The 234,264-nt window shown below is 37.2% G+C and overlaps 3 protein-coding genes and 2 pseudogenes across 10 annotated transcripts; 4 read left to right on the forward strand and 1 right to left on the reverse strand.

The window, feature by feature from the left end:
- Window positions 1–21,246: 21,246 nt before the first annotated feature.
- PIK3CA (phosphatidylinositol-4,5-bisphosphate 3-kinase catalytic subunit alpha) lies at window positions 21,247–128,621 on the forward strand. Of its 2 annotated transcripts, XM_033855496.2 has the most exons (21): window positions 21,247–21,382; window positions 96,259–96,686; window positions 97,223–97,432; window positions 100,417–100,667; window positions 102,391–102,636; window positions 103,356–103,441; window positions 108,284–108,389; window positions 108,872–109,024; window positions 109,121–109,255; window positions 114,485–114,609; window positions 115,411–115,492; window positions 116,328–116,492; window positions 116,710–116,813; window positions 118,225–118,396; window positions 120,577–120,683; window positions 121,200–121,321; window positions 122,160–122,238; window positions 125,526–125,696; window positions 126,306–126,423; window positions 126,760–126,911; window positions 127,723–128,621. In XM_033855496.2, the coding sequence occupies exons 2-21, from the start codon at window positions 96,335–96,337 to the stop codon at window positions 127,991–127,993; spliced, it is 3,207 nt and encodes a 1,068-aa protein (XP_033711387.1). In that variant the 5' UTR covers window positions 21,247–21,382; window positions 96,259–96,334; the 3' UTR covers window positions 127,994–128,621. The 2 variants fall into 2 exon arrangements, with proteins under 2 accessions (XP_033711387.1, XP_033711388.1); XM_033855497.2 differs by lacking the exons at window positions 125,526–125,696; window positions 126,306–126,423; window positions 126,760–126,911; window positions 127,723–128,621 and adding an exon at window positions 122,534–123,185.
- Window positions 83,213–83,311, forward strand: LOC117312315 (U6 spliceosomal RNA; annotated as a pseudogene).
- Window positions 128,622–138,251: 9,630 nt separating the features above from the next.
- Window positions 138,252–212,966, reverse strand: LOC101339755 (uncharacterized). Its single transcript, XM_073804637.1, has 5 exons — window positions 212,849–212,966; window positions 211,787–212,016; window positions 211,283–211,647; window positions 209,839–210,012; window positions 138,252–138,379 (listed from the first exon to the last, which is right to left on the reverse strand). The coding sequence occupies exons 1-4, from the start codon at window positions 212,964–212,966 to the stop codon at window positions 209,844–209,846; spliced, it is 882 nt and encodes a 293-aa protein (XP_073660738.1). The 3' UTR covers window positions 138,252–138,379; window positions 209,839–209,843.
- On the forward strand, window positions 197,397–197,633 carry LOC109551898 (protein CEBPZOS pseudogene; annotated as a pseudogene).
- On the forward strand, window positions 211,151–225,757 carry ZNF639 (zinc finger protein 639). Of its 7 annotated transcripts, XM_019946198.3 has the most exons (7): window positions 211,448–211,577; window positions 211,713–211,815; window positions 215,057–215,129; window positions 215,770–215,838; window positions 216,880–216,990; window positions 221,764–221,898; window positions 222,042–225,757. In XM_019946198.3, the coding sequence occupies exons 4-7, from the start codon at window positions 215,781–215,783 to the stop codon at window positions 223,193–223,195; spliced, it is 1,458 nt and encodes a 485-aa protein (XP_019801757.1). In that variant the 5' UTR covers window positions 211,448–211,577; window positions 211,713–211,815; window positions 215,057–215,129; window positions 215,770–215,780; the 3' UTR covers window positions 223,196–225,757. The 7 variants fall into 7 exon arrangements, with proteins under 7 accessions (XP_019801762.1, XP_073660018.1, XP_004318405.1 ...); XM_019946203.3 differs by lacking the exons at window positions 211,448–211,577; window positions 211,713–211,815 and adding an exon at window positions 211,151–211,346; XM_004318357.4 differs by lacking the exon at window positions 211,713–211,815 and having other exon boundaries at window positions 211,445–211,577.
- The last annotated feature ends 8,507 nt before the right edge of the window (window positions 225,758–234,264 follow it).

Here is a 234,264-nt window from a genome sequence, read left to right on the forward strand (position 1 = left end):
TGGCAAGTGGGGGGCTACTCTTCATTGGCGGCGTGGGCTTCTCATTGTGGTGGCTTCTCTTGTTGCGGAGCATGGGCTCTAGACGCAGGTTTCAGTAGTTGCAGCACACAGGCTCAGTAGTTGAGGCATGTGGGCCCTTGAGTCCATGGGCTTCAGTAATTGCGGTGGGTGGGCTCAGTAGTTGTGGCTCGTAGGCTCTAGAGCACAGGCTCAGTAGTTGTGGTGCATGGGCTTAGTTGCTCCAAGACATGTGGGATCTTCCTGGACCAGGGATCAAACCCATGTCCCCTGCATTGGCAAGCATATTCTTAACCACTGTGCCACCAGGGAAGTCCCTGAAAAATATATTTCTTAAATAATAAGACTTGGGCGCTTCCCTGGTGGTGCAGTGGTTAAGAATCCGCCTGCCAATGCAGGGAACACGGGTTCAAGCCCTGGTCTGGGAAGATACTGCATGCCGCAGAGCAACTAAGCCCATGCACCACAACTACTGAGCCTGAGCTCTAGAGCCTGCGAGCCACAACTACTGAAGCCTGAACACCACAACTACTAAAGCCCGCGCACCTAGAGCCCATGCTCCACAACAAGAGAAGCCACCGCAGTGAGAAGCCCACGCACCGTCAACGAAGAGTGGCCCCCACTTGCCACAACTAAAGAAAGCCCGCACACAGCAACAGAGACCCAACACAGCCAAAAATATATACATAAATTTATTTTAAAAAATAATAATAAGCTGAAATTACTCCTTAATCCATGGGTGGCAGAATGGATGCTGTGTTAGCAGACATGGAAACATTACTCTGTTGCACATCTACATTGGAGCTCTTGGGTGATCAGGTGCATTGTCAATGAGCAAAAAAGAAAGAAATCTTTTTTTCTGAAGAGCAGGTTACAACAGTGGTCTTAAAATATTCAGTAAACCATGTTGTAAACAGATGTGCTGTCATCCAGGCTTTGTTGTTCTACATATAGAGCACAGGCAGAGTATATTTATCATAATTCTTAAGGGCCCTAGGATTTAGGGAATGGTAAATGAGCATTGGCTTCAACTTAAAGTTACCAGCTGCATAGCCTCTAACAAGAGAATCACTGTTCTTTGAAGCTTTGAAGCCAGGCATTGACTTTTCCTCTCAAGCTATGAAAGTCCTAAATGGCATAGTCTTCCAATATAAAGCTGTTTTATCTACATTGAAAATCTGTTTAGAATAGCCACCTTCATGGATCTTCTGGATAACTTGCTACAGCTTCTGCATCAGCACTTGAGGCTTCACCTTGCACTTTTGTGTTATGGAGGTGGATCCTTAAACCTCTTCTAGATTCAGACTTTTCTTTTGCAGCTTCCTTACCTCTCTCAGCCTTCACAGAATTGAAGAGAGTTAGGGCCTTGCTCTGGATTAAGCTTTGGCTTAAGGGAATGTTGTGGCTTGTTTGATCTTCTATCCAGACTGCTAAAACTTTCCGCATATCAGCAATAAGACTGTTTTACTTTCTTATCATGCATGTTGTCACCGGAGTAGCACTTTTAACTTCCTTCAAGAACTTTTTCACAACTTGGCTAACTGGCACAAGAGGCCTAGCTTTTGGCCTATCCTGACTATAAACATGCCTCTCTCACTAAGCTTAATCATTTCTAGCTTTTGATATAGAGTGAGAAACATACAACTCTTCCTTTCACTTGAACACTTAGAGGTCATTGTAAGGTTATTAATTGGCCTAATTTCAATATTATTGTGTCTTAGGGAATAGAGAGGCCTGAGGAGAGGGAGAGAGACTAGGGAATTGCCAGTCCATGGAACAGTCAGCGTACATACAACATTTATCCATTAAGTTTGCTGTCTTATATGTTCGTGGTGCCCCCAAACAATTACAGTAGTAACATCAAAGATCACTGATCACAGATCACCACAACAAATATAATAATAATAATAAATTTTGAAATATTGTAAAAATTACCAAAATGTGACACAGAGACATGGAGTGAGCCAATGCTATTGGAAAAATAACGCCAATAGACTTGCTCGACACAGAGTTGCCACAAATCTTCAATTTGTAAAAAATGCAATGTCGGCAAAGTGCAATAAAATGATATATGCCTGTAATAAGGAGAAATATGAGGTGGAGAAAGAGAAGCAGAAAAGGAAGAAAAGAATGAGAAAGGAAGAAAGGAGAGAAGAAGGGGAAGCAGATGGAGAATAAGAGGAAAAAAAGGAACAGGGTGCCAAGTGCTCTTCTAAGCAACTTATCTCATTAAATCTTTATAATACCCCAGGGTAGGGTCTATTATTATTCCCATTTGACAAAAGAGGCTCTTTACATTTGAAAAACATACTCAAGGTGACAGACAGTAGGTGATGGAGTCTACAATGATTCCATTGACCTTTAGTTTTGTCTGAAACCTACCATCAGACTAACTCAACACTCAATCCACTAGTTATACAAACAATATGCAGGTTTTCTTAACACAGCCTTATAACACCTTGGTTTACCTATCATATAGCTTTAGGAATAGAAGAATTCAATTCAAGTAAAACAGTAAAGAGGCACCACTGAGTACTTCTCACCTACACTATATTAGAAATCTTTGCCAAAGATGTTGTGGATTAAGGAATCTGAGTACTGATGATAGTTAATGATATCGTGAGCAAAACAAACAAAGAGCAAAACTAACAAACACCTCTAAAATATATTCATACATCTCTTTCTCTTACTGGCTATTTAAGTTTTTCCTTTTACTTTGTTTTTCTTGATTCCTGTAGCAGATGTTAGCTGTCTGTTTGCCTCCTCTCCCGTGACCTCATCTCCAGAATCTGTACCCCCTTCCGTCTCTTTGGATATTTTGTCAACTATCCTGAGTCCAAAAAAAAAAAAAAAAATTCAAAGGAATTAGAGGAAATGTAGTGAGGAAAAGAAAACTTAAAATAAGCAAATAAAGATTACTAATGTCCTCTGAAATGACAGAAGATAGGGCATCAGAAACAAGAACAGGATGCTATAAAAAGAAACATTCAGAGGCAAGATAGGTTAGTTATCTATTGCTGCATGACAAATTATCCCCCAACTAAGCAACTTACAACAAACATTTACTATCTTACACAGTTTCTGTGGGTCATGAATCTGGGAGGAAATTAGCAGCATGGTCTGGCTCAGCGTCTCTCATGAGATTGCAGTCAAGCTGTCAGCTGGGGCTGCAGTTTTCTGAAGACTTGACAGGGGCTGGAAGATCTTCCTTCACATGACTTATTACATAGCTGTTGGCAGGAGACCTTAGTTTCTTACTACATGGAACTGTCTGTAACACTATTGTGTGTTCTCACAACATGGCAACTGGCTTCCCCCAGAGCAAGTAATCCAAAGAAAGAGCAATAAGAAAGCCACATTGCCCTTTATGACCTGGTATGCAAAAATCACACACTCTCAGTTGTACTTTCTTTTATAATCATTAGAAGCAAGTCACTAAGTCTAGCCCATACTCAAAGCGAGGATTATTAGGCTTTACTTTTAGATGGGTGCATCAAAGAATTTGTGGAAATACTTTAACCCACCACACAAGAAGAAAAATAGCTCTAGGAAATTATAAATATGGTCAAAGCATGACCATCAAAATAAAAATTTAGTAGGCACATTAAAAGGTAAAGTTAAAAAGTCAGAGATGGTTACTCTCAGAAAAATGGTAAGAAAAACACAGTTTTAATCCAGATGCTCAAATTCCCAAATAATTGGAATTTCAGGAAGAGAAAACAAAGAAAATAAAAGGGGGGATAATTAAATTAAAAATTTTCCCCGAATTGAAGGACACATCTCTAACTTCTTAAAAGAACTTCCCCACTGCCTAGCACAAAGAGTGAAAAATGACCCAAACCAAAACATGATAACACTAGAAATAAAAAGGAGATCCTAAAAGCTTCCAGAGTGGATTTTTTTTTTTAATTACAAGTTTCCAAGCACTACCCTTCTGGTAATCAAATTCAATACATTTGCATGGGACCAAAAATCTTTATATCTATTTAGTTCCCCAAGTGTTTTTAAAACTTAGTCAAGGGACTTCCCTGGTGGCGTAGTGGTTGAGAATCTGCCTGCCAATTCAGGGGACACGGGTTCGAGCCCTGATCCAGGAAGATCCTACATGCTGTGGGGCAACTAAACCCGTGCTCCACAACTACTGAGCCTGTGCTCTAGAGCCCACGAGCCACAACTACTGAAGCCCGTGAGCCACAACTACTGAAGCTGCGTGCCACAACTACTGAAGGCTGTATGACACAACTACTGAAGCCGCGTGCCTAGATCCCGTGCTCTGCAACAAGAGAAGCCACCGCTATGAGAAGCCCACACACCGCAACAAACAGTAGCCCCCACTCGCCGCAACTAGAGAAAGCCCACGTGCAGCAATGAAGACCCAAAGCAGCCAAAAATAAATAAATAAAATAAATAAATTTATAAAAAATAAAAAAATAAAAATTAGTCAAGTTTGGAAACCATTGGTTTAAAGAGTTCTGAGGAGAGCGAGGTAAACATTTTCATATTGAAGTATCACTTTTCTAAAATTGTTGGACATATTTTTCCAATATTCTGCTATAAATAAATCCACTTTTTTGGGGTGCAGTGGTTAAGGATCCACCTGCCAATGCAGGGGACACGGGTTTGAGCCCTGGTCTGGGAAGGTCCCACATGCCGCAGAGCAACTAAGCCCGTGCACCACAACTACTGAGCCTGCACTCTAGAGCCCATGAGCCACAACTACTGAGCCCACAAGCCTAGAGCCTGTGCTCCACAGCAAGAGAAACCACTGCAATGAGAAGCCCACACACCACAACGAAGAGTAGCCCCCGCTCGCTGCAACTAGAGAAAACCTGCGCGCAGCAACGAAGACCCAACGCAGCCAAAAATAAATAAGTAAATAAACAAAATAAATAAATCCACTTTTTTTTTTGTGGGTGGCAGAATTATCCTCATTTTATAGAATCATAGTGGAAATAGGAAAAAAGAATTTCTAAAGCACACCTCAAACTAAATTTTAGTTCCATGTAACCTTCTCAGATTTATACACAAGGAATGGAAACCTATTTTCTAACAGCATTAAAGAAAGAATAAAAGGAAATGACTTAAACTACAGCAAAATAGCCTTAGGGTAAGGAAGTTTCCTGACATTGAGATTTGTCAAACACTAACATGGGTTTCTAGGGATGTTATGAAATATTCACCTTGGAGAGTTTTTAGAAAATGTTTCCCATCTGTCTGAGTTTAGAGAATAAGCCTGAAGAAAAGAAGATGGTTGGGAAGATTAAATATATTTGTTTACTCAGTAAGTTCTTGTTGAACTACTACTAAGTGTCTGGCACTGTGCTAAGTGTTGGCGGGTATTTTAAGACAGCATTTTTCAAATTTATTTGATCATGGAATACTTCTCAAATGAAAGTTTGTGAATAGGTCTCCATCAAGGGAACTTCTAACATATAATGCTTATTTGCATAAAAAGAAAACAGAAAAAAAGTCTCACAGATTAACTGCTACAAGAAAATAAAAAGTAATAATTATTAACAAAATTTACCAAGCTTAATAAAACAGCTTTCATTTCATATTCTTGTTATAAAATGATACACATTTATTAATTACATTTATACACACTTACATAAAAATATCAACTATACTTTTTCAGAACTTGCAGTTCATCCAAGTGATCAGTACAAGATACAAATCTGTTCTATAATCAATTAGAAATGTGATGGGGGTAGTTGGAGTAGGGAGTTATTCCATAGAGAAATCAAAAACTGAAATATCTATCAGTACAATTACAGGAAACAGGACACATACAAGCTTTATAAGAAGAACCTGAGAGTAATTTACTGAATCATATCAAAGAACCCTTGAATAAATGGAGAATGGAAGATTCAGTATTGTAGAAATATCAGTTCCTCTCAAATTAACCTATGAATTCAATGTAATTTTATATAAATTTCCGTGTGTGGATGGGTAGGTGAGTTAGTATAACATGGAAACTGATTATAAGTTCATCAGGAAGAATAAATACATTAAAATGGACAGAAATGGATGGCACATTGATCATAGATATTTAGTTCCTCTTCTTCCAGTCCCACCTAAAAATGACATTAAATGGATTCTTGAAAGAGATAAATAAACTCCCAGGGAAAAGGAGGACAATGGCAAATTATATCAGCAAATTTTGGGAAGATGGAAAACAAATAGAAATGATAACAGAAAACAAGAGGATGCAATAAGGTAAAATGCCTATCAAAGAGAAGCATGTTGATTTACCTCACTGAATCCCTGACAAGCTCAAAATATGGGTGAGTCAAACCCTAGTTGTGAGGATGAGAGGCAGGGATGAAAACAGAGAAATTTGTATGCAAAATGACTGGAATAACAGGTTCTCTCCTCAATTCAGCACAGCCAAATCACTATCCTCTTTGAAGAAACTGAAATCAGAAAGGCTCTATGCTTAGACAAAACAGGCACAGCAAAGAGTAGGAGAGAAGTACGTTGTAAAAACCTGAATTCTGAGTAGTGAGGAGCCAGGATCCTTCCTTCATCCTAGGAAACCCAATGATCAGACACATATCTCACAAGCAGAAGACTAGATGATCCTTTTTTAAAAAGAAACTGAGCGGCTCTGGGACAATTACATACTAGCATCTAATACTAATGTCTAGGGATTCTAACAGCTGAATCACCCTACCGTGAAGCCTACCACTCAGCCTTTTTAGTATCTCATTTTAAAATATAAATGGATAGTCTGGGTCACCAAACATTCGAGGAAAGTCTCTAACATTTAATACTGAAACAAACAAAACAGGGGTGGAGAGTGAGTGAGGGGGAAGGAGCCCCAATCCAGAAGGAAGAAAATATACAAATGAAAACATCCAGACATTTTGTTATGCTCATTGGCTGGGTACAGGGACAACATTTTTTTTTAAGGACAGGATTTTATTTTAAATAACAATCAGAGGATAAGAAATAGCTCTGGAAATTTTGGAACATAATCATAAAAACTAAAAATTCAATAGAGGGATCAGATTGATATGTTCCAGATGGTACAGCAAAGGAAAGGTTAAAGAGACAGACTATAGTGCAGATAATATTAACAAAAACCAAAAGAAGAATGATACAGGAGGTATAAATATATGACTAAAAAGAATTCCAAAAGAAGAAAATGGAAGAAAGAAAACAATCAAAGTAAGTTTTTCCAAAGGACAAGAATTCCCGGATTAAAAGAATCTACTGAGTACCCAGGAATATGGATAAAGAAAAACTACACCAGTATCATTAAACCCTAGTACCAAAAATCATAAAATTATGGTACACTTAGAATAGAGAGTTTAGAACTCTCAGAGAGAAAAACAGATCACTTAAAAGTAAATGTGGACTTCCTGGTGGTGCAGTGGTTAAGAATCCACCTGCCAATGCAGGTGACACGGGTTCGAGCCCTGGTCCAGGAAGATCCCACATGCCTCAGAGCAACTAAGCCCGTGTGCCACAACTACTGAAGCCCACACGCCTAGAGCCTGCGAGCCACAAGAGAAGCCACTGCAATGAGAAGCCCGCGTACCGCAACAGAGTAGCCCCCACTCGCCGCAATTAGAGAAAGCCCGCGCGCGGCAACAAGTCCCAACTCAGCCAAAAGTTAATTAATTAATTAATTTTTAAAAAGTAAATGCAACAATTAATTTAGATCATTTTAAAATGGTGACAATTGAGTCAGGCAAGAATCGACAAAAATTCTAAAACTGGTAGGTGAAGTAATTTGAGAACAGAATAATTATATAGTCAAGAATTTCCACATACTTTATTTATTAACTATAAAAGGAAAAATAGTAAGTTATAGTGGAGCAATTTGACAGATACCATTTTAACCAAGTGATCGAAGTTAGTATTACATGGTGGTTGCCAAGGGGAGGCGGGGGTTGGGGGAGGGATGGAGTGGGAGGCTGGGGTTAGCAGATGTGAGCTTTTATATAGAGAATGGATAAACAACAAGGTCCTACTGTATAGCACAGAGAACTATACTCAATATCCTATGATAAACCATAATGGAAAAGAATATAAAAAAAGAATGTGTATATATATGTATGTATGTATAACTGAATCACTGTTGTTCAGCAGTAATTAACACATTGTAGATCAACTATACTTCAATAAAAAAGTTAATATCACAAATAATAGGGCAAATTGACATCATGCACCTCCTGATAAAATGTATTGAAAAGAACACAACAACATTTATGCAGTATTCCTGCCAAAAATGTATAACCTGAATCTAAGCATGACAAAACATCAGACAACCCCAAATTGAGGGACATTCTACAAAATAACTGGCCTGTTTTTTTCAAAAATGTCAATGTCATAAAAGACAAAGAAAGTCTGAGGAACTGTTCAATATTACAGAGACATAAAAACTTGGAAAAAGTGCATGACCCTGGATTGGATCCTGGTCATTTTTAAAATGGACATTATTAGGATAAATGCTGAACTTTTAATAAAATCTGTGGATAAAAGTATTATAACAAAGTTAAATTTCCAGATTTTTATAATTTCACTGTTGTTATTTAAGTGAATGTCTTTGTTCTTATGAAATACACACTTGAATATTTAATGGTAAAGGGATGTGTTCTGTGAAATTTACTCACAAATGGCTCCAAAAAGATGGGGATTAGAATGGTATCTAATTTCATGATAGCAACATAGTTACAAGCCAAGGGAGCAATGCTCCTAAAGTTCATAGGGAACATGATTTCCCTCCCAGAATACTATACTCAGCTGTATTATCAGTTTTCTATTGCTATAGAGCAAATTACCATAATCTCAGTCACCCATTTATTATCTCATAGTTTCTGTGGGTTAGAAGTCTGAGCACAGAGTAGTTGGGTTTTTTGTTCAGGGTCTTACAAAGCTGCAGTGTCAGCTAAAGCTGTGCTGTCATCTGGAACTTAAAGTCCTCTTCCAATCTCATCTGAGTTGTTGGCAGAAGTCAGTTCCTTGAAGCTATATGACAGAAGAACTTGTTTTCTTGCTGTCAGCCTGGGACTGATCTCAGCTCCTAATGGCTTCCCCTCATGTCATTGCCATATGGCTCCCTCTTCTCCCAACATAGCAATTTGCTTCGTCTTCAAGGCCAACAGGAGAACATCTCTCTGATGTTTCACCTTCTCCTGAAGGATTCACCTAATAACGTTAAGAGCCAGTCAGGATAATCCCTCTTTTTATTAACTCAGAGTCAACTTATTAGTAAGTTATTCATGGAATAATACCCCATCATATGTACTAGTACCATCCACACTTAACAGAGGTGTATTATGCATCAGGGAAAGGAAATCTTGAGGACCATGTTAGAATTTGGCCTGCCACATCCAGCTAAACCTTCGAGTTTGAGAAAATCTGGTTTTCAACCCCAGCACCACATTAGAATCTCCTGGAGAACTATTAAATCCTGGTATCAGAATTCTCATTTAGTTGGTTTGAGGCAGGGTCTGAGAAGATTTTGCTTTTGTTTTTGCTTTTAAGGCTCTCCCATGTAATTCCAATATGCAACCAGGGTTGAAAACCACTTGAATACAATGAAAACCTTTTCAGATATACGAGATCTCAAAGAATTTACTTCCCATTCACCCTTTCTCAGGAAGCTACTGGAGGAGTACTCCTCTGAAATGAGGAGGTAATCAAGGAAGAGGAAAGCACAGGATCCAGAAAACGACTCTAAAATAGGGAATAGCAGAGGGATGTCCCAGACGACAGACTGCAGGAGCCTAGGAAGTAACCATTCTGGACTGGAACAGGAGGATGAAGGGCTCCAGGATGAGGGTCTCTGAGAAAAAACAAGTGGAATTAATAGACTAGCTGATATTTCTGAGCATTGGATGAAGAGAACTAGTATTAGGCACATGACAGAATTGATATGTAATTGGAAAAAATAGTAAGAATAGGTACATAGAAAAATACACATTTGATACATGATGCAATTATTTTCTTAAGGAAAATTAAAAGCTTTTCAAGACAGAAAAGCACACACTACTTGGCTATGAAGTTAACAATATTAATGTAGTCATAATGTAAATACTGATCCTTAACTGAAAATTATAATTACACTGAGACTATAAAAGGAGGGGAAGCAAGGGTGTATATGTGTCTATGTAAAAGAGCTAAATCAAGAAATTGCAAAATAGAGCTTTAATACAAATTATAGGATAGAAGGAATGGGGAACTACTGTTTTCTATATAATCTTTTCAGTATTATATTTTTTAACTATGTGCATGTATTAACTGTGTTAAAATTTTTTAAAAAAGAGCAAAAGGAAGCACATGAGTAATACTGTTAAAATAAATTGATAATGGAATGTCAGGTTTTGTTTTTACCAGATATTCATATTTATTTATTTATTTATTTATTTATTTATTTATTTATTTATTTATGACTGTGTTGGGTCTTCGTTTCTGTGCGAGGGCTTTCTCCAGTTGCGGCAAGCGGGGGCCACTCTTCATTGCGGTGCATGGGCCTCTCACTATCGTGGCCTCTCTTGTTGCAGAGTACAGGCTCCAGACGCGCAGGCTCAGTAGTTGTGGCTCACGGGCCTAGTTGCTCCACGGCATGTGGGATCTTCCCAGACCAGGGCTCGAACCCGTGTCCCTTGCATTGGCAGGCAGATTCTCAACCACTGCGTCACCAGGGAAGCCCGGAACGTCAGTTTTTACTCAACAGACTAGAAAAGTTAAAAATTCTTACGTGATAAATTGTTACAAAAGATAGGGGGAAAGTCACAACTGATTGGATGGTAAATTGGAATAGCAACTGGGGAAAGCAATTTAGCAGTTCAACAAAATTGAAAACATGGGCACGCTACTACCTAGAAATTCACATTCATGCATGAGCCATACAAGGATATCTGATGCAGTATTGCTTGTAGTCTGGAAAAATTGAAAATAACCTGACCATTGATTGGCATATCACTAAAATGCATTGGTTCATTCAATAAATATTTATTGAGTGGCTGCTATGTGCCAAGCACTGTTCTGACAACTGGAAACATAGCAGTTACTAATACACACAAAAATCCTTGCCTTCATGTAGTTTACATTCTTGTAGAAGGAGATATAGAATAAACAAACAAAGAAGTTCATAGTATGTTTGATGGTAATAGGAACTATGGAGAAAAACAAAGCTGGGAAGGGCTAACAGGAGCCCTGGGAGAGAGTGTGTGTGTGTGATTTTTAAAAGGATGGTCAGGGAAATCCATACTGACATTTGAATAAAGACTTGAAAGAAGTAAGCAAGCAAGTCAAGTGAATACAGGAGTTGGGAGTGGAGAGAACAGTGTGCCAGGCCTTTAAAATAAATAAACTAGATCAACATATACCAACATAGATAGATCTCAAAAAGATAAAGTTGAGTAAAAAAATGTACTAAAACACTACTTTTTAAAATAATTTTAAAATAATAATACTACTTCTTGTTCCTAGATATAGGTAGGTAAAGTATGAAAATGCAGAACTTTAGAATAAAACTAAGAAGGAAAAATACCAAATCAAAAATAGTGGTTGGTTCTGGGGAAGAAAGAATTAGAATGCAGCTTGGGTATGGGGTCAGATAATACTTAGCTTTACTGCAATATTTTATTTATTTGATGTGAAACAATAAATTTCACTCAGACATAACAGACTGCTAGATAATTGTTAATTCTGGGTGTAAGGAAAATGGGAGTTGTATAATTTTTTGTACTTTTCTGAATTTAAAATTTCTCAAAAAGATTAGCTGATACATTTTTTTAAATTATTTATTTATTTATTTGGTTGTACCAGGTCTTAGTTGCGGCAGGTGGGCTCCTTAGTTGCGGCATGCATGTGGGATCTAGTTCCCTGACCAGGGATTGAACCCCAGCCCCCTGCATTGGGAGCATGGAGTCTTAACCACTGTGACACCAGGGAAGTCCCTAGCCAATACATTTCTGAAGAGAATAATGAGAGCAAAATTGATCTATCAGATATCAAAATGAATAATAAAGCTACCATGATTCAAATACTGCCATGCTAGCATAGTCAGAGAGATTAATGGAACCGAGTAAAGTTCAGAAATAGATTCAGAGGTATATAGGAATCTATTACATGATAAATATGGCATTTCAAGTAAGTGAAGAGACTAGAAAAATGGCAAAGACGTAGAATAAGTCATTTACTAAAGAAAATGAATCTCAATCTTCATCCAAGTTGTGTGTATCAGCAGTTTGTTCTTTTTTCCTGCTGAGTAGTATTATATGTCATGGGTGTACCAGTTTCTTTAACTATTCATTTATTGAAGGACATCTAAGGTAGTTGTAATTTTTGACTATTTTGTAAAATAATTTTTGTGTGTATATATATCAGGGAAAAAAGACTAGAAGATATACACCAAAGTAAAAATAACCATCATTTACCTTTGGGGAGACTTTTTTTCCTTTAAACATTTCTTTAATGTCATTTTTGTTTGTTTGTTTATTTGGTTTTTGGCCATGCCACACGGCAGGCATGTGGGATCTTAGTGCCCAGACCAGGGATCAAACCCGTGCCCCCTGCAGTCGAAGTGCAGAGTCTTAACCACTGGACCGCCAGGGAAGTCCTATTGTCATGTATTATTTTTAAAGAGTAAAAATAACATTTGAGTGAAGCAGCTTTTATAAAATTACATTTGCCCACATTTAAATGAGAACAGTAGTTTTTGCCTTATTATCATATAACACCCACTAACTATTGGGATGATGTCACTGAAATGGATACTCTTACTACAAAATCAAATCTCCTTCTACAATTTGTTTTTATTGCAGTACAATGTAAAATTTTTGTTTCACATGAGAATCGTACACCAAAGTGAAGAAGAAAATGAACTACATGTTTTTCAACATTCAGGTATCCCTGAGTTAGGGTGCACTGAAAATCACTTAGCTATATTAAAAGATTTGTTTTACCCAACATTGAAATGTCCCTTCTATTAGAACCTCATGATCCTACACTTTTAACACCCTGATATTTAATATAAGGGGTTCTAAACACAAATATTCCTGTTGTTTCTTAGGCAGAAATATTTTAACAAAATGGTATGTAAATCCTTAGACTATACAATGGCACTGAAAATATATTTGGCAACCATAGAATTAGTTTTACCCATAGCTACTGAGTATAAGAAAATTGTTCTTTCTTGTGGTCTACATGCAAATTTTTTTTAACAATGTTGAATTTTTTTAAATGCAGTAAAACTGATTATTTTTCCCTTAAGAGCTGTTTCTCCCAATTGAACTTCATAAAAATACCTGCAAGGTGTATTAGTAGCTAATGCTCCCTGAGGTAAAGATAAAAATTTGAAATGAATGGGAAAATACAGGTTCTTAGCAGAGAAATAGAAACCATAAAAAAGAGCCAATTAGAAAATTAAAAATTGAAAAATACAATATCTGAAATTTTAAAATTCCCTTGGTGGGCTCAAAAGCAGAAATGGATATAAAAGATAAAAGTAAGTGAAATGGAAGACAGATCAATAGAAATTATCCAATACAAACAAGAGAGAGAAAAAAGATTGAAACAATGAACAGAGCCTTAGAGAGATGGAGGACAATATCAAAATGTCTTAACATTCTCGTCATTGGATTCCCAGAAAAGGAGAAGGAAATTCGGTAGGAAAATACATGAAGAATCAACTGCTGAAAACTTCCCAAATTTAGTGAATTACATAAGTTTTCAAATTCAGGCCCTCAGCAAACCCAAACAGAATAAATTCAAAGAAAAACAAAACAAACAAACAAACAAAAAACCCTCAACACATAATCAAACCATTGGAACAAAAAATGTCAAAACTTGAAATAATCTAGAGAGAATTTTCAAGACAAATTACATACAGGGAAAAAACTATTTGAATGGTCATAGATAGGGAAGAGAGTAGAACATCTTTAAAGCCATAGGGGAAAAACCCTGTTAACTCAGAATTCTATGACCAGTGAATATATCCCTTAGGAATAAAAACAAAATAAAAATATTCTCAAATGAAGGAAAACTAAGAGAATGTGTCAACAGCAGACTTGCTCTAAAAGAAATACTAATTGAAAGTCTATAGGCTAAAAGGAAATGATACCAGAAGGAAACATGGGTTTTCAGGTATGAAAGAAGAGAAATGGAAATGGAAAATGGATGAGTAAATTTTAAATATTAGATTTTTCATCTTAGGTTCTCTAAAATATGTACAGGAATACCTTAGAGATATTGCAGATTCAGTTACAGACCACCTCAATAAAGCAAATACCACAATAAAGCAAGTCAAATAATTTTTTTGGTTTCCCAGTGCATATAAAAGTTATGTTTACACTATACTGTAGTACATTAAATGTGCAATAGCATTATGTCAAAAATGTAAATAACTTAATTTTAAAATACTTTATTGCTAAAAAATGCTAACCATTATTTGAGCCTTCAACAAGTCATAGTAGCAACAAGAAAGATCACTTATCACAGATCACCAGAGCAAATATAATAATACTGAAAAAGTTTGAAATATCATGAGAATTACCAAAATGTGACGCAGAGACATGAAGTGAGCAAAAGCTGTTGTAAAAATGGCACCAATATACGTGTTTGACTCAGGGTTGTCACAAACCTTCAATCTGCAAAAAGAATGAAATGTCTGCAAAGTGCAATAAAGTGAAACATGATAAAATAAGGTATGCCTGTATAACTGTTGAAAGCAAAAATTGTCTAATGGGGTTTCCATATATATCAATATAATACATATACCAACTATACCATAAAGGTCAGTGAGTTTCGGGGAGAGGGACCTATATGTCTGCAAGGTGTCTTTCCACATTTTACTTGAAGTGATGTAATACACTCAGTAGACTGTGAAAGTTTATGTATATATATTGTAAGCCATAGAGCAACTATAAAAAAATACGAAGATATAACCAAAAAGATAATACATAAATTAATTAAAATGTAATATTAAACTACTCAATCTGCAAGAAGGCAGGAAAGTAGGAACAAAAAAAATTTTTTTTTAAACATAGGGAACAAACAGAAAATAACTAATAAAATAGTAGGCCTAAAGGCAATCATATCAATAATTACATTAAATGTAAATAATCTAAACACAGTGATTAAAAAAAGAGAACATCAGATTGGATTAGAAAACAGAGACCTTGGACTTCCCCGGTGGTCCAGTGGTTAAGAATTCGCCTTCCAATGCAGGGGAAGTGGGTTCAATCCCTGGTCGGGGAACTAAGATCCCACATGCAGCAGGGCAACCAAGACCGCACGCTGCAACTACTGAGTCTGCACACCACAACTATAGAGAAGCTCGCATGCCGCAATGAAGAGCCTATGCACCACAACTAAGACCCGATGCAGCCAAAAATAAATAAATAAATAAGTAAATAAAAATTTAAAAATAAAAAAGAGAGACCTAAGTATTGTCTACAAGTAACCCATTTTAAATATAACAATATAGATAGATAAAAAGATAGGAAAATATATATCATACAAATACTAATTAAAGAAAGGTGGAGTAACTACATTAATATTAGAAAAATAGATTTCAGAACAGGGATATTACAAGGGACAAAGACAGTACATAATGATAAAAAGAGGCAATTCATCAAAAACACATAACTCTAAATGTGTTTACAGCTAACAAGAGAGCTTCAAGATACGTAAAGCAAAATTACACAGGAATGAAAGGAAATATAGACAAGTCCACAATTATAGTTGGAGATACCAATGCTCCTCTCCCAGAAACTGACAAAACTACTGGAGAAAACCAGTAAGGATATAGAAGATCTAACATTATCAAGCAACTTCATATGATTAACATAGAACATTCCACCCAATAACACACATGAAATGTTGTATTATAGGGGCACATAGGACATTTACCAAGATATTGTGGGGCAAAATAAACCTTAACAAATGGAAAAGAACTGAAATCTTTAAAGTATGTTTCCTGGGACTTACCTGGTGGCACACTGGTTAAGAATCTGCCTGCCACGAATTCTATCAAACATTTAGAGAAGAGCTAACACCTATCCTTCTCAAACTCTTCCAAAATATAGCAGAGGGAGGAATACTCCCAAACTCATTCTACGAGGCCAGCATCACCGATACCAAAACTAGACAAAGATGTCACAAAAAAAGAAAACTACAGACCAACATCACTGAAGAACATAGATGCAAGAATCCTCAACAGAATACTAGCAAACAGAATCCACCAGCACATTAAAAGGATCATAAAACATGATCAAGTGGGGTTTATCCCAGGAATGCAAGGATTCTTCAATATATGCAAATCAATCAATGTGATAAACTATATTAACAAATTGAAAGAGAAAAACCATATGATCATCTCAAAAAATGCAGAAAAAGCTTTTTTTTTAAAAAAAAACATCTTTATTGGAGTATAACTGTTTTACAATGGTGTGTTAGTTTCTGCAGTATAACAAAGTGAATCAACTATACATATATATATATATATATATATCCCCATATCGCCTCCCTCTTGTGTTTCCCTCCCACCAGAAAAAGATTTTGACAAAATTCAACACCCATTTATGATAAAAACTATCCAGAAAGTAGGCATAGAGGGAACTTACCTCAACATAATAAAGGTCATATATGACAAACCCACAGACAACATCATTGCCAATGGTGAAAAACTGAAAACAATTCCTCTAAAATCAGGAACAAGAAAAGGATGTCCACTCTCACCCCTATTACTCAACATAGTTTTGGAAGTTTTAGCCACAGCAATCAGAGAAGAAAAAGAAATGAAAGGAATCCAAATCGGAAAAGAAGTAAAGCTGTCACTGTTTGCAGATGACATGATACTACACATAGAGCATCCAAAAGATGCTACCAGAAAACTACTAGAGCTAATCAATGAATTTGGTAAAGTAACAGGATACAAAATTAATGCACAGAAATCTCTGGCATTCCTATACACTAACGATGAAAAATCTGTAAGAGAAATTAAGGAAACACTCCCATTTACCATTGTAACAAATAGAATAAAATACCTAGGAATAAACCTACCTAAGGAGACAAAAGACCTGTATGCAGAAAACTATAAGACATTGATGAAAGAAATTAAAGATGATACAAACAGATGGAGAGATATACCATGTTCTTGGATTGGAAGAAAGAACACTGAGAAAATGACTATACTACCCAAAGCAATCTTCAGATTCAATGCAATCCCTATCAAACTACCAATGGCATTTTTCACAGAACTAGAACAAAAAGTTTCACAGTTTGTATGGAAACACAAAAGACCCCGAATAGCCAAAGCGATCTTGAGAAACAAAAACGGAGCTGGAGGTCTGGCTCCCTGACTATACTACAAAGCTACAGTAGTCAAGAGAATATGGTACTGGCATAAAAACAGAAATATAGATCAATGGAACAGGATAGAAAGCCCAGAAATAAACCCACACACATATGGTCATCTTATCTTTGATAAAGAAGGCAAGAATATACAATGGAGAAAAGACAACCTCTTCAATAAGTGGTGCTGGGAAAAGTGGACAGCTACATGTAAAACAATGAAATTAGAACACTTCAAACACCAAACACAAAAATAAACTCAAAATGGATTAAAGACCTAAATGTAAGGCCAGACACTATCAAACTCTTAGAGGAAAACATAGGCAGAACACTCTATAACATAAATCACAGCAAGATCCTTTGTGACCCACCTCCTAGAGAAATGGAAATAAAAACAAAAATAAACAAATGGGACCTAATGAAACTTCAAAGCTTTTGCACAGCAAAGGAAACCATAAACAAGACAAAAAGACACCCCTCAGAATGGGGGAAGTATTTGCAAATGAAGCAACTGACAAAGGATTGATCTCCAAAATATACAAGCAGCTCATGCAGCTCAATATCAAAAAAAAAAAAAAAAAACCCAATCCAAAAAAGGGCAGAAGATCTAAACAGACATTTCTCCAAAGAAGATATACAGATTGCCAACAAACACATGAAAGGATGCTCAACATCACTAATCATTAGAGAAATGCAAATCAAAACTACAATGAGGTATCACCTCGCAGCAGTCAGAATGGCCATCATCAAAAAACCTACAAACAATAAATGCTGGAGAGGGTGTGGAGAAAAGGGAACCCTCTTGAAATGTTGGTGGCAGTGTAAATTGATACAGCCACTATGGAGAACAGTATGGAGGTTCCTTTAAAAACTACAAATAGAACTACCATATGATCCAGCAATCCCACTACTGGGCATATACCCTGAGAAAACCATAATTCAAAAGGAGTCATGTACCAAAATGTTCATTGCAGCTCTATTTACAATAGCTAGGTCATGGAAGCAACCTAAGTGACAATCGACAGAGGAATGGATAAAGAAGATGTGGCACATATATACAATAGAATATTACTCAGCCATAAAAAGAAACGAAATTGAGTTATTTGTAGCAAGGTGGATGGACCCAGAGACTGTCATATAGAGTGAAGTAAGTCAGAAAGAGAAAAACAAATACTGTATGCTAACTCATATATATGGAATCTTAAAAAAAAAAAAAGGTTCTGAAGAATGTAGAGGCAGGACAGGAATAAAGATGCAGACATAGAGAATGTACTTGAGGACACAGGGAGGGGGAAGGGTAAGCTGGGACGAAGTGAGAGAGTGGTATGGACTTATATACACTACCAAATGTAAAATAGATAGCTAATGGGAAGCAGCCACATAGCACAGGAAGATCAGCTCAGTGCTTTGTGACCACCTTGGGGGGGATAGGGAGGGTGGAAGGGAGACACAAGAAGGAGGGGATATTGGGGTATATGTATATGTATAGCTGATTCACTTTGTTATAAAGCAGAAACTAACACACCATTGTAAAGCAATTATACTCCAATAAAGATGTTAAAAGAAAAAAATGTATGTTTGAGACAACTTCAAATTTCCATACTTTCTGGCTTAAAGTCAGGGCAGAATAGCCTGAGACTGCCTGAAAAGCCTGCTTCCATTTCCAACATTCTATATTTGTGAAACAGGGTTTTCTGCAGTGACAGCAACCAAAACAAGATTATGGAGTTGACTGGACATAAGCAACACACTTCGGGTGTCACTGTCTCCCATCACCCCCAGATGGGACCATCTAGTTGCAAGAAAACAAGCTCAGAGCCTCCCACTGATTCTGCATTATGGTGAGTTGTATAATTATTTCATTATATATTGCAATGTAATAATAATAGAAATAAAGTGCACAGTAAATGTTATGCACTTGCATCACCCTGAAACCATCCCCCCTGCCCCAGTCCATGGAAAAATTGTCTTCCATGAAACCCATCCCTGGTGCCAAAAAGGTTGGGGACTGCTGATACAGATGCCTAACATATTCTAAACACTGAATTACAGGGCAAACACCTTCGGAAGCAAGATAAAACACATGACAGATCAATGGTCACCAAATAAACCAAATACATCAATCGTGAATTGGGCAGTAAATGCTAATCCTGCACCTCTGAGTAATCATACATTCAAGTACCAGTTATGGCATTTTCTGCTGTGACACATGGTTTCTTAAAGGCAGATTATCACATAACAAAAATCATTTAATTAGCATTTTTCTATTAAAAATTAATTTTAGAAAAATTATATACCTAGCATAATTTTTCCTCACTAAGGACTATCTATTAATATCTCACTAAACTCTGGGCCTGGAAACACAATATGGGAAATGCTGCCTTACGCTTGCTTTTTTTTTTTTTTTTTAATTCCCTGCTCTTGAGTAACACAGTGTTCTGAAAGTGCTGAAAAACACTGGTTCAAGAAAAATATTTATAAACTTAGACCCCTGAAATGTGAGATGAAAACAAGAGCTTAAGAAAAGAAAGCACAGTAAATACAGAAATACAGTCAAATGAAACTATGACCACATATAGGAATGGATCTTATTTAAGATTGGGTATGGATGTGTGCTCCAGCAAAAACTGGTTATTGGTTAGCTTTTTGCTCTGGATGACAAGTTGGACTAGAGTGGGTCACTTCCAAGTCCTCTGCTCCTTAAAATTCAAGGGAGAGCCCTAGTTTGAGGACTTGTATCACAGATTTCTCCTATCACCGTTCCTACGCCTTTTCAATACAATGAAAGGCCACTAGGGGGAGAAACACGCAGAAAAGCGCATCCTTATCAGTTGTGATCTCAAAAGGCAACAGATCCTATTACTCTCAAGCAAAGAGAGGTTTCTATGGTACGCAGTACCAAAACACCTTGCATCTAATCTGCAACCGAAATGGCTTTTCTGCAGTCTCCGTGGGCGCTACGCGAAAAAAGCACTTATTCTGAATAGTCAGAAATGAATCCTACAAGCTGACTCAAATCTGGGGGGAAAAAGGACATTGCAAAAGGTCTCCCCTGCAAAAGGTCTCCCCGATTGAGTCAAAGAATTGCGGTGGGATGTGGCAGTGCATTCCTCTTTCCGGATGGGCTATAACTTAACCTTACGTTGGCAGAAGGACGCGTAGCAACGTTTTGTAAAAGGCCTTGTTTCTAGTATTGATATCCAATTCTGGTTAGCCACTGACAGAGGCGGTTAGCCACCACATCCCCTTCCCTCGCCCCTAAACTAGAGGAAATCTCATTTCCTCTACGGGCGTAAAAGTGAATGGACCCGCTTCCTCCCAATACTCCTCTCTGTATCTCTCGCTCGTAGAAACAGATGTACGACACATACGCCGCCACAGGATGACGAAACAGCCTCACTACTGCAAAAGACAACAGCATTAAATACCAGCGCGCCAGAAAAGCACCCATAACGCCACCCCACCTTCAGGAACAACACCAAAGCGCAAGCGCACTGGCACACTGTTACCCGATTTACCCACTTCTGGTCTCCGCAGTTTCACTTCCCTTCATTTGTTCATCTGCTTCCGGGGCATAGTAGGCTCGGCCCCTCCTCAGCTCTTACCCTCCTCTGCCCGAGGAGGGGGGAGCCGAGGGGGTGGGGAAGAGTTCGTTGTTTGTTTACACGATGTGAGCGGAAAAAGAGACCAATAAAGTTTATTCTGGAAACAAAAGGAAAAAAACAGGGGTGACAGAGAAAGGAGACGGGGGCGGGGGCGTGTGGCTGGGGCTAGCGAGGAGAGGCAACGAGAAGGAGAAAGCGGCAGTTCCGGTGCCGCCGCTGCGGCCGCTGAGGTCTCGGGCTGCTGCCGCCGGGCCGCTGGGGCTGGGGCCGCCGGCGAGGCAGGGCTCGGGCCCGGCCGGGCAGCTCCGGAGCGGCGGGGGAGAGGGGCCGGGAGGCGGGGGCTGTGCCGCCCGCTTACCTCTCCCTCGGCGCCGCCGCCGCCGCCGCCGCCCGCGGGGCTGGGACCCAATGCGGTTAGAGCCACGGAGCCTCGAGGAGCCCCAAGCGTGAGTAGAACGCGGACTGGCCGGGAGCGGGCGCGGTCGGGATGGGGCCGGGTGGGTGCTCGTCTTGGGCGGGGGCTGCCTGCCGGTCGTTTCTCTCAGCGTCGGCCCGCATCGGAGTTCGCCTGCGATCGCCGCTCCCTCTCCCCCGCCTGCTGCTGGCCTCACCCAGATGCAGAGGCGAGGGTTCGCCGCTCCCTCTTTTCTCCCTCTGGCCGCAGCCTCGCTCCTCGTTTCCTTCCTCTCCCATTTTTGGGGATGGGGCGGCTAGGACTGAGGAAGTGCGCCCAGGGCCGCCGCCCCGGCCGCGGTGGCTCGGTCCCCCTCGCCCTTGCACATCCACCCGGCCCGCGAGCACCGCGGCGTGAGGGATTCCGGCGCCGAGCCGCGAGCTGTTCCTGAGGGGCTGTCACGCCCGAGGACTCCGGCCCCGCCAGCCCGGCGACCCTGCGTTTGCCTCATACTGGGTTTAAATCGCCCGGCTGGGGCTTGGAAGGAAAACCTCCCCCCACCCTGCTGTTCCCCTCCCACCCTTCCTCTCGAAGTTGTTGTTTTCGTCTTAACCGACACAGTCAAACGTATTGGATCTTTCATTCATAGACCTGAGACGTTGTCTCGTGATTTGTGCCTTTACTAATTCTATTATGTGGTGCCTGCTTCATAGCTCCTAAGTGGCTCGGAAAGGTAGGGTAGCGCCCAGGATTGGGCTGTGTCAACACCAGACGTTCGGCCAGTGTGTTTTGATCGCGGTTTGAGGGGTTTATTTTAGGATGCAAAAGGAATAGTGGTGATGGTGGCTAGTTACCAGACTTAGGAATCGAAAGCTCTTTTCTTGGATGTCAGTAATTGGGGAGCTGTTTACGTAGTTATATAAAGGGTAAGGGGAGCGCAACAAGAGGGGGCTCTGTAAAAACAGCCTACATATTCTTTAGTGAAGTAGAGTTGTGATTTTGTTTGGTGAAGCTTCCTCATTCCAGCACTGCGCCTTTGTGCACATGCAGGACATGGGTTTGCGAGATGATGTTTTGAATCGTAGTTTGTGAGGCCTGGGAGAACCCCTAGAAAACTTGGGTAGGTGAACTCCTGGTAACCCAAGTCGTCGGTAGTTAACTGCGGCCACATTTGAACTACTGTGGGCAGTACTGATCGCATGTTTTCCTGCTCAGAAGATGGGTTCTCTGGGTATTTGCTTACATTGCACCGTACAAAATTTGTTTATTTGCTGGATTGCGTGTTGTTAAGGAAAGACCTGCAAAATACTTAAGATACCATGTTGCTAATTTAATTTGTATAAATCAGAACACGTCTTTATTAATGGACTCCAGAAGCAATTGCAGTGTAAGAATTTGTTAATATGTCTGTGTATTCAAGTTTTAACATTTTTTAACTGAAGCATTGAATTCTGGTTGACAGCATAGATCTCTATCTAAACATCACATGTCCTGGAAAATTTTAATTATCAGATTAACTGTTCTGCAGTGTCATCAGCCAAAATTATCTGAAGAGGGCCCTGTGTGTGTGTGTGTGTGTGTGTGTGTGTGTGTGTGTTGGTGTTTTGTTCTGTTTTCTAAGTTTTCTCATTTCACGTTTTTGGATAAAATTAAATTTCATCCATAACTTTTTTCAAAAGTTTCTTGTGGGTTTTTCATCATTGTAAAATAGAGTGCTTTCCTATTAAAATCACAAAATAGGTCATTGAAAGAAGTGATAGCACATCGTAATAGTAATAGCATCATGAAATGAAGGTGAATGAATATTAATAGTTTATCATTGACTATGAATATAAAGTTTGAAAGGCATTCCTATCAGTTTCAGTTGAAGAGTTAAAAATGAACCACATATAAATGCAGAACAGTGTTTTTATATGTCTAAAGTTTTTTTTTTTCCAATTTTAAGTAAATTGGGTAGAGCATTAAAGAGATAACACTAAATACAAATGCTGTACTTAAACCCCAAAATTACCACGTGAAAGTGTATATTCTCATGGGCAAGATATATGTGAAAGTGAGACTATAAAAGAGCAGTGGCTTTGCCTGGCTCTGGATGGAACAGCCCTTCTTGAGGCAGAGCTTCCTTCCTGTCAGGGGAAGATCCCCTCCATCCCAAATAAGTATTCCCTTAAAAAAAAAAGTAAATTTATAAATTAAATACATATATGATAAGGTAGATCATACATTTCTTAAAACAGTTTACTTTGTGTATAACTTTCCTTATTAGTGCCCTTTACTGAATAAAGAATTTTTAACATTAGCTATTACCATTTAAAGGGCATTTTGCTCTGTTGATCTCTTTATTTGCAAAGGGCTAACTTAATCCCGTTTGATCTCTTTAGAAACTAAAATAGTATTAAAAGGATCAGTTCTCTATTATTTAAATATCTTGAACTTCAAGGTAGGGGTGATTCTTTAAATGAAATGTGTTTCTTAAGCATCATAAAGGATTTTATCTCTGGTGAAAATATTTATAATCTTTAAAATTGTGCAACTTTAGAAGCATAAATCTTGGAAAACTATGGTTTATATTTTATTAGCATAGTTATTGAACTATTTTATTAAATATATTTATCTTGAGCTACACAACAGCCCTGTAGAGAAGGCAGTATTACTGTCTCTGAGAAATGACATTTTAATCTAAGGTCAGACAGGTGTCAGGTGACAACTCATTGACAAAACTAATGCTTTGTGACTTCTTTCATTTTATCATGCTACCTCTAACCTGCTCCAGCCTGCTTTTTAATAGGTTAAGAAACTAGGGCCCAGAGATACTAAGATCACCTTTTCCCTTATTTGCAGTAATAAATGTATACGTTTAATTCCCCATATAGCTTAAACAGTGGTTTTTGATCCTGGCCACATATTAGAATCATCTAGTTAGCTTTTCAAAAATATCAGTGCCGGGGTCTCATTCCTAGAGTTTCTGATTTAGTTGGTCTGAAAGGGACCCCAGACATCTGTTTATTTGTTTTTAGGTTCCCCAGGTAATTCTAATAGACACGATTGTAAAGCCCTTGCTTTCGAAGACCTATATGATTTGTTTCTTGCTTCTCTCTCTAGGTTCATCTCTTCCTCCTCCTCCTACAGCTCACTTGGCCTTTTCCTGCTTCATGTGCAAATGCTGTTTGCTTTTCCTGAAACATTTGCATATTTCATACCCTTTCCTTAACTGGCTGACTCCTACTCTTCTTTCATATCAACTCCTTTGAAAAGTCTAGTCTGGGTTAGGTGCCCTTGCTTCCTGTTCCCATAATATCTTGTACTCCTCTGTCATAGCATTGACTCACTGCACTGGTAATTACCAATTTATTTGTTGGTATCCTCCACCAAGATGTAAATCATGAGAAGGATAGGGTCTCTATCTTATATACAGTTGTATTCTCATTGCCAAGCACAGTAGCCAGTACATAATAGGCAGTTATTCACTGAATAAATAAATATATTGACAACAGACTTCTTTACAACATGTAATAATTTATAAATGCCAATTAAGCTTTTATTCTTGCCAAACACATTTATTATTTTTGGTCACTAAATATGTACATCCCTGCACCTGCCACACATATGAATTTTATTTGGAGACAGTTGAGATGTTCTAAATTACATATAAATTATATCAAGAGTGATACTCAACCTCAAACACACACACACACACACACACACACACAAATAATTATACACAGAACTGTGCTGGAAATCAGGAGATATGAATTCAAATCCCAGCCTCACCACAAGTGTGTGACCTTGGGCAAGTCTCAATCTTTTGGGGCCTCAGTTTCCTCATCTGTAACATAGAGGAATTGTACTGAATGTTCTACATGGTACTCAGTGATCTTGCCTTAAAATCCTATGAGTACTAAAAATATTGACTTTGGAAAATCTGAACCTGCTTGGATCAAAACCTGGCTTCTATACTTACTGGCAGGATTACTTTGGACAGATTTCCTAATGTGTATAATGGGAGTAATTACTACTCAACAGACTTGTTGTTGTTGTTGTTGAATTAAATGAGATAATATAGATCCAAGAAAGTTTTTGTCCTGGATCAGATGTTTAAAACATGTTCATTTCCTTTCCCCTTAAAAGGTGTTAGATCTCATGATTGGACTTATCTGAGATAAGAAAAAAGACAGTTTATGTAATAAATCCTGTTTTCCACTTTGCTGACTGCTAGCTCTACAGATATGACTAGGGACCAAAAACCACGTGGCTTTTAGTTTCATTTTCTTAGAACCTTATTCCACTGTCAAAACATCCAGGTGTTAGTCAACCTGCTTGGGAAAGAATTATACCTAGAAGTTTGAACCATGACAGGATAGCAAGTGTCAAGCTATCTATACATCCATAATACATAATATGGAGGAAGGAAGAATCTAAACTGATGACCTTATGCCATCTCCAAAGATAAGTAAAATCAGATTTGACCATTCCAAAAGAATGGACAGATTAAAACTAAGGATGATTTACAAAAGAAGACCCAGAGATTTTGGTGAAACCTCTGTTTGCCAGACCTTAAAATTCAGGAACATTTATTTAGTAATTTCTAGGAGATACAGGGAGTATACCTCTGGTCAGGACCAATTTCAGAATATTGTTCTCAATATCAGAAGTGGTTACAGATATCAGCAGACTGAAGTTATTGATATCTTTCTCTATTTGGGAGCCATGTATCTTAATTTTATATGGTTATTTTAACCTTCATTTATTTGGTAATAGGGTTACCTTACATACAATGTAATAGTATCTCTGCTGAAGTTTCTGGATACAAGTCTTATTTTTGTATAAAGCAAATTGACTTGTCTGAGTTCTCCCTTAAGTTTATGTTTAAAGTGAACTTTATTATCTTTTTAGAGAAAGTACTGTAATAAAAATTAAAAATAGCGGGTAGGAGAAACTGAAGTCTTAAGGGTGTAAAAAAAGAAGCATGAGGGAACACACAGTGGAGTCTGAGGATTCGATTTAAAGGCTGGAGATTTCCATCATTCAGAAAGGTTATTCAACCTTAGATATACTGATAACGTTTTATAGACATTTATATTATTCACATTTAATCCTTTATTAACATGAATCAGTTGATGCTGGTTAAGGAATTTTTAGATGTTCTCTCTCCCTCTCCTCAACTATACAGTTTGGGGAGTTTAAAGTTAAAATGCTTCAACAAAAAGTTTATAAATTTATAGTAAAAGTGGTGGTTTAGAGTTTTTTCTTCAAGTTTAGTATTTCTTACAGTGAAACTGTTTTTAGTATGGATTATGGTGCTGTGGTCTGGATGGCTGAAAAACTAAATTCCAATCCCAAACTGCTACTTTGTATTTGTGTAAGGGGGAGAGGAGGCAGACTGTATCACATCTTTGCCTCTCTTTCTGCAATGATACAATAGGAATTATAATACGTTGCTTGCTAATAATTCATATAATTAATGACATAATTTAAATGATCCAAATTGCATAAAATTATTCATGGGAAAATGTGTACATATTAATCATTATTTTAAATTTATACCTAGTACAAGAATAACATATTTCATATTTGGTCTGACAATTAAACACTCATCTCTTCTGTATCATTTTGCTAGTTAGCTTGACAGTTTATCTAAATTGCACTCATTTATAAGAGGTTAAGTTTTAGTAACTTTTAGTATATAATTGGAATTGTTACAAAGGAGTCTCTGTATCAGGGCCAGCATTGCCATTTGAAATAAGTGTGGGATTTAAAAAGAAAAAAAAAAGTAAGAATTTTTACAGGCCATACTTATCTGCTACACTTCAGATTTTAAATATTTGTGTAGTGGAAGCCAAATAAGTCAGTGTTGTGATGTGAAAAAAGCTACATTAGGATAGAATCATTCTGTTCTGATCATAACTCTCTTGCCATACTCACCAAGAGTTAGTAAGATTCAGTGGAGAGATACATCTTATAAAGTACTGTAGAGATTTAAAGCAATATTATGAAGATAATTTTAAGCATAAATTTTTTAACAGGAGGAGACCATGTTGGTGTTCATTCTTATATCCTCAGCACGTAGCATAGTACCCAAAAGTAGGTGATCAGTAAGTGATATTTTTGCAGTAGAATCATAATTGGGAATCAAAACACTTTTCATATCTTTCTATCAATTAGTAGCTATATATTTTAAACTATCTGAAAAGTATATAAATTGCTGTGTCAGTCTTAGTTGATCATTTACTGAATATAGATTTGAAGTAGATAGGAAACACATTTCTATAAGTTGTTAACTAGTGCATATTTCTACTGATGTTTGTAGACATTTTTAACAAAGATTGATAGATTAGGAGAAGCCGTGTCCTAAAAGAACATTGGGTCAAGAGTCTGAAAATCTAGGTTCTATATTGAACTATTAACTAGCTCTTTGGCGTTAGATCTTTACCTTTTAGCACTTTTCTTTACCTGCAAAATTTCTAAGGTTCTTTACAGTTCCAAAATGCTATGAGATTCCTAGCATTTTAAAGTCTCTTTCTTTTTTTTTATTTTAATTTTTTAATTTATTTTTTTGGCTGTGTTGGGTCTTTGTTGCTGCACATGGGCTTTCTCTAGTTGCGGCGAGCAGGGGCTACTCTTCGTTGTGGTGCATGGGCTTCTCATTGCAATGGCTTCTTTTGTTGTGGAGCACAGGCCCTAGGCGCATGGGCTTCAGTAGTTGCGATCGCGGGCTCTAGAGCACAGGCTCAGTAGATGTGGTGCACGGGCTTAGTTGCTCCGTGGCATGTGGGATCTTCCCGGACCAGGGATTGAACCCGTGTCCCCTGCATTGGCAGGCAGATTCTTAACCACTGCACCACCAGGGAAGTCCTAAAGCCTATTTCTGATTTCAGGGAAGAGTAAGTTAAGCCACTCCCTAGAGGGAAGATGGTCCTATCTCAGTAAGCAAAAATCTTTTTTTCTGCCTTTTTATAAATGTGCACATATTTGAAGGCCCTTTGTGAAATTCTGTGACAGAGAAAAGCTGCCATCAGAAAAGAATGGACTGGAAAGATTTTCTTTCTTTCTTTCTGAAACCTTCAGTGACTTTGAAGGATCAAAGTTGTACAGGCATGGCCATTTTGGTTACTGGCAAAGGCATTGCCAGTAAGCGACTGACAGGCATTGAGAGTAGATCATCCATTGCACACCAGTTGCCAGGGTTATGAAGGCCAGAAAACCTGTCACAGCACCCTTAATAGCCATTGGCAACCATCTTTACTTTAGTTAAAGACTTCTAGGAAAATATGTTCCATATTTTCCTTTGGTAACCCATCCCACTAGATGGTTTTCAGAAAATATGTTCTAATCTTAGAAACATAATTCCAGAGGCATAGTAACCCTCTTTTTTCTAGATGTATCCTCTATTTTGCAGATATATACAGATATATGAAAAGATGACAAAAATAATTGTCCTTGTCAGAAAGCAATGGTGTGTATGCTACTGATTTGTTGTTTCTATGAATGTTCAAATTACCTTCAACTTTTGAATAGTTTTTAACCAGCAAACTGTTCAGGTAATGAGATATTATTTAGAGTTATTTTGAGTATGTACTCATTTTTCAACAAGCTAAGCAGATTTCTGTGGCTTTTCTTTGACAGATCATGCTTTTCCAAGTACTTTTCTGATGGACTTACTGCAGGTCTAGACCTGAAAGTACTATTGCATTTTGAAACAATTGACTGCCTTTAGCCTAAAAGCAAGTGAATTGTGTGTGTGTTTTTGGTTTTTCCTTAGGAGGTTAACTTCTTGACAAGTACAAAAACCTTGGAGTTTTCTGCTAAATAAGCTGCCTTTCTGGAATATAAATTTATGGGGCATGTGATCAAAAGTAAAGCAGCATTAATGGGAAAAATTGTCAGGAAAAAGATTGAAATTAGGCACAACTATAAAGTCGATCTGAAATCAAATCATATATGACCGCAAAGAAAGGAAAAATTGTATTTTCACACTGTCATTTTTATACTTATTGAAGTATTAGCAGTAACATCATTTTAAAGTTATTTTTCCTATGAAGATTTCCTTAAAATCTAATGGCTATTATTTGCAGTTGAGACCTTGATAGGCAGCATCTTAAAGTATTTATGAAAGTGATATTCGTACTCTTTTTCTCTAAGTATATACCAGTTGTAAAAGTTGAACATGACTTTATTAAAGCAGTTTCTGTACTAGTCTTGATAATTACAATGGTAGTAAAATCCAAAGCAATTTATAATATTAGTGATTTTATGGTTCGGAGACTGGTAGTTTGTTTTCACTAGAAGTGACCAACTTTCAAATTTCTTAGTGATATTGTAGGACTTAAGATTTCCTCAAAATCACTGTGAATAATTTTGACTATTTCTATGCAGTGAAATGGCTCTTTTTACAGCCATGTGTTGTTCACAGACACTACTAATATACAGCTAAATGATGTAGTAATGAACAACGACTGAAGCACAGCTAAATGTATCATGTGATGGTGTTTTGTTGAGTCTAAATATCAGATATATAAATTTGTTATGTACATTCCTCCTGCAAATAATTTTTTTCCCCAGCCAAAATGGGAGCAAGTAATCTGACAACAGTACAGAATATTTGAAGTCAGAACAGTCTTAGAAAATACACAAAATATGGTCAGTGTATGTAGGCTTCTTTAATTTTCTTTTCCTAAATATATGTCACAATGACTAAGAGCATGTGCTCTGAAGCAAGACTGTCAAAATTTCTAGTTTTGTAATTGAGGGCAAATTATTTAACCTGTCTGGGTTAAATATTCTCTGGGTTAATACGTATTTCCTCATTTGTAGAAAAGGGATAATAGGAATACCTACATCATAATATTATAATGAAGGTTAAATGCCGAATACATGAAAGCATTTAGAACAGTGCCTAGTACATAGTAAGCACTTAATAAATATCTGTATGCTACTTGAGAGCACTAACCATGTCATATTCATCGATTTATTTGGGGGCTTTAACATTTTGTAGTGAATTGAACCCTGTACATTTTGAGGATTTACTAATGAATCCTTTCTCTGGAGAGTGAACGGTAAGGTTCCTTTCTAACAAGGTTCTTGACATTACTGCTTGCTTTTTGTTCTATTACAACTTTTTAAAGTTTCATTCTCACTCTGGGAATTTGAATTCTATTTCATACCTAGTCCTAAGAGAAGTTAGCATATAGGGATTTAGCATGATCGGAATGAAGGTTTAGTGGACAGAAGGGAATTAAGTAAATGGACGTACATTTTTCACACCTAGTCTGAGCTTCCTATGGATTGTTTTTCCCTGTCCACTCCTGGAATCTCAGAATCCTCAGATGTCCTTTTTCTTTTTTGTTGAAGTATGGTTGATTTATGATATTAAATTAGTTTCAGGTATACAACCTAGTGATTCAGTATTTTTCTAGACTATACCCCATTTAAAGTTATAACAAAATATTGGTGGAGATCACCGGGGAAGATGGCAGAAAAGTAAGACGCGGAGATCACCTTCCTCCCCACAGATACACCAGAAATACATCTACAGTGGAACAACTCCTACAGAACACCTACTGAACGCTGGCAGAAGACCTCAGACCTCCCAAAAGGCAAGAAGTCCCCACGTACCTGGGTAGGGCAAAAGAAAAAAGAATAAACAGAGACAAAAGGATAGGGACGGGACTTACACCAGTGGGAGGGAGCTGTGAAGGAGAAAAGGTTTCCACACACTAGGAAGTCCTTTCGTGGGCGGAGACTGCGGGTGGCAGAGGGGAAAAGCTTCGGAGCCACGGAGGAGAGCACAGCAACAGGGGTGCGGAGGGCAAAGCGGAGAGATTCCCGCACCGAGGATCGGTGCCGACCGGCATTCACCAGCCCGAGAGGCTTGTCTGCTCACCCGCTGGGGCGGGCGGGGCTGGGAGCTGAGGCTCGGGCTTCAGTCGGAGCGCAGGGAGACGACTGGGGTTGGCGGCTTGAACGCAGCCTGCAGGGGGTTAGTGCACCACGGCTAGCCGGGAGGGAGTCCGGGGAAAAGTCTGGACCTGCCGAAGAGGCAAGAGACTTTTTCTTCCCTCTTTGTTTCCTGGTGCGCGAGGAGAGGGGATTAAGAGCGCTGCTTAAAGGAGCTCCAGAGACAGGCGTGAGCCGCGGCTAAGAGCGCGGACCCCAGAGACGGGCATGAGACGCTAAGGCTGCTGCTGCCGCCACCAAGAAGCCTGTGTGCGAGCACAGGTCACTATCCACACCCCGTTCCGGGGAGCCTGTGCAGCGTGCCACTGCCAGGGTCCCGTGATACAGGGACAACTTCCCCGGGAGAACGCATGGCGCGCCTCAGGCTGGTGCAACGTCCTGCTGGCCTCTGCTGCCGCAAACTCGCCCTGCACTCCGTACCCCTCCCTCCCCCCGGCCTGAGTGAGCCAGAGCCCCCGAAGCAGCTGCTCCTTTAACCCCGTCCTGTCTGAGCGAAGAAAAGACGCCCTCCGGCGACCTACACGCAGAGGCGGGGCCAAATCCAAAGCTGACCCCAAGGAGCTGTGTGAACAAAGAAGAGAAAGGGAAATCTCTCGCAGCAGCCTCAGAAGCAGCGGATTAAAGCTCCACAATAAACTTGATGTACCCTGAATCTGTGGAATACATGAATAGACAACGAATCATCCCAATTTGAGGAGGTGGATTTTGAGAGCAAGATTTATTATTTTTTCCCTTTTTCCTCTTTTTGTGAATGTGTATGTGTATGCTTCTGTGTGAGATTTTTTCTGTATAGCTTTGCTTCCACCATTTGTCCTAGGGTTCTATCCGTCCGTTTTTTATTTTATTTTTTTCCTTAAAAATTTTTTTTCGTAATAATTATTTTTTATTTTAATATCTCTATTTTATTTTGTCTTACTTTATTTTATTTTATCTTTTCTTTTTCTTTCTTTCCTTCCTTCCTTCCTTCCTCCCTCCCTCACTACCTCCCTCTCTCCCTTCTTCCTTCCTCTTTCTTTCTTTCTTTCTTTCTTTTCTTTCTTTCTTTCTACTTTTTCTCCCTTTTATTCTGAGCCGTGTGGATGAAAGGCTCTTGGTGCTGCAGCCAGCAGCTTTGCCTCTGAGGTGGGAGAGCCAACTTCAGGACACTGGTCCACAAGAGACCAGTGCCACTGCCAGCTCCACATAATACCAAATGGCGAAAATCTCCCAGAGATCTCCATCTCAACACCAGCACCCAGCTTCACTCAACGACCAGCAAGCTACAGTGCTGGACACCCTATGCCAAACAACTAGCAAGACACGAACACAACCCCACCCATTAGCAGAGAGGCTGCCTAAAAAATCATAATAAGTCCACAGACACCCCAAAACACACCACCAGACGTGGACCTGCCCCCCAGAAAGACAAGATCCAGCCTCATCCACCAGAACACAGGCACTAGTCCCCTCCACCAGGAAGCCTACACAACCCACTGAACCAACTTTAGCCACTGGGGACAGACACCAAAAACAACAGGAACTACAAACCTGGAGACTACAAAAAGGAGACCCCCAAACACAGTAAGATAAGAAAAATGAGAAGACAGAAAAACACACAGCAGATGAAGGAGCAAGATAAAAACCCACCAGACCTAACAAATGAAGAGGAAATAGGCAGTTTATCTGAAAAAGCATTCAGAATAATAATAGTAAAGATGATCCAAAATCTTGGAAATAGAAGAGAGAAAATGCAAGAAACATTTAACAAGGACCTGGAAGAACTAAAGATGAAACAAGCAATGATGAACAACAAAATAAATGAAATTAAAAATACTCTAGATGGGATCAATAGCAGAATCACTGAGGCAGAAGAACGGATAAGTGACCTGGAAGATAAAATAGTGGAAATAACTACTGTAGAGCAGAAAAAAGAATGAAAAGAACTGAGGACAGTCTCAGAGACCTCTGGGACAACATTAAACGCACCAACATTCGAATTATAGGGGTTCCAGAAGAAGAAGAGAAAAAGAAAGGGACTGAGAAAATATTTGAAGAGATGATAGTTGAAAACTTCCCTAATATGGGAAAGGAAATAGTTAATCAAGTCGAGGAAGCACAGAGACTCCCATACAGGATAGAGCCAAGGAGAAATACGCCAAAACACATATTAATCAAACTGTCAAAAATTAAATACAAAGAAAACATATTAAAAGCAGCAAGGGAAAAACAACAAATAACACACAAGGGAATCCGCATAAGGTTAACAGCTGATCTTTCAGCAGAAACTCTGCAAGCCAGAAGGGACTGGCAGGACATATTTAAAGTGATGAAGGACAAAAACCTGCAACCAAGTACCCAGCAAGGATCTCATTCAGATTTGATGGAGAAATTAAAACCTTTACAGACAAGCAAAAGCTGAGAGAGTTCAGCACCACCAAACCAGCTTTAAAACAAATGCGAAAGGAACTTCTCTAGGCAAGAAACACAAGAGAAGGAAAACACCTACAATGACGAACCCAAAACAATTAAGAAAATGGGAAGAGGAATATACATATCGATAATTACCTTAAATGTAAATGGACTAAATGCTCCCATCAAAAGACACAGATTGGCTGAATGGATACAAAAACAAGACCCATTTATATGCTGTCTACAGGAGACCCACTTCAGACCTAGAGACACATACAGACTGAAAGTAAGGGGGCGGAAAAAGATATTCCATGCAAATGGAAACCAGAAGAAAGCTGGAGTAGCAATTCTTATATCAGACAAAATAGACTTTAAAATAAAGACTATTACAAGAGACAAGGACACTACAAAATGATCAAGGGATCAATCCAAGAAGAAGATACAACAATTGTAAATATTTATGCACCCAACATAGGAGCACCTGAATACATAAGGCAAATACTAACAGCCATAAAAGGAGAAATCGACAGTAACACATTCATAGTAGGGGACTTTAACACCCCACTATCACCAATGGCCAGATCATCCAAAATGAAAATAAATAAGGAAACACAAGCTTTAAATGATACATTAAACAAGATGGACTTAATTGATATTTATAGGACATTCCATCCAAAAACAACAGAATACATATTTTTCTCAAGTGCTCTCGGAACATTCTCCAGGATAGATCATATTTTGGGTCACAAATCAAGCCTTGCTAAATTTAAGAAAATTGAAATTGTATCAAGTATCTTTTCCGACCACAACGCTATGAGACTAGATATCAATTACAGGAAAAGATCTGTAAAAAATACAAACACCTGGAGGCTGAACAATACACTACTTAATAATGAAGTGATCACTGAAGAAATCAAAGAGGAAATCAAAAAATGCCTAGAAACAAATGACAATGGAGACACGACAACCCGAAACCTATGGGGTGCAGCAAAAGCAGTTCTAAGAGGGAGTTCCATAGCAATACAATCCTACCTTAAGAAAGAGGAAACATCTCGAATAAACAACCTAACCTTGCACCTAAAGCAATTTAAGAAAGAAGACAAAACCCCCAAAGTTAGCAGAATGAAAGAAATCATAAAAATCAGATCAGAAATAAATGAAAAAGAAATGAAGGAAATGATAGCAAAGATCAATAAAACTATAAACTGGTTCTTTGAGAAGATAAACAAAGTTGATAAACCATTAGCCAGATTTATCAAGAAAAAAAGGGAGAAGACTCAAATCAATAGAATTAGAAATGAAAAAGGAGAAGTAACAATGAGACTGCAGAAATACAAAAGATCGTGAGAGATTACTACAAGCAACTCTATGCCAATAAAATGGACAATCTGGAAGAAATGGACAAATTATTAGAAATGTACAACCTGCCAAGACTGAATCTGGAAGAAATAGAAAATATGAACAGACCAGTCACAAGCACTGAAATTGAAACTGTCATTAAAAATCTTCCAACAAACAAAAGCCCAGGACCAGATGGGTTCACAGGCAAATTCTATCCAACATTTAGAGAAGACTAACACCTATCCTTCTCAAACTCTTCCAAAATATAGCAGAGGGAGGAACACTCCCAAACTCATTATACGAGGCCACCATCACCCTGATACCAAAACCAGATAAGGATGTCACAAAGAAAGAAATCTACAGGCCAATATTACTGATGAACATAGATGCAAAAATCCTCAGTAAAACACTAGCAAACAGAATTCAACAGCACATTACAAGGATCATACATCATGATCAAGTGGGATTTATCCCAGGAATGCAAGGATACTTCAATATACTCAAATTAATCAGTGTGATAAACCATATTAACAAATTGAAGGAGAAAAACCATATGATCATCTCAATTGTTGCAGAAAATGTTGTTGACAAAATTCAACACCCATTTATGATAAAAACTCTCGAGAAAGTAGGCATAGAGAGAACTTACCTCAACATAATAAAGGCCATATATGACAAACCCACATCATCGTTCTCAATGGTGAAAAACTGAAACCATTTCTTCTAAGATCAGGAACAAGACAAAGGTGCCCACACTCACCACTATTATTCAACATAGTTTTGGAAGTTTTAGCCACATCAATCAGAGAAGATAAAGAAATAAAAGGAATCCAAATTGGAAAAGAAGAAGTAAAACTGTCACTGTTTGCAGATGACATGATGCATAGAGAATCCTAAAGATGCTACCAGAAAACTGCTAGAGCTAATCATTGAATTTGGTAAAGCAGCAGGGAACAAAATAAATGCACAGAAATCTCTCACATTCCTATACACTGATGATGAAAAATCTGAAGGAGAAATTAAGGAAACACTCCCATTTACCACTGCAATGAAAAGAATAAAATACCTAGGAATAAACCTACCTAAGGAGACAAAAGACCTGTATGCAGAAAATTATAAGACACTGATGAAAGAAATTAAAGGTGATACAAATAGATGGAGAGATATACCATGTTTTTGGATTGGAAGAATCAACATTGTGAAAATGACTCTACTACCCAAAGGAATCTACAGATTCAATGTAATCCCTATCAAACTACCACTGGCATTTTTCACAGAACTAGAGCAAGAAATTTCACAATTTGTATGGAAACACAAAAGACCCTGAATAGTCAAAGCAATCATGAGAATGAAAAACGGAGATGGAGTAATCAGGCTCCCTGACTTCAGACTATACTACAAAGCTAAAGTAATCAAGACAGTATGGTAGTGTCACGAAAACAGAAATACAGATCAATGGTACAGGTTAGGAGGCCCAGAGATAAACTCACGCACATATGGTCACGTTATCTTTGATAAAGAAGGCAGGAATGTACAGTGGAGAAAGGACAGCCTCTTCAATAAGTGGTGCTGGGAAAACTGGGCAGGTACATGTAAAAGTATGAAATTAGATCACTCCCTAACACCATACACAAAAATAAGCTCAAAATGGATTAACGACCTAAATGTAAGGCCAGAAACTATCAAACCCTTAGAGGAAAACATAGGCAGAACACTCTATGACATAAGTCACAGCAAGATCCTTTTTGACCCACCTCCTAGAGAAATGGAAATAAAAACAAAAATAAACAAATGGGACCTAATGAAACTCCAAAGCTTTTGCACAGCAAAGGAAACCATAGACAAGACCAAAAGACAACCCTTAGAATGGGAGAAAATATTTGCAAATGAAGCAACTGACAAAGGATTAATCTCCAAATTTTATAAGCAGCTCATGTAGCTCTATAACAAAAAAACAAACAACCCAATCCATATATGGGCAGAAGACCTAAATAGACATTTCTCCAAAGAAGATATACAGACTGCCAACAAACACATGAAAGAATGCTCAACATCATTAATCATTAGAGAAATGCAAATCAAAACTACAATGAGATATCATCTCACACCAGTCAGAATGGCCATCATCAAAAAATCTAGAAACAATAAATGCTGGAGAGGATGTGGAGAAAAGGGAACACTCTTGCACTGCTGGTGGGAATGTGAATTGGTTCAGCCACTATGGAGAACAGTATGGAGGTTCCTTAAAAATCTACAAATAGAACTACCATATGACCCAGCAATCCCACTACTGGTCATATACCCTGAGAAAACCATAATTCAAAAAGAGTCATGTACCAAAATGTTCATTGCAGCTCTATTTACAATAGCCTGGAGATGGAAACAACCTAAGTGTCCACCATCAGATGAATGGATAAAGAAGATGTGGCATATGTATACAATGGAATATTACTCAGCCATAAAAAGAAATGAAATTGAGCTATTTGTAATGAGGTGGATGGGCCTAGAGTCTGTCATACAGAGTGAAGTAAATCAGAAACAGAAAGACAAATACCGTATGCTAACACATATATATATAGAATTTAAGAAAAAAAATGTTATGAAGAACCTAGAGGTCAGACAGGAATAAAGACACAGACCTACTAGAGAATGGAGTTGAAGATTTGGGGAGGGGGAAGGGTAAGCTGTGACAAAGTGAGAGAGTGGCATGGACATATATACACTACCAAACGTAAAATAGATAGCTAGTGGGAAGTAGCCACATAGCACAGGGAGATCAGCTTGGTGCTTTGTGACCACCTAGAGGGGTGGGATAGGGAGGGTGGAAGGGAGGGAGACTCAAGAGGGAAGAGATATGGGAACATATGTATATGTATAACTGATTCACTTTGTTATAAAGCAGAAACTAACACACCATTGTAAAGCAATTATACTCCAATAAAGATGTAAAAAAATATATATATATTGGCTTTCTCCCGTATGCTGTGCAACATATCCTTGTAGCCTATTTATTTTATACTTATTAATTTGTACCTCTTAATCTCCCACCTCTATATTTTCCCTCCCCTTCCCTCTCCCCGCTGGTAACCACTGGTTTGTTCTCAATATTTGTGAGTGTGGTTTTTTTCTGTTATATTCACTCATTTAATTTTTAGATTCCACATGTAAGTGATTACATACAGTATTTGTCTTTCTCTGTCTGATTTATTTTACTAAGCATAATACTCTTGAGGTTCATCAGTTTTGTTGCAGATGGCAGAATTTCATTCTTTTTAATAGCTGAGTAATATTCCATTGTATACGTATATACCACATCTTCTTTATCTGTTTATCTGTTGGTGGACACTTAGGTTGCTTCCATATCTTGGCAATTGTAAATAATGCTGCTATGAACGTTAGGGTGCTTGTATCTTTTTGAACTAGTGTTTTTGTTTTCTTTGGCTGTATATCTAGGAGTGGAATTGTTGGATCATATGGTAGTTCTATTTTTAGTTTTTTGAGGAACCTCCATACTGTTTTCCACAGTGGCAGCACCAGTTAACATTCCCACCAACAGTGTACAAGGGTTCCCTTTACTCCACATCCTCACCAACTTTTGTTATTTATGGTCTTTTTGATGATAGCCATTCTGCCAGTAGTGAGGTGGTATCTCATTGTGGTTTTAATTCACATTTCTCTGGTGATTAGCAAGCTTGAGTATCTTTTTGTGTGCCTGTTGGCTGTCTGTATGTCTTCTTTGGGAAAGTGTCTATTTAGTCTAATGCACACTTTTTAATTGGGTTGTGTTTTTTTTTTGGTGTTTAGTTGTGTGATCTCTTTATATATTTTGGATATTACTCCATATCAGTCATATCATTTGCTGATATTTTCTCCCATTCTTTAGGTTGTCTTTTCGTTTTCTTGATGGTTTCCTTTGCTGTGTAAAAGCTTTTAAGTTTAATTAGGTCTCATTTGTTTATTTTTGCTTTTGTTTCCTTTGCCTTAGGAGACAGAGCCAAAAAAACATTGCTAAGATTTATGTCAGAAAGTGTTCTGCTTATTTTTTCTTCTAGGAGTTTCTTAGGTCTTCAATTTATTTTGAGTTTATTTTTGTATATGGTATGAGAAGATGTTCTAATTCCAGTCTTTTACATGCAACTGTCCAGTTTTCCCAGCACCGCTTATTGAAGAGAGTGTCTTTTCTCCATTGTATATTCTTGCCTCCTTTGTTGTAGATTAATAATTGACCATAGGCACAAGAGTTTATTTCTGGGCTCTCTATTCTGTCTAAAGATCTGTTTTTGTGCCAGTGCCATAGTGTTTTGATGTCTGTAGCTTTGTAGTGTAGTCTGAAGTCAGGGAATGTGATACCTCCAGCTTTATTCTTTTTTCTCAAGATTGTTGGGCTATTTGAGGTCTTTTGTGTTTCCGTATAAATTTTAGGATTGTTTGTTCTAGTTCTGTGGAAGATGTCATGGATATTTTGGTAGGGATTGCCTTAAATCTGTAGATTGCTTTGGATAGTATGGACATTTTAACAATATTAATTCTTCTAGTCCATGAATACAAGATATCTTTCCATTTCTTTGTGTCATCTTAAATGTTCTTCATCAGTGTTTTAGAGTTTTCAGAGTATAGGTCTTTCACATCCTTGGTTAAGTGTATTCCTAGGTATTTTATTCTTTTTGATGTGATTTTAAATGGGATTGTTTTCTTACTTTCTGTTTCTGGTAGTTCATTATTAGTGTATAAAAAAAGCAGCAGATTCCTGTAAACTAATCTTGTATCCTGCAGCTTTCCTGAATTCATTTATTAGTTCTAATAGTTTGGGTGTGGAGACTAGGGTTTTCTATATACAGTATAACATCACCTGCGAATAGTGACAGTTTTACTTCTTCCCTTCTAATTTGGATGCCTTTTATTTCTTTCTCTTGTCTGATTTCTGTGGCTAGGATTTCCAGTACTGTGTTAAATAGAAGTGGCAAGAGTGGGCATCCTTGTCTTGTTCCTGGTTTTAGAGGAAAAACTTTCAGCATTTCACCATTGAGTATGATATTAGCTGTGGGTTTGTCATAAATGGCCTTTATTATGTTGAGATATGTTCCCTCTATAACAACTTTACTGAGGGTTTTTATCATGAATGGATGTCAAATTTTGTCAAATGCTTTTTCTGCATCTATTGAGATGATCATGTAGTTTTTATCCTTCCTTTTGTTAATGTGGTGTTTCACATTGATTTGCAGATACTGAATCATCTTTGCATCCCTGGAATAAATCCCACTTGATCATGGTATATGATCCTTTTTATATATTGATGAATTGTTTGCTAATATTTTGTCAAGGATTTTTGCATCTATATTCATTCAGAGATATTGGCCTGTAATTTTCTTTTTTTGTAGTGTCTTTGTCTGATTTTAGTATCAGGGTAATGGTGGCCTTATAGAATTAATTTGAGGGTTTCTGTCCTTTTCAATTTTTTGGAATAGTCTGAGAAGGATGGGTGTTAGCTCTCCTTTATATGTTTGGTAGAATTCCTCTGTGAAGCCCTCTGGTCTTGGACTTCTGTTTGCCTCCAGCAGCTGTCTTAATAGCACTCTGCCATTGAAGCAGTACTTGTTTCATGCTACTGGGTATTTCCTTTCCCTGTCTTTCTTTATGCACTAAGTGGTAATTGTGTCATATTGTCACATAGTTGCTATGTTACATGGCTTTTGTAGAATTCTCATGTCATGTTTTAAAGCTGCTTTTATTTCACTTCTCTATTATACCTGCTATGAAGTCTTAATGAATACAGATTTAACTCTTTTGTGTATCATTCTGTTTGTTATCTAGTTTACACTGACTGGGCATTGTGTAAACCTTACAAGTTACGTGAAAATAAGGAAATCAGCCATGTATGCTGAATATTTTCATCAGTTCAGTCTCTTAAGTCTTTGCCTTAATCACTAATGATGCTACCTGGCATCATTGATGCAAGTTTCTATGGCATCATCTACAGTAAGTCCCCTACACACGAACCTTCAAGTTGCAAACTTTCAGATGTGAGAACGTGCATTCGCACGTCCAGTCACATAAGTTAGTTCACGTGACTGGCATACATTGTCACGTGCGTGTGGTTGTGCTTTTGTGTACTTTACTGTACAGTACTGTATAGAGTACAGCAGTACGGTATCTTTATTTCAAGCCCAGGATGTCTGGAAGCAAGTGTAAAAGCAGCGGTGATGTAGCTGGTACTATACTGTACTTTTCAAGGTACTGTACTGTAAGATTAAAAATGTTTTCTTCATTTTTTGTTTGTTTTTTACATATTATTTGTGTGAAAAGTATTATAAACCTAATACAGTACAATACTATATAGCTGATTGTGTTAGTTGGGTACCTAGGCTGACTTTGTTGGACTTACTCTCGGAACAGAACTTGTTTGTATATAGGGGACTTACTGTACCTGGTTTCAGTACTGTGGTTGGCACCTTATATAAATGAGACTATTAGTTCATATTTAAGTTTTTGCTAACTATATGTGAATTTATGTTTTCTTACCTCTTACTTTTTAACAGTTTTCACCAGACTGCCCTTGATGGTCATACAACGTAACTTATTTTTCTCAAGTTGATGATCCCATAGTCTATTTCTCTCATGTACCAGGTTAATAATAACAATAAAACCCACACAATTTTTTTCTGTTTTTTTTAACATCTTTATTGGAGTATAATTGCTTTACAATGGTGTGTTAGTTTCTGCTTTAAAACAAATTGAATCAGTTATACATATACATATGTCCCCATATCTCTTCCCTCTTGAGTCTCCCTCCCTCCCACCCTCCCTATCCCACCCCTCCAGGTGGTCACAAAGCACCGACCTGATCTCCCTGTGCTATGCGGCTGCTTCCCATTAGCTATCTATTTTACGTTTGGTAATGTGTATATGTCCATGCCACTCTCTCAATTAGTCCCAGCTTACACTTCCCCCTCCCTGTATCCTCAAGTCCATTCCCTTGTTGGTCTGCATCTTTATTTCCGTCTTGCCCCTAGGTTCTTCTGACATTTTCGTTTCTTTTCTTTTTTTTAGATTCCATATATATGTGTTAACGTATGGTATTTGTTTTTCTGTTTCTGATTTACTTCACTCTGTATGACAGTCTCTAGGTCCATCCACCTCACTACAAATAACTCAGTTTCGTTCCTTTTTATGGCTGAGAAATATTCCATTGTATACATGTGCCACATCTTCTTTATTCATTCATCTGTTGATGGACACTTAGGTTGCTTCCATGTCCTGGCTATTGTAAATAGAGCTGCAATGAACACTGTGGTACATAACTCTTTTTGAATTATGGTTTTCTCAGGGTATATGCCCAGTAGTGGGATTGCTGGGTCGTATGGTACTTCTATTTTTAGTTTTTTAAGAAACCTTTATACTGTTCTCCATAGTGGCTGTATCAATTTACGTTCCCACCAACAGTGCAAGAGGGTTCCCTTTTCTCCACACCCTCTCCAGCATTTATTGTTTGTAGATTTTTTGATGATGGCCATTCTGACCGGTGTGGGAAGATATCTCATTGTAGTTTTCATTTGCATTTCTATAATGATTAATGATGTTGAGCATTCTTTCATGCGTTTGTTGGCAATCTGTATATGTTCTTTGGAGAAATGTCCATTTCGGTCTTCTGCCCATTTTTGGATTGGGTTGTTTGTTTTTTTGATATTGAGCTGCATGAGTTGCTTGTATGTTTTGAAGATTAATCCTTTGTCAGTTGCTTCATTTGCAAATATTTTCTTCCATGCTGAGGTTTGTCTATTGGTCTTGTTTATGGTTTCCTTAGCTGTGCAAAAGCTTTGAAGTTTCATTAAGTCCCATTTGGTTTTTTTGGTTTTATTTCCATTTCTCTAGGAGGTGGGTCAAAAAGGATCTTGCTGTGATTTATGGCATAGAGTGTTCTGCCTATGTTTTCCTCTAAGAGTTTGATGGTGTCTGGCCTTACATTTAGGTCTTTTAATCCATTCGGAATTTATTTTTGTGTATGGTGTTAGGGAGTGTTCTAATTTCATTCTTTTACGTGTAACTGTCCAGTTTTCCCAGCACCACTTATTTAAGAGGCTGTCTTTTCTCCACTGTATACTCTTGCCTCTTTTATAAAAGATAAGGTGACCATATGTGCATGGGTTTATCTCTGGGCTTTCTATCCTGTTCCATTGTTCTATGTTTCTGTTTTTGTGCCAGTACCATACTGTCTTGATTACTTTAGCTTTGTAGTATAGTTTGAAGTTAGGGAGCCTGATTCCTCCAGCTCCGTTTTTCTTTCTCAAGATTGCTTTGACTATTCGGGGTGTATTGTGTTTCCATTCAAATTGTGAAATTTTGTATTCTACTTCTGTGAAAAATGCCATTCGTAATTTGATAGGGACTGCATTGAGTCTGTAGATTGCTTTGGGTAGTAGAGTCATTTTCACAATGTTGATTCTTCCAATCCAAGAACATGGTATATCTCTCTATTTGTGTCATGTTAAAATTCTTTCATCAGTGTCTTGTAATTTTCTGCATAAATGTCTTTTGTCTCCTTAGGTAGGTTTATTCCTAGATATTTTATTTTTTGTTGCAATGGTAAATGGGAGTGTTTTCTTGATTTCACTTTCAGATTTTTCATCATTAGTGTATAGGAATGCAAGAGATTTCTGTGCATTAATTTTGTATCCTGCTACTTTACCAAATTCATTGATTAGCTCTAGTAGTTTTCTGGTAGCATCTTTAGGATTCTCTATGTATAGTATCATGTCATCTGCAAACAGTGACAGCTTTACTTCTTTTCTGATTTGGATTCCTTTTATTTCCTTTTCTTCTCTGACTGCTGTGGCTAAAACTTCCAAAACTATGTTGAATAAGAGTGATGAGAGTGGGCAACTTTGTCTTGTTCCTGATCTCAGTGGAAATGCTTTCAGTTTTTCACCATTGAGGACGATGTTGGCTGTGGGTGTGTCATATATGGCTTTTATTATGTTGAGGAAAGTTCCCTCTATGCCTACTTTCTCGAGGGTTTTTATCATAAATGGGTGTTGAATTTGTCGAAAGCTTTCTCTGCATCCATTGAGATGATCATATGTTTTTTCTCCTTCAGTTTGTTAATATGGTGTATCACGTTGATTGATTTGCGTATATTGAAGAATCCTTGCATTCCTGGGATAAACCCCACTTGATCATAGTGTATGATCCTTTTAATGTGCTGTTGGAGTCTGTTTGCTAGTATTTTGTTGAGGATCTTTGCATCTATGTTCAACAGTGGTATTGGCCTGTAGTTTTCTTTCTTTGTGACATCCTTGTCTGGTTTGGTATCACGGTGATTGTGGCCTCGTAGAATGAGTTTCGGAGTGTTACTCCCTCTGCTATATTTTGGAAGAGTTTGAGAAGGATAGGTGTTAGCTCTTCTCTAAATGTTTGATAGACTTTGCCTGTGAAGCCATCTGGTCCTGGGCTTTTGTTTGTTGGAAGATTTTTAATCACAGTTTCAATTTCAGTGCTTGTGATGGGTTGGTTCATATTTTCTATTTCTTCCTGGTTCAGTCTCAGAAGGTTGTGCTTTTTTAAGAATTTTCCATTTCTTCCAGGTTGTCCCTTTTATTGGCATATACTTGCTTATAATAATCTCTCATAAGCCTTTGTATTTCTGCAGTGTCAGTTGTTACTTTTCCCTTTTTCATTTCTAATTCTATTGATTGAGTCTTCGCCCTTCTTTCCTTGATAAGTTTGGCTAATGGTTTATCAATTTTGTTTATCTTCTCAAAGGACCAGCTTTTAGTTTTATTGACCTTTGCTTTCATTTCCTTCATTTCTTTTTCATTTATTTCTGATCTGATCTTTATGTTTTCTTCCCTTCTGCTAACTTTCGGGGTTTTTTCTTCTTCTTTCTCTAATTGCTTTAGGTGTAAGGTTAGCTTGTTTATTTGAGATGTTTCCTGTTTCTTAAAGTAGGATTGTATTGCTATATAACTTCCGTCTTAGAACTGCTTTTTTTGCATCCCATAGGTTGGGTCGTTGTGTTTTCATTGTCATTTGTTTCTAGGTATTTTTTTATTTCCTCTTTGATTTCTTCAGTGATCTCTTGGTTATTAAGTAGTGTGTTGTTTAGTCTTCGTGTGTTTGTATTTCTTACAGATTTTTTCCTGTAATTGATATCTAGTCTCATAGTGCTGTGGTCAGAAAAGATACTTGATACAATTTCAATTTTCTTAAATTTACCAAGGCTTAATTTGTGACCTAAGATATGATCTATCCTGGAGAGTGTTCCATAAGCACTTGAGAAGAATGTGTATTATGTTGTTTTTGGATGGAATGTCCTATAAATATCAATTAAGTCCATCTTGTTTAATGTGTCATTTAAATTAAAGCTTGTGTTTCCTTATTTTCATTTTTTATGATCTGTCCATTGGTAAAAGTGGGGGGTTAAAGTCCCCTACTATGATTGTGTTACTGTCGATTTCCCCTTTATGGCTGTTAGTATTTGCCTTATGTATTCAGGTGCTCCTATGTTGGATGCATAAATATTTACAATTGTTATATCTTCTTCTTGGATTGATCCCTTGCTCATTATGTAGTGTCCTTCTTTGTCTCTTGTAGTAGTCTTTATTTTAAAGTCTATTTTGTCTGATATGAGAATTGCTACTCCAGCTTTCTTTTGATTTCCATTTGCATGGAGTATCTTTTTCCATTCCCTCACTTTCAGTCTGTATGTGTCCCTAGGTCTGAAGTGGGTCTCTTGTAGACAGCATATATATGGGTCTTGTTTTTGTATCCATTCAGCCAGTCTGTGTGTTTTGGATGGAGCATTTATCCATTTACATTTAAGGTAATTATCAATATGTATGTTCCTATTACCATTTTCTTAATTGTTTTGGGTTTATTATTGTAGGTCTTTTCCTTCTCATGTTTGCTGCCTAGAGGAGTTCCTTTAGCATGTGTTGTAAAGCTGGTTTGGTGGTGCTGAATTCTCTTAGCTTTTGCTTGGCTGTAAAGATGTTAATTTCTCTATCAAATCTGAATGAGATCATTACTGGGTAGAGTAATCTTGGTTGTCGGTTTTTCTCCTTCGTCACTTTAAATATGTCCTGCCAGTCCCTTCTGGCTTGCAGAGTTTCTGCTTAAAGATCAGCTGTTAACCTTATGGGGATTCCCTTGTGTGTTATTTGTTGTTTTTCCCTTGCTACTTTTAACATGTTTTCTTTGTATTTAATTTTTGACAGTTTGATTAATATGTATCTTGGCATGTTTCTCCTTGGATTTATCCTGTATGGGACTCTCTGTGCTTCCTGGACTTGATTAACGATTTCCTTTCCCATATTAGGGAAGTTTTCAACTATAATTTCTTCAAATATTTTCTGAGTCCCTTTCTTTTTCTCTTCTTCTTCTGGAACCCCTATAATTCGAATGTTGGTGCATTTAATGTTGTCCCAGAGGTCTCTGAGACTCCTCAATTCTTTTCATTCTTTTTCTTAATTCTGCTCTGCAGCAGTTATTTCCACTATTTTATCTTCCAGGTCACTTAGCCGTTTTTCTGCCTCAGTTATTCTGCTATTGATCCCTTCTAGAGAATTTTTAATTTCATTTATTGTGTTGTTCATCACTGTTTTTTTGCTCTTTAGTTCCTCTAGGTCCTTGTTAAGCATTTCTTGTACTTTCTCCATTCTATTTCCAAGGTTTTGGATCATTTTTACTCTCATTTTGAATTGTTTTTCAGGTAGACTGCCTATTTCCTCTTTATTTGTTAGGTCTCGTGGGTTTTTGCCTTGCTCCTTCATCTGCTGTGTTTTTCTCTGTCTTCTCATTTTGCTTAACTTGCTGTGTTTGGGGTCTCCTCTTCGCAGGCTGCAGGTTTGTAGTTTCTGTTGTTTTTGGTGTCTGTCCCCAGTGGCTAAGATTGGTTCAGTGGGTTGTGTAGTCTTCCTGGTGGAGGGGCCTAGTGCCTGTGTTCTGGTGGATGAGGCTGGATCTTGTCTTTCTGGTGGGGCGGTCCACGTCTGGTAGTGTGTTTTGGGGTGTCTCTGGCCTTATTATGATCTTAGGCAGCCTCTGTGCCAATGGATGGAGTTGTATTCCTGTTTTGCTAGTTGTTTGGCATAGGATGTCCAGCACTGTAGCTTGCTGGTCATTGAATGGAGCTGGGTCTTGGCGTTGAGATGGAGATCTCTGGGAGATTTTTTGCCATTTGATATTATGTGGACCTGGGAGGTCTCTTTTGGACCAGTGTCCTGAATTTGGCTCTCCCACCTCAGTGGCACAGCCCTGGCGCCTGGCTGGAGCACCAAGAGGCTGTCCTCCACACAGCCAGGTACGTGGGGAGTTTCTTGCCTTTTGGGAGGTCTGAGGACTTCTGCCAGTGTTCAGTAGGTGTTCTGTAGGAATTGTTCCACATGTAGATGTATTTCTGATGTATTTGTGGGGAGGAAGGTGATCTCCCTGTCTTACTTTTCTGCCATCTTGAAGCTCCTCTCCCCCACACTCTTTTAAATACATATATTATTGTAATTAATTTATATGGAGATTGCTTTAGAAAATATCTAATTTTTGGCATAATTGTTCAACATTTTTCATTTTTACTTTCTTTTCAATAATTGTTATCATACTCCCCAACATTTTTTTAAATAGATCTTCATTGGAGTATAATTGCATCACAAAAATGTGTTAGCTTCTGTTGTACAACAAAGTGAATCAACCATATGCATACATATATCCACATATCCCTTCCCTTTTGAGCCTCCCTCCCACCCTGCCTATCTCACGTCTCTAGGTCATCGCAAAGCACCCAGATGATCTCCCTGTGCTATCCTGCTGCTGTGTGTTAGCATATGGTATTTGTTTTTCTCTTTCTGACTTACTTCACTCTGTATGACAGACTCTAGGTCCATCCACCTCACTACAAATAACTCAATTTCGTTTCTTTTTATGGCTGAGTAATATTCCATTGTATATATGTGCCACATCTCCTTTATTCATTCATCTGTCATTGGACATTTAGGTTGGTTTCATGTCCTGGCTATTGTAAATAGTGCTGCAGTGAACATTGTGGTACATGTCTCTTTTTGAACTATGGCGAAACATTTTTTTTAACTAATTAATTAATTATTTTAATTTTTGGCTGCATTGAGTCTTCGTTGCTACCCGCAGGCTTTCTCTAGTTGCGGAGAGCGGGGGCTACTCTTCGTTGAGGTGCGCGGGCTTCTCATTGCAGTGGCTTCTCTTGTTGCGGAGCACAGGCTCTAGGGCACGTGGGCTTCAGTAGATGTGGCGCACGGGCTCAGTGGTTGTGGCTTGCGGACTCTAGAGTGCAGGCTCAGTAGTTATGGCACACGGACTTAATTGCTGCACAGCATGTGGGATATTCCCGGACCAGGGATTGAACCCGTGTCCCCTGCATTGGCAGGTGGATTCTCAACCACTGCGCCACCAGGGAAGCCCCCAAACATTTCTTATGCATGTAAAACTGTATAGAATTTTGTATCTTTTGGGTGGGGGGATGATATTCATAATGAAAACAAAACAACACAACAGTGGACTGCCCTTGAACTGACAAAGAATTTATTGACAGAATGTGGGAGAAAATTTGCTCGATTTTCTAAGTGTACCTGTTAGTGTGTGTGTGCGTGTGTGTGTATATGTATGTGTATATATATATATATTTTTTTTGAGTTACCTCAAAACCAAACTTTAAATCTCACGAATCTGGGAAAGGGGAAGGTTACGGACTTTGTATATGTTATATCCCTTAATCTTCACAGTAACACTTCAATACGCATCACCTCTCCATCTCAGATTAGGAAATTGAAGTTCCACATGTATTCAGTACAGTGGAGTCCCGTCACATTTAATTTACAAGAAATCAGTTACATATACTCAGCCAAAAGTAAAAATATGGCAAAAGTAATCATAAATATTGCAATCACATCCCACTACTGAGCGTTTGCTTTAAAGTAGATGTGAGATTAAAGATGTGAATTTGCTGTCACCTCAACAGGTCTCAGTGTGTAGGTCTGAACTCACTGTGTTGAGTATGATTCTCTTATTCAGACATATGTAATGTTCATACAACATGGCCTCCAGTACCAATTCTCTAGTGCTGAACTAAAGAAACAGCAATTTGTTCCAGTGTTGGAAGAAAAACTGCTGTTTTAGGTTGGTTGAGCAATTGTGGTGATTTCCAAGGTGGCCTTGCAGTTGTGCCCACAAGAATTTATGCATGTGCGTTCTCTCTGGTACATGCCTGCACCTGCATAAATCCACACCATTTTAAATACAACATATATTTTATATATTCCATATATAAATTTATTGTGTTCTAGATTGCTGTATATATATTATATCTTTACACAAAATATATTTCTATACAAGGTGGTAAAAAAATGTACATTGTAATTTATGGGGGATTTAAGAGATTCTTTTCAAGGAAAATGTTGACTCTGTAAATCTGCAGACTATGTATGTATTGTTTGCCACTATATACCCAGAGTCTAGCATGTAACCAAGTACAAGGTTTATTGAATAAATGGGCAAATAAGTTTAATCATTCAGCTACATATTTTTTTAAAAATACAAATATATATATGGTGATCACATTTTCTAAGCCCAGATTTTGAAGGCACTTTTGAAACATCTGCTTTATTCCCCAGATGGATTAATCTTAAGTCATATTAGAACAATCCAGAAAGTAGAATATTAGAAATAACAACTATCTCACATTTGGTCCTAATGTGACCACTAGACTTACTGTTATTTATGTTTCTTTCCTTTCTCCTTTCTGTTCTTTTATATGTATATGGATTTGCTAAAGGAAATACAATTATACTAGGCAAAATTTATTTTATGAAAACTCTGAATGGGTTTCTGCTCTTTCACCTAAAGAACTGGAAAGACTGAAGGATAGAAAATGTAAATAAGGTGACAAATCTACATGTTATTCTCACCTCCTTATGTAATATTGATTCCCTTTGTACAAATACTTTTTGAATTCCTATCTGATTTGTGTAGGGAAAGAGAACTTCCCCTAGGTCCCTGGAAAGAGCTGAGCTGCCATGTGGTGGGGGAGGAAAGGTTTGATGCAGTGAAACAGGTCATTTGCTTATAATTCTAGATCAGAACCAGAATATCTAACCTGCCTGCTAACTACGTGACACTGAATGAGCCACTTACGTTTTATAAGCCTGAAAAGTTGATACTGGATGGCTAGTGACTGAAAGAGATGTTTCCAGGGTACTGTGTTCCAGAAATGAGCTTATGCAAACAAACTTTTAAGAATGTAGAACTCAAATAAGAATGTAGAATTCAAATAAAATAGCAACTCTAAATAAAATAGGAGCAAGAGTAATTCAACAGTATATTAAGTCTATTTTATGATTACCAAGTAGGAACTATTCTAAGAATACAAAGATGGCTTAATATGAAATTTTATAATGCATAGATCAATAAATCCAATAAGGGAAATAAAGATCATATCAGTAAATATGGAAAAGAAATTAATAATTGCCTTTTGTCTCAAAATCAGGAACAAAGAGAATTTTCTTAAAAAGTATATCAAACTGAAAGCTAAAATAATGGTTAATGGTGAAAAAGTAACCGTTTTTAAAAAATTGGAAACCATTATCACTATATTACTACATAGCATTGTTCTGGAAGTTCTGACCAATAAAATAAGACATGAATTAGAAAGAAGAGGAATAAATACTGAAAAAGAAGCTGCACAGTCCCATTTTCAGTGTTACATAATTGCATTCATAGGAAAACCAACTGAGAAATTACTAGAATTAATAAGAATATAGAGTAACTAGATTTAAGACAAATAGTTTAAAATCAGTGGTTCTCCTTCATGTTAGCAATAATTGTTTAGCAAATATAATAGAAAAGAAATCATTTTTAACAGTGTACAGAAAAAGGTTAAATTATGTTCATAAGAAATGTGTGAACCCATGTGAAGAAACCTAAAAACTATTAGGATATGGACAGAGTACAGGTGTAATGAGGACAATGTCATGTTCCTATGAGAGAAGTCCAACTATTACAAATACCAGTTTTTCTCAAGTTAACTTACAGATTTAACATAGTCCTAACTTTTAAAAAATGTGTTTGAGAAATTAACAAGATAATTCTTGATTTTGTCCAAGAGACTAAACAGATAAAATGGGATAACTTTTAAGTGAAAAATCAAGAACAGTGTTAGAGAGCTAACCCTGTAGCCCTATCAGATATCAGAACATACTATAAAATTATAGTAAATCAAGGAGTTGGATACTGGTAAAAGCATTCATAGGAAAGTCGGTAAAAGGAAATAGAGATCCCAGAAACAGACATTCTAAATACAAAAAAGGAGTTCAAAAATCATTAGAGAAAGGAAGACAGTCAATAAATGTTTTTGAGAGCATTAAATAGTTACAAAAACAAAATCAATTTGATATTTAGCTCATCTTATGTACCAAAATAAATTCTGGATAAATTGAAGAGTGAAGTGGAATAGAGTAAATATTCTTATGCTAATCTCATTTAAGAAATATATTTATCTGGATGGGGAAATAACTTTCAAACATAAAAGAATTGCCAGGGGAAAGTTTATTACATTTGACTCTCAAATAAAACATTGACATTTATTCTGTCTATTTCTCCCACCTCCCCTCCTACTCCACTTCCCAATACAAGTGAACAAACTGAAAGATGTGCAAACCAGGATTATAAATTTGCAAAAATGTAATATAGAGATGTTTAAGTTTTAAGGTGTTCATACAAATACTTCTAAAAACACCGTGATCTATGTAAATGAATGAGCAAAGAACTTGAAAAAACTAAAGAAAAAATAAATGGGAAAATGTTTTTCCCAGAAAGGTAAAGAAGTAAAACTAAAAGATACAGTGATATGTTTTTACTTTCTGAATTAGCAAGAAATTTTTTCTCACGTTGTTCCTGGTTGAGGTGCTGTGAAATGTCCTTGCTTCTGTATTTTTATTGGCAGTCGAAATTGATTCAACCCTTCTGGAAAGCAAGTCAGCGATTTTTTTTTTCTTGCCATTAAAATTAACATCCCTTTTGATCTCTTAATTAAATTTGTGTCATTAAAATAATAATATAAATTTTATTTTTATTTTTTTAAAAAAACTTTATTGGAGTATAATTGCTTTACAATGGTGCGTGAGTTTCTGCTTTATAACAGAGTGAGTTACCTTTACATATATCCCCATATCTCCTCCCTCTTGTGTCTCCCTCCCACCCTCCCTATCCCACCCCTCTAGGTGGTCACAAAGCACCCAGCTGATCTCCCTGTGCTATGCGGCTGCTTCCCACTAGCTATCTATTTTACGTTTGGTAGTGTATATATGTCCATGCCACTCTCTCACTTTGTCACAGGTTACCCTTCCCCCTCCCCATATCCTCAAGTCCATTCTCTAGTAGGTCTGTGTCTTTATTCCCATCTTACCCCTAGGTTCTTCATGACCCTTTTTTTTTCTTAGATTCCATATATATGTGTTAGCATACGGTATTTGTTTTTCTCTTTCTGACTTACTTCACTCTGTATGACAGACTCTAGGTCCATCCACCTCACTACAAATATCTCAATTTCGTTTTTTTTTATGGCTGAGTAATATTCCATTGTATATATATGCCACATCTTCTTTATCCATTCATACGATGATGGACACTTAGGTTGCTTCCATGTCCTTGCTATTGTAAATAGAGCTGCAATGAACATTTTGGTACATGTCTCTTTTTGAATTATAGTTTTCTCAGGGTATATGCCCAGGAGTGGGATTGCTGTGTTGTACGGTAGTTCTATTTTTAGTGTTTTAAGGAACCTCCATACTGTTCTCCATAGTGGCTGTATCAATTTACATTCCCACCAACAGTGCAAGAGTGTTTCCTTTTCTCCACACCCTCTCCAGCATTTATTGTTTCTAGATTTTTTGATGATGGCTTTTCTGACTGGTGTGAGATGATATCTCATTGTAGTTTTGATTTGCATTTCTCTAATGATTAATGATGTTAAGCATTCTTTCATGTGTTTGTTGGCAATCTGTATATCTTCTTTGGAGAAATGTCTGTTTAGGTCTTCTGCCCATTTTTGGATTGGGTTGTTTGGTTTTTTGTTATTGAGCTGCATGAGCTGCTTGTAAATCTTGGAGATTAATCCTTTGTCAGTTGCTTCAATTGCAAATATTTTCTTCCATTCTGAGGGTTGTCTATTGGTCTTGTTTATGGTTTCCTTTACTGTGCAAAGGCTTTTAAGTTTCATTAGGTCCCATTTGTTTATTTTTGTTTTTATTTCCATTGCTCTAGGAGGTGGGTCACAAAGGATCTTGCTGTGATTTATGTCATAGAGTGTTCTGCCTATGTTTTCCTCTAAGAGTTTGATGGTGTCTGGCCTTACATTTAGGCCTTTAATCCATTTTCGGTTTATTTTTGCGTATGGTGTTAGGGAGTGTTCTAATTTCACTCTTTTACATGTAGCTGTCCAGTTTTGCCAGCACCACTTATTGAAGAGGCTGTCTGTTCTCCATTGTATATTCTTGGCTCCTTTATCAAAAATAAGGTGACCATATGTGCATGGGTTTATCTCTGGGCTTTCTATCCTGTTCCATTGATCTATATTTCTGTTCTTGTGCCAGTACCATACTGTCTTGATTACTGTAGCTTTGTTGTATAGTCTGAAGTCCAGGAGACTGATTCCTCCAGCTCTGCTTTTCTTTCTCAAGATTGCTTTGGCTATTCGGGGTCTTTTGTGTTTCCATACAAACTGTGAAATTTCCATACAAACTGTGAACTTCCAGAAGTATGTTGAATAATAGTGGTGAGAGTGGACCACCTTGTCTTGTTCTTGATCTTCGAGGAAATGCTTTCAGTCTTCCACCATTGCGAATGATATTGTCTGTTGGTTTGTCATATATGGCCTTTATTCTGTGAGGTAAGTTCCCTCTGTGCCTACTTTCTGGAGGGTTTTTGTCATCAATGGGTGTTGAATTTTGTCAAAAGCTTTTTCTGCATCTATTGAGATGATCATATAGGGTTTTTCTCCTTCAATTTGTTAATATGTTTTATCACATTGATTGATTTGCATATATTGAAGAATCCTTGCATTCCTGGGATGAATTCCACTTGATCATGGTGTATGATCCTCTTAGTATGCTTTTAGATTCTGTTTGCTAGAATTTTGTTGAGGATTTTTGCATCTGTGTTCATCAGTTATGTTGGCCTGTAGTTTTATTTCTTTGAGACATTTTCTTCTTATTTTGGTATCAGGGTGATGGTGGCCTCGTATAATGAGTTTGGGAGTGTTCCTCCCTCTGCTGTATTTTGGAAGAGTCTGAGATGGATAGGTGTTAGTTCTTCTCTAAATGTTTGGTAGAATTCCCCCTGAAGCCATCTGGTCCTGGGCTTTTGTTTGTTGGAAGATTTTTAATCATGGTCTCAATTTCAGTGCATGTGATTGGTCTGTTTATATTTTCTATTGCTTTCTGGTTCAGTCTCAGAAGTTTGTGCTTTTTTAAGAATTTGTCCCTTTCCTCCAGGTTGTCCATTTTATTGGCATAGAGTTGCTTGTAATAATCTCTCATGATCCTTTGTATTTCTGTAGTGTCAGTTATTTCTCTTTCATTTCTAATTCTGTTGATTTGAGTCTTCTCCCTTTTTTTCTTGATGAGTCTGGCTAATGGTTTATCAATTTTGATAGTCTTCTCAAAGAACCAGCTGTTAGTTTTATTGAGTTTTGCTATCATTTCCTTCATTTCTTTTTCATTTATTTCTGATCTGATTTTTTTCTTTCTGCTAACTTTGGGGTTTTTTTTTCTTCTTTCTCTAATTGCTTTAGGTGTAAGGTTAGCTTGTTTATTTGAGATGTTTCTTGTTTCTTGAGGTAGGATTGTATTGCTATAAACTTCCCTCTTAGAACTGCTTTTGCTGCATCCCATAGGTTTTGGTCATCATGTTTTCATTGTCATTTGTCTGTAGGTATTTTTTGATTTTCTCTTCTTTTTGTTCAGTGATCTCTTGGTTATTTAGTAGTATATTGTTTAGTCTCCATGTGTTTGTATTTTTTACTGATTTTTTCCTGTAATTGATATCTAGTCTCATAGCGTTGTGTTCGGAAAACATACTTGATACAATTTCAATTTTCTTAAATTTACCAAGGCTTGATTTATGACCCAAGATATGATCTATCCTGGAGAATATTCCATGAGCACTTACGAAAGTGTATTCTGTGGTTTTTGGATGGAATGTCCTATAAATATCAATTAAGTCCATCTTGTTTAATGTATCATTTAAAGCTTGTGTTTCCTTATTTATTTTCATTTTGGATGATCTGGCCATTGGTGAAGGTGGGGTGTTAGTGTCCCCTACTATGATTGTGTTACTGTCGATCTACCTTTTTAATGGTCATTAGTATTTGCCTTATGTATTCAGGTGCTCCTATGTTGGGTGCATAAGTATTTACAATTGTTATTTCTTTTTCTTGGGTTGATCCCTTGCTCATTATGTAGTGTCCTTCTTTGCCTCTCGTCGTAGTCTTTATTTTAAAGTGTATTTTGTTTGATAGAATTGCTACTCCAGCTTTCTTTTGATTTCCATTTGTATGGAATATGTTTTTCCATCCCCTCAATTTCAGTCTGTATGTGTCTCTAGGTCTGAAATGGGTCTCTTGTAGACAGCATATATAAGGGTCTTGTTTTTGTATCCATTCAGCCAATCTGTGTCTTTTGGTGGGAGCATGTAATCCATTTACATTTAAGGTAGTTATCGACATGTATGATCGTATTACCATTTTCTTAATTGTTTGGGGATTGTTATTGTAGGTCTTTTCCTTCTCTTATGTTTTCTGTCTATAGAAGTTCCTTTAGCATTTGTTGTAAAGCTGGTTTGGTGGTGCTGGGTTCTCTTAGCTTTTGCTTGTCTCTAAAGGTTTTTATTTCTCTGTTGAATCTGAATGAGATCCTTGCTGGGTAGAGTAATCTTGGTTGTAGGTTTTTCACTTTCATCACTTTAAATATGTCCTGCCACTCCCTTCTGGCTTGCAGAGTTTCTGCTGAAAGATCTGCTGTTAATCTTAATGGGGATTACCGTGTATGTTATTTGTTGCTTTTCCCTTGTGGCTTTTAATATTTTTTCTTTGTATTTAATTTTTGATAGTTTGATTAATATGTGTCTTGGCGTGTTTCTCCTTGGATTTATCCTGTATGGAACTCTCTGAACTTCCTCAACTTGATTTACTATTTCCTTTCCCATATTAGGAAAGTTTTCAACGATAATCTCTTCAAATATTTTCTCAGTCCGTTTCTTTTTCTCTTCTTCTTCTGGGACCCCTATAATACGAATGCTGGTGCGTTTTATGTTGTCCCAGAGGTCTCTGAGACTGTCCTCAATTCTTTTCATTCTTTTTTCTATATTCTGCTTTGCTGTAGTTATTTTCCACTATTTTATCTTCCCGGTTACTCTTCCGTTCTTCTGCCTCAGGTATTCTGCTATTGATTCCTTCTAGAGAATTTTTTTTTCTTTCTTTTTTTTTTTTTTTTTGCGGTACATGGGCCTCTCACTGTTGTAGCCTCTCCCGTTGCGGAGCACAGGCTCTGGATGTGCAGGCTCAGCAGCCATGGCTCACGGGCCCAGCCACTCAGCGGCATGCGGGATCTTCCCGGACTGGGGCACGAACCCGTGTCCCCTGCATCAGCAGGTGGACTCTCAACCATTGCGCCACCAGGGAAGCCCTAGAGAATTTTTAATTTCATATTTTGTGTTGTTCATCATTGTTTGTTTGCTGTTTAGTTCCTCTAGGTTCTTGTTAAACGTTTCTTCTATTTTCTCCAGTCTGTTTTCACGGTTTTGGATCATCTTTACTATCATTACTCTGAATTCTTTTTCACGTAGACTGTCTATTTCCTCTTCATTTGTTTGGTCTTGTGGTTTTTTACCTTGCTCCTTCATCTGCTCTGTGTTTCTCTGTCTTCTCATTTTGCTTAACTTACTGTGTTTGGGGTCTCCTTTTTGCAGCCTTCAGGTTCGTAATTCCCATTGTTTTTTGTGTCTGCCCCAGTGGCTAAGGTTGTGTGTTTCAGTGGGTTGTGTAGGCTTTCTGGTGGAGGGGACTGTTTCCTGTGTTCCGGTGGATGAGGCTGGATCTTTTCTTTCTGGTGGGCAGGACCACGTCCGTTGGTGTGTTTTGGGGTGTCTGTGACCTTGTTATGATTTTAGGCAGCCTCTCTGGTAATGGGTGGGGTTGTGTTCCTTTCTTGGTAGTTGCTTGGCATAGGGTGTCCAGCACTGTAGCTTGCTGGTCGTTAAGTGGAGCTGGCTCTTAGCGTTGAGATGGAGATCTCTGGGAGAGCTTTTGCCATTTTATATTATGTGGAGCCCAGAAGTCTCTGTTCGTCCAATGTCCTGTACTCGGCCCTCCCACCTCATAAGCAAAGGCCTGACACCTGGCCGCAGCACCAAGAGTGTGTCAGCCACATGGCTCAGAAGAAAAGGAAGAAAGAAAGAAGGAAGGAAGGAAGGAAGGAAGAAAAGAAAGAAAAGATAATAAAGTTATTAAGATAAGTTAAAAAATTATTTAAAATAAAAAACATTAGAAAGTAATAAAAGAAAAAAGAAAGAAGAGAGCAACCAAACCAAAAAACAAATCCACCAATGATAACGAGTGCTAAAAACTACACTAAGAAAACAGACAGACATAACCATAGGACAAATGGTAAAAGCAAAGCTATGCAGACAAAATCACACAATGTCCCCTGCCTCAATTTTGGGATGATTCGTTGTCTATTCAGGTATTCCACAGATGCAGGGTACATCAAGGTGATTGTCTAGATTTAATCTGCTGTTCCTGAGGCTGCTGGGAGAGATTTCCCTTTCTCTTCTTTGTTTGCACAGCTCCTGGGGTTCAGCTTTGGATTTGGCCCCGCCTCTGCATGTAGGTCGCCTGAGGGTGTCTGTTCCCACTCAGACAGGATGGGGTTAAAGTAGCAGCTGATTAGGGGGCTATGGCTCACTCAGGCTTGGGGGAGCGAGGGGTACGGAATGCGGGGTGTGCCTGCAGCGGCAGAGGCCGGCATGATGTTGCACCAGCCTGAGTCGCGCCGTGCGTTCTCCCGGGGAAGTTGTCCCTGTATCACGGGACCCTGGCAGTGGCGGGCCGCACAGGCTCCCGGGAGGGGAGGTGTGGATAGTGACCTGTGCTTGCACACAGGCTTCTTGGTGGCAGCAGCAGCAGCCTTAGCATTTCATGCCCGTCTCTGGGGTCCACACTGATAGCCGTGGCTCGTGCCCATCTGTGGAGCTCGTTTAGGTAGTGCTCTGAATCCCCTCTCCTTGTGCACCCCTAAACAATGGTCTCTTGCCTCTTAGGCAGGTCCAGACTTTTTCCCGGACTCCCTCCTGGCTAGCTGTGGCGCACTAGCCCCCTTCAGGCTATGTTCATACAGCCAACCCCTGTCCTCTCCTTGAGATCTGACCTCCAAAGCCAGAGCCTCAGCTTCCAGCCCCCACCCGCCCTGGCGGGTGAGCAGACAAGCCTCTTGGGCTGGTGAGTGCTGGTCGGCACTGATCCTCTGTGAGGGAATCTCTCCGCTTTGCCCTCTGCACCCGTTGCCGTCCTCTCCTTCGTGACTCCAGAGCTTCCCCCAATGCCACCTGCTGTCTCCACCAGTGAAGGGGCTTCCTAGTGGGCTTCCTAATGTGTGGATACTTTTCCTCCTTCATGGCTCCCTCCCAGAAATGCAGGTCCCATGCATATTCTTTTGTCTCTGTTTTTCCTTTTTTCTTTTGCCCTACCCAGGTACGTGGGGAGTTTCTTGCCTTTTGAGAAGTCTGAGGTCTTCTGCCTGCGTTCAGTAGGTGTTCTGTAGGAGTTGTTCCATGTGTAGATGTATTTCTGGTGTATTTGTGGGGAGGAAGGTGATATCCAGGTCTTACTCCTCCGCCATCTTGAAGGTCTCTTAGTAATGTAAATTTAAAAACAGCTGAAGTATACAAGTAAGCTGTGCTATATCTTTCATGGAAATGAGCAGTCAGAAGGCTATCGTTTATGAAGAATTTACAAAAATTTGAGGAAATTTTTTGAAGTGAAAAAAGCAAGATACAAAATCATATGAGCACAACTAAATAAACCAATGAAGTAAACTAAAAATATGCATATTAAAAATCTGTAAGAGACTACATCGAAAAATGGTAATAATAGTTGTCTTAGGTACATTTTTCACTGTTTTGTTTTCCTCATTCATTCATGTACCACTGTAGTTCGAGTATGTAGTTCGAGCACAGTCTCAGGTTCTTAACAGACACTTCAGTCAGTATTTAAGTGAATGAACTTCTATAATAAGCATGAGTTACTTTTACTTTGAAAGAAATATGAATACAACCCACATCTAAGTTAAGGAGAGTGTGGGAAGTGTTCTAAAAAGGAACCTGGTTCTATTTTATGTGATCCTTTTCTGTTAATAACATCACTACTTGCCTAAGCTAGAAATTTCTGTTAACCTTGGACTCTGACCTATCAAATCCAACTGATCACCAAATCTTGGATATTTTTCTTCGAAATGCCTCTTGATTTCATCTTTATCTGTTCTCATAGTCACTGCCTTAGTTTAGTCCTTTCCTGTGTCACTGAAGTATCCCAACAAGTCTCTTCACTTTTCTACTCCTCTCTGTTTTACTTTCCACACTGCTGCCAGAATTATCAGACATGTAAATAATCAGCAGAATTTCGTATATGTGCTATAATAAGTTTTATGGAAGTAAGCAGGGGAGAGATTGACACTGCCAAAATATCACCCTAAAATACAAAATTGATCTGCTTAAAGCGTAGTAATTCCTTGTGACCTACATTGCTGCTTTTTGACCTTTAGGTGTATTAGAATCACCAGGGGGAACTTGTTAAAATATGAATTACCCAAAGCTTAGAAATTCTGATTAGGTGGAGCTCTGGGCCTGGGAACATGCATTTTAACAAGGATTTCTGCTCTTGAGCCTCCTGCATGTGATCCCAAGACAAGATTTTAAGGAATGCTGACCTCAGAATAAAGTGCAGTCTCATTCATTTACTGTAATTCTCACAATTTGGCACCATCCCACTTTTCGTACACATTTTCTACACTGTCCCTGGTGAACATCTTGCAATCTAGCCATTTTGAACTGCCTCAGAGTCACCTAGCCCTTTCTGGACTCCTGTGCTTGTTCTCATGCTGTTCCTCCTACTCAGAGCTCCTTTTGCTATGGTTCCTTCTACCCAATAACTTGTTGACCTGGCACACTCTCTTCAGCTTCTGTGTAAAGTATTCCTGGGCTCAACACTCCTAGGCAGAGTAGACCTCTCCCTCCTTTGTACTTCCATAGCCTCTACTCATTGCAACACACACATATTAAGTTATGCTTATTTATTTACATATCTGTCTTCCTCAATAGACTATGAGCCTCTTGAGGTCAGAGATGTCATTTTATTTATTTATTTATTTATTTATTGGATGCATTGGGTCTTCATTGCTGTGCGTGGGCTTTCTCTAGTTGCGGCGAGCAGGGGCTACGCTTCATCGTGGTGCTCAGGCTTCTCATTGCAGTGGCTTTTCTTGCTGCGGAGCACGGGCTCTAGGCACGCAGGCTTCAGTAGTTGCGGTACGTGGGCTCAGTAGTTGTAGCGCACAGGCTCTAGGGCACGTGGGCTTCAGTAGTTGTGGTGCATGGCCTCAGTAGCTGTGGCTTGTGGGCTGTAGAGCTCAGGCTCAGTAGTTGTTGCACACGGGCTAAGTTGCTCCACGGCATGTGGGATCTTCCTGGACCAGGGATCGAACCCGTGTCCCGTGCATTGGCAGGTGGGTTCTTAACCACTGCGCCACCAGGGATGTCCCAAAGGGATGTCATTTTATTTATCTTGTATCTCTAGCATAAGCCTGGCACATAATTGCTTAATAAATGTTTGTCATGTGAATAACAGTCCAGTAAAGAAGGCAGGGGAGGAATGATTAGTCCCACTTTTCAGTGAGAAAAATGAGGTCTTAAAAAGTTAAATATTTGCTTCCAGTTACCCAGCTTGTTAGTACTATAGACTTGAGATTTGCCCCCAAGATATTTGGCTGCTTTTCTGGTTTTAGTATTTACAGGAAAGTTAGACAGACTGTCACTGTAAAATTACACACACACACACACACACACACACACACACACACACACACACACACACACAAAACCTTTTAAGCATTTTTTCCTGCTTATGTATTAGTTGATCTTTTATCATGTTTGGGGGAGAAGGTGTTTTAATAAACTTTTTCATCATATGTCACAATTTATAAATAATATCTATTCCTCTAGGGCAAGAACTGATTACTGGATATTAAGCTATTGTCTCTCAGTGTTACGTCCAATCTCCTATCCTCTGCTTTGTGATGCTTTGTATCCCTTTCAGAAACCATATTATAGTACCTAATGGGGTGTCCACAAATATTGTTTAATTAAATGCAGCTGACATTTATGTAGTTAGCATTTTATTCTGCAGTAATTAAGACAAAAAACTATATAAATAAATACACACATATATAGTACATAGATAAGTATTCAAGTGGGTTTGCGTTGTATTTTTTAAAGTTCAATTTCCAAAGTTTAGTTGTGTTTAGCCTTGCTATAGATTTCAGTCTTGATGTGTTGATGGAAATCAACGACCAGCTGCAAAGTTCAGATCCAGTATGGCATAGAATACATCTAGCTATGGCTTAAACCAAATGTTAGCAATGAAATATTTAGTAGCAACTGTTCTTTTAAAAGAAACGTTTTAGATAATTAGAGTCATCTTGTAATATCCTTACACCCAGCTGTCATCTTTTTACTTTTTCTGCCAATATTTCTGGAACTGAAATCAAGAAAATGGAAATTAGGGTACCACACTTTGAAATACACTAAACACTTGAAAAACAGTTATATCTTATAAAGATTTCCGAGTTCCTCAGTCAGTGTCTCAAAACATTTTATAGAAAGGAAGAATGTATAATAACCTCCAAAATTAAACTGAAATACAATACATTAGTAAATAATAGCATTTGAGAAATTGAAGAATTGCCTTTCTTAATAGTCACACATGAAGATTACTAAAGTAAATTTGAGCATTTTAATTTCATTTAAAAAATTTCCTGCTACTGTTAATTTTGTTACCTGTTTAATCAGCATCTCACTATCCTTCCATTCTCTCTTTCTTTAGTTTTTGTCATTACTTTCTGCTTTTAATATACTCAAATGTCCATTTTCTATCACATCAACTTTTAATATTCCTGATATCCCACCATTAGACAGTGATATTAGTAGCCTATTTTCCTTTTAAGTTTTGTCCCACTCTTCCACAGCACGTTATATATACAGTTACTTATATTGTCAAGTAATGATAACTTTTACATTCTATTCTATCAGTATGACCATACTTAAATCCTCTTCTGTTTTGACTATAGGAGGATTTTAATAGCTTATGCTAGTAGTATTTACATTAATATGATTATTTAAAAATGTTTCACTCCATGACCATGTAGAGTGCTAGGATTAGATTTCTTTATATGTTCAACATCATGAACCACACAGAGAATATTCTTAGCATTTAGATCACATGGTTACTCTTTTTATACACTCCACAAGTTGCTGAAAATTGTGCTGTTTTGCTTCATATTTTGAGCATGATTTTATTATACATTTTTGTTGTTTTTTCCCCTAAAGTTTCAAATTGCCTGTTTTTTTTTTTCCTGTTGTGAAAATAAGCATGTACGTTATTCAGCATGCCATTAATACTTCGTGACTCCTCAGTTCCTTTATCTGCTGCTTAGAAGCTGTTGTATTCTTTTTTCTGAATACTTTTTACTTTGGCCACACAGATTTCATTCTGGTTTGGGCTTATTACTTTCTATGATTGATGTAAAACTTTCCCTAGGATTGCTTTTTCTTATAATAAATAAGATTGATTTATTTATGTGATTTGGCCTCTGAGTCAGTTCTGCCATCTCTAGCATATATCTTCCTCTTTCTTGACCTCCATTTTTGGTTGGCTTGAGTAATAACTCACATGCCTTAGAATTGGTTCATGGGAGGTAAAACCCATGGAAATACTTTATATTTTCTTTACCTATGACAATTTGCTGGGTATAAAATTCCTGATCAAAACACTTTCCAACAGATTCTAATTACTGCCTAATTTTTCACTCCTATTGTTGTTGATGAGAAGAGTTGTCAGTCAGATAATCGTTCCTTTCCATATTACCTATTTTTCCCCCTCTGAAAGCCTTTAGGCTCTTATCTTTATCTTTTATTGTCTAGTATAGTTTTTTTTTTTTTACACCTATTCTGCTCAGTGGTCCCTTTTAATCTGAATATGTAAGTCTCTCCAGCCCAGAAATATTTTTCTTTTATTTCTTTAATTTCCTTTCTTCCATTTTTCTCTTATTCTAAAATAAGAAGTATTTGGTTATTGGACATCTCATGTCTTCCCCTTCCCCCCACCCCTTGTTTTCAATGTATGTCTTTTCACTGTATGTTCTAGCAGTTTTTTTTTAATTTTGAAATTCCAGTGTTTTATCATTTAGTTTACATTTTATTATGAATAAAGATGAGTAATTTTCATAAGTTTATTAACTGTTTGTGTTTGTTTTTCTATGAACTCTCAGTTCATATCTTTTGTCCATTTTATATTGTTTTATTTATACAGTAGGGATTTCTCCCTTTGTCAGTTATATGAATAGCAGATAGTTTTTACTACTTTTTCTTTTGTCTTTGCCTCTGGTGTTTTTTTCCTACATACAGGAATTTTTTGTTTCTTATATAGTTGCATTTATCAGTCTTTTCTTTTTATGGCATCTCTATTTTACTGAGAAGAAACTTACACATATTAAAAATGATCATCTCATATTTTCTTGTACTTTTATGGTTTTATTTTTACATTATGTTTGTTATTCTAAGTAGAATTTATTTAATGTAAGTTGTAAATTGGGAACCCACTCTTACTTTTTTTCAAGTTTCCAGATACTTGTACCAAATTCTTTTCCCTATTAATTTGAAGTGACACCTTTATCGTATAATACATTCTTTGTCTATTTTTAAATTTTCTCTTCTTTGTTTTTTAATTTTATTTATTTTGGGCTGGGTTGGGTCTTCATTGCTGCACGTGGGCTTTCTCTAGTTGTGGCAAGCAGGGGCTAATCTTTGTTGCGGTGCACAGGCTTCTCCTTGCAGTGGTTTCTCTTGTTGCAGAGCATGGGCTCTAGGCATGCAGGCTTCAGTAGTTGTGACGTGCTGGCTCAGTAGTTGTGGTGCACAGGCTTAGTTGCTTCGTGGCATGTGGGATCTTCCTGGACCAGGGATTGAACCTGGGTCCCCTGCATTGGCAGGTGTATTCTTATCCAGTGCACCACCAGGGAAGTCCCTTCTGTTCTATTCTATTAATCTGACTCTTCATAAGCTGTATCTTACCATTTTAATTATTGTAGTTTTATTATATGTTTTAATGTCTGGTAGGACTAGACCCTTCTCTCCCCCTGATTTTTCCCATCCCCCAATTTTTCCCGGGTTTCCTGCTATTTTAATTTTTTTTACATTATAGTCAGCATGGTTAATTCTATACATATGAATCATATTGATACTTTATTGGTATCATGTTCAGTGTACAGATTATTTAAGCGACAGTTGACATCTTTATGAATTTGAATCTTCTTTACTAAGTATGTAGTATTTTTTTCCATTTCTTCAAGTCCTTTATGTTTCTCAGGAACATTTTAAAGTTTTCTTTATATATCTTAAAGTAAGGCAGTAAAAATTCAACTTTTTTTTTCCCTCCAAGTGTCTGGTCACTTCTACCAGGACCATTTATTAAGTAATTTATCCTAGTACCCTAATTAGAGATTTTGGGTTCTTTCCTATACAAAATTGCAGCAATAACTTGGGTTCATTTCTGAACTCATTTCTGTTCCTTGGGTCTACATAGGCCCATACTAGATATACTATTTTTGTTACTGAGGCTTTGATGTCTATTAAGGCTAGTCTCTTCTCATTATTCTTCTTTCAAATATTCAGTATGTTAAAAGCTATTGTAAAATTTGTTAAACTGTTCTGGAGCCACACACACACACACACACACACACACACACACACACACACAAAGAAAATTACAGACCATTCTCATTTCAAGTATTTATTCTAAATAAAGTATTAGCTAACAGATTCAAAGTTTGTTAAAACATACACATACATGTACACATGCACTCACACCCCACAATCAAATGCATTTATTCTAGAAATACAGGCGTCGTTTTAATGTTAGGAAATCTGTAAAACTTATAAACACACATATTCTTTCCTTTTCTCTCCCTCCCTCCCTCTCTTTCTCTCTCTCTCTCTCTTTCTCTCTGTCACACACACACACACACACACTTTAGTAAAATAGTAATAGAAAGTTGTTCCTTGATGTATTAAATAATAGCTGTCCCAAGCCAGAAGCTTTGCTCAAGCTCAATAACGAAAGATTCACATTCCATTCATGTTATGAATAACATAAGGAACAATCAGCTATTTTCTCACCTTTTTTTGTGTTGGTGTACAATACTGGTACAGTTAAATGAGGGAAAGAAAACAAGTATAATGAAAGGAGAAGACAAATTATTATTTGCAAATTTTACTTTCTGTCCTCACTGCCCATCATATCCTGCTCCTCAAAGTGTAGCCAATGTTAATAACGTGGTTAATTTTAGGGGGCGACATGGGAGGGGATATAGGAATATATATTTATGTAAAATACTTTTTAATCCAGGTTTTTAGTTTTATTAGTATACAATTATAATCAACATTCTTTTTTCAAATATCTTCTGAGTCTGTCGTTGTATTCCCCTCTTATTTATTTATTTATTTATTTTTATTTATTTTATTTTTGGCTGTGTTGGGTCTTCATTGTTGTGCGCTGGCTTTCTCTAGTTGCAGTGAGTGAGGGCTACTCTTCGTTTTGGTGTGTGGGCTTCTCATTGCAGTGGCTTCTCTTGTTGCGGAGCATGGGCTCTAGGTGCTCAGGCTTCAGTAGTTGTGGCTTGCAGGCTCTAGAGCACAGGCTCAGTAGTTGTGGCGCATGGACTTAGTTGCTCCGCGCATGTGGGATCTTCCTGGACCAGGGCTTGAACCTGTGTCCCCTGCCTTGGCAGGCGGATTCTTTTATTCAACCACTGCCCCACCAGGGAAGCCCTGTATTCCCCTTTTAAGTTTTTAATTTTCATCATCAAAATAAATGTATCTTCCAGTAATGACAGTGTGACGAGGTTGGGTGATTCCCCTTCGTAGAAAATAAGTATAAGAATGCTGGAGTAACTGTATTAATATCAGCCAATATATTTTAAAACAAAGAGTAATACTAGAGATAAATTATAAAATGAACACAGCAGCATAATATGAAATTCTAAATATATGTGCACTTGACAACAGAGACACAAAATCCATGAAGTAAAAGACTGCCAGAATCAAAAATAGAAATAGGCAGTTAAACATTTAGAGTTGCAGGCTTCAGTGCTCTTCTCTCAACAATTGGTAGATTAAGTAGGCAGAAAAACAGGATACATAGAAGACTTGAATAAGGCAATCAACCAATTTTACCTAACTGACATCTACAGAATACCACACCCAACAACACATTCAAAGTGCATTTGAAACATTCATCAGGATGAGCCATATAATGGCCCACAAACATAAAATTTGTTGGTAAATATGAAAGGATTGAAATTACAGTGTGTTGAAATTATGCAGTATGAATTAAATTAAAGGAATTAAACTAAAAGTCAATACAGAAAGAAATAAGGAAAATTCCCAAATATGGGGAAATTGAATCATGTGTTTCTAAGTAAGCTATGGGTGAAAGAAGAATTCACAGAAGTTAGAAAATATTTTTAACTGAATGAAGAAAATATTTTAAACTGAATGAAAATAAAAATACAGCATATCAAAGTATTTGGTATGTAGCTAAAGCAGTGCTAAGAAATTAACTTATAGCTTTAAATACTTACATACTAGAAAAGAAGAAAGGTGTAAAATCAGTTATCTAAGCTCTTGCCTTAAAAAGCTAGAAAAGAGGGCTTCCCTGGTGGCGCAGTGGTTGGGGGTCTACCTGCCGATGCGGGGGACACGGGTTCGTGCCCCGGTCCGGGAGGATCCCACGTGCCGCGGAGCGGCTGCGCCCGTGGGCCATGGCTGCTGGGCTTGCGTGTCTGGAGCCTGTTGCTCCGCGGCGGGAGGGGCCCCAGCAGTGAGAGGCCCGAGTATCGCAAAAAAAAAAAAAAAAAAAAAAAAAAGCTAGAAAAGAAATAGTAAGTTAAGCCCAAAGTAAATAGAAGAAAGGAAATAATAAAGATCAGAGCAGAACTCAGGTAAGTGGAAAACAGAGAAAGCCAATGAGATGAAAACCTCATTCTTAGAAAATTCAGTAAAATTGATAAACCTTTAACTAGAACAATTAAGAAAAAAGATGTAAATTAACAATATTAGGAATAAAAGAAAAGATGTTATTACAGATACATAGATACTTAACAAGATAATAAAAGAATATTATGAACAACTTTACACCAACCAGTTTGACAACTTAGGTGAAATGGACAAATTCCCTGAAAAATATAAATGACCAAAAACTGACTCAAGAAGAACTAGAAAATCTAAATAGACCTATATAGAATAAGGAAATTCAGTTAGTAATTAAAAACCTTCCAACAACAAAAAAATTCAGGCCAGTGGCGTAATTGGTAATTCTGTCAAACACTGAAAAAAGAAAAAATATAATTCCTACCCAAATTTTCAGAAAATATAGGCGTAAGGAGAACATCACAACTCATTTTATGAGGCCAGTATTACCTGGATACCAAAGCCAAAGAAAGACATCACAAGAAAAGAAAACTAGCAGTGAATATTCCTCATGGACATAGACACAGAAATCCTTAACAAAATATTAGCATATTAAATCTAGCAGTATATGAAAAGGATAATACATCATGGCCATGTGGGATTTATCCCAACAATGAAAGACTGGTTTAACTTCCAAAAATCAATTCAGTGTAATACATAATGCTAATAAGATAAAGTTGAAAAATTGTATGATCATCATCATAAATAAATAAAGAATATCTATGAAAACACAACTAAAATCATACCTCATGGTGAATGATTTTGTTTTTCCAATTAAGATCAAGAACAAGGCAAGGATGTTGCTCTCACCACTTTTATTCAACATTATGCTAGAGGTCCTAGCTGATGCGATAAGAAAAAGAAACGAAAGGACAATACAGAATAGAAAGGAAGAAGTAAAACTGTTTTATTCACAGCTGGCACGTGTGTAGAAAGTTCTAAGGGATCTGCATTAAAAAAATTATAGAACTAATGCATCAATTTAGCAAGGTTGTAGGATACAAGATAATTAACAAGGATTAATTATATTCCTATATACCAGTAACGAACAATCCAAAAGTGAAATTACAAAACAAAACCACATTAGCATTATGTAATTACTTAGAAATAAATTTAACAAGATATGCAAAGCCTGTGCACTACAAATTTTTGCTGACAGAAATTAAAGAAGATCTAAATTAATTGAGAGTTACATCATGTTCTTGAATTGGAAGACTGAATATTGTTAGGATGGAAGTTCTTATGAAATTGATCTATAGAGTCAATGCAGTTTGAATCAAAATCTTGTCAGTCTTCCATAGAAATTGAAAACTGGTTCCAAAATTTATATGGAAGTGCAAGGACATAAAGCAGCCAAAAAATATTTTTTTTAAGTATGAAATCTGAGGACTTAACAGTACCTGACTTTTTGGACTTGCTGTAAAGCTACAGTAGTCAATATAGTACAGTATCGGCATAAGGATTGACATATAGATGGATGGGGGGAAAATGAGAGTCTAGAAATAGAACCATGCTTAATGTAATTGATTTTTTACAAAGACACCAAGGTAATTCAAGGAGGAAGGAATAATCTTTTCAAAAAATGGTGCTAGGATGACTAGATATCCATATGGAGGAATTTTTTAAATTCTTAACACTAAACCCCAAAATTTATTTGAAATGGATCCTAGACCTAAACATAAATGATAAAAAAAAAAATGATGCTAAGCGAAAGAAGCTAGACACAAAAGATTCCATACTGTATGATTCCATTTATATAAATCTCTAGAATAAGCAAAGCTATTGTGACAGAAACCAGGTTAGTAGTTACCAAGGACCTGGGGTAGGAGTGGAGATGGACTGTAAAGTAAGAAAACTTTTCGTGATGAGTAATTGAAGTGTTCTTAACTTGATTGTGGTGGTAGTTTTCGCAACTGTGTACATTTGCCAAGACTCCTCGAATTGAATTTTAAGTTATACCTCAAATAAAGCTGAAATAAAAATAATACAATCATGTATTTTTAAAATACTATGAAAAGTTAATAAAAACAGCAGTTTACTACCCCTCGTTTCTCCTGTCCTGTCCCCCTAACCTGTCTTGTCCCATGTCATTCTTCAGAAAAACCATTTTCAGCTATTTTATCTACTTTTTCTATTTACCACCTTATAATAATGGGGTATATATACTCCTGTCTCTTGGTCCACCAATATTTAACATACATTGATTTCCTCTGATAACATGATTTTAACTCTCAATGCCTTCCTTCACCTTATCTTGTCATCCTGATGTATTTAACTATTACTTAGTGCTTTCATTAACCATACTTAGTGCTTTCATTATTATGACCATAAAAGTATTGTTCAACAGTGAAGCAAACAGCGCATATGATTATGTCTTTTCTTGTACAACTTTTGTTGTTGTTTCAATTAAATAATTAAGTCAGTTTAAAATTTTGCTTAGTTAAGGTTGCATCTGAGTCTGTCTTCCCAGAGGCTTCAAACCATCTTTGTAATAATAACTTTCACCTGTAGGATAATTAGTTTGGTTATTTTCCTAAGATACCTTCCTAGAGCCTTCAATTTTTCTGATTTAATCTTCACTGCCCTTTAGGTCTGTTTCACAGCTGTTGTCTTATGACTTCTCTTTGCTCTTATCCTGGAAATTCCCTACCCCTGCTTCCTGTGTTGGAGGCTTGATTTCCCATGTCCCATACCTTCATGGTGTACCCTCTCATTTACAAGACCATACTCTCTAGTGGCTTCCTGAAAAGGGATAACTGAGGGGTAAATTGTTTGAGATTTTACATACCTGAATATGTCATAGTCTACTCCTGTAGTTATGTGGATACTTTTGGTGAGTGTAGAATTCTAGATTGAAAATCATTTTTACTCAGAATGTTTAAAGTATTGCTGCTGTAATATATTCTGGCTTCCCGTTTTGCTATTGCATGATCTAGTGCCATTCTGGCTCCTGATCTTTTATTTGGCTTGTGTGGGGGGTTGGGGGGTGGGTGGGTGTCTTTAGAAGTTATTATTATCTTCCCTTCAGGCCTGGTGTTCTGAAATTTTATGGCACTGTATCTTGGTGTGGGTCTCTTCCTTTATTGTGCTATGCACTCAGTAGGTCCTTGCTTTCTGCAGACTTACATCTTTCAGTTCTTGGACATTTTCTTGCCTTTCTTTTTTGATATTTTCTCTCTTCTGTTTTCATTGTTGTTTCTGGAATTCCTACAAGTCAGATATTAGACTTCCTGAATTGCTCTTTCTGGTTTTTTACCTTTCCCCCCTATTACTCATCTCTTTCTTTTTATTCTGCCTTCTGGAAAATTGCCTTGACTTTAAACGTTTATTGAATTTTTTTTTCAGCTCTTATTCTCTGATTCTTTTTTTCTTACTGGTTCCTCTTCTGGTTAATGATGCAATATCTTCTCTTATCTGAGAATATTTTAATTAGTTTCTTTGACATTTTCTTCTGTCCCATCATTCTCTTTGTTTCTCAGCACTCCTGTTTTGTTTTGGTCTCTGTCTTTAATATTGGAGGCTTCCTCAAAAGCATAAAGATCCTTGGCTGTCATTCATATTTAAAAAGTATTAAAAGCTGATAAAAAGCTCTGACTTTGAGGGCAGAGCTCTTGTCTGTTAGTGGACTGTGCTGTAGGAAATCCTTAAATGTCATGATCTTACTCTATGTTAGTCAGTTTTGGCTTCTTTTCTGGAGAAAAATCTACCATCTCTTATGTGGGGCTACTTATATGTTCTAGAGATTTACTGAAGAAAGGGGCTTTGAATCTCATTAGACTTTCAAATAATCCTCTGGTTTTAGTCACAACTTTACCCTTAGCTATTTCTGTGTCTATTTAAGTCCAAAGACTTTGGGGTTTAGTTTTTCCAGAAACTATGCCTTCTGATTTCCGAAGGATTGGGAAGCCATTGACTACACTAAGAGGAGTTGGAGACCTGAAGTTCTAATAGTTCCAGGTATTTCCTTGTCCTGAACCTTTCTTTCTTTCTTTTTTTAATAGATCTTTATTGGAGTATAATTGCCTCACAGTACTGTGTTAGTTTCTGTTGTACAACAAAGTGAATCAGCCATATGCATACATATATGCACATATCCCCTCCCTCTTAAGCCTCCCTCCCACCCTCCTTATCCCATCCTTCTAGGTCATCACAAAGCACCAAGCTGATCTCTCTGTGCTATGCTGCTGCTTTGCACTAGCTAACTGTTTTACATTCAGTAGTGTATATATGTCAATGCTACTCTCATTTCACTCCAGCTTCCCCCTCCCACCCCGTGTCCTCAAGTCCATTATCTATGTCTACATCTTTATTCCTGCCCTGCCACTAGGTTCATCAGTACCTTTTTCTTTTTTTTTAAATTCCATATATATGTGTTAGCATACATTACTTGTTTTCCTCTTTCTGACTTACTTCACTCTGTGTGACAGTCTCTGGGTCCATCCACCTCACTACAAATAACTCAGTTTTGTTTCTTTTCATGGATGAGTAATATTCCATTGTATATATGTGCCACATCTTCTTTATCCATTCCTCTGTCGATGGACACTTAGGTTGCTTCCATGTCCTGGCTATTGTAAATAAAGCTGCAGTGAACATTGTGGTACATGACTCCTTTTGAATTATGGTTTTCTCGGGATATATGCCCAGGAGTGGGATTGCTGGGTCGTATGGTAGTTCTATTTTTAGTTTTTTAAGGAACCTCCACACTGTTCTCCTTAGTGGCTATATCAATTTACATTCCCACCAGCAGTGCAAGAGGGTTCCCTTTTCCCCACATGCTTTCCAGCATTTATTGTTTGTAGATATTTTGATAATGGCCATTCTGACCAGTGTGAGGTGATAACTTATTGTAGTTTTGATTTGCAGTTCTCTAATAATTAGTGATGTTGAGCATCTTTTCATGTGCCTCTTGGCCATCTGTATGGCTTCCTCGGTGAAATGTCTATTTAGGTCTTCTGCCCATTTCTTAATTGAATTGTTTGTTTTTTTTATATTGAGCTCCATGAGCTGTTTGTATATTTTGGAGATTAATCCTTTGTCCATTGTTTCATTTGCAAATATTTTCTCCCATTCTGAGGGTTGTCTTTTCGTTTTGTTTATGGTTTCCTTTGCTGTGCCAAAGCTTTGAAGTTTAATTAGGTCCCATTTGTTTCTTTTTGTTTTATTTCCAGTACTCTAGGAGGTGGGTCAAAAAAGATCTTGCTGTGGTTTATGTCAAAGAGTGTTTTTCCTCTAAGAGTTTTACAGTATCTGGTCTTACATTTAGGTCTTTAATCCATTTTGAGTTGATTTTTGTTTATGGTGTTAGAGAGTCTTCTAATTTCATTCTTTTACATGTAGCTGTCCAGTTTTCCCAGCACCACTTATTGAAGAGGCTGTCTGTTCTCCATTGTATGTCCTTGCCTCCTTTGTCATAAATTACATCACCATATGTGTGTGGGTTTATCTCTGGGTTTTCTATCCTGTACCATTGATCTGTATTTCTGTTTTTGTGCCAGTACCATACTGTCTTGATTACTGTAGCTTTGTAGTATAGTTTGAAGTTGGGGAGCCTGATTCCTCCAGCTCCGTTTTTCTTTCTCAAGATTGCTTTGGCTATTCGGGGTCTTTTGTGTTTCCATACGAATTGTGAAATATTTTGTTTTAATTCTGTGAAGAATGTCATTGGTAGCTTGATAGGGATTGTATTGAATCTGTAGATTGCTTTGGGTAGTATAGTCATTTTCACAGTATTGATTCTTCCAATCCAGTAACATGGTATATTTCTCCACCTGTTTATATCATCTTTGCTTACTTTCATCAGTGTTTTATAGTTTTCTGAGTACAAGCCTTTCACCTCCTTAGGTAGGTTTATTCCTAGGTATTTTATTCTTTTTGTTGTGATGGTAAATGGGATTGTTTCCTTAATTTCTGTTTCTGATCTTTTGTTGTTAGGGTATAGGAATGCCAGAGATTCCTGGGATTAATTTTGAATCTTGCAACCTTACCAAATTCATTGATTAGATCTAGTAGTTTTCTGGTGGCATCTTTAGGAATTTCTATGTATAGTATCATGTCATCTGCAAACAGGACAGTTTTACTTCTTCTTTTTCCAATTTTTTATTTTTTTTTCTCTGATTGCCATGGCTAAGACTTCCCAGAAATATGTTGAATAAGAGTGGCGAGAGTGGACATCCTTGTCTTGTTCCTGATTTTAGTGGAAATGCTTTCAGTTTTTCACCATTGAGTATGATGTTTGCGGTGGGTTTGTCATATATGGCCTTTATTATGTTGAGGTAGGTTCCCTCTATGCACAATTTCTGGAGAGTTTTTATCATAAATGGGTGTTGAATTTTGTCAAAAACTTTTCCTGTGTCTATTGAGGTAATCATATATGGTTTCTATTCCTTAATTTGTTGATGTGGTGTATCACATTGATTGATTTGCGTATCATGAAGAATCCTTGCACCCCTGGGAGAAATCCCACTTGATCATGCTATATGATCCTTTTAATATGCTGTTGGATTCTGTTTGCTAGTATTTTGTTTAGGAATTTTGCATCTATGTTCATCAGTGATATTGGTCTATAATTTTCTTTTTTGTGATATTTTTTCCTGGTTTTGGTATCAGGGTGATGGTTGCTTCATAGAATGAATTTGGGAGTGTTCCTTCCTCTGCAATTTTTTGGAAGAGTTTGAGAAGGATGGGTGTTAGCTCTTCTCAGAATGGTTGGTAGAATTTGCCTGTGAAGCCATCTGGTCCTGGACTTCTGTTTGTTGGGAAGATTTTAAATTACAGTTTCAATTTCATTACTTGTGATAGGTCTGTTTATATTTTCTACTTCTTCCCGGTTCAGTCTTGGAAAATTGTAACTTTCCAAGATTTGTCCTTTTCTTCGTGGTTGTCCATTTTATTGGCATATAGTTGTTTTTGGTAGTTTCTTATAATCCTTTGTATTTCTGCGGTGTCAGTTGTGATTCCTCCTTTTTTATTTCTAATTTTCTTGATTTGCGTCCTCTCCCTTTTTTTCTTGATGAGTCTGGATAAGGGTTTACCAGTTTTGTTTATCTTCTCAAAAAACCAGCTTTTAGTTTTATTGACCTTTGCTATTGTTTCTTCATTACTATTGCATTTATTTCTGCTCTGATCTTTATGATATTTTTCCTTCTACTGACTTTGGGTTTTCTTCTTCTTTCTCTAGTTGCTTTAGGTGTAGGGTTAAATTGTTTGAGATTTTTCTTGTTTCTTGACGTGAGATTGATTGCTGTAAACTTCCCTCTTAGAACTGCTTTTGCTGCATCACATGTTTTAGGTCGTTGTGTTTTCCTTGTCATTTGTTTCTATGTATTTTTTAATTTCTTTGATTTCTTCAGTGATCTCTTGGTTATTTAGTAGCACACTGTTTAACCTCCATGTATTTGTCTTTTTTACAGTTTTTTTTCCTGTAATTGATTTCCAGTCTCATAACGTTGTGGTCAGAAAAGATGCTTGATACAATTCCAATTTTCTTAAATTTTCCGAGGCTTGATTTGTGACCCAAGATGTGATCTATCCTGGAGAATGTTCCATGTGCACTTGAGAAGAAAGTGTATTCTGCCACTTTCAGGTGGAATGTTCTATAAATATCAATTAAATCTATCTGGTCTATTGTGTCATTTAAAGCTTGTGTTTCCTTATTTATTTTCTGTTTGGATGATCTGTCCATTGGTGTAAGTGGGATGTTAAAGTCCCCTACTATGATTGTGTTACTGTCAATTTCCCCTTTCATGTTTGTTAGCATTTGCCTTATGTATTGAGGTGCTCCTATGTTGGGTGCATAAACATTTGTAATTGTTATATCTTCTTCTTGTATTGATGCCTTGATCATTATGTAGTGTCCTTCCTTATCTTTTGTAACAGTCTTTATTTGAAAGTCTATTTTATCTGATATGACTATTGCTACTCTAGCTCTCTTTTGATTTCCATTTGCATGGAATATCTTTTTCCATCCCTTCATTTCAGTCTGTATGTGTCCCTAGGTCTGACATGGGTCTCTTGTAGACAGCATATATATGGGTCTTGTTTTTGTATCCATTCCCGCAGTCTGTGTCTTTTGGTTGTGGCATTTAATCCATTTACATTCAAGGTTATTATCGACATGTATGTTCCTATTACCATTTTCTTAATTGTTTTTGTTTTGTTTTTGTGGGTCTTTTTCTTCTCTTGTGTTTCTCATCTAGAGAAGTTTCTTTAGCATTTGTTGTAAAGCTGATTTGGTGGTGCTGAATTCTCATCACTTTTGTTTGTCTGAAAAGCTTTTGATTTCTCCTTCAAATCTGAATGAGCTCCTTGCTAGGTAGAGTAATCTTGGTTGTAGGTTTTTCTCTTTCATCACTTTAAGTATATCCTGCCACTCCCTTCTGGCCTGCAGAGTTTCTGCTGAAAAATCAGTTGATAACCTTATGGGGCTTCCTTTGTATGTTATTTTTTGCTTTTCCCTTGCTGCTTTTAATATTTTTTCTTGGAATTTAATTTTTGTTAGTTTGGTTAATATGTGTCTTTGTGTGTTTCTCCTAGGGTTTATCCTGTATGGGACTCTCTATGCTTCCTGGACTTGGATGACTCTTTCCTTTCCTGTGTTAGAAAAGTTTTCCACTATAATCTCTTCAAATATTTTCTTAGACCCCTTCTTTTTCTCTTCTGCTTCCGGGACCCCTGTAATTCGAATGTTGGCGCGTTTAGTGTTGTCCCATAGGTCTCTGAGATTGTCTTCAATTCTTTTCATTCTTTTTTCTTTATTCTGCTCTTTTACAGTTATTTCCACCATTTTGTCTTCCAGCTCACTTATTCATTCTTCTGCCTCATTAATTATGTCACTGATTCCTTCTAGAGTAGTTTTCATTTCAGTTATTGTACTGTTCATCTCTGTCTCTTTGTTCTTTAGTTCTTCTAGATCTTTGTTAAACATTTTTTGTATTTTCTCAATCCATGCCTCCATTCTATTTCTGAGATTCTGGATCATCTTTACTCTCATTACTCTAAATTATTTTTCAGGTAGATTGCCTATTTCCTCTTCATTTATTTGGTCTTGTAGGTTTTTACCCTGCTCCTTCATCTGTGACATATTTTTTTGCCGTCTCATTTTTTTTTTCCCTTTTTTTAATGAGTGCGATTGTGTTCCTGTCTTACTGGTTGTTTGGCCTGAGGCTTCCAACACTGCAGTTTGTAGGCTGTTGGGTAGAGCTGGGTCTTGGTGCTGAGATGATGACTATTCCCTGGGGTCTGAGGTTCTCTGTTAGTCCAGTGGTTCAGACTCAGAGCTCCCACTGCAGGAGCTTCGGCCTGACCACTGGCTTGTGAACCAAGATCCCACAAGCCGCATGGGGTGGTTTGCTTGGGGGTTCTTCCTATCTCCTTGGGCGTCGGGGTCACCCACCAGCATCCAGCAGGTGCCCTAGTTGTCGGGAGATGTGAACTCTGCGTCTTTCCACACTGCCATCTTGACTCCTCCCCTCCCTGGTCCTGAACCTTTCTGAGGTTCTGTGAGAATTGGCTTGCTTATTATCTATAGACAGTTAAATTTAATATTCCTTACTTGACTTACCATTTTTTATTCCCCTGTCTGAGCTATTTGTAAACTACAAAAAAAAAAAAATAGCCCTTTGTCATATATGTTGCAAATATATCTTCCCAGTTTGCCAATGGTCTTACAATTTGGTTTATGGTACTTTTGCCAAAAAATCTTTGACTTTTTAGTCATATTTCTCTATCTTTTTCTGTATGACTTTTCAGTATTGTAGCATTAATATATAAATAAACCATAGTTTTCCTTTATATGAACAATAACCAATTATATAATGGAAAAGAAGAACCCATTCACAAAATTAGCAAGATCACTTATCTGCAAACAGTTATCTGTTATCTGTAACCGTTACCTGTTAATAAGCCATAACAGAACTTACATAAAGAAATCTTTTAAAATTCTACTGAGAAGGCAAAAATTTCTTGAACAGAATACGAAAAGCACTAATCATAAAAGAAAATTAGATAAATAGGACTATCAAAGTTAACATTTTTTGCTCATCAAAAGACAACAGGAGGATGAGTAGACATGCCACAGAATTGAAAAAAATATTCTTAGTACTTACAAGTGACAAAAAAAACTTATTTCCAGAATATATAAAGAACCTGAAATCAACATTTAAAAAAATCAACTATATGGGGCTTCCCTGGTGGCTCAGTGGTTGAGAGTCCACCTGCCGATGCAGGGGACACGGGTTCGTGCCCGGTCTGGGAAGATCCCACATGCCGCGGAGCGGCTAGGCCCGTGAGCCATGGCCGCTGAGCCTATGCGTCCAGAGCCTGTGCTCTGCAACAGGAGAGGCCACAACAGTGAGAGGCCCGCATACCGCAAAAAAAAAAAAAATCAACTACTAAATAAAAATGGGTAAAAGACACAAATAGACATTTCACAGAAGATATACAAATGGCTAATAACACATGAAAAGATTTTCAACATCATTAGTCATTAGTAAATGCAAATTAAAACAATAGTGTTTTAATTTGTAGAGCTATCACTACCTACCCAGTAGAATAGTTAAAATTAAAAAGTGATACCACTAAATAGTTATGAGGATGTAGGCCAGCTGGAACTCTGTTTTATTGCTGGTGGGAATACAAAATGATCAACCACTTTGGAGAACTGGTAGACAGTTTCTTATGAAGTTAAACATAACATTTACCTCATGTGTCAGTTTACTAAAACCAGGTTTGATGGTTTGCTAGGAGGACTCACAGGACTCAGCATGTAGTCATACTCATTGCTGTGATTTATTACAGCAAAGGATACAAAGCTCAATCAGCAAACGGAAAAGGTTCGTTGGGAGAAACCCAGGGGAGACCAGGTGCAAGCTTCCAAGGGTCCTCTCCCAGTATAGTCACGCAAGGTACATTTAATTTCCCCAGCAAGGAGTTGTGACAACATGTGAAATGTAGCCAATCAGGAAAGCTTGTTAGAGATTCAGTGCTGCACAAGTATAGCTTTAGAGGCTGATCCCTCTGCCCAGCACATACCCAAATTTCAGAAGGAAAGCAGGCATTAGAAGTAAACCATATTGTTTCCAATGAACAGTTCAGGTACAGTGAGCCACTCTTATCAGTTAGGGGGTGGAAATCCTCCCAGTATCCAACATCCAAATTCCCAGACACTAACCAAGGGCTAGCTTTGCAAGCAGAACTTTTTAAGGATAAGCAGTCAGTTTATACTCTGTAGAACCCAGCATTTCACTTCTAAGTATTCACCAAACAAAAACATTAAAACAAAAACAATAAAAACTGATGTAAGAACGTCCATAGCCAAAACTGGGAATAGCTCCAACAACTGGAGAATAGATAAACAAGTTGTAGTATATTTTGGAATGCTACTTGGTGATTTAAAGGAACTGATTAGTGATACATTAACAACATGGATAAATCTCAAAAATAATGAAGGAAAAGAAGCCAAGTACAAAAGAGTATATACTGTGTGATTTGATTTACATGAAGTCAAGAACCAGAAATACTAATCTATAATTACAGAAATCAAAATGTGATTGGGGCATAGAGAGAAGTTAACTGGAAAAGAGCATGAGGGGACATTCTGGGGTAATAGAAATGTTCTGTGTCTTGTGTGGTGGTTACACAGGTGTAAAAAGCTATTAAAAATCATCAAACAACATTTACGATATAAGCAGTTCATCGTATGTTAATTATAATTCAATTTTAAAATAACTACTGAGGAACATTGAAAAATAGATGTGGAAATACATACTTGAATAGGAAGATTATTTTGTAAACATGTCAGTTCTATCTCAGCATAAATCAGGTGTTCTTAATCAAAATATGACCAGATTTTGCTTTGAGCTGTTTTTGAACTTAACAAAATGATTCTAAAGTTCATCTGGAATTGAAAGTCAAGTTTAATGAGACTGTGAGGGACTAGAGGGAAGGCATTTGGGTTGAATTTAAAGAATGATTGAAATGGCAATGAATAGGAATGGAGATTGAAGAAAGATCATGGACCCTATTTACAAATGCAAAGAAGACTGAAGAGAAAAGATTGATCCAATAGGATTAGAGTTTGGAGTGTGGGTCAGGAGGGGGAGAGTAAAGGCAGACCATTGTTGTAATGGTTCATGAGGCTTTGAGTTTGAGCTGTTTTGTAGATACTAGAGATTCATCATATTATTTTAATTGAGTAATGGTATAATTAGATGTGTGTTTTAGGTAGCCACTTCTAGTGACACTGTGGATAATGAATTGGGAAGGGGAAAAATTAAATAGTGTATGTTTTCAGGGCTTTTTGCCTTAGTTTATACTGCCCACTTAACCTGCTGTGCCCTCTGTACCTGTCAGAAATCCTTTTCATTTCATCTTATAGAAAGCAATTGCTTAATGAATGCTCATTGAATTATAAACAAGTCATTGTTCCATGTGAGAACTCTTTAAGGCCTAATAGTGATAGAGAAGATGGCCAAAAAAAAAAAAGATGAATTTGAGGGCAGTTTAGTGGATGGAAGTGACGTCATGCAAGAGGAGTTGAGAATTCCAAAGGTTCTAACCTTGGAGATTGAGAGAGTGGTGATGTCATGAAAAATCCCCACATTTGAGTAATAAGCAGAGTAAGAGGTACCAACAAAAGAAACAATTAAAGGAGTCCAGAAAAATACCACAGAAAGATTATTTTGACTTTTTATTGAGGAAACTTTGGGGAAAAACTTTAAATCATTTATAATATTAATAGTTCCTTACCTTTGTAATTTTAAGTTTTTAATTTTGAAGGTATTTTAACATGAGATATAACATATGAACCTGAGAACTTTTTGACATTTACCATTGTAGAAATATACACTTTTAGAATGTTCTCTATGTATACTGTATTGTAGTGACTTTGTAATAGATGCTTGAATAGCGAGAGAGAAGTAGAGAATGTGTGAGTGAACACATGTGTGTATGTGTCTGTATTTTGTCCTGGGAAAATGACATCCTGACAGGACAGAAGAACAAAAGAACAGTATTGAAAATAGCTAGAGTAAAGGTTGTTTTTCTGTCACCACACAACAGATATGGAGAGTAGTAAAAGCAGACAGATGGACAGCTGTGCTAGTTTTGGAGTGTTCTAATAGAGAAAAGAAACATTCTGTTCCTTTTATTCAGAAAATGAATTTCTAGGCTAAATTACTAGTTTCAGTAATAAGTTTCATATTCTGACCAAAGAAACATTTTTTTTTACCCTGGGGATAATGACTCATGCTCTTCTCAGAGTTTTGCTTTTGTGGAAACTAAAGTGCAGTCATAAATACAGCACTGTTACTTGGATCTTAGTGTTAATGATACTATTGTGAGTAGACTAGTGATGGGTAAGAACACTAGTATTGTAAGGCCACTTGTAACAAAGGAACCAAGCACAGGCTTTAATTAGCTGATTCCTAGAGATGTAAAAGTCGTTAAAAATGTAACGTTAAGTTACATTTAAAAGTTATTAAATGTTATTTAATATTAATTAATATTAATAATTATTTAATTAATATTAATATTAATAAATTAATTAATATTAATATTAACATATTAAAACTTTTACATGTAAAAGTTATTAAAAATAAAAACTAATAAGCTAGTTATCATGATTTTGTTGATTATGCTATAAAAATAGAACATACTTTTATCTTTTTTTAAAAAAATACTTCATTGTTTTAAAGACTTTGTGACAGAAGGTAAATTTCTGACTTCCAGTAGAGACAGTGGAGATACTTTATTTTCTTCTGTGCATTCTTTTCTTATATCACTGAAAATTGGTATGAGAGTATCAAATTATAATCACATAGACCATAAAGCAACTATCAAATAATAGAGATTATTGGTATTGACTAGATAAGTTAAAAGTTTATGTTCCAGTTTTAGTTTAACCTTAATCTTGCAATTTAAGAAATAGAGATTTAAACGTGCTCTTTATGTGCCGTAATAAAAGCTCTCATGCTGAATTTTCACCACATCAGGATTCTCCAATGTGTCCATTCCTGTAATAACCATTATTGAGCACATACACAAAAGTCTCTGTTAATGTCCCCCACAGTGTCTCTCTTCAACCTAGGAACTGTCCCGTATCTCTTCACTTTAATCTTTGCAATCGTTCTCTTTCTTGAGATACTACTCCCTAGTGAAGGTTTAGAATTTTAGATCTTTAAGTTCCCTTTTTCAAACTTTCTTATGGCTCCCTCTGTGCATTTATTTTAATTTCAGCAAAATTAACTAATGAATCATAATATGTGAAGCAGTTGTTGGGATAATAATTTAATGACTTACATTCAGTAACCAGTTTTAAAGTTTCTGTCAGTTGATACGTATTAAAGAAGCACTTTAACTTATTGAATTATAAGGTAATTTATTGTTTAACTTTATGCCTTAGGTGATCAACTGATGACATATTAAGCAGCAGTGGATAAAATGGAAATATTCTACTTACTGATCACTTATTTTGCTGTTTATACACAGTTACACCCATTTCAGTTTGTCATTCTCATTGCTCTCATGTTAAGGTATAGTAACCATGATTTCCCAGATACTTGGTACATTGTACTATATCAAGTATACATGAATAGTGTTTGAAAAGGCAAAGTGAAACCCATCTACTAATATTTCTCTTCCATCATTAAATGGATTCTAAAGTATCTTACCCATATTGTGTTGGCTAAAAAATTGAGTTTTTAAAAAAATACCTATGCTTACATGACTACACGTTGTTGTTATCAGTCGTAGGACTGCTTCTCTTCACATCTTGACTAGGTGATGTTTGTGCTGCGGTTAAGCTACCCTCTCTCTGATTGCGCTTCTGGGAGATCTGCATTCCTTTGCTTGCCAGACAGCTATCCTGTATTACTCCAAATTTTGCTTTAGTGAAGTAGCCCTTTTTACCAGATATCAAATACTGAAGTATGATAAATCACTATTAAATACGGTCAATAATTGCTTGCAGGGGAGTTTTTCACTATTACTAGTATAATACTAAAGTATTCTGTTATTGCCAGAAAATGGAGCAGATGGCAAGGAGTTACATCAGAATATAATATTACTGTTTGGTCTTTATCGTTGAAAAAGCAAAATTTTTAAATCAAGTTTCTACTGTATTTCATGTCTTTCATCCAGTGTTGTAGCATCCCTCTTGAACTGTATTGTTACCTGTAGATAGACTTGGGTGGCACTCATTGAACAAATAATACAATATCTTACATTTATTAGAGTATAGTTTGAAGAAAATGGAACATATTTTCAAGTAGCTCTCTATAGGTTTATTTGATTAAGTTCAGTAAAACTAGGGACTGCTTGTTTTGGCCAATAAATTTGGCATGTGAAATAAGCATATTAAAAATAGACATTATATGATCATCTTAAGTGAAATTTAATGAAGTAAAATGTGAGTGCCCTATGCATTCTATGCTTTGTATCTATTCGTAGAATGCCAGTAATATATCAATAGATATGACATAAAAGAAAGAATACTTGAAGAGATTACTATAATGGCCTCTAAGAAAGGTAACCAGTTCAAGGAAAAGGGTGAGATTGTGATATTGGGACTAAAGGTTAATAGCAAGGGCAGATAAATAACTAGACAAAAATGTCAGGGACCTATGTATTGATATGATAACCAAGGTTATGCAGTACATCTTCGGCCAGATTTCCCCAGTCTAATCTAAATTAAAAACTAAAATATATTTTCATGACACTGTATTATACTGATGCTTAATTTTGTAATACAGCCATTGGGGACTATGCCTTAGGATGAATGAAGCTAAAGGTAAGGCCCTTCTAGTATTTTTAGTAAAAGTTCATTGGATAGTACCTGTTTCCACAGAAAATATACTAAAATTAGAATGACAGCAGAAGACTAGCATGGTCCCTGTGTAAGGCTGATACACAGATTCAAGAAGTACTCCATATTTTTAAGTTAATGTTTTTATTTGACTCACCAGCAGGCTGTTTTCCTGCCATAAAGGAAATTGGTGGAGTCCAGTTGTACTTTCTTCTTAGCCTGTGAGTATTCCCAGAATCACCACCATGATCATTGCAGCACATTCCAGACCTTGTCATTCAATTTTGAAAATATTGTCCTTGCAGCAGCCAGTTACAGCAATGATATATAAATATATGCTTTGTTCATTATTTGTGTGTGGTAGTATGTAATAATAATTACAGACACTATAGCTTAAGTTTAATGACACTGCATAAAACTCAGGAAGTAGAGAAATCCATTGGAAACTGTAGACCATAATGAAGCTTTATGATTGGCCCCTCATTCTCTCTCCTAGATAAGTTTGGCCTTGTGACAGATAGTACAATCTATAAAATTTGGAATGTTAAATTGGTAAAAAATGAAAATAATACTACCAAAGTAAAGAGACTTTCTATGAAATATATCTGGATGCAATTAGGTGAATATATTATGTCTGCTAGTACCCCTAGTCAGAGTTGCTAGCTCCAACTTTATTGGATCAAACTAGACTGAAAATTTACTGTGTTGGTATTTAGGGTGTTTTTTTCCTTTCTCTATGGATACTAACTACTTGTTCTGTACAAGGAGGATAGAGCATCTCATTTTACTGAGAAATCTGTAGCTGACACAAGTTTCACTTTGTTTATAATGATAGCTTAAGACTTGTTATGCAGGACTCATCTTTTCATCATTGTCAGGAAAGACCATAAGGTTAATCAGTGGGGTGCAGACAAGTTTCAATACATCTAGACACTAGAGAGGTGCCACCAGAAGGAATAGTAATTGACTAGAAGTCCCAATAGTGACCAAATTATGTCTTCATCCTCTGACATAAGGAAATAAGGTAGCTGTTCATTCTTGATAAAGAGAAGAAAAGACAAAGAACAGTGTGAAGCAAATGTTTTCCAAAAGTTCATCTGCCCTCACCCATAGTAGCAGGAGAACTTGAAAGATGACTGTTGAGATATTCAAAGCCATGGAAAGGCTTATGAGGGCATTATGCTAAACCAGAAAGAAACAAAAATAAAAGAGGAAAAGCTATTTGTAAACTTCAGGAAGAGAAGTTCTCATTCCTGATACGGAAACATCTTGCCTTCAGCTTATTACAGGTCTTTAAAAGAATCAAGTCAAGTGAGCTAGAAGACACATTGCTAGTGTTACCTTTTTCTAGATGTTTTAATTTAATTAAGATGTTTACTGAAGATATTCTTAAACTCTTTAATGAATTTATCTAGATGGGCCCTGGATGATGTACTCTTTTGTCTCTTCAAAGGAGTACATCCAAGTCCCGGATAGGTGTTAGCTTCATTAGTGTAAAAAAGAGTGAAGTTATGTTTTGTGAAGCCCCAGACTTTGGAAAGAAAAAGAGGGGAGAATTAATTTTGATACTGACTTTAAGTTGGAAAGTAGATCCCTTTTATACTTTTTTAAATGAACCCATCAATCAAGAAAGGAACAGTGTGTAGTTAGCATCATCTATATAACTCCAAGTAATAAATAGTAATAAATAGACTTTCTTTCTGAAATATATGGGACATGAGTCTCATTTGTAAAGGGGAATTAGAAAGGACTGTGAGGCCTATTTTTTGGTTATCATCAGTAATAAGTTTGGTTATAAACTTTGACTTCTAAGAGATTAAGCTTTCAGGACCTTTTCTTTTCATCTTCCATGGGAGCTAAAATTTTTGCTTACCAGGAAATTGGAGTAACATTTCAAGAACTGCTCCATATTTTGCATTTCTTTGTAGTAGGCCATGCTTCCTTACTGGGCTGTTCTCTTCATTGATCTCACATTGGTTAAATTTTCATGGAGGCAATCAGGTGCATAATTAGGCTTCTGTTTTCACTGTTGTGTTGAAGTATACTCTTGATTCTTAAATGTAAATACAGCTGCTAAACTTAAATATAGAGTTGTTTCTCTCTGTATATAAAAGATACTACTTTGTAACCATTTTTCAAGGAAAGTATCTTTTTTCTCATTAAAAAATTACCCTTTACATTATACCAAATTTCCTTTAAGTATTGCTTCTGTGAACTAAATAGTATCTTACTAAATGTACATGAGCTATGTTGTTGGTTTTTAGCCCCAAAAGATCATCGATCATCACTGCTTATTTCCAGTCAATCCAGATATAATTAAAAGGCATTTATTTTAACATGAAGAGAAAGTCGGTAGTATGGTCTATTTTATTCCCCTTTACTTCTTGCTTTCCCTCACTGGTCATTATTTTTTTTCAGTCCAAAGAACCAAAAATACTTGTTACATGACTTTGAATTTTTATTTCTATTATTCATTGCAATTTTCCTCCTTTTTCTTTAAATGAGAAAAACCAGTAGAATCTCATGTGTAAACTTAAAGAAGTAGATTTTACAAATTATGTATAGCATAATTCTAAAATAAGAATTTCTGTATTTCCAGCTGCTTTTGTCTTATGTCTCTTGTGTTTTATCATTATTGAAATATGTTAGATGACCATTTGATGCTTATGCTCTGCTGAGAATGTACGGACTGAGTTAAACAGGCCTCATCCTTTAGGAATTTCATGTTTCAGTAAGAATACAGAGACAAATACAAAGATGGGGACAGAGACATCTGTACAGATATCAAATATATCAATAAAATATTCTGCATCAAAAATATTTTTTAAATCATTTTAAAAAATATCTTTCATCTCCTTACAATAGGCCTGAAACAATAAAGTTGTGTCCCTTTCTGGACACGTGGATCTAGATAGCATTGATCCAATAGATAAGAAGAGGGAACCTTTATTGAATTTTTATGCTCCAAGCACTATACTAAGGATTTTTTTACATGTATTATCTCATTTAATTCTTATAACATCACTATGAGGTAGTAACTTTTTTTTTCACTTTGTGCAAATAAAGAAACTGACTGAAATTTCCTCTCCTGGGGAAGTCTTAATAATTGCAGAGTTCTTCATAGGGTCAGCAGAGCTGAGGGTGATGGAGCAAGCAGTGATCTGAACCAAAGCAAAACCCTCAGGTTAGACCATTTCTGCTCTGCCATTAAAATAAGACTGTTTTCATATATGCTACTAAATACTGAATAATACCATAATTGAAAAAACGTAGAGGTTTCTAAAACATTTTCAGGTTCCTTGGTTATTCATTTGTTACAGGTGTTAAGATGTTAAAGCTTAAGTCACCTGGTTAGATTCTCTTTATGGAATGGTTAGCTTTGTTCGTTTCTTTAGGCAGAAGGAGGCACCCTTAACCGTGTCCACCTGTGTTACCAATGCTTGCTATTAGTCACAAGGTGGCCTGATTAATAAAGAGGAATCAAAGAATTGGAATTTACTACTCTTTTCTACAAATAGAAAAACAAGGCAAACTATTAATGTATTTTTTATTTGAAGTATTATTCATTAAGTGAATGGGAATTCTAGAGTTACCTGATTTACAGTTTACTTCTGACTGCCTGCTGCCTGTTTTACATGAAGCTGTGATAATCTGTCTTGACTCCCTCACAAAGATGAGAAAAATATTTTCTGGAAAACTTTGTCAGTGTGGAATCATTTGTCCTATTAAATTGTGTGCTACTATGAAATATCTCTTACTGTATTTTCCACATTGTTTAACTATATTTACTTCATAATCCTGTCCTTCCAATTTTCACCTCTATTAATATTTAGGCCCCTTTGAGCTTAAATTTTAAGAAATTTTAATTTATCCTATCACACAGTAAAATTTGAATTTTTATAAGCTCAAATTGGGAAAATTAGTGACTATATTTTGAGATTTGGTATGTTTTCTTTATGTATCTATATAAAATATGAAAATTATAATTTAATCTAAGATCAAATATTTATTAATCTGTATTTCACCTTATTAATGACTTATGTTTGTTTACCACATTTTTTTTAGTTAAGCGTTTTTTTATTAATTTATTTACTTGGCTGCGGCGGGTCTTAGTTGCGGCACGTGGGCTCTTCGTTGCAGCGCTCAGGCTTCTCTTCTAGTTGTGGCGCGCAGGCTCTAGCGTGCACGGGCTCAGTAGTTGCAGTGCAGACTTAGTTGCCCCATGGCATGTGGGATCTTAGTTCCCCGACCAGGAATTGAACCCATGTCCCCTGCATTGGAAGGTGGATTCTTAACTGTTGGACCACTAAGGAAGTCCCTGTTTACCACATTTGATTCTGCTACACATTTGTTCACATTTATTGATAATCAAAAATCTGTCAGTAGAGGGACTTCCCTGGTGGTGCAGTGGTTAAGAATCCACCTGCCAATGCAGGGGACACGGGTTTGAGCCCTGGTCCGGGAAGATCCCACATGCCGCGGAGCAGCTAAGTCCGTGCACCACAACTACTGAGTCTGAACTCTAAAGCCTGCGAGCCACAACTGCTGAGCCCAAGAGCCACAATTACTGAGGCTGCGTCCCACAACTACTGAAGCCCGCATGCCTAAAGCCCATGCTCTGCAACAAGAGAAGCCACTGCAATGAGAAGCCCATGCACCGCAACAAAGAGTACCCCCGCTCTCTGCAACTAGAGAAAGCCCGCGTGCAGCAACGAAAACCCAACACAGCCAAAAATAAATTTATTTTTTAAAAAAAACCATCAGTATAAACATTGCTGACCTAGACCTTAATTGTCATTATTTTAAAAATCCATTAGCAAGACCCTTCCTAAGCCCATCTATGGACCTCATGTTAGGGAACGCTTATGTTATATAATGCATTAAATCTCTGAAATGTATTTTCATAACATCTTTTTTATAGCACTACAAATTTAATAGTGAAAATGAATTGCATCACCTTCTAAAGGAATTTAAATTTTCTATATCCTGGTCATGAGAACTTGATTTTCCAACCCGAAGTTGTTAAGGTCTGTCTGAATCACTAAAATAATGAGTTAAATCTGTTTTCTCATGATCTGCTTGTAAAGGTTAGTGAAGGACAGCACTTTGAAAGAAATGGATAATACGCATCCTTCCAGAGCTCGTGTATATTACAGCTGTCTGTTTGGACTCACTCCAACAACAGCTCAGTGACTCTTAGAGGAAGAGAATTTTAGAGGCCCTAACTGGGGCTCAGAATAATTGTACTGAAAGACACTTGCTTCCCATGCATAACCACTGCAGTGAAATTTGTTTAAAATGGTTTCTTATCCCTTAAATCCAATTGATCTCTCAGTGCTTTTGATTTTCCTTTACAAGGTATCTTCGTCTATCTCTTTTCTTGCTTATTACTGTTGCTACCACTCTTTTGTTCAGGGCCTTGTTACATTTTCCCTGGGATAATTTCAACAAATTAGTTTTCCTACTTACTCATTTATGCTGTAGGATTATAGTGACCCAAATAAAGACCCTATCCTGGAAAAGTTCACAGTCTATCAGGAAGTCAAACATGGATGTAGATAATATAATAATAATGTATTAAGGTACAGTTATAGAAATACATAAGAGGCTGGGTAACATTAAGAAAGGAAGTAATTAACTCTGGAAATAAATATTAAAGAGATTAATCAAACCATGGAATTATTGAGATTTAAATCATGTTATTTCTGTAGTAAGTGTAGAGGCAAGTTTTTGTTCTCTTGTTCTAAATAAACTAAAGGTTCATTTGTAATTTTTTAAAAAAACAGAAAAGTTTTAATGAGCAAATAGATGCAGCTGGGATGCAGCGGTGGCAACTGAGTTAGCCACAAAACTACTTTAATGTTTTCCTGTTGACCTATCTGAGAATGAGGGTAGAAAATATCTTGTCAACATATGTCTAAACAGATACACATTTGTAAATGTGTCAGTGAAATCAGATAACATTTGCTAAATGTATCAGTTAAATAAAAAAATGGTGTTTGTAAAACCTTTGGTCATTCAACATTTATGCAGCTTCTATATTTGTGGGACATATATATCTAGAAAATACAAGGTGCTTATTTTAGCAAATTGTGGCTGTTTGGGGTGATTAAGCTGCAATCGAGTCCATATAGATATCCCCTAAGTTTGCAAGTGTACGCTTAAAAATAGCTTTCTTATTTTTAATGACTTTCTGATGCAGATGTAATATTGATATTTTAGAAACAACTATTTTAAACATAATATACTTCTGAAATTAAAATCTGAATTAAAAATATATAAGATATGCTTTATGTATATTTTAAAGTAATCAAGTTAGAAAAGGTCTCTGCTGTCTTAGCCAGTGTTTATAGAGACTCATAATCCACAGTCAACTAATAGTTTTCTGTACTCTGCCTTGGTGATATTGACTCTAGAGTATTGTACTAGATTTTGGTTGCTGCATTTTGAGATGAATATTATTAGCAAAAGAACACATCCAGTGATGGCAAAGAAGATGACAACAAACTGTCTCACCTGAATTATGGTTAAAGGAATTGGGATTAAAAGACCTAGGGAAAATTCTAATCTCTGTCAATATGTTCAGAGATAGAGAAGGCAGAACTGTTGGAATAAAGAAGTTTAGGAATAACAACCTTTAGGAATAACTTTAGAAGTGCTTCACAAAAACTTCTACATCAGTTAGTGAGCTCCTAACACTGAAAATATTTAAGTGACTTATGAGATACTTCAGCATTTCAAGATTTTAACTTCACTGGCTTAAAATTAATGTCTTTGTTTTTGTTTTCAAAGTACTTAGATTGAAAGTATAGGGTTGTGGTTGTAAAGGTAGGGTTGGGATGACTTATTAGCCATTGTGCATTTAGAAAATTCTTCAGTTGCTATCAAGTAATTCTGATACCTTTTCAGAGGTAGCAAACTTTTTCTGTAAAAAGCCAGATAGTAAATATCTTAGGTTTTGCAGGCCACATGGTCTCTGTAGCACCTGCTCAACTCTACTGTTGTAGTGCAAAAGCATCGTTGACAATACGTAAACATGGTTTATTGGCTGTGTTCCAATTAAACTTTATTTACAAAAGCAGGTGGTGAGTTGGATTTGGCCTGTGGGCCATAGTTTGACAACCCTTGCCTTAAATGATGAAATCTGGAAATAACATTTTAATATAAATGGAGAAAGGCTTTCAATTTAGGAGTTAAAAACAAATTGTCAAAATGTCATTGTCTTTTTGGGCTGACAGTGCACACTAAGTGTTCAAAATACTGAATTGCCCATTGAAGTAAGAAGCCTTTCACTATAAAAGTCAAGTGACAGTGGAGAGTCTGAGACTATTTTCTACTGTTCATTTCTGCTGCATATTTTGTCCTTAAAGGTGTGTTTACTCCTGCTGAGCAATATCATCCATCCCGCATGGACTGCTAATGCAGACAGACCCAACCCCTACCAAGACATAAATGCAGGTTCAGTCCTTCTAAGAACAAAAAAGACTTTCAGTGCCTCCTGCCCAAGCACAGTAATTTTTAACAGTAATTTTAATACCAGAACAAGGAAGTAAACAGAAGTCCCTGATCAGCAAGGTATCTGTTACATGTTTTGTTCTAACCTCATAAAGCAGAGGTTCTCATATCATCATTTGGTCTGTTGGCCTTTAGCTAATAGACTGTTAGAAAACGATGGTCAAATGTGGATGCTGAGTAGAAATGAATAACAGAAGAACAGGAGGCTACTCTCATAAGGCAGTCTGGCCACAGCTGAGAAGTGACCATTGACTGCTAGAAAACCAGGGGATGAGAGCGTTTTTAAATCAGTCTCCACCCTGGGATCATTGGTTTTAGGGTCAGAAATACCCTCAGACTCCTCAGTAATACTGAAAAGCTTTGCTATCTTGTATTTTCGTATAGCACAGTAGTTCATTTTATAATGAGGACTGTAATTCATCAAGAAAAGGGTAAGTTGTGAAATATATTTATATATACTCTTTTAGGAAAACAGAACTGCCCCAGTTGAAATAACTCATTATTAGATATATTTAAAAATTAGGATAGGGCTTCTCTGGTGGCGCAGTGGTTGAGAATCTGCCTGCCAATGCAGGGGACACGGGTTCGAGCCCTGGTCTGGGAGGATCCCACGTGCCGCGGAGCAACTAGGCCCCTGAGCCACAACTGCTGAGCCTGCGCGTCTGGAGCTTGTGCTCTGCAACAAGAGAGGCCGCGACAGTGAGAGGCCTGTGCACCGCGATGAAGGGTGGCCCCCGCTCGCCGCAACTACAGAAAGTCCACGCACAGAAACGAAGACCCAACACAGCCAAAAATAAATAAATAAATAAAATTTAAAAAAAAATTAGGATAAGCAAAACCAATTTATTTCCTAACAGTTCTGAATAATTGTGATTTGTCAATATGTGACTATTTAGTCCTGGCATTCTGAACTCCAAAGCCCAATAGAGTAGTTCCTTGACTCTTAAAGTGTTTTCTTTTTAAAAATACATTTTTGTCACCTCAGACCTCCAAATTGCATAGATTCATATTTTAAATATTAATCTTAGAGTGATTTATCCCCCTCTACTGCTTTTCAAATAAGTTTTTCTTTGTAAATAGGTTATGCCCTTAAGTTTGGATAATTCCACCTTCTTTATCAACATTTAATTTTTTCTGTAGTGTAAAGGCCATTTATTTAAAACGTTACGTACTCTGATTTCTTAACTTTAGGGATTTTCCTCCAAATTTGGGAAATTGAGAAGATAAAGTTTTTACACCTTGGTTTAATGTTTATTTGGTTATATCCTATATTTAAAAACAATTTTTTTAAGAAATCTGAATTTAAAAATCATGAAAAAAGTGTCATGTCATTCTTGTGTTCAAAATACTTCAGAGACTCCGTTTTACTTAGAGTGTACTACATAAAATTCAAACTCCTTAAAATGGAGTCTGCTCACCTTTCTGGCCCCTGCCTACCTCTCACCCCTCCTTCTTTATCACATAGCCTACCTATTCTCATGCACTTCATACTCAAGTAATAAAAACAGCTTGTATTGCTGGTAAAAGGTGCATTCTTTCATGGTCTGTGACTTTGCACACATACTCTTGTGGCAATCTAAAACACCCTCCTCGTCTAGCTCTCCCATGTCCAAGCCACCTCTTCTCTGCAAAATCCCTACTAATCTGTGATACTCAGACTTTACCTCTGTGATGCCTTCCCTAGCCTCCTCAGGCAGTTGGAGATTTCCTGTGACTTTTCCAAAGTTCATATTCTGTCTTATAACAATTTTCCATTGTTAAAGTTGTTCCTGTGTCTTGTCTTTCCCCAGTAAACTAAACAACCAAAGAGAAAGCATCTATTTACCATTGTTTTCATACTATTTAACCTAGAACCTGGCACAAGCAAGTATTTCTCCAAAAAGGAGGATTCCTCACACCTAAGCCATAAATAGCTGTACCAATTAAATGGGGATACTAGGGGTTTGGGGAACTAGAAGCAGCTGCAAAAGTACCAGCATCTGAGCCACATTCTAAACTCATCTGTGAGCCTTGCAATACCAGTGCTACCTTCAAGTTTCAGCACTTGACACTGGCGCTGCTTGATGAAGCTGAAGCTCCTTATTTACTTGCTTCCCTCTGTAAAAGAACCCAAGCTCCTTTTTCCCATCCCTAACTGATGCTCGTCCTGAATAATTCATAATAGCTTGAAAAGATAATATGGGTATACTTAACAGGTTTATTAATAATATTTAACATTTTTGAGTGCTTACAGTGTGCCAGTCTCTTTGCTTACATGTTTTTCATATATTACCTCATCTAATACCACAGTCTGATGAAGTATATGCCATTATCCCAACATAACAAATTGGGGCAGTGGGTGGCAGGGGTGGGGAGTGATATAAGGTGCCATGAGATGAATTAAACTGCTCAAGGCCATACAACTATTAACTAAGGCAGACAGAATGTGAATCCAGTGTAACTTCAGAGCCCATTCTCTTATTTACCACCAGTGAATATTCCTGCCATAACTGAAGCCCAAATAGCAGCATGGTTATAATGTACACTTTGAAATCATCTAGACCTGGATTCAAAATCCGTATCTAACATTTACTGGTGGCGAATAACTTTACTTCTCTGATCTTCGGTTTTCTCATATGTAAAATGGTTATTACCTACACCAAAAGGGTTATTGCCTGCATAAGTGCAAGATGCATACTAAATACTAAGTGTTAGCTCCATTTGCCTCTTCTACACTTCTGTTCTTGTGAGCTCTGAGGTAGTGGTTTGAACAGAATAAGGCCTGGCAGAAGAAGACAGAGTTAACTTCCTCTCTCTTCTGTATAGTACTACCAGAGTGTCGACCAGTGCCTGCCTTCCAGGATCGCCAAGTGTTTTATAGCTGTGATTGCATTTATTCTCTTAATGAGAAGGGCATGTCTTGAGTATTTACTAGTTGTTAATTGCCCATAAATATACTATAGTAGAATAAGGATTAGAATCAGTGATCTCCTGTTGTACTAGACTTCTCTTTTGCTAATTCTTAGGAAACATATGGGACTCTGGGGGTTGTTATTTATTATATATAAAATAGTTGCCCGCATGATTCCGTAACATAGATCAGTTAGTGCCATTCAACAAAGAAAACTATAAACACAGCTGCTGTTTTAGTGTGGTTTGTGGTTTGGTTTTGTTTTTGTTTGAACTTTTTTGTGCAGGCAGATCATCATTTAAAAGTAGTCATTTGGCATTTTCCCTTGCATTCTTCAGATTTTTTTGTATGTTTTTAAAAAGCTTAGCTTAAGTCAGTTTATAATTATGCACTCAGATTGATCCATCTGGTCTTTTTGCTAGCCAATGAATTTTCTTTTAAAAGTATAGAAAATAGGATAATTATATTTTAAATCCTATAACTTCAGTGAGTCCCTTTTATAAATTTGAAGAAAATATTTTCAGGTATTAAAAAATAATTTTTTATTCCTTATTGTCTTTCAATTGATTTCTGTATTTCCAGAGGTAGGGAGAGGGCTTGAAATTTCTCCTATTTCCACTCCTCACCTCCTTCATATGTTATAACTCTAAAGCATAAACACTTGTTTGCAACTGAGAATGGGTACAGCAGAAATGTCTGATCAAAATAGGTTCTATTGTTGTCTCTAGATTGCACTGGCTATGAGGAGAAAGATGGATTGTAGGGGGCAAATGTAGATGTAGTAAGACTTACATTTAGGCCTTTGCAGTGGTCCAGACAAGAAATAGTAGTGGCCTGACCCAAGGTACTAAGAGATTCAGGATATAGAATTAACAGAATTGGTTGATGGATTAGCTGTTGGCGAGCATGACATAAAGGAGTCAGAGATAGGTTTCTGGATTAGATATATCGTGCTCCTCACCTCTTTCTCACTGTGTTTGTTCAGCTCCAGCTTATCCCTAAAGAATTTAGTTTATATGTTACCTCCTATGGAAAACTTTCCCACTCCAACTTCCATTAAGTTAGGTGACCACTCTATGTGCTTTTATAGCACCTGGCACTTCATGAGAACATTTTTTTTCTGTTTTGTACCTGTGAATTTATTACCCCACACCCATATACACATAACCTTCACACTCTTGACTTTGTCTTGTGAGAGCAAGGGCCATGCCTGTCTTACTTATCATCATATTCCCAGCACCTAACATGGTCCTGGGGACAACATCAATACATTTTTGGTGAATGAACAAAGTGTCATTTATAGCTATTGTCTACAGTGCCTGATAGAGTAATTGAATATGTAAGTTATCTGGGCTCTTTTTTGATTCATTCCTCTTGCTTAACTTTTATTTCTTCTTTATTTTCTTAATATCTCAGACCTTATTTTTTCTTATATCTTTACAGTTTAGCTTACTGAATAAAAGAAAATATAAACAGCAAGAAATAAAATTTTGTTTTGTGGGTTTTGACAGTATCTTCCAAAGGAACCCCTAAGGTTGTTGACATCTAAAATAAATGAGGGCTTCAGATTGTAATAATACTTAATATTTTTCCAAATAATATAAGTGCTTAACACAGTGTGTTGGAACATTATACTGACAAAAAGAGTCATTGGATATGTAGATCAGTTCATTTCAATCAGAAGTATTAGGACTGGGTTATTTGATAAAAGGGATGGATCATTGCAAATTCATCATTATATCTCAAGGAAAATGCATTGATGACACTTTACATTATAGTGAATATATAACTAAATTATACTTAAAAGCTTATTATACTTAAGCTTTATACTTAAGTAAATTTAATTATACTTAAAATACTTAGGGCTTCCCTGGTGGCGCAGTGGTTGGGAGTCCGCCTGCCGATGCAGGGGACACCAGTTCATGCCCCGGTCAGGAAGGATCCCACATGCCACGGAGCGGCTGGGCCCGTGAGCCATGGCCGCTGAACCTGTGCGTCCAGAACCTATGCTCTGCAACGGGAGAGGCCACAACAGTGAGAGGCCCGCGTACCGAAGAAAACCAAAACAAAAAAAAAATTTAGATATGGTCTAAGATATCACTTAGACAATAATCAATACAAAAAAGGAAATTACAATGATTTTTCTTTCTTAAGAAAGAAAAAAAGACTAAGCTATGTAAATTCTAGTTACCATAGGGTGGAAGTAGGGGTGTAAAAGCAAAAGGGTTTGACTTCTCTAGCCTTTACTTTACTCATCTGTAAAATAAAAACAATGGACCCATGATCTAAAAGAGCCTTTCCAGCCCAAATTCTGTTGCTCCATAAAATAGAAAAGAATGATATATTACGGGAATTTTGGGTTCAGTTGCAACTTACTATTTATTCTCTCCATAGCCCCAGCTCTGTCTTGTTAAGAACTGACTTTAAAAGTCCATTCAAATAAAACTTTTTTTTATTGAATGAATTTATTAAATACAAGTGATTTTTTTTTCTAATTTCTGCTTTGGAATCAGTTCTTCTAGCCTAATTAGGAGCAACAATCTAAGATGAATTGTAATTACTTACCCTAATCATTTCAAACTACAGAAAATGAATTTTTGCATTTAGTAATACCATAAATGTATTCTTTGATGGTTGTTTCTCTTTTAACGTATGTTTTCTTTCTTTGGTTTAGATTTCTGCTTTGGGACAGCCACGCATCTAATTCCTTAAAGTACTTTTATATGTAAAACTTGTAAAGGATCAGAACAATGCCTCCAAGACCATCATCAGGTGAACTGTGGGGCATCCACTTGATGCCCCCAAGAATCCTAGTAGAATGTTTACTACCAAATGGGATGATAGTGACTTTAGAATGCCTCCGTGAGGCTACATTAATAACTATAAAGCATGAACTATTTAAAGAAGCGAGAAAATACCCTCTCCATCAACTTCTTCAAGATGAATCTTCTTACATTTTCGTAAGTGTTACCCAAGAAGCAGAAAGGGAAGAATTTTTTGATGAAACAAGACGACTTTGTGACCTTCGGCTTTTTCAACCCTTTTTAAAAGTAATTGAACCAGTAGGCAACCGTGAAGAAAAGATCCTCAATCGAGAAATTGGTATGATAAAATTTTGAAATGGCCTTGTCATTCTATTCTAAATGCAAATAACTATGAAGCTTAACTATTTTCTCATTAGTAAAATATTTTGTCTGAACTGGTTAATAACCTTTGTAATCTTAAATAAATAGATTTCAAAATAAAAATCATTACAAATCTAAAGTTTTTTTGACTGTTAGGCTGAGGAACTGTTTTTAACACCTTGGTATTATTCTGTAAAGTTTTCTTTAAGAAGTATCATTTGTAGGGATGATTTATATTTGTTATATCCCAGTTTTGTTTTGTCTTTTAAAAAATAATTGATATGAATAATGTTTGCTACCTTTGCTCCAAATTGCCAAACAGATCATATTTTATATATTAAAAGTATTTGCGATCTTGTCAATTCTTACTATATGTATTCATCAAAAATTTTATTAACAAAGAGAAACTTCTTTATTGTGATCTTCCATACCTACCAAGTTCCCTATTTACAATAAACATGGTCTTACTGTGTGTTTAACAGAATGTTATATTCTCTATATAATTTTTTTAAGGTTTTGCTATTGGCATGCCAGTGTGTGAATTCGATATGGTTAAAGATCCAGAAGTACAGGACTTCCGAAGAAATATTCTCAATGTTTGTAAAGAAGCTGTGGATCTTAGGGATCTCAATTCACCGCATAGTAGAGCAATGTATGTCTATCCTCCAAATGTAGAATCTTCACCAGAACTGCCAAAGCACATATATAATAAATTGGATAAAGGTAAGAAAATTGTAAATCTACCATAATTGGTCACTGTAGTGAAAACTTTTATCTGTGCGTATATCTTTGTACAGTCTTTTTTTGGGGGGGGGCCAGCTGCTCCGCAGCATGTGGGATCCTCCCGGACCAGGGCACGAACCCATGTCCCATGCTTGGGCAGGCAGACTCTCAACCACTGCGCCACCAGGGAATCCCTGTACAGTCTTTTTATCCTAGCTAGATGATAAGCTTCTTGAAGGCAGGGAATGCTTTACTGACAACATATAGCTGAGTGCCAAGTACACAACTTTTTTTTTTTTAAATCTTGAATTATTTTATTTGTGTGTGTCCTCATGAAATGTGTAATACTTTGTGTGCTGTATTTTCTTTATAATTGAATTTATTTACTTATTTTTTATTGGGGTATAGTTGTTTTACAATGTTGTGTTAGTTCCTGCTGTACAGCGAAGTGGAGTTCCCTGTGCTATACAGCAGGTTCTTATTAGTTATCTATTTTATACGTATTAGTGTATATATGTCAATCCCAATCTCCCAGTTCATCCCACCCTCATCCCCCACTTTCCCCCCTTGGCATCCATACATTTGTTCTCTACATCTGTGTCTCTATTTCTGCCTTGGAAACTGGTTCTTCGGTACCATTTTTCTAGATTCTGCATATATGCATTAATATACAATATTTGTTTTTCTCTTTCTGACTTACTTCACCCTGTATGACAGTCTCTAGGTCCATCCAGGTCTCTACAAATGACCCAATTTCATTCCTTTTTATGGCTGAGTAATATTCCATTGTATATATATACCACATCTTCTTTATCCATTTGTCTGTCGATGGACATTTAGGTTGCTTCCATGACCTGGCTATTGTGAATAGTGCTGCTATGAACATTGGGGCACGTGTGTCTTTTTGAATTATTGTTTTCTCTGGGTATATGTCCAGTAGTGGGATTGCTGGGTCATATGGTAATTCTTTCTTTAGTTTTTTGAGGAACCTTCCTACTGTTCTCCATAGTAGCTGTATCAACAGTGCAAGAGGATTCCCTTTTCTCTGCACCCTCTCCAGCATTTATTGTTTGTTGATTTTCTGATGATGCCCATTCTAACCAGTGTGGGGTGATACCTCATTGTAGTTTTGATTTGCATTTCTCTAATAATTAGTGATGTTGAGCATCTTTTCATGTGCCTCTTGGCCATCTGTATGTCTTCTTTGGTGAAATGTCTATTTAGGTCTTCCACCCATTTTTAGATTGGGTTGTTTGCTTTTTTGATATTGAGCTACATGAGCTGTTTGTATATTTTGGAGATTAATCCTTTGTCCGTTGATTCATCTGCAAATATTTTCTCCCATTCTGAGGGTTGTCTTTTTTTTCAGGTACACAACTTGTGTGCAGTAAGTAGTGATTGATTGAATGAATGTGTGCATATGGTGCTGATCTCTTGGTGAATTGTTTATCTCAGAATAAAACTGAAAAAAAAAAAGCATTGAGTTTGAAATTCACTGTTACAGAATTATAGCTGATTATCTTTTTACAAATAAAAATAAGTATAAATAGAAATATTTTATGAAATTTTGGGGAAACGTCACACATTCTTACTATATGCAAAGAAAAAGTAAATTTCCTAATCTTAATGTTAGATGCAGTATTTAACTCTGATCATAGTGAATGATAATATATAAGTCGACTTTTGACAATATATCAATTTCTAGAATTAAGTGTACATGAGAATATATAAACTAATTGTTTTAGAAATAAAAATATCATTGTGTCAGATAAATATTTGTATTTTTCAGAATAACAAAGTGAAGTTTTTAATTGAAAGTTATAGAATAGGTTAACTTAATACACTATTAAATATAATATTCTCTCAGTAGAATGAATTAAGACATCTTATCACTATTTTAGACATATTTTTCAAAGTAGTTTAATGCTTATATAACATAAGGTCTTCATTAAAAGTTCATTTCTGGGCTTCCTTGGTGGTGCAGTGGTTGAGAATCTGCCTGCCAATGCAGGGGACACGGGTTCAAGTCCTGGTCCGGGAAGATCCCACATGCTGCAGAGTGGCTGGGCCCACGTGCCACAACTGCTGAGTCTGCGCTCTGGAGCCCACAGGCCACAACTGCTGAGCCCCACAGGCTGCAAGTGCTGAAGCCTGTGTGCCTGGAGTCTGTGCTCCATGAGAGGGGCCACTGCAGTGAGAGGCCCGCGCACCACAACGAAGAGTGGCCCCCACTCGCCGCAACTAGAGAAAGCCTGCACACACAGCAAAGACCCAACACAGCCAAAAATAAATAAAGAAAATAAAGAAATTTTTTAAAAATTCATTTCTACTTTAGCATACTTTTTAAAATGGAATGCTCTTTTTATTTTTCCCCACTATTTATGAAATATTTCCAACATATAGAAAGTTTGAAAGAATTTTACTCTGGATACCTACACGACTCTAACATAGTTTTAATCTTTTCATTTTCATTTTTTTTTTTTTTTTGGTCCCCCAGCTTAAAGCTTAATTATTCTTCTTAAAAGGAAGATAAATAGAAAATTTATTTTTTTCCCCTTCCTCCCCCATCTTTTCTCTCATTCTGATTCAGCATCTTTCTTTAAGTCTCCATGATTCTTTCCCACAGTTCCCAGAAACTCTTCTACTTCAGGTACTATTGAACCTTTGATGCCATCATGAGTCACTCTTCACAGGGGTTGTATCTGTGAAGTGTGTCATGTAGTTTAGAATGGAAATTAGCTTGGTCTCAGGTAATTGAGACACACAGTAGTCACAGTTTTGTGTGCTTGCCTTAAAACATGAGGTTTGGGCATGGTTTGGCAGCCCTATCAGATTTGAAGATTTGGTTATTCTACCTGATATTTACCTGTATTTAATTAAGGTTGATTATAAGTCATTATGGTTAGTGCATACTTTTGGAAATTTGTCTCTTGAAAAATGAAATATATGTGGTGACTGCATCTAATATTATTTTCCTATTATAGGGCAAATAATAGTGGTGATTTGGGTAATAGTTTCTCCAAATAATGACAAGCAGAAGTATACTCTGAAAATCAACCATGACTGTGTGCCAGAACAAGTAATTGCTGAAGCAATCAGGAAAAAAACTCGAAGTATGTTGCTATCATCTGAACAACTAAAACTCTGTGTTTTAGAATATCAGGGCAAGTATATTTTAAAAGTGTGTGGATGTGACGAATACTTCCTAGAAAAATATCCTCTGAGTCAGTATAAGGTGAGTAACAAGTTTCAAAGATCTTACTTTTAAATTTAAAAGGTAATCACATTGGGAACTGGTATCTGTATTTAGGACATAGTTTTTGAAAATTAAAAACAAATTTTTTTTGGCTGTGCTGCACAGCTTACGGGATCTTAGTTCCCCCATCAGGGACTGAACCCACGCTCCAGCAGTGAAAGTGCCAAGTCCTAACCGCTGGACTGCCAGGGAATTCCCAAAATTAAATAATTAATATTAGTAAATAGATTAATAAGTTTATTTTTTACACTATATTTAATTTGAGAGACTGATGAATTTGAGACGACAGATGCTATTCTTTTAGATTTTATATAATTAATATTTGGGGACCTGACTACATATATGGGTAAGCTGATTAATGTTTTACAATTGTAACAATAGATATATCATTATTCAGATACAAACATTTGATTTGGTGACTGTTTAATTGTGCCATGAGGTAAGATATAATAATGCTTCAGGTATTCTACATGCAAAAAATGCATCGTGTGCTTTTCTGGATAGGTCCAGTTCTATAGTGGAAATACTTTTATAGCCAATAGGAATTTTAAATAACATGGAACTTGCCCAAAAGGCTTTTCATGTGCCTTACTTTTTTTAAAAAGGGTTTGTTGTGTTCATTTGAATAGGCAGTGTAAGCAATAAGGTAAATGTGTTCTTTGTCAAAAAAAAAAAAATTGGCAGTTATAGTAATCCCCAAATATGGGGTATTTAATGATTTTTATCCCCTCCCAAGCAGTGGCACTAGAAGGAATTAAAATAAACATTTCAAAAAATCCATGATCTATAGTTAATTAAGGTGTACTATAAATACTTCCCTACTCTCTATTTCTATTCATTAAATAAATACCTATAAGAAGCAACTGTATTTGTACCAAGCATATGTCAAGTGCTGATTTACAATACCAAGCAAGACATGGTTCTGGCTTTTAGGTTGCTTACAGTATAGTAGGGCTTATGGGTAAGAAAATAGGTTTTTGTAATATGTGTACAGTTGCTTGAAAATCTATCCTAACTACCATTTCAGAGTTCAAACCAATGCATTTTAATATTTTTTAAAACATATTCCATAATTTTATTAGTCTCCTCTCTTTGTGGTTTTTGGCTTTTTTTGTTCTGTTTTTTTTTTAACAAAACAAATATTTCTCAAGAAATGTTGGGACAGAAGAACAAGTGGGCAGCAGCTCTTGGATTTGACATCAGTATGACTTAATAGATTGAATGGCAGAGGCTTCCTAAATGATGTTGCTTTTCCTTTAACAAGCACCTGCAGTATGTTTTCAGTTGGCTAGAAAACATCTACCTCAGCTTATAGCCCTTTTCTGTAATTCTAATATCTAGTGTTTTCATAATGAGTATCTTCTTATCCTTATTTTTAATTCCTTTTTTCTTTTCTTTCTTTTTCCTTCCAGTTAAAGGTAGAACTACAGTCTAAAAAGCTGACCTTTGTTTTTCTTTTCTTTTATACAATTTATATTCCAAGATGTGTTTGGTTTATCTGTGCTAAAACCTAACTCCCAAATGTTAGTTTTTAAAATGTTATAAATATAGCAACTGCTAAGAAATGTGTCTATAATGTTTGATTTTTTTAATTACCTTTGCAGATTAGTATGTAAATTCTCATAGTACTCTTATATGTTGCCTTTAAAATGAAAAACCTTACAAGAAATGCCTTCTCTCCTCCCACCTTAATCTCTTACAGTATATAAGAAGCTGTATAATGCTTGGGAGGATGCCCAATTTGATGCTGATGGCTAAAGAAAGCCTCTACTCTCAACTGCCAATGGACTGTTTTACAATGCCATCTTATTCCAGACGCATCTCCACAGCTACACCATATATGAATGGAGAAACATCTACAAAATCCCTTTGGGTTATAAATAGTGCACTTAGGATAAAAATTCTTTGTGCAACCTATGTGAATGTAAATATTCGAGACATTGACAAGGTAAGGTCAAGTGTTGATGTTTATTATTGTATATAAATTATTTTATATAAATCTTTTTTATTGAAGTATATAATAATCTGTTGACCTGCAGTATGTTTTCAGCTGGCTAGAAAACATCTACCTCAGCTTATAATCATTTTCTGTAATTCTAATATCCCTAATTCTAATAATTCTAATACCCATAATTCTAAGCTCTTAAAACCAAACTTTTACAGAATTCATTTGGCAGGAAAACCTGACCTAACCTGAAGCGAGGTTTTTTACAGTCTTTATTTATCCCACTTAGTGTAAATATCCAAATGTTTTATTGCAGAAATATTAATTTCCTTATGGAGTGCTGCTTTAACTGCTAAGAGTACTAAGTAATATTTAGTATATGTACCAATTTATCTTTCTAAAATATGAAAAACTCTGAATTACATACCTGGCCTAAAGGGATTGTGGGCCTATCTTGATTTTTAATAGTGTAAGTCCACCTGAAGGCAGCAGTACATTTTGGTGAAGAATCTGCATCAGTATTAATTTACTATACATGTGAAGAAAAAGAGAAAAGAAAAGCTACATCTGAACAGAAACTTTAGTTGATTCTCTCATTCATATCAGTTACATTGTTTTGATAATGTTTAATATTGGTCTGGTCTAGTATGTATGTGTGCGTGTGTATATATACATATATATATATATGTATGTGTATACACATAACTTTTTATTTTCCTTAGATCTATGTTCGAACAGGTATCTACCATGGAGGAGAACCCTTATGTGATAATGTGAACACTCAAAGAGTACCTTGTTCCAATCCCAGGTAAGGAAGTATATATGAGTTTATATTTCCAAAAGTCGTATTAGTGTTTAGCAGTATAATAAATAAAAGTAGTATAGTTTACATCATTAGTTTTATACAAGTCATATATAATTACCAGACATTTACATATAGAACATGAGGACATTCCGTCTAATGAGTATCAATCACAGGATCACTTTATTGATTCTCCCTAAAACGTTATTGGAAGGGTTTTTCTGATCCTCTCTTCTCATTGTGTCAAGGAGAGAACAGAATGTGATTATAGTTTTGTGCTGATTATTCCTTACATTAGATCCATAAACCTAGCATTTTATTCCTTTTTTATCTCCATTTGCATTTCCATTAAGAAGTGAGAGTTGGCAAACAACTTTAGAGCTGGACTACTCTGAGGCAGTTTTCTTTACAGTACTCCCAAGAATACATATTTATGACATTCAAATAAAGAATCTTGGGGCACAAACCAGTTTCTTAGTGGGAGGGGATGTTATTGGGAACATTTCTAAATGATTACTGCCTAGATAAAATGAAGAAATAAAAGGTAGTATAATTCAACAGCTTGACATCCTGCCATTTCTTTGCTTCTCTGTATAGAATCATTTGGGGATAAAAGTTTATTCTTGAAATTAATAGTAATATTTTAAGAGAACTCAAATTGGAATTAAATGTTAAAGATGGATTTTTTAGACTAGCAATAGAGCTAACTAGTGGATCTTCCAGAAGTAAATTTCATAATCAATTCAGACTGAGTTCTAGGAGAGTCAAGAAAAAGTTATGGTGTTGTAATTAAATTGATAGAGGTGAGAGAGCCTACATAAAGTTCAAAGAGATGGTAGCCTTCTCTACCAGGAGGAAGGGAAATAGTTCCCTGCCCTGCCTGAACCATCATAGGTCAGAAAGTATCAATACATCATTCGGGTTAGAAGTTATGCTGTGGCAACAGACCATACCAGAATCTTCTGAATTTTTTGTTAGAACAACAAATGTTTATTTCCCACTCACACAGCATATCTGTCACAGGTTAGGTGGGTGGTTGTGCAAGGAGCAGAAAAACAATATTTGAGGAAATTATAGCCAAAATTTTCCAAATTTGGTGAAAACTATAAAACCAACAATGTAAGGAATTAAACAAGCCCCAAGCAAAGACCACAAAATACAGTTGGGTAGAGTTATCCTAGTTCTTTCAAGTACCAAGAATAAACAGGCTTTAGAAAAGTAAAAGGTAAATTTATTTAATAATATAAGATTAAACTGTTAAAATTTTAATATCTTAAAATAGCTATTCATAAAGGACTTATATTTTATTGTCTTTCCTTTAAGAATATCTGTAAGGTAAAATCCCTGTGGTAGTAGTATAACGATTTAAGTAAATTTTACCAGTCAGAATGGCCATCATCAAAAAATCTAGAAACAATAAATGCTGGAGAGGGTGTGGAGAAAAGGGAACACTCTTGCACTGCTGGTGGGAATGTGAGTTGGTACAGCCACTATATAGAACAGTATGGAGGTTCCTTAAAAAACTACAAATAGAACTACCATATGACCCAGCAATCCCACTACTGGGCATATACCCTGAGAAAACCATAATTCAAAAAGAGTCATGTACCAAAATGTTCATTGCAGCTCTATTTACAATAGCCTGGAGATGGAAACAACCTAAGTGTCCATCATCGGATGAATGGATAAAGAAGATGTGGCACATATATACAATGGAATATTACTCAGCCATAAAAAGAAACGAAATTGAGCTATTTGTAATGAGGTGGATAGACCTAGAGTCTGTCATACAGAGTGAAGTAAGTCAGAAAGAGAGAGACAAATACCGTATGCTAACACATATATATGGAATTTAAGAAAAAAAAATGTCATGAAGAACCTAGGGGTGAAACAGGAATAAAGACAGACTTACTAGAGAATGGACTTGAGGATATGGGGATGGGGAAGGGTAAACTGTGACAAAGCGAGAGAGAGGCATGGACATATATACACTACCAAACGTAAGGTAGATAGCTAGTGGGAAGCAGCCGCATAGCACAGGGAGATCAGCTCGGTGCTTTGTGACTGCCTGGAGGGGTGGGATAGGGAGGGTGGGATAGGGAGGGTGGGAGGGAGGGAGACGCAAGCAGGAAGAGATATGGGAACATATGTATATATATAACTGATTCATTTTGTTGTGAAGCTGAAACTAACATACCATTGTAAAGCAATTATACTCCAATAAAGATGTTAAAATGAAAAAAAAATCAAAAAATCAAAAATCAAAAAAAAAATTTTAAAACTTTTCTGCATTTACAGAAAAGATCAGAGGTAAAAGTGTATTAAGTTATTAGAATCTTTAAAATTCTTACTGAGATTAAGTGATTGTTCTAAATCTGTTCTTTCTATATACTAAATAAATTTCTTATAAATGTCACCAGTTATCTCCCAATGTCAAAATCAATTTGAAATATATATATAAAACCATTGCCAAAATAAAGAACCTAATTGGGTATGGGTGGGGTGTGTGTGTGAAAGGAGCATGCTTTATTCGGTTAACATAATACTGAACTACATTAATAAGACACAGTTCTCTTAGAAAGTGTGTAAAAAATTTCCCACTAATTATGAACAATTCTAAAAATTTCAGAGTAGTAAAAAGTACTAGGTACATTTGAGATACATCTTCTAATTTTTCTTGAATTACTGTGGACTTATCAAATCTCACAGTATTTCTTTTCCCTGCATTTGTTGTCTCCTTTCCCTTTCGATTTCCTTCTAGCTAAGTTCCCGCATTTTAAATGTCTTCTCTGTATAAAAGGACAACATATTTCTTTTTATCTTTGACCACACTCAAGCAAAGATACTAGAATAAATAGAACTTATTTTACTGATGGTTTTATAACTTAGTTTGACTAATTAAAAGTAGAATTCTTATACTGTTTTGTTAATTAAGTCTTGTTTTATTTATAATCAGAAAACAGAACAGAATTATAAAGAAGCCATTTGAAAAGTTTTCAAAGTTAATATCTAGCACTTGAGCTTTTAACATGGACCAGTTACTGTTCTAAGTGCTTTACTTATGTTATCTCATTTAATCTTCAAAACAACTCTCTGAGAGTAGGTAATATTATTAGTCCCATTTCACACATGAAAAAACAGACAAAGCGAGGGTTACACAAAGTGAGGGTTACACATATAGTAAAATAGTAGAAACAAGACTTTACTCCAGGTAGTCTGACTTCTGAGTCCAAGCTTTTAGCCATTACTATAATGATTTTAATTAAAAAAAAAAACAAACTACTACTTATTATACTTCGCTCTTTACCAGTATGTTTACCAAATATAGACATAATTTCGCATGTAACATCCAATAAATTGAAGGGAATTTATCATAAAAATTTGAATAATTTTTATCATCACTTGTTGTAGTAGCTTCTTATGCTTTCCTTATTATGAATGTCAAGTTTTATTACCTCTTGTGAAGTAGTTAGTTACTCTAAAATTTACATACTTTCTCCTTACGTATCCTTTATTTTATTTACATGCTGACTTATTTAAATTAATGGGCTCTTCTGGATGAAACTACATCATATATAAAAGTAATTAAATATAATTTTAATCATAATAGGAAATCTAATTTTATCTTACTTAGTTTCCCTTTTCTCTTTGCCTCTTCTATAAATAAGCTAATTTGTTTTTTATTTTTACTGAAATATAGCACAAATGCATAAATCATAATTGCACAGTTCAGTGAATTATCACAAGGTGAGAATACCTATATAGCCACTGTGCTGGTCAAGAATTAGAACATTTACCAGCATTCCAAAAACCCCTCCTCACACTACTTCCCAATCCATTAATCTTCTCTCCTCCCCAAAGATAACTACTATCTTGATTTCTAACACTATTGGTTAGTTTTGGTTGTTCCTGAATTTTATATAAATGGACTGAAGGAGTAGATATTCTTTTGTGTCTAGCTTCTTTCACTCAATATTATGTTTGTAAGATTTCATCCATATTGTAAATAACTGGTGTTCATTTCTGTTGAAATATAGTGTGCCATTATATATGGCATATATATTATATGAATATACTACCGTTTATTCTACTGTTGGTCATTTGAATTTTTTTGAAGTTTGGGGATACTGTAAAGAATTCTATTAACATTCTGTGCAAAAATGCATACATTTCTGTGGTTTTATACCTAGAGGTGGAACTGAGTCATGGTTCAGTTTTAATAGATTATGCTTTCCAAATTGGTTGTACAAATTACACCTCCCCTAGCATGTATGAGATTTCCTGTTACTGCACCTCCTTACCACCCCTTAGTATCATCAGTCTTTATAGTTTTAGCCATTCTTTTTTATAGTGATATCTTTTATTTTGCATTTTTTGAATGACATATTGACTACTTTCTTTTTTTAAAACATTTATTTATTTACTTACTTATTTTTGGCTGCAGGTCTTAGTTGTAGCGCACAGGCTTCTCTCTAGTTGTGTCGTGAGGGTTTTCTCTTCTCTAGTTGTGGCGCACAGGCTTCAGGGCACGTGAGCTCAGTAGTTGTGGCTGCGGGCTTAGTTGCCCTGCGGCATGTGGGATCTTAGTTCCCTGACCAGGGTTCAAACCCACGTCCCCTGCATTGTAAGGCAGATTCTTTACCACTGGACCACCAGGGAAGTCCTGATATTGGCTACTTTTTCATGTGTATTAGCCATTTAAATATGACCTTGTGAAGTCTTTGTTCCAGTCAATCTCTGGCTTGGTTTTCATTTGAATTATCTTTTTCTTGATGATTTGTAGGGGTCATTTATATACTCTAGATAAAGTCTTTTTTGGTAAATTATTTTTTTCTTAATTTTTCATAGGTGGAATGAATGGCTGAATTACGATATATACATTCCTGATCTTCCTCGTGCTGCTCGACTTTGCCTTTCTATTTGTTCTGTTAAAGGCCGAAAGGGTGCTAAAGAGGTAAAGTATTTCAGAAGGAACAATCATTCACCTCTAAAAACTCCTAATTATACTGCTGATTGAACTTTTTCAAGAAATGGATATTATTTTTTCTTTGTTTAAAAAATTAATAAGCATTTTAAAATAATATATTTATTTAAAGAAGAATAGCTTGATAGAGCTTCCAGAATTTATTTTATGATGAATATGTCCTGAGTTCATACTGATAAAATTTTTAAACTTGCAGAGTGACTACATACAAATATCTGTCTTGCTTGCTTTGGTTCATATTTCCTATTTATAATTAAAAAATACATGTAATTTCAAATGGGAAAAAGGAAAGAAACTATTTATACTTTGAAAAAATTAATGTGACTTGTTATAGATACCAGGAAAAAGACAGTTGTTGATTTCTCCTTTCTGGGAAAGAAGAGTATCAATATTTTGAAATGCATTTTATAATTTAATCTACAGAGTAGTGAACATTTTTCTGTTTTGTTAAGGAACATTGTCCATTGGCCTGGGGAAATATAAACTTGTTTGATTACACAGATACTCTAGTATCTGGAAAAATGGCTTTGAATCTTTGGCCAGTACCTCATGGACTAGAAGATTTGCTGAACCCTATTGGTGTTACTGGATCAAATCCAAATAAAGTAAGCTTTTTATTATCATAAATAAGATTTTTTTTCTTTTTTGTGTGTGTGACAGTCAAATGTAATATGTATAATAACTTTTATTCCATCTCTTAGGAAACTCCATGTTTAGAGTTGGAGTTTGACTGGTTCAGCAGTGTGGTAAAGTTTCCAGATATGTCAGTGATTGAAGAGCATGCCAATTGGTCTGTATCCCGAGAAGCAGGATTTAGTTATTCCCATGCAGGACTGGTAAGGCAAATCACTGAGTCTTCCTTAAGTATCAGTCATAATCAGTGCTTTTGGCTACATACTGTTACTCTTTGTATAGAGAAGGTTTCATGTGTTTTAGTCACACTCGAATAGATACTTCAGGCTCTAGAACAGTATTGCAATAAAATAAAATACTGTATGCTAATATTTTTACTGCAGCTCTGCCATTTCTTAGTTTAGCCTGCCTCATTTGACAAATATTTATTGAATACTGACTATATGTATATATTTATTATACGATAGGTAGCAGGTAATAAAGTTGTGACCTAAAGAGACCTCCACTGATTATACAGTCTAATGGTGAAAATAGGCCTGAAACTGGTAAAAGCAGAAATATAAGATCATAAATCATGGTGAGTGCCATGAAGGAAACAATAGTGTGTCAAGAATGACTAACATAGGGCTTTGGGGAGAAAGGCTAATGTATTTTGGGTTCAGGAAAGACCTCTCTGGGATAATAACCTTGAACTTGAAATCAAGGTATAAGTATGTTGTTAGTTGAGCAAGGGAGCAGAGGAAATAGCATACCAGTATAGTCCAGACATGCTAGAAAAGAATATATATAAAATGGAGTTTAAATATTGATCTATTTGTCTGATCTTGGCTGTAACTTTTGAACCGCAGTATAACTGCGTTCAAAGATCATAAACTCTCCTTGGTGCTTTGTGTCCACCTAGAGGGCTGGGATAGGGAGGGTGGGAGGGAGACACAAGAGGGAGGAGATATGGGGGTATATGTTTATGTATAGCTGATTCACTTTGTTATACAGCAGAAACTAACACACCATTGTAAAGCAATGCTACTCCAATAAAGATGTTAAAAAAATAAATAAGATCATAAACTCTCCCTTATTTCTCAAGGGCAAAAGTGTCAGTACTGAGAGAAGAGGTATTTTTGTTCTTTGCTGTCTCTTTCCCCAGTTTTCTAATTTATCACCATTTTCTTTGGCCTAATTAAAGGTTATAGATAGACCATTCAATGAATGTGGGTCTTGAGATAGGCCCACCCCCAGTAACAGTAATAGTAGCACCCTGGGGTAGCCTGGAATCCTATGCTTAGGAACTTTATTAGTTTAACTTTATTAGTTGTATTCTCAGTAAGGAGTTTACCAATCCCTTTTGTAAACAGAATAATAATAATAGTAATAATAATCTTCCTGCTTGTGTACTTTCAGAACTATGTAGAAGATATTTTGTTAAGTAGAAATTAATTTAAAATCATTACTGAATTCTGTCATTTACGGAAGGAACAATTAGCTTTTTTGACGTTAAAAAGGGATTCTCTTTCTTGAAAAACCCTACTCTGTAAGTTTAATTCTTTGAATATACCTAACGTTTATTAAGTGCTTACCATATACCAAATGCCATACCAATTACTTTTCACGTATTACCTCATTTAATCTTAAAAGCAGTCTCTATGAGGGTAGGTGCTATTATAATTCGTATTTTACCAGTAAGGAAAAGGCTTAAGGAGTTTAAATAAGTTATCTAGTGTCACTGTTTAATTAGTATTAAGTCTTTTACTCTTAACCATTCTAACTAGACAGGAATTCCTTACTTTTGAAATTGGGGGTAAAATACTGATGAGCATTTCCATAAAATGTCCATAACCCTATCCAATTAGTTATACCTTTAAACTAACTGAATTACAAGAGTCAAGTCACATACTTGGAAACTCATTTATTTCCTATTTTATTCATACATTCAGCCATTGAACTCAGTTTGCCATCAGGGCTTGTTGGAGCCAATTTTAGCTTTTGAGTTTCCTTTTTGAGCAGTTCTAACTCTGTAAGGATTGATACTTTATGACTTTTTCTTCCTTAGAAGAATTTTTTTTATTTCAAAAAGAAAAATGAAAAACTTTTTTTTTTTTTTTTTTAATAACAAGTGTTGGTGAGGATGTGGAGAAATTGGAACCCTTATCCATTGTTTTTGTTTTTTTTAATTTTATTTATATTTAGGCTGCGTTGGGTCTTTGTTGCTGCGTGCTGGCTTTCTCTAGTTGCGGTGAGCGGGGGCTACTCTTCATTGCGGTGCGTGGGCTTCTCATTGCAGTGGCTTCTCTTGTGGAGCACGGGCTCTAGGCACGTGGGTTTCAGTAGATGTGGCATGCGGGCTCAGTAGTTGTGGCACACAGGCTTAGTTGCTCCACAGCATGTGGGATCCTCCCGGACCAGGGCTCGAACCCGTGTCCCCTGCATTGGCAGGCAGATTCATAACCACTGCACCACCAGGGAAGTCCCTGTTTATTTTTATAATAGAATAAAACTGACTCTATCTTTCAGTTACCTTTGGATCTATTGAAAACTTTTATAACTCCTAGAAATAATAATAGGATCTTAGTTTTCCAATATCTTAAAACATTTTACTATTTCATCATTATTCATTAATTCCAACTATGCTAAAAAAAGACTAAAATAATATAAAAATATAAAAGGATAAAATAGTCTAGAAGGATGATACAGTAGTGAGATAAATCATCACTAGTACATCATCCTTCAGTCTTCTTATTGCATAGCCCAGCGTTTTGCATCATCTTTCCAGATGTATAAAGAAGTCTACAAACACCATCTTTGTAGTGTTTTGTTGCTGTTATTTTTTAGGCTTTAATTGAATACTGTTAATAATTCAGAATTTTTCCCTTTCCACTGATAATGCCAAAGAGAAGAAAATTGACAGAGGAAAATATTTCATAATTATTAGCAAATCAGAGTATGAATACAAAGAGACAGATAATAGCACTTTAAAGCGAAGTTTCTCAGCCTTGACATTGCTGACATTTGGGGCCAAAAACTCCTTTGTTGTAGGGCCTGTTGTGTGCATTACAGGATGTTTAGCAGCATCCCTGGCCTCCACCCTCTAGATGCCAGCACCACCACCGCCACAAGCTGTGATGATCAAAAATGTGTCCAAACAGTATCAAAGGTTCCTCTTAGAGGAGACAGAATCACCCCAGTTGAGAACCACACTATTCCAGGTTTGAATGATGATGTTAAAATTGATCATGTAAGTGAAATATCAGATGACAATATCCTAGATGAATTTTTCTCAAACTCAGGAAACGATGAGTGAACAGTATATCTCCAAGGACAAAAAATGACTAACATCAGTTAGTCATTCTGCAGGAATGACTTTATCACACAGTATTTCTTAGCAAGAACCCAGCCCACACCTCATCTTTTGCAGTATTCTTTCCATCTTTTATGATGTTGTGCATCAGAATTTACTTAGTAAGTAGATAAATGCTGCAGGCAGTTATGTATAAAATGACTGGAAGGAAAAAGGTGATGTAGAAATTTTTTAAATCCTTGGATTGATTATTCTGATATCTGTAAGTACAAAAAATAGAAATGTTTTGCAGTTATGAAGCAAAGAAGATGGTTGTCCTTTCTTCAATAAAATTATGAGTCATCAAAGTTTTCAAAAGTATTTTGACAATGCAAATGTGAGAAGAAATACCAGAAGTAATGATAAACTAGAAGTTATTAGATATGTATTTGAAATCTGGAATCAGTATTCACAAGATGGATATATTCAGGCTCACACATGACAGTTGATGAGCAAGTTTGTTGCATTCAACGTATGTTGCCCATTTTGGATTATAAATTTGGTTTTACTGTGTTTATATTCTTATTAGGATGTCTAATAAAATTGTTTTTCACCATCACTTTATTCTTCTTTAAATTATTTTGTATTAAAAATATAAACAAAAATCAGTAAGTAAAAGAACTAAGAGTCCATTGGAACCCAGATGATAAGTTTTAATGACTACTTTTTCTGATGAGTTGAGGGTTAAGTATTCTCTTACCTGGACTATTGCAGTAGCCTCCTAACTGGTCTCCTGCTTTCCCCAAAGCAACCAGAATAATATTTATAAAAGGTAAATCAAGTAATAGTATTCATCCTTGAAATAGCTTTGCTAAAAGTAAAATCCAGACCTTTTACCCTGACCTGCAAATTTTACATTCTCTGAACATGGCCTCCTGTCACTCCTCTCCCACATCTACCGGACTTCAGACGCCCTGGTCTTCTTCCTGTTCCTCCTTCACACCAAACTCATTCTTTCCTTGGGGCACTTTCACTGTTTCCTTCATCTGTAGTAGTCTTTCCCTGGTCTTAGTGTGGATGGTTCTTTCTTGTCATTTGGATCACAAATTAATATTACCTTCTCAAAGGCCATTCCTGAACACCCAGTCTAAAGTAGCCACTCAGTCCTTCTCTGTCACAACACCCAGAGTATCTTATCTATATCTACTCCAGTATTTTTATTTGTTCATTTAATTTCCCACTGTAATAGAGGCTCTGTTAATACAGGGTGTTTTACTACTTTCTGAGCCCAACAGTAAGAACAGAACAAGGTTCACAGTACATGTATTAATAAAGATTTGTTGAGTGAATATGTGCCAGTAATATTTCTTTATGCTGTTGGATAAATTAACAATATTTAAATGTATAAAAACCAAGTAGCATGGATGTCTGCTTTCATTTTTAGCCAATCGGAATATGTGTAACTCATCCTAAGGGGTGTGTGTTTTGCATGATACATTAATATGCATTCATAATTATTCACTATGCGGTTAATAAATTTGTATTTAAAGGGAATAAATACATTACCTGGAATATTGGAATTACACCAAAAGTTATGGTATTTTCTTTTTCGTTTCCAAACATTCAATGTGCAGTGTTTTAATGTGGATGTTTTTTTTTTCTCCTTTTTTCCCTTATTTTTACTTTTAAAATTAGAAAGCCTTGCAAGTGATTATAAGGATATTTTCAGGGAAGGATTATGAAAGAATTTATATTTTTATTATTTTACTTTTTAATTTTCTCTCTTATTCCAGAAACATTAGCAGATTAGTTAATAGGATACTAGGAAGGGTCCTCATCAGGAAGAGAAGTAAATTGTTCACTACCACCCCCTAGTATCCAAATCTAGCCTTATCCCTGATTGATTTTGGCACTTAACTGTTCGTTGGTTGGTGGTAATGTTAACCAAGTAAATTATTGGATTTGTTCCACAAATAACTGTCTTAAGTTTGTTCTCCCCATCCCTGAAAATAAAGTCTTGCAATGAGAATAAACTGTTTTTTAACAGTTAATAAGCAATGTAAAGTTTATTGAAAATTAATTTTCTTTTTTTGCAGATCACTCATGAATCGAGGGGGGGTATGGCAAAGAAAATTATATAAGATATTACTTTATTTTACAGAGTAACAGACTAGCTAGAGACAATGAATTAAGAGAAAATGATAAAGAACAGCTCCGAGCAATTTGTACACGAGATCCTCTATCTGAAATCACTGAGCAAGAGAAAGATTTTCTGTGGAGCCACAGGTAAGTGTTAAGATAGAGTCTCTGTTCCTTCTATTTCAGAAGAAAGAACTGACTTTGGCTGATCTTGCCATGCTTCTGCCATTACCTATTAGAGTAAATAAAGCATAATTTACATGATTTTTAATTACAAACATTATCCTTTTTTGAACTGTGGGTATCGATCAGTATTTCTAGAAAATCATGCTGCATTGGTAATAACCTTGCAGATTGAAGGCTTTTTTAAAATTCTGAATCCTTAGTTTTAGATCAATTTAGTTGTGATTTACTTGGTCTAGATATTTTCATTTTTAGGAGTTCCTTCCATTTTTCTTACACTTCCTTAAAGTAATACTTATTTTCACTTCTGAAGAAATTATCCTGCAACTTGGTAAGTGTACCCTGGTTTATTTAAATAAGGCAGTTGCAGTGCATTTCTGCAGAAAGTTCATTTAAACATAAATTTTGTCCAGTGACCACAGTAGAAGTGGTAACTCTTCTCATGGTTCATGCCGAATAAGTAGATGAATAATAGGGGCTATATAGTGTTATAACATAAATTCATAATTTTCCCTAAATACCTGTCCTCCATTTGGGTTTTCCTTTAGTCTTCCATGCCATTATAACTGTATCTATGTACATATATGTGCAGCTATAGTGTTAAACACAGGTTTGTTTTGATTTTAAAGAAGGCTAGTAATGGTAAGAAGTTTTAAAAGTGTTTGGAACTTCTTAAAGATTGCATAGTCACAAATTTAGACATCTAGGCCTTTTGAATAACATGTAAGAATGTTTGTTTTGTTTTGTTTTGTCTTTTCCACACAGACACTATTGTGTAACTATCCCTGAAATTCTACCCAAATTGCTTCTGTCTGTTAAATGGAATTCTAGAGATGAAGTAGCTCAGGTAAATGCATGTTTGAGATTACTGAATAACTGTTGCACAAATCTGGTATGTCATTCAAATTGTTTTTTCTCAGAAAGTCTGCATATGTATAAGAAATGAAATAGACTATGTTTTAAATTAATTAATAATGATAATACAGATGGTCCTCGACTTACCATGGTTCACCTTAAGATATTATTACTTTACAATGGTGAGAAAGTGAGATGCATTCAGTAGAAACTATACTTCAAATTTCGAATTTTGATCTTTTCTCAGGCTAGCAATATGTGGTAAAATAGTCTCTCCTGATACTGGGCAGCAGTAGCGAGCCAGAGCTCCCAGTCAGCCGGATGATCATGAGGGTAAACAACCAGTATCCTTACAACTATTCTGTACCCATACAGCCATTCTCCTTTTCACTTTCAGTACAGTGTTCAACAAATTGCATGGGATATTCAACACTTTATTATAAAATAGGCTTTGTGTTAAATGATTTTGCCCAGCTGTGGGCTAAAGTAAGTGTTCTGAGCATGTTTAAAGTAGTCTAGGCTAAGCTATGATGTTCAGTAGATTATGTGTATTAAGTGCATTTTTGACTTGAAATATTTTCAACTTATGATAGGCTTATCAAGACATAAGCCCATTGTAAGTCGAGGAAGATCTGTATAGTAGAGAAAAATACTGTTTACATAACTTCCACTGATAAAATTAATTAGAACTAAACATTTTAAGCACTGAATTCATAAGGGGGGCTTTTATCTAATTTTAAAATAAGAAATTAAGACAATGTCTTAAGAGGGTTCATTCACAACTATCTTGGTTTTTAAATATGATCTATTATCTCACTCATACACAGATGTACTGCTTGGTAAAAGATTGGCCTCCAATCAAACCTGAACAGGCTATGGAGCTTCTGGACTGCAATTACCCAGATCCTATGGTTCGAGGTTTTGCTGTTCGATGCTTAGAAAAATATTTAACAGATGACAAACTTTCTCAGTACCTAATTCAGCTAGTACAGGTAAAATAGAAAAATAATGTTTTATTCTAAATCCATGCACCTTCCAACACCTACTGTATTAGCTGGGTTTATGCATTTTTAAAAGTCAGTTTTATTACCAGTAGTATCTGTTTTCTTCCTAAAAAATTTTTCTTTAAATCCAACCATGCAGAAACTGACCTTGATTGATGTAGAGTTGTTTTTATTTTTGTTTGTTTGTTTGTTTTTAATCACATAGGTCCTAAAATATGAACAGTATCTGGATAACCTACTTGTGAGGTTTTTACTCAAAAAAGCATTGACTAATCAAAGGATTGGGCACTTTTTCTTTTGGCATTTAAAGTAAGTCAAATTATTTTCCCATTTAATTCTTTATATATATATATATATATTACTTGTATTCTCAGTTGATGTATAAATATGTATTACTTATATACTGTTGTTTTTGTTTGTCTAGAAGAGTTTTCCATACTGAAAGTATATTGTACCAGTGATGAACTTCCCTCAGCCTTTTCTCTTTAACATTAAGTAAGCAGTAAAATTAAAACTAAATTTTATACAAGAATGAGAGCTGAAATATTTTTAAAGATTTTGATTCTACTTTAAGCAAAGTAAAATTTGCTAGGTCCAGATTAATGTTGCAATTGATTTCACCATATGTGTGGATTAAGATATCCCCCCACCCCCAAAAAATCTTGCCTTGGAATTCAGAACAATAATGACAAATATCCCAAGTTTCTTACTAGAAAATAAGCTAATTAAGAATAAAAAATATTTTGCAGAATATGCTATATCTAATACACAAAGTGAGAGGTCATAAACCATGCACTTTTTTATAAATTTAGAAACAGATTTGTAATTAACATGATTTTTTAAATGTTAAAATAAATTTAAAATGGAATCTAGAAACTAGGTTTAAAATAACTTAAATTCAGGGACTTCCCTGGTGGCACAGTGATTAAGAATCCACCTGCCAATGCAGGGGACACCAGTTCGATCCCTGCTCCGGGAAGATCCCACATGCCATGCAGCAACTAAGCCCGTGTGCCACAACTACTGAGCCTGCGCTCTAGAGCCCGAGAGCCCTCGTGCCACAACTGCTGAGTCCTCGTGCCACAACTACTGAGCTCTCGTGCCACAACTACTGAAACCCATGCGTCTAGAGCCCGTGCTCTGCAACAAGAGAAGCCACCTCAACGAGAAGCATGCCTACTGCAATGAAGAGTAGCCCCCGCTCTCCACAACTAGAGAAAGCCTGTGCACAGCAACAAAGACCCAATGCAGCCAAAAATAAATAAATAAAATAAATTTAAGAATAACTTAAATTCAGACACAGTACAGAAAAGGGACATGTATGCCAGAAGAGTCAAATAGTGTTCACTGAGCTCTTCACTCCCTCTCTATTCATTGTATTATTTTTGTGCCTAATTTCCTTTTTTCATGTTTATGTATTTTGTGCTAAGATTAGTAAATGAAAAGTAGTTGAAATAAACCTAAAATCTAGTTTTTTTAAAATTTATATTTCCAGGAACTACCTGAAACTCTTAATTGTTTTGCTTCTAAATGATAGGTTTTAAATGATTTAAAACCTGTCATTCGTTAGTATGATTGTATTAGTTAGTATTAGTTACATGATTATAACATTTTTTGAATTTAGAAAATGGGTTTCTTAAAAAAGGTTATGTGTATACTCATTAAAATCTCTCTCTCTCTCTCTCTCTCTCTCCCCCTCTCCCTCCCACTGACCTTTTAGATCTGAGATGCACAATAAAACAGTTAGTCAGAGGTTTGGCCTGCTTTTGGAGTCCTATTGCCGTGCATGTGGGATGTATTTGAAGCACCTGAATAGGCAGGTTGAGGCTATGGAAAAGCTCATTAACTTAACTGACATTCTCAAACAAGAGAAGAAGGATGAAACACAAAAGGTATGTGACTCTTCAGTTTGTTTTTCAGACTCCTTCATTGCAGTGGGGCAGGGTTATTTGAGAGCCCAGTATATATGAGCCCAGTATATGAGAGCCCAGTATATATGCCCAGTATATATGCAGGGCCTTAGAATTAGGCAGATTAAGATTTGGATCCAAGCAATGTAATGTTAGACACATTATTTAGTCTCTTGAGATTCATTTTCCGCATCTGTAAAATGGGAATAATACTTTCCTCATAGGGTTGATGTGAGAATTAAATCATACAAGATATGCAAAGCACCTCTCATAGTCCCTAGAACATGGGAGGTGCCCAGTAAATGTTAGTTCCCTCCTCTTTCCCTTCATTTCTCTTTTATATAGCCCTAAGTCTTTTTTTTAATTTTTTTATTGAAGTATAGTTGATTTACAATATTGTGCTAATCTCTGCTGTATAGCAAAGTGACTCAGTTATATACATATATATATTCTTTTTTTATATTCTTTTCCATTATGGTTTATCACAGGATATTGAATATAGTTCTCGTGCTATACATTAGGACCTTGTTGTTTAGCCCTAAGTCTTTTTTTTGGCTGTGTTGGGTCTTCGTTGCTGCGCACGGGCTTTCTCTAGTTGTGGCGAGCAGGGGCTACTCTTCGTTGTGGTGTGTGGGCTTCTCATTGCTGTGGCTTCTCTTGTTGCGAAGCATGGGTTCTAGGCACGCAGGCTCAGTAGTCGTGGCACATGGGCTTAGTTTTACCGTGGCATGTGGGATCTTTCTGGACCAGGGCTCGAACCTGTGACCCTTGCATTGGCAGGCAGATTCTTAACCACTGCGCTACCAGGGAAGTCCCAGCCCTAAGTCTTAAAAATGATTTTTCCTTACTCTGTGTCATTTCTTTTCTTTTAATAATGACCCTGAAAATGAGTGGAAAGAAATTAGTTTCTATATTTCTAAGTTTAAAATGGACTCTTAGTCACACAGTAAATATATCACACACTTGAGTCACCTGCAGTCTTGCTTAGTGTACCTGAGGAACATGAAATGTAAAGGTTTTCATGACCTTTTCCTACTCCTTATCCTTTATTCAGTCCAACACACCCTACAGTAAAAAGTGAGATCATTCCTCACCTCTAGTGAAATGAAAAAAGAAAATTCCAGTTTATTAGTGAGTCCCCAAAGGACAGACAATGTAAATTAGTAGTACTGAATACATTTTTTCAACATTTTCATTAATGTTGCTTGAAGAAAAAAACAACTTTAAAAGAAAGTTACTGTATTAATCTAAATGTCATACAGTATGTGACTGAGTTGATTTTATTGAAATTGTGGTATGTAAGTTCAAATACAGGTTATTAGAAAATAATTGTATTGTTTCTGCTGCTGGAATTGTGAGCAAGAAGAAATTAGACTTCTTTGAAATAATAAAATTTATTATATTGTAACTAAGGTAAGAAAAAAGAAATTAGATATTAGTTAAATTTGTAAATATAAGCATTTCTTCTAAAGTGAGGTTTTCATATCACAGATTGGCTGTGATACAGTGGATTAAAAAAGTGACTAAAAAAGGATGTTTCTTTCCACTTATGTACTAGAACCTTGAGTATAGAATGAGACTTTTCCCAACAATTTCTTTTAGAGTCACTAGACCTTTTTTATTGAACAGAGAATGTGGTGTTTTCTGCAAAGCTTAAAAGTAAGGTTATTAAGCTAATGTGATATCTCCACAGCTTTTCCTCTAGAACAAAGGTCAGCAAACTTTTTCTTAAAAAGCTAGATAGTAAATATTTTAGACTTGGTAGGCCATGCAGTTTGTTGTAACTACTCAGCTCTGCTATTCTAGTGTGAAAGCACCAATATCTAAGTGAATGGGCATGACTATATTCTAAGGCAATTTGACTTACAAAAACTGGCAACTGACTTACAAGCCATAGTTGACCAAGCCCTGCTCTAGAGCCAGAACACTGCCTCGGTCAGCATGCAGAGCTTTTGTCACAGGAAAGTGCACAGTACTGTCACTCTCACCTCTCTGAGTTGTGCAGCTCTGTGTTATAGAAACCCTTCTAATTAGAATGCAGCCAATCCAGGATATGGATTCAAAGACTACACAATAATGAGGTTCCAGTGTATAAAAGAGATTAGCAATTAGTTTTACCTTTATCAAATCAACTTCTAACCATGATTATGCTCATTTATCAGGTACAGATGAAATTTTTAGTTGAGCAAATGCGGCGACCAGATTTCATGGATGCTCTACAGGGCTTTCTGTCGCCTCTAAACCCTGCTCATCAGCTGGGAAATCTCAGGTAAGGTACTTTATTGGAAGTTTTATTGATACATTTAAACAAGTACTTTCTCTGGAGAACGTCTTGAAAAAGTCAGAATGTCATTGTGTTCAATAATATATGCTTGTCTCTCTCCTTTTCCTACCCTGCAAAATAAGAGTAGTAAAATTTTCTTAAGTTCAGACCTGCATTTATTCAGAATGAGTTTTTACTACTTTAATAATAGAATTTAAAACTTTTTATGGCCAGAATTTCTGGTATCATTGGATAAGAAATGGAATGTAATAGCTGTAAAACAAATGAGATGTCCCTATATTTGTGGAAAATTCATATTCCATTTATAAGAAATTTTTAAGCTTAATATGTATTTTTTCTTTATACTACCTCAGAAATTAATTCATAAATAAAACTGAGGAGAAAGTTTAAAATTGTTATAACACTTCAAAAAGCTGTATAGTATATATATTTTAAAATAAATTGAGGCTACAAAGAATAACAAAGCTAAGGTGCCTAGTAAATTTTTCAACTATTTTAAAGGCTTGAAGAGTGTCGAATTATGTCCTCTGCAAAAAGGCCACTGTGGTTGAATTGGGAGAACCCAGACATCATGTCAGAATTACTCTTTCAGAACAATGAGATCATCTTTAAAAATGGGGATGGTAAGGAAGAATATTAATGGACTTATGATGCATGAATTTAGTTATATTTTTATACACAGGATATTTATGAACCCTGAAGATTACTGAAAGCCATTTAAGGAATATGCATGTGGTAAAATAGATAATATTAAGCAAATGTCTTAACCTTTAGAATATGTATTTATAATTATTGAAAAGGAAAGAAGTACTAGGTTTAGAATCAGAAGGCCTGAAAATCATTTTGTTCAGCTGTGTATCCATTCACTCCATAAATATTTGACATGCTAGGCCCTGAAGTTGTAAGAATACACAAAACAGAATCCCTGCCCTCTTATAGAGTTTACAGTCTAGCAGGGAAAAGAGACATTAAACAAATAACTACAAAAACAAAATTACAACCCTGGTACAAAGGAAAAGTGTAGTCTGCTGAGGAATCATAAAAGAAGGTCCTAATTTATTTGGAGAACAGGCTGTGGGGGAATACATTTTTATATACTAAACAAATGTATCATTGATGGGTTTTCATTAGGAAATGACCTTTCAGCGCTGAATTCTGTTAATCCAAATATTTTAATATAAACATGTTCAAGTTTAAGGATTCAGAAAAATAAGTAATTTAAATATTTTAATTTAATTTTTTTGTGAAATACATGCCACGTTATCCTACATTGTTATACAGATGTGTTTATGCAGATACTTTAGAAATGGGTTAAAGACTAAGATTATTGCTTCCTTACAGATTATTTTGAAGAGCAAACATAGTTCTGTATATTTTCTGTTTGAAAACATTGTGATGAAGTGATACTCAAATTTGTGCTTGTGGCATTAAGTGTTGGTATACATATTCTTTGAATTTCAGATTTACGGCAAGATATGCTAACACTTCAGATTATTCGCATTATGGAAAATATATGGCAAAATCAAGGTCTTGATCTTCGGTAGGTAACCAATAAGACAACATGTATGCTGAAAGTTATCCTGAAAAAGTAAACCATTAGTAAATTTTAATTGTAAAATATATTAATTATAAACAATATAGAGGCATATATCTATAAATAAATGTATGGAGTGATAATTAACACTAGTTGATTACACTGTGGTACTTTCTATTTGTCCTCTTCTTCCTTGGCTTAGAATAGCTAATGAGATTCAGCTAGGTAAGAAGAGCTATTTCCAATAAGCTGATAAAGACTCTGCAACTGGTCACTAACAATCTTTCCTTGGTATCTGCAGGAGATTGGTTCCAGGACCACCGCCAATGCCAGAGTCCACGGATGCTCAAGTCCCTTATATAAAATGGCGTAGTATTTGCATATAAGCTGTGCACATCCTCCTGTATACTTTGTCATCTCTAGGTTACTTATAATGCCTAGTGCAATGTAAAGGCTATGTAAATAGTTGCCAGGGCACAGCAAATTCAAGTTTTTCTTTTTGGAACTTTCTGGATTTTTTTCCCCAAATATTTTCCATCTGCAGTTGGTTGAATCCGAGTATCCAGAATCCTCAGTTATAGAGGGCCAACTGTATTTAGGAACAGGACATAGGAGACAAGAGACACAAAAGGCCCCATTTTTTATTCAGAAGTTAAAGAGTTTAAAAGAAGGTTTCTTTCATTATATAAGTTTTCTAATTCTAAAACTTTATAAATTCTCTAATCTTGAGTCAGTTTTTCAGCAAAATTTATGAAAGCAGCTAATCTTAAAGTTTTTGCCATTTTGTTGGTTTCTGCCCAACCTTCCCAGTTATCAGCATCATCTCCAAGTTTTCTATCCTGCCACATCTTCTCCTAGTCATTTTTGTGTCTAATATTTTATCCTTCTTTTACTTGTCCCTTTGCAAATTCAGGCAAAGTCCACCCTCTTCAAAAGTACTTTTGTCTGTAACTCTGGTAATTACAATATTTAATTGTAAATTAGTAGCTATACAAAAAAGTATCTAAAGTTAAATGAGCTAGATCGTTGGAAAGTAAGTTGTATCTTTGGAAAGTTGTTACGTTTTTTAACTTAAGTAAATTTAAATTTAAATTTATATTTAATATAAATATTAAATATAAATTTAATATAAATTTAAATATAAATTTAAAATTTAAATTTTAACTTAAGTAAATTTAAACTTAAGTAAATTTAACTTAAATAAATTTAAAATTTTTATAAAGTTTAATATCTTTAATAATAAGCTTGTAGGACTATGTAACGCTTTAACCTATGAGCATGTTCAACAGTAATAAAATTAAGAGAAAATGCTCAGGAGTACCACCTTAAGAAATTCCTTTATTTACCAGAGCAGATAGAAGAAAAGATTCCACAAGGAAAATGGTCAAAAGGGTAGGAAGACCAGAGTAAGTGATTCACAGAACCCAGAAAAGGGGAGAGATTCACAAACAGTTTACAGTATCAGGTGCTTCAGGAGTTATAAGAACTATGAAAAAGGCCTTGGATTTGATGATTCATGGTTAGCTTTAAGAAGAGTTGAGTCAGTAGAGTGATAGAAATTAAGCTACAAGGAATTAAGTGAGAAAAGAAAAATAAGTTTAGACTGTTACTCTTTTAGGAATTTAGGAAGTACAGGAAAGGTGGAAAGAATGGACAGTAGCATATGAGAACAGGAGAGCAAGAAAAACCATACTTCAGTACTTATGTGCCAATGGGCATATCAGGTGCTTTTTTTCCATTGTCTCTTTAAATCCTCACATCTCTACCCTTGATTACATGTCCTTTTTAATATTACATGTGATGAATGGGAAATACCCATAAAGCACTTCGACTGCACACAAGTATGGTTGTATCAAGGAAAAATCATTGGTGGGTTATTTGAGTTGTGGGCTAAACTAACTGCTTTTATCATGGAACATCATTTTTACTTAAAGAATAACTAACAGACAAGCTATGATTATTCAGACATGGATATTTGGTAAACATTTTCTTGAAAATGAACAATATGAGACTCTTCAGGGAGAACAACTGACAGTATTTGTTGTCAAAAATCAAATTTAAGCTTTCAAGTAAAAATTAGAATTTTGAAAACCTTGTATCTACTGCTATGAGCTTCCCCAAAATTAAAGACTTTTCTGATGAGATCAGTGATAATGTTAACAATTGTGATTTTTTTTAGTTGGTATAATGAAAAGGAGATCAACATTTGGAAGATCTCCATAACTCAGTGAACTAATATCTTCCAAATGACCAATATAGGATATTATAAAGTCATATATGGGTAGAAATTCCATTCAGAGGCAAGATAAACAAATGGGTCTTCATGTAACAGAGTATGAAAAGTTTACTGTTATGGTTTCACATTCCACATTGCAACTTAAGAAACTATCTCTTGTCAAGTTTTGGAACAGTAGGAAAGAAAAATATGTACAATTACCTGAAAAAGGCTATTACTCCCTTTTCCAAATACATATCTGTGCGAGGCCAGATTTTCTTCATATGCTTCAGTCAAAACATTGCATTAGATTGGATACAAAAGCATTCATGAGAAGCCAGCTGCATACTATTAAGCCAGACATTAAAGAAATTTGAAAAAATGGGAAACAGTGTCACTCTTCTAAGTTTTTTTTGTTTGTTTTTAGGGTTTTTGTTTTGTAAAAGATAGTATTTTTTATATAAATGAGTATAAATATTACTTTAAATGAATTAATGAATATTTTAATTTTAAAATTTTCTCCATTTTAATGTCTAATGTCAATAGATATAACCCAAATAAATAAAAGCTTTTTGGTATCCTTGATAATTTTTAAGAGTTTAAAGGAGTCCTGAAACCAAAAACTTGAGAACTGCTACCCTAAGGTATTGTTTAGATGTCAGTTAAACATCTTTAAATTCACCCATTATTTTTAAAGTCATAAATGTTTATAAACTTTTTGAATACTCACAATAATTTTCTTCATGCTTTTCTCATATACAATTAAATGCTTTCACAGTTGGAGGTTACAATAAATGATGGCAGATAATTTGATTTTTCTAGGAATATTTGTCATGTTGTAATAAAAGAAAAGTAAACTAGGTTAAAGGAGTAAAGGTCATGCATGAAAAATTTGCAAATAGAATATTCCTGTATTAGCCTTGCTATTTTAGGGAGCGCCCTTCGAGTTGCTAGATGGAATGATGCTCGATTCATCAATCTCCTAATAAAACCAATTAGATCTTCACATTAAAAAAAAGATAAAATATTTGCTGTTTTAAAATCCCATCATTTAACTGCAGTCTTGTTCCTTTTTCAGAATGTTACCTTATGGTTGTCTGTCCATTGGTGACTGTGTGGGACTTATTGAGGTGGTGAGAAATTCTCACACTATTATGCAAATTCAGTGTAAAGGAGGCCTGAAAGGTGCCCTGCAGTTCAACAGCCACACACTACATCAGTGGCTCAAAGACAAGAACAAGGGAGAAATGTGAGTTTATTATTCTTTTCTTTCTATGCTAGTAGAAGTTTGTATCTGATAGACAAGATTTTTAATGGTTGTGTATATTTCTTTGAGTTAGACCAGAAAAGAAAAAAAAAAAAACTGTATTTACATTGGAAAAAGATATGTTCAACCTTTGAAATATTTGAGGTTATTGAGTTTAAATGATCAGAATTGCTTATAATTTGGTGAAATCCTGTACATTCACCTTAAGAATCTAAAATGTGTTTTTCTTAGTGCTTATTCTTTTTTTAAAAGCTAAGGTTAAATTAATTAAAATTAAAAATTTTACTCCTAATTCATTGTTAAAATGATTAGAAAAAATTTATTTTAATGACATAAGTATTTTTTCACTATAATAAGAATTATGCTTTGGTCAGAGAATATCTAGAAATTTTCTTAGAAACCTTTGAACACTTGAGAATCCCAGAGTTCCTCAGATCTTCAAACATAATTACTTCCTCCCCCTAATGTCAGTGATTGTTTTCATTGTTTTAATACAGACTTTACTAAAAACTTTGACCATCTTTTCCCAGTTTGGACTGGATCATTCTGTATTTCCATACTAACTCAAAGGTGTTTATTTCTTCTTTGTAGATATGATGCAGCCATCGATCTATTTACACGTTCATGTGCTGGATATTGTGTTGCTACCTTCATTTTGGGAATTGGAGATCGTCACAATAGTAACATCATGGTTAAAGATGATGGACAAGTAATAGCTTCCTCTTTTAAATGTGTCAACATTCTTTTTTTTTAATATTTATTTTTTTACTTATTTATTTGGCTGCACTGGGTCTTAGTTGTGGCATGTGGGATCTTTTAGTTGTGGCATGCAGGATCTTTAGTTGCAGCATGAGGGATCTTTTAGTTGTGGCATGTGGGATCTAGTTCCTTGACCAGGGATCGAACCCGAGTCCCCTGCATTAGGAGCACGGAGTCTTAGCCACTGGACCACCAGGGAAGTCCCTCGACATTCTTAAATTTACTAATTCAGGACATTGTATTTCTGCCTTTGTCAAACTATAACATAATTTCTTATTTTTGAAAGCTGTTTCATATAGATTTTGGACACTTTTTGGATCACAAGAAGAAAAAATTTGGTTATAAACGAGAGCGTGTGCCATTTGTTTTGACACAAGATTTCTTAATAGTGATTAGTAAAGGAGCCCAAGAATGCACAAAGACAAGAGAATTTGAGAGGTAAGTTCAAGACATCAAAAGCACAAAATAAAGAATTCTTGCTGCTCTACCAAAACAATCGATATTTTTCAAGCAATTTAAAAATAAATGTTTTATTAACATTGTAGCATAAACTGGATATTCTATTGTGTTTATTTTTATTTATTTATTGTGTAATGCTGTGAAGGAAATGGAAAGAAAAACCAGTTTAATTTATTGATTTAGTTAAGGCCTAAAAAGAAAGTGATCCTTAAACTTCATAGTACATTAAAAGTTTTTGTTCACTGCCGTTTAAAAATTGGATTCCACCTTCTCTTTATTAACAAATCATGTATAGTGCTTCAAACAACACTTTTTAGTCATACAATCTGAGGAATTCAGTCAACCATCAATACCATGTTTATTCATAATTTTTCTTAACCACCATATGGGGTATCATTAGTCTATCTTAAACCTTAAAGTACTTTTAAAAACCTTTTATAAAATTCTCTTTTATCTATAACTCAGTCCTGGCCCTAACCTAATCCCTAGAGGCTTTAGTATGGACCAGTTCATACATTTAATAAATCCTTATTAAATTGCTAATGTGCCAGGCATTCTTTTAGGGGCTGATGATAGAGCAGTAAACAAAGTGCTTATGGACTCACAGAGTTCACATTCTGGTGTCAGGTAAAGGGAACAGAAAGTGTTGGTAAGAGGAGTAGGGAGAAGAATGCTGTATTTTATAGTTTTGTCCAAGAAGGCCTCTCTAACTTTGTGACATTTGAGCAGAGACCCGAAGGTATTAACACGTTTTACTCCATACTAACCAAACTGTTCTTATTACTTGTAGGTTTCAGGAGATGTGTTACAAGGCTTATCTAGCTATTCGGCAGCATGCCAATCTCTTCATAAATCTTTTCTCAATGATGCTTGGCTCTGGAATGCCAGAACTACAGTCTTTTGATGATATTGCATACATTCGAAAGACCCTAGCTTTAGATAAAACTGAGCAGGAGGCTTTGGAATATTTCATGAAACAAATGAATGATGCACATCATGGTGGCTGGACAACAAAAATGGATTGGATCTTCCACACAATTAAGCAGCATGCTTTGAACTGAAATGATTAAGAAACTGAAAGCTCAGTATCTGGATTCTATACTGCACTGTTAATAACTGTCAACAGGCAAAGACTGATTGCATAGGAATTGCACAATCCATGAACAGCATTAGAATTTACAACAGGAACAGAAATAAAATACTATATAATTTAAATAATGTAAACGCAAACAGGGTTCGATAGCACTAAAATAGTTCATTTCAAAATTAAGCTTTAGAATTATGCGCAATTTCATGTTATGCCTTAAGTCCAAAAAAGGTAAACTTTAAAGATTGTTTGTATCTTTTTTTAAAAAACAAAACAAAACAAAAAAAAACCCAAAATATATAGAAATGATGGAGAAGGAAAAAGAATGATGTTCTTTTTTTGTCTTGCAAATGTTTTATGTTTTGAAATGTGGACACAACAAAATCTATTATTGCATTAGGTCCAAGTAAACTGGAGTTTGATGTTAAATTACACTAAGATTGGAAAATAATGAAAATTTTTATTTTTCCATTGCTGTTCAATTTATAGTTTGAAGTGGGTTTTTGACTCCTTGTTTGATGAAGAAAAATGCTTGGGGTGTAAGGGACTCTTGAGATTTCATCAGAGACTTTTCCTTTTTAATAAATCAAACCTTTTGATGATTTGGGGTCTTATCTGCAAAGTTTGGGAAGCAGTCACAAATGAGACCTGTTATAAGGTGGTGTTTTGGGGTTTTTTTTCTGGACAGTATTTACAAGAATCTGATTCTTATTTCCCAGGGAAATTCTGGGCTCCCACAAAGTAAATAATCATCATAGAGAAAGAACGAGCAGGAATAATTCTTGCTCCAGAATTGTACAGTATTCACCTTAGATTTTTTTTTCTCCTTTTGCAATGAATTGAATACATTTTTCATGCATGTTTTCCAGAAAATAGAAGTGAGTATTAATGTTATTAAAAAGATTATTTTTTTTATTAAAGGCTATTTATATTATAGAAACTATCATTAATATATATTCTTTATTTACATGATCTGTCCCATAGTCATGCATTGTTTTGCACCCCAAATTTTTTATTGTTTGTAGCAGCATGGTCAGCGTTTCTCTTGATCTGTGGGTGAGGCTCAGGCACTATCCCATTTATACCAATGACTAGTGTATAACTACTTAAGGAAAACAGATGAAAGTTCCTCCTCTTTCCTTTTATTTTCTTCTGTTTTCACTTGAATCCCCCATCTTCCATCCTCTTTTATAGTTGAGAATGCCTCAACCATATGAAATTAGTTATCAAAATTAACACAATTTAGACTATCTTCCTGATTGCTTAACCCCTCTACCAAGGTATGTTCATGAATAATACTTTATAATAGGGGGAATAGAAACCATGAACTTTTTACCTTTTTAGCCTATTTATTCAGTATCTCCATAATAAAATTAGGGCCTTAAACCATTTTAAGATCATGTCCCATTTCCGAGTTGTCAGGACTCACTCTCCAACTTTATTAAATTGCATTTGAGCACAGGATACATTCTTAAACATTTTGAAAAACATTAACCCAAGATGTAGGGGCTAAGGCTAGTTATCACTCTACAATCTGATATTTTACTCAGTATTTCAAATGAATGATTAATGCCCTAGGACATAGCTTTAGCAAATGTCCAGGTGCCACACCAGAAAAAGTGCAATAATTTACTGACAGTTTTCTAGACTAGGCATATTATTGGAGTACAACTTTATGAAGACTGCACATTTTATACAGCATCACTTAAAAAATATTCATTTATGAAATCAGTTACCTATAGTAGAAGTCTTGAATAGTGAACGGGACTCTAATACAAATACTCTTAATATTTGACTATTTTAGAACCCTTAAAGGGCATAATTACTGGAGATTTAGGTACCTCACTAAAGCATGTACATAATATTGCCAGCAAGAAAAATAAATTTGGGGACTTATTTAGGGAACTTACTTCCCTAAACTGTCTTAGAATAGTTAAGAAGAATTTAAACTTTGTTTTAAGCAGGAGACCAGATAGATTCTTTTGCAGATACAGATTTCATAACATTAAAATTTCATGATTAACAATTAGTGTCTTTTAGATTTATTCAGTTAATACATACTAACATCCCAGTATTTTCTATATCAGGGATTAATTACAGGAAAACTCAGTGAAATGGTACAAATCTGAAGCTTTGATGGTGGAATCTGAAGTTTTTAACAGAGAACTGTGTTTTACTGAGTGCCAAAAAAGCTTTGAGCTTCCTTGCACAAAGTTTATACAATTTTTGCATTTTTCACATCAGTCCAGATAGTTCCCCTTCCCCTAGGACCTCTCCACCATTAAAACACAAGCCACATAACTTTTATCATTTACGTTTATTTTTAAGTTATTACAACCAAATTAATTCCGTTTGAAGAAATGTAGACAAATTCTATAAAGAATATACATTAAATGAACTAGCTAAATGCAAAGTACATTTCAAACAAATCCAAGCAGAGTTTATGTAAACAACCTTAAAAATAAGGGAAAATGGATAGGTAGTACTCAGAAGGCAAGGAACCAGAAATTGAATTAAATGCTACATGGGGTGACTAGGATATGTTTCAAGTCAGTGATAATATAGCTACTTCCAGGTACTTGAGTATCAGAGATCAATTCCAGTTGGTCAGTTTCTATGACTGACCATCCTTGTCATTGAATGTGGTATAACTGAGTATTGGCTCAACAGTTTCATTTGGTCACTTGAGCAATATTTCCTTCAGTGACTATTTTGGAGAAAAGAAGAAAATCAGGTTTAAAGAAAATAAAACTAATTTAAACACATTCTAGCAAGAAATAAGTATTTGAAAATCATGCTTTAACTTTTTATCATTCTCAGCTATATAAAATCATTTATTTTGAAGATTTTTAGAATGCTGTTAATTTAAAATCTGTTGCTCATGTTGTGGAATTTGGTTTTTTAAAAAGATGTTTCTAATTGGGTTTTTTAAAGAAGAATGGAATTTGGTCACTATTTTACGATAGAACCTAAGCTTTTTGTGGTTCTTAGTGTCCTCTGTAAAACTTAGTGTCAAAGTAATCAACTTTGAGGTTTTTCCCTTCTAATCTGCTTTATATTACAAGCCCTTTAGGAAATGGGAACCTGGTGAATATACAATGAATTGTAAAATATTTTAATGTGTAACTTTTTCAACTGTGAAACTATGACTATTGGTTTTTTGAAGAAAACAGCTGCTGATAAAGTATTTTGTGTAAAGTGTAGTTCTTATTAATCAGGAAAATAATCAATTACTTGATTAGAATGTATATACCCTCTTGGATTTTATTTTAAATGGATTGGTGATTTTCAAATAGGTAAAACACAGTCCATCTGTATTTTTTTTCCATCAAAAATCTAGTGATTTGGCATTTATTAAAAAAATTATGAGCAGCCTATTTTAAAGGCACCATGGAAATTTCACAGTACATAAACTTGGGTTTCTTAATGATTTGTAAATCCATTTAATTCATATCATGACCAGTAGCTCATGCTTGCCAACTTTTGAAGAAATTTAATTTCCAGCATTATTTTAAAATCAGCAAGTTAACTTTTTCTGAATGTTATAAGTTCCTTTTGTTTCTGTATCTGCACAAACTGCAGACCTGGGCTGGACCCACACATTCAAAATCCACCTTAAAAATTGATTTTGATGTCCAAGACATCACTAAAATACTTCAGTTTAAAGACCATATGTGGTATTATGGATTGTGGTGCTTCTACCATTCAAAAACAACTTTCATACTTCAGATGTTTTTGAGAAGAGGGGAATGTGGAGGGAGGAGTTGCTTGAATGAATTACATCCTTCATATCCATCCTGCTCAGATCGGGCACTAAGAGATGGCTGCAAGTTGTGAGAGTATATTGTGCGTACATGAGGGAATTAACTCTTCATCAAGGATGGGATTGTGAAGGCTGAACTAATAATTTAGCACTGATAGAATCCTCAGACAATATCAATAATTCTTGGTGACAGAGAATAATACAGCTGGGCTGTTTTTTAAAATATAAAGACAAACCATTTTTATTTTTTAATTATTACATTAAAAATTGTAAATGTATCTTATGTGCCATGGCCTGGGAAGCCTTTTTTCTTTTCTCTTCGAAGTTATTTTCACTTTCTGAAAAGAATATAGTGTTTAGCTTACGATAACTATGGTCCTGATAAAATTGGATGGGTAACTCTACCTCAGAAGGTTAATAAGGAAAAAAAATAGATGAGTCAATAATTCAGTACTTCCGGCTCTGATACGACAGAAATTTGCAGGGCACTGTATTTTAGATTTATAAAGTCAGAGTTGGCATGCCTTGTTTTTAATGGCATTGGAGACATTAAGAAAAAATTTGTGTTAAAATTTAATCTTTGCTCCAACCATTAGGAAAAGGCAGTAGTGCCAGGAGGTTCATGGTACTGGCTTCTTGAATTCGGCATTTGAAATTAGTTTTGTTTTCTTTATTATTAGTGAAATTGGTGTGTGTATATTTGCAGACATTTCTATTTGTATACACAGTGCTTGCTAGCCCTAGTCAAGAGGCATCCTTTATAAAAGCTGTAAACATCAAGGTTCTAAAATTCAGAAGAGTTTAAAATTGATTAGGAGTTTCCCAAGTTGGGATGTTAGTTTTTAAACAAGCTTATTTCCTTCAAGTACTCCACTTGAGTAAGGTTTTGCACTTTTTATCAATGCAGCGCCATTCCTTTTGCTTGGTTTTAGATATGTTCATATTTCAGCCATGCTAGGTGGCATAAAGTGATAGTTATGAGCCATAAGAAAATCTTAACGACTTAATTTTTACACAACTACATTTAAGAGTTTTAGCAGGGAAGAAAAAAGTAAAATCAGTCCACTGTACATATTAGTGTAGTTTGGTAGCTGATTTTCACTACCAACAGTAGACTCCAGTCCTCATGTTGGTAAGTATGGGGAGGGTAATGCATTTTGTAAGCATTAAATTAAGTTTATGAATCTATCTAAAACATTATTTAATCTCTCACTACAATAATTTTGTGGTTATGCTAAAAGCCATGTATACTTTTAGGTGATTCTTTCTTTTGTTAATCCTAGGATAGCAAGGAGGCAGAAAACCTTCACTGTTTTATTATTTTCTCAGAATATCTTTAATAAGGCTAAACTCCTTAATTCTAGTATAAATTTCCAAATGTGGTCACTATCCACTGATTTCATAAGAAAAATCCTCTTATCAGATTTATGTTCCTAAGAGTACTGGACAGCTTGGCCTTCATCTGATTTGTAGAAATGTTTTTGGCTATGGAACCAAAGTTTCTAATGCAGTTAATGGTTTCAATGTGACTCAGTCCTCAGACTTTATTGGATTGAATAAAATCTAAAGGAATGTATGCTTTTAGAACGTAACATCTTGGGAATGTGGCACTACCAAAATTAGAGTACTGATACATCAACTGTTGACTTTGGAAGCTTCAAAAAGGAGTTCCCATCACCCTCTTTAGCCCGATTTATTGTAGCAAATCTATTTCACTATATTTTGTCATTCAATGAGTTGGAGTCCTATGGTATACTGCATTAGTTAGGAGGAAAATGTTTTTAAATGTTCTTTTAATGATGGCCCAAAAAGTATTTGACACAGCAAGTGCATGTGTTGTTGTACTGAGAATATAGAATAATACAGTGTCACTAAATTTAAGACCTCTCCCCAGTCTTGCTGTTCCTGGCAAGAAGTTTGGCCTGTGACTGCACTTACTGTTTATGCTCATCAGAAACTGTCAATGTCTGCTTTACTTTAACTTTGCAGTCTGTAACGTCACGCTGTTTATTAAAAAAAAATATTACTTTGACTTGTGTCCAAACAATCCTTAGTGTACTATATGTTAAACAAAAAACTGTGATAATTATATTTTGCCATTTCTTTTTAATACTTAACAGCACACCAGTGTTGCTAATAATCAAAATTTAGCTGAATTTGAGTTCTTGTCAATAATGACTAAGTATAGTTGACTAAAAACCTGAAACTATTATGCCTTAAAAGCCAATTTTTCTGTCCCAGTAAAGTGATGAATATTAGAGAAATACCTGTTTAAATATTAACTTCCTTTAAGCATGAAGAATTATGTGCTTGTATTTTAAGCAGAAATATATGTGTACACATACATGTATGAATGTGTTTGTATGTGTGGACAGACTTTTTCCCAAGTCAGTTGATGACTAGAACCTAAAAGTGAAGTTCAGCTAGAAGCAAACTGGTTTTGCATTCAGCTGTCATAAACCTTGCAAAAGGTAAGTCTGGGCTTTTCTTGGACCAGTAATTCACATGGGCATTGATATTTAGTACTTCTAAGCAATTCACAGCAAATAATTGCTAAAATTTTGTTTATTTTCCAAATGGTTAGAGTGACTTTGAGTTAACATTGTTGTAAACTGACTTTGTTCTTCAAGCATAATGTCTCTCTTTCCTGACATGGACCAAGTAGCCACTAAATAAATGGAAAATTGTAGTATTTGAAACACTTTAGGTTTCACACTTTCATGCACTTCAGGTTTCAGACTGTTTTGAATTTGTTAGAAGAAAAATCCAAAGAACTGCATATTGTTAGATGGGTGTCAAACTTACTAAGAAATGGAATAGATATGTGCCCTTAATTTAAGAAATCTAGAGAATCTCAATTTGCAGAATGATTTAAAGTGTGTCTGCATACATATATTTTATTATGGGGAAGTCTTTGGCATACAAAATAACTTATTACGACCTTTTAAACATCATGTTCTGGACCTTAAATGCATATGATATTTAGCCAAGAGAAGGTGGGGAGGAATCCTTTCCTGCAGCTCCCTACCCCAGCCCCTATACCCAGCTGTCCAACAAAAGGTACCAAGACCGCTTGAATTTATTTTTAATAAGAATTGTGTATACTTAAGGTTTACAATATGATGATTTGATATACATAGTGAAATGATTGCTACAGTCAAGCCAATTAACGTATCATCTCCTCACATAGTTACCTTTTGTGTGTGTGCGTGATGAGAGCACCTAAACTCTATTCTCTTAGCAAATTTCCAGTATTCAATACAGTATTAACTATAGTCATCATGCTGTACATTAGATCTCGAGATTTATTCATCTTATAACAAAGTTTGTACCCTTTAACCAACATCTCCCCAATTTCCCCCACCTCCCCACCCCTGGTAACCAGCATTCTGCTCTCTGCTTTCTATGTATTTGACTTTTTTAGATTCTACATATAAGTGAAATGCAGTTTTTTCTTTTCTGTGTCTGAATTATTTTACTTAGCACAATGCCCTCCAGGTTCATCCATGTTGTTGCAAATGGCAGGATCTCTTTTTAAGGCTGAAAAATATTCCATTGCATGTATTTATACACACACACACACACACACACACACACACACACACACATATACACACACACATACATATATACATATATCACAATTTATTCATCTGTTGATGGACACTTAGGTTGTTTCCATATCTTGGCTCTTGTGACTAGAGCTGCAGTGAACATGGGAATACAGATATTTCTTGGAGATCCTGATTTCATTTCCTTTGGGTATATACCCAGAAGAGGGATAAGGCTGACTGAAAACTAAAACTTAGCAAAAGTTTTGTTATCTACTAACAAACATTTTTGAGCACCTCTGCTACGTACCAGAAACTAAGCTAGGTGTTTTACATACTCTTCCTTGTTTCTTCTCTAAAAATAACCTCATGAAAGAAGAGATCATCCCCATTTTATAGATAAGAGTGGCTCAAACAGTTCAGCTGAATTGCCCAAGGATACATATCTGAAAAGTTGTAATTATGGCCTACAAATTCAAAAAAATTGTACTCTGAGATACATGTTCTCGCCACTATTCCACACTAGAAAGAGGAGAAAACACCAAAATTGTTCACTGCTGGTGAAGTCAATAGTGCTCTATTATTCATTTTATTTAATAATGTGTGACTTGCACTTATTTGCTAAAAAGAATTAAATTGGCTTAGAGTCAAAGTTTCTGTTTTGATTACATCTACGTATAAAAGTTGTTTCAAAAGTCATTCTTTCTATTGTCCATGATGTACAACATTTTTAGTAAAATTGTAAAGATACTTTGAGGAACACTGGTTTCAAAACGAACTCTGTTTTCAACTCATATTCACCTTAACCTGGAAAGCACTTGTTCGGAGAGTCTTGTAACAGTATTTAATAACCATGGTTGATTCATTAATTAAAGTACGGACAATTGTTGACTATCCATGTGGGACTTTTCTATGATGCGGATTACCTGAGATGAATGTTAAATTCCATCCAGTACAGCTTCTCCCTACTTCATAACACATTTCTAGCTCTCACTCCCTCCAGAATGTACACAAAGAACAAAATGCGCTTACGGAAAGCATAATTAGAAAAACTTGTCACTCAAAGAAAAGTCACATGGTACACGGCAAGGTTAAGTACAAATAAGGCTAAGCTTAGTGAACTTCCTAGGCAGCGGCTTTCCTCCTTTCTCATGGATGGTGAGGTAAAACAGTAGGTCCACATTTTCTGAAATTATCAGATTATTATCTTCTATAGTGAATGAACTGCTCTTCACTAAGACTTGAGAAATGTTTTAATGTGAACTATGTTGCATAGAACTAGACTGGCTGTTCAGTGCTCAATAGCTTAGAAACCCTCCTCATTTATTTCCACAATGACAAGTTCTAGCTAGAGCTGATATTAGATGAAGCACAATGACTGAGCTCATTTTGCCCTGTGGAAACAAAAAATGCTTCCCGGCTGATGTGGAGAGATTTGGAGTAAAAAAAAGATGGTGAATTTATATGTATTTATAGAATAAATAAATACCTAATGAGACTTTTTAATGAGATTTTTCTTTCCCACATGAAATGTCATACCTTGCTTCTATGCAGTTAGTTTGCAAGCAGGCATAATTAGGTCCTCAAGTGCAGAAATTGCAGGTATCTGAAGGCCCGGACTTTGGCCACCATCTTAAGATTTCTCTGCTCCTTCCTTTGCTCCTCCCAACACTCCACAGTTTAAATTGATGCTGTGCCATGTAAGGAACTTCGCACTTACCTCGTCTCTAAGTGCAGTGCTATATTTTTCACATAAGAGGGACAGGTATTGTGTTAATCTCACCATGCCAACTATCAGGGCGCCATTTATCAGTCATGAAGGCCAAAATAAACAGTGGAAGATAACCATTTGGTCACATTATTTATGAGAATGACATCTTCGGATCGGCTGTCTGGAGTGTGGAAGCATGAAAAGGGGGTCCCATTTTGTGATCAAAGAATTCCTTTATATTCAGAGCACTGTCGAGCAAATCATTTCTATCCCAGTAGCACTTAGGTGTATAGAAGCACTAGGAATATGGAGGAGGAAGAAAGGTGAGGGCACTGTCTCTGAAAACAAGCACTTAAACAAAAGCTTTAATTCTGAAATTGCTTCAGACTGAAGCTATGAGGAGTTTTAATCTCAGAAGGTGATGAAACCTATTACATAGCTCATGGGGAAGGGTTGCCAGGAGGGCAAATAGTGAAATGGCCATTTCTGAGCACTAAACAGGATGTGGGAATAAAGACATTGAGGTTTATCGCCATATCCACCAAGCACTCACGACACTGTGCCAAGGGCCACAAAACTGTTTGAGACCTTAAAGATTACTGCATCCAAAATAGAAAACCAAACTCATCAGATTGAAATTAGTGCTTAAGTAAACACAACAAAGTGTAAAATGTCAACTAATCTAATACAGCTCAACTTTTATAGTTATGTGAAAATGTACCCTTTAAATCATATGAACCTGTTCAGTATCCTTTAAAGGATAATCTTTAAATTTCTTTGATAAGAAAAATTACTTGTTTGATTTAAGGTGGACTGTAAGTACATTTTAACGTTTTCGATATGATGGGAAATGGGGCCTCCAAAAATAAGACTGCCAAAAATAAGAATGATGAATAATTCTGTTCATTGGCCCAGTCTTTAAATTCCAGACACCAATATGACCTCTCTTTTCTATATACCCCATTTTTCCTCCAAGAATGCTTTTAGCTTCATTTATCCTGATTGGGTCATTGTCACAATGTTCACTGGAAGAAAACAGGTTTATCTAGAGATGGCTACTGCGCCTTGCTAGGGACAGTCTGCCATGGAAAAGTTGCTGTAATTAGAACTGTTTCATTACATGAACTTTACACTACCTTGGAATTTATCTGGACAGCCTCTTCATTATAATGTAGGAGCACTTTCTGACCTGAATGGGTGAGCTTCACAAACACCTGCAGACACGGGTACTTGCCCTGACATTGGCAGTCCACACCACAGGTGAAAGACAGTCCATCCAGTCGTCCAAGATGTGCGTGTGGATGATAGTGCAGTTAGATTCTTCTCTCTTGAGTGCTTCAATTTGGAAAAAAAAAAAATGATTTTCACCCCTAGAAAATTTAGTCCTATATTTCTAATGTGGTAACCCAAGGCATCTATTTCAGAGCAATGTAGGATGATTACAGAAGGCATCTAATGATTTGGGAGCATGGAGAAGCTTGCAATGGGACAAACAGCAGCAAAGTGCCAAGTTCCATCTCAATTAAGACCCTCCTTGCATATTTCTCACTATAGATCAATGGTTTTCAAACTTCAGAATCACCTGAGTGGGTTTCTTAGAATGAAGAATTTGTTAAAACGTGGGTTCTATGATTTCACTCCCAGGGATTCGGGTTCAGTTGATCCAAGTTGAGGCCCATGAATCTGTATATTTAATAATATTTAAGTTGCAGGTATTTGGAGAACCACACTTTGTGCAATATTATCCTAAATACCGTAACCACAAAGATTCACACTCAGAAATCTTCTCTCTCCTGCCTCATCATTTCAAGATGCACCCACTGGCTTGTCCTGGTGAAAATGTGCCTTTGGAAGAAGTCCAACCACAGGGCTCTTAGACAACATAGCCTCCGAAAGTTGTGGTAACAAGGTACAGTTCCACTCTACTTCCAAAGAGGCAAATGCAAATCATATGAGGAATCTCTCATTAGAAAACTTGCCATGTTTTTACTATTAGTAATTTCCTTAAGGTCAAGAACTATATCCTATTCGTCTTTATGTTCCTCAAAGCATAAAGCACAATGCCTCTCACACAGTAGAAGCTCAATACGTGTTGTACTGAATTAAATTTTAAACATTCCTTGAGAATTTACACATGCACTGCATATACAGAATGTCACAGGTGCAATGAGACGGGGCAGACAAAATTCCTGCCCATGAAGACTTTGCGGTGGTGTTGAAGAGAAAGGACACTTGTGTATAAAATAATTAGAGAACAGGTCCAAGATAAAGTAAACGAGAGTGAGAGGAAAGGCTCCGATTGAATGCACAGGTCCACCTCCTCATGTATCCTCACACTCACATCTAGGTGAGTCTTTGTGTTTACTTCCCTGCGCCTTAAACACAAGAAGTTAGATTAGCAAATTCTAAAGCCAGAATGTTTGAAAAGCCTTGTTTAGCTAGGTTCAGACTGCACTCTCATTAAGATCTTGGACTGTATGTAATCATTTTTCTTTACTAACATAACAAACTGAGACACACTGCATTTTAATATGATCTCAAGGCCCAGGGCATAAAAAAAAAATCACTAGATATGGCCTTAGAGGAATAAAATACTGGGCAAGTGAAAATGCAAAAATGGAAAATAAGGTTCCTTCACAGGTTTAGCACTGGCCTGATTTTCACAAAATTAATTTCTCTACTTATTTAGACCAGGCATCTTTAAGTATTTAGAGTTGTCTGCCTTTCTCTGTTAGAACTTAAAACTCTCTAAATCCTAACCAAGTGCCAAACAGAGTTTGATTTGAACCTTCCTTGAGGATTTCAGGAAGCTCAAATATAGAGAGTGGGATATTCTTTCCTATGTACAAGGGCCAGGCCAGAGGCTTTCAGGTAGAACCAGGAATGTATTTAAGGCTGAAACATTCAGCATGTTCTTTCAATAGTATTGTGTGTCTATTTGTCTACAAATAGACAAATTCCATCGTTTGATTGAGAAATGAGGGTATAAGGGAGTGGGGATAGGTATGAGCTACCCAAGCCTCTCAACTGTTATGAAGCAAAACCTTCATCTTTTATGAAGCAAAACTATTCTCTGGTGGCACAAGATCACAAGGCAAGAGAGATGAGAACTCACCACTCTTAAACATTCCCTTAATTACTTCCAGCAAACTATTTCCAGAAATGCTTAGAAAAGTAAGTTTTAAATATGAGTAACAGTTTGGTACTAGCTTACAGAAGGTAACTTCAAACCATCTCCCAAATATATCACATTAAAAAAAAATAATCTGACCTGCACACACATGCACACACTCACACATTTATTGAACTTATGTAGATGTTGTAATGCAGATATAGATATATAGATGGAAAACGGAGTAACAGGAAAAGGAAGGTAGAAAGCTAGAATGAAGGCAAGAGTAAGGTACAAACATGTAGCCTCCAGACCATAAGATCCCCTATAGTTATAAAAGCTGGGCCACAAATTTGGCTCTGAGCTTCCTAGCAGCCAAAGCAATGAAGGAAACACAACTAGATAAAAGATTCCTGGTGTCCACTGAATAAAAGCAAACTGGTTGATCAGGAGCAGAACAGATTCTCCTGCTGCTAATATCAGAGAGACAATTCCCCTGGAATCCTTCCAATGGTGGCACTGTGTGCTATAGTGGAGGATAACCTCCATATTATTGCCCTAACAATGGTAACTCAGGAGTGGTGGGAGATGAATCTGATATCAGAATAACAAAAGCAGGCCATACAGTTCCTTTTCTATGACCTTTTTCTTCACTGAACTCCTAGGCCTCCCTCTTCCCCTACCCCCTGGGCCTTCTGTTGCTCTTCGGCTAGCCAAAGGGGAGGTATACCTTGCTTACCCCCTACCCAGTGCCACCCTCCTCCAAAGTACCCCATGTCGTGTGAGCCTGTCTCCAAAATTAAACAGCTCCTCTACAACCCTAATCAACACTCCCATCCTCCTCACTGCAGCAAACTTCAGTTAAGTATCAGGAGGCAAAGAGTCTTATATCAGAATGAATAGGCAGATTCTTTACTGGCTATATGACCTTGGGTATTCTACTTGGCCTTTCTGAGCCTCAGCTTTCTCATTCATAAAATGAAAGTTAAGTAATAAAATAATACTTCCATCATGGACTTGCTATAGGTTTAAATAGGATAAAATATAATATATATTTGACATATATATTTAATAAATGGTAACTTATTACATGTATTTACTAAGGAAACTACTTAAAAGGAAGAAAACTAATATTTATTGAGCAACTACTATGTGCCAGGTAGCTATTAGCAAACTCAAAAAACTCAGACTCAAAAAACTTTTGTTATGCTCATGCAAAAGCTCATGCTCATCCCCTTCCCTGGGATATCTACATGTTAAAGAAAGACTTTACTACCTACAGAAATATCTAATATGTGGACCATTGTTGAAAGAATTTTGAGATTGGAGGAGGGGAGCGGCAAAGGAGTATCTTCCACTTTCTTACCACCTCTTCCTCCACACCCAGTTGCCTCCCAGCACTGAGAGAGGAACAGGGATTCTGGAGAAACCAAAGCCAGCCTCCCCTCCCCTCCTCTACCACTGTGCTTGCACCTGATTTGAACTGGAAATTCTAGGTCTCCTCTCTCTGTTTCTTACCTGAGCATGAAGGGCTTTAGGATGGTTATTCCAAGCAAGAAGAACATTAGGACAGAGAAGCCTATCATTGCAAACCCTAGCAGCATGGCTCAGTCCTCTGCAGCACTGGATGGCAGCTTCCTGTGCACATCTGGCGGTTCTCTGTCATTGTAGTCTATGTTTCTCTTCCTCCCCAAGGTAGAAAAGGCTGTCCTTTGTGGGAAGAGGGAAGGAGATATTTCAGTAAGCTCATAAAGAACTGGGAACAGTGGTGATTATTCTGTGGAATATAGAAATATTGAATCACTATGTTGTACACCTACCTGGAACTAGCATAGTGTTGTAGGTCAATTATACTTCAATTTAAAAATTAAACAAATAAACTATTTGTTTTTAAAAGCCTAAGTTTAAATTCTAACATTTCTAGAAGAAAACGTAAAACAAATCCTTTATGATCTTGGTGTAGGCAAATATTTCTTAGATACAACACACAAGCACAATCTGAAAGAAAACAAACTGGTAAATTGGACTTCATCAAAATTTTAAATTTCTGCTCTTCAAAAGACACTGTTAAAAGAATGAAAATCAAGCCCAGACTGGAAGAAAATACTGGGAAATCATTTATCTGATAAAGGACTTGAATCCAGAACACAAAAAGAACTCTCAAACTCAGTAATGCCACACAATCCAGTTAATGATTTCAACAGCCACTTCAAAGAAGTTATATAAAGAGCAAATAAGCACATAAAAAGATGCTCATTAGTAACTTGTACATTAAAACCACACGGAGATACCATCTCACCCCCACTAGAATGGGTTTAACCAAAAAGACAGACAATACCAAGTGTTAGAGATGATGTGAAGGAACTGGAACTCTCCTACACTACTGATGGGCATATGAAACAGTATAACCACCTTGGAAAATAGTTGGTATTTCCTAAAATAGTTAAACATATATGGGACCATATGACCCAGGTGTTCCATTCCTACGTATTTATTTACCAAGCAAACTGAAAGCGTATGATCATACAAAGACTTGTACACCGACGTTCATGGTACCCCATTTGTAAGGAGCCCAAAACTGAAAACAACCCAAATTTTTATCAACAAGTATAAACTCTTACATTCACACAATGGAATAATACTCAGCAAGAGAACTGATAAACACAGTACTCATGATGAACCTCAAAATAATTATGCTGAGTGAAAAAAGCCAAACAAAAGAGGCCACGCTGTATGATTCCATTCCTACAAAATTCTAGAAAATGCAAACTTATCTTTAGTGACAGAAAGCAGATTAGCAGTTACCTGGGGGTTGGAGGAAGATGCAGAAGGACACAAGGAAACTTTCATGGTAGTAGGTGATGGATATGTTTTTTATCTTGATTGTGTGATGGTTTCACTGGTACACACACATGTCAAAACTTACCAAATGGCACACTTTAAATATGTGCCATTTGTCATATTTCAGTCATAAAGCGTTTTCTGACAAATGTTAAAAAAAAAAAAAAAAAAGTGGGGGGGGCTTCCCTGGTGGCGCAGTGGTTGAGAGTCCGCCTGCCGATGCAGGGGACACGGGTTCGTGCCCCGGTCCGGGAAGATCCCACATGCCGTGGAGCGACTAGGCCCGTGAGCCATGGCCGCTGAGCCTGCTCATCCAGAGCCTGTGCTCCGCAACGGGAGAGGCCACAACAGTGAGAGGCCCGGGTACCACAAAAAAAAAAAAAAAAAAAAAGTGGGAACATTTACCAACCCATGGGGGATGGAGGGATTATACCATTTGCCGCCCACCTGAGGGTTGTAAGCAGGCTTGATGCAACACAATGAGATCTTATATTCAGAGCATGGTTAAAAGTCCATCTAAACAAGCTAAAATGATGTGTTATAAAAATTTTTTTTCATGTAACAAAACTAAGGAATGTTGCCTGGGTTAAGTCTTTTGAGATCTGTTTAATCAATGACTAGGAAAGAATTACCTATAAGTAGCTTTCATTCATTTTATGTAAATAGTGTTATAAACTTACTTATCTTCCAGGGAAATTGCATATTTCCCCTGAAAATGTTTTTTACATTCTTTTATGAATTCCATATGGAAAGAATGACTCCGCAAGCTCACATTTGGAATTGATAGCATCCTGAAGTAGGATCTGACTTGTTCTTTCATATCCAGCTGTTGAGAAGGCAGCACATCCACCACATGGCTTTCTGGCCCAGGGCCCAGTCCGTTCAGAACAGTGAGGGCCTCGCTGCAGGCGTCTCCCTCGCCCACCTCTCCTCTGTCCTCATACAGCTCCACACAAGTGGCCCTACGCCTCTTCTCTCCCTCTCTCTGTTCTGCTCTAGCAAAGGAGGTGATAAATTCTTTCACAAGGGGGCATCCAGGGATCAAAGTCCAAAACAAAGGTTGCCAACTGGTGACCCATGGACAGTATCCAGCCCACAGATGTGTTCTGTTTGGCTTTTTCTGTGTGTGTGGTTTTTTGTTTTTTTTTTTAATGTGGGATTCGTTGCTAACACTTTAAAAATCATGAAATTTCTCACAAAGATGCTGATTTCTACTTTTTTAAAAATAATTTATTTATTTTTGGCTGCATTGGATCTTCATTGCTGCACGCAGTCTAGTTGCGGCGAGTGGGGGCTACTGTTCGTTGCGGTGAGCGGGCTTCTCATTGCGGTGGCTTCTCTTGATGCAGAGCACGGGCTCTAAGCACGCGGGCTCAGTAGTTGTGGCTCACGGGCTCTAGAGCGCAGGCTCCGTAGTTGTGGCACACAGGCTTAGTTGCTCTGCAGCATGTGGGATCTTCCCAGACCAGGGCTTGAACCCGTGTCCCCTGCATTGGCAGGTGGATTCTTAACCACTGCGCCACCAGGGAAGCCCTGATTTCTACTTTTGAAAAACATCACAAGGTCCACATTCCTGCCTATGAACAGCTGGCCAAGTTGAGTAGAGGCTGCCCCTGTGGACAGGGGTGTCTTCTCCAACTGCAACAGTCCCACAACTTCCTGTGGTCACTGTCACTGATTTGCTATTCCCTGTTCAGCAGACATTTGTGTCCTGGAGGTACTTCTATTTTAAGAAGCTTAACGAAATCTTAAGCCAAACAAATGCAGGGTAAAAATTCAGGGTCCATCAAGCTGTGTAAAAAGCTTACCAAATTCTGAAGGTGAGCAAAAACCCTGTCAAGGGAATCGTTTTCCTCCAAAAGCATATTTTATAGTTTATCTTCCATCCTTCCCCCTTTCTCTCCCCAATTCCCTTTCTCCCTAGCAGTATCTTCGAGTCCAAAGAGAGCGAAGGGAATGTCGGGCAATCCAGGGTATTCCAGGAGCCTGGTCTGGGAAGCACTGCTCTCAGGAGATGGTAACAGTGTCGTTATACTACTCTGGGAATCAAGGACCTGGTTTGGGGATTTTTAGTCTCCTTTGATATTTTACCTTCTATCATCCCACCCTCAGAGAATGGGAAGGCAAAAAAAAAAAAAAAATGTAACGAAAGTTAAGCCAGTATATTTTATAGTTTCTCAACAAATATGATAGCTTGATTAAGAGTTTTAGCCCTAAAGGAAGGTTTGGATATTTTGTAGGTTCCCAATACCCAACACCCAGCATTTCCCTCGTGTTCTGAAACTGGGCTTTTAGTTGTTTTGCACTGTAAAGTATCCAGAGGTTTATCATCAGATATCCATCAAATCCACAAAGAGGGTTATTATGAGGCCTCTTTGCCATTTCTGACATATTGATTTAACATACCCAGTTATAACTGTATGATTTAACATACCCAGTTATAACTGACATAACTTAATTCTGATCTCATTTAGGAATAAGACAGACCTGGTAGTATAATAGACCTTGTTTTATCTTTCTAATATTTCTGTCCAGTTTGTTTCAAGGCTTCATGAAAAGTTGACAACCTCAGAGACCTCTTGTGAAGAAGTTATTTCATGTTTGGAGGGAAAGATAATACAAAAGAACTGCTAAAAATGAATACACAGCTATATATTTTTAAAATTTATTTTTATTTTATTTTTGGCTGTGTTGGGTCTTCGTTGCTGCGTGTGGGCTTTCTCTAATTGCAGGGAGGGGGGGCTACTCTTCGTTGCGGTGTGCAGGCTTCTCATTGCTGCAGAGCACAGGCTCTAGGCGCACAGACTTCAGTAGTTGTAGTGCGCAGGCTCAGTAGTTGTGGCTGGCGGGCTCTAGAGCGCAGGCTCAGTAGTTGTGGCGCACGGGCTTAGCTGCTCCGCAGCATGTGGGATCTTCCCAGACCAGGGATCGAACGCATGTCCCCTGCATTGGCAGGCGGATTCTTAACCACTGCACCACCAGGGAAGCCCACACAGCTATATTTTTATTATTGTAATAATAATAGTCTTCTATTTCTCCAGCAAAATGGACTAGATACCCACTTTAACTGTAAACATAAAAATTCTGGTCAAAACTTAAAAAAAGAGTTTGAAATACTCAAAGGACAAAAACTATGTGAAAGTAGGAACCCAGAAGGGAAAGCAGACTGGAGTAAATTTTAACCTTGAGGACATTTGAAGAACTTGGTGACCTTGAGCTTCAGTCTCACAGTTTGGGGGTGGCGGGAGACACAGGGACAGGAGACAATGCCCAGGGCCTATCCAAGGTGTGGGAGGTAATGCTCTCCACGAGAGCTGGGACCCGTAAGACCTTGTACTCAGTGTAAGGCTGAATTGGAAGTAGCCACCTCCCACACACAACTCCCTAGGAGACTGCAAGGAAAATACCTTACTCTAACCTGACACTGAGTACAGGAGGAAAACTATAATCTCCCCTGAGATTTCATAACCTTAAGGTGTTCCTTAAGAGAGTTTATAGCCAGAATTCACACTACCTGGGAAATCTAAAACCCTCAAGCTAAGAATTTCACTTAATCTTATCTCAAGTAGTTAGTGCCTTCTGGCAGCTGGCAGAAGCAAAGATATAAATTCTCTGGAGGAGATCACCTTCAACCTAGGTCTCAAAGGAATCCTATAAAGTTTCAAGGAGTATGTACTCTCATTCTAAAGTCATAAAGCACACAATAAGGACCTTGGAGTGAGAAAAAGCAACAGAATCAGATCCAAAAAAATACTTCAGATATTGGACAACATATAAAAATATATCTACAATATGCTTGAAGAAATAAAGGAGGGATTGGATATCAGAAAGAGCAAAAGACTCTAAAACATGACCAAGCCAATATTAAAAAGAACCAAATAGAATTTCTAGATATGAAAAATGAAATAATTGACATAAAAAGCTCAGTGGATGACAAGGACCTACTGTAGAGCACAGGGAACTATATTCAATATCTTGTAATAACTTATAATGGAAAAGAATTTGAAAAAGAATATATACATATAATATATATTATATATATATATGTGAATCACTTTGCTGTATACCTAAAACATTGTAAATCAATTATACTTCAATAAAAAAATCAATGGATGGATTTAACAGTTGGATTGGATACATCTGAAAAGATAATTAGTAAATAGATGGACCTGCAAAATAAATAAAGTATATTGCTAAATATACTTTAGCTAAAGTATAATACAGAGATTTCTTTAATGGAAAATATTGAAGAAAGGTTAAGAAGTGTGGAAGATAGATAGAAAGGTTCTAACATAAAGTCTGTTCAGAATTCCAGAAAAAGAAGAGGAGAAAGCCAAGCAATATTTTTAAAAAAACAATAAAATTACAGAATTGCTGAAGACCCAGTCCACAGATTCCAGAAGCCAAGTGGGATAAAATAAAATGAAACCCACACCTATATACATCACAGAGATATTGCACAGACACCAAGACAAGAGAAATTCTTAAAAGCAGCCAGAGAAAAAGACAGATTAACTTCAAAGGAATGACAATTAGGCTGAAACCTTACTTCTCTATAACAAGAAAAGAAGCCAGAAGACAGGAATATTGTCAATATGCTGAGAGAAAACAGAACTCTATACTCTGCAAAAGTCTCTCAAGAATAAGTATGAAATAAAGGCATTTCAGACACACACAAGGCTGAGTTTGCCATCAACAGACCTTCACTAAAGAAAAAGGTCAAATATTTACTGCAGGCAGAGGGAAAGCAATCCAGGTAGAAGAGCTGAGATTTAGTCAAAAATGAAGAGCAATTACAGGAGTAAATAGGTAAGTAAAGATACAAACCTTACAAAATAACAATAATAATAAAACTTCAATAGTTAAATATTTAAATTTTTTTAATTAAAATGGTGATGGTGATGATGTCATCTTGTGGGATTAAAAGAAAAGACAAATACATTATAAGAGCACGTACCGTATAGGAGGTGACAGTGTTACTGTGTTCTAAATTACTAATATTTTTTGAGGAGATGATAAAGATATTGATTTCACTTTGATAAGTTCAAGTCTGCATGCTAAAATTGTTGGAGTATCCACTAAAAGAGTACAAATAGGTGATATAACTTCCAAACCAGTAGAGAGAGAAAGAATGAAAGGGGGAAAAAATCAATCCAAAAGAAAGCAAGGGAGAAGGGGAAAAAGAAAAACTCATGGAAAAGACAGGACAGATAGAAAGCACAAAAACATGATAAAATAAATCTAAGTACACCTGTAATTACAATAAATCTAAATGGATCAAATGATCCAGTTAAAAGATAAAGACTGTCTGACTGGATTTAAATATATGTTTTTACATCTAAAACACACAGATGGGGAGGATATTCAAGATGGTGGAGGAGTAAGACGTGGAGATCACCTTCCTCTCCATAAATACATCAAAAATACATCTACATGTGGAACAACGCCTACAGAACACCTACTGAATGCTGGCAGAAGACTTCAGACTTCCCAAAAGGCAAGAAACTCCCCACGTACCTGGACGTGTGGCTGACAGGGTTTTGGTGCTCTTGCCAAGTATCAGGCCTGAGCCTCTGAGGTGCGAGAGCCGAGTTCAGGACACTGGAACACCAGAGACCTCCTGGCCCCACGTAATATCAAACAGTGAAAGCTCTCCCAGAGATCTCTGTCTCAATGCTAAGACCCAGCTCCACTCAATGACCAGCAGGCTCCAGTGCTGGACACCGCATGCCAAACAACTAGCAAGACAGGAACACAACTCCACCCATTAGCAGAGAGCCTGCCTAAAATCATAATAAACACACCACCAGACACGGTCCTGCCCACCAGAAAGACAATATCCAGCCTTATCCACCAGAACACATGCACCAGTCCCCTCCACCAGAAAGCCTACACAACCCACTAAACCAACCGTAGCCACTGCGGGCAGACACCAAAAACAAAGGGAACTACTAACCTGCAGCCTGCGAAAAGGAGACCCCAAACACAGTAAGTTAAAAAAAATGAGAAGACAGAAAAATATAGCAGATGAAGGAGCAAGGTAAAAACCCACCAGACCAAACAAATGAAGAGGAAATAGGCAGAAGAATTCAGAGTAATGATAGTAAAGATGATCCAAAAACTTGGAAATACAATGGAGAAAATACAAGAAATGTTTAACAAGGGCCTAGAAGAACTAAAGAGCAAACAAACAATGATGAACAACACAATAAATGACATTAAACATTCTCTAGAAGGAATCAATAGCAGAATAACTGATGCAGAAGAACGGAGAAGTGACCTGGAGAATAAAATAGTGTAAATAACTACTGCAGAAGAACAAAAAAAAACCCCAAAGTTAGCAGAAGGAAAGAAATCATAAAGATCAGATCAGAAATAAATGAAAAATAAATAAAGGAAACAATAGCAAAGATCAATAAAACTAAAAGCTGGGTCTTTGAGAAGATAAACAAAATTGATAAACCATTAGCCAGACTCATTAAGAAAAAAGGGGGGAAGAATCAAATCAACAGAATTAGAAATGAAAAAGGAGAAGTAACAACTGACACTGCAGAAATGCAAAGAATCATAAGAGATTACTACAAGCAATTATATGCCAATAAAATGGACAACTTGGAAGAAATGGACAGATTCTTAGAAAAGCACAATCTTCTGAGACTGAACCAGGAAGAAATAGAAAATAAAAACAGACCAATCACAAGCACTGAAATTGAAACTGTGATTAAAAAATCTTCCAACAGGGGCTTCCCTGATGGCGCAGTGGTTGAGAATCTGCCTGCTAATGCAGGGCACACGGGTTCGAGCCCTGGTCTGGGAAGATCCCACGTGCCGCGGAGCAACTAAGCCCGTGAGCCACAGCTACTGAGCCTGCGCGTCTGGAGCCTGTGCTCCGCAACAAAAGAGGCCGTGACAGTGAGAGGCCCGCGCACCGCGATGAAGAGTGGCCCCCACTGGCTGCAACCAGAGAAAGCCCTCACACAGAAATGAAGACCCAATGCAGCCAAAAATTAAATAAATTAATTAATTAAAAAAAAATCTTCCAACAAACAAAAGCCCAGGACCAGATGGCTTTACAGGGGAATACTATCAATCATTTAGAGAAGAGCTAACACCTATCCTTCTCAAACTCTTCCAAAATATAGCAGAGGGAGGAACACTCCCAAACTCATTCTACGAGGCCACCAACACCCTGATACCAAAACCAGACAAAGATGTCACAAAGAAAGAAAACTACAGGCCCATATCACTGATGAACACAGATGCAAAAATCCTCAAAAAATCACTAGCAAACAGAATCCAACAACACATTAAAAGGATCATACACCATGATCAAGTGGGGTTTATCCCAGGAATGCAAGGATTCTTCAATATATGCAAATCAATTAATGTGATAAACCATATTAACAATCTGAAGGAGAAAAGCCATATGATCATCTCAATAGATGCAGAAAAAGCTTCCAATAAAATTTAACAACCATTTGTGATAAAAACCCTCCAGAAAGTAGGCACAGAGGGAACTTACCTCAACATAATAAAGGCCATATATGACAAACCCACAGCCAACATCATTCTCAATGGTGAAAAACTGAAACCATTTCTACTAAGATCAGGAACAAGACAAGGTTGCTCACTCTCACCACTCTTATTCAACACAGTTTTGGAAGTTCTAGCCACAGCAATCAGAGAAGAAAAAGAAATAAAAGGAATCCAAATTGGAAAAGAAGGAGTAAAACTGTCACTGTTTGCAGATGACATGATACTATACATAGAGAATCCTAAAGATGCCACCAGAAAACTACTAGGACTAATCAATGAATTTAGTAAAGTAGCAGGATAAAAAATTAATGCATAGAAATGTCTTGCATTCCTATACACTAATGATGAAAAATCTGAAAGAGAAATTAAGGAAACACTCTCATTTACCACTGCAACAAAAATAATAAAATACCTAGGAATAAACCGACCTAAGGAGACAAAAGATCTATATGCAGAAAATTGTAAGACACTGTTGAAAGAAATGAAAGATGACACAAACAGATGAAGAGATATACCATACTCTTGGATTGGAAGAATCAACTTTATGATAAGGACTATACTACCCAAAGCAATCTACAGATTCAATGCAATCCCTATCAACTACCAATGGCATTTTTCAGAGAACTAGAACAGAAAATTTCACAATTTGTATGTGAGACACAAAAGACCCCCAAATAGCCAAAGAAATCTTGAAAAAGAGAAACGGAGCTGGAAGAATCAGGCTCCCGGACTTCAGACTATAATTCAAAGCTACAGTAATCAAGACAGTATGGTACTGGCACAAAAACAGAAATATAGATCAATGGAACAGGATAGAAATCTCAGAGATAAACCCACGCACATATGGTCACCTTATCTTTGATAAAGGAGGCAAAAATATACAATGGAGAAAAGACAGCCTCTTCAATAAGTGGTGCTGGGAAAACTGGACAGCTACATGTAAAAGAATGAAATCAGAAAACTCCTTAACACCTTACACAAAAATAAACTCAAAATGGATTAAAGACCTAAATGTAAGGCCAGACACTATCAAACTATTAGCGGAAAACATAGGCAGAATATGACATAAATCACAACAAGATCCTTTTTGACCCACCTCCTAGAGAAAGGGAAATAAAAACAAAAATAAAAAAATGGGACCTAATGAAACTTCAAAGCTTTTGCGCAGCTAAGGAAATCATACACAAGATGAAAAAACAACCCTCAGAATGGGAGAAAATATCTGCAAATGAAGCAACTGACAAAGGATTGATCTCCAAAATATACAAGCAGCTCATGCAGCTCAATATCAAAAAAAAAACAACAACCCAATCCAAAAATGGGCAGAATACCTAAACAAACATTTCTCCAAAGAAGATATACAGATTGCCAACAAACACATGAAAGGATGCTCAACATCACTAATTATTAGAGAAATGCAAATCAAAACTACAATGAGGTATCACCTCACACTGGTCAGAATGGCCATCATCAAAAAGTCTACAAAAAATAAATCCTGGAGAGGGTGTGGAGAAAAGCGAAGCCTCCTACACTGTTGGTGGGAATGTGAATTGGTGCAGCCACTATGGAGAACAGTATGGAGGTTCCTTAAAAAACTAAGAATAGAACTACCATATGACTCAGCAATCCCACTACTGGGCATATACCCTGAGAAAACCATAATTCAAAAAGAGTCATGTACCACAATGTTCATTGCAGCACTATTTCCAATAGCCAGGACATGGAAGCAACCTAAGTGTCCATCGACAGATGAATGGATAAAGAAGATGTGGCACATATATACAGTGGAATATTACTCAGCCATAAAAAGAAGCGAAACTGAGTTATTTATAGTGAGGTGGATGGACCTAGAGTTTGTCATACAGAGTGAAGTCAGAAAGAGAAAAACAAATACCATATGCTAACATATATATATATGGAATCTGGGGAAAAAAATGGTTCTGAAGAACCTAAGGGCAGGACAGGAATAAAGACGCAGACATAGAGAATGGACTTGAGGACACGGGGAGGGGGAAGGGTAAGCTGAGATGAAGTGAGAGAGTAGCACTGACATATATAACTACCAAATGTAAAATAGATAGCTAGTGGGAAGCAGCCGCATAGCACAAGGAGATCAGCTCGGTGCTTTGTGACCACCTAGAGGGGTGGGATACGGAGAGTGAGAGGGAGATTAAAGAGGGAGGAGATATGGGGATATATGTATATGTATAGCTGATTCTGTTTGTTATACAGCAACAACTAACACAACAATGTAAAGCAATTATAGTCCAATAAAGATGTTAAAAAAATAAATAAAACACACAGATATACAGAAAGGTTGAAATTTGTTAGGCAAAGTCTATGAAAAGGTGATATGAACGTTAAGGTTAAAAAGCATTATTAGAAGTAAAGAAGGTAATGACATTGATTTAAGGTTCAATTCACCTGGAAGATATAATGATACTAATTTATATGTACCTGATAGCATTGCCTCACTGACAGAACGATAGGAAGAAATAGACAAAATCCGCTATCAGACTGACATATTTTTACATACTCCCCCAGTAATTGATAGCTCAACCAGACAAATCAGTAAGGAAATAGAATTGAGCAAAGCAATTAACAAGGTTTTTCTAAATGATAAAGGTAGAATATTGTCCCCTACAGAACACATATTCTTCTCAAACATACATGAAATATTTGAGACCTAACCACAAACTAAGCCATAAAGAAAGCATCAATAAATGTCAAAGGATTTGTAACAGTAATGAACTTATTTTGTATGCTCATTTTATGAAACTTTGAAAATATGGGTAAGTCTAGAGAAGAGAATAAAAATCACCTACAGTTCTACCTCTCAGAGAGAATTATTATTCACTTACTGGGTTATTCCCCTCGTCTATATTGTTTTAAATAGAATGAGATCACACTGGATATATATTTTTTTTAAGCTTGTATTTTTCAGTTAACATAATAACCACTTTCCCAAGTTGGTAGCAATTCTTTGTAACCCTTCTGTTGGCTACATAATATTCTATGAATTGGATATACCATAATTTCCTTAACCATTTCCTTACAGTTGAATATTAGGTTGTTTCCAGTTTTCTGAGTTCATAAACAGTCCTGTAATTAAGTTTGTGGTATTTACAAGCACCTTTCATCAAAGGACCTGAAAGTGCTTAAGAGTGATCTAATTTTATTCTCCAGCCAGTGAGATGAGTGAATAGCATTTTCCTTCCTCTTTGCCAGCAATAATCTTCACTTCTAACCAATGTGTTACCTGGAGGCATTTTATTATAGTCAAGGCATTACCCACCCCTTCCTGTTGCTCCCCTGCAGACAGAACTTACTTTCCCACCAGCCCTGACTACCGCAGTTGCTACAGGTGCCTTCTGGCTTAGCGTGAGGCAAACTCAATTTCAAAGAGCTTGAACACGTTCATCTGTGATCCCTGTGGAAGCCCGCAGCCTCTTCCTCCAACACTGTAACTTGGGCAGAGTGTTCCTTAGAAGGATTTTGCGGTTGATGAAAGCTTGATAATTCAGCTGACATTCATTTCACATGTGTATGTAATTTCTAAGCGCTGGGTATGTTAAATAAATATTTCCCTGTAATTTGTGTTGCAGAGATTTGGGTAATTATTTTTACCCTTCTATTTTTTAATTACAAAATTATTTAACAAATTCTTTTGAAACAGCAAAGGAGGTTGAGAAAAGTCAACATGGTTCATGTAGTTCAGCAAGAGGCAAGATGGGTGATCCAACTGTGCATTTCAGAAGTGAAAATGGGATGCTGTATTGCTTTGGGGAGAACACAACTGCTCTGCTAGCTAGTTAATTATGTTATGAATGGGGCATTAAAAATTGTTCCCTTGCATGTTTGTCATTTGATCTTCTGCCATACAATGACTCACTTTGATTGTCTTCTCACAAAAGCATTAGTTCACTTGTAGGAGAGAAACGTTTTTGCCTCTATCTCTTTCTGCGGTTTGTTCCTTCTTCCTCCAGCCCCAACCTCCGTCCAAACCCCTACCTCTCACTCTCCTGCATTCTTTCTCCCAAATACATAAAGACTCATGAGTGTAGTTAAAGAACAATGGGAGTAGGCAATGTGATGACCATTACGATCTTTACTGTTTCCACTTTCTCAGCTCCCAGCTTCACTTGAGCCACTAACAAACCATCCAGGTTTCCAGATAGAGTGAACTTAGCTGTGAAATGTACCCTCCCAGGAGTAAGCTGGCAAGTTTTAATATCTCATTCCTCAAACACCCTCAGGCATTGCTCTTCTCTCCATGTTGGTGCCCACTTCTCAATGCCCCACTGCCCCACGCCTGGGGGCAGGCAGAAGTACAGCCCCTCTGCTTTGCATTCCCCTGCTCCTCAAGATAACCTGTCTCACTTCCCCCTTAAATAGTAGAGGCTGGTGGTTAATAACCACAGCTAAAATGTGAAATGGAATAGTATGGAAAGTAGTACATAGAGAGTATGCTAAGGCATGCAGAGACCATTACTATCTCCATCAGCAGACAAGAGGATGGGGCAGAGAGAGGCTAAGTGACTTGCCCACAGTCATACAGCTATTTAAGTGATGGAGCTGGATTTGAACCTAGGCTGTGACTCCAAGACCCAAGCAGATTTCACCAATGTGACAAAGGCTGGCAGTAATTTCATTTAACCAACAGACATTTGTTGAGCACCAACTATGTGCTGGGCCATGTTCTACTGCTGGGGAGTCAGAGAGGAGTTTAAAAAGATACCTAGCCTCCAAAAACTTGCAGCCTAGATGAGGAAGCCAACAAGAAAGGATGCAACCCCTGGATAGCAGTGCTGCTGGGGAAGCCTCCAAGGTCCCCTGGGAGGCATGACAAGTGGACACCCTCAGAGGATGAAGACCAAACTCAACCTCCAAACTCCTTATGGCCGCTCTTCTTCTAGCCACTTGTTCAGCGAGATGCCCATGAAAGCTGAGAGATTCTGGTGGTAACTTACCTCCCCTGGCGTCTCCAGCCACCCTGGAGTTTAATTTGCATGGGGATGCTGAACAGCTGCATGAGACCAGGGGGCTGGGCAAAATGGACTCCTTCCACCTGAGCCCTAGCCTCTGAGGGCACCAGAAGGGTGAAGTTTAAACATCAACAGAAGTGGGGTCCCAGGGAGCCACCAGTCCCCGGCGCAGGCAGCCATCGGAAGCACCTGCGCCTCCAGAGCTGCCAGCTGGTGGTGTGCGGCGCCTGCTCTCCTGGGGAGGTGGGGGGTTAGGGCTGGCCTGTCTGGGGGTTCTGCAGATTCCCGGCAAGGCAGGGCGGTCCGTCCAAAAGGCTCAAGGCCCTAAGTGGTTTTCTGCAGCCAGACCTTCTCCCCGTGGTCGCCCGATGCCTGCCGCTGCCTTATCACCTGGGTTCTGCTTCAGCAGCCGGTGCATCGCCATAGAGACCTAAACGCTTGTGGAAAGTTCTGAGGCCCAAGGGACCCTGTATAATTTGCGAAGGACATACGCAGTTCAAGGTTTATAAAAAGAGGAAATGTTTTGCCCTGGCCACGTTTCCTTTTTCATAAATTTTCTGTTAGAGTGCAAGCTCAGAGGATGGATTTTTTCTGGTTAATTGTATGTTCTGATTAAGAGAATTCATTTCTATACCATATGTGATTTCCCAAATTTTCAAGACTCAAAGGGTCATAAAATAACTCACCATTAAGACTATAACAAAGTTTAAAAAAACTGTATCAAATGATACTTTATCTTTCTTTGATAACTAAAAGACATTTGCGGGATCTTTCAATACCACGAAATCATGAACATAAATTACTATTATGTTGTAGCTTACCGAAACGATGATAGAATGTTAGGTAGACTACTTTTGCTGCATGTTTTTTAGTAAAGGTAGTATTATCTTAACATTTTCCAAAACATGGGTGTTAGCAAGAAGGTAAGCATGATCTCATCTATAAACATCATATATATAGAGCCATATTTATTAACTGTTACTTGCAGCTGTATTAATATCACTTAATAAAAAAACATATTTATATACTTATGATTTGTATTAATTTTCTATTAGAGTTATAGACTAGTTCCTTTGTAAATTATTTGTTTTTAATGAACTGATGGAATTTGGAATAAGAACTGATACCAACTAGAATTTTTTCCTTCTGCTTCCTACTTGAAACAGCCTTTAAATATATAATAAATCTTCTTTTTCAGATTTAGATGTGCTAATAAATTCCCCTGCAATTTGGTATGTAATGCTCTTTGAAGAAATGATTGGTTTTCTGCTATTTTTATGTATTTGATTCAACCTCAGAAATAGGGTACTTTCTGAGCCCCTAAGACCCCCTACTTGAATTTGCACTCGCCTTTACTGGGACTTCCCATTTTATAATTCTAGTTCCACCTAAGTGAAAATACTCATGCAGAATCTTTAAAAATTCATTTTAAGAGGGTGTGAACAAAAAAAGTGCGTTATTTTAAATTACCTTTAGTCCCAATTCAAAAGTTCTGATAGGTCCAGACAGATTTATTTTGGGTCCTGGACAAGTCTGGGTCTGGTATGTCTTAGAAGTAGCTGGCATAGTTGGCCATCTGAGATTGACCTCAGACCCAGCCTATGCTTGGTTTTTTCTTCCTTTTTACATAGGGTCATGATGGTAAATGGGAAGGAGTAACTTAACCTGTTACCCTTTGATTTTCTTCCTGGTGCCCCTTCACTTGGTAACTGACTGGCCTCTCTGTCCACCAATAGCAGACCACTCCCTTCTCACCCTTACGACAAGTGCCCGACACACACACACTCCACTCAAGGCTCACAGCCTACCTCTCAAGAAGAACCTAGAGTGATTGCTATGAATTGCAATCCTAATGCATCCATTCAGGAACACACAAGCTAAGCCAGAAGGAGTGTGGTGGTAAGAGACGCCAGGTGCACAGACCTTCACTGTACATCAGGATCTCTGATCCCCACCCTTGGTCCCTCAGACTGTCCCTGAGTCCCCAGCTTACTCTTTCCTCTCAGAGTTGCTGGAGATCACTTCCTACTCCACAAAAGCCATGAGTCAACCATCAAGCCCACCATTTGGGCCCCCTCCCTCTCTGGGCCAGAGGATTTGGGTACTGCGTTCAAATCCCAGTTTTGTAACTTCAGGTAACACTTTATACATTCTCTGCCCTGGTTTTCCTTAGTAAAAAGAAAGTAAATAAAACTTCAGTGTGAGTTGTGTGAGTGTGATGTAACTTAACTGGTGCCCATAAACTGCTGTGAGATCTGAAGATGAAAGGGGATGTTACTGCCAAATGCTGGCGTCACGGAGTCTTGGCTCCACTTTTTCTTTTGCACTGAACAGGTGCTTTACTCAAGGGAAAAAAGAACCATCTCCCTTTCACCAGGCTAGAGAAACCACTTCCTCACTCATTTTCATATTCTCTCAATCACATACTACTTATTCTTTGGTAATATGAATTCTACGAATTCTTTGGTAGCTGAAATTCTCCACGTTCATGAGAACTGTATCTCTCTTCAAAGATGGAGATGTACAAATCATATACAACAACCTAAAAAGTATACAACAGCTTATGTTCTTTGTCTGTCTCTGTTATTTGTAGGAGAATAAATAAACCTCTAACTGAACAATCATCCTGGTATGAATAGTTTTTGCTGGTGCAAGCAGCAATTTAAACTGTCAAAAGCAGAATAATATGTGATCTTACATTCTCTTTGCAGGAAAAACAAACAATAAGGAAGTATAATTTGTGCTACATATTTACAGAGTCTTAGATGGTAGCTTCCTTTTCCTTTATCATAATGACTAACTCCAGACATCTGTGCTAATCAAATGGCCACTGACCCTATATGACCTAGGCTCATGTCAAAGAAACCAGTGTCACCTCTCTGCAGATGGTCTCCCTGCTCTGATGAGTGATAATACTAATGACTAACGTTTACTGAGTACTTACTATGAGTCAGGCATGGTTCTAAGGCTTTACATGCATTAATTCACTTCTTGGGCATTTTTAAGAGCAGAGAGCTACACTGAGTTACAAAACCTCACAAGAGCCACAGAACTGGTCCAACCTGGCATAGAAAAGCTCATTGGATAATTGAAGCAGAAACTAATAGAAACAATAGCTGAAATTGTTAGAGAGTTCAAGAGCCCTTGATTTATGGTCCCGTTTGAAATCCACGGTGACCAAGTCTTCACCAGGTGGCACTGGGCACAGACATATTTTATAATAATGTAAGTCAAGGTAACTGATCACTGCTTGAATGGTACTTGATTCCAAGTGTGACCTATTCAATACAGATTCCCAGGCCCCATCTTTAGAGATTCTGATCAAATAGTTGGGGTGTAGCATGCAGGAACATGCATTTTGAAAAGCTCCTCATGTGATCCTAATACAGGTGGTCCTACATTCATACATTGGAAAACCCTGGGTCATGTTATGGGTTTAATAGGTCTTGGAGGCCTGGTCCTTGGGATCCTAAACCCTGTTTCTAGTCCCAGATCACTAGACCTCTCTGGAACTCAGCTTATTCCTCTATGCAATGAGGGGATTGGAACAGATGTTTAATGTACTTTCCATCTTTAAGATCCAATAAAGTATGTGAAACCATAAGTTAGTTTGCAAGGAAAAGTTCTCTCCTGGAGTGACAATAATGCAAGAACAGGCCACCTCAGCTGCTGAGTGACAGTGCTCACCTAGAAAAGAGGGAACCCAACCAACCGCCCTCAACCTACTTCTCCTAGAAAAGTAATAACAATTTAGGCACCCTGAGCAACGCTGCGCCGGGTGTCATGCTCAGTGCCTTGAGAACGTTATTTCCCTTAGTCACATAACCCAAGGAGGTAAGTATTCACTCATTTTGCAGATGAGGACACAGAGACCCAAATCACAAAGCCACAGCAAGAAGGGGCAGGTCCAGGACTCCAGAAGAGATCAGATTCAAAGCCCAGCTTTTACTAACAGTCTGCCTTCTCACTCAGTGGCTTGGGACATGTGCCTTATTCTCAAGGTTTGCCCAGGAATGTTGGTGACCAGGTCTTCATAGAGACAGGATGTTCATAAGTTTTGATAGGTTCGGGTGTCTTAGTTACTTTTAGATAAATTCTTGTTTCTGATTTGACCAAGCCCTCATTTCTTGTCAAGTGATATGTGGTCATTAATTCTAATGCATCCTGTAAAATGATAGAATAACTCTGTTAACAAAAACTCAATCAGAATTCTCAATTAACTAAAAGTTGTTTGTTTTGTTTTGTTTCCTGTTTCTCTTTCCGAGGAGAAGACAACGAAGTATATGAAAATGAACTTATATGAGACACTTAATTTTTTAAAATTCCAGGAGTGTTCCTAGGTTTGTAGAGATACAGATCACTCTCCTTGTTCAGGTAATTTTTGGCTAGTGGACTTCTGATCCCACTGCAGACACCTTTAATGTCCATTCCCTGTGAGCTGAAAAATTTAGCTCCATGAGGGTCTGAGTCTGTCTGTTTTATTCATTACTGTACCACCAGCTCCTAGAACAGTGCCTAGCACAGATGCCCGAGAAATAGTTCCTGAATGACTGAACAAGCTGGACACCACCTCAGAAATTATTCTGTGGATGGCGTTAAAGGCAACCACTTCCAACCAGTTGGGATAGGCTTGCAAGATTGAAGCATTTGGCTATTCCTGTCTACATCTTCCATTTATATCTACAGCCTCTCCATGGTGGGACTTAAAGTTCAAAATGATGGTTGTGAGGATCTGCAAGATTCTTAGTCATTCTATCCAACAAGCATTTAGTGAGCTTCTCTTAGTGTAGAGTTCAATTATAGTCACAGCAGTGATTCTCAAAGGGGACGGAGCCACCCCCTGGTGGACATTTTGGAAACCTGTCAGGTGTTTCTTGGCTGTCACCATGACTGGAGTGGACAGCCAGATGTGGCAGATGTCCTGTAGTTTGCAGGCAAGTCCCACACAACAAACAGTTGCCCTGAGTGCCATGGAACTTTCCACGTTCCCGCTGGACATTCATGTCGATGAAAAGTCTGTTAATAATGATCTGAGCTAAAATCAAACACTGTTTTACATACGAACACAAAAGATCTTGTGTTTGACTGGCTTTTGCATTTTTCAATATTTGTTGAATTTTCCAAAATGCACCTACTGTGAAAATTGAGAGAAATGTGTATTTGCTTTGTTCAGAACTTTGTCAAAAGTTCTTCACCATTTTGGAAACGTATATCACCATCAGCAAAGCTGCACGTGGTATCTGAGTTATCAATATAATAAAACCCAAATCAGCCTATGTTTTCAGCTGTCACATCCAATGTGACTATCCATATAAATGTCAGCATGTGTACTTCACTGTACCACTGATGTGGCCATGCCTAAGAATTCGCATGGAGAATTACATACTTAATGGGAATTTACTCAACTTTAATTTCTTCTATATGATATAGTTCGGGCATTATATTTTTTAAACATATGTAGGTAGGTTATATCATCTATAGATCTCATTTCAGAATAGTAAAGTATTGATATTTGCTATGAAGGGGACATTGGGTCTGAAAGGATTGAACACTACTGTCCTCCTTGTTAAGAAAGTGGAGGGACTTCTCTGGTGGCGCAGTGGTTAAGAATCCGCCTGCCAATGCAGGGGACACGGGTTCAAGCTCTGGTCCGGGAAGATCCCAGATGCCATGGAGCAACTAAGCCTGTGCGCCACAACTACTGAGCCTGCGCTCTAGAGCCCACGATCCACAACTACTGAGCCCACGCACCTAGAGCCCGTGCTCTGCAACAAGAAAAGCCACCGCGAGGAGAAGTCTGCACACCGCAACAAAGAGTAGCCCCCGCTCGATGCAACTGGAGAAAGCCTGCGCACAGCAACTAAGACCCAATGCAGCCAAAATATAAATAAATTAATTTTTTAAAAAAGCCCAATGTCTGGCTGATAGCATGGGCTAAAAGAATGTTAATTCTTTTTCTTATTAACCTCTTAGCTTATATCCTATAACACAAACTCCCTTCTGGGATGTTCCTACTTGTATAGACTTAAGAAATCATTTGTAGCCATTTGCTTAATTCCTGTCTTCCTCGTTGGCCTACAAGCCCCATGAGCAGGGGACCGTATGTATTGTTTCCCTCTGTCCCCCTCGCCTGTCACAGGATGGTGCACAGCACTCGAGAAAAACAGGAACCAACTGAACAGTATTAATACAGTCCTTTAAATCAGTGTTCCCCAAACTTGGTTAACCAGGAAACCCTTTTACCATGCAAGAGCAATTATCATCACACAGAACAAGTATTCCTTCAAATATGTTTTGAAAAACACTGGTCTACAGTTAAAATTCAAGTGCCTTACGGGGTCCAGACGGTTCTGGTTTGGTCTCATGCCACTCCCAGTCCATGCTTTTCTGTTTTTTGTTCTTGCTATTCCCCCCCTGCCCTCTATCCTTTATCTGACCTGCTTGTATTCATCCCCCAAGACTTTACCCTACCGTGGCCCTCACCAAATGAGACCGAAAGCATCTGCCCTCTTGTCTTGCATCGCCCTTCAGAATATCTGCTCCTCAAAGACAAGGACGCATCATACTCATCCTTGTCCGCAAACCCTAGCACAATGCCTGCGATACAATACACAACTTAAAAATGGTTGGTGAATAAACAACGAATTTTCTTTCACAATGAAAATTTCATCTCAGGGGTGACATTACATAAAATTACCAAATGAATTATGTCTTTAGGTCTTAAATCTGTGATAACACAGTGAGTCAAGTACAGAAAAAGCCCATCAATGAATCAAAAGTGAAAAGAACGAGCCTGAGCTAACCCTCATGTTCTGCGTCATTAATCTACACGTGGGCAGGATGAGGTAGGTGCCTCCCCTGCACAGACGCTTTTATGATTAATGAGGCTGAGACTCTCAAGAGCTAGTGACTATAACTCAGGGTAGATGAAAATAGAGTTGTTCAAGAGCTGAGAATGTCGCAACCATGACTCTGGAGTTACCTCCAGTGGGTCAGGACACAATTCTGGATTTCTGTTCTAGGCTTATGAATAGGAGCATGTGATTGGAGAATGGCTCAGATGGACTTAACTTGACACAATAATGATGACTTGAGCTCTTCTGCACACGACTGGCCAAAGTTTCAAAGGTTTTTCAGTGACATTGTTTTTGGATAAATGGCTGTTAATTACTTGATTTTATTATTGCATCACTAACCCTGACTTATCTCTTGAATATCAGATTCATACATCCAGTTTATTAACACACTCACCAACTTATATATTCCCACACAAATAACTGTGGAATTGAATTGTAACTCTATATGAGACACCAGGTCCAAAGACAAACCCCACAGAATTCCTGCTGGCAAAAAGGTCACAGTCTAACTGTGGAGGAATACAGGTAAGCAAACAAGTATACAATGCTGTGTGACACGTGGATAATTAAAGGTTGGAAAGAGGTGCTCCCAGAGCAAGGAAGAAGAGGTACCTTAGTACTGCTTTGGGAGTCAGGGCAAGGGAAAGTTTCTGAGAGGGCAATTCCAAGCTGAATCCAGGAGTCTGCCTGATAGACCAGGTGGACAGTTCCCGGCAGAGAGCGTTAGACAGCTCCAAGTGGAGTCCTCCAATTTGGCCTACACAAAATCCATCACATCTTCTCCCACTGGTATAGACATGATATGAGCTCAGCAATCAAGAATCATTCAGTAACATTCCATAAGTAGTTCCTTGAGCACCTCCTGTATCACAGGGCCTGTTCCAGGTCTTCCAATATAACAGTGAGCATAAGAGGGGAGACCCCTGCCTTCCAGGAGCTTTGATTCTAATGAGGAAACAGATAAGAAGCAAAGACCCAAATAAAAGAATTCCAAATATATAGTGTGATGAGGAACAAGAAATGGGGTGAGGATCTAGAAAGAGATGGGAAGAGGACAGGCAACATTGAATAGGAACATGACGTTTAAGCTCAATCTGAATGGCAAGGAAAAGCCAACCAGGCTAGGGAGCAGAGCACTGCCGACAGTGGGGCAGCCAGGGCAAAAGCTCCAAGGTGGGAAGAGTCTGATCAGCAAAGGGAACAGAAATAGACTAATACCTCTGGCAAGGACACCAACATGGGGAAGCAGCATCTAAGACTCTTCGAAGAGGTAAGCCCAGTGACCCCCGGCCAGGTAGACAGTCCAGCAGAGCAATGCTCTGGGACATCCAGACTGCGGCCAATATTCAGGAGTCAGGATGATAGATCATCCCTGAGGGATGTTTGTCCATGTGAGGTATGGCCGTAACCAACATGCCAGAAAATCAGACAGAAGGGGATTGCAGGAGTTGAGTAGGACACCAAGGCTCAGCCACTGGACAGGTCCTCAAGCAGCGCTGGAGGGCTGAGACTAAGGAGGGGAAACTGAGGTAGCGTACTGTGTGCTGAAACTCAGGCCACCCAATCACCAGGATTCACTCTCAGCGTCCCTTTGGCAGCAAAGGAGCCTGAGTCCTGGAGAACTCTGAGAGAAGACATACAGGCCAGACCACTAGACCACCGTAAAAGCCAAATCTAGCCAGACCACTGGATCCCAGGCCTAGAAGAAGGAGCCCCACAAGATAGGGGAGGGCACAGGGAAAAGGGAGGTGGTCATCTCTTGGGTGTCATCAGGAATGGCTCAAGAAATGAAGTGGGGAGGGGGGATGTACCTGAGAAGCTGGGAATCATCTCAGCCTGTGAGCTCTATCTAAATTAGTGGCAGCAGCATCACCCCAGCCGTCACCCAAGCTGAAGGCTGAGTCACCTCCTCTCCTTCACCTCCACCTCCGCCTCCACCTACCATCAGTGAGTCACCAGAGTCTACTGCTAACAGCTCCTCTGAACTGTCTGTTGAATCTGTGCCCTGCTCGTATTCACACTGGAACGGCTTTCTATGAGCCGTCTTTCTCTCTCACAGGGCAGGGTGGAAAATGCAAGGGCTGTAGGGTCAGCCTGGGTTTGAGCACTGGCTCCTCTGGTTGCTAGTTGTGTAGTGTGGGGTTAGTTAACTTCTCTGTACCTTAGTCTCCTCACCTGTAGAATGGGAATAGTTACAAACTCCATGGGGTTGTTATTAGGGTTGGGGGAAGAACTCTGTAAAATCAAAAACACTCTCTAAATATAGGGATTTGTAACCAGGGTAAACTTATGTTTCCTTAGGTTTCCATATAGTGTCACAGAAAAAACAAATCCAACCTCCAAAGGTTTAGACAGTAAGTGCAAGCTGTTATTGAAGTAGTCTCTTCATAGTTTTTGTTTCAGCTAGCCAACTTCTGCTCTCCCTCTGTCAGTGCCCCAATTTCCTTGGGGCACCCCCGCCCCTCTTCACTCTCAGTTCTTGTCCTATGTCTCCATCTCCAGAGCTGACACAGGTGACTCAGGCCTGGCCAATCAGAGCACCACATCCCCTTGGTCAGGTGTGTGATTCAGGGTTGGCCATGTAACTGAATTACAGCCAATTAGACATAAAGGACCTTTTTCTGGGGTTAGGACCTGCCATTTCCACCACAGGGATGAGCGTTTGGACAGACTCTCCAGTTCATGTGTACCTACCCCCGGTCACAAGGACGAGTTCAAAGATGAACTCATGGCCCAAGCACAGCAAATGAGCACTTTCTCTGAGGGCAATGTCAGGACGATGGAAGAGAAACGTTCTATTTTCACTCGGGGTTGCTAAGTGGGAGAGTATGGGCCTAGGGCTACTGTCACCCATCTTGCCTACCACATGAAGGGAACCTGCCTATAGAACAGACAAGGACAGACAAAAAGGTAGAGAGAGGGAAATGGCCTGGATGATAATGTTTGAACCCCTAGATCTAGCTCTGCCTGAAGCTAATCCACTGCTGGCTGCATTTTCCTGTTATATGAGTCAATAAATTCACTCTTTTGCTCAAGGTAGATGGAGTTGAGTTTCTGTCATCTGTCTCTGAAAAAAAGAGTCAATTTTTAAGCCATTCAGTAAAAGGAAAAAGTTTCACCAGAATATTAAAGTAAGTATTCCTATTCTCTGCTCTCCTTGATAGAAAACCTGACCCAGTCACGTGGAAACGTGGAAGGATGATGAAGAGAACAGTACACATCAACTCACCCACTTTAAATGCCTAAGGATCTATGAAGGAGCAAATAGGCTAGAAAATCAAATTTTTTCTTTGTGCCAATTATTAGTCATAAATTAAAGCCAATAACTATCTACCAATGTTGGCAAAGTTAAATTACCAGACATCCGTCATTTTGGCAGCAAGGAAACCAGCCTCCCTTTTAAAAGGACGTGTTACACCATGATTATTTCCAGAGCACACAATTAGGTGCCTGGCTTTGCAGCCACATGGAGCAAAAATGATCAGCAACTCCATGGATCACCCCGTCTGGTTCATCCAAGCTGAAATATCTTGGCCACATTTCCCTGCCAAGTTAAAAAGAAGAAAGAAGAAAGCTGAAAAGGAAACCCCATGTCACTATCCTGGACTGGATCCTAAGCACCAAATGCACAGATTTGTTTCCCCTTTTCCAAATTGTGTTTTACATCATGGCCTGTCAGTTCTTACAAACCCTTATATTAATTAGCTTGATTTATTTCCATTTGCTCCTCACAAAGAGAATTATAGAAGCTTGATTTCACAAACCTGGTATGTGCCCTGCTATGCTTCCATTGTCGGGGAAGTAAGTGAAATGGGTAGAGTGAGGGGTCACACGTAAGACAACAGCACAAACTGCCTGGGAAATTTGAGAGAAAACCATATCCTCATGTCCTAACACTTGGTACTGGGTTTCTTTCCATTTTCCCCATGAAGTGTTTTCTGTCCTCTGGGAAGCTGAGGATTTGTGAAGCTTCTTGTCTCAACATGAATTCTGTTATCACAGGAAGCATTTTTAAAATATATTAATGGATTTTCCTGTTTTGCATCTCCATGTGTGTGATCTTCTCTCTACTCAGGCAGAGACATACAACTCTCTGGGGTACCTGGGCACAGAGAAGGGGATAGGATTTTCCCAGCAGGAATGTCAAGAGAAGAAGACTCCATATTCAGTTCCTGACACCCAAATATGTGACTTTGGGGTCTGCAGCAGCACAAGAGATTTTGAAAAGCAGGCTTGGCCAGGAAAAAAGGGTTTCCTACATGTCTTTATGTTCCTTTTTAACAATAAAGAAGCAGATCAGGGACTTCCCTGGTGGTGCAGTGGTTAAGAATCTGCCGGCCAATGCAGGGGACACGGGTCGAGCCCTGGTCCGGGAAGATTCCACACGCCGCAGAGCAACTAAGCCCGTGTACCAAAACTACTGAACCTGTTCTCTAGAGCCCGTGAGCCACAACTACTGAACCCACATGCCACAACTACTGAAGCCCGTGTGCCTAGAGCCTGTGCTCTGCAACAAGAGAAGCCACCACAATGAGAAGCCTGTGCACTGCAACGAAGAGTAGCCCCTGCTCGCCACAACTAGAAAAAGCCCGTGGGCAGCAACGAAGACCCAATGCAGCCAAAAAGAAATAAATAAATGTATTTAAAAAAAAGGAAGCAGCAAATCAGGTGAACTCAGGTCTGGGCAGCTCAGTTTCTTCAAAACCATAAAAAGGATATGTTTTCTTCTCCCCTAGGACATGAGGCTGGCAGTGCGCAATCAAAGGACCTGGGGGGAAGTAACTGTCCTGGCCACCCCAGGCCTGACACACAGTGAGTGCCCCGTGACTGTCTATCCACCTGAATTGGAGAGGCTTTTCCATCCTGGTACCATTAGCATTCTGGGCTAAACTTCTCCTCGCTGAAGTATGAATTCAAGCAATAAGAAGAATCCAAGACAGATAATCCCCCCACAATCTCCCCGCAGCCAACCAGCTCCACACTCCAAATTAGGAAAATGGATCAAATTCATCCCCACTTTGTTTACATATTGTTTATCTGTTTCTGGTTGATTTTGCTGCAGCTGTGTCCCAAACTCAATGCTATTATATGCTGAAAATATAAACTCAGTTTCTTTTCCAGAGCCATATCTATGACATTGAAAATGAGGCCAGAAGGTCACTGAGTTGTTTCTCAGCATTGAAAGTGGGTGGAGCACGGACCACATGAGTCCTGCAGGCCCAGTCACCCCAGCAGTCAAGACCCCAGCGGCACCAAGCAGCCTGAACACACCCAGCTCCTCCACAGTGAGCTCACCTCTCTAGAAGTTCTGCTGGATGCACAAGAAACATCAATAACATCAATCCTTTAAAACTGAGGCACTTTCCTAGATGGAGGGGGCAGGAATCTCATAATAATAAGATAATTGTCTAGATGAAAAGATCCACATATTAGGAAAATGGATCAAATCAACTTAAAATAAATTGTAAGACCAGTGTCATTCATTCAAAAAATATTTGTTGAGTACCTACCATGTACCAGATGCCAGGAAAAAATGTACAGGGCCAATTTGCTAACTACCCACTCCACCCGATCCCCAGGCAGAGCCCCTGCGCTATGGAGGGGCTGCTCAGGCTAGATGTGGCACACCTCTAGGCGGTGCCATTCATACCAGCTACTGTGTGAATGGGGTCCCTGGGAGTTTACCACTCTGCCAGAGGCATTCATATTCCAATCAGTGACAGAGCTGTAAAGGAATAACTACGTGTGACAGGTGCAGGAATAAAGGTAGGGGCGAGGGGCCATGGGAACCTGGTCAAGTAATGAGGTGGCTCTATCCACCTAACTTTGGTAGGACTACATTTCACTTAAATGGTTGAAAATGTAGCATCCTTATTGAGATATGTTGCAAATGTAAACTATATCATATTTCAAAGACAATATGAAAAGAGTGTAAAATATCTCATGAATAGTTTTCTGAATTGGTTACATGGTGAAATGATAATATTTTGAATATATTAGGTTAAATAAAATACTTTAAAAATTTCACCTATCTCTTTTTTACTTTTTATAATGTGACTACTAGAAAAATTTGAATTACATATAAAGCTCACTTTTGGATAGTGCTTGGCTAGATGATCTCAATTACATCTTCTAACAATAAATCCTATTGTTCTAGGTAGTTATTGTGAAAGTTCAGCTCTGAGGGGCTTTGAGCATGAATTTTAAAGTAGAGAGTGTGAATTATAAGGCCACTTGATAGCTGTGTGATTTTGGACAAGTTATTTAACCTCATTGGGCCTCAGTTTCCTCATCTGAGGAACAGAGATAAACACATCTACCTCACAGAGTTCATGAAAGCATTAAATGAAATAGTCTGTGCAAGGTGCCAGGCAAAGAGCCTGTGACCATGTTGAAATAAATTCTCTCTGATCTTCTTGTCTCTTTGATTGTAACTTTTAATACCCATGAGGACCAAAAGAGGAAACCGGGACATGAGAATTTTAGCACAAGCACCAGTCTTATTAAGAGCCAAAGTAAGCAGAGGTCTAGGCGGTCATGGGAAACATGTAGCTTTGTTACCATGAATCAGCCATGTTCAGGTCTGATCCTTGATGTGATCCACTGGCCCACTTTCTAGCCAGACATGCTCATGTCTCATTTTTCCCTTCCCCTTCTGCCCTCACAGTCTTTCTAATTCGTTATATTCCAGGCTTTTGAAGCTTCCTGCTATCAGGAAGTAGATATGTTGGAAGACATAATTCAGACTGTTTGGGAAAGAAGACATGTCCCCCTCCCTTCCTGGCTATCGCTGTGGACCATGGACGTTTCTAGGACGCAGGTGAGAAAAAACACTTTGTAGCAGGTGTCAATATTGTCTTACTTGGTATGGGCTCCTTATAGCCACCCCATCACCCTAACTCCCAAGAAAGGTCCCCAGACAGGATGATGAAACATAAAAAGGGCAAGGTCTATAGAAAACTTGCTTGAGGAAATGGGGCAATCCCAAGTGTCAAGGATAACAGATGTATGGCATACAATAGTTTTATTTGATCAATATTTATTCATCACAAGTTTTAGTTTGATTATTGATTATTCATACTGATGAGGAGAATAAGCTCTGGGGTCGGAAAAAACCTGGATTTGAATGTTAGTCCTGATACCATTGTGTATTACTGGAAATTTTTCTAACTTCTCTGAGTCAATTTCCTGGTTTCCTCTTTTGGTCCTCATGGGTATTAAAAATTACAATCAAAGAGACAAGAAGATCAGAGAGAATTTATTTCAACATGGTCACAGGCTCTTTGCCTGGCACCTTGCACAGACTATTTCATTTAATGCTTTCATGAACTCTGTGAGGTAGATGTGTTTATCTCTGTTCCTCAGATGAGGAAACTGAGGCCCAATGAGGTTAAATAACTTGTCCAAAATCACACAGCTATCAAGTGGCCTTATAATTCACACTCTCTACTTTAAAATTCATGCTCAAAGCCCCTCAGAGCTGAACTTTCACAATAACTACCTAGAACAATAGGCTTTATTGTCGGAAGATGTAATTGAGATCATCTAGCCAAGCACTATCCAAAAGTGAGCTTTATATGTAATTCAAATTTTTCTAGTAGTCACATTATAAAAAGTAAAAAAGAGACAGGTGAAATTTTTAAAGTAAGATATTTTATTTAACCTAATATATTCAAAATATTATCATTTCAGCATGTAACCAATTCAGAAAACTATTCATGAGATATTTTATACTCTTCTTCATATTGCCTTTGATATATGGTGTAGTTTACACTTACAACATATCCCAATAAGGATGCTACATTTTCAACCATTTAAGTGAAATGTAGTCCTACCAAAGTTATAATGTTGTGTTTAAGAGAAAAATATTTTACACTGCTCCCGTTTTTAAATTTAAATTCAAATTCATTTAAATTAAATTAAAATGTTGGCTCTTCATCAATTGCATTAGCGACATTTCAAGTGCTCAATAGCCCCATGTGGCTGGCAGCTACTGTTTTTGGACAATATAGATCTAGCCCAATCCCCCTAGACTTACAGACAAAGAAACAAGCTCAGAAAGGGTTAAGTGACTTGTTCAGGGTTATTGCCAGTTAGTAGTTGAGCCAGAATGAACCCCAGCGTCTCAACACTGACCTTTCTACCACACCAAGGTAGTGAGGCACTGTTGAACTGATGGGCTGCTGTAGGTGATTTGCTGGCATTTTGGGGGTCATCCCTCAAACTAACACATGTCCATCCCAGCTCTCTCCCTTCTTGGACAAGTTCACCATGGTGACTCCTGCTTCTTCACCATGATTCACTCTGTAAACATCAGCCACTGAGTGCCCCAAAGCCAGGTCCCACACAGCCCTATTTGTAAAGAAGGCTAGAAGTATGAATAAAGATTTAAAGTAAAAACAAAAAAACAATATGACAGTGACTCAAAGTTAGTCATTTTTACACTATTTCTTTTCAGGGACAATTTAATATTTACATGCCAAGAATCTTTAAGTATACCTCATTCTTCAACAGGAAGAATATGGTAAATTTCCCTTGTTAACATTATTTTATGGGTAGAAAAATGAGATACTAAGAAGTTGGGCCATTTACCTAAGATTATATAAGGATTCTGAAGCAGACTTCAGGTTGGGACACTTTCTATTCCTGTTCTGGGTCTATCTCTCTAAGTCATAACACTTCTCTTAAACTACTTGCATTTTCCAAACAAGGGATGAGGTCTGAATTTAAAAGAGAAAAGATTGATGTGTAATAGCCCAATAACTGAGATTTTATCATCCAAACAAAAATCGAGGTAAAACTAATATATTTAATCCAAGATACCATAGATGTTAACAATAAGGTAATACACAAATAATACAAAGGGCAACAGACACAGCACTGTGTATAGAGACTAATTTTTCATGCTGATTTGTGAGGAGTCCTTAGCAATATGACACTCATCAGGAGCAATGCTGTGGAGGTTTAGGTAGGCCCAAAATTGATTTATGTTTTACCTCAGGTCTTATATCTCATTTTTATGGGCAAAGGTAGAACCATATATTGCTCTTAACTGACTGTAGCTATGGAATCCTAAGCCTTGAATTATGCATGTAATGGCCCAGAGAGAATCATCATTCCCCAGAAAGTAGATATGCTGATAGAAAGCTGGAGTTTTCTGATCCTGCTGAATCGGGGAACTCATACAGTGAACCTTCGAGAAAATAAGGGAATAAAAAATAGGGGGGAAGGAGGTATACCATAAAGATGCCCTGGAAAAAAATAAAACCAGAAAAGGAATGCAACTTTTTTCTCTTCCAGGTTTTGGTTTTAAGATGGTGTTGTTCCTCTGCTGACATGTGACAAATAAAAATCTGCCTATTGGAAGCACCCACATAGTGTATTCATTTGGCTCTCCTTCTGCTACAGGTTAGGCCTTCCAATATCCAAAGACAGCAATTTTGCCAGCTCCCCAAAGACTTCTCCTTCTCAAGTTAGTCATCCTTAATGCCCTCAACTCTTCTTCACAGGATTTATTCATGCAACATGACCAAGTCCTATCCCAGGTGACATGCACTAAGAACACCAAGACAAATATGCTGCTGCCCAACCCACACACATCCTGATTCAGAGCTTATTTCCAACAAGCAAAAATGCTGCAAAGAATGTGTTGATTTTCAATGAATTAAATTCTAATTCCAAGGCTTCCCTGGTGGCGCAGTGGTTGAGAGTCTGCCTGCCGATGCAGGGGTCACGGGTTCGTGCCCCAGTCCAGGAAGATCGCACATGCCGCGGAGCGGCTGGGCTCGTGAGCCATGACCGCTGAGCCTGCGAATCCGGAGCCTGCACGTCCGGAGCCTGTGCTCCGCGACGGGAGAGGCCACAGCAGTGAGAGGCTCGTGTACCGCAAAAAAAAAAAAAAAAAAAAAAAATCTAATTCCAGGTAAACTGTGTTGAAACAACATTTACCCTTTGCATACTTATTTGAGAACCTTCTGTGTACAGAGCCTATATTAGGCATTTCTAAGTCAGAAGATCCTTAAGAAATAAAAGAGGAGAAAAAGTTTTTGCCCTCAAAAACTAAGACCTTACCTTTAAGTTTACTGGTTGTGTTTTATGACTATTCTCATGCTCGTTAGTTATTTATATGCATTATCTTTCTAAGGGCAGAAATTTTGCATCTTTTTCCCTGTAAAGTCATAAATATAGTCAAACTAAAGTACTGAGTATGTATGCCTGCATGTGTTCACATAATAATAAGCGTCATCTTTGTTTCCTTCTGTTACTAGGCTATCAGCTTTCAACATCCATCACCTATTCATCCATTTATTCAATGGATATTTGAGGGCCTGCCATGTAACAGGCACTGCTCTAGCCTCCAGAAAAAACAATGGTGAATACAAGAGACCCAAAACTCTGCCCCTGTAGAGCTTAGCAAAAGTTATAATTACATTTTTTATTTAAGAAATGATGCCTTGCAAAATTACAACCAGCTCAAGTATTATTTAAAAAAAATTCTCAATAAGTTAATCCTTTGGGTAGAAAAAATGTTCAAATGTAGAAACTATCAGTCATTATATTGCAGGGACAGTTCATCAGCTCTCTTAAAATTACGTTTAGAGGGCAGACAGCAGAAGCAAGAAAAACTACAATCATGCAGCCTGTGGAACAAAAATCATATTCACAGATAGACAAGATGAAAAGGCAGAGGGCTATGTACCAGATGAAGGAACAAGATAAAACCCCAGAAAAACAACTAAATGAAGTGGAGATAGGAAACCTTCCAGAAAAAGAATTCAGAATAATGATAGTGAAGATGATCCAGGACCTCGGAAAAAGAATGGAGGCAAAGATTGAGAAGATGCAAGAAATGTCTAACAAGGATCTAGAAAAATTAAAGAACAAACAAACAGAGATGAACAACACAATAACTGAAATGAAAAATACACTAGAAGTAATCAATAGGAGAATAACTGAGGCAGAAGAACAGATAAGTGACCTGGAAGACAGAAAGGTGTAATTCACTGCTGTGGAACAGAATAAACAAAAAAAGAATGAAAAGAAAAGAGACCTAAGAGACCTCCGGGACAACATTAAACACAACAACATTCGCATTATAGGGGTCCCAGAAGGAGAAGAGAGGGAGAAAGAACCCGAGAAAATATTTGAAGAGATTATAGTTGAAAACTTCCCTAACATGGGAAAGGAAATAGCCACCCAAGTCCAGGAAGTGCAGAGAGTCCCATACAGGATAAACGCAGGGGAAACACGCTGAGACACATAGTAATCAAATTGGCAAAACTTAAAGACAAAGAAAAATTATTGAAAGGAGCAAGGGAAAAATGACAAATAACATACAAGGGAACTCCCATAAGGTTAACAGCTGATTTCTCAGCAGAAACTCTACAAGCCAGAAGGGAGTGGCATGATATACTTAGTGATGAAAGGGAAGACTCTACAGCCAAGATTACTCTACCTGGGAAGGATCTCATTCAGATTCGATGGAGAAATCAAAAGCTTTACAGACAAGCAAAAGTTAAGAGAATTCAGCACCACCAAACTAGTTCTACAACAAATGCTAAAGGAACTTCTCTAAATGGGAAACACAAGAGAAGAAAAGGACCTACAAAAACAAACCCAAGAGATATCATCTCACACCAGTCAGAATGGCCATCATCAAAAAATCTAGAAACAATAAATGCTGGAGAGGGTGTGGAGAAAAGGGAACACTCTTGCACTGCTGGTGGGAATGTGAATTGGTTCAGCCACTATGGAGAACAGTATGGAGGTTCCTTAAAAAACTACAAATAGAACTACCATATGACCCAGCAATCCCACTACTGGGCATATACCCTGAGAAAACCAAAATTCAAAAAGAGTCATGTACCAAAATGTTCATTGCAGCTCTATTTACAATAGCCCGGAGATGGAAACAACCTAAGTGCCCATCATCGGATGAATGGATAAAGAAGATGTGGCACATATATACAATGGAATATTACTCAGCCATAAAAAGAAACGAAATTGAGCTATTTGTAATGAGGTGGATAGACCTAGAGTCTGTCATACAGAGTGAAGTAAGTCAGAAAGAAAAAGACAAGTACCGTATGCTAACACATATATATGAAATTTAAGGGAAAAAAATGTCATGAAGAACCTAGGGGTAAGGCAGGAATAAAGATGCAGACCTCCTAGAGAACGGACTTGAGGTTATGGGGAGGGGGAAGGGTGAGCTGTGACAGGGCGAGAGAGAGTCATGGGCATATACACACTAACAAACGTAGTAAGGTAGATAGCTAGTGGGAAGCAGCCGCATGGCACAGGGATATTGGCTCGGTGCTTTGTGACAGCCTGGAGGGGTGGGATAGGGAGGGTGGTAGGGAGGGAGACGTAAGAGGGAAGACATATGGGAACATATGTTTATGTATGACTGAGTCACTTTGTTATAAAGCAGAAACTAACACACCATTGTAAAGCAATTATACCCCAATAAAGATGTTAAAAAAAAAAAAAGAGTCCTTTACATTTATATAAATGTTAGAAGTAGCTTATCAATTTCTGCAAATATCCTCCTGGGATTTTGATTAGGATGTGTTGAATCTATACATCAATTATTTATTAATAACATTGAGTCTTCTAATTCATCAGCATAGAATATATATATATCCTCATTGATTTAGATCATCAAAGACTTTTCTTGGCAATGTTTTATAATTTTCAGTGTATTTTTCTTGAATATTATTTATTATATTCATCTGTAAGTATCTCAATTTTGTTGCTATTATGAATTACATTACTGTTTTAAATTCTATTTCCAACCATTCACTGCCCCTATGTAGAATTTCAATTTATTTTGTATTTTTGCCTTTTATCTTGCAACCTTGCTAAGGTCACTTACTATTTCTGGTAACTTTTTACAGATAATGGGATTTTTCATGTAGACTGCAAATAAAGACACTTTTACCACTTGCTTTCCAAAAAAAAAAAAAACAAACCCAAAACAATTAAGAAAATGGTAACAGGAACATACATATCGATAATTATCTTAAACATGAATGGATTAAATGCTCCAACCAAAAGACACAGGCTCACTGAATGGACACAAAAACAAGACACATATATATGCTGTCTACAAGAGACCCACTTCAGACCTAGGGACACATTCAGACTGAAAGTGAGGGAATGGAAAAACATATTCCATGCAAATGAAAATCTAAAGAAAGCTGGAGTAGCAATACCCATATCAGATAAAATAGACTTTAAAATAAAGAATGTTACAAGAGACAAGAAAGGACACTACATAATGATCAAGGAATCATTCCAAGAAGAAGATATACCAATTATAAATATATATGCACCCAACACAGGAGCACCTCAATACATAAGGCAACTGCTAACAGCTATAAAAGAGGAAACTGACAGTAACACAATAATAGTGGGGGACTTTAACACTTCACTTACACCAATGGACAGATCATCCAAACAGAAAATTAATAAGGAAACACACGCTTTAAATTACACAATAGGCCAGATAGATTTAATTGATATTTATAGGGCATTCCATCCCTAAACAGCAGATTACACTTTCTTCTCAAGTGCACATGGAACATTCTCCAGGATAGATCACATCTTGGGTCACAAATCAAGCTTCAGTAAATTTAAGAAAACTGAAATCATAACAAGCATCTTTTCGGACCACAATGCTATAAGATTAGAAATCAATTACAGGGAAAAAAACATAAAATAACACAAACACATGGAGGCTAAACAAGACGTTACTAAATAACCAAGAGATCACTGAAGAAATCAAAGAGGAAATCAAAAAATACCTAGAGACAAATGATAATAAAAACATGACGATCCAAACCTATGGGATGCAGCAAAAGCAGTTCTAAGAGGGAAGTTTACAGCTATACAAGCCTACCTCAAGAAACAAGAAAAATGTCAAATAAACAATCTAACCTTACACTTAAAGGAACTAGAGAAAGAAGAATAAACAAAACCCAAAGTTAGCAGAAGGAAAGAAATCATAAAGATCAGAGCAGAAATAAATGAAATAGAAACAAAGAAAACAATAACAAAGATAAATATAACTAAAAGCTGGTTCTTTGAGAAGATAAACAAAATTGATAAACCTTTAGCCAGACTCATCAAGAAAAAGAGGGAGAGGACTCAAATCAATAAAATTAGAAATGAAAGAGGAGAAGTTACAACAGACACCGCAGAAATACAAAGCATCGTAAGAGACTACTACAAGCAACTCTATGCCAATAAAATGGACAACCTGGAAGAAATGGACAAATTCGTAGAAAGGTATAACCTTCCAAGACTGAACCAGGAAGAAATAGAAAATATGAACAGATGAATCACAAGTAATGATATTGAACCTGTGATTAAAACTCTTCCAACAAACAAAAGCCCAGGACCAGATGGCTTCACAGATGAATTCTATCAAACACTTAGAGAAGAACTAACACCCATCCTTCTCAAACTCTTCCAAAAAATCACAGAGGAAGGAACACTCCCAAACACATTCTATGAGGCCACCATAACCCTGATACCAAAACCAGACAAAGATACTACAAAAAAAGAAAATTAAAGACCAATATCACTGATGAATATAGATGCAAAAATCCTCAACAAAATACTAGCAAACAGAATCCAACAAAACATTAAAAGGATCATACACCATGATCAAGTGGGATTTATTCCAGGGATGCAAGGATTCTTCAATATATGCAAATCAAACAATGTGATACACCATATTAACAAATTGAAGAATAAAAACTATATGATCATCTCAATAGATGCAGAAAAAGCTTTTGACACAATTGAACACCGATTTATGATTAAAAACTCTCCAGAAATTGTGCATAGAGGGAACCTACCTCAACATAATAAAGGCCATATATGACAAACCCACCGCAAACATCATACTCAATGGTGAAAAACTGAAAGCATTTCCTCTAAGATCAGGAACAAGACAAGCATGTCCACTCTCACCACTATTACTCAACATAGTTTTGGAAGTCCTAGCCACGGCAGTCAGAGAAGAAAGAGAAATAAAAGGCATACAAATTGGAAAAGAAGAAGTTAAAACTGTCACTGTTTGCAGATGACATGATACTATAAACAGAGAATCCTAAAGATGCCACCAGAAAACTACTAGAGCTAATCAATAAATTTGGTAAAGTAGCAGGATACAAAATTAATGTACAGAAATCTCTTGTATTCCTATACACTAATGATGAAAAATCTGAAAGAGAAATTAAGGAAACACTCTCATTTACCATTGCAACAAAAGGAATGAAATACCTAGGAATAAACCTACCTAGGGAGACAAAAGACCTGTATGCAGAAAACTATAAGACACTGTTGAAAGAAATTAAAGATGATACCAACAGATGGAGAGATATACCATGTTCTTAGATTGGAAGAATCAATATTGTGAAAATGACTCTACTACCCAAAGCAATCTACAGATTCAATGCAATCCCTATCAAATTACCTATGGCAGTTTTTACAGAACTAGAACAAAATAATCTTAAAATTTGTGTGGAGACACAAAAGACCCCGAATAGCCAAAGCAGTCTTGAGGGAAAAAATGGAGCTGGAGGAATCAGACTCCCTGACTTCAGACTATACTACAAAGCTACAGTAATCAAGACAATATGGTACTGGCACAAAAACAGAAATATAGATCAATAAAACAGGATAGAAAGCCCAGAGATAAACCCACACACCTATGGTCAACTAATCCATGACAAAGGAGGCAAGGATATACAATGGAGAAAAGACAGTCTCTTCAATAAGTGGTGCTGGGAAAACTGGACAGCTACATGTAAAAGAATGAAACTAGAACACTCCCTAACACCATACACAAAAATAAACTCAAAATGGATTAGAGACCTAAAGGTAAGACCAGACACCATAAAACTCTTAGAGGAAAACACAGGAAGAACACTCTTTGACATAAATCACAGCAAGATCTTTTTGATCCACCTCCTAAAGTAATGGAAATAAAAACAAAAATAAACAAATGGGACCTAATGAAACTTAAAAGCTTTTGCAAAGCAAAGGAAACTACAAAGAAGATGAAAAGACAACCTTCAGAAAAAGCAAAGGAAACTACAAAGAAGACAAAAAGACAACCTTCAGAATGGGAAAAAATATTTGCAAATGAATCGATGGGCAAAGGATTAATCTCCAAAATATATAAACAGGTCATGTGGCTCAATATTAAAAAAACAAACAACCCAATCAAAAAATGGACAGAAGACCTAAACAGACATTTCTCTAAAGAGGACATACAGATGGCCAAGAAGCACATGAAAACCTGTTCAACATCACTAATTATTAGAGAACTGCAAATCAAAACTACAATGAGCTATCACCTCACACCAGTTAGAATGGGCATCATCAGAAAATCTACAAACAACAAATGCTGGAGAGGGTGTGGAGAAAAGGGAATCCTCTTGCACTGTTGGTGGGAATGTAAATTGATACAGCCACTATGGAGAAAAGTATGGAGGTTCCTTAAAAAACTAAAAATAGAATTACCATATGACCCAGCAATTCCACTACTGGACATATACCCAGAAAAAACCATAATTCAAAAAGACACATGTACCCCAATGTTCATTGCAGCACCATTTTCAATAGCCAGGTCATGGAAGCAACCTAAATGCCCATCGACAGACGAATGGATAAAGAAGATGTGGTACATATATACAATGGAATATTACTCATCCATAACAAGTAACGAAACTGGGTCATTTGTAGAGACGTGGATGAATCTAGAGACCATCATACAGAGTGAAGTAAGTCAGAAAGAGAAAAACAAATATCGCATATTAACGCATATATGTGGAACCTAGAAAAATGGTACAGATGAACCGGTTTGCAGGGCAGAATTAAGACACAGATGTAGAGAACAAATGTATGGACACCAAGGGGGGAAAGCAGCGGCAGGTGGTGGTGGTGGTGTGATGAATTGGGAGATTGGGATTGACATGTATATACTGATATGTATAAAATGTATAACTAATAAGAACCGGCTGTATAAAAAAATAAAATTAAATTTTAAAAAAATTATGTTTAAAGACATGCAGAAATGCTCCAGCAGCTTATTTATCAGAAGTTGCAAGTAACTTTCTCCTACTTTCTTCACTTTATCTTTATTTAAGGGTAGTGAAGACACATTCCTCTAGAGGATTGTTTCAGAGAATCCCCTTCTTATTTGTCTCATTTCCAAGTAAACATTAGTTTCCAGATGAACTAATGGGTCTAACAGGAATTTAAAGGTCTTCAAAGCACTGATTAAAGGGGACTGACCCATTCAGGGGATTGACCAGACCATGTTCTGCTCTCCACTTCTAGGTAATGATTAACTGGAGACCTTCCCCAAGCAATGGACATCCTTTGATGTCCTCTATTAAGTGATCTCCTGATTGCGGTGGGAAGTAGGGTGTATTCCTTTGCTTTCCCTTGATGGCGCTTACTCAAATCTTACCAAGCATCTCTTGCCCAGACTCCAGGGCAGAAAACTCACGAACTGCCTGGAGGTAACATCTGAAAAGAAGAACTGACTCAATAATCCTCCTGCGTATGCACGCACGCGTGCACACACACACACACACACACTAACTTAAACTCCATTTGGCAGTTTTCTAAAAGGTGGGATATGACCACATAACTCCACTCTTTATCAACCTCCACCTATATTACTCATGAAAGGAAAGACAAACCAAATCTATTGAGAAAAAGGCACACAATTCAATTAAAAAAGAAAAAAAGACTTAAGTAGCTGCTTCACAAAACAGGAAATCCTAATTGCCAATGAAAAAGTACTAAATCTCTTTAGTCATCATGAAAGTGCAAATTTCAACCACAAGGTTATATACTATACTGGTACTGAAACAGAAAGCAAAGAAGGAAAGGAGGGAGGGAGGGAGGGAGGGAGGGAGGGAGGGAGGATGAAGGAAAGGAAAGGCAAGGAAAAGAAAAGAAAAAAAGGAGAAAGAAAATACCAAATGTTGATAGAGATGCAGAACAACTGGAATGCTCATACACTGTTCGTGAGGTTGTAAATCAGTATAACCACTTTGGAAAACAACTTGATAGTATCTAGTAAAGTTGAAGATATACATACCCAGTGATGTAGCAATTATATTCCTGGGCATATATCCTAGAGAAATGTGTATACATACAAATCAGAATATGTATATGAAAATGTCCATAGGAAGCAATCTATTTTCAATAGAATGGATAAAAATATAGAGTATATTCATACAGGAATATCACTCAACAACAAAATTAATGAATTTCAACTACATGCAATAATATGAGTGACTTACAACGTAATGGTGAGTAAAAAAGAAAAAAGCAAGATACAAAAGAATATATACAGTCTGATTTATATAAAGTTCTAAAACAGGCAAACACAACACAACATTGTTTAAAGATACTGCACACATATATGGTATAGCTATAACAAAAAGCAAGAAAACAAAAAGAAAAGTAAAAGAAAGGTAACAGTTACCTTTTGGGAGAGGAGAGAAGTTGGGATCAGAAATTGATACATGGATTGGGATGAAGTGCTCATGACATTTAATTTCTTAACCTTAGTACCAGTTACATGGGTGTTTGCTTTATAGTAAATATTTGTTAAACTGTGCCAATAAGTTGATGCATATTTCTGAAAAAATTGCAATCTTTTACAATAATACTGTTTTAGGGACTTTCCTGGTGATGCAGTGGTTAAGAATCCACCTGCCAATGCAGGGGACACGGGTCCAAGCCCTGGTCCGGGAAGATCCCACATACCGTGGAGCAACTAAGTCCGTGTGTCACAACTACTGAGCCTGCGCTCTAGAGCCCGCAAGCCACAACTACTGAAGACTGTGCCCGTAGAGCCCATGCTCTGCAACAAGAGAAGCCACCGAAATGAGAAGCCTGCGCACCTCAACGAAGGGTAACGCCTGCTCGCCGTAACTAGAGAAAGCCTGCGCACAGCGACGAAGACCCAATGGAGCCCAAAATAAATAAATTTATAAAAAACATAAAAATAAAAAAAATTAAAATAAAACTGTTTTAAAAGGTTGGGAGGAGTGGCAAGCTAAATAACACCACTGATCGTCTCCCTCAACCTCCTACCCAGATTGTTTATTTATTTTGATGTTTATTACTTAGAATACCATTTCTTATCTGGGGAGCGCTGTCTTTGACAAGAAATAAGAACTTTAGAGGTGATTTTTATCCAATAGATTTCCTATACATTTAGAGGAAAGCAGAAAGAAAGAGAGCTTAGCAGAATTAAAAAAAGAATTAATTCTATTATTGTGCAGCCTAAACAGTCTAATGCTCATTTCACTGCAAAGTCTACGACGTAATACATACCTATGTTCTCTGAGTCTCCAACACTGGCCGTAAGGGAAGATAAGTAACTGCCTTACCTCACCTAGGTGGGGAGCGGACACATGCAAGTAAGGCATCCAGAGCATGTACAGCTTCATTCAAATCTTGTCTGAAAATAAAATGACTTCACAAAAAAAGGAAACTATGTAGAAAAAAAAGACACAAAATGTCTTTGTCACTGTCAAAAAATGTATTACTCATTTATATCAGGGACTCAAATAAACCATCACTCACTCATTCATTTGTTCGTTCATTCATTTAATAACATTTATTGAGCCTCTGCTACTGTTAGGCATTGTGGGAACTGAGTTAGACAAGGTTTCTGTTCTGAAAGGGCTTATAATTGAGTACAGAGGAGAACATCTGCACACACTTCTCTACTTAGCTCTCAACTGTTGAAACTTAACCAAGTGCCAAACACTAAATGCCAAATCATTATTATCTCATTTAATCCTCATATCAATCCTTTCATGAGTATTGCAGATGTGGAAACAGACACAGAGAAATTAATAAATTTACCCCAGGGAAAACACCCTGTAGGCTAGAATCTGGGCTTGTCTATCCGACCCCAAAGCTCATGCACTACACAGGGTATACTGCTTCTCCATACAGAACACAAGAGAGAAGAAGCTAAATGCTGTAACATACAAACCAGATATTGAAGGATATTTGCTTCCTCAGTGCTGAAATTTGTTACTACAGCATGTATTACTTAAGTAATTTTTAATGAAAAAAAATTGTAAAGCTTTGGGACATTGGTCCAACTTCAGTTTTGATTACCTTAACATGAAACATAATTTTCCAAAATCTTAATTTAGGAACATTTAGAGTGGGGAGATAAATTCAACTGAAACAATTCTTGAATCATCAAGTTTTTGTAAAAGGTAAAATTTGGGATGCTACGATTGCACACTCTCACCAAGAGATTATCACACTAAGTGAAGTAAGTCAAACAGAGAAAGACTAATACCATATGATATCACTTATACATGGAATCTAGAAAAATGATACAAGTGAACTTATTTACAAAACAGAAACAGACTCACAGAGGTAAAAAACAAATAAATGGTTACCAAAGAGGCAAACAGGGGCAGAAAGGGGGATAAATGAGGAGTTTGGGATTAGCAGATACAAACTACTATATATAACATAGAGAAACGACAAGATCCTACTGTATATAGCACAGGGAACTATACTCGATATCTTGTAATAACCTACAATGAAAAAGAATATGAAAAAGAATGCATGTATATTTATGTATAACTGAATCACTTTGCTGTACACCAGAAACTAATACATTGTAAATTAACTATACTTCAATTTTTAAAAAACTGCACGCTTGACATACTTCAAATTTTCTTTCTGATTCCTGAGTAGGGTTTTGTATTCCTGCTTCCCCTGTTGGAGTTCTAATTTTAAAACTAACACTTGTGATTAAGGACAAATAATTAGGTCCCTCTTTTGCTTTATTACCACCACCTGCAAAGTGCCCTTGAAGCCTGCGTGAAGGAAAAGGAGGAGATTCTAGGCCGCGCAATGCAAGGGGCAGTCCTACTGCTCCTCTCTCTGGTCCGGGAGGGACCGGCAGCCTCCTCCCACCAGGCGCAAGTGGCACAGCCTGAGGCTGGCAGCTGACAGTGTGGGAGGACTCACGGCCTAGGAACGGTCTCTGTGGGCCTGCTGTCCCACTCACTACAAAAACGGAGAGCTTGTACAGCTGACATCTAGAATCTTGTCCATTCACCCCCAGCTTTCTCTCGCCGTGTCTCATTGGTCCAGCCTGACCTTGATGGTCAGATTCTAGAAGCACACTATCCAACATACGAACATTCCCACAAACAGCTTAAGCAAAACAAAAGCCACAAGCGTTCATGGGGCTTCCCTGGTGGCGCAGTGGTTGAGAGTCTGCCTGCTGATGCAGGGGACGCGGGTTCGTGCCCCGGTCTGGGAAGATCCCACATGCCGCAGAGCAGCTGGGCCCGTGAGCCATGGCCGCTAAACCTGCGCGTCCGGAGCCTGTGCTCCGCAACGCGAGAGGACACAGCAGTGAGAGGCCCGCGTACCGCAAAAAAAAAAAAAAAAAAAAAAATACAAGTGTTCTCTCAACTCTTTCCTCCACCAAAAAAAAAGTCATTTTGCCTATATTTCTCACATATTTTTCAGTAATTAAGAAGAGAGGGTGAAAACAATTAAAAGGAGGCAACCTGAAAAATAAGAAGGTGGGGGGAGAGGCAAGGTTTTCCTCATATTCTATCATAATTGAGCGCTTAGAAGATTGAGCAAAAATATTACGGGAATTGAGGAGGTAGAGATAGAGGAAGAGGTGTTTCACTTGGACTTTTGAAGACTGGGCATGGCAGGCAGAAGGGGGCATAGGGGCATTACAACAAGAAAGGAAAGTACAAGGCCTGTTTGAGAAACCTTGAAAAGTCCAGTTTGACTGTGACCTAGTACAGGGGGGAGAATAAAAGGAAATAAAACTAAAGTCTGAACAGAGGAGGAGCCCTAATGGTAGATACTGAAAATCAGCCTAAGGCACTCAAAAGAGCTCAGAAAGTCATTTTTAAGAAGTGCGCAATCTAGTGGCTTTTAGTACATTTACAAAGTTGGGCATCCATCACAACAATTAATTTTAGAACATTTTCCTTACCCTAAAAAGAAACCCACATCCCTAACCGTTACCTCCTCAATACCCCTTCCCCCTCCAGCCTTAGATGACCACTAATCTACTGTCTGACTACAGATTTGCCTATTTTGAACATTTCATATAAATGGAATCATACAGTATATGGTCATTTGGAACTGTCTTCTTTCACTTAGCACAATGTTTTCAAAGTTCATCCATGTTGTAGCATGTATCAGTATGTCATTTCTTTTTATTGATGAATAACACATCATTGTGTGCATATACCAAATTCTATTTATCCATTCATCAGTTGATGGACATTTGGATTGTTTCCACATTTTGGCTATTGTGAATAATGCTGCTCTGAACACTGGGATACCAATTTTTGTGTGGGTGCAGGTTTTCAATTCTCTTGGGTATGTATATCTAGGAGTAGAATTGCTGGGTCATATAGCTCCATGTTTCTTTCTGAGAAACTGCTGGAACATTTTCCAAAGCTATTTCACTATTTTACGTTCCCACCAACAATGTATGAGGGTTCCAGTTTCTCCATATCCTCACCAACACTTATCTTTTTATTATTATTATAACCATCCTAGTAGGTATAAAGTGATATTTCACTGTGGTTTTGATTTGCATTTCCCTGACGACTAATGATGTTGAGCATCTTTTCATGTGCTTATTGAGTATGGTGTATCTCCTTTGGAGAAATGCCTCTTCTTCGCCTGTTTTAAACTGGGCTATTTGTCTTTTTATTATTAAGTTGTAATAGCTCTTTTTATATTCTAGATACTAGTCTCTTATCAGTTGTATATTTGAAAAAGTTTTCTTCCAATCTGTGATAAATGGGATGTCTTCGAGGCACAAAAGTTTTTAACTATAATGATGCCCAATTTATCTAGTTTTTCTTTTATTTCTTGTACTTTTATCTAAGAACCCATTGTCTAATCCAAAGTCACAAAGTTCACACCTGTTTTCCTCTAAGAACTTTATAGTTTTAGCTCTTACATGTAAGTCTTTGATCTTTCTCTTTTTTTTGGCTGCGCTGCACGACTTCCAGGATCTTAATTCCCCAACCAGGGATTGAACCCGCCCTCTCAGTAGTGAAAGCACAGAGTCCTAACCACTGGACCGCCAGGGAATTCCCATCTTTGATCCATTCTGAATTAATTTTTGCTCATGGTATGAAGAGGCAGATCATTTTTTATCTTTAATCTTTTAAATTCATCAAGATGGGTTTTAGACAGAGCAACCTGTCAGGAATATGTAGAATAGATTAGTTTGGTAGGAGACTAAAGGTGGGGAGGCTACTGGAGAAATCCAAATACATGGTAATAAAAGCAGCATAAATTAAAGACCTGAAGTAGGGGCGTAAGCATCAATTTTTTTTTTAAAGCTCACAGATGATTCTAATGTGCAGTCAGCTCTTAAAGGAAGAGGTAGAAAAATATATTGGAGAACAATGAATGATAGACAAATGCAAGAGGGTCCTTCTAAGTGGCTGTGTCTAAGCAAGGTTAGTCCTGGGGTCACTCTGGTCTGGACTGACTACACTCCTGGGAAAAGAAGAGGTGCAGCAGGACCTCTTAGAGAAGGGCTGGAAATGCCCATCAGTGAGTGAGCATATGCTGCTGAAATTTTAGAAAAAGCACCTCAGAATTTAATAAGTTTGAGTTCCTGCTTTAAATTACCTGTAAAGCACAATTTTCTCTTTTGTAATAGGTGAGAAGCACTCATGCGTTAGACAGCATCCTTATTTCATAAACAAGCAGCTGACTATCTCCACACACTTCCATCAGATGCATCTCTCACTACACTAACTGGTTTTCAACTTGGAGGAACTCGTCATGGAAATTCACCTGATGAGATGATGAAGTTTGATTAGGAAGTTCAGTCACAAAGGAAAGAACTGTCTTTTGGGAAATGCTTTCTCCATTCAGAAACAGGAGACTAATTGTAAGAAAACACCTTAGCAAATTAAACTGAGGCATTAACATATTGGGTAAATTAACATTTCCACCCTGAGGAAGCTCAAAGTAGTTTTGGCTGACCTTTGCGAACTTGGTTAACCAACTCTGCATAGACTTTAATCCTACAAAGTCTAATTTAAAGGTTGCTTAGAATACATTGTAGACTAATTGAGTGACCCTGAACCCTGGTCTCTCATTTAGAACTATTTGTTGAGTTGTATGTATTTATTTTATTATTTTTTAATTAATTTTATTGGAGTATAGTTGCTTTACAATGTTGTGTTAGTTTCTGCTGTACAGCAAAGTGAATCAGTTATATGTATACATATAGCCACTCTTTATTTTTATTTTATTTTTTTTGCGGTACGCGGGCCTCTCACTGTTGTGGCCTCTCCCATTGAGGAGCACAGGCTCCGGATGTGCAGGCTCAGCGGCCATGGCTCACGGGCCCAGCCGCTCCGCGGCATGTGGGATCTTCCCGGACCCGTGTCCCCTGCATCGGCAGGCGGACTCTCAACAACTGCGCCACCAGGGAAGCCCCTATCAACTCTTTTTTAAATTTCCTTCCCATTTAGGTCACCACAGATCACTGAGTAGGGCTCCCCGTGCTAAACAGTAGGTTCTCATTAGTTATCTGTTTTATACATAGTAGTGTACATATGTCAATCCCAATCTCCCAATTCGTCCCGCCCTCCTCCTTCCCCCCTTGGTAACCATAAGTTTGTCCTCTACATCTGTATCTCTATTTCTGCTTTGCCATTAAGTTCATCTGTACCATTTTTCCAAATTCCACATATAAGCAATATTATACGATATTTGTTTTTCTCTTTCTGACTTACTTCACTCTGTATGACAATCTCTAGGTCCACCCACGTCTCTGTAAATGGCACTATTTCATTCCTTTCTATGGCTGAGTAATATTTCATTGTATATATGTATCACATCTTCTTTATCCATTCCATGTCAATGGTTTATTTTATTTTAAATGCTCATTCCCTAGCCCTTAACTGAGAGTTCTCTGATGAAATATATTTGAGGTGGGGCACATGTTTGTATTTTTAGAAAGCACGATAAGTGATTCCTATGCCAACTAGGATTTAGAATCAGAGACTTGAGTTGGAATGAAGAAATCTGCTTCTAACCAGGTCTGCCATAACTTGCTACTTTAATCTTGAGCAATTTCCTGAAATCTACCTGAGCCTCTGTTCCTCGGTAATTTCGGTGGATAGTAATGACCATAACTACCTCCCAATGTCTCACGTAGAGAAAAAAAACTGACATTCCAGATTTTATAAAAGTGCTCCAGGGACTTCCCTGGTGATCCAGGGGCTAAGACTCTGAGCTCCCAACACAGGCGGCCCAGGTTTGATCCCTGGTCAGGAACTAGATCCCACATGCCACAACTAAAAGTTCACATGTCGCAACTAAAGATCCTGCATGCCACAACTAAAGGTCCCGCACAATGCCAGGAAGATTCCACATGCCACAACTAAGACCCAGCACAGCCAAATAAATACTTTTTTTAAAAAAGTGCTCCAAAACTGTGTCATATAAACAATGAGTTATTGTTATTATCAAATCCAATGGTCACCTTATTTTACTCAACAGTTTACCAGCATTAGACTCATTTGGCCTCTCCCTTTTTGAAACACTGTCTTCTCATGGCTTCTCTGACATGACACTCCCCTGGTTCTCTCACCTCAGGGACTGCTCCTCTTCCATGTTGTTTTCTGGTTTCCCCCGCACTGTTGGGGCTTTAAATGTTGGACCATCCAGGGTTCGGTCAGGGTTCCCCTTGTTTTCTCTATATACACTCTCTCCCTTGGCAATCCCATCCAATTTCATGAGATCTATGATTTAACATAAGCATCTCTGTAGTCATGACTCCCAAAATTTACATCTCTAGCCCTTGTGTCTATTAGCTGTCTAAGTGCCTACTTGACCTCTCCATTTGGAGGTCTAAACTATCTCAAACTGAACACGTCCGAAAGAGAATTCCTGATTTCCCCTCCCCAAATTGTTGCTCCCTAATCCTCTCCATTTCAGTATGTACGTGTGTATGTGATTTATTACAAGGAATTAGCTTATTTGACTATGAAGGCTGTCTAAGCAAGTCCAAAATCCATGGGACAGGCAGTCAGGAAGGGAAGAACTGGCAGGCTCACACTTCGAACTTCATAGACACAAGTGAAGGCATTACGTTCTCTCTCTTTCTTTTTATTTATTTTTTTAACTTCTTGGCTGCACCATGTGGCATGCGGGATCTTATTTCCCTGACCAGGGATCGAAACTGCACCCCCTGCAGTGGAAGCACAGAGTCTTAACGGCTGGACGGCCAAGGAAGTCCCCTCTCTCTTTCTCAAGCCATCTGACAATGGGCCAATAATCAAGTCAGTCCATGGACATTCCATGCTCCCTACCATCCGATATTGTCAAGCACGGGAACAACCTCCTCAGAAAATCTACTCAAAGATTTCTGAGTCTATCTCCCTCACTTTCTTCTGGGCCACAGACTTTAGTAAGGTAGCTTGGTCAATGAGTATGGCTGTCCCCAGACAGAGATTTTCTTTTTCACATATGATTTGAGTTGCATGGATAGAGAGGGCCACAATAGACCAAAAATTTTTCCTGTTGCAGTTAATTTGCCTCTCTGAATTATTCACATGGTTCCCTTGGCTCCCAATTGCATAAGATACTGTTTTAAAGACAAAACTCTTTTTTCTTTACAATCCATGAGTTGTGGGATTTTTTCCCTGTAAGATTCTTATCCTAAAATGCTTTCTTGAGTTAAAAAAAAAAGAAAAACTTCAAATACAATTTCTCTCTTGAGACACAATTTAAGATACAAAATGCTTAATATCTCTAAGGAAAAGATTTTTTACTGAGATAAAATTGACATATAATAATTCTATATTAGTTTCAGGTGTACACATAGTGATTCAAAATATGTAAATATTGCAAAGTGATTACCACAATAAGTCTAGTTAAAATCCATCATGGGACTTCCCTGGTGGTCCAGCAGTTAAGACTCTGTGCTTCCACTGCAGGGGGCACAGGTTTGATCCCTGGTCAGGGAACTAAGATCCCACATACTGCATGGTGCACCAAAAAAAACAAAAAAATCCATCACAAGACATAGCGACAAATTTTTTCTTATGATAGAAACTTTTAAGATCTACTCTCTTCATGGGACCTCCCTGGCAGCTCAGTGGTTAAGAATCTGCCTGCCAATGCAGGGGACATGGGTTTGATTCCTGGTCCAGGAAGATCCCACATGCCGTGGAGCAACTAAGCCCGTGCGCCACAACTACTGAGCCTGCGCTCTAGAGCCCGCGAGCCACAACTACTGAGCTCACGTGCTGCAACTACTGAAGCCCGAGCACCTGGAGCCTGTGCTCCACAACAAGAGAAGCCACCACAATGAAAAGCCCGCGCACCGCAACGAAGAGTAGCCCCTGCTCGCTGCAAGTAGAGAAAGCCCACACCCAGCAATGAACACCCAATGCAGCCAAAAAAAAAAAAAAAAGATCTGCTCTCTTAGCAACTTTCAAATATACAGTACAGTATTATTAGCTATAGTCATTTAAGTCCCCAGGACTTATTTCTTTTATAACATGAAATTTATACCTTTTTACCACCTTTACTATTCCACCCACACTTTAATCTTCTCATATGTAAAGAGAGAATAATAATATATATCTCACAGGGTTATTAAGAGGCTTAGAAGAGTACAATGTCTAGCATTTGGTAGGTGCATAATAATGATAACTGTTACTAATAAATGATTTTTGCAGAATTTGCAATTTTATTTTATTTATTTATTTATTTATTTTTAGGCTGCACCGTGCAGCATGTGGGATCTTAGTTCCCTGACCAGGGATTGAACCCATGCCTCCTGCATTGGGAGCATGGAGTCTTAACCACTCGACCACCAGGGAAGCCCCAGAATTTGCAATTTTAGAAATCCTTGATGTACATGAGAATTATCTGGGAAACTTTTAAAAGTTGTTGATGCCTGAGCTTCACCCTGGAGATTGATTTACTTAGTCTGGAGCCTGGGCCTTTTTAAAATTTTTTATACAATTTATGCACATGATTATTCACAGTAGATTCCTTTCTGATAGCCAAAACTGGAAACAAGCAACTAGCAATGCATGAGTGGTTACACAAACAGTGGTAACTCCATAACATGGAATACCACTCAGCAATAAAAAGGAACAATCTACTGTTAACATGCAGCAACTTGAATGGACCTCAAGGGCATTATGCTGAGTGAAAAAAAGCCAATCTCAAAAGGTTACTATACTACTCAAAATAACTATACAGTACTACCCAAGGTAATCTACAGATTTAGTGCAATCCATATCAAAATACCCATGGCATTTTTCAGAGAACTAGAACAAATAATCCTAAAATTTATATGGAACCACAAAAGACCCAGAATTGCCAAAGCAATCCTGAGAAAAAAGAACAAAGCTGGAGGTATAACCCTTCCAAACTTCAGACTATACTACAAAGTTACAGTAATCAAAACACTGTGGTATTCGCATACAGACATATAAATCAATGGAACAGAATAAAGAGTCCAAAAATAAACCCACACACCTACAGTCAATCTACGACAAAGGAGACAAGAATATACAATGGAGAAAAGACAATCTCTTCAACAAGTGGCATTGAGAAGCCTGGACAGCTACATGTAAAGGAATGAAAGTAGAACATTTTCTCACAACACATACAAAAATAAGCTCAGAATGGATTAAAGACCAAAGTGGAAGACATGACACCATAAAACTCCTAGAATAAAATACAGGCAAAACATTCTTTGACATAAATCTTAGCAATATCTTCTTAGATCAGTCTCCCAAGGCAAAAGAAGTAAAAATAAACAAATGAAACCTAATCAAACTTAAAAGCTTTCACACAGCAAAGGAAACCATGAACAAAACAAAAAACAACCTATGGAATGGGAGACAATATTTGCAAATGATGTGACTGACAAGGGGTTAATATCCAAAATATACAAAAAACTCATACAGCTCAATAACAAAAAAACAACCACCCAATCAAAAAATGGGAAGAAGACCTAAATAGACATTTCTCCAAAGATGACACACAGATGACCAATAAGCACATGAAAAGATACTCAACATCACTAATTATTAGAGAAATGCAAATCAAAACCACAAGGAGGTACCACCTCACACCAGTCAGAATGGCTATCATCAAAAAGTTTACAAACAATATATGCTGGAGAAGGTGTGGAAAAAAGGGAACTCTTGTACACTGTTGGTGGGAATGTAAATTGGTGCAGTTACTGTGGAAAACAGTATGGAGGTTCCTCAAAAACTAAAATAGAACTACCACATGATCCAGCAATTCTACTCCTGGGTATATATCCAAAGAAAACAAAACCACTAATTTGAAAAGATACGCACACCCCAATGTCACAGCAGCATTGTTTACATTTGCCAAGATATGGACCTAAGTGTCTACCAACAGATGAATGGATAATGAAAATATGATATATATACGTATATATATATATATATATATAATGGAATATTACTCAGCCATAAAAAAGAATGAAATTTTGCCATTTGCAACAACATGGATGGACCTGGAGGGTATTATGCTTAATGAAATAAGTCAGACAGAGAAAGACAAATACCGTATGATATCAGTTATATGTGGAATCTAAAAAAAAATAAAACGAATGAATATAACAAAACAAATAGACTCAAAACAAACTAGTGGTTATCAGTGGAAAGAGGGAAGGGGGAAGAGGCATTACTGGGGCAGGGGATTAAGAGATACAAACTATTATGTACAAGCTACAAGGATATATTGTACAACACAGGGAATATAGCCAATAAATTCAAATGGACTATAACCTTAAAAAATAAAATAAAATTTCAAGAGGGAAAAATATTGCATACAACTACACACAGGCACAAGCATGCACAAAGAAGTGTAAATAAAACTGGTAAAATCTGAATAAGGTCTGTGGATAGCACCTTTTGATACTATACTATAATTATCTAAGATGGTACCATGGGGAAAACAGGGTGAAAGGTACACAGGGTTTCTCTGTACTTCTTTTGCAATATCCTGTGAATTTATAATTATTTCAAAATAAGAAGTAAAAAAAACCAAAAACTCTTTTGCATGCAACAACTTGGATAGATCTTAAGGGCATTATGCAGAATGAGGAAAACAATCTCAAAAGACCACATATTGTATGATTCCATGTATATAAAATTCTCAAGGGACTTCCGTGGTGGCTCAGTGGTTAAGACTCTGTGCTCCCAATGTAGGGGGCCCACGTTCAATCCCTGGTCAGGGAACTAGATCACACATGCATGCTGCAAGTAAGAGCTCACATGCCACAACTAAGGAGCCTGCATGCCACAACTAAGGAGCCTGCATGCTGCAATTAAGGAGCCCTAGAGCTGCAACTAAGACCCAGCACAACCAAATAAATAAATAAATTTTTAATTCTCAAAATGACAAAAATATAGAGATGCAACACAGACTAGTGGTTTTCAGAGGCTAAATGTTAAGTGGGGAGGAAAGGGGTACATGTGATTTTAGGAAGGTAGCATATGGGGGATCTTTATGGTTATGGAATAGTTCTGTATTTTGATTGCAGTTATGGTGGTAGGAATGTCCATAGGTGATAAAATGTCATAGGGCTATACAAACACATTGTATCAATTTCCTGATTTGGATATTGTACTAAATTTAACCAAAAATGTAACCACTGGGAGCACTGAGTAAAGGGTACAGAGGACCTCTCTATACTATGTTTGCAACTTTCCTGTGAATCTGTATTTCAAAATAGTTTTAAAAGAATAAGCCCTCCAGGTGATTTATATGCATACACATTTTTGGAAATACTAACCCTTTTTGCTAACTCAGAAATATTAAATGAAGGGGAATAGAATTATGATTTGCTCAAATTGTTAGTTAATAATCTAGTCACCTGGGGAGATATATATATATATATATTTTAAAGCCCAGGCTCCAAACTAACTAAATTAGATTCTGACACAATGATTCTCAGATTCTGGGGCCTGAGATTCTGCATTTATAACAAGATGTCGGTGAGTAGCAAAGTACAACTAACTGTCAAGAAGGGAGCACCGGGGCTTCTCTGGTGGCGCAGTGGTTGAGAGTCCGCCTGCGATGCAGGGTACACGGGTTCGTGCCCCGGTCCGGGAAGATCCCACATGCCGCGTAGTGGCTGGGCCAGTGAGCCATGGCCGCTGAGCCTGCGCGTCTGGAGCCTGTGCTCCGCAACGGGAGAGGCCACAACAGTGAGAGGCCCACATACCGCAAAAAAACAAACAAAAAAAGAAGGGAGCACCACTACACTGAAATGATGTAGTACCACATAAGTAGATGCTTTTGTTAATATGTATAAGAAAACTCGTCATTAATCTACTTGTTTTCTTTTATCACCTCACCAAAGTAGTAATAGCAACTACCATTGGAAAGCATTATGAGGTTCCAAGTTGTTCTGAAAAAATGAAATGCATTTGCAAATACAAGCAAATGAAATCTTTTACAAGTATTTCCATAATCACCAAGTATATCTGCACTGGGAGGAAGGGTCCTAAAGGCATTAAACTAGCCTTCAGAGACACAGAAGAGAGCCATGGAGAGAAAAGTGTAAGTCATCCTTATACTAACTGGAGGTGGGAGGAAGAATCCTTCGCTCTAAATCAGCCAAGTTATGAGAATAATGAGAACTGCTAGGAACCGTCTCTAGCTAACGTGTGTCCGCTAGTAGCCACACCCCTCCCTAATCGCTCCATTCCCCTGCCCCTCACTCTACACCCATAACTCTGATCCACAGTGAGGGAAATAAGTCAGATGCACAGAGAGAAACAGGAGGGAGAGAAATTGAGCAATTGTTTAATTGTTCTAGTCATTTCCACCGATCCATCTTCCTTTCTCAGTTATCATGATTTTTAAAATAATGTTTTACTTAGATGAAAGTAATATATGTACTTTTTTTTAAGTTACATCGTTTTATTAGGCTTCTAATACACAACAGCAGTTTTCTTGCTTTAGCCCTCCCCATACCCAGTTTCTGGCCCCCAAGGCAATCCAACTCTTTTGGTCCTGATGCTTTCCTAGTTACTTTTTTATAGCTTCTTTTTTTTTTCTGTGTATTTCTAAACAGTATGATTATAGGGAAACTTCATTTTTCAAATTCAGTTATCTTTTATTGGCATTCTACTCTTGATCAAAAGTGTTTAGATATCTTGTACCTCCATCTATTTCCAGGGAACAACTTCCCTCCACCACACACACACACACACACACACACACACACACACACACACACTCCCTCCCTACACAGTTTTTGTTGTTTTGGGTTTTTTTGGTTAAACAAGTATTTAGTATTTGTATAGAACTTTGTAAATAACTATTACTCTCACCTGAGCCATTTCGTTTCTCAATGCACTTTTAATTTTCCCTGGAGTTAATAAGTACTTTCTTTGGCTTAATTTTCTAATTCCTTTCAAGTTCTATACTGTAACTGCTTTAAAAAAAATAGCAGGTACTCTACTGGATTAACTATTTACTTACTTAATTTTTTTAATTAATTAATTTATTTATTTTAAATGGATTTTTGGCTGTGCTGGGTCTTCGTTGCTGTGCACAGGCTTTCTCTAGTTGCGGCGAGCGGGGGCTAATCTTCGCTGCGGTGTGTGGGCTTCTCATTGCGGTGGCTTCTCTTGTTGAGGAACATGGGCTCTAGGCATGCGGGCTTCAGGAGTTGTGGCACGTGGGCTCAGTAGTTGTGGCTTGCAGGCTTAGTTACTCCGTGGCATGTGGGATCTTCCCGGATCAGGGATTGAACCCGTGTACCCTGCACTGGCAGGCGGATGCTTAACCACTGAGCCACCAGGGAAGTCCCTACTTACTTAATTTTTAAATGTAGACATGTCTGGGATCCTCCACTTTCCTGCTCTAATCTGGGTTATTTTTATTCTAGGCCTACTACAATACTGTGTTCTGGGAATTATTTTTCCCATCATCCTGGGAATTCACACCTTTCTCTTATATTGTGTTCCCTATTTACTGAGGCCCCTAAATTCCTTCCCTGATTCACTCCCTTATTTTAGTGGAGTACATTCTCCAGAGCTTTCTGAAGAAGAGCACATTGGCATAAGGATTCTGAAGTCTTTCTTGTCTTCTACCCTGACATTTGATTGGTAGTACAGTAGCTATAGAATTCTAGATTGGATTTCAGTTTTCCTTGGAATTCTGAAGGCGTTGCTTTCAAAATTTCCAGCTTTCCTCTCCTTTGAATGTGATCTGTTACCCCTCCCCAACCCTAGAGTTTTAGAGTCTTCTCTTTAACGATAATATTCTAAAACTTCACAATGCTTTTTGTTTGTTCGTTTCGTTCATTTCACTAGGCACTCAATGAACCCTTTCAATCTGGAGACTCATGAACTTCTCTTCTGAGAAATCTTTATTTTTTTTCCCTTGATTATTTCCTCTCTTTTCTGTTCTTTTTGGACCTCCTTTATTTGAATATTGGACCTGCTCAAATGATTCTATGTTTTCTCTTCTTATTCAGTTCTTTTTTTCTACTCTGACGATGTCTTCAACTTTATCTCCCAAAGCTTCTATTAATTTATTTTTTTGTACAGCACAGGGAAATATAGTCATTATTTTATAATAACTTTAAATGGAGCATAATCTATAAAAATATTGGGGACTTCCCTGGCAGTCCAGTGGTTAAGACTCCAATGCAGGGGGCACAGGTTCGATCCCTGGTTGGGGAACTAAGATCCTACATGCCGCACGGCGCAGCCAAAAAAAGAAAAAAACAAGTCTTATAAAAATATTGAATCACTATGTTGTACTCCTAAAAGTAATATTGTAAATCAACTATACTTAAATAAAAAATTTAATTTTTAGTTTAACTAATACCTTTTTAATTTCCAAAAACTCTTCCTTGACTGCTGAATATTTATTTTTAGAGCATTTTTTTCTCATTTCATAGATTCAATATCATCTTTTGCTCCTTGGATTATCTCTTTTCTTGTAAATTTTTTTAATGTTTGTTTTATTTTCTCTTTCATGTTAAATGCTTTTCCCAAATCCCTCATAGTCCTTGGGTACTGTCCATATTTAAGCGTAAGGCATGAAAAAGATAGTTGGAAGCGAAGCGTGGGCTTGTGATTAGGCTGGGACACAGGTGTTTCCCTGGGTGCCCACCTTCCCTACTGCCAATATCTGTAAGTTTTTTTCCTTGGATTAACTGGTTTCACAAGAGAAGAACCATCCCATTTCTAAGCCTGAAAATCAGTCTTCTGAGAGCTGTGTGAGGGGAAGAGGCTAGAGTCTAACCATTAACTCTGCAAACTTTCCCTCAGCTCCCACTCTCAGTTCAGTTGGACCTCCCTTCCCTTTGCTGTTTCTCATATTTCCAAATCCAGTCTCTGAGTCAACCTCTCTAAAGAGTAAACTTTCAATCCTAGAGGTTTGCCTTGTTCCACTCAGGCTGCTATAACAAAGATACCCTAAACTGAACTTTAAATAACAAACATTTATTTCTCACATTTCTTTTTTTTAATTAATTTATTTATTTTTGGCTGCGTTGGGTCCTCGTTGATGCACACAGGCTTTCTCTAGTTGTGGCGAGTGGGGGCTACTCCTTGTTGCGGTGCGCAGGCTTCTCATTGGAGTGGCTTGTCTTTGTTGAGGAGCACAGGCTCTAGGTGTGTGGGCTTCAGTAGTTGTGGCACGTGGGCTCAGTAGTTGTGGCTCATGGGCTCTAGAGCTCAGGCTCTGTAGTTGTGGCGCACAGGCTTAGTTGCTCCACGGCATGTGGGATCTATCCCAGACCAGGGCTTGATCCCATGTCCCTTGCACTGGCAGGCATATTCTTAACCACTGCGCCACCAGGGAAGTCTCTATTTCTCACATTTCTGGAGGCAGGGAAGTCTAAGATCAAGATGCCAGCAGACCCTTGCAAGTACACACCTCAGGATGGAGGCACTATGGATCCACTGGCAAAGAAGATCTTTAAAGGAGGTTTAGCAGCTGAACTTGTGGACATTTTTGGAGCATATATTTCGTTTAAAAAGATAAACACAAGCCAAGATTTCAGGCAAACAATGAGGAAGAAATTCCCCTTCATCTTGGAAGTTTATTACAAATCCATTGAACACTCTGGAATGTACGGATTCAGAGAGCAAGATCAAGAAAAGTGGCTGAACAGCAAAAATTAGGAATTTGACCATGATCAAGGTTTGCCCTATTTCACAGCATCAGGCAAAATTAAAATACCAAAGTTGACATGGATGCATTTTAGAATATTTAAGGTTAAATGTAAATTCAAACTAAGAGGTTTTGTTCTTTGGACTAACTGTTAAAAAACTGATGGAAGGTTTGTTTATTATGTTATAAATGAAGTTTTGTTTACTACTCAAAATAAAGTGGTTCTCCTTAAAAAAAAAAAAAAGATGCCAGCAGATTTGGTGTCTGGTGAGAGCCTACGTCCTGGTTCATAGATTATGTCTTCTCACACTGTGTCCTCACATGTTGGAAGAGACAAGGGAGCTCCCTTTGGGCACTAACCCCAAACATGAAGCCTCCACCCTCATGACCGAATCACTTCCCCAAGCCCCCACCTCCTCATAATATCATATTGGGGGCTTGGATTTTAACATATGAATTTTGGGGGGACACAAATGTTCAGTTCATAACAAGGCCTTAACTGCTTTCTTATGTAGACTTTCATGTTCATATAGACTTTCTCATATTTTCAGTCCCACTCATACCCATACCTGTTGTGTATATTTTGAGCCTTTCCAGGATACTGCTGTGAAAATTGGCTTGCTCCTTGGAATTACCCTGTTATAGGCAGTTAGATTTGAGAAAATGAAAAACAGGCCTGCTGGCAATCAGACAGTGATATTCCTCCAGAACATAAACTATGTTTCCAAGGGACATGAAGAAGGTCACATAAACAGCATTTCTATACAATGCAGTACCACAGCTGCAAAAATGACTAACTATCTTTTCTTCTAAGTGATTGCTGCATTGTTACCAATGACATCCCTGGTCTGGCTTTTTTCTTTCAGTTTCCTGAAAAAAGATTTCTGAGATATCCAATTGCTGAAAGGCCCCCATTTCTCAACCATATCCCATCCAAAGATGGCACCTCTCTTCCCTAATCCCTCTTCAGAATCATGCAGCAAAAAACCTACCCTATAAGAATTCCTTCCCAATCCTCCCTTCCTGAGATGCCTCCAAGATTCCTCTGGGGTGTGTTCTCCCTTGCTGCAGAAAACTAAACAAACATAACTTTAACTCCAGGTGTGTTCCTGATGATCTCTGGTGGGTGAACATTGACAGAATTCAGCTTTCTGTGGTCTGCTAAATTAGTTAAGTCTTGTGTATCTAATTTCTGGGTTCTAAATATTGCTGAGCTCTCTCTCTGAGGCGGCCATAAGTTGGATCCCCCTTTTCCGCTAGCTGTGAGCCAACATTCTAGTGCCTAAAGTTGTTTAAATTAGATTTCTATCAGTTGCAGCAAGTTCCTGAGAGTGTTAATGGCAGAAAATCCTCAAACGAATAAATCTGAGATAGCATCTCCCACTCTACGCATATAAGCCATGACACTGAGTCCTGAACATATAAGTGTATCTCCAGACCAAATCCTTCTACAAAGCATTAGATCTGGCTACCAAACTCCATCTGTATTGTCAAATTCAGCAATATCAAAACCTAATTCATCCTCCTTTGCCACCACACTTGCTCCCCCTCCTGCATTCCCTATGCCAGTTAATCTACCATTTAATCAGACACTAGAAACTCATTCTATATTATATTATAATATTTCCTCTTCTTCATCTCCAAACATCCTATTATCACCAGGTTCTGACAAATTTACCTCCTGAATACTTCTTGAATTTGTCCAGTTCCTCTGTCCTTAACACTACTGTACTGTTTCAAAGTCTTTATCATCTGCCACCTAGAATAATACAGCTTCTAACTCTTTTCTCTACCTCCTGGGAAGCAACCCTTATTCCATACAGTTGTTGCTAGAAGTCACCATTAAAATGCAAATCTGATGTTTATGCTACCACTTATCAATGGCTTCCTACTGGCTGCAGGATAAAGTCTAAGCTTCTTATCAAGACAAACAAAACCCTCCCAGATCTGGTCCCTGTCCATTTTTCTAGTCTAAAAACACATTCAACTTCAAATTTAACGCTTTATTCCAGAAATACCAAACGTGTTGTTTCTCATCTCCTTTGTACATGCATTCCCTCTGGCCAACAACCTTCTCCTTCTTTGTCACATGGCTGATTCCTACTTACCTTCCAAGAAGCCCTGCCTACCCTGCACTCCCCAGCTTAGGTAACATTTGTTTAACCCAGAAGACTATCAGGTTCTCATGGGTAAGGGCTTTCTTTTATTCTACTTTGTATTTCCCAGTGAGTAGCATAAACACAGGCACATAATATGCATCCTATAGATAATTGTTATCACTTAAAATAGGATGGTATAACTATATGATATTTTGTATAAGCCTCATGGTAACCAGAAAGACCTGTAGTAGATACACAGAAGATTATGATAAAGGAGTCAAAGCCTACTGCCATAAATATTTATCAAATCACAATGTAAGACAGCAAGAGAGGGCTCAAGGAACAAAGGATCTACAAAAGAGTTGGAAAACAATTAACAAAATGGAAATAGTAAGTTCTTACCTATCAGTAATTACTTTCAACATAAGTGGATTAAATTCTCCAATCAAAAGACATGGAATGGGAGTTCCCTTGTGGCCTAGTGGTTAGAATTCCAGGCTTTCACTGCTGTGGCCCAGGTTCAATCCCTGGTAGGGGAACTGAGATCCCGTGAGCCACAAGAGTTTCACTTTAGCTTTAAGGACACACATAGGCTAAGAGTGAAGAGACAGAAAAAGATATTCTAAACAAATGGTAACCAAAAAAAAGCAGGGACAGACTTTAGATAAAATAGGCTGTAAGCTAAAAATGGTCAAAAGAGACAAAGATGGTTATTGTATAAAGATAAAAGGGTCAATTCATCAAGGAGATACAGCGATATTAAATATTTATGCACCCAACATCAGAGCACCTAAATGTATAAAGCAAATGCTAACTGAACTAAAATAGAAATAAACAGCAATACAGTAATAGTTGGGGACTTTAATACCTAACTCTCAGCAGTGGATAATCCTGACAGAGAATCAATAAAGAAACAGCAGGTTTGAACAACACTGTAGAGGAAATATATACAGATACAGAACTTTCCATACAACAGCAGAATACACATTCTTCCCAAGTGCACATGGAACATTTTCTAGGATAAGATCATATTAACATAATATAAGCCACAAAACAAGTATCAACAAATTCAAGATAGAAATTATATCAAGTTTCTTTTCCAACCATAATGGTATGAAACTAGAAATCAATAACACAAGGAAATCTGAAAAATTCACAAATACATGGAAATTAAACAACACATTCCTGAACAACCAATGGATTAAAGAAGAAATCAAATGAGAAATTTAAAAAAATCATGAGACAAAATAGAAACACAATGTATCAAAACTTATGGGATGCAACAAAAGCAGTTCTAAGAGGAACGTTTATAGCTATTAATGCCTACCTTAAGAACAAAAGAAAGATCTCAAATGAACAACTGAACAGTACACCTCATGGAACTAGAAAAGGAAGAGAACAAACTAAGCCTAAATTTAGCAGAAGGAAATAATAAACATTAGAGCAGAAATAGAGAATAGGAAAGCAATGGAAAAGATGAACAAAACTAACAGCTGATTCTTCGAAAAGATTAACAAAATTGACAAACCTTTAACTAGACTACATACTAACAATGAACTACCTGAAAAAAATAAAGAAAGAAAACAATCCCATTTACAATAGCATCAAAAATAATAAACTACTTAGGAATAAATGTAACCAACTTGAAAGATCTGTACACTGAAAACGCTAAGGCATTGATTAAAGGAATTGAAGAAGACACAAATAAATGGAAAGATACTCCATGTTCATGGATCAGAAGAATTAATACTGTTAAATGTCTATTCTGCCCAAAGCCATCTATAGATTCGATGCAATCCCTATCAAAATTCCAATGGCATTTTTTTTTTACAGAAATAGAAAAAAAAAATCCTAAAATTTGTATGGAACCACAAAAGAATAGCCAAAGCAATCTTCAGAGAGAAGAACAAAGCTGAAGGCAGTACACTTCCTTATTTCAAAGTATATTACAAAGCTATAGTAATCAAAACAGTATGGTACCAGCATAAAAACAGACACATAGTTTCCTAATCTGTAGTATGAGGAAAGCAAAATCACCTATGGACTTGCTCTGAATACTAAATAAAGATTTTTTAGTACCTAGCATAAACAAACAAAAAACAGACACACAGACCAATGGAACATAATTGAGAGCCCAGAAATAAACCAATGCATTTACAGCCAACCTATATTTGACCAGGTAGTGAAGAATACTCACTAGGGAAGAGAGAGTCTCTTCATTAAATGGTGTTGGGGAAACTGGATATTTACATTCAAAAGAATGAAACTGGACCCCTATCTTACAACAGTTGGACAAACTACCTCAAAATGGATTGAAACTTAAATGTAAGGCCTGAAGTCATTAAACCCCTAGAAGAAAACAGGGAAAGCTCCTTGATATTGATCTTGGCAATGATTTTTTTAGCTCTGACACCAAAAGCACAATCAAGAAAAGCTTAAATAAACAAGTGGGACTACATCAAACTAAAACGCTTCTGTGCAGCAAAAGAAATGATCCACAAAGTGAAAAGGCAATCTATGGAATGGGAGAAAATATGTGCAAACCATCTATCTAAAAAGGGGTTAATATCCAAAATATATAAGGAACTCCTACATCTCATGGCAAGAAACAAATAATCTAATTTTAAATGGGCAAAGGACCTGAATAGGTATTTTTCCAAATAAGATACACAGATGGCTAACAGGTACATGAAAACGTGCTCAACATCACTAATCACTAGGGAAATGTAAATCAAAACTACAATGAGATATCACCTCACATCTGTTAGAATGGTTATTATCAAAAAGATAAGAGATAACAAGTGCTGGCCAGGATGTGGAGAAAAGTTGGCAGGAATGCAAATTGCTACAACCATTCTGGATAACAGTATGGAGGGTCCTCAAAAAAATTAAAAATAAAACTACCATGTGATCCAGTAATTCTACTTCTAGGTATATATCCAGAAGAAGTAAAATCACTATCTCGAAGATATCTGCACCTCTATGTTTACTGCAGCATTATTTGCAATAGTCAAGACATGGAAACAACTTAAATGTCCATCCATGGATAAATGGATAAAGAAATTGTGATAAATATAAATATATATATATATTTATATTTGTGATATATAAATATGCATATTTTCAGTCATTAAAAAAGAAAGAAATCCTGCAATTTGCAATAACATGGATGAATTTTGAGTGTGTTATGCTAAATGAAATTAAGTCAGAGAAATACAAATACTGTATGATCTCACTTATACGTGGAATCTAAAAAAAAAATGAACTCACAGAAACAGAGAATAGATTGATGGTTTCCAGGAGCCAGTGGGGAACTGGTAAGGGAAATGGGTGAAGATGGTCAAAGGGTACAAACTACCATTTATAAGGTGAATAAATCTGGGGATCTAATAATGTACAGCATGGTGACTATAGTTAACAATATGTGTTAACTAACCTTATTGTGGTAATCATTTTGTGATATATGTGTATGTCAAATCACCACATTGTACACCTCAAGCTTACACAATGTTATATGTCAATTATATCTCAATAAAGCTGAAATAAATAAATAAAAGCTTTTTAAAGTGGATCAAGAGCTTTGGCAGAAAATAAAAATAATTTTGAAATTACACTCTCCATAGAAATTTGGTAAGAAATGTTGCTCACTATAAAAAATGTTAGTAAAAGCTTACACAGAAATCAAATAGATATCAATTTTGGCTATTTTACTTTTTCTTTCATTTTCAACCTACCTATGCCCATTGAATTTGAAGTTTCTTGTAAGCAGCTATCATTGGGTCAAATATTTTTTAATCAACACTGCCAATCTCCGTCTTTTAATGATGTATTTAGACCACTTACATTTAAAGTAAGTATTGATAAGTTAAGGCTTAAGTAAGTCATTTTGTTATTTGTTTTCTGTTTGTTTCCTCTGTTTATCATTCCTATGCTTCTCTTTTCTTACCTTCCTTGGATTTTTGGACACTTAGGATTCCATTTTTATTTATTTGAAGTGTTTTTTAGTACATTGCATTGTATAGTTTTCCTAGTATTTGCTCTACTTATTAGAATACACATATGTAATTTACCATAGCCTACTGGTATGAATGTTTTACCACTTCAAGGGAAATGTAGAAGCCTAACTTTACTTAGGTCCCTTTACCCCCTCCACTTTTTAAGCACAATAATCTCATGCATTTCCTCTATATACAATGAGCACATTATATAATGTTATAATTTTTGCTTCAACAATCAAATATGATTTAAGAAACTCATATTGGGCTTCCCTGGTGGCACAGTGGTTGAGAGTCTGCCTGCCGATGCAAGGGACACAGGTTCGTGCCCCGGTCTGGGAAGATCCCACATGCCGCGGAGCGGCTGGGCCCGTGAGCCATGGTTGCTGAGCCTGTGCGTCCGGAGCCCGTGCTCCACAACGGGGAGAGGCCACAACAGTGAGAGGCCTGCGTACAGCAAAAAAAAAAAGAAAAAAAAAAAAAAAAAAAAAAAAAAAAGAAACTCATATTTAAGAAACAAGGGAAGGAGGGCTTCCCTGGTGGCGCAGTGGTTGGGAATCCACCTGCCAATGCAGGGGACATGGGTTCGAGCCCTGGTCTGGGAGGATCCCATATGCCGCGCAGCAACTAAGCCCGTGTGCCACAACTACTGAAGCCTGCGCGCCTAGAGCCCATGCTCTACAACAAGGGAAGCCACCGCAATGCGAGACCCGCGCACCACAACGAAGAGTAGCCCCCGCTGGCTGCGACTAGAGAAAACCCGTGTGCAGCAACGAAGAACCCATGAAGCCAAAAATAAATAAAATAAATAAATTTATACTAAAAAAAACTCAGGAAAAGGCTAAAACATACACACAAAGCTTGTGCATATGTGACTTCATATTTGCGCTGGTGTATTTTAAGCATAAATTTCTAGAAGTGGGATTTATCAATTGAATGGTAAATTTACCTGTAATTTTGCTAATACTGTCAAAATCTTCCTCAGAGGTTATACCATTTTGCATTCATGAAATCGCTGGTTTCCCTGCAACTTCTCCAAGAGTTTGTTGCCAAATTTTGGTATTTATGCCAATCAGATAGTTAGAAACGATAGCTCAGGGCTGCGTGGCGTGTGGAAGCTTAGTTCCCTGACCAAGTATCAAACATGCACCCCTTGCAGTGGAAGCATGGAGTCTTAACCACTGGAGTGCCAGGGAAGTCCCAGGGTAGTTTTAACTTGTATTTATATTAATAAGAATTAATTTGAGTATTTTTTTCATATGTTTAAGGGCCACTTCTATTTCTTTCTCTGTGAACTGTTTTGTCTCCATTTTTAAAAAGAAGCTTTCCTCATATTCCCTCACAACTACCTCTGCCTACATCTCATTGCCTAGACCTGTGTCTTAATACCACCTCTATCTTCAAGGGAGGCTGGAAAACACAGTTTTTAAGTTGGACATTTCAGTCTCAAGTAAGGATTTTGTTCATAAGGAAGAATGTAAGATATATAGAGATAGAGAACTGGAAGTCTCAGTCTCAGTGATTTTGATTTTAACCTTTAATTTTCAGAGGTCCTTATAGAAATAAAAATGAAACAGCCAAAGAAGCAAGAAGTGTTATAAGCTTGGAAAATGTGACTGAATTATTTAGTTGTACTCAATAATGTTTTGTTTCTCCTCAGAAAATGAGACCTCTGAATCTGTTTAATATTAACAGAGCCAAATAAATTATCAAAAACAGAGTAATTTCTCTCCCCCACCCCAGAAGCCTGGCTATTTTGTTTTGTACTTCTGCCTTCTTTTTGTAAGCTAGCAAAGACTAAGAGAAGCAAAATTCCCTAAAGTGCAAATTTTTAGAGTTCTGTTTGTAATAAAATTTAAAACATTGAAAGTAAAAAAATGTAAATTCATCTTCCACAATCAATGACATGAAAAAAGTGGGAAGGGGATTTTTCCAGCTTAATTGCAACTAAAGAAACATAGCAAGTAGGATTGACTATAGACCTTGCTTGGATCTTGTTTTTAAACAAACCAACTGAAAAAAGGACATGTGTAAGACAGAGAAATTTGTGTCTTTGATGATATTAAGGAATTAATGTTCTTTTTGTTAGGTGTGAAAATTATGTGTGTTTATGTAAGAAAATATCCATATTTTATAGAGAATTGTGTAAGCGTGAAATGACCTGGGGTTTTCTCAAAATGCTTGAAAAAGAAAAAAGACGAAAAGGACGGAGGGAGGGAAGGCGAGAGAGCAAAAGGAAAAAAACAAAAGTCAAGTATGGTTTGGTAATTATTGAAAATGGGATGATGGGTATATGAGGGTACATTTATTATTCTCTCTATTCTTATATACATTTGGAAAGTTTATAAAAGTCATGAAAATATCCAAAATGCACGCAGTTTAAAAATGAAAATAATAAATTTAGTGAGATTATTGTCCAAGTAAACTACCCTTTGAATATGCCGAACCTCATCATTTTTATGAGCAAATCAATGATAAATAATCCATTTAAAAATTCTTAAAAGGATTTTACACCTGTGAAGGGCAATAAAATCATGACCTACATTCTTTTTGATGTTCCTCCTCAAATCTTTTTTCTTTTCTTAATGGCTTCAAAGTACCTGAAAATCTTGTAGCTTTTTAAGGGTAACTAAGCTAAGCTTGTTATTTTGTTGTTTTGTTTTGTTTTGTTTTGATATTTATTTATTCGTTTATTTGGCTGCATTGGGTCTTCGTTGCAGCATACGGGATCTTTGGTTGAAGCATGCGGGATCTTTTAGTTGCGGCATGTGGGATCTAGTTCCCTAACCACGGATCGAACCCATGCCCCCTGCACTGGGAGCTCAGAGTCTTAACCCACCGGACAACCAGGGAAGTCCCAAGCTACGCCTGTTCTGATGTTACCCTTCCCCTTAAGACTCCATATCAATTTTCCTATTTCAAAACAGATTTAATATTTCAAAACATATTTGGGGGGAAAACTGAATATGAGAGGAATGCCTACTAAGTAAATCTTTGCCATTAAACATACTTTGAACACACAAAACGGACTAAACGTTGTACAAATATTTACACTGTGGCAAGGATTTCATGCATCCTTTCATTTTGTGCTTCATTCATACAATAAATATTAGGTCACTCTGTCAGCACTGTGCTAGGTAAGCTTTGGGGATTAGCAGTCAGCAAGACAGACTGATTTCTTACCTTCTCAAAGCAGATGGTCTACTTGGTAGACCCCAAGAGTTCCCATCCACTGCCTCCAGGAGGTGGTGTTTCACTGTGATGAGTGATCATCATAAATAATTATGTCTTTCCGGTTTTTGACTGCCAACAGGAAAAGCAATGCTACTCAGTTTAGACTAGTCAAAGTTCAGAACAGGTAAACTCTAGATTTTCCTGATCATCAAAAGCAGCTCCCATTGTTACCATTTACTAAGGGGCACCACTTGGTGTAAGACATGAGAACTGCTACATGAAAATACTCCAAGAAAATTACAGTTCTAAGAGATTTACATAGATTTTCAGTATGGCCTGATAAGGCTGCTATACAAGTAACTAAAAACATATTTTTGTATTGTCCCCTCCATAGTGGCTACCACAGCTATCTTGCAACTAGTAAGCTTTAATAAATGCTCGTTAAATGAATAAATAATTGAATTTAAAATCCAAAGACACACTAATGGAATATAGATTTTAATAGACTCTGTTCTTTAGCCTCACACCCTGGATGAAGGAATGTATAAATTTAGCCTTTGTCTCAGTCAGTGATGGAGAGTGATTTTTTTTTAATCATAGTGGGTTTTTTCTTTTAATGTTTCATTTATTTATTTATTTATTTTATTTTGGCTGCGTCGAGTGGCATGTGAGATGGTTCCCCCAACCTGGTCCTCCGCAGGTGAAAGCACCGAATCTTAACCACTAGGCCACCAGGGAACTCCCAGAACGTGATTCTTCAATAACAAACAATCCCCAAAGCTTATCAATTTAACACAACAAAAGTGTTTCTTGCTCATGTCATGTCTGCTTTGTGTCCTGATAGCTCTCCAGACAGAGGAAGGGAGGGCTAGAGAAGCAAGCACCGGAATGAACTGCCTCCACCTAAGAGTGACACAGAGCACTTCTACTGACATTTCAATGACCAAAGCCAGTCATGTGGCTCTACCCAACTTTAAACAGGACAGGGAGTAAAATCACCTATATGGCTGAGAGTAGAGAGCACCAGAAATTCGATACTGTTGAACAGTAGTAATGCCTACCACAGACCTAACCAGTTAACGAGTTTTCTTCCTAGGGATATCAAACGTATGTATTTACTTCCTAGGGATATCAAACATATGTATTTACTTCCTAGGGATATCAAATATACCTATTTACTTCCTAGGGATATCAAATATACCTATTTACTTCCTAGGGATATCAAGTATACCTATTTACTTCCTAGGGATATCAAATATACCTATTTACTTCCTAGGGATATCAAATATACCTATTTACTTCCTAGGGATATCAAATATACCTATTTACTTCTTTTCATCATCTATTAACCTCAGTTTCCCTTGACATGGTTTAGCCTTCAGATCCTCATAGGTATGAGTGTCTGAGTTCAAATTTATCAAATGGATACAACACTTGACCTTCCTTCCCAGATGCTATAAATAAAGTCAATACTCTAGAAAATGAAAAGTACCACACAAACACTGTAGAAGGTATAATTAATATTCTAATAAAGAAGTCTAGTCTGATTTTATGTATCCATTCATTGATTCATTCAGTTTAAGAAACAATAAAGACTAATAGCAATTGAAAATTGAGCACTGAGTGAAAAATTTTTATAGCCAAGAAGACAACTTGACCTAGTACAGAGTCTAGGTAGACTCCCAGAGATGAGGTTCAGAGAAGAAGAAATGGAGTAAGACTTTTAAAGCCAAAAGACTATCTCTGTCCTATTTTAAGGAAGCAAAGTGAGTGGACTGACTGGCTGGCTAGATCTGGGCTTGCTGGTTTTGAAAGCACTGGGCTGGCTGCTTGGAAGACCTCTGCCGTGTAGGTGGCTCAGAATTACGGAGTCCAGTTTTCTCTGTTGGGAATGTGAGGTCCCTGATGCAAGACTATGGCATGCCATTGCCTCATGAGTCAGGACTATGGCGCCCAGTTAGGTCTACACTAGTGTCATCAGGCTAGGCAACCTGGATAGAGTTTATCAATTCATTCAACAAGCTGAATCCCTAGACTCTTTACCTGCCCCATCCTCCTTAGACCAAGCTAGGCACCTGTCATGAGCTCCCATACACTCTTTACTTACCTTATATATGTTTAGTCATTACATTCCAATGCTGTTTCATTGCCTATCTTCTCTACTATTAGGACCAGCATGGCAAGGAACATGTCCATCTTGTTCATACTGTATCCCTAGTACCTAATACAGTGCTGGACATAAGATACATATGCAATGACTATTTTATTGAGGCTCTATGCCTGTGCTAAGCAGGGAGATGGAACAGACTGGAATACAATAAAACTAGAATTCAAAGTCTGTGGACAGACAATATGATGAACAGGGGTGGAGCCAAATTTTGTGAGAACAGAAGCTTATGCCAACTGAGGGCACCAATTTAAGAAAAATAACAAAATTATAAATGCAAAATTAAGTACCTCATCCTAGAAGATGTTCATGCACTTGCGGGGACTTGAAGCTTAAAGCTTCGTTATCTCCACAGTAAATGCATCTTTGATGATAAGTGGACTGAAGCACCAAATGCTATAAAACCTCTGAAGAGTGATCAGAGATCTCTGCTAGGGAAAATCAAAGACTTCACAGAAGAGATAAACTGTGACCTTGATCTTACGGACAGAAGCAAAGGAAAGGAATTGCAGGTGGAAGAAACACACCAAAACACACAGATGAGAAAGAACTGGAGCCTATCTGTGGAATAGTGAGAAGCACTGTAGTATTTACCCAATGTCAGGCTGGGTGGGGAAAGCCTTAGGCTAGTGGTTCTCAAAGTGTGATCCTGGGAGCAGCATCAGCATCACCTGATGCTTAACAAGCCAATAAAGAAATACTCCAAACCAAAGATAGATTAATTACACTACCGTTCCAGGCTGACGGGAGGTGTAAGAAATAAAGCCCAAATTTAGTTGAGGTGTACCTTTTCTATAAGTTGGTTCTCAGTAGAGTTGTCTTAGTCAACAGAGAGCTGATGTCCAGCTGCCAGCGCAAATCAAAAGTTCCTCGCTGCCAGGGCACAACGCTAGTGGAATGAAGGCGCCGGCGCCGGCGGGCAAAATGATCTCCTTCCCAGGACCGCTGCATGGTTTCACCACTGCTGGCAAAGAGAAGCCTTCAAAATGGTTCCATAACACCCCCTAGTGGCTTCCACCGTACCAGATTAAGAAACAGCCCAAATACCCAAGAGGAGGGAACGAAACATACTGTCCTTTACAAATTCCACAAACCTGTGTCAATTCCCTATTCCGTGCCATAACTTACTATACTAGGATTAAAAGGTGCCTCTAAATCTCTTCATACTTTATTCAGGCCATGCCAGCATTCGTAAATATTCGTTTATTTGGGCTTAACACACATAAAAGTTATGAAATCGTAAAAATCGAGACACACACTAGTGTCTCTTTCAAATATGACTTTTATCTCCTGGGAGATAGTTGAAGGGGTCAGAGTAAAGTCTATGATAACTATCTGGTGGTTGGTTGGTTAGTATGTGGTAAGGAAGAAAAGCACAGTAGACGTATGGATAAAAAGACACAGATTGCAGTCCTGACTGTTAGTGACCTTGGGCACATGACACTCCATATGGGCTTCATCATCCATTTAACAATTATTTGAACCGGGTGCTGAGGCTACAAATGAATAAAACCTAGTCTCTAGACCCTCACAAGCTCACTTTACTAGTTTGTAAATTGGGACTAACAACCTTAACTCTTTGTCAAAAAGATAAAACATGTGACCACACCCTGTTCACAAGTTTATTTACGCTTACTTAATTTAATCCTCTCTACCTCTGCTCCTAGAAACTCAAGGTCGGAAAAGGAGTTAAATCATCTAATCCAATCCGCTATAATTTCACACTCATTCCACCAAGATTTTTTGAGTCAGGGAATCCGGCTAAAGCCTAACAATGATTCACGACCTTTTAAGAGCTTAACACTCCTGCCCTGTGGACAGCTGCCCTTTTCGTCCCCAATAGGCTGCGGCCCCTCTTTGGGGTTTGAAACGCCACATGCCTTACCCACCCCGAGCAAGACCATTCTCGCACATCCCAGGAGGAGCTTAGTGGGAAAAGGGCGCCTGGCGCGCGTCGCTTCTCCCACTTCTTCCGTGCGGGAGGGAGGGCCGGGGTCGGGCGGGGGAAAGTTCCTTCGGCAGCCTCGCCTGGAGCAATTCTAGAGGGTGGAATCGCCCGCTTGTTTCGGGCGGGGCGGTCCCCCGCCCGGAAGGGACCCGCCGCGGCGCGGAGGTGCCTGCCAGGGGGCGGGCGGGCCGCCGGGCCACCCCCGGCACTCGAGGCCGGTGGTCCCGCCCAGGCCGGGTGTGCTGCGAGGCCAAGCCACCCGTTCCCCAGCCCCCACTCTCACCTAGTCACCTCCCCGCCCTCACGGCGGGCCCCTGAGGCGTGCGGCGCAGGCGCGGAGCGAGGCGGTGAGTGCGGCCGCCAAGCCTGGGTTGGGGGCCTGGCAGGCAGGGCATAGGGCGCGCGGGGAGGGAGTGGGGCTGGCCCGGCGGAGCGCCCGGGAGCGTGAGGGCTAGAGCGGCGCCGGCCGCCGCCGTGCGCCTGAGGGCAGGGCTGCGCGGCCCCTCCGACCGTGCTCGGGCGCCTAGTCCGCCGCCTCGGAGCTGCGCCTGGGCTGGCCGGGCGGGGCCCGAGGACTGGTGAGTGTGAGGGCGGAGCGGGTCGGGCTCTGCACTGCTGCAGGGGCCGCGGGCGTGCGGCCGCAGCTTCCTGCGGGAGAGGGCAGGGAAGACCGGATGGCGTCTTTTAAACTGAAACCCTGCCTTCGTTTTCAGGCGGGATGGCGCTCCCCTCCCCCATCCCGAAGGCAGTTCCATCCCCTGTGGAGGATGCCTCCACCCTGGCTCGCCTCGGCCCCCCGCTGTTTTTTTCCGAAAGGTGCCTCCGGGGTCGGGACTTGGGAGTTTCCGCTAGTCGTCGGGGCCGGTGCGTGGCGCTGGGGTGGAGGCGGCTGGGTCTCGGTGGCTCCTGAGGGGCCCCTCCGGGCGTCTGGGCCCGGGACGCCCGTCGGTGCCACGCTGGCCCTCAAGCCCTGACGGGTGGCATCTTGACCCTCCGGCGGCGCGTCCCTTGACCGATCTTGTAGCCTCAATCTTCAGGCCTCGGTCCCGGCTATAAGTCTCCAGCCAGTATAGTGTAAGCCACTTGTTAGGGTGCTTATAACTCCTTTTGGTCTTGTTTTTCAGTAGAACCAAGGGACACGAGTGATTTGAGGCAGTTTATCTCTTAGCAAAGAGATAAAGCAAAGACTGACACTAAATTGGACATATAGTGTCGGTTCTAGTTCAAGTTTTCCTGTGGCATTTTTGTGTTTCATTTCTTTTAAAATCTGGAAAATATATACTTGTTTCAAAATGAAGGTGGAAAAGAACGTGCTTTTAAAACTCTTTAGAAGAAAACTAGCTTTTTATTGTAAGTGCTTGTCTTATGTTTATACCAATTAGAAAGAGAATATTTACATTGCATGAAAGGCCTTAGAAAGGTTGAACTCTTTGATGTGAGTGCTGACTGCCTATTATCTGTAGTGTGTTTTGTACTTACACATTTTTATTGTTGAAAAAAATGACAGGTGGAAAGATGCTGATGAGTGTCTTGTAAGTTGCTTTTTAAAAAAAATGCTTTGGATGGCATGATTTTCTTTCTGTAAACGTAAAATATTTGTGAATACCTTAGCATGAGAAAAATGTCTAGATGTGTATGCACCAAAATGTTAACATTGGTTTTTCTGGATAAATAGATTCTAAGTGATTCAATTCATTTTAATTTTTTTCTAATTTTACTGCAGTGACATATATTACATCTGTAGTTTGTTTTTAAGTGAGGAAGGGGAGTTGAGTTAAAAGGTGCATGTGCATGTTCAGAATCTTCCCAGTGAAAGGAGGACTAGTGAGCAAATGTGTATGTGACATACCTAAGTAAAAAAGCCAAACTTCTTCATCAGGGCAGTTATACATACAAAAGGCACTTAAAAACATTTGCTGAAATGAAGGATGGTTAGCATTTTTGGTCTTGAGTGGGCATTTTACCATCTTGGCTTAAAGGAGGTCTGGTGAGCATTTGGATATTGTTTAGCCCTAAGTAGGAGTCAAACAGTTCCTGATCAAGGTGATCCTATTCCTTCCACCTGACATCTGAATCCAGGCCAGCTTAACATTAATTCTAATGCCGTAGTTGGTTTCCTTTTCTTGTTTTTTTGAAAGAATTTGAAGTGTTTAACATGCTCGGCTGACAGTTTTCAGTGTTCTATCTGATACTTATAGAACATTTAGAACATGAAGTATAAAGGTTTTAGCTGTGTAAATTCTGGAAGTGTACAAAAGGTATTAGGAATAAGTCTTGAGATTTTAGTTTATTACATAAATATGAAAACAGCTTTTCTTTTTTTTATTTTTTAATGCACTTGATGGGGGTGGGCTCAAGGAATGCTATTTGTGTTGTTAGGTGAGGCATTATATATATTGATACCATTTCTGTAAATCATGGTTGTCAATTTCTTTGGGTGATTCCCTTCCCCTCCTCCCAATTGGTGGCTGAGTAAGAACTGGAAGCAAGACGTAACTTTCTGGTATCAGTGATTAGAAATGAAGATTTACTCACACAGTTAGTTGCTCAAAACCCAGAAGTCAGAAGACATGCTTTTTCATCTCTGGTTCTACTACTTTGTTGACTTGACTTTCCCTGAGTTTGTTTCCTCATCAGTAATATTGGAGTGGATTTGATAGTAGCCCTTCTATGTACTTCACAGGATTGTTGTGAAGATCAAATAAAATAAGGAAAATTTGCAATAAACTCAGCAGCACTATAAGTGTAGTATAACAGCACATGTAGTGCTGATATACCCAGAACTTAGTGAAACAGCAAAAATAGTATGTTCACCTCAAGTTCCTTACCACTAGAAATGAGATGGTCTTAGTAATGATGCCAAGTTCTACCTGCTATATAGTATATCACCGTGGTGATAAGAAAAGCAGTTTATAAGCTGGTAGAGAAGACTTCATGATGCATTTTTTTCCCTGACATTCCTTACTTTCCCAGTGCTACAGTGGAAAGAACACTAATCTGAAATGGAGTAGGCAGTTCTGATTCTGACACTAAGCTATTACTTGAATTGGGGTGATCACTTTGTCTCCCTATTTGTTTCCACAACTAAAATAAAGGGATTGAAAGCATGGTCTTCAAAATCAGTTAGATCTTTGTTCAAATCCCAGCCCTGTCACTTATTAAGTATTCCCCTGACTTAAATCTATGCCTCAGTTTCGTCATCAGTAACAAAGGGTAAAGAATAGCGATTTTGAGAGTGTTGTGGATTTTGCAAATCATAGGGTTAAATAAAATAATGTACACAACAGCATGGTACATAATTGGTGCTCAAATGATCATTATTATACTTTATTAAATAATCTATAAGGATGTAAACAGTTTAAAGTCTAATTTGGAGTTGGCTTGCATTATATTGGCTTTCACTGTGGCTAAATAAATTAATGAGATTTATATTCCTATTTCGGTGTTAAGATACAACTATAGCTTTAGAAGATAAATTCATTTCAATGAAACGTGACACATTTACATATAGTCACATATTTATAGATTTACACAAGTTTTAGTACTTAATACAGTATGTTCAAAAGAATATTGTACTTGAGTTAATTCTGTATAGCTTTCTAGTTGACTAAGATCTGGTACCATTATATTCGTTTTTTAAAAAACTAATTTTATTTATTTATTGGGGCTGCATTTGGTCTTTGTTGTTGCACACAGGCTTTTTCTAGTTGCAGCGAATGGGGGCTACTCTTCGTTGCAGTGTGCCGGCTTCTCACTGCAGTGGCTTCTCTTGTTGTGGAGCATGGGCTCTAGGCGCACAGGCTTCAGTAGTTGTGGCACGCAGGCTCAGTAGTTATGGCTCGAGGGCTCAGCGCAGGCTCAGTAGTTGTGGCGCATGGGCTTAGTCGCTCCACAGCATGTGGTATCTTCCCGGACCAGGGCTCGAACCCATGTCCCCTGCATTGGCAGGCAGATTCTTAACCACTGTGCCACGAGGGAAGCCCACCATTGTATTCTTGTGTCTCAGAAATGAACTACATTTTTGCTCATAAGACTTTTGTCATGTTTTTTTCTACAGGCATTTTTTTTACCATCTGTGAAAACTTCCTGTAATTCATTTTTCCTCACTCCAGTATTAAGAATTATACCAAGTAAGTGGGATGTAGTAAAACTAATTAATCAATTCTATAACAGTCTGTCGGAATTTAATCATTCAGTGGCTGCCGTACTCTTTTGTTCTCGACGGAATGTTGAATGTGACCTCATAAGTCAGAAAAGGATTTTTTTCTTGAAAGTTATATTCTGAGCTTCTATACAATGAGTTTTGTTTTTTTTTGTTTTTTTTGTTTTTCCTGAAGCCAGGGCATCAATACAGATTTGTGACAGTATTTTTTTGAGGGAATCTATCTACCCGTGGCTTCAAAACTGCATCAAAATATTCCCAACTCTAAGAAATGTACCTGTAAAACCCTTAATTTGGTGCCATATGCACAATTTGTCTTTTATAAAAAATTAAGCATAAGGCTTATGTTATTATCCAGTTTTCACAATTACATCCACATTTGAAAAGGAGTTCTCAACCTCAGTAAGAAAGAAAACAGAACTTGGTGTCCTGCCTTTAAACTTGATCAGAAAAATAAATCCAAAATGTAAGCAGAAGGATTGTTTAACATTTCTCTTATGAAGTGGATTTTCATGTGGCACACATACTTCCTATTGCCAATAAATTATTTGGTTAGAAGAAAATTTTTTAACAGTTGTGACATATTTGTTAAATTTTTCCATTTTTAGATTAAAAAGATATGAATGAATATCCTAAAAAAAGAAAAAGGAAGACTTTACACCCTTCTCGTTATTCAGGTCAGTGTGTGATTAAATTATTTAAAAGTTAGGCCATGTATTCCCGTGCAGTTGTGTTTCCATCATTTTCTCATAAATGATCTATTTGATAAGAGTTAAATATCTGGGTCAACTTTTAGGTAAGAGTAAACTTTAAATAAATTCTCTGAATATATATTTCTCAATGTCTGCCATGTGCTAAGCACACATCAGAACTTTACAGACATTGTTTATTCCTCACAACTTCGTGGTTTATAGATATTTAAAATTCGATATCCAAGGTTACATACTTATACAGCATAATTGATATTTGCCTGTGTGATTCCCAAGCTTGTGCTTAAGGCACAGCAATAACCTTGGTGGAAGATATTTTGCATCATTGGGAAAATACTTTATCTTGTACATTATTTTCAGAAATATGAATTTCTTTTTGATTGTGTAATTTTAGATCCTTTCTTTGAGGTTGGCTCTGCTGTCTTGGCAAATAAGATGTCTTTGGCCATCTGTAACAAATGCAACTCACATGCATATACTTGGGGCAGTTTCAGGTATACCTGTTAACCAACCCAACCTACACATTTTTCGTATCTGAGGAAATTAAGCCTGGTTTACTGCTTACTGGCACTTCCCAGGCAAGAGTTGAAATGACTGTATTCAGAGCCCTAACTGGTCCTCAGACTTTCCCCTATGTGTTATGCTTTTCCTACAGTACATGGCAGATCTTCTTGGTAGTTAATTCAATGTTTTTTTTGGTTTGTTATTTTTGTTTTTGTTTTTTGCAATTAACATATATATTGCATATTTATATTTTGTGGGATTCTGACCAAGGCAATTGTATCTTTGTGTGCTTCAAAGTATTATATTTTAAATTGTATAATTTATGGTTCTTTCAAAGCTCAAAGTCAGTGTCAGATCTGAATTATAAAAACCTTGAGAATTGAGGGAAATATTAATACTTTATTACAAATACTATGATATTTTATATATGTTGGATAAAGAGATTGCTGTCATTAAATGTATATATGTTCAGTATGCTTGAAATTTTTAAAATTTTGTTTTCAGATTCCTCTGGAATAAGCAGAATTGCAGATGGATTCAATGGCATTTTTTCTGATCATTGTTATAGTGTTTGTTCTATGAGACAACCAGACTTAAAATATTTTGACAACAAAGGTATATCTAAATTTTCCAAAATATTTTTCTTTAAGTTGCTTTTATAATTTTTCATTTCATTTTTGAAAATGTGGGTGAAAGTGATGATTTCAAAATGGGCAAGTGTTTAAACTTAAGAAAACAAAAGAGTTTTGTGTAAGAAAGTGAATTTTAATTTTTAACATTATTTCAGAGATATAAATCAAAAACAGATCCTCCTAAATCAATTTTAATCAGCTAGGAATCAGTGGCAAAGCAGGAATGACCCAGAGTTTGGACCATTTATGATGAAAGGTAAAGAATACTGTTACACACAGTTCTTCCACTCAGCTATACCTTTCAGTCTGGAGGGCTAATGGAAGGAAAGAACAGAGGGTGAAGGATTTGGTCATTTTCAATCTTGTATCTTCTATTGACTCCTCTTTTCTAGAGCATAAGATGAATAGTAACTTGCATTTGTTCTCTTCTTCCTCTGCAATAATCAAAACTCCCAGTTCCTGTGAGCTCCTATTATAGGCACAGATACATAAATTATTTAAAGAACATGCAGGGATTTCCCTGGTGCTTAGTGATTAAGACTCCGTGCTCCCAGTGCAGGGGGCCTGGGTTCAATCCCTGGTCAGGAAACTAGATCCCACATGCTGCAACTAAGAGACTGCATGCCGCAACTGAAAGATCCCACGTACTGCAACTAAGACCCAGTGCAGCCAAATAAATAAATATTTTTTAAAAAAAATAAAAATAAATAAATTTTAAGAAAAGAACATGCAGAGTCAGAGACATCAGTATGAACTCATGTTTGGCTTAATATAGACACAAATGGTTACATACAGAAACATTTATGGGTATATCTATATATACATGGCAGTGTACATGCACATATTATTTGCTGTGTTAGCTGAGGGGGCCTAGCAGAAATGACAGCCCAGTAGCAATGAGCACATCTAGTGTCCAGATCTTGGTTTCTAATACCATTTTCCAATAAAAGGAACAAGGGCTTCTTGGAGAAATGGCTGATTTAAGGGAGAGGAAACAAATCTGTACAGAAGAATTCCAAATGATTTATGTAGATACTCCTCACTCAAGGAGGTGGAGCATAACTTTCCACTCCTAAAGTATGGACTGCACTTAGCGACTTAATTCCAAGCATAGAGTATGGAAAGTAAAAGAGTGACTTTACATTGAAGAAACCTGATAAATACCCCGGTTATCAAGTTCAACGTCAACAGTGATAAACCAAGTTAATAGTATGTACTCTTGATATGATACAATAAAACTTGACAGTTTGCCTCTGTGTTTCCCTCCCAATAATCCATAATCCCAGTCTAATCATGGAAAAAAACCAAAGTTCATTAGTGGGACATCCTGCAAAATACCTTACCAGTCTCCTCAAATTGTCATGGTCTTCGAAAACAAAGGAAGTCTGAGAAACTACCACAGTTAACAGTAGCCTAGAGACATGACAACTAAATGGTATGTATCCTGATTGGGATCCTGGAACAGAAAAAGGACATTACGTAAACACCAAGGATATCTGGATGAAGTATGGACTTCAGTTAATAACAACTTACCAGTATTGGTCATTAATTGTAACAAATATTAATGTAAGATGTTAAGAGTGGAGAAACTGAATGGAGGATATATGGGAATTCTCTGTACTGTCTTTTTTTTTTTTTTTTTTTCCGTAAATCTGAAACTTCTAAACCATAAAGACCTGATGTTGAAGTGCAGTTTTCACTACTGGCTGGCATTTCAGCTTGTCCATGTTAACTTTAAAACACTGGGGCTTTAACAGATTGAAAGAGAAAAATCATATGATCATCTCAATAGGTGCAGAGAAAGCTTTTGACAAAATTCAACACCAATTTATGATAAAAACCCTCCAGAAAGTAGGCATAGAGGGAACTTACCTCAACATAATGAAGGCCATATATGACAAACCCACAGCCAACATCATCCTCAATGGTGAAAAACTGAAACCATTTCCACTAAGATCAGGAACAAGACAAGGTGGCCCACTCTCACCACTATTATTCAACATAGTTTTGGAAGTTTTAGCCACAGCAATCAGAGAAGAAAAAGAAATAAAAGGAATCCAAATTGGAAAAGAAGAAGTAAAGCTGTCACTGTTTGCAGATGACATACTATACATAGAGAATCCTAACGACACTACCAGAAAACTACTAGAGCTAATCAATGAATTTGGTAAAGTAGCAGGATAAAAAATTAATGCACAGAAATCTCTTGCATTCCTATACACTAATGATGAAAAATCTGAAAGTGAAATTAAGAAAACACTCCCATTTACCATTGCAACAAATAGAATAAAATACCTAGGCATAAACCTAAGGAGACAAAAGACCTGTATGCAGAAAATTATAAGACACTGCTGAAAGAAATTAAAGATGATACAAATAGATGGAGAGATATACCATGTTCTTGGATTGGAAGAATCAACATTGTGAAAATGACTCTACTACCGAAAGCAATCTACAGATTCAATGCAATCCCTATCAAACTACCACTGGCATTTTTCACAGAACTAGAACAAAAAAATTCGCAATTTGTATGGAAACACAAAAGACCCCGAATAGCCAAAGCAATCTTGAGAAAGAAAAACGGAGCTGGAGGAATCAGGCTCCCGGACTTCGGACTATAATACAAAGCTACAGTAATCAAGACAGTATGTTACTGACACAAAAACAGAAATATAGATCAATGGAACAGGATAGAAAGCCCAGAGATAAACCCACGCACATATGGTCACCTTATCTTTGATAAAGGAGGCAAGAATATACAATGGAGAAAAGACAGCCTCTTCAATAAGTGGTGCTGGGAAAACTGGACAGCTACATTAAAAGAATGAAATTAGAACACTCCCTAACACCATACACAAAAATAAACTGAAAATGGATTAAAGACCTAAATGTAAGGCCAGACACTATCAAACTCTTAGAGGAAAACATAGGTAGAACACTATGACATAAATCACAGCAAGATCCTTTTTGACCCACCTCCTAGAGAAGGGGAAATAAAAACAAAAACGGGACCTAGCGAAACTTAAAAGCTTTTGCACAGCAAAGGAAACCATAAACAAGACGAAAAGACAACCCTCAGGATGGTAGAAAATATTTGCAAATGAAGCAACTGACAAAGGATTAATCTCCAAAATTTAAAAGCAGCTCATGCAGCTCAATATCAAAAAAACAACCCAATCCAAAAACGGGCAGAAGACCTAAATAGACATTTCTCCGAAGAAGATATACAGATTGCCAATGAACACATGAAAGAATACTCAACATTATTAATCATTAGAGAAATTCAAATCAAAACTACAATGAGATATCATCTCACACCAGTCAGAATGGCCATCATCAAAAAATGTACAAACAATAAATGCTGGAGAGGGTGTGGAGAAAAGGAAACCTTCTTGCACTGTTGGTGGGAATGTAAATTGATACAGCCACTGTGGAGAACAGTGTGGAGGTTCCTTAAAAAACTAAAAATAGAACTACCATATGACCCAGCAATCCCACTACTGGGCATATACCCTGAGAAAACCATAATTCAAAAGGGCACATGGGCTTCCCTGGTGGCGCAGTGGTTAAGAATCCGCCTGCCAATTCAGGAGACACGGGTTCGAGCCCTGGTCCGGGAAGATCCCACATGCCGTGGAGCACCTAAGCCCGTGCGCCACGACTACTGAGCCTGTGCCCTAGAGCCTTCGAGCCACAGCTACTGTAGCCCACACACCTAGAGCCCGTGCTCCGCAACAGAAGCCACCACAATGAGAACCCGCGTACAGCAATGAAGATCCAATGCAGCCATAAATAAATAAATAGATAAATAAATAAGTCATGTGTACCCCAATGTTCATTGCAGCGCTATTTACAGTAGCCAGGACATGGAAGCAACCTAAGTGTCCATCGACAGATGAATGGATAAAGAAGATGTGGCACATATATACAATGGAGTATTACTCAGCCATAAAAAGAAACGAAATTGAGTTATTTGTAGTGAGGTGGATGGACCTAGAGTCTGTCATACAGAGTGAAGTAAGTCAGAAAGAGAAAAACAAATACCGTATGCTAACACATATATATGGACTCTAAAAAGAAAAAAAAAATGGTATGAAGAACCTAGGGGAAGATGGGAGTAAAGACACAGACCTACTAGAGAATGGACTTGAGGGTATGGGGAGGGGAAAGGCTAAGCTGTGACAAAGTGAGAGAGTGGCATGGACATATATACACTACCAAACGTAAAATAGATAGCTAGCGGGAAGCAGCCTCGTAGCACAGGGAGATCAGCTCGGTGCTTTGTGACCACCTAGAGGGGTGGGATAGGGAGGGTGGGAGGGAGGGTGACGCAAGAGGGAAGAGATATGGGAACATATGTATATGTATAGCTAATTCACTGTATACAGCAGAAGCTAGCACACCATTGTAAAGCAATTATATTCCAATTAAAGTGTTAAAAAATAAACACACATTAGGGCTGAGCTGAGGGAATAAAGACTTACTCAGACTCAGTAATTTCAAGTTAAAATTCCTAAGTAACTTTAAAAAGTGTATTCTTGTCCAAATAGGGCATGGAAGCAAAAATAGTTGCTTGTTTGGACAGATTTTCTGTGTATCTGTGGTACGCAGATAACAAAGCTTTTCATAGCTAAATTTAAGTCCTTAGTTCTGTTGGAATTCTAAATTATATTTAAAAACATTTGTGCTTTGTTTTATAATAATGTTTAATGCTTTTATATAAATAATAAATATTTTTCCAAATCCCTTTTCACAGATGATGATTCTGATACAGAGACATCAAATGACTTGCCAAAATTTACAGATGGAATCAAGGCCAGAAACAGAAATCAAAACTACCTGGTTCCCAGTCCTGTACTTAGAATTCTAGATCACACTGCCTTTTCTACAGGTAAGGGAAAGTAATTAATAGAATTTGCACATTTTGTATAGGTCAGTGAAAAAATAATAAGTAAAATAAATTTCTTTTTGCCAGTGACTTATTTAGTAGGTCTTATTTAGTAATAATAATAATAATAGCCTTGTTTTATTTAGAAAAATCTGCTGATATTGAAATTTGTGATGAAGAGTGCGACTCCCCTGAATCAGTCAACCAGCAAACTCAAGAGGAGAGCCCTATAGAAGTTCACACTGCTGAAGATGTTCCAATTGCTGCGGAAGTGCATGCAATTTCTGAAGATTATGATATAGAGACAGAAAACAATTCCTCTGAGAGTCTCCAAGACCAAACTGATGAAGAGCCACCAGCTAAACTTTGCAAAATTCTTGACAAGAGCCAAGCTTTTAATGTGACTGCCCAGCAGAAATGGCCTTTACTGAGAGCTAATAGCAGTGGCCTCTATAAATGTGAACTTTGTGAGTTCAACAGCAAATATTTTTCTGATTTAAAGCAGCATATGATCTTGAAGCATAAGCGTACTGATTCAAATGTCTGTCGAGTATGCAAAGAAAGTTTCTCTACCAACATGCTCCTGATCGAACATGCCAAACTGCATGAAGAGGATCCCTACATTTGTAAATACTGTGATTATAAGACAGTAATTTTTGAGAACCTCAGCCAGCACATTGCAGACACCCATTTTAGTGATCACCTTTATTGGTGTGAGCAGTGTGATGTACAGTTCTCCTCAAGCAGTGAACTCTACCTACATTTCCAGGAGCACAGCTGTGATGAACAGTACTTGTGTCAGTTCTGTGAACATGAAACGAATGATCCAGAAGACTTGCATAGCCATGTGGTAAATGAGCATGCATGTAAATTAATAGAGTTAAGTGATAAGTATAACAATGGAGAACATGGACAGTACAGCCTCTTAAGCAAAATTACATTTGACAAATGTAAAAACTTCTTTGTATGTCAAGTATGTGGGTTTCGGAGTAGACTTCATACAAATGTTAACAGGCATGTTGCTATTGAACATACTAAAATTTTTCCTCATGTTTGTGATGACTGTGGGAAAGGCTTTTCAAGCATGCTAGAATATTGCAAACATTTAAATTCACATTTATCTGAAGGGATTTATTTATGTCAATATTGTGAATATTCAACAGGACAGATTGAAGATCTTAAAATTCATCTAGATTTCAAGCATTCGGCTGATTTACCTCATAAATGTAGTGACTGCTTAATGAGGTTTGGAAATGAAAGGGAATTAATAAGTCACCTTCCAGTCCATGAGACAACTTGATTGTTCTCTTTAACTTCCATAATGTTGATGTAAAATAATAAATTTGACTTTTTTGCAGATGTTAAAATGGATGATTTTAAACACAACTTATGAGAACTGTCTTTAACAAGATCTTTTTAAATTTTTTTTCTTGGCATTGCTACCTTTTTCAGTATATAATTGTATCCTAAATGTGGTATTTTCAATGTATTGTAGTTGGTAGTTTTAACCGCTTTTGGTGACTATCGTCGTCTGGCATGTTCTCTGATTTCATAAATCGATAAGAAACAGATGTACTGAAGAAATTAGACTATAGTTTTCCTTCCGTAAACATAGGTGCTGTAAACTTTTTCTTCTTTAAACTCAAAACAAGATCAGTTTTTCATGTATGAAGTTGTTAAAGTACTGTACTACCAGAACTAAAGTGCAACATAATATGCACCTAAGTCCAGTGATACTCCCATTAATAAGATCCAGACCCTCCTTTTGCATTCCCCAACAATTATTATCCCCAAGGCAATCAGTGAACTCCCCATCTGTGTGATTCTTTCAGTGACACTAGGAGGCCAGCGTTATGGTAAGAAGGAGAGATCTGGTTTTCTTGGCAGTCTTTTTTTAATTCTCACTCTATTTTAACCCCATCTGTGTGCTAAATAATTTTAAATGGGGAGAAAGTGGTAAGGGGTTCGACAATAAAGTAACATTTCATAATTCATTTATAAATGAATAAACAGGTTATTTATAATCTGTTCACATTTCATTTAGAGTTATGCAACTGCAAAGTCATGCCCGAACTTCTGATATCAAATCATTTTCTGAGAAAACCCTCTGAAGTATTAAAATAGAAATAGGAAGATGTGGGAGATAGGGGTTGCTGTATGAAAATGTATAGATTACTTTTGATAGTGGTAAATCAATCTTCTATATTAGTTTCCTGTGGCTACCATAACAAATTATCACAAACTGAGTGGCTTAAACAATAGAAATTTATTGCCTCACAGTTCTAGAGGCTAGAAATTCAAAATTGAAATATTAGCATAGTTGATTCCTTCTGAGAGCTGTGAGAGAAGGATCTGTTCCCCGCTGCTCTCCTTGGCTTGTACGTGGCTATCTTCATGTTCACATCATCTTCTCCCTGAGTGCAAGTCTGTTTCCAACTTTGACCCTTTTACAAGGAACCAGCCAGTAATTGGATTAGGGCCCACCCTGATAACCTCATTTTAACTTGATAAAGACACTATACCCAAATAAGTTCATATTTTGATGTACTGGGGCCCAGGACTTCAACATATGAACTGAGGGGAGTGAGGGAGAGGCACAACTACAATTCAGTAACAGCTTTTTATAGTATCAAGGAGATAGCATTTTGTGCATCATTGACCTCAAATATAATAAACACTGTCACTAACTATATTGTCATTCAGAAATATTGATGTAGTTGAAAAGACTGATTTATGACCCACAGTGCTTTTTTTTACTTCAAGACCCATGGGAATTGAGTCTGTTTTGAGAATGGTGGCAGCAACAAGTTTTTCAAAACCAATCATTTTTATTTCCACCATTTTGTTATATATGCATACCTGTATTCCTAAAAACTACCATTCTATCTGATTATCACATTCCAGGTAGAGCTGTCTGATGTAAATATTTCTTAGAAGATTTAAAATTATAATGAAATTGTAAGAAAACATTAGAAACCATCTGGTCTACACCCTCTAGGTTTCTAAGTTTCTTACAGAAACAGAAACTTAGGGTTATTATTAGGCCAGGGTCCCAAAACCAGTTATAGCAGACAGGAGTGGAATCCAAGTTATTTGGCTTCCAGTGTAGTTATGTTTCCATTACACCATGTTACATAAAAATCTAAGATTTGTCCTTGGGATGTTTTTCATAACTACGTAACCTAGCCATTCAACTACCTTCTTGGTAATTCTGTCTATAATTTTTTAATATACATCCAGCTTCAGGAATTTGATTTTCAGGAAACAAACCTTAAATAAATAATGCCTGGGTTTTTTTTTTAATTGTGTATTTTACAGCTTTACTTTTGATCAGGTGTTAGTAATCAAATTAGAGATTGTAATGCAACTACTCCAGAGGTATTAAATCCAAGTTTTAGAACCATATAATTTAGTGCTTTTTTGCTGAATCTGCAGCTTGAGGCCACATCTCACTGACAGTTTGTCCAATAAAACCTTTTTGCTTTGACTCAGCTTTCAAATAAGCCTATGACTGACCATAAATTGCTGAGGTAGCAAGTCTATATTTTTAGCTAAATGAACTTCTTTGGAAAAACAAACCTACTTAAAAAGAAAATTTTCTAATTGCTTCTAGATTTTTTCTGTGCAAAGACAGACATTTCCACTGTACTCTTGTGACTCGAGAATACGTAACAGATGGTGATGTTTATTAGCACTACAATAGAATTCTTGGCAGTAGTGAACAGTAGTGATCTTTTTTTTTCATCTTCACTTTGCAGTTCATGTTATTTGAAAATGATTGTGTGGTACTCAAAAGCTTGTAAATTTGTAAATTTCCTGCTTGTGAACTTGCCAGTTTTACCATTTTAAATCACCTTTCTCATTCCTCTGAGTTTGTATCATCACATATTAACCAGTTTCTCTGTTTCACAGGGTCTGTAGCCTGTTAGGTGATTGCTGAATTATTGGCAGGTGTAGCCAGTAGTGTTTTGTTTTTCCCCAATAAACTAACACTATTCCTAGTTTTTAAATCTGATTTTCAAAGCATTGAATTACTTAATTCCTGGCAATTTGCAGTTAATCTTACTCAGCTTGTTCTCCCAGTCTTACCTTTTACAAGCAGGTTAATATACTCCCCAAACTTCTGTGATTAATTTTTGATGGAATTTTCATGACTTAAAAGCACTATAAGTGACATAAATTTGAAAAAGCTAATAAAAATCAAATAGCCATGGGAATTCCCTGCCAGTCCAGTGGTTAGGACTCCATGCGTCCACAGCAGGGGGCACGAGTGAGATCCCTGGTGGGGAACAAAGATGCCCCAAGACGTGCGGCACAGCCAAAAGAAAAAAATACGTATCAAATAGCCACAATACTCTTGAGAAGCAGATTGGCTTAAAAGAATCAGTACTTTTTATTTAATTGAAAATAAATAGTTTAACTAACTGTAAATCCCAACAGAGAAGCAAATCTGGCTAGTTTTTCCCTACGATTAACAGTCTCATCCCTATAAATTAAAAATGAACTTTTGAATATATATTCCTTTGTAACTCAAGTTCTGATGACTGAAGATAGAGTATCTACAAGAATTATTCATGGCATTGAGTTTATGGATTTACAAATATACCTTATATTGGTTTAGCTTTCCATAAATTAATCTCTTAAGACAACAGTCAAATCTAAGAGAAAGAAATGTGTATGTACACTTATGGTGTAAAATATAAATTCACAAAAGCTAAAAGTCACATGTAATTTACATGTTTATTACATGAAGTTGTATGCTCAATTTGTAAGTTTAAAAAACAAAATATTAATAGTCTGTTAGTTGCTTGGAGTCTACTTCATACTAGTGATTTGAAAAATAATTTTCTATATAAAGATTTTTCCATATTAAAGCATCACCACAACTTCCTTGTTAAGTTCATTCTCCTTAGTAACCTTGGTATTAAACTGGTAACTACCTGAACCCAAAATAAATCACATTTATGAAAAGTAATTTCTTCACTGTAAAAAGAAACAATTTTCTCACATTGCTAAATAGGAATATTGTGTCATCTAGTCTTAATCCCATACTTTAAAAGGTATGACTATTTAGATACTTTTTTAGGGGGATTTTTGTTGTCACAACCTTTAAGTTTTTGTTTATTTTGAGTTTTAAATAGGCAAACAAATATGACCTGGATAATTTTTTTCTTGCTAAAAATATTGAGCTGAATGAATTACACATTGAAAAATTTAATGAAAAGTATGTTTTGAATAAAAAATGTTTTCTAGTTTTTAAATATCTTATCCAGATACTGTCCACTACTGAAAAACATTACAGTTGAAATCATTGATACTTTTGCCCTTATTCTTCAGAATAAGCTGAGATTAGGAATTGGAATCATACCAAAATAACACAGAAATGTAATTTCTGGTGGGTAGTGTTTTTTTGTTTTTGTTTTTTGTTTTTTGATCCTCTGCCTAAAGACCATTTACCGTGATGTTTTGGATTTTAGTTGGCTGAAATCTGAGACTATTGAATTCTCTTTTCTTGCCTACCCTGCACATTTTATTTAGGGTTACCACTTCTCTGCTATAGCATTATGTTTTTTTAAAAAACATATTGCTCGAACTGTATTCTATGACTGATTACCCTCCTCTGTGCAACTCTTCCACACCTCATTTGGATTTTCAGAAAGTCTCAAAAGATTAAAATTTTCCCAATTAGCAAGGTGAGAGTGGATTTTTTTCCTTTAATTCTTCCTTCTCTGTATTCTCCAAACTGTTTAAAATAACTTAATCCTTTCATACCATATACCCACCACATCACTCGCTTCTATACCCTGTAAATATTTTATAAATTTCTGTCTAACAGCAGTGCTGAATTTAGAAATTTTTAAAGCATAATATCATGGCACTTTTTTTTTGCGGGGGGCGGGGCAGGGAGGAGGCTGTGCAGCTCTTGCAGAATCTTAGTTCCCCAACTGGGGATTGAGCACAGGGGATTGAGCACAGGCCACGGAGTAAAAGCACCAAGTCCTAACCACTGGACCGCCAGGAAATTCCCTCATGGCACTTCTTCCTTTATGGTTACAAGATTATGGTTAAGTGCCTTGTGGCACTGATCCAGTGTTCTTTAGTGAACAACTAAATTGCTGAAGTAGAGAAACTAACACAAAATGACAGTATGTTAGTTTAGGAGGAACCTCAGAAATCAGGAGGAACCTCAGAAATCATCTAATCCAGACTCATAAAGCGCACAACATATAAAAATATATATAGTACATAGTTTTATTTTCATGGTTGTAAATTATATGTTGTGAAATGTAACATCAGATCTGATTCATGAATATTTTTACTTAAGACAGAACTTTTTTTTTTAAAGCAAACAGTTAAGGAAAAAGCATGAAGTAAATAATGATACATGGACACGGAAAAAATTGAGCAGGTGAAACATGAATGACTGAAGTTTGAGAATACAAAATTCTGATGTAAATTTCTTGTTTATAGCTTAGAAAAATGCTTCTCTAACATCATTAGACAAATGCTTTTTAAACTAGAATAAACAGGACTTTATAACTCTCTACCACTCTTCAAAGAATTTTCTATAGAAAAAGTGAAAATGTGCCCTATTTTTTCCATGGAATGTCATACCAGACAATTGAAGAGAGAAAATAATGTAATAGAGAGTACTGGACCATGGCATGTGACTTTGTTTTCTAGTCTCTGTTTGCTAACCATAAATTGTGTGACTAACCAAGGACAATGGATGTAATGTTACCAAATTTTTCTTGCAGCTCCTTAAAAACTTCTGTTTCACTACTAGTCAGTTTAACAAACAGCTATGGAATATCTCCTATCAAGCCATATGCACAGGGATACAAAGATAAACTATGGTTCTTGTCCTTAAAGAAATCTACTGTATAGGGCAGGAAACTCTCCTCTGTCACCTTTCTGAACTCGAATTCAGTTAAATATCAAGTTGAGTGCCTTCTGTGTTTCTAAGTATTCACTTTGTAGATAATGCTACCATAAACATTCTTGTATGTGTTAAGGTGTTTGTGGGTTTTTTTCTCTTTTTTCTGAGGGGGAGTGGGCTTTGTGTATATATTTTTTTGTATGCTTGTGATTAAATACCTCCAAAATATTATCCAGAATGGCTCAAGTTTACACGCCCATCAGCTGATCATGTTTCCCTACATCCTTATCGAAGGTTTTATACAACTTTTTAATTTTGGTAAATCTGAGGGGCCTAAAGTAGTATGTTACTATTGTTTGAATTTGCATTATTTGATTACTAAAAAGATTGAAAATATCTTAATATGCTTATGAGACATTTTGGTTTCTCATTTTGTGAAGTGCCTCTCCATAGCTTGCAGGACCTTGGTTTGCAGAACAGGGATTGGACCGGGGCCACGGCAGTGAAAGTGCTGAGTCCTAACTGCTGGACCGCCAAGGAATTCCCCTTTGTTCACTTTTCTATTGGGTTTTCTGGTTAATTTTCAGAAGTTCTTTAAAAATTTTAAATATTGGTTCTTAGTTGATATACACAGCAAAAAATAGATTCCCAGATTGCCATCCATCTGTTACTTACGTCTTTTGTTGAACAGAAATCGTTACATTGGGACTTCTCTGGCAGTCCAATGGTTAAGACTCCACGCTTTCAATGCAGGGGGCACAGGTTCAATCCCTGGTCGGGGAACTAAGATCCCACATGCTGCACGGTGAGGAAGGAAGGAAGGAAAGAAAAAGAGAGAAAGAAAGAGAAGAGAGAGAGAGAGGCGGGAGGGAGGAAGGGAGGGGGGAAAGATCTAATGTAGATAGATCCATCACATTTTACCTCACAGGATGTGCTTTCTACATTTTTTTTTTTTTTTTTTTTTGCGGCACGTGGGCCTCTCACTGTTGTGGCCTCTCCCGTTGCGGAGCACAGGCTCCGGACGCGTAGGCTCAGCGTCCATGGCTCACGGGCCCAGCCGCTCCGCGGCATGTGGGATCTTCCCGGACCGGGGCACGAACCCGTGTCCCCTTCATCGGCAGGCGGACTCTCAACCACTGCGCCACCAGGGAAGCCCTCTACATCTTGTTAACAAACTGTTTTCCTACATTTTCTCCTAGTAATGTTCTGGTTGTACCTTTTGTGTTTAGGTCTGAGTTTCTTTGTGTGTAAGGATAATTCAAGTTTTATTTTTGTTCATTCAAGCGAGCTGATTTTGTCAATACTATTTGTTAAATAATGCATCTTCCCCCAGTGATTCATGATACCAATTTGAGCATATATCTACTCCCCATGGGCATAATTAGCATATGGATCTGTGTCTGTACTCATTATATTCCTGTTCCTGCAATAGTATCACATGTTTTAACAGTTGCTTTAAACATTATAGCTTTCCAGTATGTCTTAATATCAGGTAGTGTGAATTTATTCTCCCTGCTCTTCTTTTTTTTTTTTTAAATTTATTTATTTATTATTTATTTATTTTTGGCTGTGTTGGGTCTTTGTTGCTGTACACGGGCTTTCTCTAGTTGCGGCGAGCAGGGACTACTCTTCATTGCGGTGCATGGGCTTCTCATTGTGGTAGCTTCTCTTGTTGCGGAGCAACGGCTCTAGGCGCATGAGCTTCAGTAGTTGTGGCATGCAGTCTCAGTAGTTGTGGCTCACGGTATTAGTTGCTCCACGTCATGTGGGATCTTCCCGGACCAAGGCTCGGACCTGTGTCCCCTGCATTGGCAGGCGGATTCTTAATCACTGCGCCACCAGGCAAGTCCTCTGCTCTTCTTTTGAGAACTGTTTTAGTTATTGGTAGACTTTTTCTTCTTCTATGTAAATTTAGAATTAGTTCCAATTCCATTTAAGTCTTGTTGGAATTGCATTATAGTTATGATCATTTTTGAGGGAATCAACATCTTTACAATGTTAAATCTTTTCTTTTGTAAACATTGTATATTTCTCTAGTTACTTAGGTCTCTTTTAATGTTCTTTTAAATTTTTTCCATAAAGGTTGTGTGCGGCTTTTGTTAAATCAATTCCTAGATTCTTTACAGTTTTGGTTGCTTTGACATGCTATCTTATTTTCTAATTGGCTACTGCATGTATAGGAAAATGTCTGAGTTTTGAAACATGGATTTTTGTATACAGAAATAATGTTGTTTGGGTTTTAATCTTTTTAGTTCTAATAGCTGTCTTTGCTTAATTTTTAATGTAAATAACCATATAATCTGCCATAAATTATATATTTGTCTCTTTACTTCCAGTCTGCGAGTCCAAATGGCTCTTTTTTCTTATCATCGAATTTGTCAGCACTTCCACTGCTATAAGGTGTAGAAATAGCATTAGCAGGCTTTTTTTTGTTGTTCCTAGCCTTAGATGTAAGACTCCTAAAGTTTCCCCATTAAGTATATTTTCTGTAGGTTTTGATAAGTAGCCTTTAGCAGTTTTCTTAGTTTTTTAAGACTTTTTATTTTAAGTAGGTATTAAACTTTAGCAATGACTTTTTCTATAGCTATTGAGATAAACAGGTGGGTTTTCTCCTTTAAGTCCGCGAATACGAATTCCATTGGTTGATTTTCTAATGTTGAATTATCTTTGTATTTTTAGGAAAACCCTACCTGTACAAAATTTTTTTTCTAATACAATGTTGGATTCAGTTAGGTAATATTTCACATAGGATGTTTGCCTTATTCATACGTGTGATTTTCTTTACTGACACCTCCTATCCAGTGTGGTATCAAGGTTATTCTAGTCTTATAAGTGAGTTGGAGTGTTTTTTCTCTTTTTCTATGCTCTGCAAAAACCTGTATGAGATAATATTAATCTTTTCTTTAAAGATTTGGTAAAATGTTACCTCTAAAATCATCTAGGCTCTCTTTTTTTGTATATATGGGAATTGCCATTTCAATTTTTTGAATGCTTATTAGCTTATTCAAGTTTTCTATTTTTTCTCAGGCTAATTTTGGTATTTGATGGTTTCCCAGAAATTTTACACTTCATCTGAGTTTTCAAGTTTATTGGCATTTATGATATTTTGTATCTAGAGTTATTTCCCCTTTGGTTTGTATCTTCCCTCACTTTTGACATTCTTAAACAGATTTGGCAGTGGTATGTCAAATTTATATGTTTTTTAAATAATTAAATTTTACTTTTTGTTAATCTCTGTTTTAGCCCTTATATTTTAATTTTTTTCTTCTTCTTTATGTTTACTCTGCTGGTTTTTGCCTATGAGTCTGTTCCATAAAAAGAAAAACAATGGATTAAATTACTTATTACTTATACAAAAACATTTATTATTTTTATAATTTATAACATGCAATGTCACTTTTACTTTGATATACAATAATTATATTAAAGATGTAATTATTTATAAAACTAATAAAGGGATACCATTATGATTTTAAAAATTCAAACAATATAAATAAAGCAAAAATTTCCTTTGAAATTCCCTATGCTAAAAACTAACTGAGTGGTTAAGAGTTTCACATAGCTATTAACTGGCATAGTCTAGATTTGAACTGAGGTCTTCAGATCAAGTTCCATGCTTTTTCATTAAAAGATTTCTTCTTCAGTATATATTTGTTTAATGAACATATGAATGATCTCAAGTGTAGTAACTGCCTTGACCCTTCACATGCTGACTGATGCTTGAAATTCATCCTTAAAATTTCATTCCTTTTTGCTTAATGCCTTAACGTGATTGTAAATTATAGTGCTTATTGGTCAGGCACGTACAAAGGAAATCTTTTGATTTCAAAGTGTTTTGTGCTTTTTAATGCCTTATCTCTTCTCCCCACCCTCCCTCTCCACACCATAAACAAAAACACTTACAGAAACAGTATGCTAATTATTTCTGCTAGGAATCCTTAGAATTGTACTTCTATCAAAATGTGTTTTACAATGAAGATCTTTATTTATTTTAAAATGTCACATTATGATGCAAATGACCAAGCGTAGTCTCTTACTTTGCTGGCAGGAGGGTTACAGTGTGTGTCAGTTAGGGTTCAGTGGGTAAGAAATTTATTGCAAGGAATATTACAAGGAACTGAGGGCTGGCTAGGCAAATCCAAAATATATAGGGATAAAGAAGATCTGAGATATATATATATATATATATATATATATATATATATATACACACACACACACACACACACAACGGAACATTACTCAGTCATAAAAAAGAGTGAAATACTGTAATGCCATTTGCAGCAACATAGGTGCACCTAGAGATTATTATATTGAATACTAAGTGAAGTAAGTCAGAGAAGGACAAATATCATATGATATCACTTATATGTGGAATCTAAAAAATGATACAAATGAACTTATATACAAAACAGAAACAGACTCACAGACATAGAAAACAAGCTTATGATTACCAAAAGGGAAAGTGGGGTGGGATAAATTAGGATTTGGGTTTAGCAGATACAAACTACTGTATACAAAGTAGGTAAACAACAAGGTCCTAATGTATAGCCCAGGGAACTATATTCAATATCTTGTAATAAACTATAATGAAAAAGAATATGAAGAAGAATGTATGTATATTTATGTATAACTGAATCACTTTGCTGTACACCAGAAACTTAACAAAACATTGTAAATCAACTAAATTTCAATTTGTCTATGAAAAATCAAATACCAATCAAGCTAAGAAGAAAGAAAAGAGAATTTTATGTGAGCCAAACTGAGGATTATAACCCAGGAAACAGATTCTCGGAACCTCTGAGAACTGCTCCATTGATCAGGAATTAGAGGTGCAGTTTTATAGATTTTTGAGAGAAAGAAATTATGTATCATATTGACAGATTAACATTGTATCTATAGTTCAATCAACAAAGGTTTTTTTTCCTTTTTTTTCAATTACACATGTACAGACAAGCCTTTGGTCAATGTGACCCCTTTTACCTTTGTATGAGATGAAAAATAAATATATTAATAATAGAATTACAATGTTATAATGCTGGAGCCTGAAGAAAGGAGCGGACTTTTTCTCATAGGTTGATTTCATCCTCCTGCTTTGAGGAGGTCTGGTTCAAGTGCATAATGTAGATTGGCATTGCACATTGGGAAAGGCCTGCCACAAAGGGAGCATGTTATTTGTCTTTTTTTTTCCTTTTTTCTATCTTAGATTGTCCTGCCACAGAATATTTACGATTCTCCTCATCAGATTAAAAAAAAAGTTTTTTTTAAAGGGTGAAAAGGCAAACCATGGACTAAAGAAAGTATTTATAATACATGTGTAATAGGTTGAATAGTATCTCCCAAAAATATGTCTCCAAGTCCTAACTCTTGATACCTTGTGAATATGATCTTACTTGGAAATAGGGCCTTTGAAGATGTAATTAAGTTAAGGATTTTGAGTTGAGATCATCCTGGATTTAGGATCCAGGATCCAAATCCCCATACTGGAT

The sequence above is a fragment of the Tursiops truncatus genome, chromosome 4, assembly GCF_011762595.2.
Source record: "Tursiops truncatus isolate mTurTru1 chromosome 4, mTurTru1.mat.Y, whole genome shotgun sequence".
Lineage (NCBI taxonomy): Eukaryota > Metazoa > Chordata > Mammalia > Artiodactyla > Delphinidae > Tursiops > Tursiops truncatus.

Coding starts and splice junctions, on each gene's coding strand:
- PIK3CA (XM_033855496.2), top strand. CDS start 96,335: ATGCCTCCAAGACCATCATCAGGTGAACTGTGGGGCATCCACTTGATG. Junction 97,433..100,416: donor ATATAATAAATTGGATAAAG/GTAAGAAAATTG, acceptor TTCCTATTATAG/GGCAAATAATAGTGGTGATT. Junction 120,684..121,199: donor CATCAGCTGGGAAATCTCAG/GTAAGGTACTTT, acceptor ACTATTTTAAAG/GCTTGAAGAGTGTCGAATTA.
- LOC101339755 (XM_073804637.1), bottom strand. CDS start 212,966: ATGGTAAAATGCCCACTCAAGACCAAAAATGCTAACCATCCTTCATTT. Junction 212,017..212,848: donor AGTTTGGCTTTTTTACTTAG/GTATGTCACATA, acceptor TGAGGCTACAAG/ATCGGTCAAGGGACGCGCCG. Junction 211,648..211,786: donor AAAAACAGCGGGGGGCCGAG/GCGAGCCAGGGT, acceptor CCTCTCCCGCAG/GAAGCTGCGGCCGCACGCCC.
- ZNF639 (XM_019946203.3), top strand. CDS start 215,781: ATGAATGAATATCCTAAAAAAAGAAAAAGGAAGACTTTACACCCTTCT. Junction 215,839..216,879: donor ACACCCTTCTCGTTATTCAG/GTCAGTGTGTGA, acceptor TTTTGTTTTCAG/ATTCCTCTGGAATAAGCAGA. Junction 221,899..222,041: donor TCACACTGCCTTTTCTACAG/GTAAGGGAAAGT, acceptor TGTTTTATTTAG/AAAAATCTGCTGATATTGAA.